The 288,358-nt window shown below is 40.6% G+C and overlaps 3 protein-coding genes across 4 annotated transcripts; 1 reads left to right on the top strand and 2 right to left on the bottom strand.

Annotated features, from left to right (window-relative positions):
- Positions 1-121,932: 121,932 nt before the first annotated feature.
- Abca1 (ATP binding cassette subfamily A member 1) lies at positions 121,933-245,769 on the top strand. 2 transcript variants are annotated; one of them, XM_048338411.1, is made up of 50 exons: positions 121,933-122,189; positions 142,907-143,049; positions 154,688-154,781; positions 159,781-159,922; positions 160,456-160,574; positions 177,001-177,122; positions 179,449-179,625; positions 188,024-188,116; positions 190,205-190,445; positions 193,116-193,255; positions 193,607-193,723; positions 197,535-197,732; positions 198,894-199,099; positions 200,127-200,303; positions 202,232-202,454; positions 204,047-204,268; positions 205,539-205,743; positions 207,269-207,382; positions 208,110-208,281; positions 209,378-209,509; positions 210,421-210,563; positions 210,758-210,895; positions 212,151-212,371; positions 213,627-213,705; positions 214,467-214,669; positions 215,746-215,794; positions 215,972-216,085; positions 217,351-217,499; positions 218,089-218,213; positions 219,111-219,209; positions 221,530-221,719; positions 222,570-222,664; positions 223,466-223,498; positions 224,583-224,688; positions 225,671-225,745; positions 226,205-226,374; positions 227,972-228,149; positions 230,132-230,247; positions 230,345-230,489; positions 232,797-232,920; positions 234,199-234,328; positions 234,594-234,714; positions 235,601-235,663; positions 237,773-237,879; positions 240,020-240,161; positions 240,551-240,685; positions 241,514-241,617; positions 242,148-242,240; positions 242,896-243,139; positions 243,974-245,769. In XM_048338411.1, the coding sequence occupies exons 2-50, from the start codon at positions 142,984-142,986 to the stop codon at positions 244,112-244,114; spliced, it is 6,792 nt and encodes a 2,263-aa protein (XP_048194368.1). In that variant the 5' UTR covers positions 121,933-122,189; positions 142,907-142,983; the 3' UTR covers positions 244,115-245,769. The 2 variants fall into 2 exon arrangements, with proteins under 2 accessions (XP_048194368.1, XP_048194378.1); XM_048338421.1 differs by lacking the exon at positions 213,627-213,705 and adding an exon at positions 213,527-213,599.
- A 6,480-nt stretch (positions 245,770-252,249) lies between these two features.
- LOC125346125 (protein NipSnap homolog 3A) lies at positions 252,250-263,878 on the bottom strand. Its single transcript, XM_048338384.1, has 6 exons — positions 263,761-263,878; positions 261,263-261,473; positions 259,581-259,739; positions 257,152-257,301; positions 252,629-252,715; positions 252,250-252,538 (listed from the first exon to the last, which is right to left on the bottom strand). Exons 1-6 carry the CDS (start codon positions 263,818-263,820, stop codon positions 252,462-252,464), a joined length of 744 nt encoding a protein of 247 aa, XP_048194341.1. The 5' UTR covers positions 263,821-263,878; the 3' UTR covers positions 252,250-252,461.
- Positions 263,879-273,192: 9,314 nt separating this feature from the next.
- LOC125346131 (protein NipSnap homolog 3A-like) lies at positions 273,193-280,443 on the bottom strand. Its single transcript, XM_048338398.1, has 4 exons — positions 279,606-280,443; positions 277,507-277,665; positions 273,372-273,458; positions 273,193-273,284 (listed from the first exon to the last, which is right to left on the bottom strand). The coding sequence occupies exons 1-4, from the start codon at positions 279,814-279,816 to the stop codon at positions 273,208-273,210; spliced, it is 534 nt and encodes a 177-aa protein (XP_048194355.1). The 5' UTR covers positions 279,817-280,443; the 3' UTR covers positions 273,193-273,207.
- Positions 280,444-288,358: the final 7,915 nt, after the last annotated feature.

Raw genomic sequence — 288,358 nt, 5'->3', positions numbered from 1 at the left:
CTTGGAACCCTGGAGATACATTAATTAGTTAAAAAAAAAAAAGCATCAGGTAAAATACCTCCTCTGACCTGTTCCGACTAGTTGTGCATTCTGGGACATGTTTCGAAGTCCCATTTTCATTCCTTGTAAAGTGGAGGTAATCATACTTGGTCAGATAATGCATGTGTATTGCTGAACAACATGCCTGGCACCCAGCAGGAGCTTCTTAGAGATTATCTAATCCCAGGCTCCCATTTTTCAGTGAGGGAAAGTGAAGCCTGAAGAGACAGAGTGATTTTTCCTAGATCCCACACCTCATTACTACTTGAACCAGGACTAGAACATTCGTCTTCCAACCATTAATCCTAGGCATTTCCCACTGTACCATAATTATCTGCTTTAGGAGGCTCTGGAGATGAAAAGGAAAAAGGCAACAGCTTCTAATGTCTACTAGTGCTTTGCATATACCATGTCATTTTATCCCCATAGCAATCCTGCACGTTATTATCTTCCCTTAATGGATGAAGACACTGGGACTTAGAGATGTTAAAATCTTGCCAAAAGGCTCTACTGGGAGAAGAATGGGGGCTCCAACTCAGGCCGGTCCTCCCACTCCCCTTTCCATCTCATGCTTTTCCTGGGTCAGGTGGGGGAGCCTGAGAAAGCAACGTTTCCGCAGGGCCTGGCACCACACTGGCTGCATTTCTTCTTAGTCCTCTGAGGCAATAGCTGGTCTGTATGTGAGAACCTTTTATCCTGCCTTCTACACAATCCTTTTAACTGAAACCAAGTGGCCCAAGCTTAACTGTAATTCTGCAAAACTGGCAGAGAGGGGGCTTGATGGGGGTTTGGGCTGCTCACCCCAAACGTGATGTGCACAGAGAGTGGAGCTGATATTGTTTAGGTCCCTGCTCAGCAGTGCCCAGCCAAGCCTCCCGATCTAAATTGAGCCCTTAATCGTTTTCCTGGCGTTTGCTCAGACAGGATTTTATTTTCTAGTAATAAAAGCTCCTACATAGTAGAGTGAGAAAAGCTGCCTTTTCCCTAGCATTTGTGACAGCTTCACCACCTGCCCTTGTTCCCCTTGTATCTGTGCTTGGGGCCAAGCCAGGGTGTTTTCTGCCTACTGTCAAGTTCTGAGAGTTTCAAATGGGCAGAGAAATTCCCTCACGTTGTGTCTCTTCACTCAGTGCAGGCAGCTTCCTGTCTGGTGGATTGAGAGGTCTGATCCTGCAAGCAAGGAAGACCATCCTGAGGGAAAAGCCAGGCATCCTACCTGAGCATCTGCTGGGCACCTGACCCTGAACGTTCTACCTGAGCATCTGTTGAGGTTCACACCTAGTCTTCTGCTTTAGAATTTTGAGAAGGTCCCTAAGTGCCTGCAGAATCAAGTACACACTTTAAAGATGCTCTTTTAGACCTGTCCATTGTAGCCTTTTTCATTAATGTGGGTAGAAAGAAAATGTAGATAAAGAGTAAAACTGAAGCAGACCAGTATCCTCAGTGTTATAGCCAGTACTAACACAGACTAGATACACACACACACACACACACACACACACACACACACACACATTCTGAGGTCTTTTCTGTTCACCATTCTCGGTTTATCACCTGACAGCTCCCACAGAGCACTCACTACACATTTTGTCCCAGAATTTGCTTTGATACAGCTATCAATCACTTTCACATTTCTAAGCTCTGAGGCTGACTGTTCTCTCTCTGAAATATCGCTTACATGCTGCCTGCCACACACTGAGCTCTAACAAAATTAGCTCTCTCTCTCTTTACTTCCTTTCTGGCCTAGCCAACTCCTACTTATATGTAAAATGGTGTGGAAATAACTCCACATCTAGTAAAAGCTACTTTCCCCAAAGTGACACCTGTCCACTCATCAGTCGGCCACTCACTACCCATTTGAGGACCTGTGGATCCATTGCCTTCCTACCCAATGTATCCTAAGCCTGAGCTCTTTCATGGCAGTTAGGGGCCAAATCTCCAACTCAGAACCCTGGTTGGAGCTCACATGGCTTAGGGAATGAGCACCACACTCTGTCAGAGGCAGGATTTGTTGGGTGAAACTGAGCTGAGGCATCCTGCATGGGCCGAGGACATGGTTGGACAAGCCAGGGTAGCTTGTGAGCTGGCATTTGTGCATAAGTTCCAGATTGCTAAGGAGACCCCTGTTATTTGCTGGGCTCCCCGCCTTGTCTGCCAACAACTAGTCTTCAACCTCAGGGAGCACTAGAATGCCAGAGAGCTGTCTTGGCAGATCTCGGGTGAATTATTGACTCTCTCCTTGTTGAGTGAATGCAGGCATCTGTGTGGTGTAACCAATGCTGGACACGTCTGAAGCTCCTCTCAAGACACTTGGGTGAGAATTTTAGACTTAATGGGCTGCAGAGAAATAAAGGAAGAATTCAAATGTCCTCAACCCCAAGCCTAGGTCAGAATACCTGTATCTTTAGAACAGGCATTTTGTTGTCTCTGGCTCACCTTTCTTCTTGGTTTCCACTTGAAAGGAATATTGTACATTTGCTTGTTGGTGCTTAGTTGTTGCTTCTCTTTCTTCATCTTCCAGCTCCTAGAATGTCTCTTACATTTCCTTCCCCTGGCTCTCCTTTTCTCTCCTAGACTTGAAGAAACTGGGAGAAACCGAGATAAGACCCAGAAGAGAGGTTTACTCTACAGTACTGCTGGTCTGAACAACAGTCATGGGGAATGCACATGCTAGGCTCTTCCCAATGCCTTGGCTCATTTTGGAGTGGTCATTGCCAGGAAAAGGAAGCTTCTAAATTTGCTGCTAACATAACTTTTTCAAGGTCTTTGAAAGAAACAAAAACGAAGCAATTGGAGTGACTGAAGGCAGCAGCTGGTTGTACCTAAATTCCCATGGTATCCCATGGCATTTACCTTGACATCATAGTGATATGATGTGACTTTCTCCAGGGTTCACCCACCTGTGTCATTGTTGGGGTCCTGTCATTGCTGATTCTTCTTCCCTAGACTTCATCCCCAGGAGCACTGCATAGTCATGTGGTAACCTCCTCTGATTCATGTTCTTCCTTGATATTGCCTCTGTCTCTTTGTCCTTAGCCAACTGGAAGGTGAAAGATAGCGGTTGACTTACATGTTGCCTACACAAACCCACTTTGATGCACAAGGAAACTCTTCAGAGCCCCACGTGGAGCTCATCTTTCTGCTGGGATTTGCCCCATGCACTGGGACAGAGCTGGGCTTGAATGACTGAACCTCGCACATTCTGCTTATGGGTCTTTGCCCTTCTTCTGGTTTTGTGAACAAAACAACTTCCCTATCCTCTGAGGGTTGGGGGAGACTACCAGAAGCCCCAGACACCAGCTCATCAATCACATCCAGACATGTCTAAAACCCAATTAAAGCTGAAGTTGGGATGCCATTCAAATAATCCTTGTATCTCCCAGCTTAGCTTCACTTAATCTTTGATGCTGCTCTTTGCATGTTCATTCCTCTCATTTTATGGGGAGCGAATTTGAAGTTTTGGTAGATGAGAAGACATGGGTATTGCTACTTAATTAGAGTTAGAACGTTTGATGCCTGGCTTATAGAATCCTGGGCTCCATCTCTTCTAAAACCATAGTTCACAAGACTTAGACAGAGAAATGTGGATAAACTAATGATGGCTGTATTTTCAAACCTGGAGTTAGAGGCAACTGGCACTACCCAGAAGTGACTGAAAGCTCTGATTGAGCAATGACTAGAGTTGTGCTGCTTAAACAAAAATAGCTGTGGTTTCTTCTCAAAAAGCTTACAAGCCTTTTCTGTTCTTGCTAGTCTTCATTCTTGGAAACTGCACTTTGCAGCATTTGCCTAGGATTGTCTACATCATTATTTTTGTGAGACTTGTGTCATGCTTGATGTCCTGTAAGATACTTGAAGTCGGAGACCATGTCTTTGGCATCTTTGTATGCCCCAAAGTACAGCTATGAATATGTACATACCTGAAAAATATTAGTATAATTAAAAGGTTTTCTCTTCCCTAAGTATTTCCTTCATTTCTTTGTTATTTGTTCATTCATTTGTTCCTTCCTTCCTTTTTCCCCTTCCCTCCTTTCCCCTCCTCTCCCTTCCCATCCCCCCTCCTCCTCTCCTCTCCCTTCTTCTCCCTTTCTTTCTTCTTCTTTTGGTGGTACATAAGGCATTGCACTTGTCAGACAGGCAGGCAGACATTCTTACTGTTGAGCAACACCTCCAACACTTAAAAGCTTCCTAATATCACTATATTCAACTTCCAAGTAGTAATTCAGTGGTAGCCATTTCCCATGAGTATTTTCGTCAGAATATGGGCATAGTTTGGCCAAGCAAAATAAGTCAAACCTATTGGCCTCTTGCCTCAATTTTGAGGCCTTTATATTGCATGGATGCCCACTGATAATCCTGTCAGTTGTCCCCTTTCCTTCCAAGGTCTCTGAGGCCAGACCAACTCTGGCAGCACCACCACTGGAACTTGGTGGCTAGTCAGCAACATACTCTGAAACTCATATTTCTCTTAGCTCTTGTTCATCTAAATCACAGATCTGGCTTCTATCTGGTCTCTAGCTTTCCTGCCTAGAGGCAAGTCTCTCTACAGGGACAAGGCCTTGACTCTATTGTGACATTTGACAACTCTTCTCCCTTGGACAGGAATCTAATGGTTTTTGAACCAGTCCATTGCTGCCCAAGGACATTTTTTCTATAAATAGCCTCCCATCCACATGTCTGATGGTCTGCCTTTCAGATGGGACACTTGACTTCTTTGCCATTGTGCTCTTTGCATTGTTTCAACCACCTAAGGACTTGTTATGCCCTTTGGTCACTGTGCCTTACTCACTTGGCCATGAGAGTGATATTTGCCTTTGCTGCTGGCCTTATTCCTCCAGCTAGAGACTCATTTGCACACATGCAGGGCATGATTTATTTTGCCTTTTTTGATTGTGTGTTTTATTTGGAGATGCCTGTAGTGTCATGTGAATTTCCAAAGTGGAAATCCAAGTGAATTCATCTGAGTGCTCTTTAAGAGTATGGAAGTAAGTTTTAAAGTAACAGCTCAACAAAGATTTGATGGTTAGGATGGTTTTTTTTATTGATTTATGCTGTCTAACATTGCAATTTTTCTTCCTGTATTCAGTCGTATTTCAAATATTTCTTCCTCACCATGCTCAAATGTCTGTTTACTAATGTCTGTTTTCATTGCTTACTGCTCTAGTTTAGGCCTCTATTATTTTTACCTTGCTTATAACCATAATGTTTCAGTTCTTTTTAAATCCCTGTCTAGTCCGTGTTATAACAGGCCACTTAAGTGGCCTGATCATGGTATACTTCAACTGGAAATCTTTGTTTTGTTTTGTTTTTTGCCAGTCCTGGGCTTGAACTCAGGGCCTGAGCACTGTCCCTGGCTTCTTTTTGCTAAAGTCTAGCACTCTACCACTTGAGCAACAGCACCACTTCTGGCTTTTCCTTATATATATGGTGCTGAGGAATCGAACCCAGAGCTTCATGTACGTGAGGCGAGCACTCTACCACTAGGCCATATTCCCAGCCCTGGACATCTTTCAATGATGAGGTTCTCCACCTTCTTGATAGCATGGCTCATAACTGAAGGAAATTATTGAGACACTTTGTTATGTGCAGTTTCCTGCATGATGGTTGTAACTACTTCTTTCCTTTAAACCTACAAGATAGTGATTGACAAAGGAGGCAGGAGTGATGTGCATATCATGGAGGTAGTGAACTCCAAAGCGTACTTTATGCAGGTATGGAATCCTCACAATGGAATGTTTGCAAATTCGAAAAGGAGGTAGAATTTTACAAAATAAAACAGGTGAGGGTAAACTGACATGAAATGAAGGCATGCCATAGAATTTGATCTCATTTATGTATAAAATCAAGTATTTCAAATCCTGTTTTACTTCTGTAGGGATGAATAAGTGACCCCATTGTTATGTGACACTTTTATGGTACCACATTGGAGCTATCTGTAGGACAAAATCCCATCCTTAGCCTGTCCCTCATGACTCATCTACTGTCTGTGTCCAACCTCATTCATTGTTGTGATCATTATTACCACTCAGACATTATAGGGGTCCCCAGATAACAGCCTGGTTTCTTTGACACTTGGTCTTGAACAGATGATGATGTGTTTCTGCTTGGGACTCACTTCCCTGCACTTCTCACTCTACCATCCAGGTCTTAGTTTAAACATTATTTACCCTAGAACAATTCTCTAAACATAACATTTTCCAGATTTTCATGTAGCTCAGTTCTTCCCTTTTACTATGTTGAACTCTATCTGCCTCCTATACAAGATCATAAGCTCTATGAGGCTAAGAACTGTGTTACCTTGTCTATTCTTTTATCCCTAGTGCCTACAAGTGTTCCAAGTACAGGGACGTTTCATAGAAAATGAATGGATAACATCTAAGATTTTGTGTTGTTATAGATTTAATGTTGTCTTATAAGCCAGAAGTAAGCTAGACCCAAAGAAACATAGGTTGCATGGTTTCTCTCATTTGTAATAATTAGAATGTGCCTGTAAATCTACAACTAAACCCAATGGATAGTAAAAGACAAAAACTTACACTTGGACATGATTAATTATACAGGGCTCATACAATGAGACCAAAGGAGGGTATTCTTAGGAGAGAATTAGAAGGGATCAATAGCTATGTACATGTGATCATATAAAATGATGCTTATCTAAGTGAACTCCAAGAAATGGAAACAAGAGGTTTTTATGGTACTGTTTACAGTTATTTTTCTTTTCTTTTCTTCTTTTTTCCCCCTTTTGTTGCTGGTTTTGATTTCTGTACCCTTTGTCTTGTATGTAAGTTTATCTGATTTGAGGAGGGGAAAGGGAAGCACAGAAAAGGTGGGAGCACTGGTGGAAGCACAGAAAAGAGTGAACTAACTCTGCAGTGATACTCGTTAGATACTATGTTGGAAATGAACTATATGACTTAGGGCAGTTGAGGGGCTGGGAGGGGGAAAAACTGGGAGAAAACAAGGAAGGAGGTAACACTTCAAAAGAGAAATGAAATGTATTCATTACCTGACTTATATAACTGTAACCCCACTGTATATCACCCAATACAGAGAGAGACAGAGAGAGAGAGAGAGAGAGAGAGAGAGAGAGAGAGAGAGAGAGAGAGAGAGGAGGGAAGGGAGGAAGGGAGAAAGGGAGGGTAGAAGGGGAGGGAGAGAGAGGTTGAAGTCCTAATACCTGGTACCTGTGAATGTGATCTTATTTGGAAATCTTTGTAAATATTGTGAAGTTAGGATGAAGTTCTACTGGATTAGGGTGGGACCCACGCCAATGACTGTGTACTTGTTCTCTGAAACTTGGAAATAGCCATTCAGAAAGTAGAATGCCACATGTTCACATGGTGAGAGAAGGGAAAAGGACAGAGGACACACTCTGAAGATCTTCACCAACAGTATGCTTCTGATGAGATCTTGATTTTAGACTCCATTGAAAGAATAAATTTGTGTTGTTCTATGCCACCAACTTTGTTATAACAGCCCTAGGAAACTAATAGGGGTGGTATAACATACATTAGATGTATTGCATGCCTAACAGTCCAGGTTTCTTTAGGACGTGTCGCATTTCACTTGGCTAGCTTGCCTCTGTAGTTGGTGAAAAAGTACCTTGGCACTTCCCATTTGTAGACGCTCCTGGAATAATAGTTGGAGAACATTTGGCTGTACTTTCTTAAAATAGCAGAAAATTTCGGTAACATCTTTTCAAAAAGAGTGATGCATATTAGCTGAAACAAATCTATAAGTACAAGTGAGAAGATACAAAATGAAGTACAGAGGAATAATGTCATAATTTTACAATAGATTAGGGCAAGAACTTCACTCTGGTTGGGAGGGACGACAACACATTGTGTTCACAAATACCACCATAATTAAATACTGCCTTGAAAGGAGGCCAAGGGACTGGATACCTCACAATCATCTCAAATTTATGAATTAGTTGGTTGAATATTTCAAAAAATGACTTCAAGGTGAAAGGAGTGGCTTTTGTCTCTCCCAGCTACTTAGAAGGCTGCGATTGGGAGGATCATGGTTTGAAGGAAGCCTGGGCAAAACAGTTTGTGAGAGCTCATCTCAACCAACAAAATGCCAGACGTGGTGCTGCATGCACTGGAGTGTAAGGTCCGCGTCTTTTCAAAATGAATGAGACCTTATTTGAAGAATAAGAAAAACAAAAGGACTGGGGAAAAAAACCCAACAATATTGCTCAAACTCCCCATTCAATTTAATGAGCTATCTGATGGTTTTCTAACAGACACTTTAAATTCGCTTGTACCGAACTAAACCTCTGATCATCACCCTCAATTCCCCTTCTCCATTCCCTGTCCTTCTTTCAAATCTGCCTCATTCAAAGTCATTTTTATTTTAGGTGCCCTGCAAATCTCTACTTTCCATTGTTCAAGCCCAGAATATTGAAATCCCTCCACCTCAGATCCAGGCTCTCTGATGTTCCATTAACTTTGTGTTCAAAAATACCCTGAGAATCTGCCCATTTTCTACCACATTTGTTGTTAATTCATTGTTTATAACTATTATTGTCTTTCTTTTGGGGTGTAGTACTAACTAGCCTTCTAATTGATCTCTCTACATCTACCATCGACTCCTTCCATTTCCCTCCTAGTTTATTGTTGCTTGGCTTGTGGCTCATAAAGTCTGTTAGGGCTGCCCAATTTGCTCAGAACAGAGCCAGTGCCTTCCTCATGCCCTCAGTTACCTCTCTGACATCGCCTCTCATCACTTTCCCTTCTGTTTATTCTAAGTGTGCTGCCCTTGCTGTTCTTTAACATGAAAGACGTCTCTGTTTCGGGGCCTTTGCACTGAATATCTATCTCAACTTCTTCCCTCATTTTTTGGATTTCTGTCCCCAGGAATATTGTATCAAATTGGCCAATTCTCATTTATCCTTTTAATTTTTTTCTTTAGTGTTTTCTTTAATGAAGCCAACTAGGACTGTCATTTTATACATCCTGCTTTAGAGTTCTAAATCTTCTTACTTTATTTTCCTTTATTCCACACATCTTACCACTATTCCAACATCTTACCACTATCCTATAAATAATTCATGTAACTGTTTATTGGAAACCTTTCAGCATAGTATCTATGGTTTTTAAACAAAGGTTAATTCTTGCTTTTGCCAGAGATGGTGACTTTGGAAATATTTAATTCAAACTTGTTTTTCAAAAGGTCAAACTGTCTTAACTACCATCTTTTATTTATTGTTATAATAAAAGTGATGTTAAAGGTACATAAGGCATGTAAAGAGTACATTTGTTTCTGAATAATGCCACCCCTCTCCTTATTTTCTCCCAGGTTTTCCCTCCTGTCCCCACCCACAAGTTGTATAGCCCATTTTCAACATAGCATCTAGGCCAAACTTTCTTAACTACCATCTTTTTAAAATTATGATTGAAGCAATATTCACATGAAAGAGAACAATTCAGTGCCACTTAATACACTTACAGTGTTCTGTATCATCTATCTTTGGTTATATGTTTGTATTTTTGTAGCTATTTCCAAGTATATTTATATAAACCATATTATGCTGTATCACTTAAGTATAGTTTTCTACAGATTTCTTTCCCCCCATAAGTTTCATGGCAAAAAATGGATCCATTATGAGAGAATGATTTGTATAATCTCTGACTATTTTGCAGAAGGGAAATTTCAAACCAGGCAATATAGATACAAAGTTAAAAATAGGGCTGGGGATATAGCCTAGTGGCAAGAGTGCCTGCCTCGGATACACGAGGCCCTAGGTTCGATTCCCCAGCACCACAAATACAGAAAACGTCCAGAAGCGGCGCTGTGGCTCAAGTGGCGGAGTGCTAGCCTTGAGCGGGAAGAAGCCAGGGACAGTGCTCAGGCCCGGAGTCCAAGGCCCAGGACTGGCCAAAAAAAAAATAAATCCATATATATTTTTAAAAATTATATATTTTATAATCTTTAAATAGGTGTACAACAGAGTTACCATTCAACAATTGTTTATAAGTACAATGCATCTCAATTGGTGTCACCCCTTCCATAATTTTGCTTCATCTCTTCAACCCAACCCCTCCCCTCAACTTTCATTCGTGGTTTATAGGCTTTAAAAAACCTTCTTTAAAGTTCAGTGGTTTCCTTAATTGTTTCAAAATGTTGGATGTTTTAAAATATGTTGTAAAAATCCCATATGACAACAAAACAAAAACACAGCAGCTAGTAGTTCTCCCATTGGGATATTACTTTAAAATATATAATATATAAATGCTCATAATAAGGCAATTTTACAACTGCATGTTTAAACCCAGTATAATTCAAAATAGAGAAAAAAAGTAGTTGTAATATTGATACATTGTTACTTTGCTGAGATAATCTGAGAGCAAGATAGCTTACTAGCTTCATATTCTCCTTATTTCCTTAGAGTGCTGTAAAGTTAATTCCAGAAAATTTCTGAGAGGACACAGAAGGAACCATGAATAGCTCCTATTTTTTCTCTCTCTACAGAGGTGTTCTGGAGATGGTAAGAGAAATTCTTAACTTTATAAGTGTGTAATATATCTCTATGTTCTGTTTAAATTTTTACCCTAGGCATATATTACAGTAAAGACAACAACAAAAGCCTTCAACTTCTCAATTATCCCTCTGAGTCCTCATGGACTGTACAGCAATGGTAATTCAATTTGAATTAGCCTCCACAAAAAAAGGGGTAGGTGGGTTACTAGCTCACTGAGAAGGATGAAGTAGTTTACTAAACTAAAGCAGGAACCAGGCTTCAGGACTAGAACTGAGGCCTTTGTTCAACCAGCACATTCTTTCTACTACTCTCACTATTATCTCTGAGAGTTTGCTCCTTAGTGCAGCAGCCCCACTTTTGGGCATCTACCCAAAAGACTACAAGCAAGACCACACTAAAGCCACCAGCACAACTATGTTCATCGCAGCACAACTTGTCCTCGCTAAAACATGGAACCAACCTAGATGCCCCTCAGTAGACAAGTGGATCACGAAAATGTGGCACATATACACAATGGAGTTCTATGCTTCCATCAGAAGGAATGACATTGTCCCATTCATATGGAAATGGAGCTGCTTGGAAAAAATCATACTAAGTGAAGTGACCCAGACCCAAAGAAACATAAACCCTATGGTGTCCCTCACAGGGGATAGCTAGTACAGGATAGGCTAGTCGTGGTAGAAGACCAAAATACCTTAATAACTACACCTATATGACCACATAAGAAGATGCCAAGTGAAATGTACTCCACATTACGGAAACAAGAGTTATACCACTGTTGTAATTATTCTCAACATGCCATGTGCACTCGTACTACTTTTTTTCTCTCTTTTTCCTTGAATGTTTGTTTGACTGAGTGGTTTGTATAGTTTTGTTTCTCTTGTAGTCCCTTTCTGTGGCTGTAACCTGGCTACCGCTGTATTATATCCATGTACCTTGGATATTGTCTGATACGGGTAATAGAACTCGGGAAGGGAGAGGGAATACCAAAATCAAGAGACAATGAACAAGAAGACAAACCATTCAAAAAGCAACATTTAGAAACCATTCAGTGTAAAACAACGGTACAACTCTTGAGGGGAGGGGGAAGGGGAGGAGGGAGAGGGGAAATGAGGGAGGAGGTAACAAGTAGAACAAGAAATGTACTCACTGCCTTTCATATGAATCTGTAACCCCTCTGTATCACACTTTGGCAATAAAGAAAAAAAATGAAAAACAAAACAAAACAAGCACTCAGAGTTGAATTTAGTCTCTATTCTTTGCCATGGTACTTTGCTTAAGGTTGTCTGGAGGTAGAGACTCAAGGTAAAAGCTTCCCTACTTCATGTCTCACACCTCTGGCTTTTCAGCTATCATGTAGGATGGCATAAGGAGAGAGAAGCATGTAATAGATCTTTTGTGACCATGATTCATAATTTTATTTTTTTTTCATCTTCTCTTCCCGGAAATATAATTTTCTCAGTGATGTGCTGTTTGCTGCCAGGAAAAGAAACTCATTCAAATTCACTCCAGTAAAATGGTTCCAGTAAAATGGTGTTCCTCGTACAGCTATTAGAACCAATATCCTCAACAGCGATACAATCTTATAGACATGGATGGAGGAGGAATGAAATCTAATTGAACCTTACAGGGTCTGAAAAAGTGAAACTGAAAATAAAGAAATAAGATTCCGATTAAAATGACCAATGAAAGGCAGCCATTCTACCATCTCTGGAAAAGCGAGTGCCAGGGGAACACTAGACATGCGTTTGCTTAGCCTTCTTCCTGAGTGGAGCAACAGCTTATCCCACTGTCTTGAGTATGTGAGTGAATGTTTGACAAATGAATTAAATCCTATCAGCCTGAGAAAAGCACACTAAACCTGGCCATGACTGTGTCCTGTCTAAACACTGTATATACTTCAGTGGAAAGGAAATAGGAGATTAAAACTGCCAACGAAATATTGTAAATCCAAATATAGATATGCAACCCCAAATATAGAGTCACAAGTCATATGAATAAAGTAGCAAGACTGGTCCAAAATTTAACAATATGACAAGTAAAGGACTTAATGATGGTGAAGCATATCATCTCAAATATGATCTACACTCCAAAGAATAACAATGGTTAATAAAATTAAAGAGGACATAAATTAATATATGAACAAATTCAAAGATAACACAAATACACATTTGAATGAAGTAAGGAAGACATTTCAAGACATGAAAAGATACTTCAGTGAAAAACTAGGAGTCTTTGAAAGTATCAAGAAAAAATTTCTGTGTTTGAAAAACTCAATAACCTAAAGAAAAACTAATTTAAAAGCCTTGCTAATCGAAGGACTCAAGTTGAAGATAGGATATCTTCTTGCTGGACATGCTGACAAAGATAAAGGGAAAAAAAATGTATATCTGGAACACCATAAGACCTCTGAGACACATTAAAAGACCAAACTGATGAGTGGTGAACATAGAAGAAGAGGAGAGGAGAAATAAGAGTGGGAGGATGAGGAGGAAGCAGAGGAGGAGGAGGAGAAAGAGAACAATGAGGAGGAAAAGCACAGCAAACTAAAGGCATAGGAAATTTATTTACTAAAATTACAGCAGAACATTCTCCAAGTCTTGAGAAAGAGATGGTAATCCAGGCACAGGAGGCTACATCAACAGATAAGACCAAAACATAATCTCTCCAGGGCACTTAAAGCATGCTGACAGCTAATCACATTTAAAGTCATACCCATGAAAATAACAGCATATTTCTCAACTGAAATACTAAGGCAATGAGGGCATAGAATGATGGCTCTTTAGGCTAAATAATGTCTCCAGAATTTACTTAAACTGTGGATTTAAGTTTAGTATCATTGGCAAATGATATTATTGGCAAATGTATATTTTGAAGCCATGATTATTGTAACAATTAGAATCAAAGCATCTACTACATAAAGGAATATTTTAAGTGTGTGTGTGTGTGTGTGTGTGTGTGTGTGTGTGTGTGTTTATGCTGGTCCTAGAGCTTGCACTAAGGGAATGGGTCCTGTCCCTGAGCTTTTGTGCTTAAGATTAGTGTCCTATCACTTCAAGACACAGCTCCATTTCTAGCTTTCTGGTAGTTAATTGATGGTAAGAATCTCACAGATTTTCTTCCCTGGGCTGGCTTTGAAGCACACTCCTTAGATCTCAGCCTCCTGAGTTGCTAGGTGAACAGATGGGCGCCACCAGTGCCCAGCACTTAATAATTTCTCTTTCTTTCTCTGTCTCTCTGTCTTTCTCAGTCTATGTTTCTCTCTCTTTCTGTATGCATGTTTTAAAGATCAGAGGCTAAAAAGTTACTACATGCTAGGAAAACCTTTGTTCTTCTACAGTGATAAAAATTGGCTGAAATAAACAAGCAAAAGGGTTTTTGCAGGGCTGGGGATATGGCCTAGTGGCGAGAGAGCTTGCCTCCTATACATGAGGCCCTGGGATCGATTCCCCAGCACCACATATACAGAAAACGGCCAGAAGTGGTGCTGTGGCTCAAGTGGCAGAGTGCTAGCCTTGAGCAAAAAGGAAGCCAGGGACAGTGCTCAGGCCCTGAGTCCAAGGCCCAGGACTGGCCAAAAAAAAAAAAAAAAGGGGGGGGGGTTTGCTTTGTCATTGAACATCAGGGAAGATGATAGATAACATTGCTGAAGTTCTGAATAAACCAGCGTTAGGCTAGAATTGATATTGTGGGAATATGTTTGGGTTAAAGTACAGGTATTTCTAACTTTTTTCAATGTTTTTATATTTGCCTAATTCTTTTTCTTTTTGCCTGCCTTCCTTTCTTCCTTTGTTCCTTCCTGCCTTTTTTCTTCCTTTCTTCTTTCCCTCCATCCTTCCTTCTCTCCTTTCTTTACTCCTCCTTCCACCTTTCCTTCCATCCCTTCTTCTATCCATCTTTCCTTCCCTCTCTGTATGCTTCCCTCCCTCTCTCTTCTCCCTCTCTCTCTCCTTCTTTCTATTTTGTCGTGGCGCTGGAGATTGAAACCTGGTTCCTTTGCATGCACACAAGCACTTTATCATTGAACTATACCACCTCCCCTTTTGATCCTTCCTAGATTCTGTTTCAATAGTTTCTCTCTTCCCACTGAGAAAAATATCCTTGAAGGGATATATTAATAATAAATGTATTAATGATTTCTCAAATATAAGAAGGAGGTAAGGCTAGAGAAATCGAAACACAAGTAAATTTTAATGACTAAAGAACTTGAAGCCTTGGCAATTAAAAAAATCTACAGGATGTAGATGTGCTGATTTGGGGGAAGAACAGAGCATTTAATATTAAAAATTGTATAATGATCTATAGCAAGTGTTAACAGTTTTCTTCTGCAGAGAGGAAGATAGTATTTTAGACTATACAGTCTCTGTTACTACTGTTCAACTCTGCCATTGTAGGTGTAAAGCACCCATAGAAAATATGTAAATGTATGAATGTGGCAATAGAACTTTATTTGCAAAAACAAGAATGAGGTGGCTTTGATTTAAAGGCCATAGTTTGCTGACTCCTGTTTTACAATGATATTCTGAACTTCTGAAGACAGTTCATACCAAAAATGTCACAGCACTTTAATTGTTGAAAATAAAGGCAAATCTGAAGTTTATTGATCTTTTATATAATGATTTTTAATATAACTGTCTCTTGTATGACAAATTAAAAGAAAATAAGCACTGACTAAACTGTTTTGCAAGGTAACAGTGACATTTAGTAATGATAACTAAAAATCCTTAGAAGAAACGTAAGACATTCTTAAAAATGGCCCTTGGAAAATGTTTCTATCTTGACATTGTTCCACTATGAAAATTATTTGACACCTGAATACATAACCTGGAAAAATAACTTTAGTGGATTTTTAATCTATTTGTTAAAAGTTTGAATGTACAATGCCGTCTAATTTGTTTGCAAGAATAATTCTTGGCATCAAAATGCTGAAAATTTTTTATTTTATTTTATTTATTTTTATTTTTATTTTTTTTAATTTTTATTATAAAACTGATGTACAGAGAGGTTACAGTTTCATACGTTAGGCATTGGATACATTTCTTGTACTGTTTGTTACCTTGTCTCTCATACCCCCCTCCCCCCTCCCCCTGTCCCCCCCTGAGGTGTTCAGTTCACTTACACCAAACAGTTTTGCAAGTATTGCTTTTGTTGTTGTTTCTCGTATTTTACCCTTTGTCTCTCAATTTTGGTATTCCCTTTGAATTTCCTAATTCTAATACCAGTACACACTGTTTCCCATACATTCAGATAAGATTACAGAGATAGTGTAGATACAATCACAAGAAGGTGATACACGAACATCATCAATAGTAGGAACTACAGATACACATGGGATGTTGAAAGAAGTTACAACTCTGATATAACAATCATTTTCATAAAATGGAGTTCATTTCAATTAGCATCATCTTATGTGGTTATAAGGGTATAGCTATTGGGCTCTTGTGATCCTCTGTTGTGACTTGCCTAAACCTGTGCTAATTATTCCCAATAAGGGAGACCATAGAGTCCATGTTTCTTTGGGTCTGGCTCACTTCACTTAGTATAATTTTTTCCAAGTCCTTCCATTTCCTTACAAATGGGGCAATGTCATTCTTCCTGATAGAGGCATAAAATTCCATTGTGTATATGTACCACAAAAAATGCTGAAAATTTTATTAGCCAAAATTCAACAAAAACCTTTCTATAAGCAGAGGATTAGGATTCACAAAATGAATATTGTGATTTAGTAAGTGCAGCCAAGTGAGAGACTTCTAATGGTTCCATTGGGCAGGTAAGGGGTTTTATTTTGTGTTGTTTTTTTTTTTTTTCCAGCCATGACTTAAGTGTTGCTAGGAACTGAGTTTAGATGGCAGACTTTTTGATTGTTGTGACACAGATATGAAAGCAAAATTCTAAAAATAATAATGATATGTTGCTTACCAGATTTTTTGTTCTAGAGATTAATAACATAAGGATTATTTAAAAGTTTTATTTATTTCATACTTTTCTTGATACTTAAATATTTTAAACATTTTTATTAATAATTTATTGTTATTTTTAAGGTGTTGTACAGAGGGGCTATTATTTCATAAGTCAGGTAATTAGTACATTTCTTTTGGGGGGGGAACAATGTCACCCTACCCTTTACTCCCCCACTCCATCCCAGTTTCCTCCTCTTATCCTTGCCCACAAGTTACATAGGTCATTTTCAACATAGTGTATATTGAATACCAGGACTGAATTTGTTCACCCTTCCTCCCTCCCTTTCTATACCCCCTTAGGCACCCCCCTCCCCAGGAAAAAAAATCCAAATGAAATTAAATACCATTACCACCAACTTGTGTGAGTTTTAACGTGCAAAGCAGCACATACACATTATATAAACAAATGAGCATATATTAAGAGGATGTTGAAACTTTAAAAGGTTCATCATAAAATGTGATCCCAAATTCTGGAAACTATTGTTTATCCTAGGGAGGCAGGGTGCGTAGCAGGAAATTGATTAATGCTATTAACTACTGCTAATGCCACTCGGAGGCACGATTAGGAAATGTCATGCTGGATGAGTTAGAGAAATTGCCTTGTTTTGTCTTAGTTGACACCATATGTGGGAGGAATGACAAGTCTGTGTTTCCTTTTTCTCTTCACCTGGCACATTTCCCAAGATTCTCTGGGTCAAATTAGGTCTTTTGCTTGTATGAACTTCTTTTCAAGTCTAAAATTGCTGCTCTAAAATTGGGCTCTAGACGTTCAAGCTCTAAAAAGCAAACCAAAGTATTTGTTTAAGAAAACCAAAGTATTTTTTCTATATCACTCATTGCATGCAAAACAAAATGATCCATAAAAATCATCAGAACGTATTTTTATAACTACCAACTTTAATTCAGTTAGGGGTAATATTGGCAGATGAGAGTAGAAATGGCAGGTTCAGAAAAATTCCAGGCCATATTTTAAAAAAATGGTCAATGCTACATTATTTGGAGATGACTAACTGTAATGATTGTGTTAGCTAGGCCAACACTGGGCAGGATTCACCTTTTCAGTGAGGCTGGGTGGGACCAGAGTACATCCATATTTCCAGAGGAGTTCAGAAGGCAGGTGGCCTTCTCTCAGCCTTGCTGGAATAGAAACTCAATCTGAACTCATTCTTTGATGCCTAATCACTATGACTACCATGAATGCATCCTAAATAGCAGAGTGTGGATTTAACATGTAAATTCTATCATTCATAAAACTTAGGCTTAAGAAAGGATAAGGACATTTTTTTTTCCTGACAGAAAGCCAGTATCAAAGAGTGGGAATGGAGGCCTGTCTGACTGATTCCAAAGGTCTCTGTCTTCTATTGCTTCTTGCCACTTAAGTTAGATTCAACCTCTGGCTACTTAGACAAGAATAATTATGGATGGAGGCTCTTCCTTCTTCATTCTCAGCAGATGTCAGTTCTGCTTATTCTAAATGACACCCTGTGCCTCTTCTTTTCCGTGACTTTGAAGAAAATTAATACTCAGAATGATAAAGTAACTTACCCTAACTTCATGGGAATTACTTATGGCTATTAACTGATTCTTTCTGAATGTTTTGAACTCCTCACATATTGGGAAAATAGGCCTTAGGGAAAAAAATGTGTGTGCTTCAATTTGAGTTTTCAAAACATCCATAATTAAGCACAAGAACTGTAATTTTCTTTGTAAAAAAAGATGTCCATGGCATGGTTTTCCACCAAACTTGGTTGAAACTTTAAGCTTGTTTAATTTAAAGCCACAGTCACAGAGTATTAAACCCTGGGTTTGTTTGTTTTCATGTTAGCTTTGATTTAAAAGAGGATTTCTGTGATTCCCAAGAGTCTGAAAGCCTTTCTGATGCTTTCAATGAAACAGCCTAGAGAATATTTTCAGACTCTTTTCTCATCAGTGAGCAACCATCACTGAACTCTTATTTCTATTTGAAATTGTGTTTCAAAAATCTGTGATAAGCTTTTTTTTTTTCCTTTAGTTTGCCCCTGAATTGGTAGAGTTATATCAGGCCTTAATTTGCCCTGCAAATACACAAGTAAATTTTACTAAATATCAACTAGAAACCTCTGAATTTTTGTTGCTTTCAGTCATTAAGCAGTAAAAATATGTGGAATACCTACTATGTGCCAGGATCTTTGTCCATCTTTTGTCCAATGGGGTTTCATTATTTAGCTCCATAATGATTTATACTGATACAAAATGGATATAAATATGATACATAATGATTGTTAAATAATAACGATTGAAAGCTTCTATTTACTGGGGCAGTGGAGACTACACTGGAGGAAGTGATATCCAATCCAGGTATTAAAGGATGGCTGGAAAGTCATCCAGAGGGGAAGTGGGTAGTGCTACACCAGAAGCTCCTCACTGGCTGGCATTTTGTATTTGGTGATGTGAATGCTACTGCTGGTATTTCAGCATGTTTAGTCCATGAAGTATACTTTTAAGTTTTCAATATCCATTTTTTTTGCTAGTCTTAGAGCTTGAACTTTGAACCTGGGCACTGTCCCTGAACTTTTATGCTCAAATCTAGCACTCAAACCACTTGAGCCATAGCTTCACTTTCAGCTTTTTGAGGTTAACTGGAGATAAGTGGCTCATGGACTTTTCTGCCCCCGCTGCCTTTGAACCACTATATCCTCCGATCTCAGCCTCCTGAGTAGCTAGGATTACAGGCATAAGCTACTGGCGCCTGGCTTGAAATTCATTTTTTTAAATTATTTTTAAGTTAAATTATAATTATTTGACTTTGCTGGCTATCACTTATTTGGCATGCTTTTAACTGTGTTAGGTACTTTAAATATTGAATCCTCAAAATCATTTTATTGCAAAGCTACCAAGGAACGAAATCTGAGCCTCAGGGAACTTGAATGCTTTGCCAAGGCCATACAGCCAGTAAGAGGTCAATCAAGACCTTTCTTTCCTAACATATTCATACTTACTAAAATAATTTTTAAAAACTGAAGCAATAGTCTTTACTGTAAAAGTGTAAAGCAGACTTTTAAGGAAGATTTATTAAGGAAATGTAAAGTATTATACAACAGAATTTCAAAGCAGCTTATTCAGGTCAGGCCTTGAGGTATAAATGAAAGCCAGAGAGACCGCACAACATGCTCGTGGCACAGTGAGGAAGGCCAGCAGGCCATGATACTCGACCCTCTGTCCTTAGGGCCTGGTCTGGCCCCACGACACTGCATGCCAATGATGCACCTGGAGATACAAAAGTGGATAAGAAGTAATACTTCCCTAAAAGCCCCAGAAATGAGCCAGATGCTATAATTAATGGAGGATATTAAAACTGTATAAGAAGCTAAAGTAAAAGGTGACTATATTAATTAAATAGAAATAGTGTAGATACTAAACACTTCTAAGAGGAAAATTTGAGTAACAGATGAAAAAATACATGGAATGCAATCAAATGGCATTAAGAATAGATTACAAACTTGAAGATACAATAACCAAAAAAATATTCAAATCTAAACAGAGAAAGGAAGCTGGGAAATAAATAAGTAAACTATAGAATATTTAAAAACATAAAATTCAAGTCTCCAAAGAAGGAATAGCTACACATATTGAGTCCATGAAAACTAAAGACAAATATTTAAAGAATTAGAGGGGCGCTGGGCGCTCATGCTTGTAAGTCTGGCTACGGAGGTAGCTGAGAACTAAGGATCTTGGTTTGAACCCAGCTTGGGCACAAAAGTCCTGGTGAGACTCCTCTCTCCAATTAACTCTCCAAAAACCAGAAGTGGCACTGTGGCTCAAAGTGGTAGAGGGCTAACCTTGAGGCCAAAGAAGCTCAGGGACAGCACCCAGGTCCTGAGTTCAAGCCCCAAGACTGACCAAAAAAAAAAAAGAAGAAATAATTGCTGAAATATTTTCAAGTTTGAAGGAGCTTATAAACCAAGTATTTCATCTGAGTGTTGACAGTACACACCAAGAATCTCTGTTTCTTGGGAGGCAAAGACAAGGGGTGTGTGAGTTTCATGCCAACCCCAGGCAAAGTTAGCAAGACCTTATCTTAAAAACAAAATGCAAACTGGATTTGTGACTCGAGTGGTAGAGCACTTGCATAGTATGTGTGAGTTCCAGAGTTCAAGCCTCAGTACTGGAAAGAAAAGTATCAAGAAGCTTTACCAAGGAATAGTATAATTAAAGTTACTGAAAACCTCTTAGCAAAAGAAGACCTTAATAGCCAAAGGAAAAAAGATAACACATGTTCAAAAGAACAAAGGTAAAATGAAGGCAAACTTAGAACAGATTAACAGTATCTTTATAGTAACATAACGAAGAGGAAAGCTATTAACTAGAAATTATACCCAGAAAAAACCTTCCCCCAAAAGATTTCTATGTCCAGAAAAATATACTTCAAAAGTAACAGGATTTTAAAAGAGATACACCTGCTTAAAGAATTCATTATCAGTTTCTATGCACCAATAAATGTTAAAAGAACCTTTGGGGCAATAAATAAAAACTGCTCTTGTAGAAATCTGAATCTACCAGCAATTTCCAATTCTGTGGATTCAACCCACTCTGGATTAAAATATTCTGAAAGAATTGCACCTGTACTGAGCATGTGCAGACATTTTCCCTGTCATTTAATCCTAAACAAAATAATTTGACAACAATGTATACAGCAATATTGTGTTACATATTCAAAAAAATCTGAGATGATTTAAAGTATACAGTAGGGTGAGGTAGGTTATTTGCAAATATAATGCTGTTTTATATGAGGGACTGAAGCATAGTATCTCAGTATTCTTAAGAGACCATGGAAACAATCTTCTGGTGATACAGATGGACAACAGTGCTCTAAATGCTAAGGTAAGCACTACAGTGATGCAGGGAAAGTCACAGCTAATTAATAAATGACATAAGAAATAGAAATGGCTGGAGGTATGGCTCAGTGGTAAGGTGCCAGCCTAGCAAGCATAAAGTCCTGAGTTCAAACCTAGTACTGCCACATAAGAGACAGGAATGATTTAAAAATTATGGAATCCAAATAAAGACAAGATAAAAAGCAAAAAGCTGATAAGACAAATTAAAAAAGAAAAACCCAAGACAATAATTAAAATCTAACCATGTCAATAACTATAGTCAATGTAAATGGTTTAAACATAAAAATTAAAAACTTGAGCTTATCAGACTAGATTTAAAAAACAAGTCCCAAATATACACTTCCTGTAAGAAAACCACTTTATTTTAATTAATTAATGATTAATTATTTTGTATGGTGCTGGAGATCAAATCCAGGGCACTACACAGGCTCAGCGAACTCTACCAATGAGCTACATACCCAACCAAGAAACCCACCTTAAATATGAAGATATAAATGCGTTAATGTTGAAAGATGAAAAAGATATACATTACTCTTATTACTATTGGAAATCTGGATGTCTAAATTAATGTCAACATAGATTTTAGAGCAAATATGAGCAGGAACAAGGGAGGTCATTTCCAATAATAATGGAGTTGATACATCAAAATGACATAATGATTCTGAAAGTTTATGTATCCTATGAAAGAACTTATCTCTGGATATCCTTGGGAATCTCAATTTAGGAGGTCTAGAATGTGTCTTACACTGGGTCTTAAAGTCCTGGAGGAAGTCTTTGATCAAGAAATATGAGGAGTGTTTCTTTCTTCATTGTGTAGTGAGAGGCAGGAAGGATCTTGTTCTCTACACCCCCCTCAGACTCCTAGATATTATCTTGTGAGAACTCCACAGGCTTTCCTCAGACAAAGCCTGAAGGCACGTTGGTAATTAGCACTATAGCTTTCCTGGAACATCAGCTTGGGTTTGATGCAATACCTTTTGTGCTTTTATGACAAAGATAAAATTCCTTTACCTAGTTTACAAAGGCTTTCCTGATCTTTCATAAATAGGCATGAAAATATGCAAGAGGAGAGAAATAGAGACCCATCTTTGACCACTTGTCCAATTCACTTCTCTCTTCCTCTCGCATGCTAAATTCTAGCCATACTCAAAACCTTGTAATTGCTGGGTGCTAATGGCTCGTGTTTGCAATCCTAGCTACTCAGGACGCCAGGATGTGGGGATCACAGTTCCAAGCCAGCCTGCACAGGAAATTCCATGAGACTCTTATCTTCAATTAATTCTCCACCAATAAACCACAAGTAGGACTGTGGCTCAAGTGGTAGAGTGCTAGCTTTGAGCAGAAAAGCTCAAGGACAGTGCCCGTGCTCTAAATTCGAGTACCAGCATGCACACAGACAAAAGAATTGAGTGCTTTTTTCAATTTTGGCCTCATACCTGCTACTTTCTCTTCTTCAAATATTCTTTCTTGTTTCTATACATTCAGCACAGACAATACCCCAGAACCCTCAATCCCAACTTTATAACACTTTCTTAAACTACACTCACTTAGTCTTCAGGATTTAGTGTGAAAGACTCTCTAAGATTTTTTTTTCCTATCCTTTTAGAGTTGATGGTTCTCATGACTTCCCATTATTCCTTGCACTAATCATTTATAACAATTATAACTATTCATTGCATCTCATTGTTTTCAATTTGATGATTGAAGCACTGATCTCAGTACCTTGTTTCTTTCACAGATTAATGAATAAATTAATGAAAGCTTCCCAACAGAGAAAGGAAGCAAAGGCTGCATCATCTCTATGGCTAGGATGTGCTCTTTGGGCTGAGAGAGACAGACTGGAACCTTGATTGGGTCACTGAGGTTTGTGGCCACCAAGGAAAGGATAGTTGTGTATAGGAAGCGACTCAGCCCCTAAGGAAATGTCAGGAGAGTGGCTACAATGAGCTTACATACCTGTGAAAATTAACATGTTCCTTCAAGTCTAGTTGTTCAAGGCTTTGCTGAAGGATGTGGTCCATATCTCCCCATTTCCTAATACCTTTGAGTATAAGGACATCTGTGTGTGGGGGGGAGGAAGCACTGAGCCAACTTCTGCAATTTCACAATGGCACACCTGACTGCATCAGGAAAGTACGAATGGCCGCTAAAGTAGATAGTTGCATGGAGAAAACACAGTTTTGAGCGAAGTAACAAGTCACAGAAACTTCTTGAAATGAAATTACTGCTGCTCATTGCATTTTCTTTTGAATTCAAAGACATTCCATTGGAAAGATCTTCTAAAAGATGAAGGCAAATTTTAGGGGAAAAAAAGAAGGGGGTGAAGAAGGTGATTGTGGCTTGAAATCTCAGAGGTGCTGACACAGGTGTCATCCATATGCCACCAGAATAAGTGACATTTCTTTGACCCTGGATTTTTCTCTTCATCATCATGGTCTTGCCTCCTTGCTCTGCCATTTTGGGTGACTTTGGATTCCAGTATTGTTTTCTTTCTTTTAATTCTATTCTTGAAGTTCCCATCTTCCTGTTCTAGGATTATAGAATTGTATTTTAAGCAAAATATGTATCCCTGAAAAGTTATGAGTACATCAGAATGTATCTTTCGACAAAGCGAACATTATTTGTGGAATTGTACTATAGTTGTGTTTGTTTTTTTTATAACTCAAGCTTTTCTTGTACCTGACTTCCTTAACGCTGAAGAGATAATTTCTACTCCTTAAACACATGATAAATTCTCATTATAACAAATCTTCACTAATAGCTCATTGGCCCTACCAGCAATGGTTCAATCTACTTTCCCAAATATTCTTCTGTCCTTGGGTGCCAACAGACCTCCATGAAGTAGGAAGGAAACTGACACTCTGAGTGACATGCTTAAAACTTGAAGTGCTACAGAGCTTCTGTGTTTTTTCAATCAGCATCTTCTAGTTGTACAAGGGGGTGATCATTTTAACATGTCCATTTATGTATATAATGCATGTTGAACAGTTATTCCCTCCATCATTCTCCCTTTTCCCTAAATCTATTCCCAAGCAAGTTTCATCAAGTTTTCTAAATTCATTTTTCACACATATACATAGATTATTGTGATCATAGTGGCCCTCCTTGCCCATTTCCCTTGCTTACCGCACTCCCAACTAGTATCTTTACCCCAGTCCAGATATGGTTCAACCTCCTACTATTCTTGTCATTAAATGCACATTAATTGTTCAAAGGGGTAAGCAGGGTAGCCTAAACAGAAGTCAGTTTTATTATTTCTCATTGTTCTTTTGGATTATTCTAGGCTCAGTGGAAGATCCTGCTGTGGTCCCTGATATAGTGGCAGGCATCCTAATGGTGGATGGTTCTGGAGTCATTGGAAGGCTGGAGTGAGGTAACTGTGTAAATAGTGTCTTTATTTTCACTCTAGCAAGTTGGAGCTAACTATTGAGCAGGAGGGACTGTCATCTTTATTTTCTTCCATAAGATATATTCACATGAATAGCTCCAGTACTGCCTCCCCCCAACCACCACACATACAAAAGGAATATTATTTAGCCATAAAGAAAATACAATAATGTCATTTTCAGGAACATGAGTGGTACTGGAAATCACAGTGCTACGTGAAATAAGTCAGACTGAGAAAGCCAATGGTCATATCTTCTCGCATGCAGAATTTAGACCTAAAAAATAAAGTGAATGACCTGAGTGTAAAATAGGAGAATGACCTGAGTGTAAAATAATTGAGAGAGGGGGCCAGCAGAAAAGGAAGAGTGGGGGCTGGGAATATGGCCTAGTGGTACGAGTTCTTGCCTCGTATACATGAAGCCCTGGGTTGATTCCCCAGCACCACATATATAGAAAATGGCCAGAAGTGGCACTGTGGCTCAAATGGCAGAATGCTAGCCTTGAGCAAAAAGAAGCCAGGGACAGTGTTCAGGCCCTGAGTCCAAGGCCCAGGACTAGCAAAAAAAAAGAAAAGAAAAGGAAGAGTGGAAGGAAAGAATGAAGAAGGGTGAATATGATTTGATTGAAGTATTTTATATGCATGCATGAAAATATACTAAACCTGTTAAAATTACTTTTGAAGGGGGAAGGGAAAGACAATCATAGGAGGATGAATTTGGTCAAATTATGTTATGTGCAGGCATAGAAAAATATCACAGAAATCCTTTTGTATAATTAGTATATGCTAACAAGAGAGGAAAAAAATCAGTTGATGCCTATGTAGATTTAAGGAAAGAGAGTATCTAGATTCAAGATTATTGTGGATTAGCTACCACAGATTCCACAGGTGGTATTTCAGCATCAGTGGTTGCAGCAACAGAGACTGGAGGCATCTTTTTGCAATGCTGATGTTCTGTTGTAGATAAGACCAAGCTTTGGCAGCAAACGGAACTGGCTCTTCATTTCACCCACACATCTGTTGTCTGGGTCACCTTGAAGAATCAAAAGGGCAGTTGGAGTGGGGGGGCTTGCCAATCTGGGTGGTAAAGTGTGCCACTTTGGAACCCATGCCATTCAGAGAGCAAAAGTACCATTTCATTTAAATGCTACAATGAAGCTCAGAATGTTTATATTCATGCTGGTGTCAAGGTTCAAATCTTGGCCTAACTGTTGCCAAAAACTTATCACTAGGCCAGATGAAGATTACTCAAAATTCCTTTAGGGCCCAGATAGATTCAACAAATGCCTCAAACTGGCAAGCTGCAACCAAGCTGAAAACCTGTCTATTAAAAAACTACCTTTGAACATACAAGCAAATGAAGCAACCAAATTAAGCTTGAGGGAAGTGGTGTAAATGGTGCCTGTGAAGTGGAAATGCGTTTGTAGCTTTTCTTCCTATGACCAGGGCTAGTGCTATTCACCTCTGTCTTGGAATGGCATATAGAGAAGTAAGTACTGTGCTCAAACTCTTTCCCATATCCTTGCCCAACGGCTGACAATTTATTTATAGCTTCTGTGGAAGATACAACTGTTGCTTTCTCCAGTATATCATTTCACTTAATCTTCTGTCAGAACAAGTGTTTTTGTTTTGTTTTGTTTTGTTTTTTTGTTTTGTTTTTGGCCAGTCCTAGGCGGTGAACACAGGGAGTGAGCACTGTCCTTCTTTTTTGCTCAAGGCTAGCACTCTGCCACTTGAGCCACAGCGCCACTTCTGGCCATTTTCTGTATATGTGGTGCTGAGGAATCAAACCCAGGGCCTCATGTATAGGAGGCAAGCGCTCTTGCCACTAGGCCGTATTCCCAGCCCCCAGAACAAGTTTTAACACCTCCATTGTACTGATAAAGAATTGATTGCAAAGAGTTTATGCAAGATCAAACTTTTAGAGCCAGAATCCCAAGGGAGTTCTACATGATCCAAAGTCCCATATTTTCCTTATGTTCTATTTCCGCTCTCATCACTTAGCTTTTCTCCTTTGTTTGCAAAATCAGAATGAAACCATCTACTTTGCTTAAGCAGAGAGGTGATTATGAAGATTAAACACAAATAGATATCAAACTGTGTGTCAAAGATTCCTGAATTTGTAAAGGGCTGAGTACAAGCATGCTATTGTGCTATTTTAATTTATCTGACAAATGTGTATTGAGAACTCACTATGGGTCTTGTGCTTTTCTTGACAGGATAGGTACTGCAGGGGATGAAACAGATGGAACACCTTCTTGTATGTAAATGACATTCTATTGATACATTCAGACAATAAACTAAATCAACATAAGAATGGTGTAACATCCTGAGAAACTGATACATACTAAAGAGGAAAAAAAATGAAAGAACTGAGATTAGGAAAGGTGAGAGGTAGGTGCTCTCATAGTCAGGAAGGGTCAAGGCCTCCTGTGCTCCCATCCAATATCCATTCCACTGGCAAAGTCTGGCTGAGGTTTGTTGATGGTAGACATTGTGCAGCAACCCTTGCATGTTGTTCATCATCATTCCTATGACTCACCAGAGAGCTGAAGTAGCTTGCATTTACACATTTCTCTGAACTCTAAAGATAGAAGAATCAGTCTCTTTACCCATCTAGGGTACCTTGCAACAGATACCTGTACTCATTAGAATCTGCTCTTGCCTGCTTTTGTTGTCTTCAGCCAGAACTGGGGTCAAGGTTTACCAGAGCCTGACTGAAAATATAGTTTCTGCTCCCTAAGAAAGAATGTACACACACACACACACACACACACACACACACACACACACACACACACACACCCCTCTGCATGGGCTGCTAATTGGAGCCAGGGCAATGTGAATGGAATGGGTCTTGGAGAACATTGCATCTGCTGAAAGTGGAACACAAAGGTGGTGGAGTGGAAGTTGTGATGCAGGTGCATGATCTCATGACTCCGTGGTTCATATCCTGACAAAGACATTTGGAGCTGGCCCCACTACACTATAGGGCCAGCTACTAAATGAAGGCAGCATTGTAATGAATGAAAGAGGGAAAGCTGGAATTTCTTTAGCAAAGAACAGAGGTCAGGAGTTCCAAGAAGTTGGGCATATTAGAATGGTTTTATTATGTGAGACCTACCAGCTGACTGTGCTTTCTGGCAGGACCAGATGACCCCCTTTCACTAAGGCATTGACAAATGCCGATGGCCCGAGTTAGAATGAAAGATGCTGCCACGGGCAGCGGCCCCTAGAACTGAGAATAATGAACACCAGGTGGTTGCACTTGCCAGATAGAGGCAAGGGAGACGTGATAACCCATCCGGCAGCAAGGCAGGTGTCACACCCAGGGCTTTGGTCTGCAGAGATTGATGCGTATGCATAACAAGCCATGAAGATTTTAGCAGAAAGATAGAGAAACAGCACCTATGGTATTGCTTGATTTCCATAACAACAGAAGGGAAGAAAAAAACAAGATCTGATGCACACTTATAAATGTCAAGCGGAAAATTATCTCTCACCACATTTCCAGACTTAATCCGTAAGCTACTGAAAAAGGAGGGATGCTTCAATGCTACTGCAAATTCTAAAGGGGCCATGAAGGCGAATATCCAGACCTTTTGTCTGATGGGAATTGGACACAGGGTCTCATACATGCTAGGGGAGTGCTCTACCAAGCCTCCAGACTTTTAAGAGCATTTATATACGAGGTATGTGCTGGCTATGACCAGATGGGACTTGGCACCCCAAAAATCCTCTTTAGGGGTTCTGAGGTTCTTGGTGGTAGAATCATACAATGCAGAGGACTGAGTTAAGGGTGCCTCTGGTGCTGGGTGTGGATGCTCACACTTGTAACCCTAGCTACTCAGGAGGCGCAGATCTGATGACCACAGTTCAGCCCAGGCAGAAAAGGTCCCATGAGACTCTTATCTCCGACTGTCCACCATAAAACCAGAAGTGGCACTGGGGCTCAAAGTGGTAGAGCACTAGTCTTGAGCAAAAGAGTGCAGGGACAGCACCCAGGCCCTGAGTTCAAGCTCTACAACTGACAAAAACAAACAAACAAACAAACAAAACAGGAGTACATCTGGAATATTTGACTTGGCTGGAGTAGAATTGGCTTGTGTGGAAACGTAGGAGATAAAGTAGTAAGGGAGGGGAAGATGAAAGGATACTTGAAGGTCACCGTAAAGAATGATTTATCTTCTGTGCAGAGGAAGTCACTGACATGTTCTGAGCATGGGTGTAAGCTGATCTGATCAAGGTTTTAAAGGGTTGCTTTTGTTCTTGTCTTGCAAACAGATTCCAGGGAGGAATTTGGCTTTTCCCAGTATGTAGCAGTGAAGGTGATGAGGCTGAATGCTGGATATAAATTAAGCCCGCTGGATTTACTAATGGATTGCATTCAAGTTATGTGACATAGAGAGTCTTGAGTATATTCTATGGCCTGAGCAACTGGAAAGACTGAATTGCTATTAACTAGGATAGGATTATTATTACCCTATTATTAATAGGATAGGAAATGTTATGAGATGAAACAGATTTAGAGAATCAATTTGTGTGACAAGTTATTACTTTTTCATATATTTATTCTTTTAATTCATCCAATATTAAACGAATAGCTGGTAAATAGATCAGGGTCATAGGCTTTGGGAATTGAAAGGTGTATAAGAAAAAAAAATGTAACTTGGTTCTCCCAGTCTTTCATACTTTGGTAAATTAGGTGTTTTGTAATATGGTGAGACAAATGCTGTATGATTAGATGACCCTGAGGTCAAAATGAAGAAGAGGGAGGAAAAAGAAGAAAAGGAGGAAGACAGGGAAAGTTTCCTGGCACTAAGCGTCTATTATGCATCTAGCCATTAGATGCTTCATTCCTTTGGTTTCATTGATTCTTTATGCCTCTGTGAGGAAGGCATCTTAAGAAGTAGTGATGTTGTCTGAAAACTTTTAAGGAACATGTCTATTTATAATACAAAGAAAATGTCTAAAGTTATGCCCCCAAACCTACTCCAGCTCCCTGTTACATAGTTAAGTCAAAAGTTTTAAACTCCTTTGCTTTCCCCCCAGTTCAATCTTAGAATGTCACCTCTGATCATTTACTTGGTAGCAAGTGACCCTCTCCTTGTGAGAGCAATCTTGTGGTCCTGACCCCTCTTGCCTCAGGGAGGGCATAACAGAAGATCACCAATCTCCTGGAGCTTCAAGCCCAAAAAGAACCCAAACAAACAGGCACTGTATATATCTAGTTCAAATTAGTATTTGGTCTTCTTGGGTGAAGGAGGGAGGTGAATGGGCAGCATAGAGAATTGCTTCCCCACAAAGGGAGGATTATCTCCCTTTTATAGACCAGAGGTTTAATTACACATCCCAGCTCAGCTAAGTAGCAGAACCTAATCCAGGTCTGACTTTTATTGCTCCACAGAACCAATGTCAGCAGCCTTTGGAAAGGGAACCTAAAACCTGATGGAGAATACAAGTATGTGGCAGCTTAGAGGCTGCTTTTTAAAGTGCCAGGGGGCAGAAGAGCTCCCTGGGGAGCAGGGAGGGCCAGGACAAATGAAATTCATGGGTCATGTGGCTGAACAGGCCAAGAAAATACTGAGCTTGCCAGATTTCAGCCCTTACTTAGAAGAGTTTTTGTCTCCTATTTGTTTATTCTTTTAATCCATCTGATATTAAATGAATAGCTAGTGAATAGATCAGGTGCACATGCTTTGGGAATTGAAAGGTGTATAAGAAAGAAAAATGTAGCTTAGTTCTTCTAGGCATTCATAGTTTGGTAAGTTAGGTGTTTCATAATATGGTGCGATAAATACTGTATGATAAGATGAAGGACCCCTGAGGTCAAAATGAAGAAGAGGGAGAAAGAAGAAGAAAAAGATAAATGAATAAATAAATCAATGTCTCCTTGGCTTCAACCTTCCATTTTTAAAATAAAAATAACAATTTCTTTAAAAGATTAAAATGACTTCATTTTTATGACAAAAGCAAAGCTTACTGATCATAAGAAATCTCAAACAGAAAAAAATAGAAGATTTAAAATGTATACATGACTGTACAATTTAAAGATGTCATAGTAAATTTATTCATTCTGGATTTTTCTAAATCTGGGTGCAAATGTTACATGGGCAAAGGTGCCCCTTGTCTCTCTTCGTAGTATATTCCAAGTTTCAAATAACAGAGGACAGTCTTGAACAAAGCAACTCCAGAACTAGATACTATGACAACTTCTCTTTCCTTTTATCTCCTAAACCTATAGCATTCAGAGTAGCTATAGGCTATCTTACAAGTCTAGAATGAAGGCTTTAAAACAGGCAACTGAGAAGTTGGAGAAAAATTAAACAGGGCTGGGAATGTGTCTGAGTGGTAGAGTGCTTGCCTAGCATTCATGAAGCCCTGGGTTTGATTCCTCACTACCATATAAACAGAAAAAGCTGGAAGTGGCACTGTGGCTCAAGTGGTAGAGTGTTATCCTTAAGCAAAAGGAAGCCAGGGACAGTGTTCAGGCTCTGAGTTCAAGCCCTCGGACTAGCAAAAAAAAAAAAAAAAAAACTTAACCAGAGAAGAGATGCCAACCCTGGAATCTCCAAGCAGGTGGATTCTTATTTGAAATACAGGATTTAGACCCCTCAGAAAAGTTTGAATCAGCCCTCTTCTCTTGCCTCCATGTCTGTTCTCAGTGCACTAACTCAGGAAAATTACCCTGTAAAGGTAAACATTTTAGTGGACCATACAATCTTTGCTGCAATTACTCTACTCTGTCAATATTGCACGAAAGCAATAATAGGATTTAGGTAAATGAGCAGGCATGACTTTGTCCCATTAAAAGCTTATTTGTAGAAGTAGATGGGAAGCTGGGTTGGGTGAGAGTTTGCTGATCTTGCACTTGTTAGTGGAAAACTTTTTGGGAATGAACTGTAGCATCTTGTCCCCATTACCAAAACAGGAACACTAGATCCTCCTACCTCCCACATACAAAAATGCATGCACTCATTTGAGGTGGTGCTATAGATTCAGTTTTTAAAATTGTAATAGAATATGTGTAATAAAACTTACCACTTAACCTTTAGTTAACTATTCCGTTTAGTAACGTTAAGTATGTCCCTATGGTTACACAGGCATTATATAGCTTTAGAACTTTATTTGTCTTGCAAAGCTGAAGCTCAATGTCTGTTAAACAGCAACTATCCTAACCCCGGCAATCCAACTGTACTTTCTGCCTATGAATTTGACTTCTTTTAAGCATTTCATATAAGTAGAATCATATAGTCTTTGTGCCCTTTTTATTGGCTTATTTTATTTACATCATGTCTCAAGGTTCATCTATGTTAATGGTATCTGTCAAACTATAGAGACAACTATATATAAAACATAATAATATTTCTTATGTACTTCTGTATATTTAAAAAAAAACTTTTGGTAAATAATATTTTTAAAGGTCTCGTAGTATTTCATTGAATTAGATTAACTGAAAGCGGATTCATTAGATACAAAACAACCTTCTGTAACTGTGAGGAGGGCCAGCTGCTTCCCGAACAGAGCAGATTGGCTTGGGAAACCAATATTCTAGCCAAAGCTACTCAGTTGTGAATGAGCCCAGTACAGATGCTCCCTATACAGCAACTCCAAAATGAGCTGGAAGAACCCACTTAAGAAAGTGTAATTGTAGGGCAAACAAAATGAGTGTAGGCCTCACTGTTACCTCTAGGGCTGGGGAAATTTCCATATGAACTCTTGCATCTCTTGCAAGGAGTGATCTGGCTTTGTCTGTTTATTTTTGTAATTCCCTGATGAACTTGACAGGCAGAACCAACAACAAATCAATAATGTAGATGATTCATATTTATAAAAATCTCCTTCACTGGATAGTTAGGTTATTCCCAAGCTTTTCTTCTAAAACAAAACAAAACAATGCTGCAATCAGCATCTTTGTACTTTTTTTTTCATATTCAATCACTTTCTTAGGACAGCTTGAATTTACTGGACCTTCATCTAATAAATTTGCTTAGGCTGTGGAATGTTTGGTTCCCTTGGCCTCTAAGAAGCTTGAGGATTCAGATAACTCCATTGCTTGAAACATTGATTGACTGCTCTTTGAGATAACTGGTAAGAATTGGAAAAGACATGAAGTCTTACTTCCCACAGGTTTCTTCTTAGAGTAAGGATCAAGGTTAGAGGTGGAGTCAAGGCAGAATAGGACAAGAATGAGCAAGAAGAAGGACCCAGGCTAGGGAGTTGATCCAGCTCATTGCAGATGGCACTGGCAAGGGAGAAATGGGAACAGAGACTTTTGAGGTAAGTGGTTGCGTAAACAACAGGGTATTCCCCTCATTGAATGGAGCTTTAGTCTAGTGGATCTTGCAGGCAAGAAGTAACTACACCGTAGAATCACAAATTGTGTGGTCAGGTTGCAGTAGATTTAAATAAGTAAATCAGCCTATCCAGTTCTCTTTGGCTTCTTGTTAATCTGGAAAGCATAATTACTAGACCTTTATAGGGCCATGTGACTAGTTCTAATCAATAGGAAATACCGTTGTGTCATTTCTGGACTAAAATGGTTAAAAACTCAAAACTGACCCTTTCATCTTCTTTCCTCTGCCTTAGTGTTGTGGAAGACTATATGTTGTAATGGTGACATGAGAACAGAGAACTTCCTTCAGCCTGGATCCCAGAGTCACTTTTGGGAGTGCTGTCTTCCACTAAACTCTGTTGGATATGTCTTATCATGAGAGATGTGTATTTTCCATTTTAAATTGGTAATTTTTTTGCATTGTTGACTATCTTACCTTGGCTAGTGCAATGGCCTAGGACAAGGTCAAGTGGCAGAGCTGGAATTCACTTCTAAATTTTCCTACCTACTTTATCATTCAGGTCTCTGGTAGTTGTTCTTTTGGGAACCTATCAGTTTTGAGGACAGGACACCCCATCTTGGATCTGAGAATACAGCTTCTTCAACTCAAAAAAAAAAATCCAGGGAAGGAAGCACAGCTATGGATAATGCTTCTGGCTCTTGCCCTAAGTGGGATGTGACTTTGTAAAGAGCCCGATTCCACCGATGAGGACATCTGAAGATTCATTGTTAGGTAGTGAATCTAAGTGAAGCAAAGAGAAGAAAAATGAGATGGAACTGAGAGTTGATCATATTCCTGTTAACACTGAAAAGTTAGTGATTTTATCTCCTGGATGAAAATACAGATTTCTTTCATCTGTTCTTGGAGTTCCATCTTTGTTTCTGTTGGTGGTAGGTTAGCAAACAAAACACCAGGAGGCCATAGCCATCTCGCTGTGAAGTTCTTCATCTGATGTATGATGGGATGGTGGCCCACTGAGAATTAGCATTCTGTTGCATTGAATTGTTTTGTTGATAGACTTGTGGTCTTAGCAGTCTGGAACTCCCGCACAGTTCTAGGGCTTGAGTAGGCTTAGACGAATGTGAAATAGATATTGATATTTCTCAAATTCCTGGGGGCCTCTAAGCACTGTTGGGGTTCATCAGACCACTTTAGTTTATTGTATGGGTCTCCTCTGACTTCCTAAAATCTAAAAGAGGAAAGAGTATTGTTGATATCTATCCCATATTTTCAATTCTAGGTTGGAGCTTAGGATCAAAGATAGAACCTAAAGAAGAGAATTGCCATGTAATTTCAAAATGCCCAATAAGAAGGATGAAAATACAAGAAATCACTTTCATGAAAGCCTTGCTTTATCAGAATGGAGCATCATACCTACTTTACAAGATTATAGCAAAGATTAAATGATAGTTACTTAGCACAGTGCCTGCCATGTTATTCCTTGCTCAGATCTTACAAGGAATTTGGTGAAACAAGGCTACTGGAATAAGACAAACAAGTACAGACGCATATAAGGCATTAACAGGGATTTCTAGAACAGGATGGGTTAGCAAGTGTTGTCTTTCAAACCTTATTCTTTCTCTCTGAATTGGGTCCTAAGGGATGGAGACTTAGTCAAATCTAGCTGAGAAATGTTTGTGAGCAAAAGGAAGACAATCGTGTAGAAATACGAGTGCAGAAAGGAAATCAGTGACAGTGTGCATGGCATTGGAAGTAGAAAGTGAGCCAGAACCTTCAAGAATCTCTGCAATGCACTACAGATTCTCCCTAAAGTGATCTCTAAGAAATGCCACAGGAATTGACCCTTGGGTATATTTCTGGGTGCCCTCCACCATTTACTGTTCTTAAGTAAAATTGGTGGACCTTTCCATATACTCTCTGTCTTTTCTCTCCGTGTTTTGTTTTTTTTTCTGGCTTCTGATCGGTTCATTTACTACTAACTATGGCTTTCTCAACCCCTGTCACACTTGTGCCCTTTAAGCTTCTGGGGAGTGTCAGATTTTATCTGTAGTTCTCAATGTACATTCTTCTTAGAGTAAAATTGGATTGGATGAAGCTTCTCTATTAAAGAAGAACTCTCCCTGGGTTGTAAGGGAAACTTCTGTTTGCCCAGGGGTACAATTCTCATGTAGTTTTCCAATTGCATTTGATTAGGGAGGGAAGAGCTGGAGGCTTGGTGAAAGCTGGATGGCTGCATGGCATTTAGAACATAGCTCTCGGAACTGGGGGCATCAAGAAGATGGCTTCATGTTGAAGTAGTTGCAGATATGGTAGATTTATCATGGTGGGCACATCTAGAAGAAATTTGATGGCTTTTTAGGTTTTTCATTATTCAATTTAGAGCTAGCCTGAGAATCAGGAAGGCTTGGTAACTTAACTAGTGGTGGAGCAGGAATTAGAATCTGATTTAGGGGACTTTTGCCCAAGTGTATTATGAATATTAGAAATACTTATAAATGGCCTACTGTGTGCTAGGAATTATTCCATGCAGTGAAACAAACCAGTCCCAAACCCTTGCTTGCATTCTAGACAGGGACAAAACAACAAGAAATTATGCAAAATAAGCATGGTATAGTAGAAGGTGCAAACAAAAATAAGAGGGATTAGGAGTGCTGGGGAAGTTATAACTTAACATCGGAAGACAATGTAGACCTTGATGTTATGGTGAATGCAGAAGTCCTTCATCAGCTTATTCCAAAGAATACAACCATATATGTCTTTGTCCTGTGCCCTGACTAGGGTGAGTGTTGGATAACTAGTTATTGAACTGAGTGCTTGGAGGAACATTCTGAAGATTCCATTCTTGTTTTGTAGGCTCTTTTTGTGTGACTTCCCTGTAGCAGTATGTGTCACAAAGCTCCCATGTTGTGTGAGTCATTGCAGATATGTGCTCTTTCAACACTCTTGGGCTTACTAGCCATCATGAGATACTCATAAGCACATGCACTACCAAGTTGTGGCAAGAGATTTAATCAGCCAAGGAAACACCACCTGGTGCTTAGACACATTTCTTTCATCAGATCCTTCAAGTAACCCTGCTAGATGAGTCTTATTTCAACCTTATAGAGGAGCAAACTATAGTGTAGCAATAATGGGAGGCCTACTGACATTGCCATGATGGTCAATGTTTAACAAGTGACATTCTGGTGTATGGAGGGGATGCGTTGATAGATTTGCCCTTACTTGATGGATGGTTTCGAGCTAAACATGTAATAGCAACAAATGGATTTGGGGAAAGATGCAACGCAGCACACGAGGACATAGTATTTGCATCATACAGATGAGGTAGATGTAAATAACTTCACAAAGATGGATGGTAGGCTGGGCTCTGGTGGCTCACTCCTTATAATCCTAGCTGTTCAGGGAGGCTGAGATCTGAGGTTCATGGTTTGAAGCCTGCTCAGGCAGGAAAGGTCATAAGACATTTATCTCCAATTAATCACCATAAAGCCAGAAGTGAAGCTGTGGCTCAAGTGGTATAGTACCAGTTTTGAGCAAAATAAGCTCAATGATAGCACTGAAGTTTAAGCCTCAGGACCAGCACCAAGAAAAGAAAAAAAGAAAAAGGAAAAAGAAAGAAAAAAAAGACCTAAACAAATATGGATGGTAGTAAATAGAAAAATCACGAGGAAGTGATAGGTTTTGAATGATTATGATTGGTTTAATATTTACTTAATTGAAGCTTACGTCATTTGTAGTGGTGTCCATGTTTAAGAGTTTGCAAGAGTTCTGGAAACTTACCCCTTCTCTCCCTGAGCAGTTACGTGGCAGTGAGCATTCCAAAGCTCCAGCTGCTCCTCAGCTGTATCTGTTTCTTCACAAGGACCAGCTTTTGCCATGAACACTTCGGCATCAAATATAAAAACAGCCTCATTGCTTTCTTGTTGCCTCCCTGCTCATGTTTCTCTGCAGCTATTATCTTTGCTTTCTGTAACAAAGCGTTAGCATGTAAGGTTTCTGGAAAAGTGCTCTTCTGTAAGACAGATGCACCTGTGTTGGGCACATGCTTTTATTCTTTGGTGAAGGTCTAGGTACTACATTGTAATGTTATCTACCTTTGTGTTCACACATGCTTTACTGAGTTAACATACTGCTTCAGGTGGTCAGATTCAGTCAATCAGTAAGCATAAGTATATAACTACTCCTCTGCTGTGTGGCTGATATCAGATCTCTAGAACAACCACGCTAGGGTGAGTCTTGTAATTCTAACTTTAAAGAGAATAAATCTGTGACCTACAGAGGTGAAGTGGCTTGCTCACAACCTAGAAGACACGTCTTCAGCAAAACTTTGCCTTTGGTATGTAATGTTCAGGCAATAGGTTTCCTCAAAGCAAGGAGAACTTGGAGCTTTCTTGTCCCTGAGAGGATTCCATCATAGAACCTTAGTAGAAATGCATCAAGAAGAAAGGTAGGACTGGAACTTGGTCCCAGTTGAGCCCCAAGAACACTTATGTCCCATGACACTCCTCTAAAAGTCAGTGTGAAAGTTGTGGTCAATCTGCTCCATGGATGTCTCTGCCACCATCCCATTCTCTTGCACGTGTCAGTACCTGCTGGGTCTGGTTCCTGGCTCCCAAAGGGAAAAGCCATTATGAGGCAAGCTTGTGCCTGCCCAGCACAGGAGATGAAAACAGCTGTGTACAGGTATATGGCCACAGAACAGCAGATGTGTCCCCAGAAAATTCTTCAAGGGAAGTCAGTCATGGAACAGATGCTGGGGAAAGTGGAGGAGAAGAAGGTTGTAGGATTGTAAAGATCTGTTTCCCAGAAGACCTGATTTAAGCATAAGCAACTTGTACTTTTTAGCTTTGTGGCCTTGGGCAAACCACCAAACTTCTGAGCTGTTTCCCCTTCTGTAGAGCGGGAGAGAGGGTGAATTTTAATGATAGTGGGCTCTCTCGGCGTGTACTCCATGTAACTCATGAGGTAATTCTTGAAGAAGACTGGGCTCTGTGCCAGAAATATAGTCAAAATGCAATTAATGTCAGTTGCTATTATTTTGTTAACCCTCATAACAATCCTATAATTAATAACAATGAACAGAAATAGTCATAGTCGCTAGCATTTACTGAGCACTTTCTATGTAGCCACTTCTTATTTGAAGTGCTTCTAGATGAATTAACTTATTTAATTTTCCTATCTATCCCATGAGGAAATTGAAGGACAATTAAAGTGAGTACCTTCTCCAAGGACAAACAGCTATGTGCTCTTTGCCCAGTTTTGCAAACATGGTAACTAAGGTATAGAGAGGCTCATCAGTCCAGACATTGAGGAGGCAGAGTTTTCCCCTGGGTTGGGAGGCAGACGAAAGGACAAATGGATGGGAAATGGCTTTGTACACTATTGTTCCACTTGCTTCAAACAAGGGCTGAGTAAGCTTTGTGTACTGTTCTCTCTCATTTAGAGGCACCAGTTGGCCTGTGACCTGGAGGCCTTTAGGAAGTCCTGCTTCGGTCTAGCTTGTCATCTGGGTGGCTGTTAGAAGCCAGTGTCCTGTGTGGGCCCGGGACTTGCTATTCCCTTGGGACAGCCCGGGAGCCACTGCTTGTCTGACTTCAGAGTTTCTGCCAGCTGGGCGGCTTAGGGACAGAGCCAGCTGGCGGCTGGCCACCATCATGTGCAGCTGGGTTACTAGCGGTCACTCTCCAGCCTTCCCCCAGACACGTTCACTGTCTTCAGTGGCTGAGCCTCCACAAGAACACCAGAACCTAGGATAGCAGGCAGCCAGGCAGCAGGGAAAGAACCTGAGGCCTTCCCCTCAGGAGGAGAGATAGCTAAAGAATTAGGAAGCCTTTCCCCCCCCCCCCGCCTGCCCCCCCCTCCCTAGTACTGAGGTGCCAGACTTTGAAGTCAGGCCCCACCACGTGAACCCCATTTTAGAATCGAACCCTGAGCCAATCAGATTTGTACCTGTGTTCTAATCTTGCTTGCACAGCTGATTGTTGTAACCTTGTTCTTTGCCTTTATAAGCCCTGTGTAATCACAGCTCGAGGCTTCCTCCTAACCTCCGCTGTGTCGGTGGGTAGGACGAGGCCCGAGTTGGCAGCTCGTTAAATAAAGCCTTGCCTTGCTTTTGCATTTCGGAGTGTCTGAATCTCGGTGGTCTTCTTGGGGGTGGTCTTGCAACTTGGCACAACATTTGGGGTTTCGTCCGGGATGGCCCCAGAGACTCCGAGATCCCAGACTCCGAAGGTAAGAAAACAGCACTGTTCATTTGTCTTGTCCTGTAATTTGTCTGTTTTGCTTTTGCTTGTAGGGCGCGAGTCAGTTTGGTTTTTGGCCGGAACTGACCAGGAGGACCTCCTAAACGAGACTCAACCCGCCCACCTTGTACTTGGGTCTGCTCCTTCTGCTTATCTGGCAGGAGGTTGTGGGCCAACTTGGGTCCACTCCTCCCATACCCTGGCAGGAGGTTGTGGGCCAACTTGGGAGATCTCCAACTCGTAACTCGGGTCCACTCCTTCTGCACCCTTGCAGGAGGTTGTGGGCCAACTCGGGTCCACTCCTTCTTACAGGAGGTTGTGGGCCAACTCGGGTCCATTCCTTCTGCACCCTTGTAGGAGGTTGTGGGCCAGCTTGGGAGATCTCCAACTCGTAACTTTTCTTAGGCCTGTGTGTTTTCCTCCTTTTGTATTAATTGTTTTGTTTTTGTAGCCTTTTGGAAGAAATTTGGAAGTAAAATTGTCCTAAATAATTATTGCAAAGTGAGAAAAGGAGAATTATGGCTACCAAAATGTTTAATTGCCATTCCAGCTTCTTTGTAGGTTTTTTTGTAACAGTTTCCAGCAGGCCCACAGAGAAGCACAGGTGATTCCTACAAGTTTGTCAAGATCTAATACTGACCCTTAATAAGTTCCAGGTAAGAGAGCATGCTTAAAAACTACTTCTGTGTGGACCACCTTGTTGCTTATAATTGGAGTAAAGTGGCCCCTTATAAGACTCATTGATCTGAATCTGCGGTTCGAAGCCAGCCCGGGCAAAGAAAGGTCCCTGTGAGAGGCTTGTCTCTAATCAGCCAGCAGAGTGCTGGGAATGGAGTAGTGTGGAGCTCAAAAGTGGTACGGTGCTAGTCTTGAGCTGGAGAGCTGAGGGACAGCACTCAGGCCCTGAGTCCAAGTCGAAAGTCACTCCTCCTGGGACAAAAGTGATGGAGCATCCAGAGGCAGTAAGCCACTGCTTGGATGGCAGAGATGGTGTCAGATCCTAGAGTCACTACTGTTGGCCTTTCAAAAGTTAAAGCCGGGAAGTCCTAGAAGAATAGTTCATAAGCATGCCTTTCCAATGCCCATGTCTGTCTACTGGGCAGGAATTTGCCAGTCATCTGTGATAGTGGTTAGTAAGGGTAAGTTTGTCAAATGAGAGGATAGATTAAAATCTCACCCCCCGCATTTACTCAAAGCCCTGACTGGCAGTGAGAATTTTAAGCTCATACATCTGTTTAGTAAAGAAAGCTTGTAGACCTGAGATTGTGTCCTTATTGAGATCTGTTAAAGGCCTGCAAAGGTATATTGTTAAAAATTGCAAGATCTGTCAGCTTACCAATGCCCCCAATCAACAGATTACTAAAGGAGCTCGCCTCTGTGGGAATAGGCCAGGCGTGTATTGGGAAGTAGATTTCACAGAAATTACAAATATTTGCTAGTTTTTGTAGACACCTTTTCAGGATGGGTTGAAGTCTATCCAACAAAGCATGAGACTGCGAATGTAGTGGCTAAGAAGATCCTGAAAGAAATCCTACCCAGGAGACTAAACTCCTTAGAACCACGGTGGAAGGGACCCTAGACGGCATCGCCACTTGGGTTCATTGCTTCCACGCCAGGCCAGCTGACCCCTTTGCCCTGGATGACAACTACCGTGATGGAACATGGGAGGTCTCCAAGCACCCAACTCAGCCGCTTTGCCTTCGCCTCAAGACTGAGACTAAGGTTATAGGTTCCTGGCTAGGTAAGGTCTACGCCCCTGAGTCAGCCTGAAGAAGTTACAGAAGATGGATGATCTTCACCCATCAGCCCCCCTTTAAAACCGAGGGACCAGAGTTATTTTCGGATACTACTTTTGGCCCTACTGGCCCATGCCTTACCTCTACATGCAAGCCATTGAAATGGACAGAATGGAGCCATGATTGGCTCCCAAGGTACCAAAAAGAAAAAGGGGGAAATGAGGTGCCAGACTTTGAAGTCAGGCCCCACCACGTGAACCCCATTTTAGAATCGAACCCTGAGCCAATCAGATTTGTACCTGTGTTCTAATCTTGCTTGCACAGCTGATTGTTGTAACCTTGTTCTTTGCCTTTATAAGCCCTGTGTAATCACAGCTCTAGGCTTCCTCCTAACCTCCGCTGTGTTGGTGGGTAGGACGAGGCCCGAGTTGGCAGCTCGTTAAATAAAGCCTTGCCTTGCTTTTGCATTTCGGAGTGTCTGAATCTCGGTGGTCTTCTTGGGGGTGGTCTTGCAACTTGGCACAACAGTACTTTCAATACACCTCCTTCTCTCAGGGCTCTTCTGGTGTGGTATCTTAGGAGTTCTTAAGAATGCACCTTCTTCAGGTACCCACTTCCCCCGAGGATGGTGTTGGGGGAGGGAAGGGCATGGGATCTTTGTGCAAAAGGCCCAGGGCTTTAGAATGCAGATACATTTGAAAGGAGATGGCTGTCACATGTCTACAGAACTGTCTCCTCACCACACTGGAAGAGCCTCCTTTGGCAGGGTCAGTTTAGGGTCTTTCCAGTCTTGGCCACGGCACCAGAGGGTCTATGTGGTATTCCCATACTCCCTGAGGGAAGGCTACATTCAGCTGTCGGAATGAAACTTGAGTGTTGTGTGGTGGTGGTGGTGGTGGTGGTGGCAGTGTGTGTGTGTGTGTGTGTGTGTGTGTGTGTGTGTGTGGTGTGTGTGGTGTGTGAATGTGTCTGGGGGTAAGAAGGGAGTTTGGGGGAAAGATAAGCAATGACAACCCAATTTAAGAAGGAATCCAGGGTGCAGGCTGGATTTCCGCTAATGTGGCAGTAAGGACTTGAGCTTCACCCACATGGGTGTGGCCTTGGCTCCTTGCTCTCTGACACAAAAATGCATTTGATAGCATTCATCTCACAGGGTCTCTTCTACTGAGGCTCCTTGCTCAGAAATGGAGAGCAGTGTTTCTCATGATGCAGAATGAGGAAAGGTAAGAAGAGATCTCTTTCCTTTTTTTTTTTTTTTCCTGCTAGTAATGACTGAGCCCTCTTTCTTCCTGGTTAAGTTTTAGAGCACATGTCTATAAAAGAACTATTTTCTTATGAAGGACACAGTGTCCAATATGACTTGAAATATCTCCAGTGAAAATGACTGTGACCTTACACGTTGTGAAATATTAACCTTGACATTATTGTGGTATGGTACATTCTTCTCTCAGGGCCTGTTTTTACTCTGATTCAATCCCGCATGTGTGATACCCACATCTTCCCAGATAAGATGGGGACAGGTTGAAAAATCTCAATTTATCTCACTTCAAATTCATGCCTAACAACATTTTACCTAAGAATTATTTCCACATACATTACATAAAATCTCTAAAAGTACTTTCCTCCATTGCCAAGTTGTACAGTACGTGAGAATCTAAGATTCAGAGAAGGTGATGAAATTGTTTGGGGGCCACACAGCCATTAAGCAGTTCCCAGTTCTTCTCAGTGCCTTCTCTGTTCTCTTTTCTCGGCTCAGCTGCCTCTGGGTCTGGATGCGGCCTCAGTTACTCTAGTCTTCCCTTTCTGTAGGGAGGCTACCGGCCCCAGCCCTCAGCCAAGAGAGGAAGTGCTCAGCAGACACTCAGCTACAGCTGGTGCAAAGATCAAAGGCGGGCACTCCCTCCCACAGCTAACAAAGACAGGAGAGGGACAACACCCAGCTAGCTGGGGGCCCAAGTCCCTTTAGGCATTACAGGAGTACTAGAGGGTAAGTAAGAGTATGAGGCCCTGAATTCAACCGCCCTCTCCAACCAAAAAAAAAAAAAAGTGTAGATCTATAAGTCATCCTAAGACTCTTGTGAACCTGGGAAAGGTATGAACTAGAAGTCTTTGGACCATCACAGACACTGAATGTGGATTTAGAGGCCATCTTAACTGGAGGGGCATCTACCCTTCCTCCTCATTATCTGAATTATATTAGAAATTAAATCAAACTCCCAGGAGATGCCCTGGATGTGAGAATAAGGTACTTTTTAATGTTTTGGTCACTTATCTCCAGGGCAGAGGTTAGCAGGAGTGGGAGGGGAGATTGACACTCTTCCTCCAGATACTCACAGCTCCTTCATGTCTTACCATCCAAGTCTCTGCTCAAATCTCCTCACTTTAGTCTGGCCTTCTGTGGCTCACAGAACTACAACCATAGCCCTCATTTATCTTCTTTAGCTCCTTCTAGCCCCAGAAATTATATCTCTGGATTTCAGTGCATTTGAAGTTATGCTGAGTTCAGTGAATTTGAAGCAAGTTTCTGTCTTAAATGCCAACTTGTTGTCCAATTGCCTGTTTGGAGAACCTGCTATGTACTAGGCACTCTTCTGAGCACTTGAGATTTGTCATTGAACAAACCAGGAAAACATCATTGCTCTTATGGATTTTGTATATCTAGTGTGTAGCTAATGTAGCTTCTGAGTGCTAAGGAGCATTAAGACAAACATAGGCTTAATTCTAACCACTCAAACTCCCTGAACTCTCAGAGAAACTTTGTTCTCCAAACTCAAAACACTCACAGGACTTCTTAGGTAGTGGAGTTCCTGGTAATAGATTCATATCCAACCTCTGCTGTGAAGAAATGGTACAAACATGAGTCAGCATACTAATTTTCCTTAATTGTTAAGATTATGAATTTTGTGTTTTCATAAAAGGAGTAGTCCTGAGAAGTTTAATTTCAAAAGCCTCGGTCCTCAAGTCAGAATGATCTAGGAAAGGAAATCTGATCAAATTCAAGCAGTTTCCTGTTTGGTGATCACTCTAGCCTGCAGCTATTCAGGCAGACAGTAAGAACTTGGTGAGTGCTAAAACCAGACATATGCCCTGGAGCTGTTCACTATCCAGAGACAGTACGGCCATAAGGTCAAAGCCAGGAGCAAAAAGTAAGACAGTTATATTAGAAGACTTCTGTGAAGAATGCTAACCATGTATAGAGAGTGGAACCCTCAAACTTGCTCTACAGAAATTTGCATAGCTTCAAAGAAGAGAAGAAACAACTTGGTTATCAACAAGAAGAGGGCTTTGTGAGGTGGAGACAGAGCAGGTGCTCCAAGCAAAGGCCCAGAGTTCAAGCCCCATCACTACCACCAAACCAAAAGCTTGATAGGACTTGACATGGGAGCTAAAAGGAGACCAGTTGAAGTAAGGTTGCTTCCTCCTCCTCCTCCTCCTCCTCCTCCTCCTCCTCCTCCTCCTCCTCCTCCTCCTCCTCCTCCTCCTCCTCTACCTTCTTTCTTTCCTTTCCCTTCCCTTCCCTTTCCTTCCTTCTTCCTCTTCTTGCAGTGGGGTTTGAAGTCAGGGCCTGGGCACTGTCCCCGAGCTCTTTTATTTAAGGCTAGTACTCTATCACTTTGAGTGACACTGTCATTTCCAGTTTTCTGGTGCTTAATTGGAGGTAGGACTAGTTAATTAGAAGTAAGAGTTTCATAGACTTTCTTGCTGGAGCTAGCTTTTTTTTTTTTTGGCCAGTCCTGGGCCTTGGACTCAGGGCCTGAGCACTGTCCTTGGCTTCCTTTTGCTCAAGGCTAGCACTCTGCCACTTGAGCCACAGCGCCACTTCTGGCCGTTTTCTGTATATGTGGTGCTGGGGAATTGAACCCAGGGCCTCATGTATACAAGGCAAGCTCTCTTGCCACTAGGCCATATCCCCAGCTCCTGGAGCTAGCTTTGAACAGTGATTCTCAGATGCAGCCTCCTGAGTAGTTAGGATTACCAGCCACCAGTGCCAGGCTGAGTAAAGCTTCTTGTTTGGTAACTAGGTAAACTAGGAAGCACCCAAATTACACTTCCTTCTCTTTTCTTCCTGACAACATTTGGATAATAATTAAATTAATTTTATTCTTTAAGAACTTTGCACATCCCTTATTTACATCCTTAACCCAGCTTGGAGAGCCCTTCACCTTTTAGGCTCATCTAACACAAGAGAAAGACCCTATACTGACTGTTCCATTCTGCGTAGTAGCTGGGACCCAGACATAAGACTCTATTAATCAGGCTACATTCTCTAGAGCTCCTAGAATTTTCTGGAAGTAAGTTACATCAAGAAGGAGTGATGCATAATTCACTCTGGCAATGGTAGTCCCATGGGTATGGATTCTCAGAAGTTCCAGAAGCAGAGATGTTAGAGATAATCTGCAGACTCTATGCATGAAGGAGTCATGGCTTTTGGTGGCTCTGCCCTGTGACTGGGGGTTATTTTATTCCTGGCAGCATAATCTTTAGCCGTTTCAGGGATTCTATGAGTTTCCAAATAGCCTTTAATAAGTCACTTTCCTGTCAGGTGCTGGTAGTTCATGCCTGTAATCCTACTACTTGGGAAGCTGCGATCTGAGGATTGCAGTTTGAAGCCAGCATGGGCAGGAAAATCTGGGAGGCTCTTATCTCTAATTAATCACTAACAGGCCAGCAGTGGAACTATGGCTGGAGCACTCGCGCACTAGCCTTGAGCAATAAAGCTCAGGGGTAGCACCCAGGCTCTGATTTTAAGCCCCAGGCCTAGCATAATAAATAAAAATAAGAATCACTTTTCCGCCTAAACTAAGTCAAGTGGTTTTGTTTAATGCTAAACCTCTGACAGATAGACCATTTCTTCCTTGTAGTTTCCAGGTGAAATAAGTAGCTAGTCATCTTATGTATAAAAACAGCATTGTAATTGCTACAAGAGGTTTACTTTGTACAAAGTGCTTTGTATTTCATTTGCTTTTTGTCCAGATGATCCTAACAAAGAAATGAAAGCTGAAGTATGCCACGATCACAAAGTAAGGGTTGGAATAGCCACTTAAACCCTGGTGATCTAATTCCAAACCTGAAGCTCTTAAAAATTATTGTAAACCATCCTGGTAGAGTAGAAGTCCATTGTCCGCACAGAGCAACTAAAATCCTCTGTTAGGTCTGCCGGGAGAACAGTCCCCTAAGTGTCCCCTTCCTCTTTGTGAAAGACAGCATGTAGTCTTACCAGAAATCACCTTCCTGAAACCAGTCATCACCTGACTGTGAATCAGCAAAGGATTCCAGACTCTGAGGTCACTTCCTCATCTGCTGAGGTCACTTCCTGAACTGCCCTGGACATGCCTCCTTCAGACAGTGAGAGGCTCCCCAGGCTCTGATATCACTTCTGCATCCGCTGTGGCCACACCTCCTCCCCGCCTTTCCCTACATAATTCCACTCAACCACAAGTCACACCTCCTCTCCTCTCCCCACTTTTCTCTTCTCTGTCTGCAAACCTCCATCTCCTGCAGACTGGCAGTTTGCTCTCCCCCACAATAAACTCTTTTCTGCCTGAACCAGGTGGTAGTCTCCTTTCACAGAAGCTTGCATTCTCTACATGGTTTCCTCAAAGTCCTCCTCAACACATGGAGCATAATTGATTCTCATATGGAAAGAGTATAACTTGCTAATTATGAACTCCTAAGATTATAATGGAACGAGAAGATAACCTTGAAGTCACTCCATTACCAGGTGACAGCTAGGCTGTACCAGTTAGGATGTGTTTGGGTACAAGCAATAACATCTTAACTAGAAGGACTTTGAATCGTACAGATGTTTGTTATGTCATTTATCAAGAAGACAGGAGGTAGGCACTTGTAAATCTGGCTAAATGTAGCTCCATATGACCGTAAGCCCAGACTTTTTTTTCTCTTTCACATTCACAATGTGATGACCCCATGCTGATGGGCCGCAACTGCTTCAGGAGTCTTGGTATCTCAAATCTGCTCTCATAGTAGGAGGTTGGGTGTGATGGCAAAAATGGCACGTTTGCAGAAGGGCTCCCACTTTTTTCCAGTTTTCAGTGGCCATTATTAGGTTCTGGATCCTCTATTAAACCAGTTATGACAAATAGGAATGAGATCACTGTGACTAGCTGATTCATACCTTGGAAAAGGAAAGTCCTGCATTCTTTAAGCCGTTGTTGTTTGCCTATGAACTGAACAAAGTCAGTGCTTTCTATCAAGGAAGATGTGTGAACTTGGCTGCTGCAAGTTCTGCCACAAAGCTGTGAGGAACTGGAAAAAACCTGGGCTGTACAGCAAGAGGCCAGAAATTCTGGTCTGGTATGACACTTTCTCAAGAAATTATTTTTTAATTAGTATCCAGTATTGTGTGATCTTTGGACCTGACCTTTCACTTCTGTGTGTTTCTGGCAAGTTGCTTATGTATCTCTCTAAAATGAGATGATCATAGTAGATGCTTTTGAGGTCTTTCCTGTCATTCTACTCATTTCTCTCCTTTCTGGTTTGTTACAGTTTTACATTCAGAGTGATAGGATAAAAGCCATGCTTTTTAAGGTGGAATTCCCAGGTGGGGGTCAGTGGGTATGTTAAATCCTGGGATGGTCATGATATGTCCTGTAGGGAAATAAATATTATCCAAAGATTTGGGAGAAGAGCCTTGGAAAACATTGTTTTCTGTTACATAAGTGGGTACACTGAGGATACTGCAACATTCTCAGACTTGAGCAATGGCCACTTTCCATTTGGGGATATGTGTTTTTCTATGTGACCAGCAAAGGGGGTGGGGGCAATGAATATTCTGTAACAGAAATCTGAACATCTTTTGAGTCTGCTGGCTAGATTAGGGTTTTTCAGCTTCAACACTGCTGACAGTTTGACCTAGATAATTTCTTGTTGTAGGGAGCTGTCTTATGCATTGTAAAATGTTTAGGAGTATTTCTGGATTCTGACCACTTGATGCCAGTGGTCAGCAATTCCCTCAGATATGACAACCAAAAATGTCTCCTGGCATTACCAAATCCTCCCTCCTCGTTGAGATTCTATATGTACATAGATTGATATTTGAATTCTCATTGTGCCTCCTAATAACTCTATGGCTTGTGATAAAGTATGCAATATCAGTAAACTAAATTTTCCTTAGCTGCCACATGTGGTCAGCTCATGAGGACTTATCTACATGAAATGATGTCATAGGCATGATTCTAGTAGGACATCTGATTTGTGAATTTTAATTTGTCTTCCCTTCAGTTTTCAAGAACCCTAGAAGTTATCTCAACAAGATTCTTGAGTTTATAAATTAAGAGACTGAGATCTAGAGAGATAACCTGTCTTCTCGACCCTAAATCTATCTTCTTACTCAAGAAATGCAAAAGAGACAGATTGCAGTGGAATCTTACAGAAGGGAAAGAGTTCAAGGGCTCTCTCCTGTCAAGGTTGATTTGCAAGATTCTTGCCCTTGCAGATTTCCTCTTGATGAATTATCTCTAGGAGAATTCCTGAAGCATTAAATCTCCAGTATGACTCAGACTGAGTTCAAATATACTGTTTCAAGGACCATCAATTGTTTCTTTGGAAGTGCTTTGGATATTGGGAAATGGTAAACATTGAAGCAAAATATATGGGAGATGCGAGATAATGCAAATAGAAAGTCATGATTTGAAAAAAATTAACATTCTTCAAGAATACATAACAAAAATGATCAGAAAGTAAATGGTAACTCTATTTTTGCTTTTCCTTTGGTGCCAAGGACAAGAATGTTCTGGAGCAAATCAACCAAAGGGTCCAAAGCTTCTGAGAAGGGAGAATTGGAGGGGAGCTGTCTTTGAAGAATGAATGTCTTTTGGCTTCAGCAAGTCACTCTACAAGCTAGAGGGAGATCTGCTGGCCAGATCACAGAGCCACTGTTGAAAATCTAGGGGCTCTTATGGACAATAGGAATAATCTTGTAGACCTAAGACAAAGATTTAAATGCCCTGAATTTGAGAAAATTGAATTAATGTTCTCCTCCTTCCTCTACCAAATATGGATTCATGAGCTTGGCCTAAGTCCTAGGTAAAAATCCTATAAAAGATTATTCCACTAATGGCTTATGAGTGATTATAAATTAAGCAGCAATCCCTCTAAGCCAGTAGCGTCTCAGTAAAACAGGTCATGCCAGAGTAATCTAATTTCCTTTTTTGATTAAGGCCATTAGGCTGGCTGAACAGATATTCTGAATAAGTACAGAATATCCAGACGACAGAGAAACATCTCCTTTTACATTATTGATGGCTAAATTGGAAAGATAAGTTGGATACCAGTATCATGTGGTAGCTCCACCGCCATACCCAGTGGGTATCAATGAACAGATGGACATTGATATGGAAGCAGATTCCAGGTGGTCCCTGCAGGACTTTGAACCTGTGCCTATGCCTGCCCACACTTTATTAGTATGCGATCAGGTCATACCCTTTACTCTCAGGTTGGTCCTTGATTCATAGACCTTGATGATGGGAAAGATTTGTACTTGGTGATCCCCACCTTACTTCGAGTCCATAATATTGAAAATGCCTTTAAAGATGGATCACTGGCTATCTCACTCCTCATTTTTCCTGCTACCTTCCCCATACTTTCAATGGTGGTCTATATAGTACCAAGATACACCATGCTGTTTTATTACCCTTTGTTGCTGTATAGTTGCTTATCCCTGGCTGGAGTGCTCTTCTTTCTTTTTGGTTTGCTTCTTGATCTGCTTGACAAGTTCCTCTTTATCATTCAAGACTCAGCTAAAGCTTCTTATCCTCAGCCAAACCTTTCTTTCCTTCTTATCCTTCTCTTTTATCATTCCTGATAAACTATTCCCCATTTGAATTTTGACATTAGTTCTGTTGGTAATTGCCATGCTATTTATTAATATATTTTCTTGTCTCTCTGAACTCTGTACTTTTCCCATATAAACAATTACAGCTCATTACAGACAGAGACTAGATCCTGTCTCAAAGCCTGGCACTTCATAGAGGTACTATGTAAAAGAATAAATGAATAAAAATGAATGAATGCTTTATGTATAAACCTATTATTCTGTTCTTTGCTACTGAATCTCAGCCTGCTGAGAATCACCATTATACTTCCATGTATCCTGAACCAGCTTCCTAAAAGATTTTTTTAAAAAAACCAAAACTCCCTTGAAGAATCCTTTCCCCTCTAGTCACCTGCTGTCTCAATAAGGGCTTATAAATACATTGAAACTACAGTAGAACTCTCTCCTGGCACATACAAGCCACACTTCCATAATTCACCAGAGCCTCCTGGGGTTGTTTGTGCCTTCGCTTATTGGGAATCATGCACCAAAAGTACAAATTTTAAGGATTTTCCTCCTCAAGTCTCTGAGAAAGCACATCTATGCTCTTTGGGTGTTAGAGGAAATTTATAGAGCTTATTGTGTATACACTTTTTCAAGAGGAAATTGAATCTCACCCATTCTTTTTCTTCTAATTGGCCCGGGATGTACTACCTTATTTAAATGCAACCAGATCAGGAAATGAAGAATAATAATCTAGCTTTCCTAGTGCTATAGGAAGAATCTAATTATCATGGGATCTGATCCTTTAAAAAGGATGCTCTGTGGTCTAATGAAAGAATTAAAATTCAAATGGGGGACTCAATGCAAGTCAGCAGGCATTTATGTCCATGCCAATGATTCAGTTCCCAATAGCTAGACCAGGCAGTGTTTGTTGCAGGTTGGCTGAAATGCCTGATTGAAAGACCAACAGCCTGGCCTGCTACCAAGGTTTCCAAGTCCATTCTGGTCCCCACAGGATGGGAGTTGCTATTCAGCACCCTCCAAGATGCCGTGGATGATGCCACACTGGGGATCCTCAGCACACAGGACTAGGACTGTTCCCACACACAGATTATGCCAAACCAGGGAAACAAAAACCTGGTCTTCTGGAACTCAAGGGCCAGAGTATGAACTTTCAATATGGACATCAAACCTCAAGGAAAAAAAGAAGACTTAATAACTGCACATTTGAGTTTATTTGTCATGTATATAGTTGTCTGTTTTCATCATAATACAAGTACAAAGCACTCAGGTGCTTATAATCCTTGTTATATGACACTGTCTCCCATTTGTGACACTCTCAAAGTACATAATGGTCAATGCTTATCCATTAAAATAATATCATCTATTTGGGCAGACTTTTTTCTAGGGACTCCAGTCCTCATAATGCCCTGGATAGAAAGCTCTAGAGCTCTTGGGTTCTGTAGAAACAAGGGAGTTTGCTAGAGTGTAGACATTTCATATATTTGTGGTCATCTGTCCATAGTAGATGAAGGGAAATCGTTGTAAGTGAAGACTCTCCTACAGATCAAGATAAAGCACGCCTTTTTCTGCTAGAGATCAAGCTCCCAGCTTTTCAATTCAAGAGCACATGAGATCACACCAGCTGTTCTTGATTTGCCATTTGAGCTCTAGGGGCCTGAAAGACATTTGTGAAGAATGTAAAAAGAAAGGCTGGGCAGAGGAAGAGAGTTTGCTGAGTTTGTTCCTTGGAGGAGGCTCTGAACAAAAGGGTATACAGGGAACAGGAGGCTTTGTAGGTCTCCTTTGCAGAGAGAGGACATGGAAAAGATAAGCTAGATCCTTAATTCACATTGTGATGGCTATCCCATTGTCTTTATTCTTATGGTTTTCAAAGTCTTTTGTTAAAATTTTTATTTTATTTTATATTTTATTGGTGTCCTGGGGTTTGAACTCAGGGTCTTGCACTTGCTAGACAGGCACCCTACATGAGCCATGCCTCTGGCCATTTTATTTCTTTAATGCCATTTTATTTTTTTATAAGCAGGGACTGGAGATAAATATATACTTTAATTCTGCAGTGTTTTTATTATATCATTGAATGCAACTCACAAGAAAGACAGGGTCATGATGTTACTCTTTTATGAATAATTCTGTTACTTTTTTTTAAAGAAAAGAATTGATTTTCCAACAGTGGCCTTTTAATAATTGTTAGTGGTAGTGAAGCTCTCTCAACTTACCTGTACACTTAAATGAACTAGGATACCACTTTTGAAACTCTGAGGGCTAGTCAAACAACTCAAGGAATTTTAATTAAACTTTCAATTTAGGGATGGGGTGCAATTTTGTGGTACAACACTTGTCTAATAAGCTCATGGCCATGGGTTCAATCCTCAGCACCTGAGATCAAACCAAACCAAAATGAAACAACAAACAAAACAAATGCAAAACATTCAAAACTGTTCAATTTATTCCCCCACATGTACATTTATTTTGAAATTGAATTTCTCAGGAAGTTTTTGAACTTTGCCCTGGGTCTATAAGCTCTTTAGTTTCTGACAGTTGAGCTATGAGCTCTTCATGAGGTTTGATTGGCCCCTTTTCCATCAGCTCATGTGAGGTGTACTTACGTTCTTCTAGCAAAGATCTGGAGGCCAAAGACCATAAGGGTCTTTATTTAGTAAGGTCTCAAAAGGAGTGGATTAAGTTAGGGTGAGATAGGCATGTTTTCTTGTCTTCTTGGGGAACCATAATTTCTCCCCTTGGTCTTGAACTTCAAAATCATTTTACAATTAACTATTAAAGAGAAAACATTTGGTTACTTTCTATTTTTCTATTACTCCCTAGAAGTCTTGGCTGGAGGACAATTTTAATAAGTCAGTCTGATTTTATAATTTTGTTCACTGAGATTTATTAAGATGCAGTGAATTTCTATGAGTCTCTGTGGCAGAATAAAAACAGAAAGACTTCCTTTTATTGTGGTAAAATATACATCACATTAAATTAAAAATGAAGTATTTTTTAACAGGAAAAATGTGTATAAGCTTTGTGGAGTCCCTTTTCTCTGGGTCTCTTAGCTATAAAATAAAGTTTTGAGACTAAGTGATTTCTGAGGTTTCATACAGTTAAAAAACAGATTTATTGATATATAATTCACATACCCCATAATTCATTCATTTAATGTATATAATTAAATAATTTTTATAAACTGCATTTTAAGTTGTGGCTATATATAATAAAAATTGTCATCTTAACCACTCAAGTGTATACTTCAATGGCCTTAATCACATTCCTGATATTTTAAATCATTTCTAGCATTTCCAAAACTTTTCCACTCATTTCATAGGGAAACTTTGTAATCACACATTAGAAGAAGGATATACTGAACTCCAGAGCACTAGGAATTATTCTACTCTAGACAAAAATTTCAACCTCAACTGGAAAAAGGCTAATTTTAATTCCCAGTCCCAGTGCTATTAGGCCTATTAGGAATTACTACTCTTAATGTTGTTCTAAACCCATCATGGGCACATGAATGATTCCAAAGAATGTCTGAGACAAAGCAGGAGAATCAAACATGGGGGGTTAGTTTGGATCTTATGATTTGCAGCCATCAGAGTTTCCCTATCACCATCATCAGATTCCAGTTAATTTCAAATCGAGCAGTATATCTATCAAAAAGCAACAACAGCAAACACCCCTGACCTTTGCTGAACTTGGAGATATTGGAGCTTGTTAGGCACATGCTCCTCTCCAGAAGTCTCTGGAAAGCTCAGGAGGAGAGCTTCCACATGTCCTTATATCTATTCACTCAGTTGTTGTTTTGTTTTTGCCAGTCGTGGAGCTTGGACTCAGGGCCTGAGCATTGTCCCTGGCTTCTTTTTTGCTCAAGGCTAGCACTGTACCACTTGAGCTACAGTGCCACTTCTGGCTTTTTCTGTGTATGTGGTGCTGAGGAATTGAACCCATGGCTTCATGCATGCTTGGCAAGCACTCTACCGCCACATTCCCTGCCCTCTAATCACTCATAGTTTGGGATCCATTTGCAGCACAAAAACTTGCTGATAGTTTATTTGAGTCCTGAGAATTATGCACTGTGGCTGGTTTAATAGCTTTGTGATATCAGGGAGAAATAAAACTAGGAAAGTTAAAGCTATTACATATTGACCATTTAAAAGAAGTGGCTGTCCTTGGAGCTGATAAAAACAGAAGGCTCAGCGAAGTCATTTCAGCTGCCCTAAAGTAAGACAAATTGCTCTTTACTTCTTTTTTTCTGTCACTTGCTATGCTGGTAAAGATGAAATTATTATGTATCAGAGATAAGGAAGGAATTGAGATGCATTATCAATAAGGTTCCTTCAAATTCTGAAATTTTATGATGTTGTGGGCAGCATTGCACATTGGTAAAGAACTGGGGCTAAATTGCATAGACCTGAATTCAAATTCTTGCTCTTTTGTAGTGTAAGCAAATCATTCATCTTATCTAGTATTCAGTATCTCCATCCATAAAATGGGTATATTCATAGGATTAGGCAAATCAATTCATGAAAATGCTTGGAATAGTGTTGACAGCTTAATATATACTAATAAGAGTTCATCAATATTGTCATCTTTTTGTAAAAATGACAAGGGCCATGATTTTTGCAAAGATGATATGGAAGTTTTGGGCTTATACCTAGCTTCTCAGTAGCTGTATGACTTTGTGCACATCATTTTACCTCTCTGGGCCTTTGTTTCCTAATCAGAAATGTTTTTTTTTTTTTTTTTTTTTTTTTTTTTTTTTTTAATTTATTTTTTTTTTTTTTATTATCAATTGAACATAAATTTTTTTTTTTACAAGGTGCTGTGCAAAGAGGGTGCAGTTACATAGTAGGGCATTGTGTACATTTCTTGTGATATCTTACAACCTGTTTTCCCATCCCTTGTCTAGGTCAGGTAGACCCATATGCAGTATACAATGTATCAAGCACATATACAGTGTTCACAGACTTGGTCTCTACTGTCTCTCCATCTCCCTTTGTTAACAGTCATATATCAGGGAGATCATGCCCCTTTGTTTTCTGTGTTCTAGGCTTGTCTCACTCAACATTATTTGTTCGAGTTCTGACCATTTCCCTGCAAATAACAATATTTCACCATTCCTAATCGCTATGTAGTATTCCATTGTGTATAAGTACCATATTTTTTGGATCCATTCATCTGTGGAGGGGCATCTGGGTTGTTTCCAAATTTTGGCTATTGTGAATTGTGCTGCGATAAACATGGAAGTACAAATGTCCTTTTGATATCTTGGGTTTTGCTGTTTAGGATAGATGCCTAGGAGTGGTATGGCTGGGTCATAGGGTAGGTCTATATTGAGCTTTTTGAGAAACCTCCATACTGTTCTCCAAAGTGGCTGTACTAATTTGCACTCCCACCAACAATGGAGAAGGGTTCCTCTTTCCCCACAGCCCCTCCAGCATTTGTTGTTTCCTGAGTTCAGAGTATAGGCCATTCTAACTGGGGTGAGGTGGTATCTCAGGGTTGTTTTTATTTGCATTTCCTTTACTAGCAGGGATGTTGAGCATTTCCTCATGTGTTTCTTTGCCATTTTTATATCTTCTCTTGTGAAGTCTCTCTTTAGCTCTTTTGCCCATTTCCTAATAGGTTTATTGGGCTTGGAGGGGCTTAGTTTTTTGAGTTCTCTGTAGATGACAGATATCAGGCCTTTGTCTGTTGCTGTGCTGGTAAATATCCTTTCCCATATCGTTGGCTGTCTTTCTATTTTGGTGGCTATGACCTTAGCTGTGCAGAAACTTTTTAATTTGTAGTAGTCCCATTTGTTGAGTCTTTCCCCTATTTGTTGTGCGCCTGGGACTCTATTCAGGAAGTTCCTTCCTGTGCCTATAAGTTCTAGTGTCTTTCCTACTCTGTCCTTCAGTAGTTTCAAGGATTCAGGTCTGATGTTGAGGTCCTTGATCCATTTTGAGTTGATCTTGGTGCATGGTGATAGGCTTGGGTCTACTTTGAGTTTTCTGCATATGGCTGCCCAGTTCTCCCAGCACCAGTAGTTGAAGAGGCTATGTTTATTCCATTGTATGTCTTTAGCTCCTTTGTCGAATATCAGTTGGCTGTAAGAGTGCGGTTTTATTTCTGGGTCTTCAATTCTAATCCACTGGTCTTCCGATCTGTTTTTATACCAATACCATGCTGTTTTTGTTATGATGGCCTTGTAGTAGAGCTTGAAGTCTGGTATGGTGATACCTCCTGCACTATGTTTTTTGCCTAGAATTGCTTTGGCTATTCTAGGTTTTTTGCTGTTCCATATGAACTTATGGATTGGTTTCTCTATTTCAGTGAAGAATGTGGCTGGGATTTTGATAGGTATTGCATTGAATTTGTATAACAATTTGGGCAGTATGGCCATTTTCACTATATTGATTCTGCCTACCCATGAGCATGGGAGGTCTTTCCATCTCCTTGTGTCTTCTTTGATTTCCCTTATTAGATTTTTGTAGTTTTCATTGAATAGGTCCGTCACGTCCTTGGTTAAGTTGATCCCTAGGTACTTTATTCTTTTTTTGGCTACTGTAAATGGAATCGTTTCCATAATTTCCTTTTCTGTTTGTCTATTGCTGGTGTACAGAAAAGCTGCTGACTTTTGTGGATTGATTTTGTATCCTGCTACTTTGCCAAATTGGTTTATTAGATGTAGGAGTTTGGGTACTGAGTTTTTTGGGTCCTTGAGATATAAGATCATGTCGTCTGCGAATAGGGATAACTTGATTTCTTCCTTGCCGATGTGGATCCCTTTGATGTCCTCCTCTTGCCTTATTGCTATGGCTAGGGATTCCAGTACTATGTTGAACAGAAGTGGGGAGAGTGGGCATCCTTGTCTTGTTCCTGTGTTTAGGGGGAATGATTTAAGTTTCTCTCCATTTAATATGATATTAGCAGTTGGTCTGTTGTATATGGCTTTTATTGTTTTGAGGAATGTTCCATCTATTCCTGTTCTCTCCAAAGCTTTTAATAGGTATGGATGTTGTATTTTGTCAAAGGCTTTTTGGGCATCGACTGAGATAACAATGTGATTCTTGATTTTAGTTCTGTTTATGTGGTGAATTACATTGATTGATTTACGGATGTTGAACCATCCTTGTGACTGAGGGATGAAGCCTACTTGGTCATGATGTATGATATTCTTGATCACTTTCTGGATCCTGTTAGCTAATATTTTATTGAGGAGCTTTGCATCTGTGTTCATTAGTGATATTGGTCTGTAGTTCTCTTTTTTTGTTGGATCTTTGCCTGGTTTGGGGATGAGTATGATATTAGCTTCGTAGAATGAGTTCGGGATTTTTCCCTCCGTTTCTATTTCGCGGAAGAGTTTGAGGAGTATTGGAATTAGCTCCTCACTAAAGGTTTTGTAGAATTCATTGGTGAATCCATCTGGGCCTGGGCTTTTCTTAGTAGGGAGGTTCTTGATTACCTCCTGTATCTCACCGTAAGTTATTGGTTTATTTAGTTGATTTATTTCTTCTTGGTTCAGTTTGGGCAGTTTGTACTTCTCTAAGAATTGATCCATTTCTGTAAAATTATTGTTTTTTGTTGAGTAGAGGTTTTGGAAATAGCTCCTTATGATTGTTTGAATATCGTGTGTATTTGTTGTAATTTTTCCTGTGGAGTCCCTGATTTTACGTATATGAGTCTCTTCTCTTCTTTTTTTTGTGAGTCTTGCAAGGGGTCTGTCAATTTTGTTTATTTTCTCAAAGAACCAGCTTTTAGTCTTATTTATTTGTTGAATGGTCTTTCTATTTTCAATCAGATTTATCTCTTCTTTAATCTTTGTAATCTCTCCCCTCCTAGTCGTTTTAGATTCTGTCATTTCTTGTTTCTCCAGTTGTTTTAGTTTCATCGTGAGGGTATTCACCTGCTCTGCTTCCATTCTTTTAATGTGGGTACTGAGTGCAATGATCTTGCCCCTCAGTACTGCCTTAGCTGTGTCCCATAGGTTTCTTTGTGATGTGTTTTCTTTGTCATTGTGGCTTATGAATTCGTTGATTTCATCTTTAATTTGATCTGTGGCCCAAGTGTTGGATAGCAGCGTGGGGTTTAGCCTCCAAGAGTGTGTATAGGCTCTGTGGTATCCTTTGTTGTTGAGGGTTACCTTTAATCCACTGTGATCAGATATAATACATGGGATGATGTCAATTCTTTTGTATTTGCTGAGGTTCTTTGTGTGGGCTATGACGTGGTCTATTTTGGAATATGATCCATGGGCTGCTGAAAAGAAGGTGTATTGGGTCTCTGTAGGGTGGAAGGTTCTATATAGGTCTGTTAGATCCATTTGGGCAATGGTGTTATTTAGGTCCTCAGCTCCCTTACTAATCCTCTGGGTGTTGGATCTGTCTCTTGGAGAGAGAGGAGTATTAAAGTCACCCACTATGATTGTGTTTGCATCTATCTTGCTCTGTAATTCTGTGAGAATTTGCTTGACATATGTCGGGCCTCTTTTGTTCGGTGAGTATACATTTATCACCGTGATGTCTTGATTCTGGATTTTTCCTTGTATCAATATGTAGTGTCCTTCTTTGTCTTTTTGAGTGGACTTTAAAGAGAAATCCAGCTTGTCTGAGATCAGGATGGCTACACCTGCCGTTTTGGTGGGTGCATTTGCTTGGTAGATCTTGCTCCATCCTTTCATTCGAAGCCTGTTTTTGTCCCTTGCTGTAAGGTGGGTCTCTTGTAGACAACAGATGTCAACTTTTTGCTTGCGGATCCATTCTGCCAGTCTGCTCCTCTTGATCGGGGAGTTTAAGCCATTTATATTTAAAGAGATCAAGGATAAGGGTGTTTTTTCTCCTTCCATTTTCTTGTTGGGCTGTTTTTTCCTGTTTTTTTTTTTTTTTTTTCTTCTTGTCTTTAGTGAGCTTGTGTTTCTGCTGGACTTTGGCTATTGAAGTTTCTTTCTGAATCTGTCTGTGTGTCTTTTACGATCTCTGTTGGGTGGGCTTCCCCTCTTAATATTCGCTGTAGGGCTGGTTTTTTATTCACATACTCCTTTAGCTCCTCTTTGGTGTGGAAAGATCTGGTTCTCCCTTCGAATGTGAACTCCAGTTTCGCTGGATATTTGATCCGAGGTTGTAAATTGTTATTCTGAAGTACTTGGATGGTGTTCTTCCACTCGCTTCGAGCTTGGTAAGTTTGTGTGGATAAGTCGGATGTTATTCGAATCCTCTTCCCATTGAAAAAAGTTTCCTTCTTCGCTTTGGCTGAATTCAGAATTTGCTCTTTAATCTTGAGGTCTGTAGTCTTGAATATTATGTGCCTTGGGGTGGTTTTCCTGGGGTCTGGCCTGCCAGGTGTCCTATAGGCTTCGGTTACCTGGATGGGGTCCCCTGTAAGATTGGGGAAGTTTTCTGCAATAACTTTATTGAGAACATGATTAAGCCCTCTGCTCTGATATTCGGCTCCTTCTTCTATTCCAATTATACGCAGATTATATCTCTTGTCTTTGTCCATTAGTTCCTGGAGTAATCTTCCCTGAAGCTTCACCTTTTCTTGGAGTGTGGTCATTTTCTGGTTGTTGTCAGCTGCTTCATCGTCCAGGCGAGAGATTCTGGATTCCATATGGTCCACTCTTTGTGTTATGGTTTCAATTGCGGAGTTTATGGATGTCAGAGAGCTATTCATGGTTGTCATATCAGCTCTGATCGTGGAAATTTCTTCCTTTAAAGAGTTGTATTTTAAATCTATTTTTTCATGCATTTCAATTCTCAGGGTGTGGAGATTTTCTTTAAAGGCGGCTTGCATTGTATCCATTTTTGCTTCCATTTCTTTAAACGAGGCTTGCATTGTATCCAGTTTTGCTTCCATTTCTTTCTTGGCTTCCTGGGTGTCCTTCCAGATTTCCGCTCTAAACTCCTGGAATTGTTTTCTGATTTCATTTCTGACGGTTTCGATCATTCCTGTTAACATGTCTTCATTTGCTTTTTTATTCTCCATCTCCTCTCCAGTCGTGCTGCTTTTTGGAGCTGGCGAGTTGGCTTGTCCTTTGATGAACTGAGTTATGTTTCTTTGTGATTTGCGCATCTGGAAGTCTGTGTAGTTCTTCCCTCCCTTCTGTGTAGGCGTGTCTGCGTCAGCAGGTGCTGTCGCTGTGGCCCCGCCCACCAGTGCAGGGCACGCCTATCAGAGCGGGCGCTTTCGCCGGGGCCCCGCCCTCCTGTGCACTGTGAGTCCCCTACAACAGGCACTTAAGTGGGGTCTGCCTCCCAGAGCGAGCCCTGGGTTGTTGGGTTGTGCTTGTGCCCTCCCGCGAGTCCGTTGGGGGGGGGAAGCAGTATGTGTGGGGCCCAGTGGGATCGACTGTCCGGGTGTGGCTTGGCACCCTCAGACCTCGCCTCCGCTTCGAGGAGGGGGAACGAGATCAGGCTCAGGTGACCCTGCTGGGCTGGTATTGCCCACCAGCGCCTGTGATTTTAGTTGTAAGAGTCCGCAAGGTCTAGGCGCCTCGGGTGGGGCTTGCCCTGCCGGCCGTCCCTGGCCCCTGTTGGGAAGGGGACGGGGCCGGTTCTGCCAGTTCAGGAACCTTTGGGGGCTTGGGGCTGTTCCGCCCTTCCCCTGCTAGACTGGCTTCCCAGTGCCTGCTGGGAGCTTCCCGCCTGATTTGGGGAATCTTTGTTCCCACGGGAGTGGGGAGGGGGAGGGAGGGAGATATATCGTCTTTGTCGGGCTTGGGTCTCCCGTTGGGGGAAGGGATTATGGGGGACTCACTTTTGCTGCTTTGTGTGCGTGTCCCGCACCGCCGTTGGCCCTTCAGGGGTTGGCGAAGTGTCGTGGTGGCTCCCCCGTTCCCTCTTTCTGCCGCGCTGGGTTCCCTTGTCCGAATCCGGTGTGGACCCGAACTTCTCGTCGCTGCTGGGTGTGTCTTGGTCCGCACCCTGCTTTGTGTCCGTGGGGTCTCCCGCTATATGGATTCTGCGCTCCTGGCAACCTGTCTGCCGATCGCCGGGTTTCCCTTTCCCAGCCTGACCCTGTTTGGGCCAGGGCCGGCTGGTGGGGGGAGGGTGCCCCGATGAATCTCCGGCTCCGTGTAGGTTTTCGGTTCTTCTTTTTTGCTCCTTTTTGTTTTCCTGCGTTTCTCCACTGCTTCTGGATGCTGGTTTTGCTGGGTTCTTGGTGGAGTGTTGGGTGTTGGAGTTCCCAGCTCGCTATTCAGTTGGTGCGAGTCGGGGTGCCTCCCTATTGTCTCGGCGCCATCTTTCTCCTCCAGAAATGTTTTAAATGCATTTTCTTTCTTTAGGATGTTCAGAATTTTTTTTAAAAAAATTCCTCCTGATCAAGAGGCGCTTGTATGATGGGATGGCAGTTGCTTCGTAACACTATTAGAGCTAAAGGCCTAGTAGGCAGAGTACTGAACTAGGTGTTCAGAATATGACTTTAGTTTTGAGATATTAATTTTGTACTGTCTTCATATGCAACCTGTACTAGTGCTTGATAACTCAGTGGCTACATTTGTTTAACAAAATTAAGATGACTTTCTTTGCCTTCTTCACGAATAAAGAATGGTGTGACACAGTGGAATAAACTTATTAAAGCAGCATGATTTTTTACTGAAATAAAATGGCCTCTACTAAATGTAAGATCATATTTTTTTGAGCTAGAGAAACGCATGGGAAACTATTGTTGTTTGTTTTGTTTTTTTGCCAGTCCTCGGGCTTGGGACTCAGGGCCTGAGCACTGTCCTTGCTTCTTTTTGCTCAGGGCTAGCACTCTACCACTTGAGCCACAGTGCCATTTCCAGCTTTCTCTATATATGTGGTGCTGAGGAATCGAACCCAGGGCTTCATGTATATGAGGCGAGCACTTTACCACTAGGCCATATTCCCAGCCCTGGGAAACTATTGTTGACAAAGTTATAGCATCTCATTTTTTTTAACAACAAAATTGAGATTACTAAGAATGCTTGAAGTTGGTAGCTGACTTCTTATTTATCTGTGAGAGTGGAGTAGTGCCCACCATTGATTCAACAGTGGCAACATCTTTTTTCTTTTCTGTTTCTGTACAAGAAATTTTAGAATATGTGAGGGTTTTTTTTTTTCTTTTCTGGATAAGTTGTAATTTTCTTCTTATGACACTAACCCTCCCAGTTCTTTGTTGTGTCATTCTTATGAGTTTTTTTAATCAGCTGGAAAACTGAGAATACTAAGTTTGGAGAGAAAGAGTGAAATGAGTGGCTATGTCTTTTATATATAGACTCTATACTGACTGGCCCAAGAGAAAGCTACAGAAGGCTTGCAGAATGAACCATGCCACTTTCCATGAGATCTATAAGAGGAATTAGTTATATGTAGATTTAGGGAAGGAGGAAGGCACAAATAGCAAAGAGAGAAAGAAACAGAGAGACAGAGACAGAGACTGATTTAGAACATCTGTGAAGACTGGTTCAGCTTTCCATCTATAGGTGGAAAGTCTCTTTCTACCCTGTACTCTTGCACATCACTCTTCTATATTTCCAACCTTACTTGTTGGTAAATACACCTTTGAATCCCAACTCTGATTACTTCACAGCTACCATATACATTTTAACTCAACATGTCTCAAATGGAAGACAAGTCTTTTCCCTCCCCCAGATTGCTCTTCCCTTTTGTTTTCTTCTATTTCATACGTTTTTATTACTGTATTTTAATTGTAAAACAGAGGTGTCATTTTGATATTTCATACATACATATATCATTCACATTCATCATATTTACTCCCTCTTTCTCTCTTTGACTCCTTGAAAAAAATTGAGAATTGTTTTATTCTTATTTGGAAACAAGGTTGGCCATGTATAACATAAACTCTTATCTTTATTTGTATCTCTTGAAATAAATATGTGCTTCACTGGAAAGGCAGTAATATGGTTGATTATGAGTGTTGTTTGAGACCTTACTAGAGTGTTAGGCAATCCATCAGCTACATATCCTATACACATGATATTTCAATCTGAAAATCAAGTTTGGTTATGTGAATTTAGATAAGGGATTTGGAGTTGCAAAGGAGGCTTTCCTGTATACTGAATGTGCAGGATTGATCATCTTAATATGTGACATTATTTGAAAATAGGATCTAGGCAGACAAAAATTTAGTTAAAATGAGGTAATAGTGGATTAGAGAAAACCATGTGATAATGGAGTGGAACATTGGAATGATACAGCTACAAGCCAAGGAGCATCAAGAACCATAGTAGCGGGCTGGGGATATGGCCTAGTGGCAAGAGTGCTTGCCTTGTATACATGAAGCCCTGGGTTCAATTCCCCAGCACCACATATACAGAAAATGGCCAGAAGTGGCGCTGTGGCTCAAGTGGCAGAGTGCTAGCCTTGAGCAAAAAGAAGCCAGGGACAGTGCTCCAGTAGCAAGATGCTAGGAAGGAGGGATGGGAGGGGTCCTTCCTAGTGTTTCCAGAAGGAACCAGCTAAACCAAACCTTGATTTCAGCTTCTATACTACGAAACTGTGAGCTAGCAAATTTCTGGTGTTTTAAGACAGGAAGATTGTAGTAAGTTGTTATAGTGATCTTGGGAAATTAATAGTCTAGACCAGAATCAATTTAGTTGTAGGAATAACAAGAACGCTATCTTAAAATTATGAAAGTTGTATTAGCTCCCCCAACAGCATATCTCTTTAAGTGAAAGACTGATTGCAGAACCATAGCCTACAGAGATACTATATTCTTTTTAATAGTGTGAATATGATATTCATGGCAGTATTGCTTTTAATAGAAAAATATTGAAAATGAGGATAAGGGATGGAGAAAATCAATTATAATATAGCCACACTATAGAATTACTGCCAGCTTAAAAATTCATGTTTCTATGACCAAAGAAATTGCTTATTTGGGGTAGAAATAAAGATACTGAAAACTGTCTGAGCCTTATAGTATCACTTCACTCTCTATATAGCATATATAAATACACCTAAAAATCAATAAGTATGTATTCTATCATTGATATCGTTGTTTTTTAGAATGGCGTCAGTTAGCCAGTATAGTAAGCAGGGAAGTAGCTAACTAGAAGATAATGAGTCAGCTTTTCTACTGTTGAAAAATGAGTTACAAATGAGTGGTCTAGAGTGTACCTGAGAGGCAAATATCGAGAGATTGAAGATTACGGTTCAAGGCAAGTCCAAGCCTTGCAACTCCATCTCAACCAAGGACTGGGTATCATGCATATGTCTATTATTCCATCCACAAGAGTAGAGCATCTCCAGTGATGTGAAACACAAGTAGGAGGACCACATCCCAGGCCTGTTTGTGCTTAAAGAGAGACCTTAACCTTTAAGTAACCAATTCAAAAAAATGGCAGCAGGCCTGGCTCAAGTGGTAGAGTGCCTGCCAAACAAGGGTGAGGCACTAGGTTCAGTCCTCAGCACTGCTCAAACAGAAGAAAGTAGAAGATTTACTGAGAACTTGCTATCTAAATCCCATTCTCCAATGAAAAGAATCGGGGCTTGTAGGAAAATAGCAAATTCCAGAGGTAAGCCAGGAATGCACAAGACAAATCTATGGCATGTTACACTGAAAGTAAGGAATTCTTAAAGGACAGGAGGAACATATTCAAAAGGACACTGAAGACATCCTGAAGAGTCCCCACTGGATAAATATGGAATAATGCATGCATCCAAATAGAGAATGATAGTAGTGGGTTGTAAACCATTAAATACAATTAAAATGTGTGATACAATACTAGCATCAATAAATAAATTCTTAAGTAATAACTAAAAATAAGGAAGAAAGAGGGTTCTTTTAGTAGGATGACAATGAACAAATACAGAGAGAATGATGAAGATGGAAAGTCATTAATGGATATAAAGCCAGCAGGTGAAGGGCTTAATGAGGAACAGACTATTCATGCAGTTTCAAATTTCCCATGCATCACTTTCTAATTTCAAAGGGAGTGAATGTGATATTATAATGGATAATATTAGCAGATTCCACTTTAACCAAAGTGACCAAATTTAAAGTTAAAAATGTCTTTTTTGTCCTGTGAAATACATTTGAGAAGGTGGTGGTGTCCTGCCAAAATGGCAAAATCTGAACACAATCAGACAAATGCAAATCAAGAACCTGGGCACAAAAGAATTGGCTCTTTTCTTCATGAAAATGTCAAGGTCAAGAAACACAAAACATAGGTGAAAAACTACTTCAAATGTGGGGAGATTAAAGAGATGTGAGAATTAAATGTACAGGGGATCCATATGATTGATTCTTTGGATTGATGAAAATAATTGCTGTGATGACTGATTAAATTTGAGTAGAGATTGTGGACTATGATTTACATCATGTTAAATATTCTCGTTGTAATACTTGTGCTGTGGTTATATAAGAAAATAAGTAGTCTTATTCTTACCAAATACACATTGATGTCTACATCTAACCTACCATGAAGGGGTTCATACAAAGTAATGGGGCAATTTATGTGTAATGGATAGATGGAATGATACAACAGATTAAACAAATGCATTGGTTAAGTGTACTATGTTTACTAGTTTTCCATGAGAAACATATGAAATTACATTTTTAAAAAGCTATAAAAGTAGGAAACAAATTCCTCTATGGTGTGATCACATGTCTGAAAGACTAAGGTATTAAGATGTATTTCTTTACACTACATACATACATAGGAAAAAGCCAAAGGGGAAATACAACAAAATACTATTCGTAGTTTGGCTTTCATTTAAGTGTCTGTGGTTATTTTTAAACTCTTACTTCTGGTTTTAAAATATTCTGGCTTGCTTTCACACTTGCAATAAAACCCAATGACCTTAAACACCCATCCATCTCTTCAGAGGGAGGTCTTTGCTGATTAATTCAGCAAGCATTGCCATCCTGGCTGGGGACATAGCCCAAGAGTAGAATGCCTGCCTGCAAGTTCAAAATCCCAATACGACCATAAAAAGTGTATGTGTGTGGGAAGAGGGGGGCACTGACTGAGTGGCTCAAGTGGTACAGTGCCTGCTGTTCTAAGGAGTGGAACACCCTGAGTTCAAATCCCAGTACCACCATAAAAAGGGAGCTGGTAGAATGGCTCCAGGGGTAGCATGCCTGCCTAGCAAATGTGAATCCCTGAATTCAAAACTGTGGTATGGCTAAATCACCACTTCCTTCTGCCCTATCATTTCATGTACCCAGAAAGGTTTTACTTTCGCTTAGTACTAAAGTTTTATAAACACATCCCAAATCTTAATATATTGTGGTACATATACCATATATACAATGGGGGAAATAGTGTGTATAATAGCACAAGGTATGAATGTATGTGTGCATATATATTACATATATGTTACATATACTTACACCACTCTGTTCTAAGTTGTTACACAGCTGGAAAAAATCTAAATTGTGTATTAATCAGATTTCTATGAATGTAATGAGATACTTGACACAAGGTGTTTATGATAAAGGTTTATTTCACTCAATAGTTCTGGAGTTTGAAAACCAAATGGCATAGCGCAATTGACTGCTCCTTGTCTGCTTCACCTCTCAGTGCAGGTACCCGTGACCGTGACCGCAGTCCATGCCGGAGGCCAGAAGTGCGTCTACCTTAGACTAGGATGAGAGAGAAGGGGAAGGACTCCCCTATATAACAACTAAATCCTGAGAACTCAAGGGGTGCATAAGGACTAGACTTCACCTCTTAAAGGTTCCATTCGGGCCATCCCAAGGACAAAGTCTCCAAATGCATGAACTTTGAGGGAGATTCAAAAGCTGTAATAAAACCATAGCATTGTGTATTGTCCTGTAAACACAGCTTGGCTCTTCTGATTCCTGGCCTGGAGTTCAACTATTAGAACAACTTTCCTTTCTTCCCTTCCCTTAGCTTCTTTCTCTATTTCTTTTCTTTCTTCCTTCCTTCCTCCCTCCTTCCCTCCCTCTTCCTCTTCCCTTTGCTTCCTTCCCCTTCCTCCCTCCCTTCCTCCCTCCCTCCTTCCCTTCCTCCCTCCCTCCCTTTCTCTTTCTTTCATGCTTTCTCTCCTATATCTCCTCCTTCTCTTTCCTTTTTCTCTTATTTTTGTCTTTATCCTTCTTTTTCTTTCCTCCCTCCCTTTCTTCCTTATGATTTTTTCTTTTTCCTCCCTTCCCTTTCTTCTCTCCCTCCTTTCATCTTCATCTCTTTCCTTCCTTCCTTTCCCTTCCCCCCTCCCTCCCTCCCATCTTTTTCTTCCTTCTTTCTTGTTTCTTTCATTTTTCTGTTTCTTTTTTTTTCTCTAAGGCCTGAGCGATTTCTCCTGGTTCACAAATTCTTTTCTTCTACTTTCTTCCCTACCCTTTGGACAGTTGAGGGTAGTGAACCGAATGTGGAATTCAGTTTACATTTCTTCTTCATTTACTAGCTCTGCAATCTTTGAGATGCAGTTTTCCTGTGGGTAAACTGGGAAGAGTAGTGCATGATTATTATCAGACTTAAGACCAAGCATGTGGGGCCCCAGACCCAGGACCTGCCTTGTGCAGGTGGTTAAATGTCAGTTCTCTTACAAATTCTGATTTTTCCTCCTTCTTTTGAGAAGTCTTTGCAGGGTCCCCAAGCAGAACTTGTTTCTCTCTCCACTGCATTCTAGGGGAATTTTCTTCATTAACCTAAAAGTATATTTGCTCGAGTGAGTTGAGATTTTTCCTTTTATAAGTTCATCTTCTATTCCTAGGCTGAGAGTTTTTCCCAGGATACAAATGTGCTACTTTCATGTCTGAATCCCCAATGCCTGGCCCAGAGTTTGCAAGCAGCAGAACTCAGCAAATATTGATAGAAAGTGGGAATCCTAGTCCACACGCCCCCCACCCCCAACCCAACAACTGTACATTGTTGAACTAGAGATCGTTGTTTCCCCTCTGGTGGGAACTGAGTGCTTTCACCACATTCTGCCTTGAAACATAGCTATTTGCAAGCATTTTTTTCTTTTCTTTTTAATTTACCTTCCCACTGCCTTATGCAGATCCAGTCATATGATTGCTGAGCCCCAGTGTCTGGCTCATATGTTCCTTCATTTATTTAAGACACAATTTTTCTTGAGCACGGAGCAAGGGATATGACTCACCCATATAATGCATAGCCCAATTTTGACCTTTTTTTGTGGGTCGGCCTGCTCAGCAAACCACTTCCGCATTGCACAACAGGGCGGGGGTGGGGGGGTGGGGGGGAGCTGTTCCCAGTGTTAACTCAGTCAGGGTTATTAGAAGTCATACACCAACCTCTAGATAAAAGCCAGATTTTTAAAAAGAACATTAATGATGGCATAGTTTCATATCTGAGCCTCCTTGCTTCATCATGAATGCCAGAATAAAAAATCTCAAGCCATTATATATGTGCACGCTATAATATAAACTCTCTTAGAACAGGCCAAGGATTAGTAGAGCTGACAAAAAGACAAAGTAAAATTGGAATACAACAATAGGGCTCTAGTTCCCATAGACAGATTTATGAGAAACATCTGAGCTGCAATTAAGTTGGACAGCCATGTGTGGTATTTTTGAGTAATTGCACTGGGTGCAGTTATACTTTATAGGTAGCTTATGGACACAGGGCTGAATAGAGATTTTCAGGGTTCAGTAGCAACTTGGTGAATGGTTTCAAACTCAAAAATGTTTGCTGAGCTTCTACCACATGGCAGTACTATGCTAGAAATGGCTGGTAGAGAGAGGTAAGAGGAACACCATTGTTTTATTTGTGGCTTCTTGCTCTTAAATTTAATTCTCCATCCACATTGACCATATTTGTCCTAGTCACAAAACATGCAGACTGCTAACAAGGAATGAAGAGAATGTTTATAAAGCCATTCCGATGTTTTGATAGTTCTTATGTAAGAACTCTGTGCTTATTCTCCAGCACAATATTAATGTGTTAAAAAAAAACCATAAAATTGTATCTCTAAGACGCTCTTGCTTTTGATTTTAAAATTTCTTAATAGTCAAGTCCATCGAATCTCCTGTGATTATCAGTTTTTAAAATTAAACTTCTTTCACCATTTAACAAAGGCCAAGTGTGTGTGCTAATCCTGGGGCTTGAACTCAGAGCCTGAGTGCTATCCTTGAGCTTCTTTTGCTCAAGGCTAACACTGTACCACTTGAGCCACAGCTCCTTTTCTGACTTTTTTGGTTTCATGAAGATAAGTCTCACAGATATTCCTGCCTGGTCTGGCTTTGTGATCCTTTGATCTCCGACTCCTAAGTAGCTAGGATTATAGGTGCCCAGTGGTAGTGGGTGTTTATGGGTGTTTATGGGTGTTTATTGATGTTTATGGGTGTTGGTGTTCAAACATATATATATATATGTATGTATATATTAATGCTATTGGAAGTTTTGCAAACACTGGATTTTTTTTCAGAGTTTTCTTTTTCCCCTTTATTATCAAAATGAAGTACAGAAGGGTTATAGTTTCATATGTAAGGCAGTGAGTACATTTCTTGTTCAACTTGTACCCTTCTTTCCTTGCAGGCAGGTAGCAGTAAGTATAAATCACTACTAGAGGTAATTGATAATTAAAAGAGAACCTCATGATTGACTAATCTAAATCTTTCAGTCTACAGATATGTAAACTGAGGCTCAGAGAGAAGAAAGTGGTTTAACAAAGGTTGCCCTTAGTAATGCACAGAAATGTAGCTAAGCTCCTAGTTCACCTGACTTCCCTTCTAAGTTCCCACAATACTGTCTTCTGCTTCTCCCAAAGGAACATTAAACTGTTCCTATAGGCTGAGTTTGGATCCAAATGTATTGTTCCCTTTTTATAGCCCTGACAATTCTTATTCCTAGAACAATTAGCTCTGCAACGAAGAACAACACTTTGGGAATTAAAATCTCCTGTACACTCACTACAGTGAATTGGAATATGAAGAAGGACAATGAAGGCAGGTTTAGACTCGGGTGTTCCCCTGCCACTTCAATGTTTCCATTGTTTAGGAGATGACTTAGAGTCTTGGCTCTCCTCTGTGTTGTCTTTGCAACTTTCACAAGGCTCAAGGAAGAAATGGGGCTCACACTAATTATTTACAACAACCCTCCGAGCAGACCAGAGTCATCCTCTGTGGACAGACATTAAGATCCCAAGACCTGCATCTCTACCCTAAGGAGACTAAACCCCAACAGGGTACCCCTGGGAAGGGTAATTACAGTCTTCAGACAAAACGGGGTTGTGCTTAATTAACAGGTTTGCTTTTTACCCCAAGGGGCCAACACTAGTACCAGGTTTTTGTTTTCTTTTTTTTTCATCTGTGTAAGAGGGAAAAGACAGACATTTCTGAGGAATTGGGAAACCCATTCCATTCCCTCTTTCCTGAAGATTGCTAGGCTTGGTGCCCAGATAAGACAAGGGTCTTTACACTCTCTTGGAATTAAATTAAATCAAAAGCATTTGCTATGTTTCACCTCTAGCCCTCCCCCTTTCTTTCCACATTGCATCTTATAGTCTTCTTTTGAGCATATCATTTTCAAAGGGTCTGTATGCAATGCAAGTGAATGAGCTCTGACTTTTGATCTGGTATTGACTCTGAGTCGGGAAGGAAGAAGTTTCTATTTCTTTGGAACTTACTGTGTCTTGAGTATCTGTATGTAACTTCATCATCTCGTCCAGTCTGTCCTGAATAAAGTATTTCATAGACAAGAGGGAGGTGACTTGCCAAGACCTCAGGATGGGAAAACAGTCAAGCCCCTGGGAAGCAAAGCCTTACCCCTCACTTTCCTTGCAGGATGACCCAGAGGTATCTCCTATTGGTTTTCCTCTTTGCAGCTCTCTAAAGTCTCTTGGTAAAAAAATTTTTTAGAAAGTGTGCCCCGTGGCCAGTGTGGGATTCCATTGCCACCTAGATATATAAACTTGTGTTTGCTTGTTTGTTTTGTCCTAGGCAAAGTATGATCCTTTCTTGCATCCCACCCAAAAACACCTCCTTGGGAAAGGTCACCTTCCTAAAACTGAGTTCCCCTGCTCTTAAGACTTCAGATCATTCTCTGTTTAGAACTTCTTCATTTGTATCTAGGGTGTAGCATCCAACAAAGGCTCAGTAAATGCTGGCTGCTATGACTCTAGACTTGAGCAAGGCAGTGGTATAGTGAGAACAGTGAGGCTGAAGAGCTTTTGGTGGAGTGTGAAGAGTCCTTGGTGGGTTCTGCTTCTCTGGGATGCTCCCCCCCCAGTCCCCCTCCCCACCACCATGAAAGTCAAGTAGTATATCCATAGCTCAGTATGCGAGAGGCAGACAGGCCCAAAGCTCAGACCCAAAGCCAAGTTGCTGCCTACTAAGTCCCTCCATGCCAGAATCCCTCTCAGATCTCAAATATATGGCTGCCCATTCCATTCCCTCTTTCCTGGGGATGGTTAGGCTTAGTGCCCAGATAAGACAAGGCTCCCTACTGTCTCTTGGAATTAAATTAAGTCAAACACATTTGCTATGTATCATCTCCAACCTTTAGCTGTTTCTTTACACATTGCATATGACTGACTTGGCTAGCTCTGTTTAACATTGCTCTGATTTGGGGGTGGGGGGGACCTAGTTTATAAACTAAGAAACTGAGGGTCTGGTGCTAAGCCATGCACTCCAGGAAGAGCAGGGACTCTAACATAGGACCTGTGATTTCAAGTCTTACATTTTTCCATGTGAGATTAAGGCTTATATATTTTTATTACTCTATATTGTACTTCATAAACAGTTTTCTCCTTTATTGAATAAAAAAAGAAACCTCTCCTAATCATGGAAGTGGGGAGCACAAATCATATCTAGTCTGTGAAAATCAATTCAGTAGTGAGGGATGTTGTCCAGAACTTTGTGACATTTACTTTCTGTGTATTTACCAGTAACTTTCTAGAGCCAGTAAACCTTTTGACAGTAGTTCAAAAAGAAGAGTTGAAAATTCTTTTTCTTTTTTTTTTTTTTTTGGCCAGTCCTGGGCCTTGGACTCAGGGCCTGAGCACTGTCCCTGGCTTCTTCTTGGTCAAGGCTAGCACTCTGCCACTTGAGCCACAGCTCCACTTCTGGCCGTTTTCTGTATATGTGGTGCTGGGGAATCGAACCCAGGGCCTCATATATACGAGGCAAGCTCTCTCACCACTAGGCCATATCCCCAGCCCAAGTGTTGAAAATTCTAACAGTACTATGAACTTTATCTATGAGCTTAAGGCTGAGAAATGGTTTTCCTAAAATATTTGCATCACCTATTAAAATTCCTCCACTCCTTGCACCTTGATTTATTCTACTTCCTTTATTTAATCACACTATAGGTAGGCACAATGCTGGAACTTCATCCAGTCTCATCTTCCACCTACTTTCCTTCATTCCTCTGTACTCACTCATAGAATCATCAGTCAGACACGGATTTCATTTGCCTTTAATTGAAAATTTCCTGGGACAGCAAAAGAACAAAGGAAGGAACCAACGGGTAATTTTCCCAAGCAGTTTGTAGAACCTGCCCAGTTCATGTTGGTTCTAAACAAATGGGACAGTAAAAGGAAGGAAGTCTTAGGAAGGCCTTTATGTGTTGTGTGAGGTTTGGAATCCCTACCTCCTTAAAGCCTTAGTTTCTCTCTCTGTAAAAGATAGCACTTACTGTACCGGGCTATGGAGGACTACAGAATTTAAGTATAAGCTACTAGCACAGGGCCTGGTGTGGCCAGAGTTCTCAGCACTGAAGACTCTTAACTGGGTAATGATGTAAATCCCCAAGCAGCATCCCTCCTGCCAACACCAGCAGGCAGCCAGCTTACCACTTACCAAGGCATCTTGACAGCCTCAAGCAGCGCATGATCTCCTGTGGTCACCTCAGGGAGGCTGCAAGACAGGGTTATGTTAGGGCAAAGACAGCCCAATTGCAGCCTTTGTTTTAATCGTTCTCAAGAGCAACACAGCCTTGGGGACCAAGGCAGTGACATTCCAATTCCCTTACGAGACACTCTGGGAGGAGAATTCTTGGAAAGAGATGAGGGTGGGCATGGGCTGGCCTGCTTCTCCGCAGCTTTTTCTCTTTCCCTTGCATTTCCCTTTGGGTGGATGCCTCAGGAGAGGAGGAGAGCTGCTTGTTTCTTGCTCTTTGTGAGAACCAAGGGATGGACAGATGTGGAGGGATGTGACTGGGTCCCTCCCATCTCTGGGGGATATCCTTTTAGCATCAGGAGACACCCAGATGGGAGAGGGGATAAACAGCTTGCACCATACATGAAAAGTCCCAGATGCCTATGTCTTATGGATGAAGCATCCCTCTGTTATGCCAAGTCACGAAACAACCACCAAGAAGACCACCAAGAAACGACCACCAAGAAGACCACCGAGACTCAGACGTCCCGAAATGCAAAAGCAAGGCAAGGCTTTATTCAGGCGAGCTGCAACTCGGGCCTCATCCTACCCACCGACACAGCGGAGGTTAGGAGGAAGCCCCAGCTGCGATTACACAGGGCTTATAAAGGCAAAAAAACAAAGTTACAGCAATCAGGTGTTCAAGCAAGCAAGACTACGGGTACAAATCTGATTGGCTCAGGGCTGGAGGCATTCTGGGGGCAGTTAGAGTTAAGCATTCCCAGGAGGTTAGAGTTCTTGACCAGCTGGGCCCTAATAAGCTTGCCCTGGGTTTGCTCATAGTTTAAACAGACAACAAAACGGGGGCTGCCTGAAAATGGGGTTTACTTTAACTTTTCATTCCCCCCTTCACCTCCTTTCCCTTTTCCCCTCTCCCTCTGAGTTTTGTCATATGAACATGTAGTGAAGGGCAGGGGTTTGCAGGAATCAGTATCAGCACTTGATTTTGAACTTCTAGCCTGAAGAACTGTGAGAAAGGACGAAGGCCTAAGAAGAAGTCTCTGAAGTTACAGTCCTATTTTCCAGCCATGCACACATTCCAGTCTGGGTGCTGAGTGTGTTGCTGAGTAAATGCAAAGAGCCTTTGTCTGGGAACTGTCACAAACAAGTGGTTACTTCACCCATTGCCAGACACAGATGCAGCTGTGGGGCTGGAGATGTGTGCATTCAGTTTATAAACTCACCCTGGCAGCAAGTGCAACAGCTGTGGACAGTGCCAGCTGTCCCTGTCTTCCATATGGTAACAGCCCAAGTGCTAATGGTATCTCACAGATTTCAGGTAGAGACTGAGTGAGTAAAACCTAGAAGGCCGCCTTGGGAAATGCAAGACACAAGTTCATTGTTTAAATCAGGACTACAGCCCCCCCCACCCCCATCCCCCCACCCCACCCCCGCCTTGCATCTGGGACCAGCAGTGAAATCCGCCTTTTATCAGCTGAATGAACTTGGGCAGGTTACATGAACTTGAGGAGCTTCAGTTTTCTCTTCTGTAAATGAAAGGTCACTTCTCTTTCAAAGTGTAAGTGTGAATTAAAAGAACATATGTAACATGCCAAGCATCACACTAGGCACACACATGGTGCTCAATGAATGGTTTTCTCCCCTTTCCCCATACCCCGCAGAGTTCTGGTATCTCATTTTCCCATCTGCTGAATGTCAGCATCCTATCATCTCCTGCTTTGGCCCAGGCAACCTCTATAGAACAGACTTGGAGGAAGCTGGGGCGGCTTCCGAGTCTACTAGCCCCGCGCATGCGCGCCTGGGCCGTCGCCCGGCGCAGCGCCTGCTAATTACCTTTCACCTAGTTCACTGGCTTCGCAGCGCGGGGTAACTCCAGGTCAGACGCTGTAGCCCGGCGCGCGTGCGCAGTGCTGAAGGCGGCCGGGCGCAGCTGGGCTTCCCCGGCATTTATTTTTCTTTGGTTTCAGTTCCGCTCTGAAATGAAAGGTGTGGGCTTTGCGGACGTGTCTAATTTCTGGGTTCTGACGGGCCTAGGCACGATTTCAGGCTGGATAGAGTCATCTGGCTCCTGACACCCCATTATCTCTCATCCTTTTCCTCTCTCCATCAGTGGCTTCCATACTTCCCCTTCTACATCTGGACGCTCTTCAGCTCTGCTCTTCTTCCCCACGCGTCCTCCCCCCGCCCCCCCAAAGTGGGACCCGCGCCATTTGGGTGAAAACTGAACGTTCCTATTTCTGTTAGGAAGAGGCTGGATCGGGTTTCAAGGGAGAAGGAACTCTGGGTTCCTTTCTTCCTAAACCACTAAGGTGAAGACGGCCCCGCGCGCCTGCCTCGGGGTTACTGTCGGTCAGCAGGCGGGCGGGGCGGGAGGCGAGGGCGGGGCGGGGGCGGGGCGCGGGGCGGGCACCAACTGCTTAGCTCTAGGAAACTGCAGTGGCACTGGTGCTTTTAACCGTCCCGAAAGGCTTCGAGTTCCCAGGTACAGCACACGGCCCAGGTTGCCTTCAGGATCCTTCCTTTCCTCTTTTGGCATTCTACAGACTCGGGGGAGCTGGCAGAAAGAACCGGACAAAAGAAAACACACACACACATTACCTGTTGAACCTATGGTCTGAGCCTCCCTCTACTATTTCTGGACCCTGAAATCCAGTATGAACCCCAAATGCTATTTGGGTTGGCTGAGGCTCTGCCACGGAGTGGGGTGTTTGGGTTTAAGTCCTTTTCTGCCTCCAGGATCATGTATACTCCACTGTAAAACTTGGGAGTCACATGGTACCCAGGTCGTGTAGCACCGAGGCTAAGATGTTTCAATCCCTAATGTCCTGTGTCCCCCATTTCACACAGTGCCTGGAGAGAATGCTGCTAAGGAGTTTCCATTGTGTTCCATGAGCGGACATTTTGAGGTTTTCTCCTTCCCCTGGAAGGTTGTACAACAGTCTCAAGGCCTTGATGTTTAAGGTTAAGTATGTAGGTCATTTCCCCAAAGTATCAACAAACTCAAGGCTACATATTCCTTATACTTTTGATTGCATTGTCCCAACGAATTGGTGTGGCTCCATTCTTGATGACTAATAGTAAAATTTGTAGCTTGCAAGGAGGGGAGTCTTACGTTTTCATTTTAATATGAGTTGCGTTTTTAAAAATTCATGAGCAGATAAATGTGTCATTAAAATGTGAGAGCTGAGCATAGGAAAGGAATTTGTCAATCTGATAAATCCTTAATGAATGTATTTTCTAACACAGATTATAATACGTTCTTAAAAAAAAACAACAAACCACTAACACTTTTAGGGGAATGGGAATAGAGGACAATGAATAATGAGTTTCCATTTCTACATTATGAAAATTTCATGACAATGGTATGGGTTAATAGAAAACTATGATTTCCATTTTACAGAGGAAGAAACTGAAGTCAAGAGAGGTTGAGCATCTTGCTACTCTGTCTGGTACTTCTTTAGAAGAGTACTTTTTAATAGTGGGTTTGAGGGGACGGGGTGTAAGGCATCGGAATTGGCTCCTTGGTGGTCTTTGGGGACCCCTGAAATCTGGGCTTATCAGGGGAATTTGGGGGTAATGAAGAGTGTTGGTTCCTGCCTGATGTCTGTACGGGCCTGAGGCAATGGGGGGGGGGGGGGGTTTCAATCCTTCAGAGAGATCTGATTTGTCTAGAGGTTAGAGTGAGGATTGGCATGTATAATTATATAATTATTATTCAGCTAATGTTAATTGAACTTAAAAATATTCCAGGTGTTAGGCGAGCATTTATGTGTATCGATACATTTACTTCTAAGAACCTCATGAAAGTAAATAATATGATTGTCTGTTTTAGAGAAACGCAGGGGACTGCAGTTTAAAGTACAGATGCATTGTATCTAGGTTTCACAGGAAGCACTGAAGCAAGGATTCGCCTGGGAGACTTCCCCAAGAACTCCATTTTGGGGAGTTTTTATTTGCTGATAACACAGGATCCATCAGCAATGCAAGTTGTGCTCCGGATGGCAGAGAGACTTTGTTGCATGACTCAAAATCCGGAGTAGAGAATAAAGGACCTGCTTTCCTGGTTAGGTCTGGCTTGAAAGGCTAGTTCTCCTCTTACCATGTATTGTAACATGGACACTTCACACTTCAGATTTGAGGACAGCCTGGAGCATAGCTGAGGGTTATTCAAGAAGGGTCCAGAGAGGAGTGCCTTTTGGCTTCTGTGATTTCTGCAAGACATTTCATAGTCCCAAGGCCAAGTTCAACTTATAAGTCACTGTGCTGTAGTGAAAACTACGAGTTTACAGAAAATTGAGTCTCAGAGTCAAACTGAGAGTCTATAGCCTTGGCTCTCTCTGCTCATTCTTTGTCAACAAGATGGCTTTGGCAGAGTGACTAATTTCTCTAGGTTTTCCAGTTATAAAACAATGGAGAACCAGGCCTACCTTGCAGCATGTTTGTGAGAACTAACTGAAATAATGTATATTTAAGAACCTTCTTTTCCAGGGTCCTAAATACTTATAAAGCCAGAGGGCAGAACTTGTTTACTCTTTGGCAAACAAGTCCTCAGAAAGGACCATTTAAAATCTCCAGCAAATCCTTGTGTAGCTGAATTCTGGCCCTTAAAGGTTCATCTAGATTTTTAACCTAGTGGACTGTCTTTCTCTATGGGCTGGAAAGAGCTTAAAAGATTTGTAAAAAGAAGAACGTGGAGTCTTCTGCAACCTGAGCATGGATGCTGAAGGAGGAGAGATGGTAGGTGCTATGCTCTGAATATGTCCCCTCCAAATCGCTATGTGGAAACATGAACCACACTGTGGTAGTATGAAGTGGGAGGGCCTTGGGAAGATGATTGGAAACAAAGGTTCTGCCTCTTAGAACAGCAGGTTTGAAGGAACAGGGGCCGCTCCCTTGAAAGCACTGTCTCTGAAACAGAAGATTCTCACTGCACAACTACTATTGTCTTCCGTCTCAGACTTCCCAGCTTCCAGAACTGTTAGCAATAAATTTGTCTTGTTTCTAAGATACTCAGCCTATGAGTATTTTGTTATATTGTCCTTACTGAAAGCATTAGGAATGGAGAAGATTAAGGAACCCAGCAGGAGTTCAGATCCTAGGATGTAGACATAATCACAGGCATTAGAAAGGACGACTGATGGAGAGTTTAAACCAATATTCGGTGGTTGGTCTAAACTCTCATTGTCCTTAAAATTTTGGTAAATGTTGGTGCAATCATTAATGTCTTGGAAAGTTCTGAGGGGATCCTAATTGGAGTGAAACATCTGTAAGACACTAAGGAGAACAAAACAATCTCCAGACAATAATCCTGAAGAAGTGGACATTTGGAACCTGAGCTAACCAAGAAATGCAAAGCTTTTTTTTCCTTTTTTTGCAATTCAGATCTCTTGGAGAGAGATTTTATGCACTTCATGGAAGTGGAAATGAACCCCTCAGATTGTCCATTTGAAGAGTCAGGATTACTTCATCTGACATCTCAAAAATTCAATGTAAAGAACCTAAATAGAGGAAGTTACTTTTTTTAAGTAGACTTTTTGTGGGGGGGGGACCTGGGTTTCGAACTCAGGGTCTCATGCTAACTAGTCAGGTGCTCCACCTCTCGAAGCATACCCCTAACTTTTTGCTTTAGAGGATCTCATTTTTGCCCAGGACTGGTGGAAACAGTGATCTTCTTTCTTAATGCCTCCTGCATGGCTAAGACAAGAGGCACACACCACCATGCCCAGGCCTTTTGTTGTTGTTTTTGTTGTTGAGATGGGTGATTTGCTTTTTGCTGAGTCTGGCCTCCAACCATAATCCTGTTGATCTCTGCCACTAAGGTAGGTGCCACTATAGCTGTGAGCCACCATGCCTTTCCCAAAGTAGGCAGTTTTTAAGATGCAATTTATCCAAATGTTATATAGTTTTTCTAGGTACTTTTAACTCTCATTATCTGTTATTTGTACTATGATTGCCCTGTTGTGTTTTTAAGGAAGCACACACTGAATCTAAAAGAAGGTACCACAATTAGCACAGGATACCAAGGTTTCAAATCCAGACACAACAATTAGTCTTAAATTGGCATTATTTCGCACTACCAAGTCATTTTTTTTTTTGGAGCAACAGTCCTAGGTTGACATTAGAAGGACCAATGAAAAGTGTTTTGGTAAAACACTTGGTTGCTGTTGTAAATACATTCCTCTAAGGTTGTTTTCTCAAGTACAAGAGGAAGGTAATGACATATCTCACAGGGTTATTTATAAGATAAAAAATGAGGCAATGCAGGTCAGCCTACTTTGAAACTATAAATATGCTATGGAAATGTTATTTGTGTTGGTGAGATAAATAATGATGTTTGGAACATTGTTCTCAATCAGTCCGCTCAATTTTCCACCTACATTTTTGTTGTGAAAATCCAACCCCACCTCAAAAAAGAGATCAATATCCTCTCATCAAAACAACAAAGAACAATTTGTTATTGGTTTGCATCAGCTTGCTTACTATCATATATTCCATATTTTCTTACAGCATATCTTTCCACTTCTGTACAAGCCGAGAGAGAGAGAGAGAGATAGAGGGAGAGAGAGGAGATGAGCCAAATGGCCACTGGGGAAAATGCTTTCTCATCTATTAGAGCATCTTTCTCATCTATCAAAGGCTTTACCCATAATTGGATGCTTTTCACATTTGCTCTCTCTTTTCCTCCTCTGGTAACTCTTTTGGTCCTTCAGTCAGGTTGTAAATCATTTCCTGGACAAAGATTACCTTCACTCGGGTCCCCACTGCCCCCTCCCCCCATTGACTCTTCTTTAAGTATTGATACATTTTTTCCTCTCAAAAGCTGGTACCCTCAAGCTCCCAAATGAAGATATTTAATAGCCATTCCCACTCTGTAACAAGAAATCAATATACTAAGGGAAAATATAGATTTCTGGAGGTGGAACAAAAAGGTTCTAGGAAGCAGAACTTCTGTCACCATCATAAATTGTGCCAAAGCTTCTCATAAATGAGACAGTAGGAGCTCATTATAGCATTTCCTCTGATCTCTTTATAAATGTTTAAAGTAAAGAATGACTGTTTTGTACCCCACTGCTTGATTCTGAGATACCAAATACATTGATGAGAAATATTGTCTGTAACTTAGAAACACTAGCGGTGACTATAGTATCACCAACAGACAACTTAATTGCAATCAGGGTTTAAAATGGGGGGGAGGGGGGAGGAAGAAGGGCTATACTTAAATTTACTTAAATTTATAGTTGAGGTCAATAATGTCTATAAACTGATAAGCACCCCAAGTGGTGTTTTGATTTCTACCAATTCATCCATCTGTATAGATGGATTTAGCACCAGCCATCAGAATTAAGCATTTGTTTGAGTCTCATCATTGGGATAGCATCTCATACTTTGCCGCGTGGGGATAGCATCTCATACTTTGCCTTGTGTAGTTCTCCTAGTACAGTGAAGCATCAGCCTCAAAGGAGAAGTGGAGGCGAGAGCGTGTTCCTCAGTTTGATCAGACAGCAGGGCGGGCATTGGAGGTAGCTCTGAAACATGTTTATGCCCCAATTTCAGACACATTATCTTACTCAAACAAATTACCTTTATAACCATTGCTTTCTTGAATAAAACTAATGGCTGTAAGTATAATCATATCAGGTACCAAAGGAGAGCCTAATATATGCCTTTTCTGGGGCTGGCCACTCAAAAGCAAGGTTAAATTCAGGTCTGGTGACTGCCATAATTCCTTCCCTTCCTTACTCTTCTTATCATATACCAGGAAGTCAGGAAACAAGAGCAAAGAGCAAGTAAAAAAGAAGTCAAAAGCCTTGGAACTCCTTACTTGCAAAATTGAAAATAACAAGTGCTTTGTTTACTTCCATGTAATTGTAAGAATAAAGTTAGATAATGCATATGCCAGTGCTTTGGGAACCTGTCAGATCTCTACAAAGTATTTCTTTTTCCACCAAACTATTTTATGTTGTACCACCCAACATCAATAGTTCTCTAGGAATCGCCTGATAACCTTGTCAGAAATACAGATTGGAGTCTGTCTAGGACTAGTCTTAGGAAAGGCTCCAGGAATTTGCAGGTTAACGTGCACCTGACTGATCACGATGTGGGTGATGGGTAGATCTGAGAAACACTGCCCACATTGGCTGCTGCTGCTGCTACTCCAAGTAATTAATAATATTGAGATATTTCAATCCTAGAGCATAGCAAATGTTATAACAACTCCCTCCTATATTTGTTGGTTTTACTTAATTGTTATAAAGTATGCCACCCAATATATATGAAGCAAAACTTACTTATTGATAGATGTGGTTTGGCTTTTTTAAAAAATTAAAAACCTTTTTTTTTTTTTTTTTTTTGGCCGGTCCTGGGCCTTGGACTCAGGGCCTGAGCACCATCCCTGGTTTCTTCCCGCTCAAGGCTAGCACTCTGCCACCTGAGCCACAGCGCCACTTCTGGCCGTTTTCCATATATGTGGTGCTGGGGAATCGAACCGAGAGCTTCATGTGTAGGAGGCAAGCACTCTTGCCACTAGGCCATATTCCCAGCCCCTAAAAACATTTTTATATGCTTTTTTGCTCAAATGATACTGAGGAATCAAACCCAGAGCCTCATGCCTGCTTGGCAAGCACTCTACCACGAAGCTACATTCCTAGCGCTTGGGTTGGTTTTTAAAATTAATGTTAATGGTTATCAATAATGTTATAATGAACATTCTTAAATGTAGTTCCTTGTTCATACTTGGAAGAATTTCCCTCAACAAAATCTTCCCAACACCCGCGCTTGTTCCTCTCACTTTTCTAGTTGAACTGGCATCTTCTTCTTTCTTTCAGTACAATTTCAGGTGTCCCCATAACTCTTACTTAGAACAACTGGCATAGTACCTGCTGCCTACACAAAATCCATTCACCTTTCTTCATTATTTTACCAGAACATCAGTCTTTTGGGGGGATGGAAATATGCTTTAAAAAAAACGCAGTAGCACATTCCTTCATAAACTGGGATTTCTGTGTATAGAAGTTTTAAATAGTGCCCAGTCCCAGAGTTCAAGCCCCACAACTGACCAAAAAGAAAAAGAAACAGAAGTTTTAAAATAGTAGCATACAGTTTCACACTCAAAAACAATATCTCATGATAATCACCTCCTTGAAAATTAAGGTTCATTTTTATGTTGGCAATTCAAATGATATGGAAAGAGGTTTTGCTATTTTTGCTGAAATGCATCTGGAGAAACCATCAGTTTGAATACTGAGCAATATTGTTCATTGATATTTCATTTGAATCTGATCAGCATCTTCCTGATAAGTACACACTTATTTTTATGCTTGGCATCAGTAATGCTGAGCTACCTTGCAGGAAGGTTTTTCAGAAATACTAATGAATATGCTAGTTGTGCATTCTGCAAATATAAAGTATGCCAAAAATACAGAGTACAATAAGATGGTACCACTCAGGCTAAAACATGCTGTCTGGTGCAACTCTAGAAGAAGCATGGAAATGTTATAAAAATAGTAAAGATTTGTACAACAGAAAACCAAAGTAAAAATCTGAACCTGTTTCAGAAGCTCTATGACATAATATGAAATTTTAAGTTTTCCATTTTGAATTGTTACTTTTTTTAGTTTTTTTGATATGATGTTACTTCTACTTAAACAATATGTATCTTGTGAGTATCAGGTTCATAATAGCGTAGTCATGCATGCAGAAGCAACCATCCTGTTATAAACAGTGAAAATTGCTACTAACAAAAATTTATGGATGGGCTGTTATTCGTGAAAACCTTAAAAAAAAGTATTCTCTTTTAAGAAGAATAATGAAGGCTCAATCTCCCTTCAAGGAAGGCATTCTTTGCTTTCCCAGCTCTGTATGTCACCAATTAACTCAACACAAATTTATGCTGGACATGAGAATCAGAACTCCAGAGGTGTGGGATTAAATTGGATATCACTTAGGAAAACACTGGGCATTTTCTTGACTTATATTAAAACTGAAGCAATAACAGCAGGACTTCAGAGAAATAAAGAAGGAAGTCTAGAATAAGGAGAAGCTGGAAATAAGGACATGGTCTATTCTGATAAGAGCTTTGAAATAGAAGGTGAGGATTTGGGGGTTGATTACTACAACATTGGGCAATGTATTGTGACATCTTAAGGAAGTCAGCGAAGCTAGGAGAAAAACAAATGTTCATGGTCAGTGGAATGGAGGATTGAGAAGAATGTATCTAAAATGGTGAACTTGCACCATGAATAATTTGAGAACACTTTGTCCAATGACTGGCCCTAATAAAGAAGGCTTTAAATTGCCCAAGCAGGAGGGGTGATGACTGCTACTATGGAGTAGAGTACAGAGAGAAAAACAATCCCTATTAAAGTCACCCAGTAAGTCATTAAGAAAAAAAAAAACTGAACTGGGAAGAAGGGAATTAAAACAATACTTACAGTTTCTCTCTGCCAATGAATTGTAACTAGGTAATAAATGGACATTTGAAATTATAACAGAGGACAGTAAATACAATCTTTTAAAGTAAATTGTACTGTAGGATGGGAATCAATCTGCTGCCACATCAGAGAAGCAGGGTTTCTATGATACTGTGTGTGAACTACTTATCATGGAACCTATCACAGCACAGTTACTATTTGAAATAGAAAACTAGCTATAAAGTCCTTGTAAATTTCTGATCTTCCCATCACCCCTACTCTTATCTTAGTAAATGGACCATAACCCATGCAATTTTGCAAGACTAGAAATGCAACACTCTCCTACCACTTTGAAGCCAACATCAAATCTTGTTATTCCTCTATTTAAGTATTTATGGCACCCACTCATTTCTTTGCTTATTTCTCTTATCACTACTTCATTACATTCTTGGCATGGCTGTGTCTATTGTGAGTATTGTCCTACCCAGTCTCCATTATCACAGTCATCTGGTCCTCACCATGCAGATATAACCACTATTTCAAAACAAAACCTATTTATGTCACTTCCTATGTAAAAACACCCACTGTGTCCCATCACTTTCCAAAAAGACACAAACAACTCTTTAACTCAGCCTCCAGCAGTCATGGACAGTCACTTCCACATGATGCTCGAGCCTCATCCCTCTGTCCATATCTTCTGCCTTTGAATCTAAATCATGACATCTTCCTTCTTGCTTCCAGTGTTTGCATGCACTACTTCATTTGTCTGCACACTTTCTCCTATCACCCTTCTTTAGTTAATTCCTCCTTACCCTTTAGATCTCAAATTGCCTGCTGATTTCCTTGGGAGAGCCTTTCCTACGCACTAGTGTTCTGTGAAATGATTTCTTTCCTGGATTTTTCTGTCACTAGAATATAAGCAATGTAAGGGTTGGAACAAAGTCTATTTTGCATTATACTCCTAAAGCCTAGCAAAATGTTAGGCAAATTGTGGAATATGATGTATTTGTTAAATAGATGATGTAAGCATAACCAATAAAAAGTATATCCAATAAAAAGATTAGATATAAGTAAAGATCTACTATGGTGCATGGTAGTAGTAGTTGAGGGAGCGGATGTGGGATTGAGGGTATTATGGGAATCTTCTGCATTTTCAGCTCAATTTTGCTAGAGACCTAAAACTTCTCTAAAAATGAAATCTATTAAAAATTGAAAAGAAGATGACTATGGAGAATTTCAAACTCACATAAAATTAGGGGAAAGAGTATAGTGGATCTTAATATAATTTGGGTGTTTGGAATGATTAGTGAAATCATTTTTGATTGACATCTGATTTCCTGACTGATATCATCATAATAAAATCATTTTCTACTCACTATATCCTAAGGAAGTGATTAATGATAATTTCTTTTGTTAAAAAAAAAGCCTAATAGGAGCCTACATGTTTTATATTTTGCAATCTCTGAAGGATCCTGCTGCTCTCTAACAGCTGTTAGATTCGGTAGGATGGCAAGAACACGGTGCTGGCCACTTCACTATGTTAGTTGCATGTCAAAATGTGCTGGTCCCCTCAAGAGCATTTGAAGCCAGCCAGAAATCCCTAATTCACCCAACTCACCTTGAGGAACTTTCACCCTTAAACTTCAGCACTCTTGTACCTAAAGCAAAGACAATTACCTCCTGTGAGCTACAAAAATAAATGACAGATTTGAGAACAGAATGTTACAGTCAGATTTTTTTTGGCAGGGGGTTGATTGTAGGGCTTGAACTCAGGACCTGGGTGCTGTCCCTGAGCTCTTGTGCTCATGGCTAGTGCTCTACCACTTTGACCCTTGGTTCCATTTCCAGTTTTTGAGGGGTGAATTGGAAGTAAGAGGAGTCTCATGGGGACTTTTCTGCTCAGGCTGGCTTTGAACGGCAATCCTCTGATCTCAGCCTCCTGAGTAGTTAGGATTATAGGTGTGAGCCACCAGTGCCTGGCTACAGGCAGAACCTGAATGCTCCCCAAAGACCCATGTGTTTGAAGGCTTAATCCCCCAGTCGATGGTACTATTGGGAAGTGGTGGAATTTTCAGGAAATATGGCTTTGGGGAAGGAAGTTCATTGGGTGAATGCTCTTAGGATATTAGGATATTAGGATATTAGGATCTCTGGGGCCCTGATTGGGATACTGGGCCCCTTACCTAGATTAAAATCAAACATGAGAAAACTAAGCGACATTCTAATTTTGAAGACTGTGCTTCTGCATTTGCTGTGGACAAATGAGAAAGATCATCACATTTTCAAGTTGAAAAGTACATGTTTACCCTTGACCTATGAAGAAAAACATGTTTTTCAGTTCTTAAAAGGGAATTTGCTGAGCTGATTTTCCACTTGTGGGCTGAAAGGATTTTCTTTTCTTCTATTTTTTTCTGCTGCTTTTCAGTATCCTTTGGCTCTTTACTTTTTGGTAGACTTTTATCACTGCTATTAATTTGAAATTTATGTTTAGTGTACAAAGCACTAAAGCTAACACAAGTAAAAAATTATGTGGCATTTTCAACTCTGCCCTCATACTATCCGAAAGTAATATTAAGCAAGAATGGGGTGAAGGTGGTATGTTAAGGGATTCATTGTGTGTTGCTCACATATTTGGGCACTTCATTGCTGGAATGGGGGAATATGAATTATGAATACTTTTATATTCCTCAGAAAAGTTCAATTCTGAGCACCCTTGATAAGCCTGACACTATGGCTGACCCTGAGGGGACACAAAAGGAATTAGTCCACCTCTTGCTCTTTTTGATCTAACTTTCCAGCAGGGGGATTAGAACATGAGATAAATGCAAGCCAAGGACATAGCACAAGACAAACAGCAGGAAGCTACTCAAGGTTTCAAAAAAAAGGAAAGGATATATCTAGTTGGAAATTTTATAAAGCGTTTTATTCATTTGTTCTTTCACTCATATAGGTACTATCTATTAGGAATAAATGAGCCAGTATTCCTAACTTCAAAGGCATAGTAATGTGGGAGGGATACATATAGAAAGAAACCATATAGCTCATTTAACATTCATTGGTTGACTACTAGGTCCCATTATCAAAGGTTAAAATAAAAACACAAGTTGTTCTTGTGGCAAAAGAACCCACAGTTGAGTCCAAGAGATAACTGTACAAAAAAAAATCAAAATGAGATGTTAGATACCATAAAAGGCAAATTAAAAAAAAACAACAACATAGTCACAAGTTGGAAGGTAAAGAAGCAACGAACTCTTATTTTTATTTTATTTTATTTTTTATGCCAGAGCCTGGCTTGAACTTGGCTTTCTTGCTCCCAGTTAGTGCTCTACCATTCAGGCCCTGCTTCTCATCCAACACCTCTAGCCCATCTCATTTTGGAGATGCAGTCTCACAGATTTTTCTGCCCAGGCTGGCTACAAACTGTGATCCCTCAGTTCTTAGCCTCCTGAGTAAGTAGGATTGTAAGCATGAGCCACCAGGTGCTGGGTAGGCCAGGAACTCTTAGTGCAGTTGGAGAGGCTTCGGAAGGAGACATAATACAGGTAGTGTCAGAAGACGGCAGAGCTTTCCAGGTAATTCTGACAGGAGGAAGGGAAGAGTATCTGAGGCAAGTTTTACAACCCACTGGAACAAGAAGCCAAATGATGCTGGAGATGGAGAGCTTTGAAACCCTGTAGCTGAAAGAATGGAATGGTGAGGTGCCACGACCATTCTGAGGAGCAGGTGAACAACTAAGCGCATGAGATGTGGCAGGAATGTTAGGGGAAGGTCCACGGTGGAGCCAGGGTCTGAGACTCTTCAGTGATGAGGTAAGAACTTGTTAGGAGACAGGACCATGAAAGCATTTAATTAAGAAAAAGAACAATATGCTTCCAGGAGACTATTCTTAGATTTTGTAGGTGAAAATAATGAAGAGAAGGAATGCCAGAAATAGAAAAACAAATAAACAACAAAGCACCTTAAGCAAAACAGAGATGGCAAGCTTCTACACATGCTCAGGGAATCATAGAGCCCCTTCTTGTGTCATTAGCTTAATCAACAGACCCTACTATTTTGTAAAGCCTGCAGATAAACAATGGCTGCTACACAGCTTGCAGTTTCTGTGACAGAAAGGGCCCCAGGCTCCCATTTCGTAGTGAGCACTAAATCCAGTGGCTCCTTCCAGACTGTTCCCCATCATGTCTTTCTGTCTTTTATTGGGGATGGGAGCCGTGGGGGAGGGGAGGCTCCCGTTTTTCTCCATTTGAGTTTGGAACCATCTGAGAAACAATGCCAGGAGGCTGGCCAATGAAGATGAAACAGCTTTACTTATTTATTGATAAAGATGATAATGTGGCTTTGAGTCATAGCCAATTTTTTTTTTAATCTCCTTTCAGTCTTTAATTACCTTGAAAAGCTGTGGGCTTCCATGGGTAAGGTGCAGGCTTCTTGACCACAGTCAGTATGGGGCAGAAAAAAAGAGTAAGTATGGCCTGGCTGGCGACAGTTTGGGCCAATAGAAGACAGAAAGCAGAGGCTCAGGCTAGCTCACCATTCAGGCGAGTTGTCCTTCCTCCTGGAGGATGGAAATTCTTTTTTATTCCTGCAGTACATGAGAAACAAGGACTGTTCTCACTCCACTCCCCACTAACTTCTCCTCCTTTTCTTTGTAGGAATTATTTTAGCACCTGAATAAGCACTTAGTCACGTACTTTCCTAAGTGGAAAATCTTTATCTCAAGTTCGCAAACTTCTTAAGACTGGAGCACATCATTCTGCATTGTTTATTTTTTTTTCTTCTCTCCTCCATCCCTCACAGATTAGGAAGGGGGAAGGGAAGGGAGGAGAAGAAAGAAAAGGAAGAGAAGAGAAGGGACAAAGGGCACAGGCAGGCATGTGATCTGAACAGCCCTGAAAAAAATATAAAGTTTAGTATTCATGAAAAGTTCACAAACTGTGATTCATTTCAATAAACTTGAACATGGAAACACAGCCTCAGAATCTGGTGATATAATCTATTTTTCACAGATTTAAAAAAATATTGTGTCATGCTGGGTGTCAGTGGCTCATATCTATAATCCTAGCTACTCAGGAGGCTGAGATCTAAGGATTGTAGTTCAAAGCTAGCCCAAGCAGGAAAGTCTGTGAGACTCTTATTTCTAATTAACCACCAAAAAGCTGGAAATGGAGCTGTGGTTCAAGTGGTATAGCACTAGCCTTGGACAAGCCAAACCAAACAAAAACATAAACAAAAGCTCAGGGACAGCACCCAAGCCCTGAGTTCAAGCCCCAGGACTGGAACAAAAAAAATATTGTATCTCATCACAAATGCTTTATGTTTAAAATGCAATGGTTCATATCAAAGAAGGCTAAATAAAAACATACTCATCCCTAGCTCCAGGAAACTACCAATTAAGGAAAGTCCACTTGTGTCTACATATGCAGTTGGCACAAGGTAACCCACTGAAAGCTGTTGAAAAACAGTAGAGGAGGGAAGGATGATGAAAAGACAGAGCAGTTGAGGGAGTTAATCCAATCATAGTCTCTGTCTACTTACACTTAAAATCATAGCTCATGTTTGGACCCCAGAGAAGACTGAAGATGTGCTGAAAATTCTGTTGTCCTGCCATTTCAAAGAAGGGTTTATTATCTGCCTCATCCAGGGATATAGTGTGTGAGTTTTCTATAGTATATCTAAGTATATCTCTGTTGGAATTTCCCAGAGTCACAGTTAGTGCAAGGCAGCACCATAGATACCACTCACCCTGTTATACCCTGCAGGTTTAAAGACTTTTTTCCATGCTCTGGTTGTTCTGGAAGCTACACATCAACTCACTGGAGAAGCTGCAACCAATCTTCTCCCGACATATCCTTCCACAGGCACTTGACGAATCATAGAAGAAATGATCTCACAAGGGGTCATTAAGTATTATGGTATCCCTAGTGAATCTAATAAACACGAAAGGCATGACCCCTCCCTCCAGAAAGTACATTCAAAGTGACCACACTCCACGAGGAGAGCTCCTGTCTTTGATTAATAAACACACTCTTCCCAGTTTCACCAGCCATTACTATTCAGCGCGATTGTCTTCATTGTCCACAGAACCTGCATCTAAATCACTTCCTGCTTTTCCCAAATACCACATCCCTGAAGGAACAAGATGTCCCGGTGCTGAAGAGGTTCAAAGAATGCGCCCCACACTCCAAAGACATTTTGACAAAGAACATTCCACAAATGTTTGAAGAAAGCCAGGCTCCCTGCATAGTGCAACTTCTATAGATGACCACCTAGAAGAGGGGAGCATGATTTGTATTCACATTTCTGCTGGCTGTTAAAAAAAAAATCAACTCCCTTTCCTCTGAGAGTTCACACTGAAGCGCTTGTGTGATAACCTGTCATCTGTTACTGTGATCAAGGCCCATTTTCAAAACTTAGTGGACTCCATCTTGGTAGATACTGCTGTTCCAGGCACTCTTGAGACCTCTCGAAGCAGTTGTACACTTCTCATTCCCTAGCTTTGTAGAAACCTGGATCTCCATCATCTCCTTGACCTCTCCCAACAAACCACCGTGCAAACCTGAAGAGCAGAGATAGGACTGCTGCATTTCATTACTTAGATGCCTCTTTGACATTTATGTTAGTGCTGTCTATACAGGGAAGAACAGAAGGTTGTGCATCAACGCAAGAAAGGAAGACAAGCAAGCGAGCCCATGTTAAAACATGAGTAGTCTGTTTGGGAAATACAGAGTACTTTACAGTACAATATGGTTATTTTGTGAGAGATTACTCTGAAAGCTAAGATCTGATGGATCCCTTTCCAGGGCGCAGCATAATGTATCTGCCCAATCCTAACCATTTCTCTAGGCAAATCCCAGCGCTTGGTGCAAGGGTCTCTCACTGAAGAGGCACTTCTCATTCATTGAGGATGGCTATGGATAGGGCTGACAGTTCAGAAAGGCAGCTAGCATCCGGTGCAGCTACTCACCATTGTTGGTTCTTTCTGACCCATCTGTTTTGGAAGTGGTGAAAGAAGGCAATAGACATAGAACTTCTGTAGATCTCCAGTTCTGGGTTCTGCCACTGCCTACATTCACGTAGTCTTGCTTGTGTTTTCTATAATAATGGCATCTCCCAGAGCACAGGAAGTAGGAAAGCTTTTCACAAATGAAGGACACATTATCTGTTTATCTGTCTGATTGGTTGCAGCTAGCCACGAACGATGGGAAAATGAAAAGGGAACATAAAGCAGAAAATGAGATCACAAGGTCACTGAGATAAAATGCTGTAAATGTCCTGCCTCACCGGTGGTGACCTCAGTCCTTTAGACTGGACCCAGTCCCAGACAATCACAATAAATACCCAAACCCTAAGGGCTATTAATGTTGTTCTCATCCTAGAGAATAACCTCTAGGTTAATCTAATGGTCTACTGATATGTATTTGTAACAAATATTTAAACGGTTTTGGCTACCACAATTAACTAAGAGCAAGAGAAAAGTCTGGCATTTCTGTCTTCATTTTGTGACTGTCATATTTCTAAGCCATTTTCTTGACAGTTTACAATCACCCTGGGTACCAGGGAAGACACACTGACTGATAATATGACAAGGGACTGAAATTACACCATGCAGGACAGAGCACCCTCAAATGAGGATAATTACCTGTAATGATGAGGCTATAACCCAGGAGACACATAAATCATCTCATGGGAATAAGATTGCTCACCTCAAGTGATGCCAGCAATAACAACTTTTCCAGAACCAACCAAGCCACACCTGTAACGGCAACTCTGGGGACTCTATGCATACCTTTGCCCCTTGTCCCTAGTTCTTCCTCTATTTAAACCTCCTATTTATTTCTGTACCCTGCAGATGGTTGAAGATAACCTAAAATGCTTTTTTCCTGTGGCGTCATGCAACCATAATCTTTCTCTGACTTTTTTTTTCTTAATAAACTTTCCTATCATTTTCACTACTTCTAAGTTAGCATCTTACAAGGACTAGGGTAGATAGCTATGCTGACCTTCTGGTTATCTATCTATCTTCTATTTATCTATCATCCATCACCTGGCATCTATCTCTGCTAGTCCCACTTTTGTAGGGGAAAAGGAGGGCAAATTCAGCATAACTTTGGGAAAATCGGTAGTCACTGTTTTGTAGGGCCTGTGCCTTAAACCTTATGCTGCCTAGCATGATCTGGATTTTGGCACGGAGTGGGCAGTTGAATTCCAAGCGGAATAAAAGGCCTTGGCTGAGAAGTTGTGGCCATAACATTTCACAACACAGTAGGGAATTAATTTCCCCTAGGAATCAGGTTGGGGGATGGGGTGAGGAAAACTGCAAAATTGCAGTTTGGGAAAAGACAGGAGCTGGGCAGGTCCCTAGAGACAGGATGGCATTGGCCACAAAAAAGCCCTGATTATCCTCCGCTTTGCCTTCCCCAGTCTCCATGCTAACAGCCACTGCTTTCAATCCATCGCATACCAATTTCGAGCAACAGGCCCGAAGAACCAGGCAGCCTTTGCGGCAGTGCCTGGAGAAGAGCAGGTAGAGCCACCAGCGCATGCGTATCAACTCCCCCCTTCCCCCCTCCCGCCTCGGGGACACTGTGAACCTCAGATTAAAGAAGACTCCTTTCGGTTTATAGCCTGGAAGTCCGGGTGCACAATCTTAACCAGTTCCAGAGCCCTTAGGTTGCTGGGCAGCAGTGGGAACAGGAGGAATAAAGAGTCAAGATGCACTAGGTGGATTGAACTACAACTCCCTGCAGGCACCGCGCTGTCCAGCCTTCTGGTGGGCGTGTCCGAGGCCCTGGCGGCTTAAAGCGGCAAGACCCAGAGACGCTCTGGCCTGCGCAAACTGCGAACTCAGCGCTGAGTGCTCCAGCTTCCGGGGGTCGCAGGGGTGGGGGTAGGGATGGAGCCCTCGGGGCGCTGTGGGGGGGTGGGAGCACAGAGTTTTCCTGTGGTGTGGTATTAGCAAATAGCATAATAAAAAGGAATTCCATTTAAGTTCCCTTGGGGGTCTCATCTTCAGAATTCCTATGTTGTGGGTTTAGGCAAAGAGCCTAAAATATCTTTAAAAATGATTCTCTCCCCTCCCTTTGTTGAAGCAACTTTTCCTTTTCTTTTTTTTTTTTTTTTTGGATACTTGGCACCTTTCAGTTAATGTTTAGAATCTTTTAAGACTCAATAGAATATGAAAGAGGAAGCCTTTGAAGAAATTTTGCAGTGAATCATGCTGATAAAGTAAAAACTTGATATGCTAAAGTTTATACTTTTATTTCCTAAGTTTTAGGAGTGAAGGAAATGCACTGAAATATTTTTGAATAAATGTAATGAAGTATCTTTAAAATGGAGCACACTTGCAGAAAGAAGGGAGGAGGAGGGAGAAGAGGAAGGAGGAGGAACATGGCTGGTAGGTGGTGTATTCTATGATGTCATTGATCCTTATAGTGCTTTTTTGGTTGTGGTTGCCAACAGTTATTAAAGAGGACTGTTTTATATTAGAACGAAGAGGTTTCATTGTGATAATTGCAAAGACAAATTGTACTTAAAACCTGTTTATCCATTTATTACATTCCATCAATAGTGATTGTAAGAACTGACTTGAGACTTCATGGGCTTGAAACACTGAAATTTAAGAATTTCCCTGCTCTCTTCCCATCCTAGCTCCTAACCCTGATTTCTTATAGCTATTAGGGATCAGCTCCGCTTGCTAACAATTAACTCCTCTGCCCCCAACAAATTTTAAGAACCTCAAAGGGAATCATTTTAGAACTTGAATAACTTTTCGAGTTGGGTTTTTTTCTTTGTGCTTTGAACTTCTCTGCCACAGTCTGCTGAGTTTTATGATGATGTATGCATTCAGTCTGTTTAGTGTGGCATTTGTGGATAATCTGGCCAGCTGGGCCAACAATTAATACGATGTATAATTTTTCATTTGTTCTTTGTGTGGTGGCAGTACAGCAATAGACATGCTGAAAAATAGAAATAATAGCTGATGTATGGTGATTTTAGAGATTACTAGGGCAGCTATTGTGCTAGAAACAAACCCTCCATACATTAGAAGACATTTAGGAGAAGCAACACTCGTGATATTTGGTAACAGATTTTCCCAAAATTCACAAATGTTCTCTTTTATAGTCATGAACACAAAAAGCTTTCTGACTTTCTGGCTTTTCTGTTAAACCAGTGATCAAGTCTGAGCCATCACATCAAGACAAACATCATAGGATAAAAGCAAAGTTTTTGCATACAAGAAAATTTCCAAAGAACTTACAATCAGTAACAGATTTAAGAGAAGGTAGATGGAAGGAAACAAATGCAAAACATAGCAATCAGTTTTATGCTATTCCCAACTGCAAATGATATTAATTAGATGAAAGATAACATATCTCAAAAACCTTGAATAACATACACAATATCTTAGTGAAAGAAAATATAAAATGTATTAAAAATTGTTAACAAAGCATTTAAATGCATGAATAGACTGCACTCAGGGATGAAAGGACTATTTTAAAGTTACCTGAATCAAATGTCAATAGTAGTTTTGAATGTGTGTGTGTTGATGAGCTTAGTGGATCATGAATACCACTTTGTTTTTAAGTGGGTACCTTTAGGATATAGAGGGTTTTCCCAACTAGATAACAAGATAGAGCGATGCAGTAATAGGAAATTTGATACTGTTGCTGAGATAGGCAAATAGCAAAGCTGGCCAGTTTCTTTAGAGGAACTTGCAATGTGATAGATGATAGACTATTCAATTAGTGGTGTTTTGTGAAAACTGTAAAGTACCATATAGAATAGCTATACAGTACCATATAGAAATGAATAAGTTATATTTGTATTAGAGACTTAAATAGAAAAAGGAAAGTTTAAAAACTGTTAGCTGTTCTCTTATTTTTATGAATTAGGTCTACAGAAGCATTTTCATTTTTTGAGACAGGGTCTCAGTATGTAGTCCAAGTTGGCCTGGAATTTTAAAAAATCCTCCTGCCTTAGTCTCTGAGGCACTCTTCTTCTGAGATACACCTCCAGCTTGGGAAGTAATTTTGTTGTTGTTGATTGTAGGGCTTGAACTCAGGGCCTGGGCCATGTCCCTGAGCCTCTTTGTGCTCAAGTATAGTGCTCTACTACTTGTGTCACAGTGTCACTGCCAGTTTTTGAGTAATTCATTGGAGATAACATCCTCACAGGAACTTTTCTGCCTGGGCTGGCTTCCGATCATGATCCTCAGATCTCAGCCAGCCTCCAGAGTAGCTAGAATTATAGGTGTGAGCCACCAGTGCCTAGCAGGAAGTAATTCTTAAATAAGCCACATAAAGTTCAAACTATGAAGAAATAGTTAGGTGAAACTGATTATGTTCTAAAAAGCACTCAAATAAAATTTAGTATGTTAGAAAATAGAAAAAAGGACTACAAAAGCAAGGCACAAAGTTAAAAGTCATTTACAACTCAAAGAGAGACAAAAGATTAGTATTTAAAACAAGTAACAGCTGCAAATCAATAAAGCCAGGACAAATGATGCAATGTGATAATACAATACAACAAACAAGACATGACTTGCCTTTCCCAGAAATGGAAAAGTGAATGGCTAGTCAGTAGTAAAAAGATACTCAACCTCACTAGTAACAAGGGGAAAACTGATTAAAACAAGAGACACAGTTCTACATTTATCTGATTGGAAAAATAGCAAAGGTCAATAAACTAGAGTGTTCTCAAACATGTTGAGCAACACAGAGTTTTGCATACTGTTGATGTTGGTATAAATCAACTCAGTTTGAACATAACATTGAAGTGTACAAAGTGTACAAAGCAAATATAGTTGGGGTGTATATTCCAGAGAATTTTGTGTGCATCTGCACGAATAGGGCATATCAAAACAAAACTCATATCAGCACCAATAACAGTCTTAGGTAGAAAAAAATCCCTCAAGGGAAGATTGGCTAACTGATTCATTCATTCAGTGGGACACTAGAAAGCAGTAAAAATGGGCAAATAACAGCTGTCTTGTTAATATGTATAGATTTCAAAAACAATTTGTGCAAAGAAATTACAAGAAGATGTCTACAATGCCAGTGTCACTTAAGGTTTAGAATATACTATTTACTGTAGATATTCTTCATATGTAGAGAAAATATTTTTTAAAAATACATGGAATTAATAAATACCAAATTTAGGAGAAGGAAGGAAAAACTATTGGGAGACCCTTTACACATGTTAATTTGTTTCATTTCTTGAAACTATTTTCAGAGAAAAAGGAAAGAAAGGAAAAAGACCCAGTAGTTTGGAGAACTGAAGCTACATTTACATATATTTTCAAATAGTGGCCTGACTTTCCCTTTATAACTTAGTCAAGTGAGCTACCATTCTCTACAGGCTCTCCTTGGCACTGAACACTAAGACATGCAGGATCTTGCTGACAGCCATCTGCCCAGTTTTCTGTCTCCATATCTGTGCAACCCAATGGGAGTGGTGCAAACAACACAGTTGGCTGGCACTCAGGAGTTTAACTCTGGCCAAGAATCCAGACGCTAAATAGCAAGACAGGTGCAGGCTGAGAGCATGGCTCTAGACTACTGATCTATGGTAGTAGTAGAAAGAAGATGCAAATTTAAGCATGCAGCTACCTCATCTCTTTGATGGCATCTTCTAATCAAAATGAGTGGGTTATTCTATTGGAGTCCTAGATACCAGTGAGTTCGTGGTTGACCAAAGTTCTTGAATGAGAGTCCTTTTTACTCCCTGTGATCAGTTTTCCATTTTAGAAAATGCACTTTATTTAATAAGGGCTAGGAGAGCAAGAGATCTGTCGGCAGAGGATATATGTTGCTGAGTTAAAGGTCCCTGAAACTGGGTGTACTGATTGGTTCACACCTATAATCCTAGTACTTGGGAGGCCCAGAAGGTCTATCAGGACATTTCACACCAGTATGGATTACATAACAAGAACCTTTCTCACAATCCAGGTGAGGCAAAACAAAAAGTTATGTTAATTATGAAAATAATTCTGCTGAGAAGTTGTAGTATTTTTTATTATATTGAAGCACATTGTCATTGTTATAATTGGCTATTGGTCAATGCCCCTGACTTGTTTTTCATAAGAAATGTACAAAGAATTTGTTGACTGGCTATTACCTTCACCTTTATAACTGGAATCACAAGGCCTCCTGGATTCTTCACCATGTGTATGGCTTTCAAATGTTACTCCATTGATCAGCAAAGTTTGTTAATTGGAAAACCAAGATTGCAAGGTAACCTAATAAAGTAAAAAGGTTTTATTTTTATTTATTTATTTTTTTTTTTGGCCAGTCCTGGGCCTTGGACTCAGGGCTGAGCACTGTCCCTGGCTTCTTCCCGCTCAAGGCTAGCACTCTGCCACTTGAGCCACAGCGCCGCTTCTGGCCGTTTTTTTTTTTTCTGTATATGTGCCGGGGAATCGAACCTAGGGCCTCGTGTATCCGAGGCAGGCACTCTTGCCACTAGGCTATATCCCCAGCCCAGTAAAAAGGTTTTAAAAAGATGTTACTGGACTGTGAATGTGGCTTAGTGGTAGAGTGCTTGCCTAGCATGCATGAAGCCCTGGGTTTGATTCCTCAGAACCACTTACACAGAAAAAACTGGAAGTGGAGCTGTGACTCAAGTGGTACAGTGCTAGTGTAATTCTTTGGCCGTATTATCATGAACCATTCCTTTATGACCTCCAGATTCCTGGCATGGTTCTAGCCCAAGACTACTGGCCTAAATACTCTGGACATTCACTACATTTTTTTTTGCCAAAGGCATGGCAGGAAAGACATTCTCCTCATGGAGACTCTGCTAAGCTTTTGTCATTGGCAATTGGCTCTTGTACCTTTTCATCTGGCTGAAACATGAATTTTTGTGTGTGTACAGCAAAGCCTTTTCCAACTGAATCACGCTAGAGAAGGGACAATAGTTCATGGTTTAACTACAGTCTAGAGCTACGGCACCCTTTAAAGTCACTAAGGCACTCCTCACAGTGAATAACAACTCCTGCCCACATGCCTTCTTGAATTTGTTTTATGGAGCTTTTCCCATAAGTAGAGCCCAAATCATTCACCTGTATGAACATGATAATGTTCTAGTATCATACCACAGCTTAATAGCAGCATTGTATAGAACAGCAACAAAAATAGTCTTGCTTAGGAAAGTTCAGTATCCAAAGAAAAGAGAAGTTTTTGGGGGGCGGGGGAGGGGACCAGGGGCATACTAGATCTTGAACTCATGGCATGGACACCACCCCTAACTTTTTCACTCAAGTTTGGTGGTCTTCCACTTGAACTATATTTTTACTTCTGGGTTTTTGGTGGTTAATTGAGGCAAGAGTCTCATGAACTTCCCTGCCCAAGTTGACTTTTTGAACTGTGTTCCTCAGGTCTAGGATTACAGATGTGAAACTCTAGCACCCAGCAGGAGTGATTTTTTTTTTCTATGACTTTTTTTTTTTTTTTTTTTTTTTTGCCAGTCCTGGGGCTTGGGACTCAGGACCTGAGCTCTATCCCGGGCTTCCTTTTTTTTTTTTTTTGGCTCAAGGTTAGCATTCTACCTCTTGAGCCACAGCACAGTCTGAGGAATCGATCTCAGATCTCCGGGCTTCATGCATCCTAGGCAAGCACTCTATTGCTAAGCCACTTTCCCAGCCCCAAGAGTGATATTTTTAAAAGTGTGTTTCTGTTTGTCAATTATAGATCAGTCTACCTCTTTCTTGACCAAGGTGCTTTCAGAGATTTAGACTCCAGGTAGGGGCTGCAGAAAAGGACTTGGCTTTCTTAGGAAAGTAATTGGATGGAGCTTTCTAACTTGAAAACAACAAACAAAAATAGGAATCAAGGCACCTATTCCCAAGGGTCCTGATGATCATGCAGCTGTATCTATGATAGCTCAGAGCCATGGCTTGAGATTGGGCAGGACTGTCAATAAAAGGTACTGTGGCTCTATCCCCTTCCCAGAAGATCATGGGCAAATTCAACTCCATGTTTTGTTGTTGTTGTTGTTGTAGAATTTTTAGTCATAAAACACTGACTTATCCACATGGTAGTAGAGTCCTTAGACAATGGGAGAAGGGAGAACTTCTTTATTTGGGCCCACTTACCTACTTACTGGACTGGGTATTTAAATGCTTCATAGCATGATCATTTGTGATTTGCAAGTACTTTATCCTGTCCACATATTATTAAAAAAGAACTACTCTGCTGTTTCTTTTTCCTTCCTACTTATCCTATCTTTCCTTTCCTTCTTCCCTCCATCCTTCTTATTCATTCATCTGTGCACACAATATTCACTGAGTATTTTCTCTAGCCAAGCTCCTTTGGTTAGTGACTGTGGTCTAGGAATAAATAGGTGGAAATATATTGAAGAGAAGAGGAACAGCGGGGCTAGAAAATAGGGCAGAGAATGAAGGATCTCACAAGAGATGAAAACAAGTAGCAGGTGAAGGAAGAGCCCAGGGTGACTTCTGATTAGAAGACTTTTGGTCTGATTTTGGGAGGTCTACAGTCTCTGTCAGAAATCCTGAAACTTGGGTACCTTCCAAAGCAAACAAATATGTGCCAAGTCCTCCAGTCTCTGTCTCTCTCTCTCTCTCTCTATGAATATAGTGTGTACATACATACATATATGTATTATATATGCATATATGTGTGTATATATACATATATATATTGCTTAAACATGCCACCACAAATTTCTGCTGCGACCAAATTTTTCACTTGTTCACTAGTCAGTATGTTGCAACCAAGTGATCTACACCAGTTTTCATAAGTTTCTAAAAGCTTCATAAGTTTAACTGTGCAAAGGAATTCCCCCCTAAATTACACAAGATATGACAGGAGAACGTAGACTAGACAGTTCAAGAGACCAACTTTAAAGATAGGGAAGAATGAAGAAAGAGGAAGAGAACTGGAAATGAGACATAAAATACTCTATGATTATGAATGATTTGAATGCATCATAAACAAATTTGGAAAAGCATAATGTAAAGGTTGTTTTTTTAAAAACATGAAAGCATGGTAATTGATCATGTCTGATTGCCACAATGGAAGGATTTCTCTTCTTTTGTTGGAGACTGCTACTCCACACATGCTGATTGTAGGGGACACAGGCAGAGCTCAGCACTCTGAAGTGTATGTACAGAAGAACAAGGCACTGTAGACATTTCTATGCTGTTGAAGCTAATCACAGAACCATATGTTGCTCTCTCAAGGGGCTGATTATTGAATTCATTAAGTGCTTCTAAACATAATTGTTAATTTTGCTTATCATGAAATGTATGAATAAGCAAATGCATTAAGACTCCAGTATAATCTATTAAAATATAATAGCTTGGGGGAGGTGCACAGAGACGGCAGAGCATTAAGCTGGGAAGGCTTGTGTGGAGTTAAGCTGGCAGATACGTCCATGTCCCGGAATTTTATAGGAGGTCTCAAAGACTCTGAAATATTGAAGACAACTGACATATTCCCTACTGCATATTCTGCTTCCTAAGGCAGGTACAAATCTTAGAGCAATTTTACAAAGATTCCCAATAATAAGAACAAAAGCAAAAATTACTTTCCTCTGTAGGGCTAACAAAGGGACCAGAGCTGGTAAAAATGGCACCTAAGCCATCTGAATTTCAATGTGCAGCCTTCCTCCTATGTTGCATACAACTTAAAATTGTACTTTGCAGGTTTATGTATTTTTTTTTTTTACTCTGTTACAGACAAATTCACTCTTTTTAGTGTAAAGTCTCATGGAGAGCCAGGTGCTGGTGACTCATGCCTGTAATCCTAGCTATTCAGGAGACTAAGATCTGAGCAGATTCAAAGCCAACCTGGGCAGGAAGTCAGTGAAATTCTTATCTTCAATTAACCACCAAGAAGCCAAGAGTGGAGTCTTGGCTCAAGTGGTAGAGTGCCAGCCTTTAGTGAAAAAGCTAAGAGAGAACATGCAGGCAGGCTCCAAGTTCAAGCCCCAATAAACAAAAAACATCTCATGGATTTTGAAAAACACATAGAATCATGTATCTACTCAAATTCAGATGCAGATTTGTTGTCACCCTAAAGAGACATTTGTTCTGCTCATTTCTAGTCAATTGTGCTTTTCATCTTCATCCCCTGGTATAACCACTGATCTGTTCTCTGTTCTTTTAGCTTTGCTTTTTCCACAATAGCATGAAACTGGAATTACACTGCAATAGGATGACTTTTTAATTTGAAACAAAAGATGAAAAAAAAAAAAAAAAGAAGCAAGCACACAGAACCAAAGAACACAGCTCCATTTCCTGAATATTTTAGCTGCGCAAATTTGACTATGTGAAAAACTTTAGGTCTTAATGTTTCTTAAAATATATGTCCTGATGGAAGCAACTTCAGTTTTTCTTTTTGTTGATGTTTTTCCTTGATTGCTTAAGACCTTGCAGGGTAGCTGCAGCTGCTTCCTTTGTGGCCACGATAACCACTTTGACTAAGTTTAAGATACGGTTGTATGCTATTCTGTCTGGGAGAGAGACACTTTTGGTAGCAATTTTTATAAATGCAATATGAACCAAAGAGGAAAATACATTCCATTGGGTTCAATTTAGATTTTTCCTGAAAGATGAAGACCGGAAGGCCATGAGAAACCCGAGGCGCATACAACTTAGGAAGACTCTAAGTGTCCTCATTGGGGAATGTTAGCTTCCTACATAAATCACAAGGCACACCAAAGAAAACCAATGCTTGCAAAAGTGTTTAGACATACACAAACACACCTGCTGTTCCTGAGGCAGACAGACCCATTCTGGACGCAACAAGAGTTAGTTACCTAACTTCCAATCATTCTTTCTGCCTCTGACTTTTAAGATCTGGACTGCCTTAACTGCAAAAGTGCATAGTATGAAAGCTGGATTGTATCTTGAGTTTCCTTTACTATTATTAATTTTTTCCCTTGGTTTTATTTTGTTCTATTCCCTGAACTATAGAGTTGAGTACACCACACAAGGAGGGTGAGGATGGGGTGAGATAAAGTCTGTATCTGTCCTTCCGCATCTTTTGATAGTGCTTATTTTGTGCATCTTTTGATAGTGCTTATTTTGTGCATCTTTTGATAGTGCTTATTTTGCATCCATGCAGGGTTAGAAGAGGGCTATTTTGATGTAGTTACTTTCATCCTCATATTCCACAGTCTTATTTCCTTTTCTGATCTATGACAGAATACCACAGACTGCGGAATTTACAAATAATTGTTAATTTAGTTTATAATTCTGGAGGCTGGGGAATCCAGGAGCGTAGTGCCCACATCTGGTGAGACTCCGTGTCCTGTGTTCACATGGCAAGAAGTCCACAAAACTTCACAGGAGAGAGGAAATCAGGCCAATCCTATCCTTTTAGCAGGAGATCACTCCCTAGATAATGGCATTAATCCACTGATGAAGGTAAAGTCCTGTTGCCCAATTACCTTTGAACAGCCCCACCTCACAATCCAGGTGCACTGGGGATGATTGCATTTCTAGCCTATGGTGTTTGAGGAATATATTCAAAACAAAGCAGGTATGGTGCCTTTCCTGCCAACTATTAAGACATTTACTGCAAATCGCTGGGTTATCTGATAGTTGGGCCCCTATCTTTATTCTTCTCACCAGTGTTAGCTGTGAGAGGCTCTGAGAGAAACAGCACTAAACACAACAATGGACATGGTGGGCATGGGCAGCATGTAAACGACATCCCCGTGTTTTCTCAATTCTTAGGTTGTAATATAATCAGAGCCCTGGCAAATCCTAAAGATGCATTTGTTATTTGCAAATGCATGACATCAAAGAATTGCCCAAGTACATTATGCATTATTAATTTAAAAAATAAAAGGAAATTCAATACTGCAAAGCAATAAATCTAAGGTAGACAATAGTAGAAAAGTAAATTCATGACACTGGTGGAGTTTGATGCTCGATCCTTGGCATCAATGATGAACAGATGGTCCGGATGCCCAGAACATAGAACACAGTGTGGGTTTACTAACAGCAAGCCATGTTGAACCCAAACTTGTTTCTCTTTATGATAGGGTTGACACAACAGGAAAGGGAACAGTGTATTTTGATTTCAGTCATGGAAAAATGTTTCCTTGGGGACAAAATAGAGAAAATTCAACTGATTGATAGTGTGATGGGTTTGTTCCTAGTCAAACAAGTCATTAATGGGGCCACAGTTTGACCCAAAATGTAAATAAAACTTGTATATGTAGTAACAACATTACGAATTCTTTAAGAAGGAAAACAAAATCATAGCAAGCTTAATACTACCCAAAAAGGAGCTAACGATCTTGATGAAGCATGGAAAATCATAATCCTGTAATTTTTTAAATGTGCACAAACAGGATGAAGGCGGTATGAATTCTTGATAGGGTGTGAAAAGAAGACAGGATGTTTTCCTTAATTGCACCTGTGAATCAACTGTATAAAATGGTTGCTGAATAGAAGAATAAGATCCTTTTAAGATGGACATGCCCTGCCTACCGTACTTCCTAATTGTCACACCCTGAGGAGTCCTGTGTATAGAATAACTCGTCTGACTTCAGGAAGATATTAGAGAACTGCAGCAGATCCAAAGGAATTGGAGCAAGCTGATGAGGGTCCAGAAATTCCATTGTATGAAGAATGGAGGAAAGCACCAGTAGCCAGTGTGGCATAAGCGAGAATTCTTCCAGGAGTGTAGCTTCAAGAATTATCTGATTTAGTTTTTATTATCTGTTTAGCATTTATCCATGAGAGTGGCTGTCAGGGAATCCTCATAGGATTAAAGGAGTATTTTTGGCTGTGTATCTATAATCTGTCCATCCTGTGATATATTGAAATGCCAAATCAGTAAAGGGCATATGTGCTTTCTTCTAAAACAACCCTCCTAAGATCTGCCCTTTGATCTTTAACTTCTTCATACTTGCCAAGGGCAAGAACTTTACTTATTTTTATGTCTCAAGTGTCTAATCCAGGGCCTGACACACAGACTCTCCAAATATTCACTAAGTGCATGAGGAAGGAATTACAATGCCATCATAATTGGACCTAAACAAACATTCTGACTGATTATGGAGCACCAACTAATCTCATTAATTTAATTAGCCAAAGACATTATATAAGTATGTGTGTATATAACACATGTACACATATATGAATGTATTATATGTGTATTATATATGTATAAATGTATGCATTATATAAGCATGTATAAATATGATATGCATTATCTTTGGGCTGTTAATGATATTTTTATTTTTACATATTATATGTACATATAATTAGGCGTATATCATATATGCATACATATATAATACATATGCAAACCCGGCCATGTGTTGCTTACTGGTGGGGATTGATTGCAAAATGAATCAGTTGATTTGTTCATTGTGTGACCATTATAGACTATACTTACACAATTGTAGAAGCTGTAAGTCAATTGCTGTTGTGGCCTCTATGGGCAACCAGAGTAATAGTAAGTACAAGATATATGGGGCTGCTGCAGTTACAAAATGGCATTCTTGAAAGCCATGGCTTTCAAGTTTGCAGTAAATTATTTTAAAGGTAGAGGAAACAACTCTGAAGTACTGATACAAAATGTGCTGTAGCCAATACTCAAACCACTCACATATTCATTTATTATCTTTGTCAAGTGTTACATACTGCACCTGATGAGATGTGCTATACTCTTACACCACTGCCCTGCACTATTTTCTTATGACAGCATCACCATCAACATGTGAGTAATGCCTTATGCTGTGATGTTACAATGGCCACGATGTCAGCAGGCCAGAGGAAATTCTCTGTTCCATTCTAATCTTCCAAGATCACCGTCATGACAATATGTGGTATTGTCACGGACTGAAAAGATTTTCGTTATGTTTGTGTACACATACACACTCTCCCCTCCCCCAGTGGAATCTCTGTTCACTAAAAGCAGCACTAACTGGCAATCAAACTATATATTGATTGGCATGGATGAGCTGAACACTTGGCTCAGAAGCAGTGTTACTTCTCCAGTCTGTAAACACCCAGCTTCCCATCCCTCTTTACTGAATCCTGGAATCTGAGTCATAAATAATGATAGAATTCTGCCAGAGATAATTTCTCCAAGGAGGGAGATGTAACTCCCGTTCCTGCCATGCACTGACTCACTGAACAGCTGCCCTTGTGAATTCCAATTAGCGACATTTCTTCTTTCTAGCTAGACTTTTAGACAAGTCTGAAACTTGAAGAATCATTTTCCAGACATTTGTAGATGTGGACAGGAACACAGACATGTCTAGAAGTATTCAATAAACTACTGATCTAAGACTGTTCGGATTGAGCTTTGCCTATTGGAAAACCAGACATTGTGATTCTCCCCAGAGAGAGTGCTTTTTGATGTGAGATTAGATAGCAGAAGTAGATAATGCACAGAGGGCACACTTTCCTTAGCTTTACTAAAAGTGCCTGTAAATCTACTGCCTGTCCAGATACATGACCAACCATTGACCCACTCATGAGAAGGAGCCTTTTGTGAGGAAATGAAAACAAGATTTTATGGCCCAGAGAAAGTGATGAGCCATGTGTCTGTAAGGTGCTTGACAGGCCATTGCTATAAATTAATTCAAGAGAGCAAAAGAAAGACCCTTAGAATGCTACAGAACTTAAAGATCCTACTTTTTGTTTGCAATCCATAGCTCTCACATTTTATGCACTCTTAGAACTGCCTACTTTACCTAGAGTAAATAGTTAAATTAAAAAAACAACAGTTTTTTTTTTCTCATTGCCATACATTCCGAGGCCACAAGTTTAAAGAGAGGTGTGACTTCCCTCGTTCTGTGCAACTGAATTCCGTAGCTGAAGACTTTAGTCAAGTGCAGACTGGGCATGTGATTTCTTCTCTCAAGAACATCAAAAAGTGCAGGAAGTAAAAGCCCCTTTTAGCTGGAGGACTATGTCAGTAGTATCTGTGTTTTACAATGTTTTTTTTTTTTTCCAAATTCCTTTCCCCAATCTCAAAATGGTCTCTACCTTTCCAGTAAATTCCTTGTTGCTCTGAACTTTCCTTTCAAAACCTTCAACATGATGTTTTTCTTTCAGTCCCATTCAATACCAATAGAAAATCAATTGTATGCTAGGTTTTGTCAAGGCCTGTCCAAGGTTTTGGAGTTAACTGGGCATTGTCCTTACCTTCAAGAGTATACTAGGATGATATATGTGTTCCCAGTATGCATTGCTGCATTAAAAACTCACCTAAATTGATGAACAAAACAAAAATAGTAATTTATATTGCTCACAGATACCTCATTAAGGCAGAGCTTCATATTATCAGCTCATCTCTGCCCTGTATCTTCTGGTGGGGGGGGGGGGGGCGGAGATGCTCAAGTCTATGAGCCAGAATCACCTGGCAACTTGGTCATTAATCTCTCTGGAGGTTGATGTTGACTGTCATTTGGGATCTTGGCTGGGGCTATGGGCACAACATTTAAACTTAAGTGTGACTTATTTATAGTCCTTCAACTGCCTGGTGATTGGGTTCCAAGAATGAGTATAACAAGAGAAAATGAAAGAAGTTGAATCAACATTGTTTAAGAAGTCAAATAGCATCACCATTTCCTCATTCCATTCCTAGGGGAGTGAGAATTAGATTCCACACTGTATTAGATAAATGTCAACATGCAGATACATATTTAAAATAGACAATTATAAGATATGGAAAATTCTTGTATCATCTTCCTGTGGTTGTACCTACACTATCTCTGTAATCTTATCTGAGTATATTGGAAACCGTGTATACTGCTGGTATTGGATGCAGGAAATTGAAAGGGAATACCAAATTTGAGAGACACAGGGTAAAAAAAGACAAACAACTACAAAAGCAATACTTGCAAAACTGTTTGGTGTAAGTGAACTGAACACCTGGTGGGGGGGGGGAAGGGAAAGGGGGAGGTGGGAGGGGGGTATGAGGGACAAGGTAGCAAACAGTACAAGAAATGTATCCAATGCCTAATGTATGAAACTGTAACCTCTCTGTACATCAGTTTGATAATAAAAATTTGAAAAAAAAAGATATGGAAAAATGCTAAACCAAGTGTACAAATAACATGGCTTGGGTAGAACTCAGAATCAGCACGTAATTCCATAGCAAGGGTGAGGGAAAGTTGTTGAAAATAAATGATCCAGAAGCTCATTCCTGTAAACTGAGTTGGGATTAGGTAAGAGAGTGGGGCAGCATGTTGAAAAGAGTTGTACATGTAGAAAGAAGTAAGAAAAGAACAGACATTTTATAGAAGCACAGATAATTTCATAGACCCAAAGGTAGAGTATGAGAAATGGAAAATGGTATGAAGTTGGAGAGAGGGTTATAAAAGGCCAGTAAACCATTACAGGAGTCTAAATGTTACCCTACAGGCTACAGAGGAGTTATACAACTATTTTAGGAGGTGACAGATCAGATTCATATTTTATTTAAAAAAAATCTTAAAGCAGAGAGCATAGTATAGAAGAGACATGAGAGTAAGTGTCAATAAACAACTAGATTAGCTCAAAGGCTATTAGAGTAATTCAAATGAGAGATGACGACTTAGTGAGTTAACATCATGAAGGGTGGGAAGAGAAGGACAAAGTAAGAAGAACTGAAGAGTTAGCATTGGTTGGATTTGGTAATTAACCATTGGTTTGCAGAGTAAGAAAGGACCTAAGGGAAAGAACAAGATTCCTGTCATGAATAACTTTGTGGTCTTATTCACTCTCATGTGGAATACAAGATTTGGAATACTTCTGGCAGTGAAATTCTGCTGAGGCCTATTTTGACTTTGGTCTTTGGCTCAGGGCCTTGTTGTGAGTCCCTGCAGGAATTGTGCTAGAACAAGTAGTAGAAGAGTGATGCTCATGGAAGACTGACGAGGCTGAGTTCTGCTGTAGGACCTAGGTGACCACAGACAGCACTTATTGAAAGACAGATGCCTTCTCTACCTAGATCCTAGCCTTGAGTCCCAGACCACAATGCTCAATCTGTCTCAGGGACAGATGAGCCGAAATGAACAGATTTCAGTACATCATGGAAAACATAACTGAACCCAATTATCTGACTGCAGGGCATGATAGTTAAATTAACAGAGTCTGTCCAGCTACAGGAGCTTGAGGTTGCAATCACTGAGCAGAATAGAGCAGAAGATCTCAGGTAAGGAAGCCTTTGGGAAGGGGAGAAATTCTTGAGTACAGGAATTCTTGAGGAGATAAAGGAACAGAGGAGACCAAGTTTAGACTACTGTGACGTAATCTGCAGTTTTAAGTAGGTGAAACTGGGGCTAGCCAAGTAGGCATTGTTTGCTGTTGGCTTTACTGGCACTTGAATGACTTAATTATCCTATTGTGCTGAGAATATGGAGGTCAAATGTTCCAGGCTGTACTTTTAACACTAACAACAACCTTTGGCCAATCAGTTGACTTCTGTATGCCTCATTTTATTTGTTTTTTCCAATCCTGGGCCTTGGACTCAGGGCCCAAGCACTGTCCTTGGCTTCTTTTTGCTCAAGGCTAGCCCTCTGCCACTTGAGCCACAGCGCCCCTTCTGGCCATTTTCTATATATGTGATGCTGGTGAGTTGAACCCAGGCCTTCATGTATATGAGGCAAGCACTTTTGTCACTAGGCCATATTCCCAGCTCTATGCCTCATTTTACTTCACCTTATAAATCTCTTTTGGCCAACCAGTTGACTTCTCTATGCCTCATTTTACTTCACCTTAGAAATCTCTTCACTGCACAAGATTGATAGCTAAGGTTTTCTTCAATACCAAGTTCTTTCACCAGAACATGCTTTGGGAAACACTGAAGCCTAGACACTGTCATTGTCTGGTTCCTGTCCAAAGACTTGTGTTATCTTTTTCAAATGATGTGCCTGATTGAAATGGCCAGACACTGTGTGATTAGAGGAACATAAGACAGTTTTTGTATGAATGTCCATATCAAGGCTTTATCTTATCCTAGATGTGTTGAGAGATAGCTCTTCAACTGGTTTTTTATTGTTCTTGAGCCAACATACCTTGGTTGAGTTCACTCTAAGTCGTAAACGTGACCAGAAACAATTCCTCAAATTGGCAACTAATGGCACCCATTTGCGGTTAGTTTGGGGAAAAAAATTGGAAAGTGTCTCTTGTTGCTATCTATTTATTCCCTGCCTGCTCTCAGATTTCTCTTCTAGACTTCATATGGGACACATTTTTATTATTTTTACTTCCCACAGAGTTGGCAGATTGCAGTTTCAGAATGTGCAATGGAGTGCCTCCAGTGGGTTGTGATATCCCGGTGTTCAGCTTTCTAGTGTGAAAAGTTAACTTCAGGCTGTGGTCATCTGAGAACTCTGGGCTGAGGCTTCTGCTAGCCAGGCTGTGTTCTGAATGGCACAGCTGGACTGGCTGTGAATTGGTCACTCATTTCTGGTAAGTGGCTGGGTTGGTTAGAAATCACACAAAGCCCAGATTATCAACAGCAACATGCTGGTCTGCTTCAGAAATCATTTTTGAGGAAAGGTGTTATCTTCAGGGGGTAGGCAGAGCTAAGGGAAGAAAACAAAAATCCATGTAGCTGAATCAGAAAGCCAGTAAAAAAGCACAAGTTGAAAATGAACTTGTAAAAGCATGTTATTCATTTCAGAACATTTTAATGTCATTTAGTAAAATGAGATCTGATGTTTGTTTATTGATAGCAGACTGCCTACAAGTTATATTCCAAATGGCTCTCTATGTATGAATTCATTCATCCTTACCACAATGGGTAAATAGGACAAACAGTATTATTATCCTTTATTTATAAATGAGAAGCCCAAGGTACAAAGATGGCAAATAAGCTTTCAAAGGTCATTCAGCTACAAAAGGGTCAAGGCTAGGATTTGGTTTCAGGTGTTCACAGTTAATAAATCCACTACTTCAATTGCAAAGATGACTCCAATCATTGAGGAAATGGAGACAGGAAACTCTTTTATGATATGTATGTTTCAGGCTGAGAGAAACTGGGAGGATACAGTGAATCCAAGCCATCTATCATGACTCCATGTCCTGGCCTGAGCTGACTTCGGACAGCCTTGCTACCTCTTTCTTGCTATTTCCTACTGAAGGACTTCAGGCTACATGAAGGGGCTGTGCCTACTTCTATCTAGTTTTGCTCAACATCTTGGGCTTTTACTCCTTTACATATTCTTCTTGGAAAGCTCTTCTAAGTTTAAGGATATCTTCAGCTTTCTAGACTTCAGCCCAACTGAAAAGTAGAGTTCTCAGACTGGATGGTTCATCTTGTTTCCTCAACAAACATGCGATCATCATTGTTTGTATCATGTAATATTCTAATTTATGTGCTCTTTCTCCTCTAAGCTGTGAGCTCATGCAAAGCATGGGCACAATTTAGTACAGTGGAGAGCATGAATGTATACTGAAAAAATACGTTAGTTATTCCTATCATCAGACAATTAAGGATATTCAGAGATTCTGTCTTCAAGTTACATAAATAACCTGACTTGTGGCTCGAATTATTCTAATCATGTTCTTACTTATTTTCATACATTTGTACAAATTGTCCACACTTTATAAGTAGTTCATTATTTGATAGTGATGAGCTGGGTCAAAGGCTACTGGTAATAATAGAATCAAGTGTTTAATCATTTATGCAAATGTATGAAGGATTTGGTTGACTATTCCTATATCTTGAAATATAGTTGGAATCTGAAAACCTTGAAGCCATAAGGAAAAGATTTATAGATTAATAAAAATGGCAATATGGGAAAACCGTTTGGAAAGAAATGTGGCATTCAAGAATTAAAATGTTTGATTTAACAAGAGTTTGAACAAATAAATAACAGAATAAGCATTAAAGTTTAAAAAGTCAATATTCAATCTTACTAGTAATCAAAGGAACTATAAATCAAAACCATACTATGGGTTGGACATAACTCAAAGACTGATGAAAATATTGGTTGTGTGATGTAGGTATTCCCATATTTATATGTCTAGTATGATAAACAAAGTAAAAAAAAGGTTAAACATACCAAGTGTTGAGGAGCACAGCAGTTGGAGCTGTTAGACATAATTGTATAAATGCAAAATGGTACAACCACCTGGAAAGCAGATTGGCAATTTCTCAAGTTAAACATGCACTTACCCACCTGATCTAGTAGTCACACTCTGGAATACTCAAACTATAAAAATGTAAAAAATAATGTATACCCCCCTAAAAGCTTGCAAGTATACATCACTGCCAACACTTCTGGGGGAAAAAAACTCCCTTCAATGGGTGAATGGATCAACTGTGGTACATTCATATAATGAAATGAAGCACAAAAATGAAGCCCAGAACTACTGATATATGTAACAGAGTGAATACATTTCAAAAGCATTATTTTAAATGGAAGAAGCCAGCATTGAAAGTTTCATACTATGTGATTCTATTTACACATCCTTCTTGAAAAGACAAAATTAGGACAGAGAACATGTCAGGCAGGGTTTCGGTGTGGGGGAAGATATGACACCAGAGGAATATAACATAAGAGAGTTTTCTGGGAGATGAACATATTCCGTATGCTGATGATAGTGATGGTAACACAAACTGATATATGTGTTAAGAAACTGTATATCAAGAGAAACAAATTCAGTTTTAATTTAGGCTACTCTCTGCTTCACCCCTCAACAAAACACAGGAGTTCTTTTAATCTGTTCATGAGAGTCTACATAGGTGCTAACTTTTATGCAGCCCAATTTAGCTTTAGGTATAAAAATGTAATTTTCAAAATATTCTAATAAATCTTTGAATATGTGCACAATGATGATCATGGATGTATTTTTATGATGATAGAAATGTCTTATAAAATAAATACCTATACCTGTAGGAATTTGCTTTCATGTTCTGATATTTAAAAGATATGTATCCATCTAAAATCATAATAAAATGTATCTTTGTCTATGTGAAAAATATTTGATGTATTAGATAGTGAAAATTATAGTTTCCCAAAACATATGTAGCATCAACTTTTAAAAGTGTGTCTATTTGCTAATACACATATATTTATTTACAGAAAATAACCCTGAAAGAATGTACTTTGTAGTAAGTCCAATTTTCCATGTGATTTTTAAATATCTTCTTATTTTTTATACTTTCATTAGTGGGAACATTTGACTATGAGTATGTATTTAAAATGTAAAGATTTGGGTTTTAGACCATGTTGAAATTTTTCCATCAAAATATCATACATTCTTCTACAAAGTTGCCTTCTGAAATATAGTACAAAAGAGAGCATTTGGCTGCATATTTCTGAGACTACACAGTTCTACAATTTTCTTCCCACTGTTAATCTTTCACTTTTTAATATGTGTGGGTTATAAACACTTCCACATTTTGGAGGAGTTGTCTTTGATATTTAAGACCCAATTCTTGGACTGAAAAAAAAATAGCTTCCCAGTGTTTGTATGGTTAAAAAATGAAACACTGTAAACTTATTTAATATAAGGTATATTTTTGTGTATATGGTGATTGAAAGGGTGGTGGAATGGAAAGGTTATCTATTACTAAATTTAGAAATTAGGTCCTGATACATTGATGGTTGATTTAAATATAACTCTTTGTCAAGCATCTGTTTTTAGAATCAGATTACTCTGACTCTACAGGTTCCTTGAAATCTTTGTTTCCCATTTGTTGGCCTTTGCATGGTTTTAAGAAAATGAAGAATGCAAAACTACAAGCTTGGTTTTCATTGTATTGTGTTTTCTATGACATATTGGTTATTTCTCAGAAACAGAAGGTGAAAAACAAACTGCCTGCAGAAGGATTAATTGCCATTATCTCACTGAATTTTAGGTCATTGAAAAAATCTCTCTTGGCCACACACCAAAGGTTCATTTGCGAAGTGTTTATCACCCTAGTTTCCCTACAGGTTTTCCTGATCTATCTCCTCCCCAACTTTGCCTTCGTATGCACCCCTGTGGAGTGTACTTCATCTTGCTTCTTTTGTTTATCTCCAGGATTCAGTTCAATAAACAAAGTGGCTTGGATCAAACTTTGGGCTCTTATGGGTTTGGATGTGTTCTTTGGTCTCATTTTCAGTCACTGAGAGAGAGGATTGCTTCTGACCTCATTGACTCTTCCCTGCTGGTTTTACTAGGCCTTTGATACTGGTGCTGGGTAAGATTTTTGAGGAAGTTGCTTGTGCTAGAGGTAGTAATGCCTTTTATGGCTTTTTGACTCAGGTTATTATTATAAATGTGTGCCTGCAAAATCAAGTTCTGACTGATACCAATAGAAACTCTCAGAGTTTCAAGAAAAGACCAGAGTTGTACTATCAATGCAGAAATGAAATTTGAATTCTATCATAAAAGGACTTTCAGCTAGATTTGACATTATGATTTAGGTTAATTCCCTTCCTACTAGACTGACTCATGCTCAGGCTCTTTGCCCAATACATTCCCAGGGTACAGGAGGCACTCTGACACCCATAGTCCCTTCCCACCCCCCCCCCCACCCCGATGTCCCAGGAACTTCTAGGCCATGGACCTACTAATTTGGAAACTTGTAGAGATCAAGTGTGACGTGGAAATGAGTAAGGTAAGATGTTTAAGATAATTAGGAATTGGAAGGGTCTTTGCAAAGCAGAAAGCGCATGGTCAATCTAAGAGAACACTTTATCAGCATCAGCCACTTGTTGCTATGTGGCACTAAATCTTGTCATCTCTTTAAGATCTTTGTGTGACAATTCTAGTCTTGCCTACTACTTCAAATAAAATACCAACATTTTTCTCAAGTGTCATGGCTTACTCCTGAAAGCTTCCCAACACTTGGAGGTTAAGGCAGGAATATTGTGAGCTTGAGGCCAGCATGGGCTACTTAAAAATAAAACAAAGCCAGGCTCCCACATTCTTCAGCCCAAACTATGGGTCAAATGGCTGGATATGGCCAAAAGATCCCTGGCATGAAATTTCTGATAGAAACTGAAAGTGTATTAGCTTTGGGAAACTGGGGGCAGGTAGTAAGGAAGCTGTACTGAGGTGATGACCAGTGTGGATGTGAATTCAGCAACAGACATGGACACTTGACACTTCATGGGACCAGACTTGGACCATGCTATCATGTGATAATGACAACGTAACCGGTCACTAAAAATGGAGCCTAACAGGGACCAAGATGGACCTTCCTAAGCCTCTAGAACTCTAGATTTTCTAAAACCCCAGAGTAGAGAGGGAGTTCTCAAAAACAAGACAAAAAAAAAAACCAAAAAACAGATGCCAGCCAGGCTCTGGTGGCTGTAATCCTAGCTACTCAGGAGGCTGAGATCTGAGGATTACGGTTCAAAGCCAGCCCAGGCAGGAAAGTCTGTGAGACTCTTATCTCCAATTAACCACCAGAAAATCAGAAGTGGTGCTGTGACTCAAAGTGGTAGAGCACTGGCCTTGAGCTGAAGAGCTTAAGGACAGCATCCAGGCCCACAGCTCAAGCCCCATGACTAACAAAAACAAACAAAACAGAACAAACAAACAGATGCCACACTTCATGCTAAGTGACAGCTAGTTAAGTGATGTGTAACAATTTGAAAGAGATATGACATTTGATTTACAAATGATGACAAGTTCATACTGGTTAATTTAATTGAAAACAACTAAATACACAGATTCATGTTATTGTTGGATGTTGAAGAACAATTATATTGTGTGAGATAGTAATGTCGACGATGATACATGGCAATAATATTAATAGCTATCATTTACTGTGTGTTTACCATATGCCAAGCACAGTAAAGCACGTTACATGCTCTATCCTGTCTAATTATTCATAGAAAGCTTATAAGGTAGATTCTATGATTGCTTTTATTCCAAAGATGAATATACTGAGGCAAAGATGCAGATTTGCCCCTGGACACACAGCTATGCCTTACAGATACAAGGGATAAAGCACAAGACAAGGTAAGTAAAAGGCGTTAAATATATAGGGTTTTTTACTTAACAGTGAAACCCTAAGATTGGTTTTTAAATATTTCAGTTTTCTTTTGCAGTTTAAAATCTATCCACCAAAGAGTTCCAGCTGTCTCAATCATTTTCATCTCTTCAAATTCTTGTCTGTTCTTTGTTACTGTGTACACATGCCTTTAAAATAACTTAGGATATACTGTTTCTATGTGGTAATTTACAGTTTGCCTTTCTGCAGTTGTAAATTTTCTCCTCCCACTGCTTATCTAAAACTGCCTTTCACAGTATTTTTCTTAGCTTAAAATAGCACATGTTTATCCTAGAAAATTTGAAAAATATGGATGTACCCAAACTATTCCTCAAAAAAAAAGAAATCCTCCACCCACAGAAAATTGTTGCAATTGCTGCGATCCTCTAGGTGGATTTCTTTTCAGTCTTTCCTATGCACACATGGGCAATGAAGATGATATAAATGAATTAATAACTATTTTAAATTAAATGTGAATCGTATATGCTTAGCTATATGTTAGCATTATTTATTTTTCTTTTTGGATAGATACTGGGGTTTAAACTGAGCTACTGGGGCCCTGAACTTGATCAGCTGGCTATTTTTTTCTTTTATCAATGTATACCAATTAGATAAAATAATGTGTTTCATTATGACATTCTCATACCCTACATAGTGTACATTGTGTATTCAGCCCCGTCACCCTATCTGTCCCCTTCTCCTTTCCCAATGGACTCCCTCCTATACCCAAATAGTCCCCTTTCTACTTCCATATGTTGTTTTTGTAAATCTACAGTTTGCATATGACAAAAATCATGTGATATCTGTCTTTCTAATTATGGCTTATTTTGCCTAATGGGATTTCCTGCTGCATCCATTTCTTGTAAAGCACATAGTTTTATTCTTCTTTGTGGGTGAATAATACTCCGTGGTGTATTTATACTACATTGTATTTATCCACTCATTTCTTCAGGGGCATCTAGTCTCTGTGCTATTATCACTACTCATTGCTGTTTTGATTCTTTTGGGTATATATCTAGGAGTGCTGGGTATGGTGAATCTATTTTGTTCTGAGATACATCCATACTAACTTCTGTTCCCATGAACTTCCATTCTTAGCAACAGTACATTACATAAAGGCTTCTTCCTTGTCTCATCCTCACCAGTGTTTGTTGTTGTTAGTTTTCTTGATCATAGTCATTGTAACTGGGTAGAGGTGGAATCTTAATGTAGTTTTGATTTGCCTTTTTCTAATTGATAAATATATTCAATTTTATTTTCATTTATTCTTTTGAGAACTGATTAGTTCCTTTGTCCATTTATTGATTGGGTTATTTTCCCTTTCTTGCTCTTATGTCCTAAGCTATGGAGCCTTAACTTAGAAAGTCATTGCCTGTCTTGAACTCAGGGCCTGAGGGGTAATAGAAGCATGCCACAGAACAGGGACATAAAGGTCTGTTCTTGCAATCTGTTCACAGCACATATGAACTACTAGCCTTTGAGAAGTGTGAATATTTGTCCTATCCAGACAGTTTTTGAGGAACTATTTAGGATGCTCAAAATAACTCAGGACCATTGAGCATAACAGGAGAAACCCACACACTCTTAAGATTATCTCTAGTGACCTAATTTTTCTTCCTTCCTTCCTTCCTTCCTTCCTTCCTTCCTTCCTTCCTTCCTTCCTTCCTTCCTTCCTTCCTTCCTTCCTTCCTCTTTCCCTCCCTCCCTCCCTTCTTCCCTTCCTCCTTTCCTTCCTTCCTGTCCTTTCCTTCTTACCTTTCTTTCTTTCCTTCTTTTTGCTCTCTTTGTTACTATATCAGAGAGAAGGAAAGCTCTTGGAAAAGATATTAAAATTAAATGATCCCTTGGGCGGAGAATGTGGCTTAGCAGTAGAATGCTTGCCTAGCATACATGAAGGTCTGGGTTCGATTCCTCAGCACCACACATATGGAAAAAACCAGAAGTGGCTCTGTGGTTCAAGGGGTAGAGCCTTGAGCAAAAGGAAGCCAGGAACAGTGCTCAGGCCCTGAGTTCAAGCCCCAGGACTGGCAAAAAGAAAAAGATGCTTTACCCCAGAAATCACAGCAGAGATCATGGATTCCTTAGTAGCAGGAAAGTACTCTCTCTGAATATGGCAAGAAATGCAGATATATCAATTCTATTATAATAAATTCTGAATTTCTTTTAATCCCGAGTCCACTTATCTTCTGCACAAATATAAAGCTACTGACTTCCCTCTGTAGATCTCTTTGTGCTTGCTGAGTTAGTGGTAATAGTTGTCTACTATTGGATAATTTAAAGATCTCTTAGTTTCTTCACTTTGTAGCACAACTTTCCATCTAATGAGGAATAGTAGTTTCTGTATCTCTTCCTCTTGCTTCTTGATTCGAAGGAATAGTACAATAAGATGATTGAGGCAGAGATGAGCAAAAGGGTTTCCAAGTCCTGGAAAACAGATGGTAAGTTTGTGAAATAGGAGCGGGTTGGATGCAATGGGGAAGGAAGAGGATAGAGATAGATAGAAGCATGAACATGCAATGAAGCTTCAAAGGCCTCCAATTATCCTGTTTCCAAAGAGCTTTATAGGTCTTCCCAAGGAAGTTTGAATCTATTTTTTTTTTCTTGGTAAGCAAAAGACAACCATGGGAAGTATTATTGTTGTTGCTGTTGTTGGGAAGGTAATTTTTTAGTGTTGATTTGCTTGGCTCCCTACTCACCCTCTTCCCAAGTAAAACACAGCCCACTGAAGCAAGGAAGAGAAAGAGGACAGAGTGAAGTTAGAGGTAGGGATAGCAGTTTTGAGGGTATCGTAATACAGACATTCAGATATCTGTCATGGATGGAAAGAAAGGGATGGCTGAAAAAAATCTGAGGAGGTATTATGTCATTTTCAGAGAAGTGGATGGACTTGAAAAAGAATCATATAGAGTGAAGTAAGTCAGGCTCAGAGAGAACAAGAGCTCATGTTTTCTCTCATATATGGAGGCTAGACCTAAAATATAAAAATACACAAAATACAGACAGGGCCATACGCATATTTGCACAGAATCAAACTGACTAAAGTATCATATACCCACAGGTGGTTTTCAATGATGTAACAATTTAACAAAATGAATACCAGAAGACTGAAATGTGTTTTCTCTGAAGGAGGTGAGTGCTAAGAGCAAGGGTCCAGATGAATGCAGTGGCAAATGATAGGTAAATATAGTCATAATATTTAATTTATATATGTAAGAATAGAAATAGGAAGTTTGCGGGATGGGTAGAGATGAGCTAGATGGAGGGGAGAGAGTAATGGAAGGGGTGACACTGATCAAGATGCATTGTATATATAAATGGACATGTTAAATCAAAGCCCCTTTGTACTACTACTTAAAGGTACTTACTTGGCATGAGGCAATCCTGATTTACAATTTATAACTGTGATGGAAAATATTAACATTTTGAGCTAGTAGGGTTGGGCTGGGCATTAGTTACGGAGGAGGCTGGGAAGAGGCCTGTACAGTCAGCCCTTCTGAGGTGATGGGAAATGGGCTCCTCATGGATGATCCTGTTGTGTATTCTCTGGAGCACAGGGAACAAGGTCTGATGTCTCAGCACCTTGAGTGCTAGCCATACAGAGCTCATGTCATTGAAGCTAATAAGAAAGATAATAATGCTTAGGATAGAACATAAAAATAAAAAGGGCATATATTTGAACGTTACATATATAGTTGTACATATAGTTTATATATTATGGTGTATATCATATATGTGATATAGGCATTTCACACATAAGCATGCCATATCACATATATGATATAAAATGTCACATGTGGTGTGCAGCATATACATACAGACAATATACATGTATGTCATATATATGTCATCTCTCTCCACACACATACACACACACACACACACACACACACACATATGAACAGGAGTTAGAAAAAGAGAAGTTAAAAAGGTAGGTCAGAAGAGTACCAACTTCATGAAACACAGGAGAAGAACTAGTTTCAGGAAGGAAGGTGCGGTCAACAGTGTCAAATACCAGAGATCAAATAGCCTAAGACTTAAAAGAGGTCATCAGAATGAAGCAGACTGTCTGCGCCTGAGATACTTTTCTCCACGAAAAGTATTTTATCATAAAATATATATTCTCTCTCTCTAACATTAATGAGTTTGAACAAAGCAGAGTCGGAATTACAGAGCAAGTTAATAAAAGAGTATTACAGGTATGAAATATTAAGTATTTAGTTAAGTTTGTCTCTTAACTGAAGAAAAGCTCAAGGGAAGAAAGGTTGGAAGGGTAGCTTTTAGAAAGAATGACATATAACTCACAATCAACTGGAAATTCAGGAGCATTTATCTCCTTACAAGTCAGATCAGTTGTTGACCTAAATGACAGAATAGATATCTTTCTCAAGTCCAGCCCCAATAATGGTTTTGAATCTTGTTAGTTAACAGGATTCACACCAACATATAAGAGACCACATTGATCCAATTAAATTGAATTGCATTAAAATCTGCAGTATATGGCCTATTCAACATATAATAATGGTTGTGTTTACTATTTTGTTTGATCATTGATTGCTTGAGGATTTGTTCCTACATCTAACCATGCATTGGAATTAAGATAATTCAAATTTTAACTCTAGCTCATTTTATTCCTCCTTATTTAAAAGATGGTTTACCTATTTTTTATTTAAAAATTGAGCCACCTTTCCTTTTCCAAGATTCCTAGTAGGTCTTCTTAATCATAACAATTCAGTGTAAAAAATCACATTAGTATAGCTTCTTTTTATTGTTCATTGACTTTCTATAATACTAAAATTGTTTTCAATTTCCAGTAGTCAAAAAATATTTGCAGTAAACAAATAAAAAGCACAGAAATGGTGAAAAAATAACTCCTTTTTAAACAATGTGTAAACGTACGTGGATACTGGTTTGTATTCAAGCAATCTCCAAGCAAGGCCTTTAGGTAATCTTAAAAGCCCTAATGGAATGATAAAATTGAACTTGTCTGTAGCTCCATGACCTCCAGCAAGGTCTCTAAGGCCACAGCTGCCTGAAGGTCAAATCTATAAGTAGACGCCAGGGTCATCTCAGAATAGAACTCCAAGCTACCCAGGTTACATTTATGGAACCAGCTTCTCATGAGAAGTAGCAAGACAGAAGGACTTTCCATGTATTTGAGAAGGGTTTCTAGGATGGGAGTGTAGGGTGTTGGTGTTGCATGAATGAGAAAATGGGGGGAAGAATTCACACTTAAGAACAAACCAACCTGCCACACTCAGCTGGAGAGGAGAGACTGAATTTCTGTCTTGAAAGGCATTATCTTGTGTAAATTCTAATCTTTGGAATTCAGCATTTTTTTTTTGTAACAGGAAGCTATCAAAATTGCAGAGTATGACACTTGATGTCAACAGACTTCTGTGCAAGCTGGCGGAAACACTAGGCCTTTTGAAGGATTCAGGCTCTTCTGATAATAGAGATCAGCAAAATGCATAAACATATTTCATATACAGCAGTGCATTCATGTATTCATTGTGGGAAATGGCACATGTAGTCTTAGTTAAGATCAAGTTTGATTTGGTGGTCATAGACTTACATATATCAATGGCTGTTCTCTGTCTCGGGTTTTACTTTCTTCTTGGGCTTCCTTTTTCCAGTACCCTATCTTTGACTTATTTGTGTATCATATCCTTCATAGTTCCAAAAAGAATGATCTTTGTGGTGGGATTTTGAACATTGTAACATGGGAGGGAGGAAGGGAAAAAGATGGAGAGTCAGGGCAACTAATCATTATCTAAACTCATGTTAGGAATGGTAGAACTTCACCCAGGAGGTCTTGTTATACAGGAGGTTGGTTATTCTTGGTATACCAAGGGTTAGAGAGATTATTATTTTTTTTAAATTATTTTTTCTTTCCAGTCCTGGGACTTGGATTCAGGGCCTGAGCACTGTCCCTGGCTTCTTTTTGCTCAAGGCCAGCACTCTACCACTTGAGCCACAGTGCCACTTCTGGCCTTTTCTATATATGTGGTGCTGAGGAATGGAACCTAGGGCTTCATGTATAAGAGGCAAGCACTCATTAACTCTTTGTTAGTCTTAGAGTTTTAAAGATCTGCTTTAGGTTTGAGTGCCAGTGGCTTACACCTGTAATCTTAGCTACGCAAGAAGCTGAGATTCAAGGATCACAGTTTAAAACCATCCCAGGCAGACAAATCTGAGGGACTCATCTTCAGTTAATCAGTAAAAAGCTGGAAGTGAAGGTGTACAGCTGAAGTGGTTGTGTGCCAGCCATGAGTGAAAAACCTAAAGGAGAGTTGGAGGCTTTGAGTTCAAGGGGGAGGGAAGAGATGAGAGAAGGGAAGGGTGAAGGAAAAGAGGAGGAGGGGGGGAGGAGGGAAGAGGTGATGGGAGAGGGGGAGGAGGGAAGAGGTGATGGGAGTGGGAGGAAGAACAGAGGAGAGAGAGAGAGAGAGAGAGAGAGAGAGAGAGAGAGAGAGAGAGAGAGAGAGAGAGAGAGAGAGAGAGAGAGAGAGGAGAGCCTGAAAATGAGCTCAAGGAATTCAACAAAATTAATTTGGAAAACTCTTGTGAGATAGGGATTGCATATTCTTCCTTCTTTAAAACTGAAGAAATAAAAGCAGAAAAGTTTTGCCTAAAGTATAAATGACCTGGTTTGGTCTAGTTCTATGCTAGAACCTACTCTCTTCAATCCAAGGGCTTGTCCTTTGAGTGAGGCAAGAGGCTTCTCTCCTTCTCCTGAGCATGGACTTCAAAAGGCTTTCTCAGTTCTGCCCTCCTCAGTTTGATCTATGCTTAGTTGGCAAGCATCCAATGGGGCAAAAATGGGCAAGACAACAAGAGTGCTTAGGATCCCATAATTCCTCTGGGGCCTGGTTGGGCCCTTCCTTTGGTTATGTCCTGAATGTTGACAGACCACTGATATGTGTGCTTGAGGTTAAGTTGTGGTTCAGAGCTACTCTCTGGGTGTGGAGAATGTGTGGGCAGGTGTGTGTGTATGTGTGTTTCACAAGCAGACTGTGAAAATTATGGAATATGATGGAGCTTGGGTCTAGAGGAGAAGGTGGTTGGGGGCAGTTGTTGTATTTCATCACATGCTTGCCCATTTATTTCAGTTTGGATATAAGTATTTAGATATATGTTATGTGGGCTTCCATTTGTTCTCTTGCTTCTGTCCTCCAGATGTTTTGGTCAGTCTTCTTTCTACTCAACTGCTCAAGCCAAGGCCCAGGGAGAAAATTAGAGAAGTGGAGTGTCCATATGACTGATTGTACATGGCTATTCTGTAGCTGTACTTGGTCAATCTTTGTAAACTTATACAAGTCTTATGCATGTATCATATGATGCTAAACAATATTATGTAAACAGAAAGGGTTCGGGTCTACACTTTGCCTTTGCTTTCTTTTTCTTTGCAGTACTTCTATTTCTTTGTAATATGCAAGACATTCTTCATTTGTTTTTCCAGGGTCCTGAAAGTCTCAAGGGTACTAGGTCTCCTGTTGAAACCAAAGTTAAAGCTGGTGGCAGAAACCAAAACCAGGCAGTTATTCAGACTGTCCACCCTTCCCCCTTAGTCTAGGTCTAGAAAGACAGGGACTAAGGGGTTGGCTTATGGGGGGAGGGGGGGTCTCAGCCTTCAGCCCTTCCTTTCCCAATCCCTAGGCTGAGTAAACTAACAAAAGGGGGAAAAAGGATTTAGAGGAAGTGATTTCCTCTAGCTAAGTCAGCTGCCAGGAACGCAGACTGGAGTCTCAGGGCACAACTCAAGCCTGGAGTTTCCCGCTTGTCCAAGGATGGCTGGTCAGGCCTGGGCAGCGCTGGCCGAGAATGGACAGTGGACCCCACGATGCCCTGAGCACCACCATCCACCCAGGCCCAGCCCCATGTGCAGCGCGACGGAGACGAGACGTCGTCGCCCGTTTAAGGGGCGGGCCGCAGCTCCACGTGCTTTCTACTGAGTGACTGAACTTCATAAACAGAGGCCGGGGAAGGGGGCGGGGACAGGCTGGGAGCAGTCTTTGACCGATAGTAACCCCGGCTCTCGGCACAGCCGAATCTATAAAAGGAACTAGTCGCGGCAAAACCCAGTAATTCCGAGGGAGAGTGAGCAGGCCCGGCTGGGCTGAGCGGAGCCCACACCTCTCTTCTCCGGCGCGGGTGGGCAGGGAAGGGCACGGGCTACCCCAGTACCTACGCAGCCTCAGCTAATTTCTCGGGGTGCTTTGCTCTGTTTTTTTTTTTTTTTCCTCCCGCCCCCCTTTCCGAAAAGGTTTGTTAAGGGGTGGGAGAAAGAGACGCCAAGAGCAAAGTGGAAAACAGGTAAGTCCAGTGACTTGGGCGTTATTGTTTGGGGGTTTTTATTTGGAGGGGGGGTACTTAGGGAGGACGAGATGGCTTTGGGAGGATCTGGGTTTCGAGATATGGGTCTGGGCCCCACATTCCCACCTCTTGCAAACGCTCAAGAGTCGGAGGCGACCCTAACGCGGGGTGGGGTGGGGGGCGGGGAGGATGTCCCGGGCCTGGCTGTGGCGACCCCCAGATGCAGCGCGGCCGCACTCGGGGCTCACTCACTCGCCTGGGAGCATCCCTGGGCGTGGAGATTCAGACGCTGCATCCTGGGGTTCAAGATCCTGGAGGGTGGGGGCGAAGGGCAGATCCGAGGCAAAGCGAGTTTCTTTGTGTGGGAACACTTGAGCTAGTTGGAACCCCCGCTAGCGGGGGGCGGGGAGGGGGGGACAGGACAAGAGCCAGCCCGGATCTCGCCGTTCCATTCTTAAAAATGTTGGTCCCTGACCTGGAGATGGGCTCCGTGCGCCCGGAGACTGGAGCGGCGGCGTGCCCTTGTTTCCAAACAACTCGAGTAGAAAGTGTCCCCAATGGGTCCCTTGTGTCCCCTCTCGCTCGTCCGAAGCCTAGAGGCTTTTGTTTGACCTGGGGAAGTGTGTGTGTGTGTGTGTGTGTTGGGGGGGGGGGGTTCCTACCTTACCGTCTCCCGGCGCGCACCCGTCCCGGGCGCAGCGTCTTGGGAGACGAGTTTTGCTCCTGGTAAAAACAGCACCCTTATGATTTTCCGGTGGAAAACCGGAGCTGGGGTGCAGATTCTTTCCCTTCTCCTGCCCCATCTAACTGCCTTTGGCTGCACATCCCTCGGGGGCAGCCTCTGGCCTGGGCACTTGGAGGTGCAGAGGAATGACCGCGAGTAACCCCGGCGGGCGGCGCAGAACTTGCAGCTCGGCGGCGGCGGGGCCGGCGAGGCGGCGGGCGTGGGGGGCTGGGCGCGGGCCGCGGTGGCCCCGAGAGACTGACTGGTCGGCAGCGCCTCCGGGTGGTCTGGGTATCGTGCTGCGGAGCTCCCCGGAGTTCCACCTGGGAATGTGGTGGAGATCCTGGGGGGCCGATTGGGAGGGGTTAACCCCGAGGCCTTGGGAAAGAAAGCCTGGGCTGGCCTTTTGTTTTGTTTTTTTTTTTTTTCCTCCCTCTGTTTTCTGATTCCCAGGTTATTGCTAAATGAGAGGAGGTTCTTGGGACGTTCTCTGGCCATTGTCAGAACTGTATGCAAGTGTTGATATTTTATTTATTCATTTTTATTTTTTGTCCCTCCCACACAGCACTTACCAGCAAGAAGGAAAGAAGTACTATTTAAAAAAATAATAATAAAGAAGGAGAAGCCAATGTGGCATTCTTTATTTGCAACTTTGACACCACCGGGGTTTAAAACCCAAAACTTTTCAATGACACTTCACAAAGGGGATAAGTGTGTGCATTCTCGTAATAAGAAATGTATTTTTTTTTTTTTTTTTTTGGTCATGGGAGTTCAACTCAGGGCCTGGGCTCTCTGGCTCTGAGCTTTTAAACCGCCCCCCCCCTCTTTTTTTTTTGCTCAAGGCTAGTGTACTAGCACTTGAGGTGGTAGCTCCACTTCCTGTTTTCTGCAGGCTAATTGGAGATAAGAGTCTCACAGACTGGCTTTGGACCCAGACAGGCTTGAGCCACCAGCCCAGCATGCTTAATATTTTAAAAACTTTTCTTGGGGTTGAGAATCAGCATATTACTTTTCCCTCTATGTTTCCCTTCTCACCTCCCACAAAGCACAACATGTTTCCCAATTTCAAGAGTAAGAGTTAAATTGGTTCCTTTAACAATAATACTTTGGAACCCAAGATTCTTAGTTTCCAAACCATTTAGTTTTTTCACTTTTATTTCAGCCTATTTTTCTCACACCTAACACAACATAACCGAGGCCTACTGCTGTTCATGTGAATTCTTTTTTCCTTTTTTTTTGGCCAGTCCTGGGCCTTGGACTCCGGGCCTGAGCACTGTCCCTGGCTTCTTCCCGCTCAAGGCTAGCACTCCGCCACTTGAGCCACAGCGCCGCTTCTGGCTGTTTTCTGTATATGTGGTGCTGGGGAATCGAACCTAGGGCCTCGTGTATCCGAGGCAGGCACTCTTGCCACTAGGCTATATCCCCAGCCCTCTTTTTTCCTTTTGAGAAACTCCTCCCACATGGAAGACAGTGAGAAAACATGGAGAATGTTTCTGAGTAGAACCTCCTTACCTAGCATAATTTTCAATTTTATAAATTTATAAATTCTATTGTGAGCCTGTTTCTCAGTTGCTCCCAATGAATTAATCAATGATAGGGATAATTTGGAAAGTGCTGGATACATAATGAATCTGTGTCTTGCTTGAAAACAAGCAGTGGAACTGCAAGGGCCAAAGAAGGTTTCCAGCTTTACTGTTAGAATAGAGTAATACTTGAGTTCCTTTGTAAAGTCAGTATGGCATATTGATTGTGACATATGACCTTGTGACAACATACATACCTAATTATGACTAGAACATCTGTGTTATGCCTGTGCCTTCTGTAGATGTTCTTTGAAAATCTCAACTCTTACAAGTTTCAGTCTGCATCTAAGTGCAGGCTTGTAATGGGCTCTGGACACATTTTGGCTTAGAGCAGTTTTTACAGTTCATGTGAGGCTATGCATTAGTCTAAGACTGGAAAAGAGTGATTAGAGCTTGGGTGTTTTCAACCCTGAAGGAAGCTCCAATGCAAACATTAAAAATGAATGAAAGAGAAAGAGACTTAGCAAGTTAGCTTTCTATTTCTTGTGTACCACTTAACCTATATTGAGAGCAGTGGGAATATTTAAAAAAAAATTAAAGGCCCTTCTGTCCCACAAATCAGGATGTTTATGTTTGCTGTAGCTATTGTTGGGGCTTTGCTGTTTCATTAGATGGACATTCCCTTAAACTTTTAAAATTAAGAGCCTTTTGGATATCTAGAGAACACCAAAACACATGTTGTTTTTGCATTTTAAAAATGCGCCTAAGTCCAAATTCATCTGTATTTGCTATCTAGATATTAAAGAAATAAGGGTGGGCAAATACAGTCATCATATTCAATGTACATATATGAAAATGGAACCAGGTAACTTACGAGGGTGAGCGGGGTTGAGAGAGATGGGAGAGAATGATGGAATGACTGACACTGATCAAGATGCATCGTACTCATAAATTGATACATTGAATTGAAGCCTTTTAGTACAAATTATTAAAATAAAAATTTTTTTTTGCTATAAGAAACAATGCAGTTGTATGCCCCTTATGGTCTGTTCCTTACAGCATCAACGTTTAAAAGATAATTTTGAATTAATATTCTTATTTAATTGTGCTCATAGAAAGCCTACACTGAAAACTTCGGCCATTTTTACGTATGCAAATTGAAATACCACAAATGTCAGGGCTATTATCATATATATGATATATAGTATATATATGTGGTAGGAATAGATCAGTATGTGTCAAGTACTGTTTAAATGTTTCAAATGTTAATCTTTACAATAAGCCCACTCTTTACCTCTATTTTACAGATAAGAAGCAGAGAGTCTAACTTGTCCCTGACCATATATATATATATACACACCTTGCAAAGGGCAGAGCTTAGATTTGAACTCAGTTCCAGAGTTTTTTAACGCCTACATTAAGCAAGGTGTTGCTGTGAGCAGGGAGCTTTGAAGGATGCCCACCCTGTTCTGTGTATTCATCTACTATAGCCCTTATCAGCACCTCTAGTGTGTAGCTTACTTCTCCTGTTGGCCTTGAGCCAGCCAGCCAAATTCTCTTTCACATTCTCTGAGACCTTGGTTGCATGGGTATTACAACACTATGGAAAGAACAGAGAGTAATAATTGCTCAACTCTTAATTTTTTTAAATGTGGTTTTAAATGAAAATGATACTGTTGCTTCGTTCAATTATTTGTGAGTCGAGTGTGATCTCAAAGGTTTATCCTGTGTGATACACAGGATTGGAAATGGAATGATGGAGCATTTATTTGGCCATCAAAAGCACAAGGAACAAAAAAGGAAAAGGAGAGAGAACTGTTAGTTTGACTATTAATCTTAACTCCAGTGAATTTTAAAGTTGGTTATAGTGTTTTGGTCTTTAGTTGGCCTATGTTTTAATAAGAATATGGACCTTTTGCAATGAGCTGTTTCTTTGTTACTATCTAGAAATCAAACATAGCCTTTTTGTGGGTTTATTTCTTTGGGAGTTTCAAAATATGCCTTATGAAAGTGAAATATCAGGGCCAGTTGTGCTGCACTGTCATCCCAATTACTAGACAGTTGGAGGTAGGAGGATGGCTGTCTCACACCAGCCAGGGCAAACACATGAGACCCTATGTTGGGAAAATGGAGGAGAATGGAAAAGCAATAGGAATAGGCTGGACTTGATTGCCAACAGGCAAGGACTGTTTATTGAGGAATAGCAAGGGGCGAGGGGCACAGACCTTCCTGTGGAATTGGAAGTTGTGCAGGAGACTAGATTTTGGGGGTGTGCTTATATAGGGTTTAAACAAGAAGCAGAAAACAGAAAATGGTGTATGAACAGAAAATGGTGTATGGTCTCTTAGTCCCCAGGGTGCTGGCCTGGCCCTGTGGGCCAAGCCCACAGTGGAACGCTTCACCTGGAATAAGGGGATGTTGTCCCCTGGGGACCAAGGTGGTGCCCTTGGCCAGGCCCAGGTTGGTATTACCTGCCTACAGGCATGAGATCAAGCTTGTTGTCTTGCTTGACCTTGGGAATGAGGCAGGAATCTATCCTTCATCTTATATAAAAATAAACAACAACAAAAACAAAACACAAAAATACTAAAAGCAAAAGGACTGGGGGGCATGGCTCAATTGTTAGAGCACTTGCTTAGCAAGCAAGCAGCCCTGCATTTAATTCCCAGTACTGCCATACATAAATATGGAAATTAATCATTTTAACCAATGAAATAGGATGGGAAACTGCTTTTCTTATCAGTTGATGTAGCAAATGAGAAATCTTACTAAGTACTTCTCAATACAAACAGTTATATTTGTCATTCACTTACCATATATTGGACATTTGAAGGGTTTTTACATTTGATAACTCAGTGCATTCTTCTGAGGAGCATACAAGGTAGGTGCTGTTTAGAGGTGAGGAAACTTAGATGGAAATAAGTTAAGTAACTTGGTATGGTATTGTAAGAGAGAAACTGAGTTGTGTTATAAGTAGTTTGGCTTATGTGAGTTTACCAATCACAAGGCAAAGACCTTGTCAAAATGGCAAGTTATTTTTTTTTCTTTTGGTAAATAAAATACAGAAGGCAAAAGGAGGTTCTTCCTTTTAAAATCAGTTCCTTGACTCATTACCTGACTTACATAACACTAACTCCTCTGTATAATAACAATAAAATACTTAATAAAAATAGATTCTGGAATAAGTAACAATACACATATAGTTGGAGAGGTACACTTAGAAATGCACTAAGTTAGAGGATGAGAATCTCATATATAAAATTGCTTTAACATCACAACCATCAGTTACTCTGTATTCCTTTGAGATTCTCCCCTGTCCTTAATTTATTCCCCTTCATGTGGAAAGAGTTTAACACATGCTGACTTGAAATGATGCAGTAAGAAGAGGCTGGGAATCCCACATTTGCTTCCTGTCTTCTAAAAGATTACTTAGGCTGATGGGATAATCACAGGAAAGTGTTGCAAATAAAATTATATTACAAATAACTGTAGCTAGGCTAGGTTTATGAAGGAGTGATAAGTTTTTGGTGCATATTTAAATTATTTGGGCCAGATTATTCTTTGTAGAACAAACAGTTCTATTTTGCCCAGTTTCATTTCCCTTTCAGAGGCAGCTGTAAAGTGTGACATTCCACATTGAAGTATGCTAGATTATACACTAATTTTATTTTATTAATGAGACAACCTACTGAGTAACTTAGAAAGTCAAACTTTGTTTTCAAAATGCAGAATAACCAGAATAATGTTATGCGTTAGATTTACATATACATGTAAATATATAACAATATATGTGTGTGTGTTCAAAATTATGCAGTATTTTCTATGCCAAATCAACCTTAAAAAATAACCTAGAATCAAAAACATTTTATCTGGCCAGTCTTGAAGTAAAGGTGTTTAATGGTAGTATATGACATTTTCTAGGTGGAATCTTCTAGTAGCTAATCCACTTGTAAGACTCATTTGATGCTACCTTGAGTACTTTCTTAGTTCTTCCTAAATAAGTTAAAAATAACATACTAATAGTATGAGAACACCTTGAAATATTGGTTGCAGATATTAGTGAAAATGAATCAATAAAGAATCAATTTACATAGTTGAAATTTTTAGCAGAGTATATCTACATTAGACAAGTTGCCAATCTTTCTTGTCTCTATCTGTAAAATAATGTGTGTGTGTGTGTTTACAGTGTAAAGCATTTTATAAAATGCTTGACATATTGCCTATGATTTTATACTGGCATTTTCAATGACTTAAATTTTTTTTTTTTAGTTTGTTTCCCCTAAGTATTTTTCATCCCATATTACTTGTGCGGATATGCCATACATAGAAAAAATAGATGATGATAATGACAGGTATTGAATTTAGGTTTCACTCATACACTTAGTCACTACTTCTTTTAATGGTCTATTTGAAATGGAACAATTAGTGATTAGGTCAACGTTTTTAATATATGCATATCATTGGTAGTTTTTTTTTGGTGTGCTGGATTCTTTGTTAGAAAAAATATGTGAAGATTCATAAATCCCAATTTTATGTTTAAGTATAAGGATATCCATGGATACCCATAAATTTACTAAGGAGCTATGTGGCAAGTCACTTTGCTTTCCTGAGATTTAGGTTGTTGGTCTATAAGATGAAACTAGCTGACTTGAAGAGCCCTTCAAGCTTTTATGTCCTCTGACTCCAGGTCTGCATCTAGGAGAAAAGATGGTCCAGTAAGATGCACATATTTCTAAAGCATTACTTGAATTTAATGCTTTAGAAGTCTTAACATTCTTAGGACAAAGGAAGAAAGGAGAAAAGGAACAAGAGGCTCTTTGAGATTAGACTCTGATATGTTTTGACAGCTTTGTCACAGGTTTTACGAGGAAGTCCACTGATTTTCTTACAGGATTGATTGGCCAGTAGTACGCTCAAAAATATTAAATGAATCTCTCCATAGGATTTGGTCTTTTTTCTGACTTTGTTGTCTGGGATCTCCTACCTATCTTCCATGTTGCTTTTATCTGCATCGACTCCTAAATTTGTATTCTGTGCCTACTGAGATTTTTACCTGTTATAACTATACCATGGGAAATAAGAGCCTAATATCTAGGTAGGACTTTCAAAACATTATCTCCTTATCTCATTTAATCTTCCTGTGAGATAGGTGTAATTTAAGATGGATCAGGTTATTTAAACCAGTTTATATTGTGTGTGTGTGTGTGTGTGTGTGTGTGTGTGTGTGTGTGTGTAAATAGTTTGGTGGTATACCCAGGGCCTTGTACATACTATGCAATCACTCTAACACCAAGCTACATCTCCAACCTTTGAGTCATTACATTTTTGAAATTAGCATTACATTACATTTAGCAAGCTAAAAACCAGTACCAGTTGTCATAAGTAGGCAATATAAAAAATAAACTAGGGGGGCTGGGGATATGGCCTAGTGGCAAGGGTGATTGCCTTGTACACATGACACCCTAGGTTCAATTCCCCAGCATCACATATACAGAAAATGGCCAGAAGTGGTGCTGTGGCTCAAGTGGCAGAGTGCTAGCCTTGAGCGAGAAAAGAAGCCAGGGACAGTGCTCAAGCCCTGAGTCCAAGCCCCAGGACTGGCAAAAAAGAAAAAAAACAACAACTAGGGGCTGAGAATGTGGCTTAGTGGTAAAGTGCTTGCCTACCATGCATGAAGCCCTGGGTTTGATTCCTAAGCACCACATAAACAGAAAATGTTCAAAGTGATGCTGTGGTGGTAGCATGCTAGCCTTGAGCAAAAAGAAGCCAGGGAAGTGCTCAGGCCCTGAGTGCAAGCCCCAGGACCAGCAGAAACAAAAACAACAAAAAACTGGAATGAAAAATTATTTTTTTGCAATTGGTGTATAATATGTTGTTTTTCAAAGGCACTAACTAACTTGGATGCCTGCTCACACTTTTCCTTAAAAAAGGAAATTAGCAAGTGTTAAAGAGGTATCAAAGAGAAAACTAAACCAAAACTCTCCTTAATGTAATAAAATTGTTATAAAGGGTAAAGAGGCTCTGAAGAGAACATTTTCTTATTCTGTAATTCAGTTTAATATTGTGCCTATTCACCTCTTAAAGTCCTTTGAGCATTCTTTTTCTCTAACTCTCACATTTGGGGGAAATACTGAGGTTGTCTATTTTACCCCCATTTTTCATCAGATGATGCCCTTGACACAGAGAGATGCAAATATATGAATAATGTAGATAAAATTTGCTCACAATCACCTAGCTACCTATTCACTTCTGTGCATATGCTTTTCAGAACTTGCCATATTTGTAGTAGTAGCTTTCCATCACCATAACAAAAACCTGAGAGAAAATTTATAAAGAGAAGGTTTCTTTTGGCTTATAGTTTTGGAGGTTCCAGCCCAAGATTGATTGGTCCTGTTACTGACTCTGGGTCTGTGGAGAGGTACCATTGTGGTGGTAGTATCTGGCAGAGCAAAACTATGAGCTTCATGGCCAGGGAATGGGGAAACAAGGGAAAAGTAGAAGGAGTCAGAAGCCAATGTCCCATAATCCCCTTTGAGGGCAATTCCACAGACCAAAATGTCTACTAGGCCCCAACTCTTGAATCTCCTAATTGCACAGATGTGAGGACCAGCCCTGTAACATATGGGCCTTTGACAGATGTCAAGCTCCAAATTCTAGCAGAATTTCTCACCTGTTCTTCTCCATGCTACCTCAAACATGGAAAGAATACTTCTGTCTGCTGTGCTCCCACACACATTTTGCTACCAACTGTCTCCCTACCAGCAATGTGTGAGCAAAGAAAGACACATTTTTGACGTTGTGGGTCTAGCACTGTGGTTTCTCAGGTGCTGTTTTTTTCATCCTTAGTTTCTGGATCCCTAGGTTCCAGACAGTTTTACTAGGAGATTATCCACTTTAGTTTCTTCATCCAGACTTGTTTTCACTCTATAGCTGCCATTAATTGGAAATTAAAGTCTTACCTCTTCTTCTCTTTAATCCAGGCTCTTTTCTACTGTATACTAGTGGAGAATAATCTTTACAGTGCTTTTGGGGAGAGAAAAAAGAATTTGTGTCTATGAGACTTTTTCCATTTCAGCTTAAATTGATCACTGAACACTTATTGGCTTTATTCATTTATACTGACTGTTGGGCCAATTTGAATCTTAAGGAGTTTCACAATTGGAGTTTTTTTTTCCTTTTTCAAATAAAAATTACCCTTTTGTTTTGTGTTCTAAGGAGAAGGAAATCTGTGTAGAATCCTGAATGTTGACAGTTTCTTAGGCACTATTTCTTAAGCAAACCTATAAAATCCTAATGCTGATTTTGGCTCTTTACAATTAAGTGTGATTCAAGGCAAGTGCATTTTTTAAAAACATTAATGTATTTATTAATTGTGATAAGGATATTAAGGTCCTCCTCAATTCTACTCTGTCAAGTTGTGTTTATTCATTTGCCAGTTTTGTAGGATTTGCAGATTTGGTGGCATTTTTCAGTTAACCATGCCAGTTATATTTCATGTGATCACAGCATGGCAATCTCCTCTGGGGAGCAAGGGCAGCTGGCCTGACCCTTGGTTCAAATGGCTTCCCTTAAGGCAGAGGTGGGGGGTGGAGGGTGGTGGTGGGGGTATCATGCACATGTAGAGGCAAGCCCAGTCCCCAGTCCCCACTCCTCAGTCACAACCTCCTCACTCACTCACCTGAGAGGGACTTCGCTCATTGTTACTTGGAGACAAGATTGTGTGAAGTTTTAAATGTCACCATAAAACCACTGTTCACTAAAGGATGCTAGCATAAGTTATACCCAATAGTTTATTTCCATGTTTTCCTTCAGTATTTTTTTCTTTGACACACAGAAGATTTGATTTGTGAAAATCTTCACATCTGAAGGACTTATCTGAGGCAATACATAGGATCTTGATACTACTGCAACTAAACAGTACTATTAACTTTCGCAGGATTCCCCTGCATCTCAGACACTCCTCAAATAATAGTTTATGTGTGGCTAATATGAAAAAAGAAAAGGCTTGTATCTTTAATTTTTTAGAATCACAAGTATGTGGATTGAAACTCATCATTGTATTCCTCTTCCTTTTCTTAAATTAGTGAGGCTGTCAGCAAAGTTGTTTGTTTTGGTTTTTCTAGAGAAGGATTTTAGTTATAAAGTTTAGAGGGCAGGACCTATGTCTATATGCTCAGCGCACCCGTCATCCTGGTAAAATTCTCTCTCATCTAATTAGCTAACACTGTACTGCAGAAACAGAGATGACATCTGCTTGTACTGCTCGAAGAGCTGGCTGGTTGTTCCAGAAAAGCTCCTGTTGCTCATCTACTTTCTGAATTAGAAGTGGGCAGGGGCCTGCTGATTGGATGACTTGTTCTGGCAAAAGTGAAAGGAAAAAAAAGTCTTAAGGTGTAAAAGTTATATCCAGGTGTTGAAACTCCTTGCATGAGTTAGTCACCTGAGCTTGTGTGCTTAGAGTTCAAAGCTCCTAAGCAACGATACAAGTCTTATATTCTGAGTTGAGCTTCTAGGAAAAGTGTCCTTTTTAGCTGCTGTGTTCCTGGGGGTTCCACAGACTCAGCCTGACAATTCTTGCTCTTTTGAGGTTAATATAAATGTCATGGTTTTGTATCACTTGAACCTTTTCTTTGCATGACAGTTCTGATTTGCTATTTTAGTGTGTCTGCTTTAATTAGAAAAAGTTGTCCTTATCCCTGAGGTTTTATTACAGAAGTCTTCATTTCACAAGTGTTTTTGGAGTACCAGGTCATCCTGGACTCAGAAAAACATATTGAGACAAGAGTAGATTGCTGTACATGGTTTGCACTTAACTGGGCTCAACTGTTACATTGGACACTGGCAATGATTACTAGTAGAGCTGCAAAGAGATGGAGGAAATACAAGTTCCAGATTTCCTTGCCATAGAGGAGGGAAGAAATGAAGTAGTGATGACCTCTGAGGCAAGTGCTGAAGACTTGTAGGAAGGCAGCAGTGGGCAGTGGAAAGCGAAAGTTGAATGACTTGATAGTCAGTGGAGATTTGGTAAGGGGATTTTGTGATAAAAACAATGGTCAGAAGTGGCACCAGGATACCAAGGTGGCATTTTTACCTCTGCCCAATGAGCTGGCCATTGGCGAGAGCTGCACTTTGCTTGGGAAAGGCCCTTGAGGGAAATATCTGTGGACAGAGAGAGAAGAGAGACTCCTGTAATTACTTGCCCGCTTGATTCCCCACCCTGGATGAAAGCTGTATCACTATAAGAGCTATGTGTACTAGACATACTTTGTTCCAGGAAGCAGATGAATGTTTTATATACATTATTAGCTCTGTCTTAAGGAAAAGATACAGGGGGCTCAAAGTCTCTAGGGTCCCAGAGCTGGTGAATAACATGGTGAGTATGCAAAGGCAGTTCTCCAAACCCTCCTCCTTCCTATTGGACTAGGTAATTCAAGACAACAGAACACCCTTAACTATTATTTTAAGGAGGAACATGTGGAGGGAGCATAAGACAGAGTAGTAGAGGGAGTGAGTTTGATGAAACTATCACAGTGAAACCCCTCATTGCAATTAACCCATACTAATCTAAAAAAAAAAAAAAAAAGGAATTGGAGCGTTTGCTGTGTAGTAGCTTGGGCCCAAAGGAAAAGAAGGACAGTGAAAGATTTGGTTTTGTCTGTCCCCTAAATCTTTTGAGCATATAGACTGAGAAAAGATTGTGTCTGCCAGGTGCCAGTGGCTCACATCTGTAACTGTAGCTATTCAGGAGTCTGAGATCTGAGGATCAAGGTTCAAAAGCCAGCCTGGGCAGGAAAGTCCATGAGACCCTTATCTCCAATTAACCACCAGAAAGTGGGACATGGCACTGTGGCTCAAGTGGTAGAGTGCTAGCCTTGAGTTGAAGAGCTCAGGAATAGCACCCAGGCCCAGAGTTCAAGCCCCATGACTGACAAAACAGAACACAAAAAAAGATTGTCTGAATGTAAGCCAAAGAAAGTGATTATTGCTGGTACTATCTGTGAGCCATTTCTCTTCTCTCAGAAAAACATTTCTACAATAATAGGGAACATTATATCATCACAATCAAGGTTTTTCTGTAAACCAAGGATGCAGAATGGGGATTTGCTTGCTTGTTTTTCTGTACAGAGGGTATTTATGACTTCCTCTCTTCAACTTCCTCTTGTTCTGATATTATGATTATGGTTGAAAACTTTGATTTTTTTTTTCTCATAACATATGATACTAACAGGTTTCTTGCCTAAGAGAAAGATCCATTTTCCTAGGTGCTACATACCTATGACCAGGGAGAAAGCAAAATAGTTGCATTGTTCGCTGAAGTCTTCCTTTGAAGGTTTCCTTGTGTTTGTTTAGTAGAAATCAGCAGAACAGGGGCTATCTCTAACATTTTTGTTAGAATTTCTCCATAATCTTACCACAATGATAGAAGGGCTTGGATTCAGAACCAATCTTCCTCCAGAATGACTGATGAGAGTCTTAGAAGTCCTGAGATCATTTGGAGTAATGGATATAATTTGGTTATCCAAATATCAGTGACATGATTGAAATAGATTTACGCTTTAAAGATCTCCTTTAAAAGTAGATTTGTTGACAGCATAAGAAATTATGCTCTTCCAAGGCTAATTACAGATTTATCCTGCATTCGGTGATTTCTTCTTTTAATTTTTGTGGGTTCATTTCTTAGGCATCACCTTAAAAATTGCCTACTGGAAAATAATTTTTTTCTAAGAAATTGAATATGTTTTCCAGGATGTATGAAGGGTATGTATTGATCTGCAATCTTATTTTTTATTAGTAATCAAGTATGTATGATATACTTACTTATCTTGTCCCCTTAGTTATAGATTACTGGAATTAGTGAAATTCACTGGATCAGTATGTTTTTAAATGTGTAATAATGTGTTAGCAGAGCTTCTTCTATAATGAGGAAGTTCTGGAATGCGAAAATAACTTCATTTTTTCTAGATTTTTTTTTCCCTTGAGGGATTTCTTACCCCCTTCGTCTTCTCAATGATAAGTGTTAAAATATGACAGTTTCTTTACAGACACAATTTCAGAGGTCTCAGTCAACCAGCCAGTGGCTGTCTGTGAATCTCTTTAACTGAGAATGCTTTCCTTCAAATTGGGGTGGGATTTAATGGACACTAGCCAGGTCAGCGTTATGGACGTAAACCAATTAGCATCTGGAAACCAGTGAAGTTAAACCCAAACAGTCAAATTAGCTCCAGGCTCACCAAATTGTTAATGGGTCAGTCCCGGAGTGACTCAGAATCCCCTCCTATGGCAGCCACATTCTGTCTTCAATCCAGGATGCCAAGAGCCTGTTTAGTCAGGTCTTCTGACCTGTAGTAAACTCACTAGGCTTTTTGAAGACTACAGATCCAGAGACACACCCAGAGAGTCAATCAGAGAGCAAGACTTTTCCAAAGCAAGAATGCTTTGTTGTTGGGCTTATAAAGCCCATATCCTAATACTACAGGGCCTTGTACATCTCTCTGGAAATGAGACATAGGAATCTCATGACTCTTGCATTTTCCACAACTTCTCACAAATAGTCAATCAGTTAGTTGAGTTTTAGGACCAACACCTTTTCCATTCCTCTCTGACACAGTTAAATCTACCTCCCATTTTGTAGTTTATTGGCAAGCTGTTCATTGATATAAAACATCATGAATGTGCACAGTTTTTAATCTGTCCATGTTACCTCAATTAAGAATAGGACATCTACTGCCAGGTGCCTGTGGCTTTTGCCTATAATCCTAGCCTACTCAGATGGCTGAGAGCTTAAGATCTCTGTTTGAAGCCAGCCCAAGCAGAAAAGTCTCCATGAGACTCTTATTTCCAGTTAACCACTCAAGAACCAGAAGTGGTGCTGTGGCTCAAAGTGGTAGAGTACTAGCCTTGAGCAAAAGAGCAAGTTCAGGGACAGTGCCCAGGCCCTGAGTTCAAGCCCTATAACTGACAAAAAAACCAAAAAAAGAATAGGACATCTACAAACAATTTCATCAAGAGAGACCCTAAGCTGTTGTAAGAAATTTCAATGTGCACCTCATTGCTAGTAATGATGTGGAAATTTGTCTTGGCAAAGCAGAATGCTCATACATACTAGACAACAAAAACACATGTTTGCTTATTCCAAGTTTAGAGGGCATAGTTCATATATCCACTGTTGTGAAAAAAAATGCCAGTCAGTTGCTGGCTGCACATTCAGGATATGTGAACTGTTTGGATAGAACTTGTGAGCACAATGATTGTTTACTCGTAGGAGAAATGGCTTATTGGGAAAAGCCATGTAATGATCTCTTGGGCAACCTGAGAGCCAGCCCTACAATTTAGATATGTCAGTTGTTACTAGAGATCCTCCTCTTTACCTGTAAGATTTTGGAGTGTGGTGGGATCTCCAAAATCTCTAGATACTCACTGTGTCTACAAATACAGCAAACCAATGCAACACAGTCTTGGGAAACACGAGGAGTGAGGTTTCTCTGCCCTAGTGACACCAGGAACTCTGTGGTGGTTGTGCTTGGAGACTTGGCTCTTAAGGAACCTGCTCTGGTAAGGCGTGTGGTTTGACTGCCACCCTAGGGTTGGGAGTCCAGCACTAGTGCTCACAGGTCCACTCTGCCTTTTTTACTTACAGCAAGAGCTTCTGATAGCAGTGTGAATGCATGCACATTTTCTCATGCATTGCATTTCCATTGCATTTTCTTGCATTCAGCAATGCCTGAATGTGGCTGAAAGGCAGAGGGTGGCCACAGGAGTTCCTGTTTTTCTTTTAGTGACACCAAATTGAAGGACATCTTCCACCTTGTCTTTTTATCATGGTTTTCTGTCATGTCCTCTGTATTGTATATTTCTTTTCTTCTTTCAGCTCTCTTTGAAAGTGACATGTCAAGTTCGATAGGGAAACATGTCTTGATCAGGAAGGGAGTGAGGAGGACAGTGTGGGGAGTTGAGGGACATCATTTCCTCTTCCCACCACGCTTCCTGTGAAGCAATTTTCTTTTTCTTTTTCTTTGCCAGCATCATCGACTGTGTCTAGCATTTCAGGCTTTGGTTTGAGGAAAAGTGGAAAGAATTTATAATCCTGGCAGCTACTTAAGTGTCACCTTTGTGGGTAGCATGTGGCTTCTCATTTGTTGTCCTAAAGATGCTTCATCAGAAAAGAGTTCCTTCCCATCTTTGTCTATTTTTCACCTTCTTGCTAGAATAGAAGCCCCATAAAAACAGAACTTTACCTCCTTTGTTCCCTGCTGGATTTCCAGGGTTTGGAACAGTACACAGCAGCTGATAGGTGCTCAATAAATATTTGCTGTGGCTCATGGGAGGCTGGAAGTGTGAAGGTTGCAGTTCTTTTTCATGGAATTAACAAATAGTGATGAATATTTACTGTATGTCTTCTAAAGGAACCAGGCAGTCTTTTTGCTATATAGTTCTTAGATCTTCCCAGCTTAATTTGATTTGTTGGGTATGTTATGTTAACTGTCATAGTAGAAGGCAGATTGTTTTGGTGTCAGGACTATTGACATCTGATTTACATATGGTAAAATTTGTCCCTTTCAAGTCTATAGTTTGATGAGTTTTTGCAGAGGTACACAATTGTGTAACTCCTACAGCTACCCCCCAAACCACCGACCAGGTTTCTATTGCTTTATTTTTCCAGAGTGTTATATAAAGGAAATCAGACAGTATATTGTGTTTTTTTTTCTTTTTCTCTCTGTCTGGCTAATTTCTTTTAGTATGGTTCTTGAGATTTATCCATGTCACATGTATCAGTAATTCGTTCCTTATTGTTATGAAGTAGTATTCTATTTTTATATCTCCTTCTGCTGATGGATATTTGGGTTGCTTCCAGTTCGAGGCTAGTCTGTGTAAGGCCTCTATGAACATATATAAAAGTCTGTGTGTACATATGCTTTCATTGCTTTTGGGCAAATGCCTGGGATGGGATGATTGGCTGCTACATTGTAAGTGACTGTGAAGCTTCATGAGATGCTACCAAACTTTATCCAAGTGGCTTTTCCATTTTTAATTCGTAGGGTCTGTGTGATGAGTTTTGGTTGCTCCATATACTTGTCAGCACTTCTTAACTTTTAAATGTAGTGGTTATGTAGTGATATCTCCTTGTGGTTTTGATTTATACTTCTCTGCAACTCTTTAGCACTTTAACTTATTTGGGAAGGCTCTATTTCAGCAGTCTTATATATTAATATATTATTTAGATATTACTAGCTTAAAATACCAGTGGTATTTGAAGTGAAAAATTCTAAATAGATTAGGCAAAGCTTTGAGCAGTCACTCCCTCTATGTGCATTCTGATCAAAGCAAAGCTGAGATGTGCAAAACACCAAATGTTATCAGGGAAGGGGCTACATGGGACTGAGAGAGATGATGCCTAGGTCTTGAGTGTGAGGCTTGACAGAAAGCTAAGCTCATGGTCCCAGTGGCCTTGAGAGTGCTGCTTGGTTCTGGGTGAAACCTGATGTTTATAGGAAGCAGACTTAGATTCACTTATGTTTTCCCAGGATGCCCGAAGAGTCCCTTGGGAAGCTTAGCAGTCCTTTGTGACCCTCTCCAGTGTGGCAGGAGCCTGCTGCACACAGAAATCCTTCTCTGGGGACAATTTGCCGGAATCAGTTAATCAAGCTTGAAAAATCAGTTAGCACAGGCCCAGGAATAGCACTATCATGAATTCTGAGACACTTATTTCTCATGTTCATATTAAAAAAAAATCTAATGAATCATATACACATATATTTCCCGGATACATTTTACCCAGCAAGGAAAACAGTGATGAAGGAGCCAGAAACATCACTGGCCGGATTCGGAAGGAGGGACATGTAGCACAAGGGAAAGCAGACGTTATTGGGAGCACACAGGGAGGGCTCCTAGACCAGGTGACTGGCAGGGAAAGTGATCCCGAGCCAGTGGCAGCTGAGTGGAGACTCAGGGTAGAGGAGGAATTAGCAAGGCTGACGGTGCTGCAGAAAGTATTCAGGGCCAGGGGACAGTCCAGTGACATTTCAGTGGTAGAAGAGAGTACAGTGCATTCCTAGCCCGTGAATCCTTCTCCAGGGCATTGTAGAGCAGGTGAAGAGAGGCGAGAGCCAGCTGAAGAGCCAGTATGGGACCGAGGAAAACTTTGGTGAAGGTTGAACTCCTATCTTCAGGGGTGGTAGAGGCCAACAGAGGGTTGGGAAATGGCATATTCGGGTATTTGGTTTGGTTGAATCATTTTGAGGGCTGTTTGTCAAAGAAATAGAAGTAGGGGTAAGACTGGATCTGGGAAGCCAGCTAAGTGGCTGCTGTGGGTGTCAGGAATGAGAAGAGAAGCGCGTATTGACTGGCCATGACTCAAGTGGGACCCTTTCCAGCCAGTGACTAGAAATGTGTAAAAGGGTGGCGATGAGTGTGCTGCATTTTGAAACATTGAGAAATCCAGTACATAAGACTGCCTATTTCTTTTCTTTTCTTTCTTTTTGTTTGTTCACTTGGAAAACTGATGTGGAAATGTCCTTTTGGCTTTAGTTACCTGGACAGGACAATTCAGTCATTGCTAAATCCTTTCCTTTGGATCAGCTTCTTCCTAGCATTGATTGCTATGTTCTGAGATGTGTGTGTGTGTGTGTGTGTGTGTGTGTGTGTGTGTGTGTAATTGTGCAGGTAACCAGGACATGCCAAAGTGGGCTGGAGGGATTGGGGCAGAAAGCTGTGTGCATCTCTTTGGGGACCCTGGTGTATGAATCCATGTTTAGAGACCCAGAAATTCAACTTTGGAGGAAAATACTCTCCAAGAAAATTCTTGCTTGTTTTGAGTTCCTGTTCTCATGGACACTTTGTCGAGGGCATCTTCTCTTTCTTTAATATCTTTGCTTAGGGTTCAGGGAGGCTGTTTGGTACTTGGTTTTGACCCTTGGAGCCCAAACACTAAGTGACTTAGGTTTCATTATTGCTGCTTTATCCATTTACCTTTCCAGAAATCCAGTGGATTTGCTAGAAGTAATAGGATGTTCTGTTAGGACAGAATATAACCATTTTTTTTTCCTGCTAGCTGGCACTGATAAAATGGAGAATTGTAAGTGGGGGGAAAGGAACTTGTATTTCTCTGTCACTTAGATTGTGCCAGGTAATGTGTTGAGAATCTATATTACCATGTAATCTCTAGAATTTGTATAAGGCAGGCATTGTCACCCCCATTTTATAATGAGGAAATGGATGCTCAGAGAGCATGAAATCCTTGGCCAGAGGATGCATGTTCGGGCATCTGCTAGGTTGTTTTCCCTTTTCTTTTTTTTTTTTTTTGGCCAGTCCTGGGCCTTGGACTCAGGGCCTGAGCACTGTCCCTGGCTTCTTCCCGCTCAAGGCTAGCACTCTGCCACTTGAGCCACAGCGCCGCTTCTGGCCGTTTTCTGTATATGTGGTGCTGGGGAATCGAACCTAGGGCCTCGTGTATCCGAGGCAGGCACTCTTGCCACTAGGCTATATCCCCAGCCCTCCCTTTTCTCATAGCATATTATGTTCCAGCTTCTTGGTGTTACTGTGAGGATCTGAAAAGATTCATGCACCTTACCAACCAACTAAGTGATTCCAGGAGAGAAGATTTAATAACTGAAATACCCAGCAACTTCTTTTTTTTTTTTTTTCAAATTTTTATTATCAAACTGATGTACAGAGAGGTTACAGTTTCATACGTTATTTCCCTGTTTTTTTTTTTTTTTTTTGGCCAGTCCTGGGCCTTGGACTCAGGGCCTAAGCACTGTCCCTGGCTTCTTCCCGCTCAAGGCTAGCACTCTGCCACTTGAGCCACAGCGCCGCTTCTGGCCGTTTTCTGTATATGTGGTGCTGGGGAATCGAACCTAGGGCCTCGGGTATACCGAGGCAGGCACTCTTGCCACTAGGCTATATCCCCAGCCCCTTATTTCCCTGTTTTTAAAAATGCATGCCCTGTCTTAAGCTATACTCAAAACAGCTTGGGATTGCAAGCATGCTTCTCGCAATGTCATTTTAGGGCTGTGAGCCCCGTTGATGTAGAACAACAAGGGGCTGACTTAAGTCTTCTGAAAAGAGAAATTTAAGGGTAAGGGAGGGGAAATCTGTATCCTTTACAGATTTTAAGGACTCAGAGGAATTGATAGTGATTTATTGGATTGCCAATATCTAAGTAAGAATATACCGTGATATTTCAGACTTTTCTTCTGGACACTGCAAATTCTGTCTAATCTCTTTTCTTTTCTAGAACGTTTTGACTCCTGGTGGGGCTAGAGACAAACAGGTAAAAATCCTACCAGGAGTTGACCTTTGTATTAAGGTCTCCTTTGGATTTCAAGCTTGCTTTTTTTTTTTTTTTTTAACTCAGGGCCAGGATGCTGTCCTCTAGCTTCTTTACTCAGGGCTGGCATTCTACCACTTGAGACAAATTCTCCTTTTAGCTTTTTGGTGATAAATTAGAGATACAAGTCTCATAGACTTTCCTGCCTGGGCTGGAAGAACCTTAAGATCTTAGCCTCCTGAATAGCCAGGACCACAGGTATGAACTACTGGCACCTAACTCCTGGTTTTAGTTTTGCGACCATAGGGATTTTTACCAGCGTTAAATAAGTACAGCTGTCGTTTGTGCATGTGGGACACACACAGTGTTGTGTCCCCTGTTCCCTCTTTTAGGGGAGGCCCCTGTGACATCTGACAGGAAGTACTAGGCCATGTGTTCAGGTGAAGCAAGACCAGCAGCTTGCTGCATATGTGCTGAGCGTGGGAGCCTGTCGTTTGCACAGATGCTGCACTGTGTCTGCAACAGGAGATCAATCTCTCCGTGGGATACTGTTTTCTTTACACAGAAGCTGAACACTTGGGCTGTCTTTAATCACCAGGAATCCAGGTGTTTCTGGCATTTCTTTGGTGCTTACTCACAGTCATCTAATACATGCCGAAGGTTTTCAGACTGGAAACCTGCTTTATTGATGGTGCTGTGTATCATATCAGTTTGAAGGATGTAGGTCTAGGACCAGATGCAAATTTGTCTGCTTAGAATATTTAGGGAACAGCGTAAGTCACTCTAGGCTTGAGGCAGAATAAATAAATATCGTGGAAAGGCATACATTTTCTTAGAGAAGAAAGGCACGGGTCACTGGGATTCCAGTATGCCATTTCCATCCCAAATGAGCAGTTTCCTAAGGTGTTCTCTCACATCTGCTTTCATGAATGCACTTTTCATTCCCAAATGATCACACCAATAGAAGGAACATAATTTAGCATCATAACTGTTGCTGCTGGAACACCTTCGGAAGCTCCATTGTTTGGAGACCTCTGAGGTTGGGTGTCAGGACTTGGCTCATTGAGGTGCGGTCATAAGAAGCAGTCATGACGCTGACTAGGGTGTTGGAGGCCTCTCAGGTGATAGGGCTGGAACCACAACCCTCATTGGTGTAGGCTTTGTCGTAATGATTGACTGCTCCCTCCTCTGCTTTATCTTTCAGTTAATGACCAGCCACAGCCACAGCCTCCAGGGCTCCCGAGCCACACAACAGTCACTGTGGGTGCCAGAAGAGGTAACATGGCTTGCTGGCCTCAGTTGAGGTTGCTGCTGTGGAAGAACCTGACTTTCAGAAGAAGACAAACAGTAAGTGTGGGTTTTTTCGGAGGGTTTGGTCATGCTTTCTGCATGGTGTTGAGTTGGGAGTGGAGGATGAGGCTGACACGCCAGACGCTGGACTGGGCAATCCTGATGTGTCCTTATGGTGTAACACAGGGAGAAATTTTCATCCGGGAGGAATACTAGCTTAATTTCTGCCAAAGGTACCCAGGCATGAGTTCTGACAATTGTCCCCAATCAAGCCACTTTTTCCATCTACTGCAGCTGTGGGAGTGCCTGGCTCTTTTTGAGCACCTCATGACTCTCATGTTCCTGGAGTTGGGAGTCAATTCAGTTACTGGCTCAGCTCTTAGAGATCAGTGCCTGTGTGTCTCTGCATCAGTTTGGACTTCCTTTTTAGCTTCCACTATGGGCCTGGGCCTGGAGGAATGAAAGAACTGAGACTTGTTTTACCTCTCTGGAGCATTCGCACCTGGTCCCATGTGGGTCAGTATGGCCATGAAAATTCTGAGGTTGCCGTCAATGCACAGACAAATGGCATTTTCCATGGAGGATTTGAGGGTGGTAAAGCCTCAGGGTGAGCTCCTTGAAGCTGGGTAGTCAGCTCTTGTTCTTTTATCTGTGATGACCACTCTTCCTTAGTGATCCTGTCTAGTCCTCTGGGCTTACACACCTCTCTGTAGTTGCTTTCGGAGTCTCTTTCCTGTCCTGCTTTTTTCTGAGTTCTAAGCTTGCGTCCGCACTTGGCTATCTTAATGTTCATTGTTCAGAAACCATAAAGAAGCATCAAGTGAATTTATTTCATTGTTTCTCAAAGTAGACTAGTGCTTGGACCTTCTTTTAAAATAACAAAAATGTCAAGGTACTTTGTGTTCACTTTTTCTTTATATTATAATGTCATTTATGTATGTTCATAATGTTCATATATACTCCTTATGCTCATAGGCTATACTATAACTTTGTAATCCATATAGATTTAACAATTAAATGCAAAAATTGTGTAACTGTACCATTTGAATGATCACCAGAGGTGTGAAAACAACCGACATTTTGTAGCTGAAACCCAATTTATAAATTTGAAGGTGAATATATTAGTGTATAATATAGTATTCATCTTTAGAGTTTGGCCAGTATGTATTACTTTGGGCTAATGACCCAGTTTTTCATATATTTTTCTTCTTGAATAACTTTTATTTGGTGTCATTTGGCATTATTTGGTTCAGTCCCATTTTTCACGAAGTTTGCATCTTCTTTTTTCTCATTAGTGGGCTACAATTGCCTTGGTGCCAACACATTGCACACACAAATGAAAACCTGAACTTTGAAGTCTTGTGCCAGAACTTGATACTACAGACAGCCTTCAGAAAATTTCAGATAGGTTTATCAGAATTTGTTTAGATGACCATAGAACTGAAACATAGGATGTTTAAAATCTTCACAAAGAACTCAACTGTAATTTTTTTAAAAATATGTACATTGCTTTGACTTTGAGATACACTGATTTTGATCAGCCCCTTATGTTATAGTTGGGGAACCTGAATTCTGGGGTTGCTAGTGAGAGAACATAGAGTAGAATCTATGTATCCTATCTGTTTTAGGAAAAATAGGATGCATAGTATTTTATTAGAATAAATACATTTAAAATGAGAGCCTCATGTATCAGACACAAAGTGGATTGCTTACTTGTTTGTAATGTTGAGGACCAGCCTCAGGGCCTTGTATATGCTAGGCTAGTCTGTTACTACAAAGCCCCCACCTCACTCCACCCCTGCCAACCAAGTAGGTTATTAACTGTATTATCCCTTTGATATCCCAGAATGTACTTTTTACCCCATCTTGTTATAACTGAGGAATTTGATGCACAAAGAGATTATGTAATTTACCATAGGTTCCCACTGCCAATAAGGAAGCAGAGGTAGGATTCAAATTTGCAATCTGACTCCAGCCTTGGAACTCAACATCACCGTGTCAGATTCCATTTTAGTAGTATCGTTATTTTTTTCCTGTACCATTATTTTTTTTCTGTCTTCTATCCCAAATCCTGAAGTTTCTGACTTCTTTGCCTTAACACCTTGCCTTTTTAATTGTTCCCAAGCCCTGGTGCTCTCAAATGTGGTATGCTTCTTTTCCTTGTCTTCATTGCTTAACTACTATGTGGTTCATGTCCCTGGTCCCTTTCTCAGCCTGGTGGCAGTAACATAGTAGATGGGAAATTGTCTTAGCTGTGATGTGTTCACTATTGAGTTACAGGAAGAATGCTGTCATCAGGACAATGAAAGGGAGGGGCTAAGGGTAGTCCAGTATAATAGTTTCATCTTAGATTTGGGGAAGCTGAGGCACTGAGTCTAGGCAGGATTTCCCCAAGGTCAATCAAGCAACCACTGAGCTGAGATCAAAGGCTGAGATCTTTTCATTCCATTCCATTTCAGTGGCTTTTTTTTTCCCTCTACTGAATTTTTTGCAGCTGTACATAAGTGCCCACCCTCGAGGAAGAGGAAATGGCATGGAAGCCTTTTTTTTTTTTTTTCTCCTGTGTTCTGCCAGGAAAGCAATCAGGAATACAACTGTCCTGGAACAGGATGTGTGGTTTGATCATCCAGCCCAGGCTGGTCTGTACTGGATTTGAGCTTGTGGCTTCTTGCTTAGTTTTGCTTCTGCATTTTAAAGGGTGAGGATTAGAGAAATAGGCAACTTTAGTCCAAAGCAATTTGTGGCCAGAATTCTTGTTGAAGAAGGAAGTAGGGACACAGTCTCCTGACATGAAATATATATATATTTTTTAACATTCTACCTCCCCTTCTCTCTTTCTGATTTCTAAAGGAAATCTATTTTGCTGAATCTGAAAGAAAGGTGATTAATTTCAAGCCAGCAGGCTGAAATAGCCAGAGATCTGGTCCGCCTCTTATGAGTTGATGGAATGGGGCTCCAAAGGATGCAGGAGCCTGGAGCAAGTTAGTCATGAAAGTAGCAGCAGAACAAATTGGATGGCCCTGCAGCCCAGCCTCCTCCCCCGCCCCCCCCCCACCCCGGTGCTCTTTTGTTAACCAGGCAATGCTTAATTTACAACAAAGATTTTGTGTTCTGGAATCTGCATTCTTTCCAGCAGCAGCTTCCTAGTCCATCTGGGATGGATTTCTAGATGATAGTGCAGAGACATTGGTGAAGGGGTTTGTTTGGTGCTACTTTGTTAGTTCAGATACAGTCAACCCTCTCTATGAGATAGGAGAGGAAAGGTAGCCATTTCATAGTAGCTCTTCCTCACCATGCATAGAAGTTTAGTATTTCCCTGCTCTTGAGATCTTGGCATGCACACATCTGGCCAGGAACCCAGCTCAGACCCTGGCACTTGGGACATGCTAAATAAGAATTTGCCACATAAATGGTAACTGCATTGCTGTTCCATTGGCTGCGGGTCTTAAAGGGGGACTCTCCTGCAGATTCTTGGGGACGCTCAGTGAGTGTTAGTTTTCCACTGTTTCTGTTGGGCAAAGAATACATTGAGTTGAGTTGCAACAGTTGGGTACAAAGCTCAGTTTGGGTCCAAAGTACCAGTTAGCTGTGTGGGCGACAGTCCTTCAGTGCAAACAGGGTTTGGGACAGGAAGCAGGAGGGATTTCAGGGTTTCTCAGATCTTCCTCTGGTTTTAGGTTGACCTAGAGGCCAAGGTCTCCAAGGGACCGATGAGACAGTGTGGCCCTATCGCCCTTTTTTTTTTTTTTTTGCCTTTATCACTAATTTGTTTGCAGTTAAATTTGATTAACCACATGTGTCTGGGAAAATAGATAATTCTATCACTGCACATTGAGGTACTCCTTAATCACAAAAGAATGATATAAACTCCTTATTTATGAAGTGCTAGTGAATGTTACTGAGTGGATGGAAACTCTGCATCCTGTCCCCACTTCCAGCTTCAGTATGGGCACTGTGGCTTAGGATGTATTTATTTCTCCAATTCTTAGCTAAAATAAAATGCTGTTTGGTCCTTCATCGGAACCATTATTTGTTGAGCACCAATTATTTGTCAGATATTTGCTGGGTGTGTAGGGTTAAGTCAGACAGACACTGTCTCTTGCTCTTACAGAGCTTAGAGCTTATTAAGGGAAGGAGATAATGAACATTATCAGAGCATACATTAAAAAAATGTAATCATAAGCTGGATGAGTGCCAGTGGGCTCATGCCTGTTTTCCTAGCTACTCAGAAGGTTGAGATCCGAGGATCATGCTTTGAAGCCAGCCAGGCAGGAAAATCCATGAGACTCTCATCTGTAATTAACTACCAAAAAGCCAGAAGTGGAGGTATATTTCTAGTAGTAGAGTGCTAGCCTTGAGCACAAAAGATCAGAGACCTGAATGGCACCCAGGCCCTATATTTGAGCCCTAGGACCAGCATTTATCCCCCACCCCAAGCCCCTCTCCCGCAATTCAACTGCAAAGTGTGATAAATGTTATGAAGAAAGCAAACTAGCAGATGTGGTAAGGGATTCATTTAAAATGGAGGACAGTGCCACTTAAGCCTTAGCCAGGCAAAGATCAGGAAGGAGTTCAGACCTTTTGAACATTGTGTCCTAGGCTGAAAGACTGGACCCAGGAACATAAAGAAGCTGTTGGCGGACTAAAAGAAGACTGGTGGGAGATGGGTAGGGAACAGGAAGGGCCAGATCATACAGTGCCTTACAGAAAGGGAAGACAGCTGAATTTCACTTTATGTCCCAAACGAGTTCCTGAGGTAGGTGGGTTATGGTCATTAGAGCAAGTATTGTGGTTGTTGGCATTGAGGGGACTTAAATGAGTAGAGTCTTGGAGGCAATAATAATCATTACATACACACATGACATTTCATATTCTGCTTTATTCCTTTATTTAACAGTATTTGGTATGTACATCCTCATATCTCCAGATAATCTTAATAATAATATAAATATTAGTAATGATTGCTGATATAGTGATATTTGATAATTTTGAAGTACATTTATATCCACGATGTCTCAATTTTTACACTTATTCTGAGAGCTATGAAGTGCAATTCTGTTTCACAAATGAAGAAAGTTATTGTTAGTAAGTAAATAAGAGGAATGTTGGATCTTTAGCTCCAAATCCATCCTGTGTTTGACTTTCTAGGTAGCTTTAAAATCTATCAACGCTGTTTTTATTTTATAAGTTAAAACCCAATAGCCAACATGCAGTTTGCTATCACAAGTAAGTTACTAAACAGATTTTTATACATATTAGCCTTTCTTACTTTTATATTTTTTTCTTAGGCCGTTATCTCAGGTGTAGAATTACTGGTCCAAAGTCAGATGGCCCTTGAAATATATGACCAGCTGTCCTTCCTAAGATAGACACTGATTTAAAAAGCCACTATCAATGCATTAAGCTTTATAATGCCAGGATGGTGGGTCTGGTTTTAAGAATAATTTTCCCTTTTGGCATCAGTGTGATTTGATTTATAAGATTTTGCTTTAGTTTACACCTGAGTAAGTGTGTTGTATTAGAAATAGGTATACATTTTTCGTCCCCTTCTTATTATATAATACCTACAGCCTTTGCTCAATAGTGATTTCTTTGATAGCTATTTAGGAACTCTTATGAAATGTTCAAAGTGATTTTTGAGGTTATTCATTTGGTTATTTGATATGTGTTTATTGCCTTGGTGTTACTATAACCTAGGCCTGTGCTCTTACTCTGGTGAATAGTCTGATATCTGAAGGAGGTCATTGCCTCTCAGAATAGTCTTTGAAAGCAGGGGCCTGATGGCTAATATCTGTAATCCTAGCTACTCAAAAGACTGATATCTGAGGGCTGGGAATATGGCCTAGTGGCAAGAGTGCTTGCCTCATATACATGAAGCCCTGAGTTCGATTCCCCAGCCCCACATATATAGAAAGCGGCCAGAAGTGGCGCTGTGGCTCAAGTGGCAGAGTGCTAGCCTTGAGCAAAAAGAAGCCAGGGACAGTGCTCAGGCCCTGAGTCCAAGCCCAGGACTGGCCAAAAAGAAAAAAAGAATGATATCTGAGGATCCCCGTTCAAAGCCAGACTGAAGAGGGGGAAGTCCATGAGACTCTTATCTCCAATAAACTACTCATAAAAAGCAAGAAGTGGCACTATGGCTTTAACTGGTAAGAGTGCTAGCCTTGAGCAAAAGAAGCTCAGGGACAGAGCCCAGGCCCAGAGTTCAAGCCCTAGGGACCAGAAAAAAGAAAATTCTTTGCAATTTTTAACAGTTTCTTTTACTCATTGAATCTTACTACTATGTGAGGTTCTAAAAAGTATCCTATCACTATTTAAAGTAAAATTGTGTTAAATCTCTATAGTTTTAGAGTTTATATATTGTTTCTATTAGGAAGAATAGCATTCTCATTAATACCTGTCTTATAAGGTTCTGTGGTTTTCTTTTTAATAAGAATTTTATGTTTGACATTCAATTAGTATATAGATTTTTTTGCTTATATGTCTGATCTTACTGTGAACAGTGTATTTCTTTCCATATTTTATTCATTTAGCTGGTTATCACATTTTGGTAGCAAGACAATTATTTACCTTGGTTATGGCCATTTTGTCTGTGCTTTTAAGCATCACTTTAAGTTTTTAAGATTTAAGCTTTCTAGTGAATTTGGTTTTTTTTTTTTTTGTTTTTTTTTTGGCCAGTCCTGGGCCTTGGACTCAGGGCCTGAGCACTGTCCCTGGCTTCTTCCCGCTCAAGGCTAGCACTCTGCCACTTGAGCCACAGCGCCGCTTCTGGCTGTTTTCTGTATATGTGGTTCTGGGGAATCGAACCTAGGGCCTCGTGTATCCGAGGCAGGCACTCTTGCCACTAGGCTATATCCCCAGCCCTTTCTAGTGAATTTGGAAGGTTTTTTTTTTGAGATTTCTGACCAGGATATAGACAAAAAGTATATTTTCATCTTTTGGTTTCTGATGTTTATTATTTTTGATTCATGCCTCATTGAAATCTCAAGCATCTTTATCTCAGTGCTAAGAAACATTGACTTCTCTTTTCAAGCAAGAACTAAATTTTTGATAAAGCCAAAGTGAAGCCCTTGCTCAAGACTAAACTTTATTCCATTGCTTTTCTGTGTTCTTCAAACATGGCCCTAACCCTCTCCCAACTGTGAATTAATATGGAGAAGTCTTGAGATTTAGGAGCACCATTGCTACGTCTTTAAGGCTAGGTATCTAAGGACATTCACAGAGTGATCAGATTTTGGTCAAATTTTGCCCAAATTTCTGCAACCAGCAATGAAAGTTAGGCATAAAACTCAAGTGGACAATGATCATTTATAGAGTGGGAGATCTTGGAACAACTCTGAATAATGATTCAAAATTGTTTGATGCATATTGAGTAACATGATATTGATAAAGGTCATGATACCTTTAGCATGAAATAACATTTAATCCTCAACATAGCTCTAGAGCAGTGGTTCCCAACTAAGGGCAATCTCCCATACCCACTTGGGGACATTTGATAATGTCTGCAGACATTTGTGTTGTCTTGATCCTGGGTGTGTATGTGTGCTGTTGGTATCTAGAGGTAGATAGATATTGAGGATATTATGCTATTAAACACTCTATACTTCATAGAGAGAGTATCCTACAACTGTCTCTGACTCAAAATATCAGTAATACCACTGTTAGGAAATCTTGCTTTACAGATGTTTGCTCATATTATTCATATGATAGCTGAGGAATGGGAAGGTGGGCTGTGATGCTAAGTGAGACTTTGAGACTCTGGACACCAGCTTTCACTTTGATGAAAAACACATTATTATTATTATTATTTACTACTACTAATTATCATCATCATCACCATTACTTTTTGGCTGTCCTAGGGTTTGAACTCATGGTCTCATATTTTCAAGGTCAGCACTCTACCTGTTGAGCCACACCTCCAGGTTTGCTTTTTTTTTTTGCTATGGAAATGGAGTTATTTTGGAAATGGAATCTAGCTACACTTTTCTGGCTCTGAGCCTCCTGAGTAGCTAGGATTATAGGTGAGAGACCAGCACCTTGCTTGTAAAACACTTTTTGACTACAGTGTTTCCCAACATCCCAACTCCAAGTCAGGGAGGCCTGGAAGTGGGTGGTGTGCGAAAACAAGACTTAGAAAGTTTCCTGTGGTAGTGTATAAAGGGAAGGACTCAGCTTTGTTTCTACACTATTTATGATAGCCTATGATAGGATAAGTACTAGGCTCAGAGATGGAGAGGAAAACTTAGTTTTGATAGTGAGTGCATTAGAATGTCATTCCTGAAGAAGTTTGGTTTCTAGAAACTTTGATGCTTCCTGAGCTCAAAAGATAAGAAATACAGGATAGGGCAAAAGGGCATGATTTGATTTTGTCTCACATGAAGCCCTTAGCTTCATGGTGGTATGAACATGGAAGGCAGTCTCTTCGTTCATTTATACAATAGGACATGGATGATCAGCATCCATATATTCAGGGTACAGTGTAGGCAGAGGGGCTTAAGGAAGTGGGGTACATTGTAGCTATGAACAGGAAATCTTAAATCAGATTGACCTCAAACCTCACCCCTGCCACTTCCTAATCTTATATTCTTGGTATTTTATTAACGTTCTTGGTCTTCCGTTTCCTTATCTGTAAAAGTGGATATTATAATAATTGTACTGACTGGGTTGTTTGAAGACTAAATGAGTTAATGTGTTAATATACGTAAAATACTTACTGCCACCTAGGTCTTAGTAGCTCCCAGTCTAGGTTCCAGTCTGCTAAGCGTTTTACACGAGTCACCATCATCATCCTCATCATCATCCTCATCGTTGTCGTCATCATCATCTAATTATCAGTCTCCTTGCCTCTTTCCCTTCTCTGTGTATTCATACTGGGACCAGCTACTAAAAAATGGCTTATTGTTGTCAGTGCCACAGGAAGATCTTACTCACTTTTTTTTTTTTCAATTTACCAGCATATTTTGAGCATGTGCTGTCCTATAGAATCCTAAATTTGGGCCTTCAGAGATGTCCAGAGACAAAAGGCTTGACTCATTGGGTCAGATGAGTGCTTGGTAGGGCTGGCAAATGCTACATTCCACATAAGGGGCATACTGTAAAAGAAATAGGTTTCCTTCACAGCTCTGTGAAAGCTAACATGACTTTCCTGCCTAGGCTGGCTTTGAATAGTGATCCTCAGATCTCAGCCTCTTAAGTAGCTAGGATTACAGACATGAGCCACCAGCACCCAGCTGATTGTTTCTTACCAGCTGGTGATGTATAACTGTATCAACCTGCATCCATCACTTCTAAAATAACAGTAATACTACTTATTTTGAAAGCTTTTGGTGGATTAAATATTGGAGTTGAGCTATGAACTTTCCTGAGTATTCAGTAGATATTTGGTAATGGCTATTATAAATCTATAAACCATGAGTTCACCTTCTGTCTGTGGAACTCTGATATTTTTGATCCTCACCACTGAGTTGGGGTATTTCCCACCTGAGACACCTATGATCAAATGTGGTTTCTGGATTTGTGAGATTCTAGCCTTTACTTTCAACCTTGAAGCTGATTACTTCTGTGATTCACTCTTCCTAGAGCCTTAGCCTTTTCATATAATCATGGTTTCTGTCTCACAGGGTTGTTCTAATGAAAGGAACCCTATAAATATACCTATGTTGGGCTATCAATAAATGGTCAAGCCTGGTGACTGTTGATCTTACACTCTATTTACTTTTACTTTTTTTTTTTTTTGCTAGTCCTGGGGCTTGAACTCAGAGCTCGGGCGCTATCCCTGAGCTTCTTTTTGCTCAAGGCTAGCCTCTACTACTTGAGCCACATCACCACATCTGGCTTTTTCTGTTTATGTGGTACTGAGGAATCAAACCCAGGGCTTCATGCATGCTGGGCAAGCACTCTACACCTAAGCCACAGTCCTAGCCCTTAATTTTACTTTTCTCAGAATACATTATTTTTTTTCCTGAATTCATTTGTGGTTGTACTACTTTAAAAAAAGAGTTCAATTCCTATCTTTGTTAATATCTGTAAGTGGTTTTATTTAGCTGTAGCCCTGGAATGCATAAAACTTCATGTTCTGCATTTTTCAGTTAATGGTGTCTGTGTTTCATAAATACTTTCATAATGACTGCATAATATATCGCCCAGTAGATGGACCATAATCTAATTATTTCCTGATCACTGAACAATTAAGTTGTTTTCAATATTTTGCAATTACAGTGTTTCGGTGAATGAATAATTTTCACGTATATATCTTTTTGATGTTTTAATTTTAGTTCTCCAAGATGAATTCCCAGTAATAATACTTGGTCAAAGGGGATAAACATGGCTTTTTGAATACATATTGCCAAACTTCTTTCCCAAAGGGCCCAATTGATTTATACTTCCATTTTTTTATTATTGTATAAACTTCAGTCTGTTCTCTTACCCAACAAATGGTTTTTAAGTCTTTATCCTGTGACAGGCTTAGTAAGAAGAAAGTGACTAGGGGAGAAGCTCATGAATAAATAGTGTTTTACTGTGCCAAGTCCTGATAAAGGACCAGAGGACTTGGAGACGTAGAGGAGGGACTTCCAGCTCAGCTGTAGAGAAGTTCTTTTTCATAGAGTTGTCTTCAGCAGAAGGCAAGAAATTTTTTTTATTTTTAGGAAGTGTAATGACAGATCAAAGTTGCATGTATTTAAGGTACACAATGTGATATCTTGAAATACATGCCAACATATGTATGTGTATATGTATCAATTTAAAATGTTACCTATGTATACATATGTCAGTTTAATTTTAGCACAAAAAATAAAGAGGAAAAAAGAAAAGGTTTGCAAACTTGGAGATTACAATGTTTTCCTCTTTGGGATTATTTGCAGAAATGTTTAGGGAATCAGCACCCGCTTTGGTCTTTGGGACTCTGCCCTCATTCTTTTTTCTTCTAAATACAGAACCTCTAGCCTTTGGCTTTCCTGCAAAGTATCCTTTTATATTTTAGGTTAACAGTGTTTTTCTCTTCCACTGGAGAAATAATACTTGCATGTTATGGAAAAATCTGGAAACAGTGGAAAGAAAAAGAAAAGAAAAAACTTGTTCGTGTTCTAATCACTCCAGAATGGCCAGAGTTAATATCTTGTGGCATTTCCTTCCAAACTGAAGATTCAAGAATGAGTAATATGAAACCACACCAAAGGTCTTAGGAAATTAAAAGTTAATTATGTAAAAATAGCAAAAAACTAAATAACAAGTACTAAACAAAATAAAACAAACAAACAAAAAAACCAACCCCAAATGCTTGGCACTCTGAAGTGCCAGCAATTACAAGAAGGTTAAATTTTGATCTCTATGTTAGAATGGAGTGACCATTAGAAACCCCCCCCCTTTTTTTTTTTTCCTATAATGGAACTTGAGTTTCTTGCTGAGGCCGAGACTTAAATTCTGTCTGGCTGAATGAGTCCCAGATACCAAGGAGGTGAGGAAGCAGGCAGGGAGGCCCCTACCCTGGTTGCGGGAAGTCATGAGGTACAGAATACTATGCGACAGGATGAAAACTTGAAACAGTTCTATGGTATTAAGAATTTCAGAGTATGGTGGGAGAGGTTGAGGAAGTTGGACAATTGTTAGGTGAAATTTTCTGCAGATTTCCCAGAGCCAATAGCATTAGGCACCATGTGACTTTGAATCTTCTGACTGTTCTGTCTTATTTTCTACTCAGTGTCAGCTGCTGCTAGAAGTCGCCTGGCCTCTGTTCATCTTCTTCATCTTGATCTCTGTCCGGCTGAGCTACCCACCCTATGAACAACATGAATGTGAGTATCTGCAGATCATGCCAGAGACTCATGCACTCTTGACAAGGGAAATCCAGGCAGGGAATATGGCCTCAATTTATTTTTTCCAAAGATGCTGTGTGGAAGAGATACCACAAATGATTAGTACCCAGAAATTATAAGTTTCTAATTTTTTGAGAATACATGAAATCAGAAGACTATTTTGAGTCCTAGTGAATGGAAGTAACAAGAATTCTAACAAGAGATGATATCTGTTTCACACATCTTAAGTCACAAAAAATAAAATAACCTTAATTACAGTTTACAAAGTAATGATTTAAGAGCCTCCTAGAGGGAATGTCTTAATACCACTATTATCCTGTTCCTGATGATCTTTTCCATATGTATCATGTTGTAACCACATAATCAAAAAACAAAATGGAGTTATATTTTTATGTAGCCTTTGTGTATAGTTTTACTAAAAATATTTCATTCTTGATTCCTGAAAATTTTATATAACAGACTATATTGCCATTTGCTCTAATTTCTTGATAAGTAAGTTAGGGCTCACACAATGGCAGAGACTTGCCCAAGTCCCATATCTAGTAGAGTTGTAATAACATTTAGGTCATCTGACTCTGTATTGTGTATTTTGATAACAACCTTTATAGAAAATGTCAAAATAAAGAGGGGGGGAGGGAGGGCGGTATGAGGGACAAGGTAACAAACAGTACAAGAAATGTATCCAATGCCTAACGTATGAAACTGTAACCTCTCTGTACATCAGTTTGATAATAAAAATTTGAAAAAAAAATTAAATAAATAAATAAATAAAAAGAAAATGTCAAAATACAGAATTGACTAAGAATCTAAGGTTGCTTGAGTTTGAATCTTGGCTTCAGTATCCACTAAGGTGTATCATCTTAGGTAAATGATTTTTTTTCAGCTCTTTTAAAAAAAATGGAGTAGAAATCGTAGCTTCTCAGGAGTCTGAGATCTGAGGACTGAGGTTTGAAGTCAGCCCAGGCAGGAAAGTTCTTGAGACTCTTACTTCTACATAAGTAGCAAAAAAGCCAGAAGTGGAGCTTGTAGCTCAAGTGGTAGAGTGCTGTCCTTGAGCAAAGCAAGCTCAGACATAGCACCCAGGCCCTGATTCAAGCCCCCAAACTGGCACAAAACAAAACAACACAGTAGTGCTTTTCTGATTGTTGCTAGTGTTATCAAAATTTAAGGCTATAATGGTGACTGGTCTTGAGGTATGAATTGATACTGCAGAAACGTCCAAATCAGAAGGACCAATATTTATGTGGGACTTTAAATTGGGACCTCATTTCATTGTTTCAGGGATTTTTCTGACCACTTCCCATCTCTACCTACACCAGAACCATAGAGGTTATAGGATTTTGCTTTTCCAGGAAAGCACTGGGGCCAAAGCCCCATTGAGTCTCTCTGATCATCTGTAGCAGCAGTTATTCATATGCTAGTTTGCTAATTTGCATCATGCACATTCATGTTAGACACACACATACACAGACACATGCTCACACACATGCACGCACATATACATACACACATCAAACCTCAACAGCATTCCTTCAGACATAATATTATTTAACCCCAAAGGAATGAAGTGTAAAATGAAGCTTATGCTCAATTTATGGGCCTATGAGGTAATTCTACTTTCTGTTTCGGAAACATAAAGAATATGTTTACTGAATAGAATATCCATGTTTAGTTTTATTAAAACAGGACCCTGAGACTCACAGAAGCATATCTTTTAGAGCATACTCAGCCTTTTCAGCCCCTTTCTGAAATGATAACAAGCAGGCCAGGTTGTGAAGTGGAAATTGCATAAAAGTTGGCATCAGATTTATCATGTACTTGGGTGAACTTGGATATATTCTTGAGATCTCACATAGATCCCTTTTACCCCTGACTGCAGATTGCTGGGAATGTAATAAAGTTCTTATATGTATCAAGGGAAGATGGGACTTTCCCCACCCATCCATGTACTTGCAAACTCATCTCCAATTCCCACCTCCTTTTAGGGACCCAGTTGGAAGAACAGAGTTGAAAAAGAAGTCAGAGCTTGCAAAATTATCTCCTCTCTGTCAAAAAAGGACTAGTGTTAATCTCCTCTCCTCTCCTCTGCTCTGCTCTGCTCTCCTCTCCTCCTCTCCCCTCTCCTCTTCTCCTTCTTCCCTTTATTTCCCTTTCTCTTTTCCTTCCTTCCTTCCTCCTTCCTTCCTTCCTTCCTTCCTTCCTTCCTTCCTTCCTTCCTTCCTTCCTTCCTTCCTTCCTCCTCCTTCCTTCCTTCCTTCCTTCCTTCCATGTTTTTGTTAGCATATATTAACTGCACAAGGTACTATTATATTTCCATTCATGCATATAAAATACTCTGTCCAAATTCATCCCTTGTCTCATTCTCTGTCTGTCTCTCCCCTTCTTAAAAATAGTTTGAACACATTTCATTGTTTTCTTTTCATACATGTATATAACATTGTTTTTATATCTTTGGGTGTTAGGAGATCAGTATGATTGAGGTGTGAGGCCAGCCCAAGCAAAAATGTTTGTGAAATTTCACCTCAAATAAAGGCTGGCATAGTGTTTGTCCCGCTCTGGGGGAAGCACAGTGTGTGGGCACAGTGGGGGTATGCTTGCCATCCCACCAAAACTGTGAGGCACTAATAGGAGGATTGCAGTGTAGGCTAGCTCAGGCACGAAGTGAGGCCTTATCTTAAATAACCAGCATTAAAAAGGTGGGCTGGAAGAGTAGCTCAAATGGTAGAGTTCCTGCTTTGCAAGTTCAGGGCCTCGAGTTCAAGTCCAATATTATCCCCAATCAGTCAATCAATAACGTTTTTCTCTATATATCTTTCTCCATCCAACTCAGAGCCATCAAAATCCTAGTAACTTCCCTGGCTCTTGGGAGTCCATTGTATTATTTGATTGTCATCCTGGCACTAAGTGCATGCTCCTAATCCTGCTTTTGTTTGCACATAAAATGAGGCACAAAGTACAAGAAAGGATCTTTTCCCCTCACCCTCACCCCTACCTCTGCTGAAGGAGAGTCTGAAATACCTTCAACATCACTGCCCTGTACTGCCTTTCACCAATATCATCCTGTCTCTAGAGACAGTGTCTCTGGGATTTGAAAGAAGACAATCCCTTGTCCTTGGAGTATTTGGTTGGGTTACATAAAGCTCTGAATGAGGAACAGTTCATTAGGCAATGGGCCTTGTTTGGTTTTCCTTGAACTATTAACTGGAAGATAAAGAGATTAACTGAGTAAATGTTCAGTAGGCTAGAGTCCCTGCAGGGAGTACGCACAGAGATCATATCTTGTCTCCTCCTTGCTTTGGATGTTGTCTCTCTGGTTGGAACAGGGATAGAAGATAGAAGGGCTCTGGTACTAAGATGCTAAGTGAGGCAAGCCCTGGCTTTGATGTAACTTTGGGGGAGTCTGTCAGCAGATTTGCATGAATGAAATAAGAACCTTGCTTTGGGAGTAAGATGGTAGCTGAGAGATAGAAGGAAGCTTTTAATTGGACAATAGCAGAGGATGTACTGTCATGTGCTCTCACTGCCACAGTGCTCCCAAAGTCCTAACAGCTCCCATTCACTGAGCATTTTAACTTGGGGTAGGCCCTTTGCAAAGGTGCTTTAAGTTCTTAGGTAATACCACTCCCTTCCTCCCTTCCTCCCTTCCTCCCTTCCCTTCTTTTTTCTTTTCTTTCCTTTTTGTGTTGGTCCTGGGGCTTGAACTCAGGGCCTGGGCACTGTCTCTGAGCTTTTGTGCTCAAGACTAGTATTCTACTGCTTGAGCCATAGCTCTAGTTCCATTGGAGATTCCTGAACTTTACTGCCTGGGGCTGACTTCAAACCACAATCCTGAAATCTCAGCCTCCTTAAGTACCTAGGATTACATGTGTGAGCCACTGGTGCCTGGATTACCATGTGTATTTTTAGCACCATTTTGTAGATGAGAAAACTGAGGGTTATGAGGTGGGCCAGTGACTTGAGCAAAGGGACTGGTAGTGACTCCCAGGTGGTTTGGCCACAAAGACTAAAGATACATGCTCTTCACCTCCTAGAGCTGTGGTTGTGAGCTCTGAGGGGTCACAGATAACTATGTGAATTATTGAAAGTCAGAACCATAGCTTTTTTGTTCTAACATGAACAGGCCCTCAGGCTAAGAGCTCCTGATCCAGAACACATTTACCTGTATCCTCAGAAGCAGCACCATGGATGACTGCCACACACCAACCTGTGCCTTTGAAGCCTGGGACCCAGCCCAGTCATGCCCAGTAATCTTGTTTGCAGGAAACTCCCATCATGAAGGGAGAGGAGAGTGAGCAGCTGACTTAGCAACTAGGACCTCATTTTACTGACAAGGAACAAAACAACAACTAGTGTAGCTTCACAGATGGCATCTGACCACCAACTCAGCATGTTTTTGGGGTGCCATTGAGGAGATTATGAGTTAGCAGAGGAGGTGGAACTAACAGACATTTGGCAAACTGAAGAGAGAAGCAGAGGAGATTTAGAAGATCCAGGTTATAAAGGAGGTCCTAGGCATAAGGAAGGGGCTTGGGTTGGGATTATAGCAATGCGGGTTCTACCCTGAGGTGGGCCTGTTACTGTCTAGGTGTCTGTCTGTCATGGGCCACTTCATTGGAGTGTGAAGGGACTGGATTAGGTCACTTCAAGGCCCTTCTGTGTCTCTGAGAGGTGAGGCTTATGGTAGAAGACAGCTGTCTGCCAGGCCCTTTGCTATTCAGGCCCAATCTACTTCATTTGACATTTTCCTGAGGTTGCTGTTTACTGGGGAGCTGTAGGCAATACCACGTACATTCAGAGTAGCTAAGAGAGTTGATGTCAGCTTTGGAATTCAAGGTTCCCGGAGAGGCAGTTTTCTGGGATGTGGGGAAAGAGAGGTACACGGATTTGGGATGAAGTATTGTGTGAGTGGAGTTCTGAAATCATTTCGAAGAATTAACCTTTGTCCGTCCGTGTGTTTATTCTTCTTGATTTCAAACAGGCCACTTTCCAAATAAAGCCATGCCCTCTGCAGGAACACTTCCTTGGGTCCAGGGGATTATCTGTAATGCCAACAATCCCTGCTTCCGTTATCCAACGCCTGGTGAGGCTCCCGGTGTTGTTGGAAACTTTAACAAATCCATGTAAGTACCAGATCGTTTCCAAATGTGTCATTGAATACTTAGCCTTCCCTTTGTGGAAATGTTTGTATGGAGAAGTCTGCCGAATGGGACCTTACTTGGATACATTTTAGAAGTCAGGATGATATGTGGTCAAAAGAACTGTCGAGTTTTAAACTGTATCTCCAACAAAATGGGCCAGAAGAAGAGAAGAGAGGGATAGCAGGATGCAAGCTGCACATCTGAGGTGGTGTACACTAGAAGGGTCTTGGCCCTCAAGTTACTTATAGAACATTTAGAAGACTCCCATCCACTGTGAAACCATCACTGTGGTGTGGTCTCAGGGGAAGGGTGACTGAGATGATGGGTGGTGGAGACATCATGGGGTGTCCAGGGAGACAGAGTATGGGGACCAGTAGCAATATTTCAGCCTCTGTCATGGGGGGAGAGGGGGCTGCAAACCAGGCTGTGGCTGATAGACCTGACAGTTAGTTTTGTAATGCAGGAGAAGCAGCTAGCTGGTGTAACCAAGGTTCTGCTTTTCTTACCTTTTACAGTGTGTCTCGCCTGTTCTCAGATGCGCGGAAGCTTCTTTTATACAGCCAGAAAGACACCAGCATGAAGGACATACACAGAGTTCTGAGAGCCTTACAGCAGATCAAGAATTCGGGCCCAGGTAAGCAGATGCCTTCTGAGCATGCGTTTGGAAGTAGACATCGGCCGGTGTCTGTGGCCTGAGGCTTGTTCTTTTTACTTCTTCCCTCAGCTCTTCCTCCTGGGCTGTCTTTCCTCATAGTGGCTGGGCACTGGGCCTCTGTGCAGTGAAGCCTCTCTGAAAGAAGCATTTAGAAACAAAATCAAGGAAGCTGGTTGCCACACACATTAAGTATGCTGACTTTCTTGAGGGACACAGAAGAAAAAATATCACCAGATAGGAATGGCATAGGTTTGGTGGTAGGGACAGGTAGGAGTGCAGGTCGCCACTGATGGCATTTTCAAATATAGTTGTCATGAATAGACATTTGTAGATAAGGGATCCTGATGTACCTAGAGAAGAGCAAGTGAAGTTGTAACGTGCAAGGAGGCAAGTGAAAAGTAAGCTTTTGTTTCTAAAAGGAAAATAGAATGTATCCTCCCCTAGTCATTTTTAGTGTGATGGACATCTTTTACAAGGGAAATCATCATCATCATCTTTGATCTAGTAAGTGCCCAGACAGAGTATGACATGTCACTGAGGAAGTGGCTAATGAAGGGCAGCATGCCAAGAGAGCCACTGGCTATGCATGTTCCAGTGCAAGTTTCCCAGCAATGGCCTTTCACAGCTGCAGAGGCTGATGGGAGTGGTCCATTGGATGTGGGCAAAACTTGTGTGCACAGTCTAGAGGATTGAAAAACCACCAGGATGCCTACTGAAAAATGGATCTGCTTTGTGATCACCCCGTGCTGGTGGTCCTAAACAATGGCATGATGAGTTAACTCCCCTCTGTCACCAGCTAAGTACTACTACTGCTCCAGAGAAGTACTTTTACTCTGGTTGGCATTTGAGGAGAGAATAGAGTAGGCTGACTTTTCTAGAAGGTCTCCTAGCTTGTGATTCATTTGGCAAAAGAAGAAATGGTACAAAGTGCTGGACTTTAAGCCAGACTTGGATGAGAGCTCTTTCTTGCATAGACAAAACTGTGCTTTGTTTGGGCAGGAAAAGAGGCAATGGGCATTGTGGGGCCTGCCTGATGATAAAGGGTTGCAAGTGTAGAGTGTTTGCTTAGCAAGCACAATTCCTGAGTTCAATCAATCCCTTGTACTACCAAAAAAAAAAAAAAAAAAGTAATACCCACCACAGTTTCTGTCACATAGTTGATGCTCACTAAACAGGAGCCAGTATTATCTTTCTCCTTCTATGATGGTGATGCAGTTTTGATCATCTGGTCTTATTCCCCTGTCACTCTAGTTGTGGGCCTGATGAAATAAACTGGCCGATGGGAATGAATTGTCTAATACAGTTTCAGTTCTAGTAGAGGTTGCTTTAGAGCCTCTTCTCTGTGCAACTGGAGACCTGAGTTAATGTGGAGAAGAAAAATCATTTCCCTTCTTCAACACTGAAGCGGGTTTTGTTCTGTTTTACCAGGCTGGAGTTCAAGTCTAGGATTTTACACATGCTAGACAAGGGCTCACCACTGAGCTGTATAACCAGTTTCAACTGGTTTCTTAAAATTCCTAATCTCTTCTTTTGTTTATTTTGCAACACAAAGCCAGGCCTTAGTTGTAGAGGGAAATGAACAGAAATTCTGCTTCCTTAGAAGAAGCCAGTAATCTTGTGCTGATTTTGAACAGAGCTCCGTAAATTTTAGAGCGACTCCAAGGCTGGGAATGTAAGCCTGGATATGTATTTACTTGATCTGAGTCCTCGTTCCTAGCATTATGGGCTTAGCCTTCTGGTGCTGTCTCGGGGCTAGAAGGATCCTTGGAGATGCCCTGGTCCAGAGCTCCAGCCTTGTTCACCTTCTCTATCATATGCATACATTTGCTTCTCATGCGGTAGCTCCATTTAGGTGTTGACAGCTTTGCATTATCAGAAAATATTTGCTATTGCTTTCTACCTTCTTAGTAATAGGTCTAATTCCATTTCTTTGGAAAGTTTGAAGATAGATCTTGTGAATGTTTGATCTTTTTTGGAGTGTTTGGGTTTTCTAGGCTAAATGTCCGTTTCTCTAATGGAAGGCATTCTCTCCTAATTTGTCCCTCTCCTCTTGTTGGGTCTCAGTGTGCTTATGTCATTCTTGAAGTTTACCAGAAGTTACAAAAGCATTCTAAATGTGGAGGAAGAAAGGGACTTTTGCCTCTTTTGCTCTGAGCACTGTATTTCTGTTCATGCAATCTGAGATTTCATTAGGCTTTTTGGCATTTGCGTTACACTATTGACTCATAGTCCCTGTACAGTCAACCAAAGTTGTGGGTTCTTTTAAATACTCAGAATTACATGTGACTTGTTCTCTCTTTCTTAATTGGGCCATTGCGCCATTGACTTTTTCAACTAAAAAGAAAAAAAAAGAAGTCTACTTTTCCAGTTTACCTCCTTAGATTTCTAGTGCCATTTTATCTTAAATTTTACCCCCTGTGATACCTGTAGCTTACTGTTTCCTGTCATCTAGAAACTCTGAGCAGAAGGCTTGAGGCTTGGATCAGTTTCTTGCAGATGTCAATGTGTTTGGCATTGACCTTCAGGATCCTAGATCCTAATTATTGTGCTTGGTGCTGGTGACACTGGGTCCTGCTTTTGTGATCCAATTGGAGGTCATGTTCTTTCTTCAGCCTGCCTCTGCTAAGTGCATGGGGACCAAGCAAATCACCACAGGTGATCACCTGTGGTGATTTGTGAATGTGGGAATCTCTTCTCTTATATTCTCTTCTAGTGTCATGGTTTCCCAGGCTAGGATTTCATTTCATTTCTACTTATTGAAAGAGATGTTAGTGGCTATTTTGTTATTTACAGAAAAGTGGGTTCGCTGATCCAGTTATTCAACCTTGTATGAGACACAAGCTATGCAAAGCAGTATGGAACCTCTCTGTTCCACAGCATCATCTGATCCTGAAGATGGAGGTGACTTTCCCGAATGGAGTGTAGCCAGCCCCCAATGCCCCACACAATTCTCTTTCTCCCACACCATCTTGTATGTGGGTTAATGGTCTTCCAGCTGGGAATGCCTCCAGTTTTAAGAATGAAATTGCAGACAAATCTTATTATCCTTGAAATCATCCTAATGGAGATGCCGAAGAAGGAAGCCTTGTGGAGTATTTTGCCAAGTATTTTCATCCTTGGGACTTTTTGATCATTAGATTGTTCTGTCTAACCCACACAGGTAGAGATTGGCGAAAATAATGTGTGAGAGTCAGTGTGAGGAGCATTCTTTCTTAAATTCCTATCATATTTCCAATTCAAAGATGGTTCACAAAGAGGACATAGTCCCATAAACTTCAGCAAAAAGTTCCCTGTCTAGATTATGACCCTATGTGACGTAGACTGGCAAAGATATGTGCTTCTTTGAGTTAAGTTTTGTGTGATGGCTGAGATGATTTTAGACAGCACACAAAGAAAAGCTTTTCATTTTAACTCCTATTGAATTTAAATTTCATGAGTATTATTGCTTAAGAGGGTATTAGATAGGCAAGACCCATTATAGTTTATTTAAGGAAAGCGTAATTTTATGTGGGTGTGGTAAAACCTGTGGAAGTAGTTTATAAGTGATTAAAGATTAGAAAATGCCTGTTTAAAAGAAAGAGTTTATTGTTTTGGCAACACACTCAGACTTTAGTCCTTATGAAGTATGAACTGGGGGCAAATTTTGCTTCCTTCTGTTCCGCTGTTTACTTAAAATAGGGAGATTAGCTGCTCTATAGGTCATCATGGAGCATGCGCTCCATGTGAGACAACTTTCTTTGTGTTTGATAGTGAGCTTGCAGCACTTCATTGACGTACAGCATAGTAACTCTGCCTTCCTGGATGTTTCTGGCTGTCAAGACTTAGCCAGTTTATTTACCCACTCTGGGCTTTAAGTTTTATTGCCTCAAAATTGAGATTTGGCAAAACGAGTAAAAATGCTTCATTCTGGAAGTTGGATGGGGGGTCCCCTAGGACAGACTGTTGGTAGGGCTTGTCCACGAGACTGGACCCTCTTCAGTGCTGGGCTGGCCTTGTCCATGGTTCTTTGCCAAGAAGTAGCCGAGTAGCAGATAAGTCAGTGCATCTGATTTTTCACCTCAACCAGGTGAGAGAAAATCAAACAACTGCCTTTCTTTTTCCTAAAGTGTGATAAAGATCAAGTGACAGTGGCTTTGGGAACGTGTAAAAAACTAGCACAGGTAAGTTAATTCCCTTAGACAAACCCAGTTCAACAGTGTTTACAATGAGTACTAATGACACAAAATATTCAAATAGTCTCAGCTTTCTTTTTGCTACCAAGTTTACCACTTAGAATTTTCCTTGAAGAGCTGCTTGGACCCAGAGGACACAATGCATTTGCTGGAAAGCTCAACCAAAGTTCATTTTCATGGCCCCTTGCAAGGCTCCCTGAGGAGTCCTAGCAATGCATTTATGTAGTGATGTGTTCTTGTCTGCAAAAGTAGAAAGAAAAAAGATTATTATACAGGTTTTAAAGATAGTTTCCCGCAGGTGTTAATTCTAGGTTTTACAAACCTGCGTCTGCTCCTGCCAGGGCCCTGGGTAAGAGAACAACTGTCTCCTTCCTCTTCCTCCTCTCTGATACTGTCTCTAGTGTCCCTCACCAGGCCCTGCCTCCCTGGGTCTCAGATTCAGTGAATCTGGCCTTTGTGAGGGAGGATGGAGGTGCAGAATTGACCAGCATGTCAACCAAGCTAACACCTCTCTAATGGGGGCCCAGAATCAGGACCAGGCTGGAGAAAAAGGTATACTTTGTTCATGGTCTCTTTACTACTTATTTCCTTTTCAGCTGCTTCAAATGTTAAGTGATACCACATTGTCAGGTTATCCTGCTTCCTGCTGAGTGTTTGTGCTGAGCTGTACACCTTGTACCAATAGCTGCTTCTCTCCCCAATCCTGTCCTCTTGACCTCTGTCTCCTCAGCTGCTGGCAGCATCATGGACATGGGCCTTTTTAGTGATTACCTCTGCATCGTGCTCAGAGCTCCTACTTGGCTGGAATGGCATGAAATGGATGTGATGGGCCAGAGGCTTCTTGCTTTCTAATGTACACCTGCTCTCTGATTAACTCTTCAAACCCTTACCTCCCCCTACCTTCCTACTTTCCACAGTCAGTTGGGCTCTTGTCCATCACAGGCCTCATGATGGCTTATATAGTCTCACCACTCCTCCTGATGAACAGTCCCTAGGCTCGTGTGGGTCCTGTTGATGTTCACCACGTTTCACACCTGTGGCCCAACCCAGGTGATGTTGACATGGATCTGGGTTTTGTGGTGTGGCAGTCTGCCAGGTAGCCAATCTCTCCTATGCATTGTCATGGCCAAGATCTTAGCTCTTGGCTCTCCAGGTGTTTGGCCCTGTCCCAAGTTATAGCCAACTAACAAGTTTAAACTACAAAAGCTTAGTGAGGGCTTTGAAGGTAATTTTCCAGCCCTGTGGGTTTGGGCCAGACCGGGAAGGTGGGCCAATGGAGGCATAGTTCCTAAGCTGGGCCTAGGGATGGTGCGTTCTTGGGTGTGCATGTGTTGTCCACCATCAATGTGTGTGGCATGGGTTTTTGCTGTAGCTGAATATACTTTTCAGCAACACTCCCCCTCCCAGTGAGTACTAAGATGATAATGGACCTTCTACTGCCCCTGATTCAGGGGCTTCTCTGTGACAGAGAGTTCTTGTCTGGAGAGAATCGGGAAAAACTTAGGGCTGGGGATTCCCCATTGGAGGACATATCCCCACATTATTAGATCCAAAGATTTGAAAGGTGTGGACCTAGAGGAGAGATGGAGGCCCATAATGTCTGTGTCCTATAGTCTTCACTCCAGGTCTTTGGCTTCTGTGTCTCTGCAGCTGGATGTTGAGTAGGGAAAATGGAATGGCTGCCATTTGGTTTGGCTGGTTTGGTTGCCATTTCTATTGTGACTCGGACTAAAACTTTTGTGAAATTTGTCAGGCTGCGCTGAAATTTGCTTAGGGAAAAGCATCATATTTTTTCTGGCTGTGAGATTTACTAATAATATTGAGAATTCAAAGCCGAGACAACTTTTATCCTTCTTAATCTTTGAAAATCAAATAGATGAGCTCTTGTGGGGAGTGAGGGGGGAAGATTGTGGTGACATGGAACTTGTGGTGACATGGAAAGGTGGTTGGTTGTGATGGGGATTTGAGAAGAGGGGTGTGTAATTAATATTTTTGTAAATGCCTCCTGGGCAGGGCAATTTGTGTTAAGAGAACATGGCATTCACATTGCCTGGATTCAAATCCTGGCTGCATCCATGGCTAATTCCTTAACATCTCTGCATTTCAGTTTCCTCTAAATGCGAAAGAATCTTCGTTAGGAATGATATAATGGGGAAAAAAAAGAACCAATGAGAATAAAGCATTTGGAACAGTGTAGCCCATTGTTAAGTACCAGGCTTTGACTTTAGTTTACTGGCATTCTTTCACAACCATCATGGAATGTAGAGGCTACATTTTTTCATTTCCACTTCTGAAGTGTGGAGAGGCTAAAAGGCAGAGCTGACAAGGGGCAGCAGGATGACTAGAACTTGAGCCCCTTATACTTTGCTATCATTACATTCTAGAGAGAGCTTTGAACTTTGCTGTGAACTTCACTAAGATCACAGGACTCTGGGTATAGATAGACAGACTGGGATGAGAAAGGACAAGAGAGCTTCAGAGATAAATGCTAGGTTTTTCTTCACTCTGACACTTCCTACACTTCTTGGCTCCATGGGTCGTGGGCATTGGAGCATATGTCCAAGGCTTGCCTATCAAGAACATCCCATGACTTGTGGCTACTTCTCCTTTCTTACTTGAGGTCTCTCATCCTATTTGGGCAGTTGTGCTCCGGTTGAAGGTACAGCTTCAAACATTATTTCCTTCCCTTGTAGCTCTCCGAGCCCTGCACCCCAATGTGTCGTCTCACTGGGAGATCTGGTGACATTTATGTCAACATTATGTCATCAAAATGGAAGTCCCTTGAAATCTTGGCTAATTGCAATTCATGTTCCATATACACTTGTTGAAACTTTTCATCTTAGGGCCTTAGGGTTTCATAATTTGACACTTTCCTATCTCCATGAGAGTTTCCCCAGACCTGTCAAAGTCAGGCTGTGTCCCAGGGACTAAGGTATTGATTTCCACTCAGGACAGCAAAGGGCCTAGCTCCAGCTGGGATAGAGTCTAGGGATTCAATACTCCACTGTAGTGTTGAAACATTGCTTGAGCTAAATTAAATCAAAGGTCAGCTTTGCCCAGACAAAAATAGAAGAAAACACACAATTGCCTTCAATTACAGAATGCCACATACTCCACAAATAGCAGGCTGCTTTACATTTTTGTTGGAATTGTTAACATCCAAAACAGTGTTGCGTGTCTCCTGCTTTTCCAGTATAAGCGTTATTCACTCTGTGGGTGGCAAAGAGCAACTTGGAAATGTAGTTGCTTTCTTACCAGAAGTGACCCATTTCGCCCTTCCATCGCTGTGACAGTGAGGCACAAAGTCAAGAGACCATTTTACATGTTTACTAGATGATTGAATCCAATGCCTTGACACAACACTAGCAGATTGGTATTGTTATCCCCTTTTTATTGATAAGAACATTGAGGCTCAAAAGGGTTGTATCTATTTCTCAAGCTTGAGGGTAAAGTTGTAAATTGAATCTAAGTCTTCTGTTTCCGAGCTCAGAATCTTTCCATGGGGCCATCTATGACCTTGAGCCAGATGATGACAATGATGATGATGACGACGACGACAGTGATGATGTTGTCCTTTTTCATAAGCTTATTTTATTTTAGACATTCTAAAAAACAGAACAGAATATGTCTGAGGCTCTTGCAAATATGAAACAATTTTTCACTCCTGACAAATTAATACTGTGTCCTTAATCATTTTTGTACATTTTAGATGTTAGAAAAAAATTAAACCGTTTTTATACATTAGAGAGAAACGATTCTTCCAAAGTCAGTTCTGGAAAGAATTTCATCTCAGTCCCCACCCTGTAAGTCCATCTTCTGTTCTTCTTGTTCCCTGGATTTTCCAGGGCTGTGCAGGCTGGTTCTAGTCCTGTGTCTTCCAGTGATTGGAAGGTCTGGTTTCATTAGTCAGCCAGAGACCAGCTCACCAGTGAGAGCTAGGTGCACTGAAATCTTCTTTATTATCAAACTGAATTACAGAGAGGTTACAGTTTCATACATTAGGCATTGGATACATTTCTTGTACTGTTTTTCCTCTCTACAACTCTCAGATCTTTCCCCCTCTGCCCCTTGTGCTTGATTCAGCTTTTCCTGTTTCTGTACCCCCTTTCCTTTATACTTTTGATGTCTTTCCTTCTCTTTCCTCTTGTCTTCATGGGCATCTCCCCCATTCTTCTATTTCTCTTTCCTTCTCTTCCCTCTTGTTGTCTTCATGGTCATCTCCACCATTCTTCTATTTCTTTAGTCTTCACAAAGGCTCTCTACAGAGGTTCCCTTGTCAGCTATTTTGCTTGCTTTTTCTGCTCATGCCTGCTTGTTCCTCCCTCTTTCTCTTTATGTTCAGAACTGATGTGAGTCCCTGTTACTTCCTCGGTGTGACCTCCCATTTCCTTCTGGGCTTTTCAGATCAAATGACTGTACTTGCCTCCCCTAGACTACTATGACCAGGTCATTCTGACATTTGGGGTTCACAGAATCATCTGGCTCCTCATTACCATCAGGTTCTTATCAGATGATATCAGTCCTCTATGGGCTTCCAGCAATTTCTCTCACTTTCCTCTGGTTAGTAAAAATAGGGGTATTGTCTTAGACCACTCAGTTCGCCATCACAAAATGCCTGTGACTTCAGAAATTTTGTAAATAGAAAATGATTTCTTTGGAGGCTGGGAAGTCCAAGATGGAGGTGCTGCAGACTCAGTGAGTGAGGAAGGGCTGTTTTACGCTTCCATGTTGGTATCCCCTTGCAGCATTCCCCATACAAGAGAAATGCTGTGTCCTCACATGGCTGAAGGAATTGAGGGGAACAACCCCTTCCCTCAAGCTCTTTCACAAGGATTGTAATCCCACCTCCTTATACTATCACACTGGAGATTAACTTTCCACATAAAAAATTTCATATCTTCAATTCACATCAGGCCCATTATATTACCTTTTTGAATCTGAGGAAAGATGAGGGATGTCTCTTTCTAGCCCTGGCTTCAGTATTAACTGATTTTGGAGGGACAGATAGAGTAGAGGCTCTCCCTCTCCTCCCCCGACTTATAACCATCTCCCCTGAGGCAGCAGGGCAGGGGTTCAGTCTTCATGTAGCCCCTGTCCCATTGATTGCAGGCTCCTTCCTTTTGGGAGCACCAGGAAAAGCACAACTCATTTCCTTGGAACCATTGTGCTAGTTATTGGGTGTACAGCAGCCATTTACAGGTTTGTTGAGCTCATGCACAGTCACATGTGTCCTATTTCTTTCCCAAAGTCATACTCCTTCCTGTTAGTCCAGAGAGAATGATTTTGGCTTTCCCTGAAAGAATTCTGAGTGCATAACCATGAACAATCTGGTTTCTCTTTGGAACTTGTTACAGGATTGATAGAATAACTTTATCAACATCTATTTTGAACACATTTAATTTTCAGCTTAGATCTTCTCTTGCATGATGTGTGAGTTGGTGTTCAGAGTACTTAGCACACTCAGTGTCATTAGTGCTACTTAATTCATGCTCAGACAGTAGACCATTTACCAAAGGGAGAAGCTCAGAGAGACTAACAATTTTCCAAAGTCCTTAGAACCAGACAATTCTGGAATTGAGATCTGATGAGGTTATCCATAGTCTAAAGTCCGGGCTTTAGACTTTAGGCTGTGTCTTGTTACTCCTCAGCAAGTCTTCACTGTGAGAAAGGAACTTCGAGAGAGACCCCATACACAGTAGGGAGTGCCTGAGATTGTGTACACCCTGTAATCCCAGCCTGCCCTCAATTTGCCCTAAGAGTAACTCAGGAGCAGCTGGTCAGCTCTGTGCCCTTCTCTGAGCAGGGAACAACAAGGTCTTCCCAGAGAGGGCTCCACTACATCATTCCCTGAAGAAAGTAGAGCCCTGCCTGCAGGAAGACAAACACAAACCACAAATAGATGCCCTAAAAGATGCCAAGTGTGTTTGTTACCAGTCCTTGTAGAGAGAGAGAGAGAGAAAAAAAAAAGAGTTTCAAGGTCTTATTTAGAAAGCCAACCAAGGTTTGGCATTGCCATTCACATCCCAACTCAGGCTGGTTGTGTTGTTGCTTATTTCACAGGGCGAGGGCTGCAGGACCCCCACCCTACTCCTGCGGGATGGGGTCTGCAAGGGGAGGATCTAGGCTTTGGATCTTAACAGCGGCGGCTTTCTCTACTTCCCTTTTTTTCCCTTTCGCCTCCTCCACCCACTTCTCAAGCTGCTGATTGCTGTGGTTCCTTTTCAAGTAGGGCTCTGGCTGGCGGGGAGTTGGCGTTCCTGAAATCGGAGCTGGGGCGAGGAGGGCGCTGACCGAGAGTAACCCCAGCGGGCTAGAGCCTTCGGCATCCCTCCCTCTTCCCGCTCCTCCTCCTCTTCCACTTCCCTCCTGCCTCATCCTCTGCCCCAAAGTGGAGCCTGCTCCTAGGGGTGCTGGAATGAAGGAAGGGAACATGGAATGGTGAGGAGAGGTTTCCCAAGGGCAGGTTTCCCTCCCCCACCCCACCCTTCAGCCTGCCTGGCCTTAGTGTGGGCCAAGAGGCCTGGCTCAGATGAATGGCAAGAAACTGAGGCTTCTGTCTTACCCTTCCCTGGCCACAAACACATCTCATTTGTTGTGTTCTTTTGAGTCGCCAAGGCCTTTCTGGCTTTGTTTTTCCTTTCCCTTTTCTTTGCCCTGTTTCACTGTACCAGCAGCAAAGCTCCTGGGACTTGGTAGAAGTTGGTAGGCGGCTGTTTGCTCTTCCATGCAAAGCCTAGGAGGTTGTGCTCAGCAGATCAGCTACTTTGGTTCATATCGAAAAGACTGAGCTGGAAGGGAGCGTGCTTGGCCTTTTGCTGGATAGCTGCTTTCAGTTTTCCATTTTTTAGCATATAAGCTGACCTGCTGATGTCCCTGTGTTGTGATAGTGGGCACACTGTCCCCATTCTGCCCTTAATCCTTGGTTGCTACCTGTTTCAACCTGTGAATAGTATTAGTTCCACTGTCCAGCAGAGGACACTGAAACCTGGAGAGACTAAGAACAGGTGACAGGTGAGCTAAGTGAACACCCAGTTAAGAAGAGGCACTTCTGGTGCTGTATGTCCAGGGCTGATTCTGTGAGACTCTCTACTCCTCTAAATATGGTAGATAGCAATACCTCAGATCTACCTTTTCCAGATGATAAGATCCTGGTTCATGCCAACTCATTTGGCCAAAATTGAATGTATGAGTGGTTGCCCTTCCCAATACGTGTACCCTGTCTTGACTGGAGTGATTGGTTTTTTTACTGGTTGTCTTCTACCTGTGTCCATCCTTGTAGCTACCATCAGATGTGATCATTCCTTTTGTAAAATGCTACATTTACATATTCTTCTAATGAAGTTTGCAATAGACACATCAGTGGGCTTCAGCCTTCATCTTATAGATTGTAATAAGATGAAAAAGAATCTTGCCAATTCTATCTAGTTCAGGAACTCAGACAGGCAAGTACATGCTGGACATATACATATGCACACACATATAGAACCATGTTAGAGATTGTGGATTCAGCACCACAGCATGTTGGGCAAAGTCACTTCTCTGTTCTTATCTATTCTGAACACACTTTAGGGCTTAATCGGCAGTGAAGCTAAGGAGATGATGATGAAGGTATTAGCTATTCTTTAGAGAGTGCCTTTCTCAGTGCCAGCAGTTTTCTTGGCCTGCACATACATTTCTTATTTAACTCCATGCTCATCTTTGTTTCATTGTTTAATTAACTCAGCCTCCCTCTGTTATATCTCTGCCATGCTCTGGGCTGCCATTCACCTGACTCCTCTCTTAACTTGGACTGATGTGACTCAGTAGGCTTAGAGAAACTCCAGTACCATCTTGACCTAGTTTGTTTCCTATTCATATTCTGCTCTATCTTTTCCCAAACCACTACCAGGTTGAATGTACCTCTTCTTAGCCGGCAGTTTCCCAGATCACATCCCTTCATTAATTTATTCACTTGTTTGTGTTCCTTTATCTTCTCAACATTTATTGAGTGCTTCTCTGTGCCTGAAGGATTTACAAAGCCTGGCCCTCAAGGCATTTCTATTCCTCTAGGAGAAAGATGTATACACAGACATGCAAGCTTGCTCTATGTGGTTCTTAGGATGTTGTTGAGGCACAGAACAGAGTAACTCAACCTAACTTGAAGGTGAAGGCCAGTTTCTTAGAGAAGGTGACTCACAGTCCACGTCAGAAAATAAGGCCTGTTTCAGACATACGGCTTTCCCTATATTCTGCATTTTTTTTCCTACCCATTCTCCAGGGAGCAGTGTAATGGAGAAGAGACCAATAGGAAATAAAGTCACTCTCCTTTGTCCTTGCTCCATACCCTCTCCTTCCTTATCCTTTCCTATTTCCCAAATCCTAGGTTTTGAGAAATCTCCTCTCTCCCTATCAGCTTGTTCATTTTTTTTCATTCATTCATCATTCATTTACTCAGATATAGGTTGAGAACCTACTGCATACCTAGTGCTGAAGGTAGGAATACCTCAGCAACCTCCATCATGAGAGGGTCTTACCTTGTCCTCACGTGCCACAGCTTGTAGAGATTTGGGGCTCTTGGTTCTTTTGCAGAACTTGGCTCCAGTTGAGTTCTCCTCCCCTCCCCCCCCCCCCCCCCCCCCGCCCCATGGAACGCCTGCAGATAAACAGCATTTAAACTTCGTCTTGGATAAATGATTCCATTAACCATCTTCCTCTGGCTTTCTTATCTCTCCCGCTTTCTCTAAAAGATGTGCCTCATTCTCTCCTTTATCAGCCCAGAAAGTCCCTTAAAGGGAAGGTCTTTATCTACTATGTATACTTCATGGCTATCCAGTGATAAACAAGTGAAAAATCTTTTCAATATCAACAAAAATATTACCATCTAGTAAGTACCTATCATGAGCCAGTTGCTTATTGTTTGTGCTTTACATAGGAATCTCCTCAGTCCTCTGAGAGGTGGATAGTGCTGTCTTCTTTCATGGGTAAGAAAACTTGGCAGGGTGACTTTCTCATAATCACACAGCAATTCACAGTACTGTGTAGCATGAATGTAGTTTTTCTGATCATCAGCCCTGATCTGTCTTTTATATCATTGTTTTCTAAATGTGGCTAGAATCATCTGGATTATTTTTTTTCTTCTAATTCTGATATCTGCTTTGGAAATTGAGTCAGGGTTGAGAAACCTACAAAAGCACCAGGTTGCTTTCCAGCTGTTGGTGATCATGTGAGTGTCTTGAGCCAACTTGTGTGGCCATCCACGTGACCAGACTGCACATTCTTTGTAGCTAGGGATCTTGGGCCCTTCCTGCTGCTTCTCCACCCAGCCAGCCTACGACACCACGCACGTGCACTGCCAAGGGTTGTTGACTATTGAATCAGCCTCTTCGTTCTTGTGTCTCATCCAGGGAATAGGCGGTTGGCGTTTGATCACATCCAGCTGTTTTCATCCTCAGTGTCTGTTGACATAACAGAAGAGTCTTATAAACACGCTGAGCACATTTGTTGGTCTCCAGAGTGTTGCTGGATGACCCAGGTCCATTGAAAGTACCGCCTGGGTCAGCCTTCAGCACTTCTGCTGCTATGGGAGGGAAACTGGGGGCTATTCTGAAGTTCCTCGGTGGGACTGCTGTGGCTTAAGAGGAATGTGTGGCCCAACTGGTCAATGAGGGGGTTGCCTCATATGTTTATTCTGTTCTGTCAAATGTTCACAAAGGTCTTTTATGGTCCCTAGTTTTTTTGTGGGGTTTTTTGTCAGTCCTGGGCCTTGGACTTAGGGCCTGAGCACTGTCCATGGCTTCTTCTTGCTCAAGGCTAGCACTCGGCCACTTGAGCCACAGCGCCACTTCTAGCCATTTTCTGTATATGTGGTGCTGGGGAATCGAACCTAGGGCCTCATGTATATGAGGCAAGCACTCTTGCCACTAGGCCATATCCCCAGCCCCTGGTCCCTAGTTTTATAAGCACAGCCAGGTGAAGCGATCTATTAAATGCTGGATAGAAACAGAACTCAGGGTTTCTGGGTCCTAATGTGGTACTTTTTCTGTTGCTATCTGATAGTGCCTATCTTTTTCACACTAGGCCTCAAGCTGCCTGCTTATCTACCTATCTTCCTTTCTGTTTACCTGTACTATAGGGATTCTGGGATATGCTGTATAGCAAGTCCCTGGGAAAATAGTTCTAGTGTCTAGGGGTCCTGTTTGCTCCTGGAATGTGACATTCAAGGGGTCCTTTGGATAAGCTTTGTTGAAGGGAAATCTAGGCATTTTTCAGATACTTCTGGCATTTTCTCAGCCTTAATTCCCTCTCCTTGTATTTATTACTTGGTTGTGGTTCACTGAGCAGGCCAGATCCTGATCTAGATCATGGAGACACCAAGGGAAACACATATTCTGTGTCCTTTTAGCCAGAGTGGAAGCAGTATCTAAGTTAAACAATATTCTTGAAAATATGGCTCCCAGACCCCCTGAATTGGAAGTACCAGGGATACTTGATTAAAATGTAAACGTGTGGGCTACCTCCTCTAGTGTCAGTATTTTACAGTGTGTAGCGCTTGGACCCAGCCTGCATTCTTAGCATGCTCCCTGAGTTTGTCTTCAAGACTCTGAGGCTTGACAGCTGCAGAGACAAGGCATCAGTGTGACATCATGTGTGTTGGGAGCTCTGGGAAGTTTGGCAGCTTGTGGGAGCACCGATTCCAAGGAGAGGCACTCAGAGGCCTAGGAACTATGTCTGAGTGTCATGAAGCATCCCCAGGAGCTGACTGCATGGGTGCTGCAGAGACGCATTTCTCTAGAGATGTGAATTTTGCCCAATGGACTCTTTCTAGAACTCTATGTAAACACATTGGAGCTCTTTAGAGGCAGAACCTGCCTGGGTCATGCAGCTCTGATGAGAATCTTGTTTGGCTAGAGAGTCCCTCCTGCTACTTAATCCCTGTGCATGAGTGACCCTCTTAGCTCCCAAGATTAACTCCTGTCCTTATCGAGCCCACACACTGTAGAGATTTCGGATTTGATCTCCGTATTTCTTTGGGTATATGAGTTGGGCTTGTAAAGTTTGCCCCCTAGAGGTCAATTCGTGTTTGGGCCTGTGGACCACAATTCTGCAATGGATGCCTCCCCGAAGGCCACATGATCTTGCGGAACTGGCTTTATCTTTAGTCCAAGAAAGAATTTATGTTATTAGAAGGACAGGATGCAGGGAGAAGATGACAGGGTACAGGAATGCATTAAGGCAAGGAAATAGGTAGCATTTCCAAGTCTGATGGCTATTTCAATGTATCTGCTCAGAAATCTCTTGGAGAAATTTAAGCCCACAGGGGTGGCCTGAAGTATTCAAGGGGCATCACCAGGCACAGCATTCGACTCTAGACATAGCATCCAGAACTCAAATTCTGTGTGTTGACCAGTGCTTTTTTTCTGTCTCAAGCCACTGACTTTTTGTAAATGTACCTGGAATGCTTATTGTCCAATAGAAATCTGTATGGAAACTTCAGCAGTCAAATCATTTCCTAGGGGTAGATTTTTTAAATAAAAACATATAGTAACCTATTTTTCCAGGTCGTGGAAGAGCTTCATCTCAGCTAACTTTATTGTGAACTACATGAGACGATATCTGTAAAAGCACTCTGAAAGACAGAAGGTGCGATACCTGTGTTTCTTAAAGTGTGGATTGCAGGCTGACAGCATCCACATCCCCTGGGGACTTGTGAGATACACAGATTCTACAAGCCCAGCTCAGGTCCATCAGCACAGGCACTCTGGGCTTTCACTGGCCCATGAGTCTGGTTTCTTTTAGATGGTGAAGTTTGAGAACCGTTTTTCCACTCATGCAGGTGATCCGCCCCTGTGGCTTGTGGGAATAAAGGCTTTCCACTGATCTGATTTTTAGCGATATTATATCCAAGGGTTTGTATCACAAAACTCAGGTGGGGTGGGTGAGATCATTGGCAAGGTCGTGTATGTGACCACACTGTAATGCGGTGTGATTGTGGGAGTTCATGCTGAGTGTGGCTCAACCCGTTATCACAAAGCAATCTTCCCACCGCTCTCCTAATAAAACAGAGTGGCCTGACTCCTTTTTCTGCCTGTGTAATCCAGAAGCCTCTGGTCATCAATGGCTTTCAATCTAGGCAATCAATATCATGATATATTTTCTCACCTGCCTCATGGCCTCATGATGCTTGTTTTTTTTTTTTTAATTTCAACTTTTGGAGTTATTTATTAAAGGAAAACAAAACATCATCTTTTCAATAGGCTTGAAGCTTCAGGATTTCCTGGCAGATAATGAAACCTTCTCTGGATTCCTGTATCACAATCTCTCTCTCCCAAGGCCGACTGTGGACAGATTGCTGCAGGCAAATGTCAGTCTGCACAAGGTAAGCTGCCACCTGCAGCATCCTCTGTGGGGCTGAATTAACTTTTTTTTTTAATCACGGTGGTGAGGAAAGTGGTTAGTTTGAATTCAGCTTCACCTAATTTTACTTCCCTCTTCAGGCCAGAGAGGGGACTGGCATTGAGGGTCAGTTGGTTGTAAAAAAAAACCCAAAAACCAACAACTTGTTTTTTTTACCTGTTCATATGTGATGACTTTATCATAAAAGGGCTACGTTTTTAAGTTTAGGTGAATCAACTGGAAAGAAAAATCACAATTCTGAGATAAGAGCTGGGATGATGATTATTGATCTAGAACAATACTGTCTATAAACTATAAGGCAAGAGCCTGGTGCTCGAGGCTCACACCTGTAATCCTAGCTACTAGGAGGCTAAGGGCTGAGGACCAGGATTTGAAACTAGCCCAAGTAGACAAATCTGAGACTCTTACCTTCAAACAATCCTCAAAAAGCCAGAAGTAGAGGTGTGGCTCATATGATAGAATACCAGCCTTGGATAAAAAAGCCAGTTGAGAGCTGAAGATCCTGAGTTTAAGCCCCTTGACACACACACTCTCTCTCTCTCTTCCTCTCTCTCTCTCTCTCACACACACACATACATGCGCAAGCATGTACATGTATACACATATGCATGCATACATACACATGCATGCACACACACAATCTAAGACAAGAGCTTGTGAAAACGTTAGATCTTCCTTTTACAGATAGAAAAGATCCAAAGATACACATACAAGGAACAATTTTGTTAGGTTTATAAAAATCAGTAAGTAATATTAGTAATTGTATAGATTTTTAACCTTAGATTCATGGAGAACTTTCTCTGGCATGAGCAATTCCCATACTGCTTCTGGGGGGGATTGTGTGGTTATTGCTTTTTCAAAGATGCTCTTGATTTTATTCTCTTGCAGAAAGGGGGAACTTCCCTCTCATCCCATCTCGTACAATAAGCAGAACTAGTGGAAATGTTCATGCTTGAAAATAAGGTCTTTGCTTCACATGATTGAGATTTTTTAAAATTAGAAAAGTGTGCTTATTGCTTGTCCTTATGAAACTAGGAAAATATGCCTGTATTTACTCATTGTGTGCTTGGGAGGTGGGCCAGAGGCAGCAGGCTTTTGCAAATAGTTGCATTTAGCACAGTTTCCATCGCCCCCTGCCAGTTTCATATCTGTCACATCCCATCAATTGAAAACAAGGGACATGGGAGGCATGGATGTGGTTCTGGTATGGTAATTAGAGTTTGAGTTGTCTGTGCTCTTGAGCACATGCCCTAAGGGGAGACTGACAGCTTGGTGTCAAGGATTAAAGGCAAAAGTAAAACTGAAGTGTACTTGAATACCTGGCATTAAGTGAAAACCTAATGGAAACCACTGCAGGACCAGTGCTCTGCAGTGCTTAGAAAGCTGCATGGGCTTGAGAGACTTTTGGCCCATCACTCACATCCAGTTGTTCTACAAACCAGGCAGGCTGTACTCACTTAAAGTAACAGAAGAGTTAGTAATGACTTAATATAGAGTCTGCATTATTCACTCATTCAACCAATATCACTGTGCACTGTAAACAAAGACCCCTCTCTTCCCAAAGCCTGCTGTCTACTGGACAGTGAGGACCATATGCGAAGAATTGTAGTTTATTTGGGTCAACAAAGGCTAATTGAATTGAAAACATACTGCCGAGAGTTTTTTTTTTTTGTGTGTGTGTGGATTAATAATAAGTAACTAAGAAGGACCTAGAACTGGCCCATCAATGAGATGATAAGAGGCCTGGATTTCTACCACTCTGTTTTGGGGCAAGTAAAATGAAACATTCCAACTTCTGACATTACTTGAGCATAGTTCTATGGATCAGCTAAATAGCTATTACAGATAAACAGTAATAATTGTTTTTGTGTGTGTGGTTCAGTCCAACTCCAATTTAAGATATCATAAATTCCAAAATAATGAAGATGTTTTTTCCTCTAACAAAAGTGGTTCCAAGAGTTCAGGCTCTGGATTACTATTTGTTGAATCATGAGTCCCAGGATGGAGAAAAAATATTGGACTGAGGATGAAACTCTGTAGGTGGGCCACACATTTAGGAGATACTGAGTCAAATCCAACATGCAGGTTTGAAATGTTCTGGGAGATTCTGGGTTGACTCATTTCCACATTCATTGAAGAGACCTGGCACATTGGACTACCACAGTGGTGACCTTTTTTTTTTTTTTAAAGACCTTCAAAGCTCTATGCTCCTTGAAATGCCTTAAAGACCCAGATCCTCATCTTTGTAACCTGTGTTGCTTGTCTCTCTTTGCATGGAATATCTGCAGGTATTTTTGCAAGGTTACCAGTTGCATTTGACCAGTCTGTGCAATGGATCAAAATTAGGAGATATCATTCAAATTGGTGAGCTGGAAGTTTCTGAGCTTTGTGGACAACCCAGGGAGAAACTGCATGCGGCAGAGCAGGTGCTTCGTTCCAACATGGACATTCTGAAACCTATGGTGGTGAGTTGACTTGCTCTGTGAAGAAGCTTGAAGGACTAAGGACTTGGGAATGTAAAATATTTTTTTCCTGAACAATGCAAGTTTGTCTTTGTAGAAACATATTGCTGACTGGGAGTCAGTGTTATAGTTTAGCTCAGTGGTATACTAAGTGTTCTCTCAAACTTTTAGTCCATTTCCCAAGGGGTGAATGAGAAAGAACATGCTTGGTTTGGCTGTGTTCAAGTTCAAGGTCACTTGTGCCTATTTCAGTCAGTGATGGCTTGCTTCTTCTTCTTCTTTTTTTATTTTCATGTATTTGACTAAGACTTTATTTGAAGGAAGAATTTTTGTTTTTAAGTCTTTCAACTGTTGATGGGAAGATGGTTACTTTTGTGTGTTTGCATCAGAAAGGAGAAATTATGGGTGATCATAGTAAAACCCTGGAAATGGATGGGGTTGTAGGAATAGTTAATCAATGACAAAAATTAGATTCAAAGTAAAAGCAAACAAACAGCATTTTGATTCAACCAAGAATCTATCATTCACTTTTTTTTTTGTTTTTGTTTTTGTTTTTGGCCAGTCCTGGGCCTTGGACTCAGGGCCTGAGCACTGTCCCTGGCTTCTTCCCGCTCAAGGCTAGCACTCTGCCACTTGAGCCACAGCGCCGCTTCTGGCCGTTTTCTGTATATGTGGTGCTGGGGAATCGAACCTAGGGCCTCGTGTATCCGAGGCAGGCATTCTTGCCACTAGGCTATATCCCCAGCCCTATCATTCACTTTTAAAAAGTGAAAGTGAGGCTGGATATTGTTCATTCATATTGTCTATCATAATTCTGAATAGATTTGCATCTGAGCTTTCTGAGAGTTCTGGTGAAATGCTCCTCCAGTGGCATCCTTTAACATCCAACATTCTGGTTTCCTACTCACCAGAGAGTGCTCTGATTTGTAAGTTTTGGTTTTTTTTTAACCAAGGAAAAAGCCTTGAAGAACGGGCTTAGAAACAGCTATTTCTCACTACAGTTCAATGAAATTGCAATTCTTATGGAGCATTATGACTTCTTTAGAGAGAGTTGAGTCTTCCCAGGAAATCCTTAAGAATGTTTTAGTTTCGTTCTAGACATTGTGTCTAGATTATACTTTGTAATATGATCTCAGAAATACATCTCAAGGTGCGTAGTCTGGACTGACAAGCAAGAAGTTCTTGTATGCTGCTCAACTCTAGTGCTACAGAGGCTGTTTGAGGCAGAGGTAGCTGCAAAACTGTGACGTCCTAGTGGTGGGCATCCAAGCCAGTCATTGTGATAGGCTTAGATTCAATGCTGAAGATTTGCTTTTGTTTTATTCAGAGAGTGGTATATTCTATTTTAGTGTTTTTTTTTTAATACTAAGTTCCTGGTTCTGTGTTCTGTGTTTGTATTGGTTATCACTTCTATATTGTAATTTCAAGAGCGATATATTTCTTTCTGGAGCCATTTGTTCTCTTAACAGTCCCAAATAGATAAGATCAATTGATTAGACATTTCCAGCTTGTTGGCATTCTTTTTGCATTATAAGAGATAGAAGGTTAAAGTTATTACAAATGGCATAAAAGGTTGTGGCCAACCATTTCCTTGGGACTATTTTGGGCTGCTCTATTTCAGTATAAGGCAAATGTTTGCCCTTCAATTCTTGAAAAGATGAATGTTTTAGCAGGCAAATTCATGTATTGTGATGCCCATTTATTCCATTTCTCTTTACTCATTAAATACCTATTGTGTATACAACACAGTGAATGCTCTTCATTCACATGTCTGAATTATACTCAAGTTAGAATGACATTTGTTAACACTCATCATATGACAATGAATGCCTCGGGTTTCAACTATCTTCCTGTTTGGGAGGATTCACAACATGGCAAAGTACATGGAAATACACCTTCAGACTTGCTGTCTGCATCCATACCATCTTGCTGTGGTCCTTGGGTCAGCTGCTTCCTGAGCAGGTGTTGGTTAAGGTAGCTCTGGTGTACTTTGTGCCCATCTTGGGTGTGTGTTGGGGGTGTGGTACTTCTCTGGCTCTGCTGTGGCCCTTTTGTTGTTGCTGAAAAGAAAACCTGTCTTCATAAAGCCAGAAAATGGGAGTTTTGCATTCAGTTATAGTTAGTGATCAGGATGTTCTGTGAAAAGTGATTTTTGGAGGGTGCCTTTGGGATGAAATGACTTCCAAAGATTTTGGAATATTATTTATTGAATTAAGCACAGCTTTACTTGGACTACTGGGATTGATATTTCAATTGCAGGAAGCAGGTTTTTTTTTTTTTCCCCCCTCCTGTCACTCAGTGCTTGTGATATAGACCTGCGCGTCATTGCACATGCACGGTTAACTGTGCCAAGAGCAGCAACTGGGGCAGCAGCCAGATGCCAGGCCCAACACCAAGGGAGAAAACTATTCTGTCAATGTGTGTTTAAATACCACAAGTGGATCATCAAGAAAGACATATTTTGAAACATATTTTCCTCTTAACATGATTGTTTCATTTAAAACATTTTTTGGTGTGGGTGTTCCCTGATTTTTCAGCCAAGGCTATTCTGGCTTTTTCTCCTGGGTTCCCTCCAGCCTTGGGATGATTGGGACAACAGTGTTTTGACAATGTGAAGGAATGTGGGAGAGTTGGGAGGATCTTGCCTTAGGGCCATCTGATATGGTTCAAATTGTGCTTCAACCTTTTTTTTTTTTAATTTAATCATCATTGACCTTGGGAAAAATCATTTTACCTGCTTTAGGCCTCAGTTTCTTCTTTTATGGGCAGATGATTTAGTCCATTTATTGTGATTATTGCTCCTATGTATGAAGATTCTGACACATATTGAGCACAATAAATGAAAGCTGATCATAATTGACACGAGTAATGTAGATCTTAATGCCCCATACAATTACCAGTAAGATGGAAGTCTCTTTCTGTCAATCAAAGTTAGGAATCAAGAGTCATACCAGGAAAGGTAGTCCTGGAAAACATTTCAGTGAAGAAGTACAGTTTTTGTCTAGATATTTCCAAGCCCTCGCCCCTTGGTTCTTGGTTACATCTGTATTTAAGTCTACATCTCACTTGAAAATGAGTATTCTATGTCAGAATGCTATTGTGTCCTTCAGGTTCTCCAGTATTAGGCATTCTCTCTCTCTCTCTCTCTCTCTCTCTCTCTCTCTCTCTCTCTCTTTCTCTCTTTCTCTCTCTCTCTCTCTCTTCCAATCCTGAGGCTTGAGCTCTGGACCTGGGCACTGTCCCTTAACTTCATTGGCTCAAGGCTAATAGTCTACCACTTGAGCCACAATGCCACTTCCAGCTTTTTCTGTTTCTATGGTGCTGAGGAATCAAATCCAAGGCTTCATGCATGCTAGGCACTCTACCACTCTACCACTATACCATATTCCCAACCCTGTTTTTATTTTTAAACTTAGAAACATATTCATTTATTTGGTAGTGGTAGTGGTAGTACACACCTGTCATCCCATCACTTGGGAAGCTAAAAAACTTATTCATTGGCTCTTCATTGACTGCTTATTATGTATGTATCAGGATGGTTCTAGGATCCATTCAGCTGAGATCCTAAAGAAACCTTTCTGATGAGTCCGAGGATGGGTTGATAAATGAAATACTATCTCTAGGATAAATGCCTTGGTGTCTGAAGGGAGAGTCATGTTTCTGAGTGTACAGAGTATATGTACTGTTAAGCAACTTCTAGGAAGAAATCAACTTCCTTGTTGTAGCTGCTTGGCAGGTGGATTTAGTATCCAGGTGAACTTCTCCCGAGGATACATCTTCCTCAGAAAGGAACAGAAACTTTGGAGATCTCTCTCTCTCTCTCTCTCTCTCTCTCTCTCTCTCTCTCTCTCTCTCTCTCTCTCTCTCTCTCTCTGTCTGTCTGTCTCTGTCTCTCTCTGTCTGTCTCTGTCTCTGTCTCTGTCTCTGTCTCTCTCTCTCTCCCCTGCCCCATAGTGACTTCCACTCTTTGTTTTTTACTGTGGGAAGGAATTATAATACTGGATCAGCAAATTTTGGCCAGAGCAATTTATTTGCTTCTGTTGTCAAGGCCCTTGCTGGTTGTTTTGATTTCTCTGTTGCTGCTGTAACAAATTACCCCATACTTAACAGCCTAAAACCACACACATTTGTCATCTCACAATGGTGAAGGCCAAAAGTCTGACTATAGTGGGGGCTCACTCCGTGTAGAGATGCTCAAGGCTGAAATTAGGGTGTTTGCAGAGCTGTGTGCTTTCTGAAGGCTCTGAAGATGCATGTGCCTTTGAGCTTTTATAGGGTGGCAGCTGAATCCATTTTCTGCTCTTTCCTGCTAGAGTCCCTGATTCCTTCCTGCTTTCAGCAAATGGGAAGGTCTTTGCTACTGGGGACCCACTGTTTCTCCTCATCCTTTTTCTATGGTTCAGCAACGAGTTGCCTCCCTCTCATGATTAAATCTCTGACTTTTTCTGCCACGTGTTTCTATTTTCAGCCAGAGAAAGCTCTGTGGTTTTCAGAGCTCATGTGATTAGATTGCCCATGCTGGGTAATCTCTTTAAGGTCTATAACTTTCCATTTTGCCCTGTAATGTAAGACAGATTCCAGAAATTAGCCTGTGAACATTATTTGGGAATCATTCACTTGCTACAACTTACTTTTGAGTTGGGAACATGTTTCATTTTGTCTTTGAAGTATTCTCTCAGGGTCCCAAGCTTTTATTGATCCCTCTTCAGCTTGCTCATATTCTGAGAACAACCATAATGTATGATAAACACTCCCCATTAGGGTTTTTAATTCACAAACCAAAGAGAGATAGAAAGCAGAGCATCTATGATCAAAGCATGAGATATTCATCTAACAAAATCTAGGTAGGTGTTTTTTTTTTTCTCTTCATATGTTTGCTTTGTACCAAGAACTGTTTTAGATAGATGCTGAAAGTTCGACCAAGGTGTAGGTAGATGAGGAATATGTGGGGCTTTCATTCTAGTGGTTCTGAGAACATGCTTTAAGGCTGGGCCTGGTTATTTGAGGAATTCTTTACAGGTTCTGTGAGGGCTGTCTTCCTACCCCATTTTCATTGATGAGCTCCCACCCAGCTCAAGGACATGAGCTTCTGCCAATAAGGGACATGGTGGTGTGCAGTAGGGAGAAAGTGACATTGGAGTTATCTAGGTTAGAACATTCATCCTGGCTCATAATCATCTCTGTGATAGGAATATGATGTCTTATCCTTGAGGGCAGGGTCAGGCAAAGAGATTTGTATCTCTGTAGAAGCATTACCTTAGGTGTTGAACATTATAAGACTATGTGGTTAGATCATCTCTGTCTCTGATGACACTTTCTGCCTGGAATGGAGACCTCTGTTCAAATGTCTCCTGATTGATGCAGCACATTCCCACCAGGGCAGAACTTAATTCATAAGTAAATGTGCCTTGAGATTCCAGGAAGACCAGTGACCTCACAGCTGAGCTGTATATAAACCCAGGGGCTGATGGGTAAGAAGTAAACAAAGGGCCTTGTCTTAAAGGACCTTTGTTTAGCTCTGTCTTCACTATTGTGGATTAAGACTCAGAATACAGGGGTTTATCTTCTCTGTAGTGGCTTTGTAGGGCTTGAGACATCAATTTGTTACACATTGTCCTGAAAGCAGCTGTGTAGAGTTTTGTGGGAGAAAACACTTTCTTTTCCTTTCTTACTACCTGAAATTCAGACATTTGTGGAAAGTATGAGATGCTCTTTGACCTTATTTTATTCTGATGCCATTTGTTTACAAAAGACACTTTATCTTGTTAAGTGATTGCAACCCTTACTATTATATATTTGATTCAGTGATATACTGTGTAGATTTCCTTTACAGTCTTTACCATCACTGCATTTCTTTGGGAAAGGAAAACAAGACTGTAGGAGAGCCTGGTGAAATTAGCCTTGTGCTAATATGACTGCCCAATTTCATCTGCACAGATATTTTTGTCTTAATTAAACTACTTTGTTCTTGAAAAGTGTTGCTGTTTCTAAATTAAAGTTTGATTTTTGTCCTAAATTATGCTAGTCCATATAGTTAATTACACTCAGAAATAGCCCCAAATGACGTATTTTAATGAGTGAAACACAACAACTTTAAAAGTGATGTTCAAATTGTTTAATTATGATTTAAAAGAGCAATACCTTTCTTAGGCATAAATTTCATAGGTTCCTACTTTTATAAAAATATTACAGTGTTCTTCAAAGGAATTCTTTGCTGTTATGGAAATTATTAGAATAAGACAGTGATTACTTCTGGTTTTATGTGTGGCATGTGGTTTACTTGGTGATTTGAAATATTAATCCTAACCCTAAATTAGACTTTCTTAATCTGGGCAAGATAGATTTTCTTCTACTTTATGGAAGTGTTCAAGGAAAGTTTGAAATATCCCAATGATTGCTTTGTAGCATGCATCTGCCTGAGGAAAATGAATTATACTTTGTGTTGAAAAAACTATGCAAATGTATGCATACTCACACTTTATTTAGCATTAGAGTCCCTGAAAAACTTAGATGTGGATATGATTTTTGTAAATTGAAAAATCACTTTCAATTGCATTTAATTTCAAGGATATCTTGTCCTTGTTTCTATTTGGCTGTGATTTCAAATATATTCATAATATTCTTTATCTGTCTTCATTTATGTAGTGATTATCTATAAACAAATCAGTTCATTCAACCAACATTTATTGAGCCCAGCTCATTAAAGTCTTTGGCTTTTTTTTTTTTTAATGGTATCTTGTATTGTAGGCATAGTCTTTTACTTTTAACATGTAGATTCATTTTTCCTAATTAGTTCATGTTTTATATTTTGTTAAAGGGAGTATATATTTCTCCTGTAGGTTTTAAACTTTCCTTTTTACTTTTGTGTATAAAGAACTTACTCATGAATAATGATGTGAGGTAGAATATATCCATTTGTAACATTATTATTTGTATGTGTGTGCGCGCACACATGCGTGTGTGTGTGAGAGAGAGAGAGACAGCATATTGATTGGGGTTTGAACTCAGGACTCAGAGCTCGCCACTGGCTTTTTCATTCAAGGATGGCATTCTACCACTTGAGTCATGTCTCTAGTGTAACATTCCTTAATTTACATCAGTCCCCTCCTTGTATTTTATAATATTTATGCACAGAAAAGTAAAATCAAATTTTAAGTAAAAATATATAAATGATAATCCAAGCTTGAAACTTGATTATGAAGTTGAATTTTGTGTGTGTGTGTGTGTGTGTGTGTGTGTGTGTGTGTGAGAGAGAGAGAGAGAGAGAGAGAGAGAGAGACTAATATCAGCTATACCTGCATATGTAACTCCAGCCATCATTCCTTTGAACATGGAAGTTTGTGTTGGTTTCAGGTTTCCAATATTGCTAGAAAACACTTTATTCTGAAACAAACAGCGTGGAAAGGATCCTTGTAATGACATTGACTGCTCTACCTTATTATTTATGGGTAGATTGAGCTAATGCTTCTGTTAGACACCAAAACCAAAAACACTCAGCTAAAGAAGCCAGCAGACCACAAGTACAACAAAGGCTTATCAGGAGATGTGGTTTCTGTAAAGGTCTGATGCTCATGGCAGATTTAGAGAGGTCCTTGTGTTTATATTCGACAACAGTAACACTCAGAGGTAAAACTGTTATGTAGTACATCCTGCTTTATATATGGAGTTTTGCCAAATTGTGGAACTTGTAAAATAAGAAAAATAAGCTTGATTCCAATTTTAAGACATTGAAATTAAAAACTTGAAGGAAAGTCATTACCTATGAAGATGTAAATTTATGTAGATGAAGACACCACATTCTAAGTGTCACATGAATTGTTCACCAATTTGTATTTATTAGGGAATAGATGGCTGGGAACGGGGACCAGGGATCCTCGTTGGGTCTGGGGTTTAAGAGACACCTGACATTTCTGGGCACCTGTGGTTGCCACTACTTTGGTGGCTAGTCAAGGTGTGATGGGCAGTCCAGCTTCTGTCTGGAATTTCAAAATCCAAAGTAATGGTAGTATGTGGGCCAGACAGGGAATGTACAAATATACCTTCCTGCAAAGAACCCTGGGAAAGTGATATTCTGTGAGCATTGTTGAATGCTAGGGTATGCATGCACTGACATTGAGATGATGAGTATGCACGAGATGTTTTTATCCATTATGTATGCACTAGCTTTAGGTATGTATTCCTACAACATTAAAAAATTATTCATTGAAGAATTAGAAATTGTTATTGGAAGAAAAAAAATGAAACCTGCACGCATCCAATTATAGTACTTGTAATGTCCCTTCTTTTGGTTAGAAGTTAGTTTCTTGTTTCTTTTTAATTGGAGACTGGGAATGGTTTTAATTGTTTATTTTCAGGCTTATATTTGAGCTCAGAAACAAAAGTATTTCTTTTCTCATTCCAGATAGGACTAAACTCCACATCTTCCTTCCCAATTCAGCAACTGGTGGAAGCTACTAGAACTTTACTGGATAGTCTTGGGAGTCTGGCCCAAGAGGTAAGTTGTGTTTTTCTAATGTAAGTAAGTGATTGGCTCCACAGTGCCTTTTCTTTTTTCCTTCCCAGTTCTGAGTTTGACTAAAATAGTCGTTTAAAGTTGAATATCATGTAAGAAGCAGTATCAATGTTAGAATCATAAATGATCTGAAACATGATCTGCTTTGATCTACTCACTTCAGAGAAGAAACTGGAGCTCAGTGATGTCTCAGAGCTAATTAGAGGCTTATAGCCACATCTCTAGTCTAGACCTTTCTCCCATGAGTTCTCTGTCCCTACCTAATCACACATTGTGAAGAAGAGGATTCTCTTTCGCCCCCTCATATGCTGCTTTTATCTGATTGGCAGTTTCCTCTTTGTAGCCTCTTTACTAGCAAGACTTATTAATAAGTCTTTTTACATTTCACTGAAATGTCTATCTGTAAACAAATGGAAACAACATTATTCTTCAATCCAGCCTTTCCTTTAGTAAAATCTAACCTGTGAAGTTTGATTTGGGTTATAGGGTCTCTTCTTGGCTGGCTTTTAGGTCTGCATATTCACTCATGGGTTAGAACAATCCTTGTCAGAACAGAGGCCCTGTAGGTAGGTGGGAAAGCAGTTGAGCCTTCTTCTGACTTCTAGCTTCCTTTCAAATCATGCTTGCAAAAGAGAAGCTGTATAGAGACCTCTTATCTAAGGAATTGAGTTGAGCAGTGATCATAAATAATATGTTCTCTAATGTATAGGACACAGGAAAATAAAAATTTATGGAGAATTTTTTTTCAGACTTGGTCCAGACCTTTTTACATTGTTTTTTTTTTAACTAAAGATCTCAACCTTGCTAAGCCAGCACCCTGCCACTTGAACCATACCCTCAGCCTTTTATTGCTTTAGTTATTTTTCAGGTGGGGTCTTGCTTTTATCCAAGGCCAGCCTCAGACCTTGGTCTTCCTGTCTGTAGCTGGGATTGCAGGCATGAACCACCACAACTAACTTGTATGTTGAAATCTTGTTTTGTTCAGCCTGGCCTCAAATGGATTCTCTTAGCCCTGCCTCTCAAGTAGCTGAGATTCCTGGTATGAGACACCAGGCTCAGCCCACAGTGTTATTTTCAGCTGCTTCTCTAACTCATGAATGTAATGCCTATACTGTTTTTTCCAAGTACAAAAATTTACTTTCTGAAAAAAGAAATAGAGTATTGCATGTTCATCATGGAGAAAGTAGAATACTTGGAAATTACAGAGAACTCAAGGGTTAAACAGTGCCAGCACTCTTCATGCATTCCCTTCTGTTCTGTCTTCTTTCTTTTAATCCCGCTCGTGTGTCTCTGACAGAAGAGGCTTAACTTTTGGAACCCTTTTCAGAAGCAGCCCCTTCCAGCCTGTCATTTGTGACTCTCATTAGGAAGGTTGATGACCTTTGGCTGGGCAGAGAAAGCTGAGCCAACTGGCATTCTTCCAGGTGACAGAAAGAGAGACTGCTCTGCAAGTCCACATCTATTTCTCCAGGGCTCAATTAACTGCCATTGGCTTACTCCCTATTGCTCTTGAGATTCTCTCCTGCCATGTTTCGCCCCCTGGTTCATTTCTGGCCTTGGAGGAAGCAAAGCTGAGATCTAGCAGGGGAGGCTGCCTCTAAGCTCAGGATATGTTGCACTCCCTTTTTCTGTTATCACTGGCTCTGCTTTGTGTTGGAGGTCAAAAATGAATTGAAAGCAGGTGATATTCCTGTGCTGATGTGGGGGAAGTTCTCCAACTGGACAGTGTGCATTTTTCATTGGCAGCAGCTTTTTGTGCCCTGCTTTCTCCTGATCTAAGATGATCAAGAGCTGCTAGCTTCTCTCAATAGAATACTTTCAAGTCACTATGATCACGAATGGCTCATTGTCTAACTTGCTATGTCCCAAGACCACAGATAGGGTAGGGAGGTTCCGGCAAACTCACCACGAGGCTTTGAGATTATGTCAGACACAATATGTTCTGGGACATGGATTTTTGAAGGGTCAAGAGAATAAGATATTTCTTTTATCTTCTCTGTCCTCAACCTTTACTTTCCTCTTTGCTTTCCTTCCCTTCTCTCTCCTTTTCCTTCCAATTCCTAATATTAGCTGTTCAGCATGAGGAGCTGGAGCGACATGCGGCAGGAGGTGATGTTTCTAACCAATGTGAATGGTAGCGGCTCCTCCACGCAGATATACCAGGCAGTGTCCCGTATTGTCTGTGGCCACCCGGAAGGCGGAGGACTGAAGATCAAGTCTCTTAACTGGTATGAGGACAACAACTACAAAGCCCTCTTTGGAGGCAATGGCACCGAGGAAGATGCTGACAGCTTCTATGACAACTCTACAAGTGAGTATTTGTGTAGACCAAAGCCTCAGTCCCACCCCTGCCTTAGCTCTGGGCTTGGCCCTTCCCCTCTGGAGAAGCCAATTGTCCCCAGTTCTTTGGGAATTAACAGATGTCAGGTATATAGTAGTGTTTCTCAAAATGAATAAACGATTAAAAATTAGCCTGTCCTAATTTTCTGGAGTAATCATGGATGAGAAATTGGCAGAAAGACAATTTTTTACATGATCCTACTTGTATAGAATATAAAAAAGTTGACGAGAGTAGAATGGAGGTTGCCAGGAGCTGGGAAGAATGGGAGATGTGGATCTAGGAGTTCAAAGGCCTGGTTATGTGAGATGAATGAGTCCTGGAAAGTTAATGTACAACATGGTGACCATTGATAATAACACTATATATCTCCTTAAAACTTTTGGAGAGAAGTGATTTTGTAAGTATTCCTGCCATACACGTGTGACAACTATGTATGACGATGGGTACATTAATTATCTTAATTCTTTTAACCATTTCATATGGATGCCTACATCAAAACGTCAGGACATATGTTGTAAATATATATCATTTTTATTTGTCCATTAACCTTAGCAAAGCTGGAAAATTGAGAAAGAATAAGGTACTAGTATTTTAAAAAATGTTATTATGATGAGTGAGGTAAGCTTTAACATGACACTAAAACTAAGCAACAATAAGAGTAGTAATAACCATTAACTTAAAATCTTAAATTTGAAATGCAGCAGTGATACTCACTAGACACTATGGTGAAAATGAACTATGCAACTTGTCAGGGGAGGGGGATAAGGAGGGAAAAACTGAGGGAAAACAAGGAAGGGTAACTGTAACCCCTCTGTACATCACCTTTATGATAAAAAAATAAAATTCAAGAACAAAGAGGAAAAATCTAACTTTGTAAAATTTCCAATGTATACTACATTCTGTTTAAGTTATCTCATTTTGCAGGCACCATAACCCTGTAGAGTAGGATCTGTAACCCTACATTTCATGGGCTCAGCAGGGGGGAAGTGACTTGCTCAGAGCTACTACACAGCTAATCCACAAGAGCTGGGATTCAAGCCCGAATTCTTCTGGCTCCTGGCTTTTTCCCTGTAAACCACACTGCCTCCAAAACACCTGTCAATGGTGGCATGTATGCACCATCACACTCAAGACATTTGATCTGTTGTTTGGTTTGTGTTCTTAGCCACAAGGCAGTGTTAAAGAGCCTTGTAACTCCATATCCGCTTGCTGCACGTGGGCAGTTTTGTGGGGCGGTGTGTGTGTCTTGTGCCTGGTAGCAGTGTGGATCAATGTTACAGTCATAGACAATGACCTCTTTGCCTTGAAAATATGATGCTGCTGGGCCTTTCCTCATTTCTAGCCACAGATGGACGTATCAGCTTTTTCTACGTTACTGTAACACAAGACCCCACAGTAGCCTCTGGATTAGTGTCTTCCAGACATTTGCAAGTTGCTTTAGAGGAAGGCATTGTAGGCAGTTTTACTTAATGCCATTTCCTCTCCTTACCCCGCCTCCCAGCCTGAAAGTCAACCCAAGCAAGCCTTTACTTGAACAATAAATATAATTGTGAGCAAGTTTTCTTTATTAAAAAAATATTGTGAGCTGCTCAGTGTGAAACTCATCTGAAATCCCAACACTTGGGAAGCTGATGCAGTGGATCACAAATGCCACATAAATGTGTGTTTATATTTATATCCTGGGGCCAGAGATGTAGCCAAGTGCTTGCTGAGTATGAGTAAAGCCATAGCTTTGATCTCTCACAACCCCCTCTTTTGCAGTTCTGTCATCATTGAAGCATATAGAGGCTATTTAGAACTTTAAAGAAAAAAATCTGAAAAGCTCACAGTAATTTATTTTATGTGTGTGTGCTGGTCCTGGGGCTTGAACTCAGGGTCTGGGTGCTATCCCTTAGCTTTTACATTCCAGGTTGGTGCTCTACTCTTGAGCCACAGCTCTACTTACAGTTTTTATTTTGGTTAATTAGAGGTAAGAGTCTCATGACTTTCCTGTCTAGGCTGGCTTTGAACTGTGAGCTTCAGATCTCAGCCTCCTGAGTAGCTAGGATTATAAGGCATGAACTACTAGGAAAGCCTGTCTCAATGATTTTAAAAAATCAGGGATAAGCAATCCCATCTGTTGTTACAATTTTGGAGTTGTCATTAAATTATAAGTATCCTTGTGATAAGATGTATTGATTAAAGGGAAAATGTTGGGTTTCTGTTTTAAAGACGAAAACAAAAGTCTAAATCCAGCCCTCTGGTTGTCCTGTTTGTTTTTAGTGAAGACAGAGATCTGAGGGTTGGCACGCAAGTGTGAAGGCAAAGTCATGGGGACAAGTATACAATAGAAACATTTTCCTAAACTGGCTCAGTTGTGAGATATAAGAAGCTCTGGTTACTGAAGCATTATTCTGGAGGATTTATGGAAAATATCTCAGTTAATCCTCTTGACACTCTGCCAAGTAGTTGATATGGAACTTTATTTTTACCCAGGGGAAAACAGGGGATCAGACAAGGAAAGCTATTTGTTACATGGTTGCTATGTGGTCCAGCTGGGATTTGTACCAGTACTACCTTCCTGGCTCCCAAACCCTGCATGTTTCTACCAGCATATGGCTATGTATTTGAATGAACACTTGTCTCCTGTCATATTTGTAGCTCCTTACTGCAATGATATGATGAAGAATTTGGAGTCTAGTCCTCTTTCTCGCATTATCTGGAAAGCTCTCAAACCCCTGCTTGTTGGAAAGATCCTGTATACACCAGACACTCCAGCCACAAGACAGGTTATGGCTGAGGTAAGCTGCCCCAGACCAACAGTCCCTCCTTATGAATCTTTCAAGATTTTTTTTTTGGGGGGGGAGGCAAGTTAAGGTGGCTTCAGATGGAGTAGATGAAATATACTCATGGCTTTTCTGGGACCTTAAAATATCAAAGCTGATTCAGACTAGGATTGATTGTTTAGGGCCAGCTCCAAAGCCCTAGGTATTTAAATCGTAGCTTCAGATAAGCAATTTTTGTGAGATGGGAGAAGACTGGTCAAGCATTGTTGTAGAATGGGGCGTCTTAACAGGATCACTGAATTGCTCATTATTTCTGCTTCCCTTCTTTTTTTTTTATGTGACTCCTGATTCCCTTCTGGACACCAGGTGAACAAGACCTTCCAGGAACTGGCTGTCTTTCATGATCTAGAAGGCATGTGGCAGGAGCTCAGCCCTAAGATCTGGACCTTCATGGAGAGTAGCCAAGAAATGGACCTTGTTCGGGTGAGTTTCCCCCTGGTGACTCTGTGCTCACTTGAGAAGTGAGCTTATAGCCACTTTCTTACAAATGACTGAGATGAGAACTCTTCATTTAATGTCATGAGCTTAGTTCAAGCCACAATGTTGCCATTACTACAGAAACATCAGCTATGGTTCAAAGGTAGCTTTATGTGGTGTGCCATCAAGGTTTCTCATGGCCAGATATTAGTTGTGTATAAAATTTAGTGGGTCAGTGGTTGAAGGTAGAGTTGGGTGATTAAAAGACTCTGACTATTTGCATTTCCCATCCCAGTTGCTGAGCCAGCCTCAGCATCTTCTTTAGCCTTCTTATATCTTGGTAGGTCTTAGAAGGATGTGTGACAGCCAATGTGTGGCCCCATCTGCAGACAGGTCAGCAATATGGTTTCCAAAGCTCTGCACCAGTGCACAGCTACCCATACTGCACCGAAGGGAATTGCACTTCATGCTTCTGAGCCACTTGAAAGGGATAAGTGCACTGGAAACTATTAGATTCAAAAGCAGAACAGTCTGGGAAGAACAGCACATCTCCTTTGCCTGAACTTGAGAGCCATTTAATCATATCATCCCTGCCTTGGGCTGAGTCAGAATCATTAAACTATTTCCTATTGCCATGGTGAGAGAGGCCTCCTCTTTTTGCCCATGCTGCCATTAAGAGGCAGGAGAGGATCTTTTGCCAGGTTTCTTGTCTTGAACTTCATTGATCCTGGGGCCACTGGATTTTTGACACTTTACCCACTTGGAGCAAACCCTTCTAGAGATTATGACTGTCCTTGGATTCCTAACAACTGAGGAGGAATCTTCCAATGATGGAGATGCCAGAGGCCCCTGCAGAATCCTTTAATTGGTACCTTTCTCAACAGGGGACTTGAGTGAGGAAGGAATGATATTGGGTGATAGGAATAGCTCATGCCCTATATGAATGGGTCACTATTTGACTGTAGTCTCCCCTAGCAAAGGAATAACTCAGTCTAGCCACAGACAATGCTATAGATCTGAGTACTCTCAGGCCTCTTCCTGGTTTTCTCTTTCAAACCTCCATTTAGGTTAAGCTTATTTTTCTCTGAGTCTCCACAGATGACAGAGGTCCTGTTGAAAGGGATCAATGAGTTTTGATCTGAGGACAAATAAATGGCTTCCCTATGCTCTATATGCTCATAAAGCTCTCTGTTCTTAAGGCCCTTATAAACATTAGGAATCTAGCTGGGAGAATTCTGAGTGTGTGGTAGGAAATGGAGGAGTGGAAGGCACAGTGTTATCTTAGAGAGCCTTGTGTCAAGGTGAGGATCTCTAATATCTGGGGGCCAGCACAAGGTTACGAGCAAGGGGAGATATAAATGCATTACCGGGATATGACAAATGGAAGGGAGAGATCAGGCAGAGGTTATGTGAGTGAGTGCAACAGTCATAATGCTTTTGCAGACCTGTCAAGTGGCTTGGTGGTAGAGGAGAAAGGAGGAGACAGCAAGATGATTCTTGATTTCTAGCTGGGTGGGTGTGGGGTAGTCCCAGGATCATGGCTTTGGGGATCTGTAGTGCAGGAGGTTGGGCTGGGGATGAAGACTCAGGAACTGTCAGCTCTGAGTGGTGTCAGAGGAGCGTTACTACCAACTACTGTTTTCTCTGATTTAAGGAACATTAATTCCACAAGCCTGGACATTTCAGTCCCCAGCATCTCATGCAACTTGTTGTCTAGTATAAGGAGGCCATGCCTGAGGCTTCTGCTTCTGCAGAGTTAGCTCTTGTCTCTGCTGGCCTTGGACCCTGTCTCTTCCTATTGCATTGCCCTGAAGTTCAGCAGATACTTCTCTCAAATCATAGAACCTGAAAAGGATTTGCCCCTTAGAGTTTTCTAAGTCACTCTCAGCCCCTCATTTGTAGACCTTGCTTCCTTCTTGCTTGCCCCTCCCTGTGCAGTCTCGGGTCCCCCAGTCCTCTCAAGCTCCCACAGAGGCCACGTGCACAGCAACTTCTCTGGTCAGGTCCTTTGCGCCTTGCTGTTCTCCTTGGCTATCTGGCCCAGATGCCACACTGGGAAGGAGGTAACACCTTCCATGTCACATCCCTTCTCGCTGTTCCTCTTTGTTCATTTCAAGAATCTAGGCAAACTAGTTTTAGAGTTGCTGATGAACTGAACTTCTGTGAGGTCTAATTTTGTATCTAGTAACAAAAATCCTTACTTGTCTTACTGATGGAAGTGTAAATTGTTATTCCCTGATGGAAAGCAATTTGGAATGAAAGTTTCAAGAGCCATAAAAAAGTCTCATCCTGTGTACCTCCAATCCACACACCCCTAAGGGTGGATCCTACACCCTTAAAAAGTGATTTCCTACAGAAATCACTTTAAAGAAGTTACATTGCAGAGAACATGTTATTGCTGTAGTGATTGTAAGTGGGGAGAAATTGGAACTCAATAATTAGCAGAAAAAGCATTCTGTTCCTATTAAAATCAATGTAAAGGTACAGTGTGGGGCGAGACATATCATGTTTGGTGAAAATAAAACTGATTATAAAAGGCAGTTTTCTGACACTTGGAGATTCAGTTCAGTAGCCCTGGGGCTTCCTCTTTCCCCTGGAAACTGTAAGGAGAGTTGCAGACATGTCTCCTTTTTTTCTGAGCTTGCATTGCTCTGCTATTTGGCTGCACATCTGTGCAGCCTCTGCTCAGCTGCCAGATCTGCCGGTTAGCGCCAGATTGGCTTTCCCATTATCACACTGACACAGGTGAAGAGCAGCTGGTGAAGGATCAAGAAGTGGAAAGTAGGCCTCCTTTGCATCATGAGCCATGTGTCCTGATGTTGAAAAAGATGGCCTTTGACTTCATTTAACCAGCGATATGATGTCTTGAAACTAAGCTCAGTCTAGACTAGGACTTTTACTTGGGGTCATCAGACTGTATCTCAAAAGAGAAAGGTGATCCCATATAGAGGGTATATTCGATCCCATATAGAGGTATATTCGAATCAGAAGTCCTATGTTTCCTGTCTTGGCATTGCCACTTATTAGCTCTGTGCCCTTTTATTAGATATTTAACCTTCCTGAACCTCAATTTTCCTGTGTGTGAAATGGGGGGTACAAAAGCTATACCACACTCTTAGAATACTATGAGATATAAAATGTATTGGCCACTCAGTATAATATTGTTAAGTGTGATTACAGTTAATATTGTGGATCTGAGCTGTTTGGGAATGTAAGAACTGTGAATTCAGACTAATCTTGATTTTTGAGTCTCAGCCCTGTACTTAACAGCACTATGAAAGGAAAGACTTGGAAAAAATTATATTAAGCAAAATATGCCCCCCCAAACATAGGTTGCATAGTTTCCCTCATTTATGGTAACTAGAATGTGCCTATAAATCACACTGGATGGTAAAAGACTCACACAGTGAGACCAAAGGATGATATTCTTAGGAGAGGAATATAAAAGCTTAGTAGCTATGTACATATAATCATATAAAATAATAATTGAAATGAACTCAGAGAAATGGAAATGAGGATTTTTTTGTTACTTTGTTTGTTTTCTACGTTGTCATTGTTTTTGATTTTGCAAAGAAATACCATCCAGTTTTTATTAGCAGAAAGGATAGTTTCTAGTGGCTTTTTAAAAAATCTCTGAAGACATTTGTTAATCAAGATACTTAAGCCTGATTTATTTAGAATTATTTAGAATTAGTATATGATTATGGTGTTGTGATGGGTAATCTTTCACAGTCTCCCTGTTTAAATGAGCAATTCTAAGTAGGTAATTGGCATCAAAATGTAGATGTTCACTTGTTTGGTCTCACTGGAATGACAGATGCTGTTGGAAAGCAAAAGCAATGACCACTTTTGGGAACAGCAATTGGATGGCTTAGATTGGACAGCCCAAGACATCATGGCATTTCTGGCCAAACACCCAAAGGATATTCAGTCCTCCAATGGCTCTGTATACACCTGGAGAGAGGCTTTCAATGAGACCAACCGGGCAGTCCAAACAATATCACGCTTCATGGAGGTGAGCATCTGTTATGTGTTTCAACTAAAAAGGCTTAGGGCTTTATTTCTTTGTAACCTTCTTTCAATAATGTAGAGACAAAAGGAAATGTTGGAGTTAATGTGTAGTATCACTTATAGCAATATCCTTTAAGGGATTGATTCACCAAAGACAGTAAATGTTGGCTGAATGGTTGGATGAGTAAAAAAACTTAGCTAGCTTTATGATAGGAGTCCTACTATCCATTGTCTTTTAAGTTTCCGTGCATTTTGATATTCTCATACCTTTTGTACTCCCTTAAAAAGTCATTATTTGTAAAACTGAAATTTAATTCAGGAAAATTAAGAAAATTCTAGAAATGATGGCACTTAACAGAGATGAGCAAACTTTTTCTGAATGTATTGTTTTGTTGACTAGTTGTTATGACTCATTACTAAGAAAATGAAGAGGAAAACAAGATAGGATCACTGTTTTCACTTCGTTCCTTTCACTAAAGCAATACGAGTAACTTATGCCTAAATTCTTCTAGTATTTCACTTAAATTCTAGTTAAAAACTAATCTATTCTAGAAGACTGAAAAAGAGAGGATTGGATATTTTTGATTAATTTTTTTTTGCCAGTCCTGGGGCTTGAACTCAGGGCCTGGACACTGTTTCTGAGCTTTTTTTTGCTCAAGGCTAGCACTCAACCACTTGAGCCACAGTGCCACTTCTCGTTATGTGGTACTGAGGAATCAAAACCACAGCTTAATGCATGCTAGGCAAGCACTCTACTAAGTCAGGTTCCCAGCCCAAAATGTTATTATTATTATTGTTATTATTATTGCCAGTCCTGGGGCTTGAACTCAGGGTCTAGGTGCTGTACCTGAGCCACTTTGAGCTCAAGGCTAGCGCTCTACCACTGAGCCACAGAGCTACTTCTGCTTTTTTTTTGAGTAGTTTATTGGAGTTATAAGTCTCATGGGGACTTTTCTGCCTGGGCTGTCTTCAAACTGTGATCCTCAAATCTCAGCCTCCTGAGTAGCTAGTATTACAGGCATGAGCCATTGGCACCTGGCTAATAATGTTACATTTAATCAGGCATTTAGTTAACAAGCAATTAGTTCTTGCTTCTCAGAGTAGGCTGTGTTTTGGCCTACATCCCTGGCCACCAGAGCTCTCACCAAGGCTGGTCTCCCATCAGTGTGTCAACCTGAACAAGCTGGAACCCATATCGACCGAAGTCCGACTCATCAACAAGTCCATGGAGCTGCTGGATGAGAGGAAGTTCTGGGCTGGTATTGTGTTCACAGGTGTCAGTCCAGGCAGCACTGAGCTGCCCCGTCATGTCAAGTACAAGATCCGAATGGACATTGACAATGTGGAAAGGACCAATAAAATCAAGGATGCGTAAGTTGAATTCCATTCTATCAGCCTAGTCATAGGCAAGTCAGAGCAGCTATGATGACTGTAGGTTCTTCATTTTACTTATTTATTTAATGTATTTTTTTGTACTTGTTCTGGGGCTAGAACTCAGGTCCTCACATTCTTGCTTAGCCTTTTCTGCTCAAGACTGGTGCTTTACCACTTGATCCACACCTCCATTCTGGCTTTTTGCTGGTTTCTTAGAGGTCAGACTTTCACAGATTTTTCTGCCTGGTCTGGCTTTGAACTTCTATCCACATATCTTAGTCTTTTGAGTAGGATTACAGAAGTGAGTCACCAGTGTCCTGTGGTACTTTGTTTTAAAAAATAATTTGGGGGCTGGGGATATAGCCTAGTGGCAAGAGTGCCTGCCTCGGATACACGAGGCCCTAGGTTCGATTCCCCAGCACCACATATACAGAAAATGGCCAGAAGCGGCGCTGTGGCTCAAGTGGCAGAGTGCTAGCCTTGAGCGGGAAGAAGCCAGGGACAGTGCTCAGGCCCTGAGTCCAAGGCCCAGGACTGGCCAAAAAAAAAAAAAAAAATAATAATAATAATAATTTGGTAGAAATTAAAAAAAAATCCTTGATGACGTGATTTTGATGAAAACGTATTTATTGCTTGGAGCCTATTATTTCTATGGTCAAAAAATATCAGAATTTCTACTGAAGGACATTAACCCTAAAGCAATATGTGAAAAGGAAAAAAGAAAACCCTTTCAACTTTCACTGCTAGATAGGATAAAAACAATAAAATGAGAATTATGGAGTAAATTTTTTATGTCCACTTGATGCAATGTTATGTAGACAATGAGGAAAAAAATTAATCTAGGAAGAAGTAGGGTATGTTCATTCTGATTATTTTTGTCGAAAAATACATGTACATGTAACCAGAGACTGAAAAGTAAGAAACAAAAACAGAGAGTGCCTCTGTGGGCCTGTGGGTGATTGGATTTTTTTTTCTTCAGTCTGTGATCCTAAGGAATGTTCATTCACTTGTGGTTTGGTTTTAGGTACTGGGACCCTGGTCCTCGGGCTGACCCATTTGAAGACATGCGGTATGTCTGGGGAGGCTTTGCCTATCTGCAGGATGTGGTGGAGCAGGCGATCATCAGGGTGTTGACCGGTTCTGAGAAGAAAACTGGTGTCTATGTGCAACAGATGCCCTACCCCTGTTATGTAGATGACATGTAAGTTACCGGCAAGCCACTGTCCTTAATCTGTAGCCAAAGAACACTGTTGTAGGGGGAATGTGTGTGTGTGTGTGTGTGTGTGTAAGTATGGGTGAACAATCTGAAAATAACATGCCAGCTAAAGATGAATAACAATACTGCCCACATTGTAGACAGACTTATGTGTGCACATACAACTAACACCTTTCAACCTCCTTTTACTGCCTTTTTAAAAATTTTGTACATTCTACCCTTTTAAGATTTGCCCTAGGTGGAAAATTAAAAATACCATGATAAATGTACAAGAACATACATGCACAGACTCTCAGACTCAGAAACATCAATCTAGACATATAAAGGTTGATTTCCTATAAGTTTGTCAACTCCTTTCAAGTTTCATTGAACCACATTTTGAAATCATCCAAAGCTGAACAACACTGAACAAAATGCAGCTGAAAAAAATTGCCTGTCTTAGACTTTTTAGATAATCTTTGAGGGCGAAGTCACTATGCTGCCAAGTTCTTATTGTGAGAACTGTGCCTTTGAAGCTAATGAATTCTTGGAGGGAGAATGGGAAGAGGTATAGCTATTGCAAGAGTCTCAAATATGCAATCTCTCTTCGAAATTCTGTGTGTGTGTGTGTGTGTGTGTCTGTGTTTGTGTGCATGTATGTATGCATGCCTACATGAGTGTTTATGTTTGTATGTGTGTGTGTGTGTGTGTGTATGTGTGTGTATTGCAAACCCTAGCTTCTCTAGGTCATCAGAAACTTTTATTTTCACCTTCAAGATGATTAGCCAGACCTGTAAAGACCTGTAAGCTGTGAGTTACTCTAGAAAGGATGTGTTAGGGTGAGCTCACATAAATTCGAGCTCCTAAGAGCCTTTGACTATTGTCATATGGTCAGCATGTAAGTAGTAAAATCTGGACTTGAGCCTCAAGTTTTAGGGTCCACAATCTGTGGTTCTTTCTTTGCAGCTCTGCATTTCCTCTGCTAGGGTAGAATCTGAAATATAATGAATACCAGCTGTCCGATGTGTATTTCTGATCCACGATTAGAATTAAACTAAGCAAGTCAACAGTGAATCAACCTAGGACATGGGACTTACGTGAGAGACTAGGTTGGATTTGTTTCTGGTTTTTGTTTAGTACTTTGGCCAGACTCAAAGAAACATAAGCTCCATGTTTTCCCTCATTTGTAATAATTAGTATATGTCTAGGATAGTCTTAGCAGAAGATCACAGTAGCTCAATAGCTATTATGTACATATGAACATATAAAATAATGCTAATCTAAATGAACTTTAAGACATGGAAAAGAGAGATTTGTTTTTTTCTAATGTACTGTGTGACGTTATTTCTTTTTATTTCCTTCTTTTTTTCCCCCTTTGGTTTATTTCTTGTCACTCTTTTTGATTTTGGTACCCTGTGTCTTGTATATACATCTATCTGATTTGGGGAAAGAAAGGGGAATAACAAAATGGTGAGGTAAAGAATAAAGGGTAAACTAATGCAACAGTGATACTCATAAGACATTATGTTGGAAATGAACTTTACAACTTGGCCGGGAGGTTGAGTTGGGTGGGGGGAAGAAAGGAAGTGGGAGAAAATGAGGGAAGGGGTAACAATATTCAATAAAGAATGTACTCATTACTTTACGCATGCAACTGTAACCCATCTGTACATCACCCTTACAATAAAATACCTACCTTGAACTAGATGCCACCAAGTTACTAAAGCAAGCCTCATCCTCCCAAAGGAATTTTGCTTGGCAATACTTTGTCAGCTTAGTTTTTGTTTCTGTCAGAGTGCTCACAGAGTACTATGTGCTTTGGAGTCCAGAGGAACTTGCCCTTAGTGACCCAAACATGGAGTCCTCTATCATGTAGGCTGAGGCCCTGGCCCCATGAGCCTAACTTTCATTCCTCTCTTCCTTGATGTCTCCAGCTTCTTGCGGGTAATGAGCCGGTCAATGCCCCTCTTCATGACACTGGCATGGATCTACTCTGTGGCTGTGATCATCAAGGGCATCGTGTATGAGAAGGAGGCGCGGCTGAAGGAGACAATGCGGATCATGGGCCTGGATAACGGCATCCTCTGGTTTAGTTGGTTCATCAGTAGTCTCATCCCTCTACTTGTGAGTGCCGGCCTACTGGTTGTCATCTTGAAGGTAAGGCTGCTCTTTTGCTCCCTTCTGCTAGGGAACTCCTCCTATCCCAATCTAAGCTAAGGGAAGAGAAGAAGGACAGCTTGGGATCTGAAAGGGAAGGGGGGCTGGGAATATGGCCTAGTGGCAAGAGTGCTTGCCTCATATACATGAGGCCCTGGGTTCGATTCCTCAGCACCACATGTACAGAAAATGGCCAGAAGTGGCGCTGTGGCTCAAGTGGCAGAGTGCTAGCCTTGAGCAAAAAGAAGCCAGGGACGGTGCTCAGGCCCTGAGTTCACGGCCTAGGACTGGCCGAAAAAACAAAACAAAACAAAACAAAACAAAACAAAAAAACAAAGGGAAGGGGACTTGCATGTCATCAGCATTTCCTTCATTTTAGAGTTAGGAAAAATGAAGTCCAGAAAGAGGCAATGCTTTCCCAATTGGGTCATAAGCAAGTAGGACTAGAACCAAGGGCTTATGCTTTCTGATAAGCACATACTGAACTGTACCTGTTGCTATTTGTATTAGGTAGTGATTCCAAACTTCTAGGAACAATCATCAGAAGGACATGCACTGTCACAAGTTAGGTTCTCTGGAAGTGGAGTCTGAGACAGAGTTTGGCCTATGGCTGTTTACCAGGGATCAATGCCCACGGAAGAATGTACACGATGTAGGACTGGGCAGACAGGAGAGTTGAGACAACCCAATGGTGTGCTTTGGAGAACAAAAAGCTGGTTGTGCTTGTCTGTCATTGAACCCATAGATCCCACTCTGTTTTTTTTTTTTTTTTGGCCAGTCCTGGGCCTTGGACTCAGGGCCTGAGCACTGTCCCTGGCTTCTTCCCACTCAAGGCTAGCACTCTACCACTTGAGCCACAGCGCCGCTTCTGGCCGTTTTCTGTATCCGAGGCAGGCACTCTTGCCACTAGGCTATATCCCCAGCCTACAGATCCCACTCTTAAAGTTCTCCCATGGCCCTTCTTCCTGACATCCCCTATCCCACCCCCTGAGAAGGATGTGCTCCAGGGCCAGGTGGTTCTGTATCTGTTACTAATCCAGAGATGTTGGCATCTGGATACTGTCTAATGACAGTCATAGAAGCACTCCTTTAATGAATGGATTTTCTGGGCTTTGCAGCTCTGTTTGCACTACACATTAATATGCTGCTCGGATTTCTTCCCTCCATAATTATTTCATGTACAAATGCAACATATATAAATAAAGGTTTCATTTGCTGTGGTATTGGGGGTTGGGTTCAGGGCATCATGTTTGCTAGGCTGGTATTCTGCCATTTGAGCCAGACCCCTAGCCCTTTTGCCTTTAGTTTGCTTTTGAGATAGGATCTTGCACTTCGCCCTGGATGGCTGAGAAATAGACAGCAAAATTATCCACTAATATGGAGTGGTTAGTCGTAGACTTTATGCTGTTCCCATTTCTGCCTTGATATTGCTGCATGATTGTGGCCTTGATTTTCTCATGGGAAAATGGAACAGCATTGCTTTTCATCTCTAAAATGAGTATAAATAAACTCTAGCAGTTTTTCCATAGATGATGCAAATGAGTTCTAAGGCTTATCAAAATAGTACAGTTAATGGGTATCTTCCTCCTCAGTTAGGAAACCTGCTGCCCTACAGCGACCCCAGTGTGGTGTTTGTCTTCCTGTCTGTGTTTGCGGTGGTGACCATCCTGCAATGCTTCCTGATTAGCACACTCTTCTCCCGGGCCAACCTCGCAGCAGCATGTGGGGGCATCATCTACTTTACGCTGTACCTGCCCTATGTCCTGTGCGTGGCGTGGCAAGACTATGTGGGCTTTTCAGTCAAGATTTTTGCGGTAAGTTGCTGACCCAACTGTAGTAGTGGTGGTCAGGGCCATTCCTGAGGTTTGACCTCCCTTCTGTAGTCCATGAATGGAAGCAGCAAGTTGAAAACAGACCCAGAGGAATGCCATCCTCATTTCTAAATTCTGTGTTCTATGAAGGCAGGCATTGTATCTTATTAAAATGTTTATCTATAGTCCTGTGGGTGAATGCTGGTTATATTGAATTGAATGGATAAAACAAAAAAGAGACCAGACTACGTTGAACCTGATTGGGGGATAAATGACTTTTGGAAATGACTTTAGGTGATAGCATTTCTACGTTTTATCTCCCAGGGTTTTTTTTTTTTTTTTGGCCAGTCCTGGGCCTTGGACTCAGGGCCTGAGCACTGTCCCTGGCTTCTTCCCGCTCAAGGCTAGCACTCTGCCACTTGAGCCACAGCGCCGCTTCTGGCCGTTTTTCTGTATATGTGGTGCTGGGGAATCGAACCTAGGGCCTCGTGTATCCGAGGCAGGCACTCTTGCCACTAGGCTATATCCCCAGCCCCGGTTTTTGGTTTTTTTTAAACCATGTTAAGCTCACTACTAAGTCACAGGCACAGATAGTACTGAAAGGTCTCGAGGTCAGAGATGTCTCATGTTTGACCTTTGTCTTTCTTGGGTCCGATGTACTGTATTACTTCAGTAATATTTTCTGAATTGAATAACTGTGAGGAGTAGGTGCCCTGTTTTCTCACAAACCCCTGACTGGACAATTTTTTTCCCCCCACAAAGGATTGGCCTTTGATGGCAGGAGAACCCTCTAAGAGCAACATGGCTCTAGGCCACTTAGGAAAGAAGCTCATAGTAACTCATAGGGTGCTTCCTGTCCCTCATTTTGGGTTCGATAGATATCAACAACCCGAAATAAACTCCTGTGATCCTGAATATTCACTGGCTGGCAATGAGTTTGAAAAGACCTTGATGAATGTCAGTACAGGGAGTGGCATGGATTGCTGAGGCTTGAAATATCTTTGGAAGCATAAAATCTTAAAAGTTCTACACGGCTTCATGCCTCATGTGTTTCTGAAATGTGTGCATATAATGAGTGGTTATAAATGGAGTCAATTTATATTCGGTAAGGGAGCACACTCCCCTAAAGGGACTCTGAGGTTGAAGACTTCCATTGCCTATACTTGATCTATTTTACAAATTCCAGTGTCTCCAGGTAGAATTTATACTAGAAGTAATAGGAACATGTGAGAAACAGGAAATAGAATAATTGCCATTTGCCTCTTTCTCTCAGAGCCTGCTGTCTCCTGTGGCTTTTGGGTTTGGCTGTGAGTACTTTGCTCTTTTCGAGGAGCAAGGCATTGGGGTGCAGTGGGACAACCTCTTTGAGAGTCCTATGGAGGAAGATGGCTTCAGTCTCACCACTGCTGTGTCCATGATGTTGTTTGACACCTTCCTCTATGGGGTGATGACATGGTACATCGAAGCTGTCTTCCCAGGTATGCCGGGAGCTTTGGCCGCATGGTAGACAGAGATAGTTTCTGCCTGCAGATCCTTCCTTTCTCTGTGCTAGGATTTCTGCAGGCCCTGGGCTTCCTAAAAGAAAGAGGCTTGGATTTTAAACTCATGACACTTAGTCAAAGAAGCAGCTGATTTGGAAAGTACAACAGTTACCTGTGCCATGACACTTATTTCTTGAGCCTTGTATATGCCAGACATTGTGCAAAATGTCCTTTATAATTCACTGCAAAGTCTTTACTGTTATAACCAGTATTCTTCAAAGGGAGAATTATGCCTAGAAGAAACTGAGTGACTTGCCTGAGAGCATATGACTGTTTGGTGTTGCTGTTTGGAGGTGACCACCACTGGGTTAAAAAAACCCAGTTGTGTACAGTATGGTGTTCTGTTTAAGTAACAGTTTCTGAACTGGATAAAAGAACAAGGTGCTCCATCTTCACATAAATCCTGACTTGCACTTCCTTCTTTTGTAGAGTGGGCCTGGCCTTTGAATGTTGGAAAGGCCCTGTATAAGTGATTTGATTATTGTTGAGTCAGCAAGCCAGGGAATTCCTACTGTGCTGACTTACCTCTGTAATTCTGTGGCCCCAGAGATGGGACTCTTGAGGGAGGGGCTGTTTCCTATTACAGATTTGTGACTAGTGCAATAAATACATTGGCTCTAAGATCCTTCCAATGATTTAAATTAAATAGTATTCCATTAAAATTTATTTTGTTAGAGGGGAATGAGAAGAAAGATAAGCAGATTCTGGGTGGGTAGGGACTAGCAGGGGAGAGGTATTCCCGAGGAAAGAGTAAAGAAGATTGAATACCGTCTAACTAGACTGTTGGCAATGATGAAGATGGAACAAGGGAAAACTGTTGGGGATACTATTTCTCAGAGGGAAGGATGCCAGGAGTGTGGTACAGGGGGCAAAAGTAATCGGAATACAGTGTAAATGTGTGTAAAGATCTCACAGTGGACCCCCCCATGTAACTGATATAAGTCCATAAATTCATTTTGATCTTTTCCTTAATAAATCTTTCTGACCAAGTTCAAGATGAATCTGCCTTGGAATACCCAGGTTCTAATATTTGTATGAAAATACAAGGTATTTTTAGGACAATCATTTTATCTCTACTGGGTTCCTTTTCTGATGCTCTTTTGAGGAGGTAGCTATGAAATGTTTATTCACCACTACCCGAGCCTCCTTTTTGAATATGAAAGTTTGTGGTATGTCGAGCTATATTCGAAGTCCAACTCTTCAATTCACTGGCTGAGCATCCCTCAGCTACTTCCTCCTCAGTTTTCCCATCTATAGAATGGGGATTGTTGGGAGGCTTCAGAGAGATGCAGAATGCATGATGTACATCATAAGGTTTCAGCAAAGGTTAGCTCCCTTTCCCCTCCCTTCATTCTAGTGTGTTCTTTCTATAAAACATGCATCAAGGAGGGAGTAGGCCTGAGAAGCCTCAGGAATGTGGAGGTGCTACCCAGCTTGGATTACAGCTATGCTTTGCTTTTAGGTCAGTATGGAATCCCAAGGCCCTGGTATTTTCCTTGTACCAAGTCCTACTGGTTTGGTGAGGAATGTGATGAGAAGAGCCACCCAGGTTCCAATCAGAAAGGAATATCAGAAAGTAAGTATTGCTAAGCTGCCCTCCCTTAAAAACCTTCCCCAGTACAGCTACCTACCCTTCCTGCACCAGGGACAAGAGACAGCTGCTACACTGTGAATTGATCCATATAGTAGGTCATGAAATACTCACTGTTTCTTTTTTCACTGGACATATTTGTCTTGACAAATTGTAGTGTTTATCTAAAGTTCAATCCTTTTCATTCCTGAGTACTATTCCACAGTGTGATATACCACCATTCCATGCACATGTTATTTGTTTTAAAAATAGCTCTTAGGATGGATAGAGGAAGGGTGAATGAATGCAGTCATAATATTCAATGTACATATAGGAAAATAGAACCAGATAAATTGAGGCGATTGGTGGGGTTGGGAGAAATGGGGGAGAATGATGAAAGAGGTGACACTGATTAAAATGCATTGTACTTACAAACTGACATGTTGAGTTGAGACCCTTTCATACAGCTACTTAAGGATAATAAAAATGATCCTATATTTTAATTTCTTGTAAGTCTTTCTCCATCAATAGACTGCAAACATTCCCTTATCACTTACTTCCCATCACCAGGACCAAAGCCCAAATAAATATTTATAGTCTCCTGTTTATTCTTGAGGCCTGAGTGGCTGGGGACAGTAAACAGTTCGTAAAATTTAAGCACAGCCCTGAGTCTTTAAAACTCTACTCATCAGTATTTCCTGCAGGTTCATCCCCGCCTTCTTTCTTTTCTCAGTCTGCATGGAAGAAGAACCCACTCACCTGAAGCTAGGCGTGTCCATTCAGAACCTGGTAAAGGTTTACCGAGATGGCATGAAGGTGGCAGTTGATGGCTTGGCACTGAATTTTTATGAGAGTCAGATCACCTCATTCTTGGGCCACAATGGAGCAGGGAAGACAACCACCATGTAAGCAGAGGGTGCGGCCCTCACACTCTGCTGCAGGGTTCTGCAGTGAGCTTAGACACATAGCTGAGGAAAGCCAGTGGGTTCTTGGGGCCAGGGTAGAGCAGGCAGGTGAGGAGGCAAAGAGAACAGCAGGTTCTGTAACTGTGATTGTGTGTTCCTAGTTAGACTTTTTTCCTAGATAGTTTTTCATCAGCCTGAAACCAGCTAGGGCCTTTTTGATAAACTTTTCCATGTTGTTTTCCATTCTGTGGAGTTCTTGGACCCTGAAGCTCTGACAGTTCATAGAGAAGAGAGTCTTCTTTTGAGCTGATTTGGTCAGAACTATGAAACTAGAATCTGGAAAGGAAGATTAGACACGTTGCAGGGTGAAGGCAGCTTCCAGGAACCCTGTCTCTAAGCAAATGCGAGAAGCATCTTACTGCAAAAGGATAGACCTTGAGGGGTGATATTCTTTTCTAGTTTTTCTTATTTTCCCACCTAGAATTGATATTGATGAACATTTAAAAAGATATCCTAATATTGTTGAATGTTTTAAAAAGACACTCTAAAAATCCTCCATCTAACATACATAATTTTTAGCATTTACTGGTAGGTTCTTTTTCATCCATTTCTACTGACATTAGGAATATAAAGTCTTTTTTAAAGTCACATCTCCCATTGCAGATTGGAAACTTCGTTTTACAAGTACTCAACCTAATGTGGCCTGGTGGCAAGAGGGCTTGACTCGTAGTCATGAAGCCCTGGGTTCGATTTCCCAGCCCCACATATATAGAAAATGGCCAGAAGTGGTGCTGTGGCTCAAGTGGCAGAGTGCTAGCCTTGAGCAAAAAGAAGCCAGGGACAATGCTCAGGCCTTGAGTCCATGCCCCAGGACTGGCCAAAAACCAAAACAAACAAAATACTCAACCTAAATTTGCCTGATCAAACACCTAGTTCCAATCCTATATTTACTAAGGCAAGAGCACTAGTGGGAATCAACTAGGCCCTATGAGAAAGGAATGGGGTGGGGCGTTGGTGCCCTTTGCTCTCCCTGCCCTCTGCATAGTCTGTTGGTGAAGGTGTTCAATCCCAACTTCTGCACCTATTGTGTCCTCAGGTCCATCCTAACTGGATTGTTCCCTCCCACCTCGGGCACTGCTTACATCCTGGGGAAGGACATTCGCTCCGAGATGAGCACTATTCGACAGAATCTGGGTGTCTGTCCCCAGCACAATGTCTTGTTTGACATGTGAGTACCAGTAGCACCTTGAGAGGAGCAGCCCCTTTATGGAGCGGGAATCATGGGGCTTGGGCCTTTTACCTTCTTTGGTGATGGCAGGTCTTACCTCTCTGGACACATGAGGACCTAGTTGTCATTTGTTTGTGGGGAAGGACGTGTGTGTGTGTGTGTGTGCGCTATGGATCGTAAATTGTAGGGTAGAAGAAGTTATTTCAGTTGGCCAGTGGTGCTTGGGAAACAGATCTCCATTCTTTTTATTCTATTTTAATCCTTTAGCTTTTACTTTTCTTACCCTGAAATCTCCTTGAGACTTGTACCTGGGTGCAGCACCTAGTGCCTCAGGGTGCTTGGTATGATGGCCCTGTGCTCTGCTCAAGTCATTTGTTCTTATTTAAGTTTTCTCTTCAGCACGTAGGCCTCATCCCCTCCCCTGCCTTCCCCCGCCCAGGAAGACCTGAGCTCTGTGACCTTTCCCCTGTGTGAGCCCAGATTTCCTCTTATTTAAAGTGAGCAGCATGGGCTTCTGGGTTCTCCAGGGACCTTCCTTCTCTCAGAGCCTAAAGTCCTTTGGGGTTCAGGAGAGCCACCTCACTAATATTAAACCAACTTGGTTGATCGGACTATGGGGTGACCCCTTTGAGGACCACTTGATGCCTGGTGGTAGAGCCTGTTGGGGAAAGGTTGGAGATGATCAGATATGTTTCGCTTTGATATCCTGTGTAGCTTGAATTCTTACATACTGTTGTTCTACCTTGAATCTAGCCTTCTGATTATTTTTTTAGAAACTGATAAAAAATTCTAAGGCAGAAATATGGTAAGGGAGAAAAAATTTGTTTATTTTCTTCTGCTCTGGGTCAGGAAACAATACATTCTGATACATCTTGCAGAGCCCCAGAGCTGACCTGCCTCTCTGTCCCCAGGCTGACCGTGGAAGAGCACATCTGGTTCTACGCCCGCCTAAAGGGGCTTTCAGAGAAACATGTGAAGGCAGAGATGGAGCAGATGGCCCTGGATGTTGGTTTGCCACCCAGCAAGCTGAAAAGCAAAACAAGTCAACTGTCAGGTGATGCCCTGGGCTTCTTTCCATCTTCCTCATTCTTCTCCAACCACACACAGGCGAAAAGCTTCCTAGGGTCCCAGGCTGGGTGGGTTGGTAGCAGAAATGTATCTCACGCTATGTCTCTCCATTCACTTCTCTCCTTCTACCTTTGTTTGCCATCTGGGACTGGTCCTGGAGCCTGTCGCTCTATCTTGTAGGTGGGATGCAGAGAAAGCTATCTGTTGCCCTGGCCTTCGTGGGAGGATCCAAGGTTGTCATTTTGGATGAGCCCACAGCTGGTGTGGACCCATACTCTCGCAGGGGAATCTGGGAACTACTGCTGAAATACCGACAAGGTAACTGAGATTTACTTATTCTGAGTCATGGGCTGGACGAGATGAGGTTTTTTGATTAGGATGGATCATCCTCATAGCAGTTCTTGCTAGGGAAACAGAATTGATTCTTAAGGGAAATATGGGACTTCTTTTCTTTAGGCTCAGTGCCTCATTTTGTGGCGGTTGGAGGCCTGGTTTGTAAGATATGAAAGTTTATGTCTCATTACCTAGGGGCCTAGAGGAGGACAGAAATAGTATAGACTTACACCCATGTATTATGATTATGTTTACCTGTGGATTGAGGTGTTTGTTGTTGTTATTGTTGTTCTAGTACTGGCGCTTGAACTCAAAGCCTCTAGCTCATGCTTGGCTTTTGCACTCAAGGCTCAACCAGTTGAGCCACACTTTGACTTCCAGCTTTTTGCTGGTTAATTGACGAGAAGAATCCCATGGACTTTTCTGCCTGGGCTGATTTTGAACCACAATTCTCAGATCTGAGCCTCCTGAGTAGCTAGGATTACAGGCGTGAGACACTGGCACTTGGTGAGGACAAAGGTTCTTGAGAACAGAGACTGAGCCTTTGTTTCTTTTATCCCAAATTGTCACATTGAGTTTATGCTTGTCGAGAGAGTAGGTAAATAAACATGGAATGGGAGAGGTTGAGAAACAAAATTGTTATCTGCTTACAGTTGTGGTAAAGGTCACAAACTTTGAAGCCAGCTCCAGCTGTCCCTGGGAACTTTGCGAAAGTCATTGAACTTGCCTCAGTTTCCCTATCTGAAACAATAGTGATGTTTATCCATGTTCACAAGGACTAAGTTAACCAAAGATGCCTGTAAACGTATGGCCCAATAGGCAGCGAGTTGTTTATATGAAGATGTATTCACAGTACCCTAAGCTTTGCCCTCTTTTTTTTTTTTTTTTTTTTGCCAGTCCTGGGGCTTGGACTCAGGGCCTGAGCACTGTCCCTGGCTTCTTTTTGCTCAAGGCTAGCACTCTGCCGCTTGAGCCACAGTGCCACTTCTGGCCATTTTCTGTATATGTGGTGCTGGGGAATCGAACCCAGGGCCTCATGTATATGAGGCAGGCACTCTTGCCACTAGGCCATATCCCCAGCCCAAGCTTTGCCCTCTTGAGGACGCTGGCCACCCTGGCAGTGGCCAAGACTTTCTTACGTGCTTATTCCATTCAGATCTCTGTAGTACCCTGCCAATGTAACTCATGAGAACAGAAAGGTCCTGCCTGTCCTCCATCCTTGTGTATGTGTGTCTCGCAGGCCGTACCATTATTCTCTCTACACATCACATGGATGAAGCAGACATCCTGGGAGACAGGATTGCCATCATATCCCATGGAAAGTTGTGCTGTGTGGGCTCATCCTTGTTCCTGAAAAACCAGCTGGGAACAGGCTATTACCTGACCCTGGTCAAGAAAGACGTGGAATCCTCTCTCAGTTCCTGTAGGAATAGCAGCAGCACGGTGTCATACTTGAAAAAGGCAAGCTGACATCTCAGGACTGGGTGGGTATGGGGTGCTGGGCCTGGGTAGTTAGGACTTGTTACCCGTTCTGTCAAGTTGTGGCCACCATCTCCCTGCTCTGTAGTTATGTTGGAATACATCCTACTCCTATGTGGAAAGCTCTTTCCCATCATGTTAGCTCTGTTGTGTTTTCCACGGAGGCACAGTGAGTGATGGAAACGGTTCTATGAGGACTTGATTATGTCGAAGCAAATAGACTTGCCAAGAGGTAAGAGCTTTGGTTATAAAATGCCCCCACCGTTCCTGTTCATTACCTTTAAATCTCACTGACTTTAGCTTTTAAACTACAAAACATTAAATATGTCTTAAACACCAATTTCATGACATACAGACTCTGAATTTAAAAGAAAATGATGATAATAGTTCATTTGTGTTAAATTTGCATTGTTGGTTAATCTATCATCTCGGAGTGCAGAGCAGCCGCGGGAAGGCGGTATCATGATTACTCTCCCAGATAGGGAAATGAGGCTGGTAGAGATTTGGTAGCTTGTTCAAGGTCACCCAGCAAGTATGTAACAGTAATTGTATATTTTCCATGGTACCATAGCACATGCCTAAGATTTAGTTATATATTGAAACGAAACATTCACATCTAATAGATGCACGTGCCCCACAGTGAACTCCTGTCCACTTATTTACATTTTAATAAAAGTCCCCATTCTCAAATATGGTCTGTGGACCACAGGATCACTTGGGACCTTGTTAGAAAGGCAACAACTTGGGCCCAATTCAAACCTTTTGAGTCAGAATCCACGTTTTCATAAGATCTCTGAGTGAATACACACTAACGGTTAGAAAAGCGCTTAAAATGGACCAACAACCCGGTATATCACATGCTTGATAAGTGCCTGGCTGTGGCCTTTATCTTCTGGCTACAGTTCGTGGACAGCTCTGCCTCCTGACCTCTCATCCTAGTGGTCAGGGCTGTCCATGCCACACACAAGTCAGACAACGCCCTCTGAAGCTCTCGCCGCCAGCAGCCTGCATCCCAGGAAAGGCTTTGATGCAACTTGTTCTTATACAACCCAGCTTCTTAGAAGCACTCCCTGGCAGAGGTGGTGTCTGTACCTTGCTTGGTCTCTGACCCATTCTCACCTCCTTCTTTGCCATCAGGAGGACAGTGTTTCTCAGAGCAGTTCTGATGCTGGCCTGGGCAGCGACCATGAAAGTGACACGCTGACCATCGGTAAGAACTCTGGGGTTTCTTATTCAGGTGGTGCCTGAGCTTCCCCCAGCTGGGCAGAGTGGAGGCAGAGGAGGCGAGGTGCAGAGGCTGGTGGCGCTGACTCAAGGTTTGCTGCTGGGCTGGGCTGGGTGGCTGTGGGAGCACATGCATATGCAGCTTGGTGGTGGTTTGGCCCTAATGCTTGCTGGCGAGCCTGGGGCTTGGTCTGGGAGCTGGCAGGGCATTGTTCCAGAGAAAAGGGATGGTTGGGAATCAAGGAATCCCTTCAGGGTGTGAAAATGGTTAGAGACTGCATGAGGTGCTGAGGTCCAAGCCATCAGGGAGAGACTTGAACTTTATAGAAGAAGGCAAAGGACAGGAGTAAGGGATGGCCTTGTAAGTTTTCCTTAGGCAGTGTGTATCAGAGACCAGTATTACTGGAAGTACATGGGCTAGAAATATTGACCCGTGGCTATCTGCCTCAGTTCTAGCAGCTGGTTTTTTCTAGGAAGACTTTGGCTCCCATGATCTATTTGATTAAGCTTCCAGTGAGGTAAATAGAAGATAGCCTCTTTTGAAAGTTTAGGGAAGAGTGAAGCATCTTTTTTGTTTGTTTCTGTATTCAAGTTTTCCAGTAAAGAATCCTAGAGCATATGTAATAGACCAGCCTTTCAACCTCAGCAAATCATCTATCCATATGTTGCCCATCCATCATGCATTGAGTACCTATAGGGCCAGGCTTTGGAGATATAAAGTTAAAAATCCATGAGGGTCTTCCCCTTGCAGTGCTCGGGCCAGAGATGAACAGGTGGCATAGCCGAAGCATCTGGGACATCTGAGCTTCTGCGGATGTTCTGAGCTAATCAAGCCATCTTTGCATTCCTACAGATGTGTCTGCAATCTCCAACCTCATCAGGAAGCATGTGTTGGAAGCCCGGCTGGTGGAAGACATTGGACATGAGTTGACCTATGTGCTGCCATACGAAGCAGCTAAGGAGGGAGCCTTTGTGGAACTTTTCCATGAGATTGATGACCGGCTCTCAGACCTGGGCATTTCCAGTTATGGCATCTCAGAGACTACCCTAGAAGAAGTAAGTTCAGTGGCTGACAGTTAAGACTATAGATGGACTAATGATTCTGAGGCCAGACAGGCAGCCTAGATCAGACAAAGGACCACATGGAGTCACCACAGCGTTGTTGGATTGTTGAAAGAGTAATGTCAGTCTAGCGAATCATTTAGAATCATAGTGACAAATATAAGGCAAGAAGCATTGGGGTTGTTTCCTGGTATGGTTGTATTACATACACAACTGAACTCACAAACAGACAATGATAAACACTTGTAGTTAATCCATTGGGACTAGGTTCTGAGCTTGGTGTTTCTTTGTTTTTATTTTTTTTTTGAGTCATTGTAATCATTTAAGTTTCATAACCAAATGAAAATGAGTAGCGAGGGATATTGATCTGGGATTCAGAATCAGAGATTTAAGGTTTCAAAGTCCATGTTCTCTTTACCATGCATCAGTACCTTCCTTTAGACTCAGAGATTCGACACAGACCTTGAGGGCTGGAAGGGATATCAGAGCTTTCCAGGCTCTCTTGTCTAGGGATGTTAGTGATAATAAAAATTCTAAGTCTCAGCTCTGGGGCCTTTGAACCAAAATTTCTCAAGGAAAGGCTTTGAAATCTGTGCTTGAATTGCTTGCTTCCTCACAGGGGTCTATAGACTAGTTTGGAAATCATTGATCTCATTAAAATTATCCTCTAATTTTTGGAAATCTGCCATAATATTTACTTCTTGTGATGAGGAACCCATTTCCTCTTGACCATTCTGTCTTGGATCACTTTTCATAGTGCTGTTTTATGCAAAGGTTTGGGCCTTAGGTCTTAAAGAAGCCACTTGCCTCATTCTTTGTAAGAAGAAATTTCTTCTGCTGGAAGTTTTGTTGTTTTTTAATGGGATAGGTGTGCTTTGAAAAAGATTGTTTGGATTTATATTTCTCATCTCTGAGAGTGTTCTTTTTGATGAATATAACTTCTCTCCCTGATGACGCTGATAAAGTATTAATGTGCCTTCTACCTACTGTGTTTTGGGGGACTAACATGCAACTCAGTAATGTAGTCATGGTAGTCAGACTGTCATAATGTTGATACCCTTATTTTTCAGATATTCCTTAAAGTGGCAGAAGAGAGTGGAGTGGATGCTGAGACTTCAGGTAAGGCTTTTGAGCAGGTGATTATACCTCCTGCAGGCTGTCTTTGCTCATCTCTGTTGTACTTTTGAAATTGCTCCTAATGCAGTCTCACTTTTCTAGTGTATAGGTGTACTACAGATGGAGACGATTTGTTTTGTTACAAAGGAAATAAAACATAGTCTTTTCCTTTGCCTTCAGATGGTACCTTGCCAGCAAGACGAAACAGGCGGGCCTTTGGGGACAAGCAGAGCTGTCTGCGCCCATTCACTGAAGATGATGCTATTGATCCGAATGACTCTGACATCGACCCAGGTTTGTTTAGGCAAGATCTTTGTTCTGTTGTTTGAATGTGAATTTCTCTTTCATGTCTTTCTCAGCTGGTTTCCTTTTCTGATGGGCTTTAGGCAAGATGATAGATCCCTACAGGGTCCAAAGGAAGTGAAAAAAAATGAGAAAAGACTATTTCTTTTTTCTTTTCCATTATTGTATTGATGGCCAAATCCTCATCACTTCCTACATTTAACAGAGATCTTTCTCTAAATCCACACAAAAAATTGCACCTCAGCCCTCTAAACCCATTTATTGACTATCTTTTCTGTAGGGTCCCAGTTTCCGGAAAATATTAGGTACATAATTGTTTAATAAATGTTCATTGAATGAGTGATCTGAAAGAGTCAGGGAGGGGGATTTGCTTTTACAGTTAATTAGACAAAAAGAGTTTGGATGACTGGAATCCTTGTTATGTGTTTAACTGGGATGAAGAGGGGAGGTAAGAAATCAAACATTTGATGGGAAAGCAAAGCACTTGAGTTAGGAATCATGTTTAAGACAAAGATTTCTATGTAATTTTTTTTTTTTTTTTGGCCAGTCCTGGGCCTTGGACTCAGAGCCTGAGCACCTTCCCTGGCTTCTTCCCGCTCAAGGCTAGCACTTTGCCACCTGAGCCACAGTGCCCCTTCTGGCCGTTTTCCATATATGTGGTGCTGTGGAATCGAACCAAGAGCTTCATGTGTAGGAGGCAAGCACTCTTGCCACTAGGCCATATTCCCAGCCCATCTATGTAATTTTTAAGACTAGAAAACTCTCTGGATTTCCCCATTCTTGATTCTGTGAGCAGATGGCTCTGTGTCCTTTCTGACTTCATACCTTGATGATTTAATTTTTTTTACCTTTTTTAAAAAAGGGAAGACATAAAAGATAGTAGCATAATCATCAAGTTAAGTTTTCAGACTACATACATGGCGTGTTTTATAGAATGAACAAATGAACATCACAACTCGGTTCCTCCAAATGAATTGCAGTAGCACCCTGTCACTTATGAACCACCTCTCTCCCCTTGTTTCAAGGATCCTTCCACTTTTCTACCTACCAGAGGAGCACTGAAAGGAAGAGGCTGCTACTGTTGCATAGTTTGAGTCATTACTTTTCTTGGAGGTCGATTTGTCATGACAGCCCTCTCATTCTGTGATGCAGCTTCCAATGGCAGCCTCTTAGGTGGTTGCTGAAGAGGAGAGGAAGGAGCATGGTTGGACCAAATGTTATGATAATAGTTGACCTTCAATGATGGCTTCTTACAGAATCCAGAGAGACTGACCTGCTCAGTGGAATGGATGGCAAAGGCTCCTATCAGGTGAAGGGCTGGAAACTCACCCAACAACAGTTTCTCGCTCTTTTGTGGAAGAGGCTGCTGATTGCCAAAAGGAGTAGAAAAGGATTCTTTGCTCAGGTGAGATGTTCTGGTCTCTGGCTCCAGGGGTGGACTTCAGACTCTCTGACAAGGAAAGGCGGAATAGTCTTGTGGCCAGGATATAGTTTTGGAGCCAGGTTATCCATTCTTTAGATTGCAAATGAGAAAGCTCAGGCCAAGGGGGGAACTGATGTCACCAGCATTCACTTGCAGAGTCAACCAGGATTATGATATTTTGGGTCCTGGTCCAGAGCTTGTCCTTTTGCCCTTCCTCTCAGGAGGGGCTCGTGGCTCAGTGTAGTCTTCCTTGGTCTTCAAAAGTAGGCCAAGACCTAACATTTGGAGTCATCCTTTCATAGGATAAATATTTACTCTGTGAAATTCCCCATTTAGTGCTTGGCCATAACCTTTGGCTGTGTGCTGTCAGCTTCCAGAAATTCTCTGGAAGAAAAAGAGATTTAACTTTCAAGCTTCATGGCTCCCTCTCTATGTAGCTCCATCAGCTATGGACTTTCTCTCTTCTCCCTGGTCTGGGTGGATGGCTGGACTTCTAAGGTTTGACCGTTTGGACTTCTAACACTTAACCTTTTCCTGACGTCCTTCTCTTTCCTCCAATGCCCTGTTGTAGATTGTCCTGCCAGCTGTGTTTGTCTGCATTGCTCTGGTGTTCAGCCTGATCGTCCCACCCTTTGGCAAGTACCCCAGCCTGGAACTTCAGCCCTGGATGTACGATGAGCAGTATACGTTTGTCAGGTAAGTAAGCGCTTGTGTTTTATGCCTCAGGAGGGAGGAGGATTCAAGCAAACCAAGGATGTTTACTATGCTGAGAGCCAAGGGGATGCTCAGTTCCACCGTGAGTTGAATGTTATTGGCTGTGGCCCGTGCCCCTGCACAAGGAGCTATTCTGTGCAAGGAGCAACGGTGAATTCTCTTTGACACAGTAGGGGAGTGAGTCCTCATTCGGACATTTTATCTTTTCCTGTTATGCTGCAGCTGTCGTGAATGACAATATATGTTTTAGGAAGAGCAATCTGCCCTCAACTAAAATCTGTGACTAATTTATAAGCGATTTGGGTTTCTAAACATGAGCTTTAATTTTGTAATCAAGTCACAGGCTTTCCTGTGCTGTCAAATTATAGATGTTTCAGTTTCTTGTTTCCTGCGTAATGTAAATTATGCAATTATTTTCTATTCTCTCAAGATTAGGGTGTTGGTTAAGGTTCACCTTTAGAGAGGAATTCTTCTTACTATGTAATAATCCTTAAAATGAAAGGAATTTTGTTTAGCAAAACATAAATGGATATGTGAAATTGAAATACCCTACAACTTGTTGGTGCTAATAAAAAATGAACGTGTTTTTTAAATACTCATCCTTAATTAATTTCTTGATTTCAAATTAAACACATATACACATACCCCCACCATTCACTATTTATTCAAACTCCACTTTTTGGTGCTACTCTGAGGCCAAATATATGACCAGAATCTGAGATCCTTGTAGATAGTGTCTTGACTTTTATTCATTTTAAGAGCCAAGCCGCAAAGCTTCTTAGGGTGTTGTATCTAGAAAAAAAATAACAAACAACATTTCTACCTCGCAATTCCTGGCCTGAATGAATTATAAGCTGGCTGCCTCTCCTGTACTCACAGTAATGATGCTCCTGAGGACATAGGGACCCAGGAACTCCTGAATGCCCTCACCAAGGACCCTGGCTTTGGAACCCGATGTATGGAAGAAAACCCAATCCCGTGAGTGACACTTTAGCTATATGCTGGCTGCTTGTGCTTGGTTATTGATATACTGCCCTTCTCAACTGAAGGCCGTGGGTAAAATGACTGACAATAGCTTATGAGCTCTTGGAGATGTTTAAGATCAGAACTATAGATAGTTACTAAATATTTCTTGGTAGTTAGTGGTTAGTACTCAGTGGGTGGCAAATCCCAACAGCCAGTATTGGTTCTTCAATAAAAAGATGAAGGGTGAGAAAGGACACAGACACGGTCCAACTGGGTGTCTCCATGCCTTTCAGATTCCGCATGAAGGTTTTTCAGGCAAGCAAGAAGATAAGTAAGATGATCATGTATTTGGGTGAAATTTGCTGCCGGCCAGCTGAATTTTGTGTTGATTCCTAGATTGATAGCAGCTTAGGAAGGATCTGTAGGAGCCACAACTGGGCTGAGAGCTGGCCTGCAGAGACAAAAGAAGCAGAGCCCTGACATCAGAGGGTTTGCAGCATTAAGTTTGAGCACCTCTGACCCTGCCTCAGAGTCAATTTGGAGGAAGGGGGTCCCTGCTGGCAGCTCATAATGAAGTTCAAAGTTGAGGTTTGCAGAAAGTGGTAGGCCTGAAGCAAAGCTGACTGGAACACTTCTCTCGGTGTTCATTAAGTTTGTCTCACCCGATCATCTTTGGAAGGTTTTAGGTGTGAGCTGTAGGAGACCACTAAATCTTTCCATGTCGTTAAGAGGCTTTAAAGAGAATGAGAGATCAGTTTGAAAACTGTTCATGTGATTTTTTTCCTGATATGTAAGAAAATAATACATACTGTAGTTCTACTTGAAGTTGTAGAAGTTTGAAAGTAAATGAGAGACTAGAGATGACAAGTCATCTTATACTTTTGGTATTTTCTAGTGGGAAAAATAAGCCCCGAGAGGGCAAGAGACTTGCTGGTGTTTTTCTAGTAATTCAGAGCTCAAGGCAGTGATAAAAGCTCTGTGCTTTGTCTCTTTTGCCAACAGCTCTCTCTCTCTCTCTCTCTCTCTCTCTCTCTCTCTCTCTCTCTGTGTGTGTGTGTGTGTGTGTGTGTGTGTGTGTGTGTATTGGTACTGGAGGTTGAAATTAGCACTCTAACATTTGAGCCATACCTCTAGTCCTCTAGCTTTTCATTTTTGTTTTTCAGATAGGGTCTCATGCTTTTCCTCAGCAAGTCTTGAGTTGTAATCCTCCTATCTCCTTTCTCCTGTTGGCCTGGTAGCTGGGGCTAAAGGCATGAACCATTACACCTGGTGCAAACAACCTCTCTTCATACACCAAGCATTCTCCCCACTCATCTTCAAATTCTCTATGCTCATGTTAGAACATAAATGGAATCTTTCCACTCTCCACAGAATTTCCAGCATCTGGAGCATAAGATCCAAACTCCTCAGGTCCAATCATCTGCTTCTACCTTACTCTTCCTCAATCCCACTTATCATTACTCTTCCTCTTAGACCATCAGTTTCAGCCACACTGCCTTCCTCTTGTTCTTCAAATCAGAAACTCATCTTTTTTCAGAGTCTTAATTCTTGACTTTTCATTACTTTAGTATAAATGGATATTTTCCCCCCAAATTTTGCCTAGTTCATTTTGTTTTGGCTGAAGTGTTGTTTTAGTGAACGACTAAAAGTCTGTTCCTTCTACATATTCTCATTTTATTTTGGGCCGTGCAAAATTGTATTATTCGCTTATTTGTTTTCTAACTCTTGGGAGCATGCCCAACCCCATCAAGGCAGGAATTTGTCTTGTCTACTCCAGACTCTCAAAAGATGTGGAACAACATCTGACACAGAGTAAATGCTCAATATATGTTGAGTCAACAAATGTTGGTTAGCAGTATGGGATAGAATTCAACACATGAGCATTAAGAGCTTGTTTATGTTCCATTTTTCTTATCTATGAAATGAACTTGCAGCTTCTCAGACTGTTGTGAGATCAAACAGTCCCAGGAGGTCATGGTCATTCTTTCCAAACACCAAGGGACAGGTGCATGCTCATGATTGTGACAGAATGATCTTGTGCTCTAAGGCAACAGGAAGCCCAGGCTTTTTCAATTGATCCTATCTTCTTTTTTTTTTTTTTTTTGCCAGTTCTGGGGCTTGGACTCAGGGCCTAAGCACTGTCCCTGGCTTCTTTTTTTGCTCAAGGCTAGCACTCTGCCACTTGAGCCACAGCGCCACTTCTGGCCATTTTCTGTATATGTGGTGCTGGGGAATTGAACCCAGGGCTTCATGTATACGAGGCAAGCACTCTTGCCACTAGGTCATATCCCCAGCCCTCATGTGATCCTATCTTTGATATCTTCCTTCACAGAGATACACCCTGCTTGGTAGGAGAGGAGGAATGGACCACTGCTGCCGTTCCCCAGAGCATCGTAGATCTCTTCCAGAATGGGAACTGGACGATGGAGAACCCTTCGCCTGCCTGTCAGTGTAGCAGTGACAAAATAAAGAAGATGCTGCCTGTGTGTCCTCCAGGGGCTGGGGGGCTGCCACCTCCACAAGTGAGTCACCATCAGTGCATCACCGAGCCATGGGTGCAGGTGGGCTGGTAGCATCTCCTTGAGAGCAGAAATGGATGAGATGTGATAGCAAGAGGTGATTTCAGCCTTCATGTGAAAGCAAGAGAGTTTTGAGTAGATGAGGTCTGGACTGTATTTTGCCCTATGCCTTTCCTACAGTGGTGATGCCACAAGACAGACTGAGGACTGGCTTCTGACCCTGAGCTGGTAGCCATCAACAGGCTATGATAGTCCAGCGAGCCCATTTCTTCACTCATGAATTAAGAAATCTGGATAAAAAAACTTGTGTTAGTCTTAGCATTTTCTGAGACTCTGAGTTTGAGAAGGAGATATGAGCCATGTTTTGTTGTTGTTCTGACAGTTTCAGAAAATATGTGATAGTGCTCTGCTGCTTTCTCAGGCCCCAGGTTGGACAGGGAGCCAAGTGATTTTAAATGAGCTTGACAACTTAAACCTTGGTCCCCACTCTACAAGGACAGCTAATGTAGGCATCAGTATAATGTGAATGAACACAAGTCACTAGGTATGGTTTATGATATTTGTCCCTAAAATCATCTGGGACTGTATAGAATTTTTATCTCAGTGCTTGTTGTTTGTGTATTGAGAACAATTTCCTGAGTATGACCTGAACTTGGTACAAATGAATGACAAGTGTCTAAGATAGAATGGACAAGGTCTTGGTAGTTTTGTGGCTGAGGTTACCCAGGCCCTGTGGCCAGGCTTCTATTCCCACTGTGTACATGTGTGCAGAGCATGGATCCCTGTTGTTGCTGTCTTCTGCCCTAGTCCTTGTCTATATAGACACATGTGCTTGGTTTCTATGTGGTTTCAGAGAAAACAGAACACTGCAGACATCCTTCAGAACCTGACAGGAAGAAACATTTCTGATTATTTGGTGAAGACCTACGTTCAGATCATAGCAAAAAGGTGACTATTAATAAAATTTAACCCATGTGTGGTCATTGCTGAGTAGAAAGGTTCTAGGTCTATGAGTAGCAGACCTAGTGGTGAAGGAACTGCCAGATTATGGCCCGATGTTCAGGAAGTTTGGATATGTCAAACAAGGAAAAGGATGAGAGGTATTGTGAACGTGCAGATGTCAGTTTAAAGAGTGAGGCATCCTACTCTAGAATGAAAAATAAATATTAATTCAAATGCTGACACTTACTAGCTGCTTGACCGAAGGTCTTTGTTTATATAAAATGAGATAGTAATGATACTCTTTATGTCTTGCCTGTGGAGCCTTGGTAAAGCATTGTATCTTCCTGAGACATCTCCCCATAGTGGCTAATGTTTAATGCTGAGATCTCTCAGTTAGATGGAGTTTCTCTGTTAGTTCTCAGTGACTTCAAATGACAAGAATATGCTGGAAATATAATGAGCATGTATCTGTAAGAAAGAGATATAATCTCTCCATGTGTCCTTCACACTTGAAGTATCACTTTGCATTGAACAAAAGTCATATCTTGGTCTGCAGATTAATTTTTAAATTGGTTTCATCGAAGGTGCAATTCTCATATACACAACAAAATTTCTTAAGATAGCAGACGAGCCACGTGCTGACCTGGCTTTTTTCTCTAGTTTTCTAGTGCATGCATACTCGATCATCTAATTACTTCTGGTAGATATTGTATCCTCAGGTAGATATTTGCCCTTCCTGTATCATTAGGAATAGCATCGGTACCTTTTACAACTGAGTTTTGTTTTCTTTGTCTTTATTTTCTGCAGCTTAAAGAATAAGATCTGGGTGAATGAGTTTCGGTAAGCTTCTCTTTTCTTTCAGTTGTCCCTGGTGTCTCTAGCCTTAGGAGAAAGGTTTTGATGCAGTCCTCTGGGATTGAGGGCAAGTAGAGGGTTTGGGAATTGTCACTCACACATTCTTGAGTGTCATCTCGCTTTGAAGAGGACAAAGAGCCTGAAGAACCTACGGAGTGTACAGGGGCACTGTGGAACTTAGATTAGACTGACCTTGAAGTTTCTGCCTGGAGCCTCTCTGCTCTGTGCTCAGTGGCTACTTCAGCAGACACCAAAATATTTGGTGCAGTGATTTCCTTGAGAGCTTTAGACACCTTTGCGGAGGGTCTAGGGTCCTGGAGGAAGCACAGTGCTGTGAGAGGAGTATCTATCTTAGTTGCCCTTTTCTCCAAACAGATTTCCAGAGGTGACTGGGGAGTCAGGGACAGTTTTGTTTAGAGCCTTTGCTATGTAACTAAGAAGATCTTTGAGGAAATACAAGGCATCCAAGCCATTTATCTTCCCTGTATTTCAATATATTTTCCCTCTGTGGGAAGGGCTGGGGGAAGGCAGCAGCGTTGCAGCCAATTTGTACATCATGGAAAATGAGATAGAAGAGATGACTGCCATGGGGAGCATATCTAGGTCCAAGGGAATGAATCCCACTTTCTTGTTTGCATTTTTTCCCAAGGGCCAAGATCCCTGGAACTCTGGGAAAAAAAGACATAGCCTTATGGTGGTCCTCATGCTAGGGAAGAGGCAAAGCCTGTCTGTTAGCTCTACCTTGCTCAGTTGGGACAGTATGTCTTACCAGATCAAGTTGAGGCCCAAACGTCCTGGTGACAGGAACTTCTGAGAGATGATCCTTCCTTTCTCAGTGTCTTTATGTTATCAATCCCAGGCACTTCCATCCAACAACAACCTTGAGAGTTAAAGAGATCACTAGAATTTATCAGAGTAGGCTGAGGCGTAAATTCCCTGAGTCAAACTTTGGTCCTAGTTTAAATTAAAAATGAATCTCTAGGAATCTTGGTCATTGCACTGTCTACTGCTGAATGATAGCTAGCAGGTGACACACTGCCTGGGTTTTAATATCAGGCTGTTCTTTTAGGTATGGTGGGTTTTCTCTGGGTGTCAGTAATTCGCAAGCACTTCCTCCGAGTCAAGAAGTTAATGATGCTATCAAGCAAGTGAAGAAACATTTGAGGCTGACCAAGGTAAGTATCCATCCGGAGGTATATCAGAAAAATGGGTATGGAATGCTAGGACATGAGAAGTGTGGTCAGGTCGATCTGATTCTAGCATCTTACTGCTCCGAATGTTTGAATCCAAAGCCATCATCAGCATACGGTGATTTCAGCCAAATAAGACAGGACTTATTACAGTACCTATTTAAAAGGTATAGGTTAAGTGTGATCTAAAAGCCCTTAGAACAATTGAATTTATAAAGCTAATTAATGAATAAATAGAAAAGCTAGGCTTCAAACAGACTTTTCTAAGATAGTCACTGGTCTAAATAGTAAATGAATTTTTTTTTTTAATTTTTAAGCTGTTAATCTGGTCTTCAGGACCCAGTGAGCACACTCATTTCTCTGTATCTCAGCTTTCCCAGTGTGATGTACGAATGGACATGGATTCTGGGATGCTTGGTGGCAGTAATAGTCACATAGTTCCATCTGCTGCACACAGAGTGTGGTTGTGGTTCTGGGGATAATGCCAGGGGAACACTTTGAAAAATCCTCATCACTAAGTTATATCCAGATGCTCATCTTGGTACTTGTTTTGTTTGCCAGTCCTGGGGCCTGAGCACTGTCCCTGGCTTCTTTTTGCTCAAGGCTAACACTCTACCTTGAGCCAGCGCCACTTCCAGCTTTTTCTATATATGTGGTGCTGAGGAATCGAACCCAGGGCTTCATGTATATGAGGCAAGCACTTTAACACTAGGCCATATTCCCAGCCCTCATCTTGGTACTTGGAAAGATGGGATTTCTGGATTCCTTTGAGATGGATCACATCTTGGTGGCTTCAGTGCTATAGATTTCTAGTCACTTGGTTCTTGGAAATCATTTATTAATTTCATTTTTAATGAATGAGCTTGTAGTTTGATTACTTTTCAAAGAGTTATCCTGTTGCCTACAAATTCTAGCCATCCCATTGCCCCTTACAATCAGAGCTGATGGAAGGTTTTGTCTTTTACAGGACAGTTCTGCAGATCGATTTCTCAACAGCTTGGGAAGGTTCATGACCGGTCTGGATACCAAAAACAATGTCAAGGTAAATCATTATCTATGTTCTAGATTTGTAGTAAAGATAGTCTTATGTTCCTTGAAGCATCTTCAGTGAGTGACCTGGTTAATAGAGGTATCTCCGACAGAAAAGAGCTTACTCTTCCAACTGTAACAATGAAGGATTACAGAGTGGTGACTAAGAGTATTTTGCTGTGCCACCACACTTACTATGTGAGACTTACTAGGACTTTGACTTGTGACTTAACCTATTTTAACCTCTCAAACAGTTATAAAGACCAACGAGTTCAAGGTAAAAGATGTTCAACTCAGAGCCAGGCATGCGGCAGTCAGTAAACCCTATTCACTCTCATTTTGCCACAGTGTTTTTGCTTCAGTATGTGATTAGGATTTCTTTCTGAAGTGTTCGTGCATCTTATATGTGTATGTACTCGCTTTGCCAGAGTTTAGGAGTAAAATTTGTACATGGTACCTGGTTTTATTTCAGGTATGGTTCAATAACAAGGGCTGGCATGCTATCAGCTCTTTCCTGAATGTCATCAACAATGCCATTCTTCGGGCTAACCTGCAGAAGGGAGAGAATCCCAGCCAGTATGGAATCACTGCTTTCAATCACCCCCTGAATCTCACCAAGCAGCAGCTCTCGGAGGTGGCTTTGTAAGTAGAGCTGTGTGGAAATGAATGGGGTGAGGAGAAGGGGAGAGGGCTGGAGTTTGAGGAGATGGAGCACAACTGCAGAAAGCCACCTTCTATATGTGTGGATTCATCCAGGCTCCAGGTAGAAAAAGATCAGTTTACTAATTGGTTGGTAGGCATTTTTAAACTGTGGAGGAAATGACACAAATATGTAAAAAACATTACATTTGATGAACTCCTGTAAAGTGAGTTAAAATGGTTAGTAAAATCCTAAAAAATAATTAACTTACCATTAACAACATCATTTAATCAAATGTCAGTTTCATTTGTTGTAAATATTTATAATTTAAATGGAAACATACATTTGATGGCTTGTTTTTATTTGTGTGGGGGGGATTAAAGGAAGGGAAGAGTGAGTTAGAGAGGGAAAGAAGGTGTGTGTGGGGGTTGAGAGGCAGGTTGGAGGGTGGGGTAGGGAGGAAACAGTCTTCAGAATTTTAGAGTCCTGGATTTGAATCTAGTCTCTAAACTTTCTTGATGTGTCATAGTAAATGAGGCCACTTATGTAAATTGTCAAGAGCAGTGCCCAGCACAACACTTTAGATTTCCTTCCTATAAACAGAACATGGCACAGCTAATGTTTCTGCTTAATTCCTACAGACAGTAGGATCTTCCTACCAAGACCCTGCTTAATAGGCCTATGTTTTATAAAGAGTAATCTGGTAGAATTTTGTATGTGCTTGATGGATATGCTATATCCTATTGTCATATTTATTCATAGCCATAAGAATTCACTTACTTGAGTAGTTTCACACTAATATTTCTTCCTTATGTAGTCTTTAAGACATACGGATCTTTTACAACTTAACTCTTACAAAATTAAGGACTGGTGACAAAATTGAACAGCATGGGTAACTTCTAGGCATTTCATATAGCAGAGTACTTTCTTTGACCTCAGAGAAATTGGTTTTACATTTGGATTGTCAGGGTCTTTTTTTTGGCTAGTCCTATGGCTTGAACTCTGGACTTGCATGCTAACCTTGACCTCCTTTTTTGCTCAAGGCTAGCACTCTACAATATTAGCCACTGTACCACTCTGGGTTTTCTTTTTCTGTGATTTATTGGAGATAAGAGTCTCATGGACTTTCTTGCCTGGGCTGGCTTTGAACCATGATCCTCAGATATCAGTCTCCTGTGTAGATAGTATTACAGGCATAATCAACCAGTGCTTGGCTGAATTGTCAGTCTTAAAAATCTTGAAAATGTCAGGAGACTGAGATCTGAGATTGTGGTTCGGAGCCAGCCCAGGCAGGAAAGTCCATGAGACTGATCTCCAATTAGCCACCAGAAAAAAGGAAGTGGTGCTGCAGCTCCAAGTGGTAGAGCACTAGCCTTGAGCAAAAAGGCTCAGTGATAGTGCCCAGGCCCCGAGTTCAAGCCCATGACAAAAACAAAACAAAAAATTGAAAATGATCATATTCAATGCTCATATTTAAACCTGTTTCAGGAACACATTTTCCCCTGTGCTGGGCTTTAGATGTATGTGTGTCCCCTTATATTGTGTGGCTTCCAACTTGACCAGACACTCCTCTAATCTTCACTGTCTTTTCCTTTCTAGGATGACCACGTCAGTGGATGTCCTTGTGTCCATCTGTGTCATCTTTGCGATGTCTTTTGTTCCAGCCAGCTTTGTTGTGTTCCTAATTCAGGAGCGGGTCAGCAAAGCAAAGCATCTGCAGTTCATCAGTGGGGTGAAGCCTGTCATTTACTGGCTCTCCAATTTTGTCTGGGATATGGTGAGGACACATGCCTGTTGTCTCTGTATGAATCTCTGTTAGAGCCATGGGTTGATTTGGATAAGATAGAAAAGGCCCCTGACCATCAGTAGGAAGTGTTCCAGTTAGTCTAAAGATGTAGAAAATGGAAAAGGGAGAGGAAATGGTACATTTTCATACATGGCATTGGATGCAGAGCTGATTTCACACCAGACATCTGGCCACACTGACTACAGTGGTTACCACTACCTCCTAATTTCTATGCAAAATAATCTCTCAACAAGCATAGAAATGGAAGGCCTTTAGTCAAAACTCCAAGCCAGTGAATAACTCTAACTTTTCTGATATCTGTGATAACTCACAGATTTAAGATGTTCATTGCCTTACTAGAAAACTTCACCTGTCATTTAAAACTCCATACATTGTACCAGCATCTTATTCATCCATTGCAACTATTTTTGTGCCTGTGTACAAATGTTTGGACCAATGTGGAAGACTTCAAAGAATTCTGAAGTTCCAACGATTGCAAAATGATGATGTTGAACTGTCACCTCCCTATGCCTTGCGTTCATTTTAAGCCACACAGAACAAGTTGAATTCGTTTCCCATTGTGCGACTCATAGGGTATTAACTCTCCTCTAAGTAAAGTTGATGAGATGATGTATGAGAATGCACTTTGTAATCTTTATAGCCTTGTACAAGAATGAGCCACTCTGGATGATGATGATGTCTATGCTAATTATGCCAAGCCTCAAAGATTAGCCACTATTCTTACCTGATTGATCGCCCTTCCATGGCCAAATTCCACATTGTTAGTGTCCCTTTTGAAAAGCAGAGTCCAGAATTAACCGTGTGTTTCAGGCTGCAGTCTGAATAGCTACAGTTTAGAGAGCTTTATATCCCATACTTCTTTTTCCTGTATTTCTCTTTCTTCACCAGGATATTGCATTTTAAAAGGCACACTGTCTTATTAGCAACTCAGTATTGACCTCAAACCTCCATTTCCTATGAATGATTGTTTAACTGGGTCTCTTTAATTCTATGCTAATGCATTTTGCACCTATATTTATCCCTGTTAACTACATCTTGTTTGGTTTCCATTTATTGTGATTTTGTTTTGTTTTGATGGAGTAATTACCTGATTCATTTAAAGAGGCCTGAGTGTTTACTATGTGTTTGCCTTTGCCAGCCATTGTGGAGTCAGAGATGAATGATTGAGTCTCTGACCTTAGGAACATCACTTATATTCTCATGTATCATATGTCCCTCCTTTGTTTTTTTTAAAGACTGAGGTTTGCTATGAGCAAGTCCTCATTCACATTGTTGATGAACACATTAAGTAGGATTGAGGAGGTAGGGGCTGGGGCAGAGTCCTGGGGCATGAAGCTACAATTCTTCTTCCAGCTGACAAGCCACCATCTCCTCCCTGCCTGTGCTGTGTTCTACAGCTATGAGTTCTCATAATTGTTTCACAGCCAAGTCTTTATTTCTCATTTTAATGCCCGAAGGACTGTCAAGACAGACTTTAAAATTATTCTCAGTGTGATGAAACAATTCTGACATTTGTGTTAAGAGTGCTTACCTCATAAATAGATTGCCTGTGAGATTGAACTTGGGCAGAATATCACATAGCATTAATGATGAAATAGACACAATCATCTTTGGGAAGAATAATGGAAGCTTATTTGCCTCCTGTGAAATTGAAATTACTTTGACTGAGAATCCATTCTTCAGCAAGTTTACTGAGCATGACACCTTGGCTTAGCTGTGGGAAAGACAGAGAGGGCATGCAGTTTATAAAACCAACCAAGGGTAAAATGCTTGTCAAAATGTATTGTCTAGAATTTTGATGAATAGTTTTTGTGGCTTCATTAATTTCAAGCAATTCTCTAATGTGTTTATCTGTCCTCTTATTTATGTTTTTGTCCAATGATGGGAAAGACTTGGGCTATGTTGTATATTTGACTTAGGGGTCTACTTCATTTTCTTGTTCTGTCTTTTAGTGCAATTATGTGGTCCCTGCTACACTGGTCGTTATCATCTTTATCTGCTTCCAGCAGAAGTCCTATGTGTCCTCCACCAACCTGCCTGTGCTAGCCCTTCTACTTTTGCTATATGGGTAAGCTACCCTGGGGTGGACGCTCTCACAGTGGGTAAGACATATGATATGCAAGGTGAGAGGTCTCCTATGGACATTTAACCTTGTGCCTCCTTAGGTGGTCCATCACACCGCTCATGTACCCAGCCTCCTTTGTGTTCAAGATCCCTAGCACGGCCTACGTGGTACTCACCAGTGTGAATCTCTTCATCGGCATCAATGGCAGTGTGGCCACTTTTGTGCTGGAGCTCTTCACCAACAACGTGAGTTCTGTAGAAAGATGGCTGAGGTTCACTGTGATCTTATTCAACTTGTCTGTGGCATTGACATGGCACATGCACTCTGTCTTCTTTTAGATTCTGTCTTCCTGGGTTTACACAGCTCTTTTCTCTTATGCTGGGCCTTTGTATTTCTCATGCCACACCTTTCATCTCTTGTCATAGATCCTTTTAAGTAAATGTTTACTCCACCATTGCTGCGCTTAGGACTTGATCCTTTTCTATCTTTGCTTTCCAATTTAGACACCATCTCTGAACAATCCTACTTAGGTTTTCTTTTTTAAGTTTTAAATTGTTATTATAAAGGTGATATACAGGGCTGGGAATATGGCCTAGTGGCAAGAGAGCTTGCCTTGTATACATGAGGCCCTGGGTTCAATTCCCCAGCACCACATATACAGAAAACGGCCAGAAGTGGCGCTGTGGCTAAAGTGGGAGAGTGCTAGCCTTGAGCAAAAGGAAGCCAGGGACAGTGCTCAGGCCCCGAGTTCAAGGCCCAGGACTGGCCAAAAAAAAAAAAAAAAAGGTGATATACAGAGGGGTTATAGTTACTTAAGTATAAAATACATAATTACATAAGTAAAGGGTACATTTCTTTTTTGGCAGTGTCACCCCTTCCCTTGCTGTCTCCCAATTTTCCCTAATCCTACTTAATTTTAAGGCCGTTACTACCACCTTTGTCAGTGTCTTATTATTTTTTTTTTGTTTAGAGTTTTAGGAGGATTTATTCTAGTAGAACAATGTCAAAGTAGAGAGATATGCAAAAAAGTGAGTGAAATATTTCCTTCTTATCATGAAGGAAATAAAAAGTATAGACTCCTCTGAGGCTTGAACTCAGGGCCTGGACTCTGTCCTTGAGCCTCTCTGTGCTCAAGGCTAGAGCTCTACTACTTGAGCTGCAGTGTGACTTCTGGCTTTTTCTGTTTATGTGGTACTGAGGAATTGAACCCAAGGCTTCATGTATGCTAGTCAAGCACTCTACCACTAAGCCACATTCCCAGCCCTTAGTGTCCCATTTTTGTCTCACAGATTGATGTCTCAGCTGTTTCCTTAAACTCAGTCTCCTAGAGTGGATGGCTCCATTTATGTAATTTATAGAAGTCACAGATCTTTCCCTTCAGAACCTAGTGTTTTGTTTTTCTTGCCATCTCTGTCAGAACTGGTGGCGTTGCCATCTGTATAGCTGCCCGTGTTGCCTCTTGGAGTTATCCTACATGCTTTACTGTTGCTTCTTTCCTGTTTACAACCTGTCACATCATCAGTTCTTCCAATTACACAGCTCATAAACAAGGTTTCTTTTCGATTTCTGGTATCATTGCCTCTCCCTAAACACCATGGGTTAGCATCTAGTGCTTTTAAGAGGTACTTTCACAGGCCCTTCCTGGCCAGTTTTCACTACACCTCCTCCTCTTGCCCTTTCCCTTCAGCTGTATTGCTGTAGACCTGGGTTGAAATGTCCTCTATCACAGCAGAGCCTCTAGGAATGTGAAGCTTTTCTGAACTGCACAATAAGATGTGCACTCTCCTATCTCTGGTACTCTCAGAGCTGTCAGTTCTTTCTCTAGAACAACACATACTCAGTTATATAATCATTTCCTGTCTAGATAGTTCTCTTCCTCAGAGTAGAGTCTGTTTATTAGCTTTTACCTCTCCTATGCCCTAGTACAAGGTGTGCAGCATATTTCCACTCACTCAATTGCTTGATTACTGTTTTCTTGTGGGATCATAGTAAGTTCTCATGTAAATGAGAAGCCTTTTGTTTGGGGAAATTTCCAGACAAGTCCTGAATCTTGACTCACACATGAGCCATTTGCTTTGAAAATGCTGAGCAAAAATGTTGTTGTGGATTTGCTTCTGATTACTTGTAGGAGTGTCTCCAAAGCATTGTTCATTTCTCCATATTCAGCCTGACTCCACGTTTTCTTTTTGCCAGTCCTGGGGCTTGAACACAGGGTCTGGGCACTGTCCCTGCGCTTTTTTTGCTCAAGGCCAGCACTCTACCACTTGAGTCACAGCTCCACCTCTGGCTTTTTCTGTGTATGTGGTACTGAGGAATTGAACCTAGGGCTTCATGCATTCTAGGCACGCACTCTACCACTAAACCACATTCCCAGCCCCCTGACTTCACGTTTTCTAGAGAACAGCAAAGGCCTGTTGCTGTTAGCTGGCATCTGAACTCAGAGGTTCAGTGTGTCCACAGGGCAATCCATTTCTTCTCATGCTCCTGGTATAGACATTGATAAGATTTTAGTGGACATTGTGAATGAGATCCCTTCCCCCTCTTGTTTACAGAAGCTGAATAACATCAACGACATCTTGAAGTCTGTGTTCTTGATCTTTCCCCACTTCTGCCTGGGACGAGGGCTCATTGACATGGTGAAAAACCAAGCAATGGCTGACGCTCTGGAAAGGTTCGGTGAGTGAAGCTGTGGCTGTAGTAGGCTTTAACAGAGATAGCACTTTGCAGGGTCCTTTGCACCCTTGGCCTTTGTTTGACTGGAGAACGGATGTCCATCCTCTCCTCATCTCTAAAGGCTCATGTCAGTGTAGCTGGTCCCCCAAGGGTCTCATGACCTAACCATTTATGGGTTTCTCTGACAAATAGCACTGAGATAAAGAAAAGAGTTTTAAAAATGTAAGTAAAGAAAATGCTGGAATTTGCTTGCATCCTGTACCTATTTGTTGGGTTTGTCAAATCATTGGGAAAGTCAAGTCACAGCCTTAGGAATTAGATACAGGCCAGAGAAAAGAAAGAAAAGACGCACACTTTAACTCTACTAGGAAAACTGTGAGTTTGCAGTTGTAGTTGCATATTACCTTTTACATAGCCGATAAAAAAGATCATTTACTGTAGTTCTTTTTACCTTCAGAGTAGCTAAAAGCATTCCTCCTATTGTTATATCACTATGGCTATTATAGTTAGATGGTCCATGTTACTTAATACATATCGAAGCATGACTTTTTCTTTTTTTTTACTTAGAGGTACAAAGGAGATGTATAAGGAATTTAAGAGATAGTTGTATAAAGCCAGATAACTTAACGGAGTCACCAGGTTGTGTTATACGCTACTGAAATAGGCATCTTTTTTGTGTGTTCTAGTATTTCTTATTATTGGAACATAGAATTTAGTAAGATAACAGAGAGACAGATCAGGAGGATTATGGCTAGAGGCCAGTTTGAGCAAAAAATTAGTGAGATCCCATTCCTTCTCAACCAACAAGTGAGGCCTGGTGGTACATTCCTATAATATGTCTCACCTATGCATAGGAGCCATAGGTAGGAAGATTATGGTCTGATGCCGGGCAAACAAAAATCATTCATTCACTCCTATCTGAAAAATATCTAAAGCAAAATAGGGCTAGGAAGTGGCTCAAGTGGTAGAGCACCTGTGTAGCAAGCATTAGCCTGGATTTCAAACCCCAGTACTGCCAAAAATAAATAAAGGACCTTTTGACATGTCGTATTGAAAAGAAACTATTAGACATCTTACATGAAGTTGGTTCTGAAATACCGATGGATAAAAGGGTGTATTTTGAATAAGCATCCACAGGCACTCTTCCTTCCCTCCCCGCCCCCCACTATAAGTAAACAGCTAGTATCATTAGGAAAATAGATGAACTTGACCCCTAATTTGAGGAAGTGCCATGGCCCTAATGTCTGTCATTCTGACAAGGTCTCTGCATTGTGTCCCCAGGAGAAGATCGATTTGTGTCACCACTCTCCTGGGATTTGGTGGGGCGAAACCTTTTCGCCATGGCTGTGGAAGGAGTAGTGTTTTTCCTCATTACTGTTCTGATCCAGTACAGATTCTTCATCAGGCCAAGGTGAGCTCTCCCTCAGTTCTCATGGAACACCTGATTGAGGGTCACCGAGGAGAAGTGCAGGGAAATACTGGTTAATGGTAGTTGAACCCAGTTGAACTCCAGTCATCAAACTGATTTTCCTATTGTGGGCATTCCTAACCCTCATCCTTGCTCAAATCCAAGAAATTGTGGCAAGTAGGTTTTGTAAGATTGCCTTAGAGACTGTATTTTTTTGTCATAATATAATTCAAATAGTTGATTTTTTTTCTTATTTTTCCCCCATAAGACCTGTGAAGGCAAAGCTTCCTCCTTTGAATGATGAGGATGAAGATGTAAGGCGGGAAAGACAGAGAATCCTGGATGGTGGAGGACAGAATGATATTTTGGAAATCAAGGAGCTGACTAAGGTAGGTCTGAGAGTTCAGGCTCTAACAGCTTGTCTTCAATTGCTTCAGTTTTCTATACTGAGAACTAGCATTTGGCTGACTTGCTAAATTAAAAAAGAAAAAAGTCTGCTTTCCAAAATGTACCAAACTTCTGTCAACATGGACATTTCTAATTAAAAATATACTATTGGCGATTATTTTAATAATGTGAATATCCATTCTCAAATTTATTTTTCATGCTTATGTATACACTAATATCATGTTTCTGGTGATATTGCAAGACTAGGTATTTCATAGTTCAGAATACTGATGTACCCCCCCACTGCTCAGAAGAAGGGTCTATTATGGCCTTCTCTAAGATGCTAGAACCCCATAATACCATACAAGTTGGGTACTGTTGGCTTTCGCCAGTAATCCTAGCTACTCAGGAGGCCAAGGTATGAGGTTCCAAGCAAACCTTGACAAGAAAGTCTGTGAGACTCCTTTTTCCCATTAACCACCAAGAAAACTGGAAGTAGAGCTATGGCTCAATTGATAGTATACTAGCCTTGAGCCAGAAAGCTCAGAGATGTGCCAAGGCCCTGAGTTCAAGCCCTAGGACCAAAAAATAAAAAAAAGTACAATATCATATAGAATTTTAAGAGTATGTATGATATGAGTCAAGTAAATGAAAAATTGCATAGATTTTAGTGATGAACACATCAGCAAATCACATTTGAGCTTCTGAATCTGTCAGAAGCTAGTTGTCTCAGAGACAGTAAGGCTCCCACCATATCCACTATGTAACTACGTCTTACTTATGCGTCTTATTTCGTGAGCTATTTGGACCACAGTCCCCTCCTCTGCAGTTGTTTGGGTGAGCTAGGAGTCATCAGAGTGTATAGATTTTTGTATTTGTTTGTTGCAGATATACAGAAGGAAGAGGAAGCCAGCTGTGGACAGGATTTGTGTCGGCATTCCTCCTGGAGAGGTAAATACACTTTTTCTGCTTTGTGTTTGTCTCCATTAATCCAGTATCTACTCTAACAATGATGTCTGTAAGGGGTGACACTTCAGGCTGTGTGAAGTTAGGAGAAGATGGGAATCTTAAAGGTCAAAATGGAACAATTTCAGATTAGGCAGTTTAAGGAAAACATATACATCTAATTTGTATGTTTCTGATTGAGTTGAGATGATGATGAAATTCAAATGGGCATTTTTTTTATTTGTTTTGTTTTTGTTGCCAGTCCTGGGCCGCTTGAACTCAGGGCCTGAGCACTGTCCCTGGCTTCATTTTGCTCAAGGCTAGCACTCTACCTCTTGAGCCAGAGCGCCATTTCTGGCTTTTTTCTATATATGTGGTGCTGAGGAACCAAACCCAGGGCTTCATGTATACGAGGCGAGCACTTTACCACTAGGCCATATTCCCAGCCCCTCAAATGGGCATTTTATTTTATTTTTTTGATTTTTAAATAAATTTAATGTCTTTTATTTTATTCACTATGTCTAAAATGCTGCCATTTTAGCATGTAATCAATATTAAAATTATTGAGATTTTTTTCTATTAAGCAAGCTTTTGTAATCTGATGTGTGTGTGCGCACGCACGTGCATGTATGTTACAGTCACAACACCTCTCAATTCATACCAATCTTATTTCAAGTGGTCTGTAGCCCCATGTGGCTGGTGGCTCCCTTATGAAAAATTATAGCAGCATCCCAATTCATAAAGAATATCTGCTGTCTGCTCTCTTTTGTGGTGATACATAATATAATTTTACTCTGAAATTTTTTTTCCTTTTTTTTTAAAGTTTTTATTATAAAACTGATGTACAGAGAGGTTACAGTTTCATACGTTAGGCATTGGATACATTTCTTGTACTGTTTGTTACCTTGTCCCTCATAACCCCCTCCCCCTTCCCCCTTCCCCCCACTGCCGTGTTCAGTTCACTTATACCATATAGTTTTTTTTTTTTTTTTTTTTTTTGGCCAGTCGTGGGCCTTGGACTCAGGGCCTGAGCACTGTCCCTGGCTTCTTCCAGCTCAAGGCTAGCACTCTGCCACTTGAGCCACAGCGCCTCTTCTGGCCGTTTTCTGTATATGTGGTGCTGGGGAATCGAACCTAGGGCCTCGTGTATCCGAGGCAGGCACTCTTGCCACTAGGCTACATCCCCAGCCCCTACCATATAGTTTTGCAAGTATTGATTTGTTGTTGTTTCTCTTATTTTACCCTTTGTCTCTCAATTTTGGTATTCCCTTTCAATTTCCTAATTCTAATACTGTATACACGGTTTCCAATATACTCAGATAAGATTACAGAGATAGTGTAGATACAATCACAAGAAGGTGATACAAGAACATCATCCACAGTATAAACTACAGATACACATGGGATGTTGAAAGTAGTTACAACTGTGATATAACAATCATTTCCATAAAATGGAGTTCATTTCACTTAGCATCATCTTATGTGATCATAAGGGTATAGCTAAAGATTTTTTCCCCTCCCTTTTCATTTGTGTTCTCATTTCATGCCCTTTAGTCAGATGAGGTGGCATAATTTGACTGGTAGGTTTACTAATTGTTTCCCACATATTAGCATTGGTCTTAACCTGACGAGTCAATATTTGTAAATATATCTACTCCTATAATGGTTTTATTATAAAATGAATGTTTCACTATCTTTATATAATATCTTGAAACCAAGAGAATATTTGACTTGTCATTGATATTTATGAATGTTGTTTGAGGCCAGGTGCTGGTGGTTCATGTAAAGGCTGAGATTTAAGGATCATCGACCAAAGCCAGCCAGGGAAGACAAATCTGATAGACTCTTATCACCATGTCACCAGCAGAAATCTGGAATTGGTGATATGGCTAAAAGTGGTAGAGCACCAGCCGTGAATGGGCCAGGGGGAGGGGGAGCTAAGCAAAAGAAAAAAAAGCTCTGAGTTCAAGCCCAAGTACTGACACAAACACATAAAGTATGCTTTGAAGGTCACATCATATAAAAAAAAATAAGCTTAGGTGGCTATTGTATAGAGTCACTCATATTTAGACTTAGTCGTTGACTTAGGCAACTAACCCAGACTTGATTTTTCAGTGCTTTGGACTCCTGGGAGTGAATGGTGCTGGGAAATCATCAACTTTCAAGATGTTGACTGGAGACACCACCGTTACTGGGGGTGATGCTTTTCTTAACAAACACAGGTGAGCAAAAAGTGGCCTCTATTTTGCTACAAGGACTCTTTTTTTAGTGTGAAGAAATGCATCATTATTTTTCTGACTACAGAAGTACTTTTTAGAGCTCATAGAATATTTAAGTATAGAGAACCTGAAAGTCACTTCTAATTTGACTACCTAGAGAAAATAATTATTTTAATTTTTCTCTGTTTCATTTTACTATTCAAGTACAGTATAATAGCCTCGTTCAGGTATAATTTACATAAATATAATTTGCATAAATGTAACTTTTTCTTTAAAAGAATAGATTCAACAGTTTTTAGTAAATCCACAGGACTATACAACCATCATCACAGTCCAGTTTTAGAACTTTCATATCACCCCAAATCTTTCTTTCTACAATATCAATAAATTTGAGACCATATAGTATATAGTTTTTACATTAGTTTTTATTGCTAGTGAGTATATTATTTCTAATGGGCTACATAGTCTAAAATGCAGACTTTTATGTATCTAAATAAAACTCCTCCATGTATATGTAATTGATGTTGGATTTTGCTTTATTTCCATTTTTCACTAAGTAAATATGTTCTTGTGTGCTGGTGTTATTATTTCCTCAGAGAAAATTTCTGGGAGGGAAAAGGGAATATACTTGCCAAACCTCCCTTACTAAAGTAGTGCTGATTGATGAAGCCAACAGCAGTCCATTTTCTGAGATTATACAGGTCACTAAGCAGTCTGATTATTTTTGAGGATGCAGCCACACATTAGAGACCAGTTAGGTGATAATATACCTAGTACTCTAAATATCTGAAGCTTCTCTAGGCTTTTTAATGTGGATAATGGTTCAAGGTGGTAATTTTCAAACTTTGCTGGGCATGACCCGCATAGGAAATGTAATTTACATTTTCCCTGCTGTGCATGCACAGACACATAAACACACATCATTGAATGAAAAGTTTCATAAAATACTACCTATTGTTGTGACCTGTATTGTACTCAGATAATTTCTTAGTCTATTCTATTCACTGTCATCTAAAATTGCTAGTCATGACCTACTAAATTGACTTCACAATGCACTAATGAGAGCTGATTTGCTCTTGGAAACACTGGCTGGGGTTATCCAATAGTATTGAAGAGCAAGGAATTTCATGTATCCATCAAATCTCCTCTTCTGTCACTTCTTAGGTTTGTTTTTTTTTTCTATAGCCATCTACAGTAGCCTGAAGAGAACAGACATTCTGGGACTAGTGTTGTTTACCCAGGCTTGTTTCTGGCTCCCAGAAACACACTTGGCAGCACTAACAGTCTAAACTAAGGTTTGTCCCAAGATCTGTTTCTAAAGACCATCTTGGGCAATGTAGCTGCAAGTCCTAGGCACAGTATTCATTGGTATGCAATCTGTGTGGAAAAGGCTGGCCTTGCAAATATGAGATAGAAAGGCAGACAGGAATTACTGCTGCTAATGGGCCAAGTCCATCACTGTCGGGAGGAGGCTGGAGTACGGCTGAAGTGCTCACACATTCTTAGTGTTTTTTATAACCTAATTGGCTACCCAAGATCCTAAAACTCACCCCAACCATATGAGTAAAATTACCTATAGGTATAGTTGTTGTTGTTGCCGCCCTGTTTTCAGAGAGTCTATGATGAAAAAACCCTCTTAAGAACTGAGAAGGGGGCGTCTGGGCTGGGTGTTCAGGACCGGGAGATCCGAAGGCAGCAAACCCAACACAATATATAGTTGAGTCAAAGTATGGGTGGAGAAAGCAGGAGGAGCTTATCCCCAGGATTTTTGGGCATTCTCAAGGTTCAAATGGTTCACAAAGACTTTGGAGCAACAGGCACTTGGTACATAAAATTGAATCACAAGGTCAATTCTTGGATGGAAACTTAAGTGTTAAAGTTCCCAGGTACGCATGTTGTTGATATCATGTGCTTCAATTAGCAGGACGGAGGCATTTTGAAATAGAGAACTGAGCCTACAGGCTGAAGTGTTGGGAGAGTCAATACAATTAGAGGTCAGACCTCTGATAGTCAGGAATCGCTGGCATCTATGGCTATCTTGGTGTTAAGCACAAGCAGACTTCACATGCACATTTAGTCTTGATGGTCCAATCAGAATTTCTCTAAATGCTGAAAGTCTGACTAGTTTTATTTTCCTGTCTAGCATCTTATCAAGTATCCATGAAGTACATCAGAACATGGGCTACTGCCCTCAGTTCGATGCCATCACAGAGCTGCTGACTGGGAGAGAACATGTGGAGTTCTTTGCTCTCTTGAGAGGAGTCCCAGAGAAAGAAGTTGGCAAGGTATTATGCACACCAGAAATGCAGCCCACCTCTTTGGGCATCCTGACACTATACCTTCTGGTTTTTTCGCACATGTCTACTTCGGGCTATGTTTCCATGCTTCCTGCAACCTGAAATGCTGGCTCTTTGCATCTGCTTTTAGGCTAGGAGGTTGTAGTAATGGGTGGGTGGAGGGGTCAGTCATGGGTGATCATTCTTAGGCTGGGGGCAGAGAGGGAGCAGTGCTCCCATGAAATGGACCCCTCTTCCCTGCTTTTGGCTTCCTAGCAGTTGCTAGGTCATGATTGATCTAGTTCCATTCCGTGAAAAGGTCTTTCGTGTATAAGTGTAAGAAAACATGATAAAATAAGTGAGCCAGACAGAAGCCATGGTGCTCTTTATCTGACTAGGTTGGTGAATGGGCAATTCGGAAACTGGGCCTTGTGAAGTATGGAGAAAAGTATGCTGGAAACTACAGTGGAGGCAACAAGCGAAAACTTTCCACAGCCATGGCTTTGATCGGTGGGCCCCCTGTGGTCTTTCTGGTGAGTATATGTAAGGATGGAAAATTGTTGTTTCTGACCTGAGTGGAAAAAGCCATTTTTTTTAAAAGACCTGCATGCCAGGGGCATGACTGGTGTCACAATGTTGAGTAGCCCACTAGGAATAGCAGAGCAGCCTTGGACAAGAAGAGGGAAGTTTTTATGGTAGCACACACTGGAGTATCCATGTGGTACCTTCAGATGCTCCCCCAAAGAGATTCCAGGTGCTCAGCTTCTTGGTGCCTGCTATAAGTGGGACTGAGGCTGGATATGGGGTTTGATCTTTCTTTCTGACCATGTGTATGGTGAGCTCAAAAGATAGAGCATAAGGACACAGCTTCAGGATCACCACTGTAGCAGATAGATGAATATCAGAGTAGCCGGGGAAGTGATCCTTGATCTCTTTTCTAGAGAAGAGTACTGAGTAAGGAGCCTTGGCTTTAATGTTATCCCAACGTATGGATCTGGGATTTCTCTAAAACTAGCAAATACAAGATAACAGGATAAACTGGAGTGAGCTGGAATAAATGAAGGAAAGGAATTTTACGCAGACTAGATCTTGATCTCCAAAGCAGTTTCAGACAGAAAGCATTTAAAAAATATACTCATTGGCAAAAGAGGATAGTGACTACTGAGTTTTTAAATGCCTGCTTTAATCAGGCATTTATAAAAGTGACCTTGTTACACAGGAGGCTTACTCTTTTTATCCATCAGAAATAGGATGTTAAAAATTTGTGGTGGTTTAAAATGTCTTTAGCATTCGTAACCAAATTTATCTTTAATACTTTTTCCCCCCAATGAATAATCAAACTTGTTTTATTCTGTTTATAGGATGAGCCAACCACAGGCATGGATCCCAAAGCCCGAAGATTCTTGTGGAATTGTGCCCTCAGCATCGTCAAGGAAGGGAGATCAGTGGTGCTTACATCTCACAGGTGAGTAGTGAATGCTCGGGTTAGCTCCTTAAATCATCCAAGTAGTGTATATGATCATTTTGTAAAAATTTCAAAACACAGGCAAAATTTAATAACAATTACCATCTGAAATTATAGCCCTTAGAAACACTGTTATTATCATTGGCTTGTATATACTTGCAGAATTTGCGAATGCCAGTCTACGTACCTTTGTGTATATGTGTTCATAAGCATAGGACACACATTTTCTTTTTTCACCTAATAATAAATTGTGAATGTTAGTTACCTCAGGTCCACAAATAGGTATATCCTCATTTCTTAGAGTGAATTTATTTGACTGTTCCCTATTGTATAGACATTTGGATTGTTTCTAGCTTATCCATCATGATAATCAACATGGCAAGGAAGAGCAGTTTGTCCATGTCTTCATGCCTTGCCGCACATGGTGCTAAGTCTTAGGTGGTTGAGGATCTGGTTTCTGATGTCATGGTAATATTTTCATGGTTACAAGAGCCTCCCTCTAAAACTAAAACCTCCTTCTGTTCCCACAGTATGGAAGAATGCGAAGCCCTTTGCACTAGGATGGCAATCATGGTCAATGGGAGGTTCAGATGCCTTGGCAGTGTCCAACATCTGAAAAATAGGTAACAAAGATAATTTCTTAGGGATAATGCCTAGTAAGAAAGCTTGATGTTTATCCTTTTGTGAGCATATAAATGGTGGCTGAAAAATAAAAGTTAAAGGAACATGAAACTGAGAAAAAGAGTATAGTGGATAGAATGAGGGCTCTAAGGTCAAATTGAGCTGCATTCAAAATTCATCTTTACTATAGACTAGTTGTGTGAATCACTGTAGGCTAGTTACCTAATTTCTTTGAGAATCATTTTCCTAGGACTATTACTTCCAAGCTACATTGAACAAATCAATTTTCAAGCTAGCATGTGACATTTTGATTAAGAGCTTTGGAAGCAGCACAAAGGGTTTTGCCTCTGACCTTTACCACTTACGACATGGGCAAGTGGCTAAAACTCTCTTGGCTATGGGTTTGTGTAACATCTGTTTGACCTCATGCATTCGGGTAGAGGTGAAATGACATTGTGCATTCAAGCACTGAGTGGGCACACATACAATAGGGGTTCACTAAATGATGACTCACTCCTTTCCTCAGAACCTATCTCTGGGTATGTCAGGGACCTCCCATTTTTCATGGTGCAGAGTTGGACTTTCAGGGTTAAGTGTCCTACTGATAGGTTTCCTAAAAACACTCAATTTCAGTGAATTTCTCCCCCTTGCTTTTAGATTTGGAGATGGTTATACAATAGTTGTGCGAATAGCAGGGGCCAACCCTGACCTGAAGCCTGTCCAGGAGTTTTTTGGACTTGCCTTTCCTGGAAGTGTCCTAAAGGAGAAACACCGGAACATGCTCCAGTACCAGCTTCCATCTTCATTATCTTCTCTGGCCAGGATATTCAGCATCCTCTCCCAGAGCAAAAAGCGACTCCACATAGAAGACTACTCTGTTTCCCAAACAACACTTGACCAAGTAAGCTTTGCATATCAAAAAGTAGATTTATGGGCTGGGGATATAGCCTAGTGGCAAGAGTGCCTGCCTCGGATACACGAGGCCCTAGGTTCGATTCCCCAGCACCACATATACAGAAAACGGCCAGAAGCGGCGCTGTGGCTCAAGTGGCAGAGTGCTAGCCTTGAGCGGGAAGAAGCCAGGGACAGTGCTCAGGCCCTGAGTCCAAGGCCCAGGACTGGCCAAAAAAAAAAATTAAAAAAAAAAAAAAAAAAGTAGATTTACTTCTCAGGGTGAGGATTCCTGTCCATTTACCCCCACCCCCAACCCCCTGCATCATAACCCCGGAAGCAGTTTATACAATCTGTGCTTGAATTCCTTATCCATTATAACTAGGTGTGCTTTTTACAAAACTTCCACACATACACAAGAAAGGATGATGCTCTCTTGAAAATTTATAATATCAGTTAGCATAAGAACCACCACTTATTGAGTACCAACTATGAACTGGGTGCCTTATTCTGCTTAGATAACAGAAAGTATAAAACAGGTACTCAGTTAGGTATTACTAAATGTTTTCTTCTCTTTCCTTTAGTGAAGCCTGTTTGTTCTACACTAAATAGATGATTGAACAGTATATAGTAATATGGGAGGAGAGTAATAGAGATCATTTTTTCAGTGACTGTTGATGTTTTTCATATATTCTTTTCTCACAAAGTGTTCTAGACAATCTACTTGTATAATTCTGTGTTCCTTACTTGACCTAATTTCTACAGAGGAACAAAACCCCTGAAAGTAGAATAAAGAAAGAACAAGTTGAGAGGTATTCCTAAAGCCCCTTCTTTCTTTTAACAGGTATTTGTGAATTTTGCCAAGGACCAAAGTGATGATGACCACTTAAAGGACCTCTCATTGCACAAAAACCAGACAGTGGTAGATGTGGCAGTGCTCACATCTTTTCTGCAGGATGAGAAAGTGAAAGAAAGTTACGTATGAAGAACTCTGTTCATACAGGATGGTTGAAAGTAAGGAAGAGCTAGATCTTCCTGTGCATCGTGTCAAGTGTTCCAGAGGAAAGAGGTGGAAGTTTTTTTGTGGGAAGAAAGAGACTGGATACTGTACTGATACTATACAATGCAATGCAATTCAATGCAATGAAAACAGAAATTCCATTACAGGGGCAGTGCCTTTGTAGCCTATGTCTTGTATGGCTCTCTAGTGAAAAAGACTTGAAATTAGTTTATTATTACCTATGTGAAACTCTAGTATGGAACCCAGTGGACATATGGGTTTGAAGTCATATTTTGTTTTGTTGTTCCTGTGTATGTATTCTCACTGGGATTGCAACAAAAATGCAGCAACTAATCATGGCCAATGATTATGAAACTCAAAGGCTTGTACATCCTCAGCCATTAAGGAATGCCACGCCAGAAGAATGGGTTCCCAGGGACACATCCATTGCTGGCAATGAGTGTGCCAGGATTACCAGTGCCAAGTTGCTCAGAAAGTTTGAAACAACATGGTATATGTGTCACATTTTGGTGAAAATTTCCCTGTTCAGAGTAGATAAACATCTGTCACTATCAAGTGATAAAATGGTGCCATGTGTGACTAAAGGCTGCTTTGATCTCTTTGGTGAGCTGCTGTGGTGGCTGCAACATGTAAAATAGGGATGTCTGCCAGCACAGGAAACTTGGTTCCATTGTTCCATGTGCCGTGTTTGGAGCCATGGTTCTCTAGGGTCATCTTCCTAGGACTGCTTCTATTCATTTAGATCCTGGTAAGAGACCTAAGTGCAGTAGCCCGATTACTGGAGCTGCAAGCTCAGAGGTCAGAGCAAGGGGTGAGAGAGATGTTGCATTCTTGTGTAGGGACGCCTGTGTCTGTCTGTCCTGTTTGTCTGCTAACACGGTACACTGCATCTCAAGGTCCTTTTTTTTATTTGACACAAATATGGTATTATGTCTCTTCAGGCAGGACAATGAAAAGAGAGTGTATTTTGACAAAAATCTTTGTACTATGACTGTCATTTGGCATTTCAAGTTCTTCAGTTACTTTTGAATTTGAGGAGGGGCCTCTGTACAAGCCTGTGGTGTAAAGGAATCTGGCTACACTACCTGCTTTGCTAGCTTGATTTTCCTAGAGTTTGCAGGGCCCAGTGACTAGAAAACAGCATGAGCAAAATCTTCTGCATGATATTTGAATTTGAATTTCTTTCAGGTCACATAGAATGCTGTTAATCTTGGTCCATCAATCAAGTATTTTTTGAGGGTATGCTATCACCGAGTGACTATAGATATAGGAAGGGGTGAGGAGAAATTGCTAGTAGATTTTCCGTGCCATGGTCTTCAGATAATCAGTTTACAAATAGAGGTTATACTGTTTTAGGAGTCCACTAAGAGAATACTGTCTAATCACACATGCCTCTGAACTTTCATTTTTTGAATAGCAGTAATGCAAAAACCAACAATGGGCTCATAAGACTAACAGTGAACTCTTCAAGGGAAAAATAGCTGGCTTGGAAACTTGACCACCACTTGTACTTATGACAGACAATTAGTACCTTCAAATCATTGACACTGCCGAGATGTGAAACTCTCCAGTAAATTCCTGACAATCTCAACATTTTCATCATCTCTCCAATCACTAACTTAACACGAAAAAAAAAACAACAAAAAGATTTCTACACAGAATATTTTTCAGACTATTCTAACCCAGTTGTTTTGTTTTCTTTTTTTTCAACAAAACACTTCAAAAATATAAGTGCACTAATAGGAATGTCACCTGTTTTGAGACAGAACAAAAATATGAGAGGATGATTATTGTTTGGCAGAGTTCAAATGGTCTCCACGTCATACTGATTTCTTCAACTTTTTCTAAAGTTTAAATATTGACTCTAAAGGTAGAGGATTGGAAATCTACTTCAGTTTATATATTTAAATTTACAGAATGTTATTATCTAACTCATTGCTTGAAACAATGACTTAGAAATCACTGTGAATATTGTTGCCTAAAATATATTGAAAGCATATTTCCAATAACTATTGGTGAAATCACTATATTCTATGTCATCATCAAAGATAATTGAATTGTTCCTGTTTTTCAAAATCTAACTTCTGTTACATTTCTTATCCTACTATACTTCTTTGTTAAATAAAATCCATGAGCAATTCCTTTATTTAATTACTCTAATTTTAAGGCCATATTTTAAAAAAGACATTGTGTATTATTTTTAAAAATACATTTTCAAGCAGATTTAAAGGAATCTTTTCTGAAACTAGAAACAATCCACAGTTACACATTGACTTCATTAACATTTTTACTTTTGACTACCCAACTAGTAATATTTTGTATTTTCCTGTGTAACCCCTAATTTTGGTAGAATTTTTACCAACACTATTCTCATAATAATTTTTTTTTTTATATCTTCCCTGTGGAAATGTAACTACATGAGTTTCGGAACTTCTCGAGGATTTAGAAATTTCTGCTTTTGCATCTCTTGGGAACCTTGGAAAACTTACTAACTGTGAATAAGCAAAATATAGAAAAAATAACAAGTCCTCTCTATGTAAATAACCCAGCCTAATTCATTATTAAAAAACACAAACAAACCTCAAACTACTGTATTTTGATATCTGTATGGAAAGTCTATGTTTTGTGACTATTAAATGTTAAAAACATCATTGATTCACTGTATAGTAATCATTGACTTAAAGGGAAGGTGTCTGGTTAATTTTCTTCTCATGGTTGTATATATCAGGTAAAACGTTTCCAAAGAGCCATGTGTCATGTAATAGTGAACCACTTTAGTACTGAGATAGTCATTTGTATTCTTGTTATGAAATAGCAATGGAATACCATAGTAATACTGCTCTATTTTTCCCCCCAAAATTACTGCATCCCCTTTTCTAGAATGTTTATATCCCCATAAGGGTTAGGTATGCTTTTACCCCTTCTTAAACCTGAGGATGAAGCTGTTTTTGTGCTTTTTCTTCACCATTAGCCCTTCATTCCAAGCACTTTATGCTGTCTGTAATGGATCTATTTTTGCACTGGAATATCTGAGAATTGCAAAACTAGGCAGAAGTTTCATATAGATTTCTAAGTTAAATCATTTTCATTAAAAGAACAAAAAACCTAGAAAAAACATTTGTATGTCAGTGACTTTATATGACGTATTAAAAAGGCATATTTCTATGTTGTAATGAGTCACAAAATAAAGCTGTGACACTTCTGTTTGTCTACACAAGTCTACTTTTGTGCATTTGTAGCACCCTCTACTGGTAAGGCATTGTAAAGCCATGATAAAAGAAACAAGACTCTCTCCTGGAGGGGAAAGCTGTTTCAACCAAAGGGAAGAATCTTAGAACAGGTTCAAATGTCCTCTTTGTTACAAGAGAATTCAGGAGATGACTTGTAAATGAATGCCTGTTCTGTACTTTTCATGATTCAGTCAAGACAAAGGATAGCTGGGCTTAAGAAAGCTTAAGAGGTTTTTTTAGTTGAATTTTATTCTGCTTATGGATCATTATACTATAGCGATATCTGAAAATAGATTAAATTTATTACATAAAAATTTAACTGGTTGGAGGAGGCTACCAAAAGACAGCGTTTGGTACTCTTTTAATTTATTCGACCAAAATACAAGGCATAGCATAGCATGTGTGTGTGCTTTTTGGTGAGGGTGATGAGAATGCACAGGTAGAAAATGTGGGAAGGGAAGTCGTACTGAGTCCGTGCTGCTGGAGATGCCTCCTTGTTCTCCTGTGGTAAGGGCTATGTAGCTCACAAGGGAGACAATATAGATGCGCTTTTCTTCTGGGAGTAATGGCTCATGCTGTAATCACATCTCAACCATTAAAAGGTTAGGCTTGGTGCTGTGTGTCTGTTATCCCAGCTACTTGAGAAGCACAAATAGAACTGCCATCCAGGCTCACCCAGGGAAGAAAAAGCAGACCAGTTTAAAAAATAAGGCTGAGTCTGTCAGTTTTAGATGTGGAATAGTTGTCTAGCAAGTACAAGGCCCTGAGTTCAAACTCAGTACCACATAAAACAAAAGTTTCAAGACAAAGATTAAAAGTTGTTTTTAATACAGTGCACAAAATATAAAAATACATAAAGCAAAAAATAAAATACATATAGTACTAAGAGTGTGGCTTATGGGTTGAGTACGTACCCAGAAAGGGCAAGGCTTTGAGATCAAACCTCAGTACCATCAAGAAGACCAAAAATAGCAGACACAGGTGGCTCATGCCTGCTATCCTAGCTACTCAAGAGGTTTGAAATCTATGATCCTAGTTCAAAGCCAGCTTGGGAAGGAAAATCCATAAGAATCTTATCTCCAGATAACCACCAAAAAGGGGAGTATAGAACTATGGCTCAAGTGGCAAGAGTGCCAACCTTGAGTAGAAAAAGCCAAATGAGTGGTAGGCCCTGAGTTCAAGCCCCAGTACTGGCACAAACAATAACAACATGAATAACAAAACAGGAACAGATGGTGTAAGGTCCAACCCCAGGAGGGCTCCATGCAGATGCCCCCCACTTGTTTAAGTCTGCGCCCAGTACCTGAGTTACCTAGGCACACCTGGCAGTTACCTCTTCCTTCTCTGAGGTCACATCCAAGCCACCTGGCCATATCTCCCGCCTTTTCCTATATAATTTGGCTCAACATGGACCCCACTCTCTTTCCTTTTCTCTCTTATTCTCTCTTGCTCTTTTCTCATTCCCTTCTTCCTTCTTCTCTGTTTCCCCACACCTTCATCTTGTGTGGGCTGGCAGTTTACTTTCCCTCCAACAAACTCTTTTCTGCTTGAACCATGTGGCAGGTTTCCTTTCTGGTGAACCTTACAAATGGGTCTCACAAAAAGATGTCTGCTTATCTTGGAACTTGAGCTCTGCGAAACAGTCCTTTTCAGGGGTCCGAGAGTCCTAGTTCCACTGTAATACTTACAGGACTGTGGAGCAGTCCTGATCAGCCTTTTTGTGGGCCACAGGTCTGCTCTTTGTAGGCAGAAGGTTCTAGACTTCTGAGTGGATCTAGATACCTATTGTTTTTGCCTCACAAGGAACATGCCATGGACTGCTACATTGCTGGAGGTCAAGGAGACAAGGTAGAGACTGGAAGGCATTCATGGGGGAGAGGGCTTATGCAGTTAGTGTTAGAAATGAAGAAAATAGTTTCAGAATAAGGAGAGACCGATTGCTAGCGGATTTAGGAGCAACCGGGCTGGTGTGGAGCTAAGAGGATGTTTAAGGGAATGTGGAGCTAAGAGGATGTGTAAGGGAATGTGGAGCTAAGAGGATGTGTAAGGGAATGTGAGGAGATTAGATCAAGGTAGGAAGTATATACACTTCTGAGTCATATAAACACATGAGAAAATGAGTTTACTTTTTTTTTTTGCTGGTCCTGGGGCTTGAACTCAGGGCCTGGGCCCTATCCCTGATCCTCTTTGTGCTCAAGGATAGCACTCTACCACTTGAGCCACAGGCAACTTCTGGCTTTTTCTGAGTAGTTTATTGATGATAAAGAGTCTCACAGACTTTTCTGCCTGCTCTGGCTTCAAACTGTGATCCTCAGATCTCAGCCTCCTAGGTAACTAGTATTACAGGTATGAGCCACCAGCAACTGATGAGGTTTCTCTTTTTAAAAGATAGAAAAAACTGTGGGGCATGGGTAGGATTACACCTGTAGTCCCAGCTTCTCAGGAGTCTAAGATCTGAAGTTCTCTCTTCTAAGCTAGTCTGGGCAGATAAATCCAAAAGCCTCTAATCTCCAGTTAACCAGGAAAAAAAAAACTGGTAATGAAAGTGTGGGCCAAATGGTAGATCACCAACCTTGAGTGAAAAAGCTAAAGGAGAGTGCTATGGCTCTGAGTTCAAACCCCAAGATAGGTGTGCATGTGCCAACTCTCCTCACCCCCCAAAAGATGGGAAAACTTAACAGCAAAATAATAATAAAATAAAATAATTCTCCTCCCGAGAAGGATAGAGAGTGTAGCTTTAGGAGACATAACTGCAGCAAGGGAGTGTAAAAGTGGGAATGGCCCCTTTTCCTTGGCACACAGGCTGACTATGCAGAGCGGGAGGAGGAAGGTGGGGATATGAACTTCACTGCAGAGGGACCGGGAGGGAGGACCTCTACACCAAGTCTCTTCCTCTTCTGATTATTTTCATCTATCAGTGCGGTTAAGAGGAAAGTTTGTCAGCTGAGAATGAAGATAGGGGAGCAGGTGCTGGGAATCATCTAAGAGAATAGAAGAATAAACCAATTACAAGAAACTGGAAGCTAAGAAATGAACCTGGATGGATAAATTACTTTCATCTTCAAATTATACCTCTTGGAAGGCAAATCTTTGTCATCTTAGATTTAGGAGAAAGGCAAACCTGGTTGGAGCTAACGATGGAGGATAAGCTATAGGCGTTAAATGAAGGGAAGTCCCCTTGTGCTCCTTCGTGGATGATCAAAAAGATCAGAAAGGAAAGCCCTCTTCCTCCCCTTGGCTTTGGGTTACATGTAGCCTGAGACTGGGTGCACATGCTTGGTCTCGTGTGGCCATCCTTGGCCAAATGTCTCTTGTGTACAGAGGACATCAACAGGGACCACTGAAGGACAAGGGGGAAGTGATGTGGGGGTACCACTGCTGGACAGTTGGCTGCTGCTCATGGAGGACAGGGTGATAAAGTGCTACAGCCGGCAGACAGAATGTGAATCTGTGGACAGACCAAAGCCGGTGATGCTGTGCAGAGCCTGAGAGTCCATGCTGGGTGAACGACTGCTGTTATGCTAGGGGCTGCTGGTGCCATTTATGCCAGTGATGAATCTATGGACAGAGAGCTTTGAATGAACATGATCTCTCTATTCCATTTTGCCCAGACATCTTTTCATGGCTTGCCTGAATCAAAGGAGAACCTGAGGAGAAACCCTTGTAACACAATATGTTATCAGTCACTTAATTCCTGAATATTTCATATAAATGTGAGACGTCTTTAGACTATTTGAACTTTAGAGGCATGGAGAAAAACACAGAGGCTTGTGTCTGTGTGTGCTGCCACTGTGTGCATCTACCTTCCCTGACTAAGGCTGTCTAGGAAGCTCCGAGTACAGAACCTAGCTTTAGAAGGTTGAGGAATTACATATAGGGGAAATTCAAAATGTTTCAAGGAAAATTCTAGAACATCTGAGTCAGTACAAAAGAAATTTTCCTTCTGGGGTTACCAGCATGTTATTTTTATGCTATAATTTGACATTTACCATGCAGCCGGCAAATCATCACTGTGTCACTACAGCAAGATAGTAAGACCTCTAGAGAAGAGAAGATCAAAATGCAGCACACATGAGATATCATAGTAGAGAGGGATGCTTTTGTTAGGGCGCTTACGCAGTCATAAAGATCTCTTGAACACTAATGTCTCAGAGTCTTTGTGAGTGACCCATGGGGAAGTCAAAATTATTAAGTTCTAAATGAACATATTTCAGCCAACAAATCAAGTATTCTCTAGATTTTTAATGCAGTGATTTAATTACATAAGATCCAAGTAGAGCGATGAAATTATTAAAGTGAAAACCATAATGAATACATAGGACACATATGAGAGTACACTTCTTCCAAGGTAAAGAGATACAATTGGTCCAGCATTTTCATGGATTGCATTTGATACGACATGGTAAGCTACACTGAGTACATAATATATATATATATATATTTTTTGCCAGTCCTGGGCCTTGGACTCAGGGCCTGAGCACTGTCCCTGGCTTCTTCCCGCTCAAGGCTAGCACTCTGCCACTTGCGCCACAGCGCCACTTCTGGCCGTTTTCTGTATATGTGGTGCTGGGGAATCGAACCTAGGGCCTCGTGTATCCGAGGCAGGCACTCTTGCCGCTAGGCCATATCCCCAGCCCCAGTACATAATATTTTTAAATCTCAGACAAATAAAGCTGATGAAGAGCTACTTCAAAAAAATATTGCCAGGTGAAAGAATGTAAAATCACTATTTGAATATAGAAAATGACATAAAGGATGGTCACAATACAAACTATTACAGAAGAAGAGATATGCTGAAATAAATGAATTTTCAAGAGTGTAAAGCAATTAGTAATATTTCTCATGTAATATTTCTCATAATGTTCCTCACAGATTCTAGAGGAAATGAAGACAGCTGTCTCCTGAGGTGACATGATGACAAAAGACAGAGGTGGCTTTAAAAAAATGCAAGGGACCCAATGACTGAACTTATTACCTCCTTTACATCATAGGGAGAATAATCCTCTTGGGAGAGCTTAAACACCATTTGCAGACACATCTCAATGCCAGGTGAATGCAACGCTTGGTATTTCAGTAGAAACTTATTTCAATGGTGAAAATGATGTAGGTATCAGAAGCTTATTCTTCTGAGTCTCCAGGTAGTTGACGCTTTCCCGAACTATAAAAACATTCCATAAGAAGGCACATAAAATGACGGGCTGAAACAGGCTGGTTCTAAAAACAATCCATGCCTCGTGAAAGAACTTACCAGCTGCCACTACTCGGGGGTCCTCGTGAGACTGATGTCTTCCTGCAGCACGACTGTCCGCGTTTTCATTCCACCAAAGAACATGAACTGCACAAATAAGCCTTTAGTTAGTTTTAGATGCATTTCTTTAGAATTTTTTTGTTTTGTGTGCTCGTCCTGGGGCTTGAACTGAGAGGGCCTGGGTACTATCTCTGAGGTTCTTTTCTTTGTTTAAACCCTAGTAGTCTACCACTTCCAGCATTTGTGGTGCTTAATTAGAGAGAAAGTCTCACAGACTTTCCTGCCCAGGCTGGTTTTGAACCACAATTCTTATATCTCATCCTCCTGAGTAGTTAGGATTATAGGCATGAGCCACTGACACTCAGCCTAGAATTGTTTGTGATGTTTTAGATTTTAAATATGGGATCAGAGCTCTGGAAAGAATTATGTACATTAATCAAATGAAATCAAAAGCTAAGAGGAAGTAATATCAAATTGCTAAAACAATACTGAGATGCATGTTTCATTACTTCCTTCTAGACCGTGACTAATTAAAACAGTAGATCATTAAAAAGTCTTGTTTTTCATAGGAATCTAATGTAAAAAACTAAAATAACCTCATCTCCACTCTCTAGAGCAATCTCTGTTTATATGTAACATTTTTTCTTTAACATTTTTTTTAAAAGAAATGAATAAACTGGGCTGGGAATGTGGCTTAGTGATAGAGTGCTTGCCTAGGATGCATGAAGCCCTGAGTTCGATTCCTCAGCACCACATAAACAGAAAAGGCCACAAGAGGCTCTGCGTCTCAAGAGGTAGAATGCTAGTCTTGAGCAAAAGAACCCCAGGGACAGTACTCAGGCCCTGAGTCCCAAGCCCAAGGACTGGCAAAACAAAACAAAACAAAACAAAACAAAAAAACAATACAACAAATCATGTTCTTACTACACATTATACTTAATACCAGTTAAATATTGTCAATGTGATAATTTTCTGTTAATGTTAATTTTTAATTAAGACATACAAACATTAATCTTGTACATATTTATGGAATTTCATGAGATGTTAATAATACTGTGTGCGTGTGTGTGTGTGTGTGTGTGTGTGTGAGAGAGAGAGAGAGAGAGAGACGGTCCTGGTGCTTCACCTCAGGATCTGTGCACTGTCCCTGAGCTCTTCTGGCTCAAGACTAGCACTTTACCACTAGGGCCCCCACTTCAGGCTTTTTGGTAGTTAATTGGAGAAGAATCTTAAGGACTTTCCTGCCTGGGCTGGTTTAAAATCAGGTCCTCAGATCTCAGCCTCCTGAGAGGGTAGGACTATAGGCCTGAGCCACTGGTGCCTGGTAATAATACTAGTTTTTAATGGTAATATGAATTTGTTCTTATTCTTCCAACCCTCTATCGTTGGCAACATAAATTATTCTCAATATATTTTATAACATAAATACTTATACTTCTTTATAATTAAAATTTACTATGCAAGCCAAAAAGCTTGTGGAAAATACATGGAGAAAGAAAGAAAGAATTCTAATTTTTATTACCCTCAAATAATCATGTTTTTCTATTTTGGATGTGTCATTCCCACATTTGTATATTTATGTGTGTACTTATGTTTATACATCTACACTACACTTACAGAAAATATATGCTTATATATGTATATAAAGGGTACACAATATGTACATGCTTTATGTACACATATTTATACCCACATAGTGTATGTATGTGTGTGTGCTTATATAAAATACAAGATGCATGTGAGGTTTACATATTTCTACTTGTGGATTGTCAGAAAAGTGATTTTTTTTTTTTTTTTTGGCCAGTCCTGGGCCTCGGACTCAGGGCCTGAGCACTGTCCCTGGTTTCTTTATGCTCAAGGCTAGCACTCTATCACTTGAGCCACAGCACCACTTCTGACTGTTTTCTGTATATGTGGTGCTGGGGAATTGAACCCAGGGCTTCATGTATAAGAGGCAAGCACTCTTGCCACTAGGCCATATCCCTAGTTTCTTCTTGTGGATTGTGAGTGTATACATTACTCAAATGAGATTCTGCCACATTGTTTCTAGTATTTTCTTATTATATACAAAGCTGACATACACCTCATTAGATCAGCATCCACATGTATGCCTACAATAATGAGACTATTCATGATGGTGACTATGAACTACTAGGGAGTTGCTATGTACTAGGACTTGCTTTAAGTATTTTTCATGCCTCAACTTATTTGATCCTCCCAATAGTGTAGGTGGTAAGTTACTATTTCCAGTTTTATGGATGAGGTTACTAAAGTTTAATGAAGCTAAAGTAACATACCCAAAGGTCACAAAGTTATTAAGTGAGGGAATTGGGACTCAAACTCAGACAATATATCCTTTGCATAGTATCCTTCTTATATTGAGAATAAATTTATGTTTAAAAAGTCTGCATGAGCTGAGAATATGGCCTAGTGGTAGAGTGCTTGCCTCGTATACATGAAGCCCTGGGTTCAATTCCACAGCACCACACATATAGAAAAAGCCAGAAGTGTCACTGTGGCTCAAGTGGCAGAGTGCTAGCCTTCAGCAAAAAGAAGCCAGGGACAGTGCTCAGGCCCTGAGTCTCCAAACCCCAGGACTGGCAAAAAAAAAAGTCTACACATTTTTGGTATGTTTTTCTTACAAAAGATACACACGCACACACACACACACACACACACACACACACACACACATACACACACACACACCTATATCCATTCTAGAAAAATTAAGATAGAGATTTTAAAAACCTTTAATCTTATCATTCAAAGGTGTCAACTTTATATTTTATATCATTTCAAATTTCTTGTGTGTGTGTGTGTTTGTTTGCCTGTGTAGCACTGAGGATTAAAAATTAAGCCATGCCTCCAGTTATCTTTTGAAATTTCTTTCCTGTGCAAACTATATGCACACACATTCATGAATATTACCTAGAAGTAATTTCAACAAAGACAACAAAAATAAAAGCTTTTTGTTTATATTGTCAAATTTTGGGGAGGGAAAATTATGCCAATGTCAAAAGAAATGAGTACTTCCTTTTTCTGTCAGACAAACATTATACCTCTTGAAATATGCATAAGCTACAGAACAAATGTTATTTAATTATTGCTTTAACCTGCATCTTCCTTAAGATACATTAATAACCACCTGTACATCTTCATTTGTGTAAGGATTCAGTTTTCTGTTTGCTTTTGAAGTGCACATAATGGTGATTTGGGGTATGTGATAGTTGAGCTTTTATATAATAAAAACTTCAAGTTAATATTTTCAGTAGTTTCTTTATTTTTTGACTTAGAAATTTTGGCTTGGCCTCACGTATACTATTATGTAAGTTCACAGATATCTTAATAATTGTATAACTATGTTTGTACACACTGAATCTATGATGCATTTTAATTTTATTTTAGTGTGACATAAACATCGAATACTTTTCTCCTCTTAACCTATTTTTCATCTTGGAAATACATTGCTTATGTATTCTAATGATTTTCTTTGAACATATAGCTTAAAACATAATTTCTGAGCAAAGATCAAGAGCCTGGCTGGCTGTCAGTGGTCCAGAACTCTAACCCTAGCTAGCTAGGGAGTTGAGATGCAGAGGATCAGCGTTTGAAGCCATCCCAGACAGAAAAGTCCACAAGACTCCATCCGCAAAGGAATCAGCAAAAGCCACGGTAGATATGTGGCACAAATGGTACAGCAAGCCTACTAAGCAAGCCATGCAAGATGAGGCCCTGAGTTCAAATCTCAGTACCAAAAAAAGATCATGGATCAGGCTCGGATCTTTCTGTTCAACATTCAGGTAGGGAAGTTGAGGAACCAAATGGGTACAATGAATCTTTCAAGTATTTTAGTAGCTATTCTTAATCATTTCTCCTAGATAAAAGCTACCCACATTAAAAAATAATTTGGCACAAAACCTCTGAAATTCTTGCTGTAATTTCTTTCAATTTTAATAGTTAAATGCTACATATATATTAAAAATTAAAATATATATGGATCTATGTGTCTAATGATTTAGCCTATTCACTCATACAGGGGGTACAGATGATAATATGGATGGATATACATTGTTTCTAGTTTTTATATAACTGATTAACAGTTTGGTTCTTGTATTCCTGTGTTATTTATATAAGTGCAGTAGTGTCTTGTAGTATAGGTAACTTTTGTTCCTTTGGATTTCCATATGTTTTGGGCATACATAGTATATTTTCATTCAGAAATCATCCCTCTAACCCAAGCTATATTATTTTGGGGAAAAAATCAAGGAAAGTATATTTAAGAAGAAAAAAAGAGATTAAAAATAATATTTTCTTAGCTTCTGTTTCTAAACAGCATTTCAGCATTTTAAACAGACTCTAGAAAGTATTATTGTTCTAAACTGAAAAAGCTATAAATTAGTTTTTTCAAACCTTCATACTGCAAAGAAACTTCAAAAAACTTCACTAATAATGAAAACATATCATGAAGTAAAGAGAGAAAACTGAGCCCGCACACAGTTTCACAGAAAGGGACAATGTACCTCTGTTGAGTGCTCCGTATTCGGTGTGGAAAACACCAATGAGTTTAGCATAGCCTAGGTTGACATGAGCGTTAACTGTCCTTTTAAATGCATCGCCCCACAGAGCTGGGCCCCCAGGTTTCATTTGAAAAGTGGCCAGTTCATAGACACCTGGAATTGGGAGAAAAAAGAAGCATTTTACAGAAGATACCCCAGAAATTTTAAGTCTGTTTTGTATCTAGAGGTGGAAAGCTAACTATGCACACATATTTGAAGGATCATGTTTATGCAATTATTTTACTATTATTTTACTTATTATTTTTGCTTGCTTTTATGTTTAAAAAGTTCTTGTTCATGCTAAGCCTCACTTGTTAAGTTTCATAACAGAAGAAAAGGAAAAAGGACTTGAAGCTACATAGAAGCCATTGTGTGAAATGCTCTTAATCTGTCCACTCAAAAGATTTTATTTTTTATTTTTTGGCCAGTCCTAGACCTTGGACTCAGGGCCTGAGCACTGTCCCTGGCTTCTTTTTTTTTTTTTTTGCTCAAGGCTAGCACTCTGCCACTTGAGCCCCAGTGCCACTTCTGGCCATTTTCTGTATATGTGGTGCTGGGGAATTGAACCCAGGGCCTCATGTATAGGAGGCAAGCACTCTTGCTACTAGGCCATATCCCCAGCCCTCAAAGATTTTTGAGCCACTTAAGTCTGCTAGAAAAGAAATTAGTAAGAGATGTATTATCTTATTTCTTTAGTCTTTTTTTTTTTTTTTTTGTCACTTATGGGCCTTAAACTCTGGGCTTGGGCACTGTCCCTGAGTTCTTCAGCTCAACACTAGCACTCTACCACTTGATCACCACTTCCCTGATTTCTTTTTTTTTTTTTTTTGGCCAGTCCTGGGGCTTGGACTCAGGGCCTGAGCACTGTCCCTGGCTTCTTTTTGCTCAAGGCTAGCACTCTGCTACTTGAGCCACAGCGCCACTTCTGGCCATTTTCTGTATATGTGGTGCTGGGGAATCGAACCCAGGGCCTCATGTATATGAGGCAGGCACTCTTGCCACTAGGCCATATCCCCAGCCCCCCCTGATTTCTTATTCTTCCTTTTTCTCTCTTTCTCCCCCCACACTCATTCAATTTTGATTAGAGATATTTTATTTTTTGAAGGGAAATTATCTGAAAAGAAGACTTGTGGGTTTTGATGTTTTTCTTCTTGGGTTTTTTTTTTTTTGGTTATTACATACTATATATCTAAACAACAATTGAAACACTTTTTACTTCTAGTCAGAAGTACAGAATAGATGGAGGGACAGAAACTATGACATGAGTAGATGAAATATGAAATAGGAAAATGTAGAAATTCAAATTTCTTATAAATATAAAATAAATTAGAGAGTAAATGATAATAGGAATATAATTTATAAAATTAAAACTGGACAGATGTGAGAGGTTCCTTACATCAGCAAGAAGTAAACTCAGCAATAAAATCTATTTTGAGGCATTATTTTCAAACAGAAATAAGAAAGAGGGAGATGAAAATGTTAGATTATAGTAATATAGCTTAGCAGTTTTGGTTCATTCGCTTCAATTTTTAATCAAAGATAAGTCTAATTATTAAGAGCACAGTGACCTACACTTGTAATCCTAATTATTTTTGAGAGGCAGAGATGGAGAAGATTATAGGTAAAGGTCAGCCAGGGGAAAAGTACATGAAGTTACATGTCAACCAATGAAAAGCTGGGTGTGGAGGTGCATGACTATCATCTCAGTTCCTAAAGAAGTGTAAAATAGAGGACCACAGTCCATACTACCTTGGGTAAGAACAAGACACCCTATTCAAAACAGTAATGAGAACAAAAGCTTAAAGAATGTGGCTCAGGTGGTGGGACACTTGTCCAGCAAAGGCTAGGTCTTCGATTTAAATAATAAATAAAAAGTCCCTAAAATGTTATAATGTGGTGAAATGTTTTATACTTAAATGACTGTCCAATATTATGTAAGTATTTTCTTCAGCATAATTCAGCTTTGCCAATCCATAAAAAGAAATCTCGATTTAGAAAGTTTCTTCAGACTTAAGCTTCAATTTAGTTTCATATCGACCATCAGTGTATGCTACTTTATGAAATAAAGGATTAGATCCCCACCACTAGTGGAACACTGAATCATTTAAGGCTTAGCATTATTATTACTTTTTTTTTTTTTTTTTTTTTGCCAGTCCTGGGGCTTGGACTCAGGGCTTGAGCACTGTCCCTGGCTTCTTTTTGTTCAAGGCTAGCACTCTGTCATTTGAGCCACAGCGCCACTTATGGCTGTTTTCTACATATATGGTGCTGAGGAATCAAACCCAGGGCTTCATGTATATGAGGCAAGCACTCTTGCCACTAGGCCATCTTCCCAGCCCCAAGGCTTAGCATTTTATACATCAAAATGCAAAGTGGTTAGGAGGAAGACTTACCTTCTTTTGGAGGCTTTCCTAGTTTGCACCAAGGGACCAGATAAGTAATCTCACTCTCTTGTTTATCAATGAGAGGCAAATTGGGAAGGAGGAATTGTTCTTGCCAGTCCTTATCTTCAGCCAAGGCTTTTCTAACTGCAGTTCGATGAGCAAAATTATCTACAGAAGAAAAGCATTAAGTAAAAAACAAACAAAAAAGCCCCCCCCCCCCAAACCACAAACAAAAACCCCTCAACTTCAAACCAACTGTATTTCTCTGGATTTTATCCATTCCAGCAAAATCTACCCCCAGCATTTAGGAATACTGAGGAGTTAGCAAAAGGATAGCACGTGCCTCAGGGTACTTATGATCTCATGGGGACCAGAAATGCAAGGGACTGTTGTCATGTGAGAGAATGGGTTCCAAAGGCACTACCACTTCCTGGGTGGCTGTGTGAGTCATGGTGTCTTTCTGTGGTCACCTTCTGGGTGTGTAAAAATAGAAACGATCGGGCTGGGAATATGGCCTAGTGGCAAGAGCGCTTGCCTCCTACACATGAAGCTCTCGGTTGGATTCCCCAGCACCACATATGTGGAAAACGGCCAGAAGGGGCGCTGTGGCTCAGGTGGCAGAGTGCTAGCCTTGAGCGGGAAGAAGCCAGGGAAGGTGTTCAGGCCCTGAGTCCAAGGCCCAGGACTAGCCAAAAAAAAAAAAAAAAAATGGAAACGATCATGCAACACCCATGTCCAGGGATGATGTGAGGATATAATGAATAATTCAGAATAATTCATCTATGAATAGGACTTAGCACAATGGTCAGCACTTATTACTGTGTGTATGTGTGTGTGTGTGCATACATTTCTTATTATTCATTTGAGGCATTTAACTGACAGTTCCAAGGATAAGGAACTTTCATGTTTCTGCCACCGGTCATTGGATACTTATTTTTGTTAAATTTCACTTTGAAACAAGCTCCTAGATTGATCAAACTTTGAGTCCTGGCTTCAGATTTCTTGGCAGGACCAGACCTAATGATTTCAGAGTCCTTATGCAGCTCATGGGCCAGAGGTTCATGTTACTAGGACAAACACTGTATTTCTTTTATAGTGGTGGGTGCTCAAGCCAAAAATAACACCTGGACTAAACTTCAACAAATGTGAAATTATTCTACTTTCAACAAACAGCTCCCCAAGAAATGGTGCTGATTCATTTATCTTATGGCCACCCATTATTTCTGCCCAGGATTTAATTCTCTTCTAATTTACCAAAACACTTATTAATGTATAGGCCTAATGCTCTATGTACTAATAGGAATTCATGAGACTAGTAGTAAAAATTGATAGGGTTTATGTTGGGGATAAGGATTCACACCAATCTTACATCTTAAGTGATGCGTCAGTAGTTTTAGGTTTCCTGGAAAGCTACGTTGTAACAACGTGTCTATCAAATTGGAAGCTGTGTTCTAGTGAGGCTTACTTTACTACATCATGGAAAATTCCTTAACTTGTCTGTGTCAGGTATGGAATGGACTATTTTTTTATAGTAAAGTATTTCAGGAATGTTAATTTTGACATTGATGGTCAAACCCTAGATGAAATTATTGAGTTCTTTGGGCACTGCGATATGGACTGTTATGATTAGACATAGTGTTAGCTAACAGTGTAGGGATTTTGTTTTGGAACACAAACTGTGTGATTCATACCGTATTTCCAAATATGAAATACTGTGTTCATTCTGCCCCCAAATTCTACACTCCAATATCCAACCAATTCAGAATGAGCTGTCCGAAGGTGAACATTTTTCTTAAAATTTTCCAGGAACTCATTCAACTTTGAGGATTTAAGATAGTAGGTACGGAATTCATAGAATGTTCCGTCGCTTTGTCTGGGGCCTGTGGCAAAGGATGCACATGCCTGGAGAGAGAAAAGGCAAACTTAAATATTTGGGGGAAAGGTAGGATATGTGATGTTCAGTTGCAACAAGTTGAAACAAGGGTCATGCAGTGTAGACTATAATATCTATGCTTGTATTTCTATTAGCTTCCCTTAGACATGTTTATGTAGAGACATCAATAAAGATAACCACTACCCAAAATGCTGAATGGATAGCTATTGTGAGCTAACAGGCATTGTCATTTAACCACTTTTTCATGAGTAGATGCTCATTAGAAGGCACTGGTGTTCTAATGATGTTCCTTTATCTGAGAACTACAATTGGGATCCTTGCAAACTTAGACATTTCCCTATGCAGTCATAATTTTTACTCAATAGTATGTTCATCCGAATGAACTTTACAAATTCTGTATGCATGTCTTTTGGCAAGCATAATAAAAGTATGTTTTACCAAAGATGTTTTTAGGTTCTTTAAAAATGAGAAATTTCTGCTTAGGTCAAAGAATCTCCTATATTAAGTGAATACAGAAAATTCACTGATTAAAAGCAGGCATGCATTGTAACTAATTCAACAGGATGTTATATTCTCCAGCTGCATTGTGATATAGTGGTAAAATACAGGCAAGCTGAGAAAGGAGACTTCAAGCAGAACTGTGTGAATCAGTATTCACTTCTAAAGACAGATGCAGGGTCAAGGTCATCTTTAAGCCTCTAGTGGCATCAGGTTATGGACCATTAGTTTCTCCTTCTGTTATCACTGGTTGTTGAAGTATGAAAAACTTTAATTCATCATTCATTAGGAAATGTTTTGCTATAAATTATTCTCATTAGGAACTGCTTCACCATAAATTATTCTGTGTGTATGCATACATACACGACACACACACACACACACACACACACACACACACACATCATTCTAGTTTACAAATCCATCTAATATAGCTTAGGCTAGCCTGCACCAATTTCCTGAAGCTAATGACTTCAGAAAAATCTTTTAAAGCAGTTTTTGGTGCCTACAAAGCTGTGTTCAATTTAGGGCTTACTTTTACTACCTAGTATGTATAATGAAGGTAATTAGCTTTGATTCTGATTTTTGTTTACAAAGCACAACATTATATGACTCTTACTTGTAGTCTATAGTAAGTCGTAATATAACCGTGTAATTTGAGTTTATCTCATTCTGTGTCTTACTGTCCCAAATAAATGACCTTGTCATAAAAAACAATTGCAATTGTTAGACACTCTTTGTGTTTTAAACTATACCCTAAGAAACTGTTATCAGAAGAAAAAAATCCTGCCTACTAACTATAGTGTTTAAAGACTATGAATCACAAAAAAAAATGAATCAATGGACATATGGAACAAACTTTGTTCAGGCAGACTCAAGGAATCTGTGCTTAGAAAGAGATAATTGGCTAAACACATACATTTTTAAACTATCATCTTTCCCAGGATAATAACATGCAAGGACACTTAAGAATAGGGGATATATGGGCAAAGGTTGAGAAAGTGGAATAGTTTTGTCATTTTTGTTCCAAGGCTAACAACTGAACCAAGGCAAAAGTCACCAATGTCTGACACTCTCTCAGTTCAGTCTTACTAACAACAACTAACAATCCATTTGTAAGAGAATGTTGGCAGAAACTTGAATACTCTGTTCAGAACAAATCGGTAAGGAAGTAACTAATTCTTGGCCTTGTCCCCCTATAGTGAGAACAAAGACTGCAGTTAACATCAGGTGAATGGCCATTCTTAGGAAACTGTGTCCACCAAAAAGCCCATCTCTAGAACGGGCTCTTTTCATCTTGCCACTTGAAAAGGGGGCTAGCTCCTGGACTTGGAAAGGAAAAGCAATCTTTGGGTTAAATGCACAGAACAGGTCAACGTCCGGCAATGGATCACTTGGTTGGTCCGTTTGGTACATTTCTCATCTAAGGATTTAAATTTCTGTTTCACGAGTTTCCTTCTCTGCTTGGGGGACAAATGGCAGGTCGCCGGAGCAGCGGGGCAGATCCTCCACTCGGGGGCCACCTCCTGATCCATGATCGCTCCAAAATGCTGCACGTCGCGCGCGTGCACCAAACCCAGAGACCTGACAGACAGGAGGCTCACACCACCGGCTGCGCGCCCCTCGCCAAGCCCCTCCTCTCCGAGTGTGCAAGCCTCCCATTGCACAAGGCTCCACCCCTTCCTCCACACAATGTGTGGCTCCGCCCCACTGTGCCCCCAACCCCATCCGCCCCGCGCAGCGCGCGTCCCCCGCCCCACGGCGTCCCCCGACCCCACCCGGCCCCGCGGCTCCCACCTGTGGCGCGCGCACCCGCGCGGTGAGCGCGCTGGCCAGGCGGCTGCGGACGGCAAGCATGGCGAGGCTGGAGCGCCCGGTGCAGGGTGACTCCCCGTCGTGGCTTCCTGGAATGGGCGGCGCGGGGACGGTGGGCGGGCCGGGGGCCTGGGCGGGGCTCTCAGAGGGTCAGTTCCGCCCCCGGCCCCGCGTCAGGGATGCTGCTGTCCCCCGGGGTCGGCCCTGACCTTTTGGTCTCCCCTTTTGCCGCAGATGTGCCTGTCCAGATGTCAGAGGGATGGTAGACCTGGCCGGGGGCATCTGTTCCAGCTTTGCTGGCCGCAAGTCACTGGGCTCAAAGGGCCGCTGTGTAGAAGTGGAAATGTGTAAAGTGTTGAATGTGTGCGTCCTGGAGCTGGGAGGAGTGGTGCCTTGGGGCCGGGGAGGGTGTGTGTGCTATGCTATGCTTTGCATCTAAAATCATGGAGAGGGACACTGTGTGACAGACTTGGAACCTACCAGCGACCTTTCACCTTTAAGGGCGGAGTATCTTTTCCATCTTTCTGGCCACCCTGGCAAGGTCCTGAGAGGCTTTGGAATCTATATATCTATAAATCGACATATATAGCTATAGATATATACATATATAAATCAATATATACACATATATTTATATAACTCTAGATTGATATATATAAATCGATACACATATATCAATATATCCTATGCACATCTCCTAGCATGTAGGAGATATATGTCCTATATATATATCTCCTATATGTATCTTATGTATGTACAAATATATATACACATGCATTGATATATATGCGTATCTATATACATATATATGTTAACTTTTTGTGGAACCCAGAGAATGGGGGCTAGATGGGAAATACAAATTTAAACATGCATTGAAATCAAATCGTTTTGTAAGACGGGAGAAAACAGCAGACCAGCCATGTAATCACCAGAATAACTTCATTTAAGAGTCTGTTGTTGCTGTCGGGACAGGGGCTTGAAATTAGGGACTCACATGCTCCTGCTCAGCTGGAGCTCTAGCATGTGGGCCTGCCACAGCCCAGCTTTTTGCTAGCTAATTGAAAATGAGGTTTTATGGATTGCCTGGGTTGGCTTCTGACTTCTCACCGCAGGACCCTCTGCCTCATGAGTAGTTAGGTTTCAGGAGTGAGCCACCATCTGACAGTTTAGCAATGAACTCAATCAGTAGTTAGTGGATTTCTTCTGTACTGCAGGCATTGGTAGGTAGTATAGTACTGAGAGAGAACCACTAAGTTCTAGCCCTCTTGATAAGGAGCAGCTAGCCATGATGGGGAGATGCAAAGCAAACTTAAGATGTCAGATGAAATCACAAGATCGCAAAGAAAAAAGTTAATGTCCTGTCTTACAGGGGACCACAGCCCTGTAGAGTGGGCCGAGGGATAGGTATTTCCATTGTGATACAGGGACTGGGGATAGATAACTGGCTGACTTTCTGATAACACTCCAGGTACATATAGCTTGTTGGAAATGCAAAAGGAAAATTATGTCAGCAATTATGGAATTATTAGTAAGGTATCTAGAACATACTGGAGAGAGATCACCTGTACCTAGCTATTCTCAATGTCTCTTCTTCACCCTCATCTTTTTAATAGAGAACACTTGTGGCTATGTGACTGCGTCTTATCCCAGTGAAAAATGTCAGCCCATTAATGTAGGTGAGGAATGGAGAATGGAGAAGCGGTTCCCTTCTGTTTCTTCACTTCTATACTTGCTGAAATGTGGCTGTAATGGCTTGAGTCCACAAACTAAGATAGATGATGATGATGATGGAATAAAAGTAGTCTATATTTCGGATGTCTTTAAACTGAATCCTACTCACCCTGATCTTTCCTTCCTTCGGTCTATATTACATGAAAATTTCTTTGTAGTGTAAGACTGCTGTTACATGGCTTATATCAGTGATCTTAATAGTGTAGGCATTTCTCATTCCAGTGGGGCTTTCTTGTTCTCTAATATGGCAGGGCACTGATTCTGGGTTCTCCTCTGACAAACCAGCTGGCTGTTTTATTTCTTTTTCTTCACTCAGGCATTCTGGGCCTTTGTGATTTTTGCAGGCAACAGAGTGGTAAGTGTGGGCAGCAGCGTTAGCCCTGGGCCTTTGACAACTAGAGTGGTGGCACAGGGTTTAGGCCTTGGGGTTATGAACCCAACAGGCCACTGTTGTTTTACTGTCTTCATTGCCTGCCAGCTGCTGCCCTTACCCTGGCGGCTGAGCAGGTGAGTCTTTCCTGATGCCAGGACAGCTTCCTTACCTGTGTCTGCCTTCATATTAGAAGCCCAGTCAAAGGTGGGTAAACCATTGGAGACAAAGTCTTTATTGGATAAATGGAAGGTGGAGGCTGCTGCTACTCACAAAGAGAATCAACTTATGTAGTCAGTTGAAGGGGGTGTGACTGTCTGCTCCAATCATAAATGTCCCCTCATATTTCTTCCAAACATGGTACAGCCCATTGTGTAGATGAAGGATCCTGTTTGCTTGCCAGCAGCAATCGTTACTGTTGGTCTTCTGTTGAGCCCCTTGCAGGGAAGGGCTTAGGTGGGAGTAAGAGTGTAGTGCTTTCTGGAGCTGAAGTCATGCTTTGATTGTTGGCAGTGTAGCTGTTTGGCCACCTGCTTTGCTCCAGGCAAGAGGGGCCCAGGAGAAGAATAGTGTAGACACTATTGCATCTAAAGTTTAGTCTTTTCAGTCTCCAACATCTCAGCCCATTTAAAAGAAAAAAAAAAGTTCAAAAGGCTGCTGATAACAAAGGTTATCAGTAACAGTATGTCAACAGTATTCAAAGAGCTCTAACAGTGCTTAACTTCAGTCCCAGTGTTCCTGGGAAAAGTGGGTCCCCACCACCTCTGTTGATTCTGTCAACTCTCTTGCTTCATGGTTTGATGGGTATAAAATTCTACACTGGGAATCTTTTCTGTTTTTTGTAAAGGCAATGTTTTATTGTATATTTTTCTTTTCTATTTTTTTTGGCCAGTCCTGGGGCTTGGACTCAGGGCCTAACCACTGTCCCTGGCTTCTCTTTGCTCAAGGCCAGCACTCTACCACTTGAGCCACAGTGACACTTCTGGCTTTTTCTATATATGTGGTGCTGAGGAATTGAACCCAGGGCTTCATTTATACGAGGCAAGCACTCTACCACTAGGCCACATTCCCAGCCCCTCTATACTAAGTTCTATAAGAAACTCACTAAATTTGGAAATGGATTATTTCTTACTCTCTGGGAAATCAGATGAGTTTTGGAGAAACTCCATCCCCCAACCCCTCCAATTTGTCTATCTCAATAGATTCATCCAGACACTGAAACTGTACTGAAAAACTTAGTCTACCTTTTTTTCTTATTAGTCTCAAGATTTTATGTTATTGGAACACAGAGCCTCTAGCTGATCCTGTAACTTCCTTTTTGTATTTATATTTATTTTTTCCAGTCCTAGGGCTTGAACTCAAGGTATGTTCAGTCCCTGAGCTTCCTTTTACTTAAGGTTAGCACTCCATCACTTGAGCCACAGCCCCACTTCCTTCTTTTTCTGTTTATGTGACACTGAAGAATCAAACCCAGGGCTTCATGCATTCTAGGAAAGCCCTCTACCACTTAGTCATATTCCCAGCCTGATCCTCTAATTTTCTATACCAATTCTTCTGTTTACTTTGTCGGTTTTTTTTTACACTTTTTTTCTGGTGGGCATGTGGCACAATTTTATCATCTAACATAGACATGTAAATTTCTTTCACAGTATTTACTCTCAAGAGTTCTTTTTTTTTTTTTTTTCAAAAAGCACTGTCCTTGGGATATTTCTTTCTTGTCACAAAGTGTTTTCTGTTTGCTTTGCCAGTTCAATACTCCTATTTCTCTGAGATAATAAGTATAATAAGTATTACTTCCTGGTGATGTTTTAAAAATAATGATTCTAATGTCTTCTTTCAGAATAGCTTCTTTTTCATTTGGATTTTGTACATTTTCTATCTTGGTACCAGAGTTTTTTTTCTAAAATACTTTTATTTGACTTCTGGATTTGAATTCTCAATTACCTGTTAAGTAGTGGGCCTCATTGTACAATTTTCTAAGTGGGCTCTTTGAGGGTAGCCACCCTATCTTCTTAGTATTTCTAAGTCTTTGAGTCTGCTCCTATAAAATCGTGTAGCATTGATTGACTTAAAATATGAAGTAAAAGATATCCAAATGTAATTGTATGTTCATTCAGAGTATACAGAGAATGTTGGTAGAATACATTTTTAGACATGCAAGTTTCAAAAATTTAATAACCACATATCTTCTCCTAAAACTCTGTGTGTGTGTGTGTGTGTGTGTGTGTGTGTGTGTGTGTGTGTGTGTAAGATCAGTGGAGAAACTTCCCATGTCTTATGTGTGAAATATGCACCTTATTTCAGTTTCCTGTGATTGAAGGGAGGTCACTATTTCAGTATTTTCTAGGTTGTAATCTTTATTCGTTTGTTTCTCACATTCCTGCATGTGGCTAACATTTCAAGGTTAAAAAAAACAGGATAAAAACTACACTGTTGTAATGTATAGATAACAAATGTACAATAGAGTTTTATTTCATATCCATGGAGAATCCTAAAGTAGGTTTTCCTGGTTGGCAGGCGATATTTTTTTACATGATGAATTAAGGCTTTGCCTATCCCGGGATTTACTATTTTTCTACAGATTTATCATTAAATGAATCTAGCAGTCAGGAAGGTAGAGGGAATTTCTAGAGGAAAATAGAGGGCTGTATAGAAAATGAATTATATTGTATCAGTGTCATCAAAATATAAAGACATAAACTGAGCTCTAGTGGTTCAGGCCTATAATACTAGCTACTCCGGAGGCTAAGATCTGAGGATATTAGTTCAGTGGCTGCCAGCCCAGGCAGGAAAGTCCATGAGACTCTTATCTCCAATAAACTACTCAGAAAAAATCTGGACGTGGCTCAACTGGTAGAGCACTAGCCTTAGGCAAAAAGCAGCTCAGGGACAATGCTGAGGCCCAGAGTTCAAGCCCCAGGATCAGAATATATCTATGCACATCACTTAATATACTTAAGATGTTAAATAACAAAAATCTGACAGTTGTTGAAAGAAATGGGATTTCATGCAGTGATGAATGTAAAAGATATTTGGGTGTATTTTCAAGAAATAGAGGTAGAATTTGGTAGCATTTAAGATTTTTACTGGCTAATATGTCACAGGTCCTAATAATAATGTTGTGGTTAATGTATTGGTGACAGTAGATACAACATTTTGCCTATGAAAGTTACCAGACCCTCCAAATACCATGAACAGGATGCCACACACCCTTGCTTTAGGATACATACCTGGAAACAGAATTACCTGGTCATAATGCATGCTTTTATTCATCTTTGCCAAATAGTGCCAAGTTTACAATCTTTAAAACCAGTATATGAGATTCTCTAGCTATCTCTTTGAATTTCATATATGTGAAGGTACATTTTTATGCCCCATATAAAAACTGGTATCAGTTGCAGTGTGGTAAATTAAGGAGTGGGAAAAAGAAATAATTGACCTGTTTAGTTTTGTCTAAAGGTTAGGCCCACACAGTCGTGTATGGAGGCAGTAGAGGTGGGTCCAATGCTGTCCTAGCTGAGCTAGAGGACAGACACGAACCACATCCTGGGTACTTTCATTAGCGATACTTTTAACTGTCACTAGATGGCAGCCTAGATTAACTTTTCTTTTATTGAATGCTATGTAGTCATCTAGTTTTGCTGTTTTATGTTGTAATTTAAGCTTATGAATATAAAGAGAATTTATAGACATTTATGATACTTGATTACATATCAGAGAAAACATTTCAGGAAAGGTGAGTTACTCTCATAACGTTTGTGAGTTGCTTCATTTTTATTTATTTTTGTTGTGCCAGTTCTGGGCTTGAATTTGGGCACTTTCCCTGAGCTCCTTCTTGCTCAAAGCAAGCACTCTAACACTTGAGCCACTGTGCTATTTCTGAGTAGTTTTTAAAATTGAAGATAAGAGAGTCTCACGGACTTTCCTGCCTGGGACTAGCTTCTAATTTCCATCATCAGATCTCAGCCCTGAGTAGCTAGGATTACAGGCGTGAACCACCAGTGCCTGGCTATTTTTGTTATTTATAAAAGGGAACTTTCAATAGAAGTAAAAACCAAGTTACATTAAATATTCCTTACTGTGTCCTGCTGACACCACTAAGTACTTGTTAAGCATGTTTTGTGCTGAACATTGAAAGGAATGCTGTGCTGATGGAAAAAGACCAAATCTGTGAGCTTTGTGTTCTCTACTAGTTTCTTTCCTAATGTCCTTGTTAATAGGCTCAGTGACAGGAAAGTTCATGAACATTCTAATATATACTGATGGCATAAATTGATATAAGTTGGAATCTACTTACAAGACCAACTTTTATTATTAAAACCCATGAATATATATAACTTTTTAAAGCTATTCTGTTGTTTTTCCTAAGGCCTTTGCATAGGTAAGTTTTAATAACAATGATATGTAAAAACCTGTCAGCAATAAATGCAATTATTTCCTAATTTATGCATTGCAAATTTTCTTCTTTTGAATAATCTCTGTGCCTTATGATAGAGTTGGTTTTTTTTTTAATTAGGAAAGTGTTTTTAGAACTTTTGTAGTTTGTTTCAGTTTTCTTCATTAAGTATTGTGGCTTGTTTCTCTCCCAGTATAACTGGACACACCTTCTATCTTTACTTGCTCACACACACTGTGGCATTTTTCCTGATCATCCGACTGCACATCCGTTATCCAGTGATGTCCAGTGTATTTATTTGTCTTCATCTCTACAAAGTGTCACACAAACTACTAGCTGATAATTCTTTTCGTGTGTGTGTGTGTGTGTGTGTGTGTGTGTGTGTGTGTGTGATTTGACACTTGAACTCAGGGCCTCATGCTCATGCTCTTGCCGTACTTTTTCCTCAAGGCTGGTGATCTACCACTTAAGCCTCACACCCCACTTCTGACTTTTTGGTAGTTAATTGGAGATAAGAGTCTCGGAGATTTTTCCACCCAATCTGGTTTTGAACTTTAATACTCAGATTAGCCTCTTGAATTCATAGAATTACAGGCATTAGCTATGGACACCCAGCAGGAATAACTCAAATAGTGTTTTGAAAGTCTAAGTTGACTTCATTTTCTAAGAGATATAAATTAACTTTATTTCTTTTTTTTGTCCATAGTGGGGCTTGAACTCTGGGCCTAAGCACTGTCCCTGAGCTCTTCAGCTCAAGGCTAGTTAGTGTTCTACCACTTGAGCCACAGAGCCACTTCTGGTTTTCTGGTGGTTAATTGGAGATAAGAGTCTCAAGGACTTTCCTGCTGGCTTTGAATGGAGATCCTCAATCTCAGCCTCTTGAGTAGCTAGGATTACAGGCGTGAACTACTGGCACCTGGCTTTGACTTTATTTTAATTGGTGGTTCTAGTGTTTGAACTCACAAGCCTTGTGCTTGCTAGTTAGGGACTTACCACTTGATCTATGCCTCTAGCCCTTTTATGCCCGCCTTAAAAGTTGTTTCTACTGCTTCTCACCTTTCCTCTTTGACTTTTTTGGTGCCAGTCCTGGGACTTGAACTCAAGGGCCTGGGTAATGTCTCTAAGCTTCTTTTGCTTAAGGCTACCGCTGTCCCACTTGAGCCACAGCTCCACGTCTGGAATTTTAGGAGGGTAGTTTATTGGAGATGAGGGTGTCATGGACTTTCCTGCTTGGGCTGGTTTTGAATTGTTGGTCTTCAGACTTCAGCCTCCAGAGTAGCTCTGATGACAGGTGTGATGAGAGCTCCTCTTTGCTTCTTTACCCAAGGGCTATGGCTCACAGAGTCTCTTGAATCTAATGGAAGCAGACCCTTGAAGTGACCTCATACTGATTTAGTGAAGCTTTCCATCCTTGTCTCTCAGACTCAGTCAGTATGGTTACAATATGTGTCTTCTGCCTCTCCATAAATCTGTCAGGACCATAGATTGGCATGTTTAAGTGAAGAGCCACTGGCTCTTTTTCAAATTAGTGTGAAAAAGAAAAGGCAGTTGTACAGGTTCAAGGCACCAAATGACTCTGGGTAGACAGCTGATATCACATCAATATCTGTTCACATTGATTGCAATGACTAACACTGCCATCTAACTGTGTATGTGAAAACCTCTCAAAGGAAGATTGAGATGGCAGGCTCTGAGACTTGACTCTCAGCCAAAATCTCACTTAACTTCTCTGGTAGTGTCAGAGTGTTAAAGAAAATCTTACTTGGAAACTTACCTGCCCTTTGAATCTCTGAGGACTGCATAGAGAGAAAGTCAGTATGCTTTCTGTTTTTCAGTTTTCCTTCAGAAATAGCTAATTCATAATTTGGTATGTTTCATCTGCAATGTATATTAAATAGCTGGAAATGTGTGGGAACCCTAGAGCCTGGTGGGACTTTTGGCTAGGAGGGTTTTGATAATGTGTTTGGAGTATGGATGACACCAGCACCAAAGCCTGGTTGTTCAGTTGCTTAGGCTAAGTATTTGACCTTCTGCAGTAATCTGTCAATGACGTGGGCCCAGTTACCTATTTATAGCAAGTAACCCTTACTTTCCTAACATTTGCCCCACCTCCACCCCCTGCCCATAGTACCACTAGCTGGGGTATTACTCCAACACAGGAACCTTCCTTAGGGATGCTTAAGACATACAATAACATGAGATAATAAATGAGACAATATTTACAACAAGGATGGTAATTTACAACAGTCTCATTACCTTAATCCATTGATCTGGAAAAGATGATAAAAATAGAAAACATAGTAAGAATCAAAATTTACAGGTAGGCATTTATGAGTCCATAAAGATTTCATCCAAACAAAGATATTTGAAGCATCTTCATTAGATAAGATCCAAAATGAAGTAAAGGAAAGTTAGGGATAAATGCAGACATTTCCACATTTATACCAGTGACTTAAAATATTTTTAATATCGTGTTCTAATATTACTTTCCAATTGATGGATTTTTTTTTTGGTTGGGGCTGGGTGCTTGTCCCTGTGCCTTTTTATGCACAAGGCTAGTAGTGCTCTACCACTTGAGCCACAGCACCATTTCTGTTTTGGGAGTGGTTAATTGGAGATAAGAATCTCACGGAGACTTTTCTACCTAGACTGGCTTCAAACTGCTATCCTCAGATCTCAGCCTCCTGAGTAGCTAGGATTACAGCCACTGGCATGATAGATATTTTTAAGGTATAGCAAATACTGAAATTCCATGGGGAAAATGAACTCTTACTTCCTAATGATAGACAAGGATTTTAAAAATGCAAGAGATATAGAAAATTAGCTTACCCTCTCTTTCAAATAAAAGTGAGAAGAATTCTCTTTAGAGAATTCAAACACCATTAGCAGATACATCTACTATCAGGTAGTAAAGTCATATTTTAGTAGAAAGCTATTTCAATGGTGAAAATGACGTAGGAATCAGAAGAATGTTCTGCTGAGACTCCAGATACTGGACGCTTTCCCGTACTGGAAAAAAAATTGAGTAGATATATAAGTTATTGCTTAACTCAAATTTGTTTGTAAAAATAACTCATCACCAGTGAAATAACTTACCGGCAGCCACAACTCGAGGGTCCTCATGAGACCGATGTCTCCCAGCTGCACGACTATCTGCATTCTCATTCCACCAAAGAACGTGAACTGCAAAAATAAACCCAAAACTGGTTCTATAGATATTTGGGGCATAAAAAAAGTTTGTGTCTTTGTATAATGAAGTTGTCTGTGAATAATTTTGTTTACCCTTATGGTTTCTTGATTTGCGCATGCACGTGTGTGTGCTTGTTTGTGTGTGTGTGCACGTGTGCCGGTCCTGGGGCTGGAACTCAGGGTCTGGCCCCTGTCCTTGAGCTTTTGTGCTCAAGGCTAGCTCTCTAGTACTTGAGCTCAGCTCCACTTCTGGATTTTTGATAGCTAATTGGAGATAAAAGAGTCTCACAAATTTTTTCTGCCCAGGCTGGCTTTGAACTGGGATCCTGATTTCAGCAAGGATTGCCTTGGTACGAACTACCTGCGCCCAACTTGATTCAGTTTTACCTTAGAGATATAGTCTCCATTCACAATATTGGAATTCATTTACAAATTGTTTTAGCATTGCTATGAATTACTTTTTTCACCTAAAACCGTAATCCATAGGAGATGATTTTTATAACTTTCCTTTTCCACCTAGTTTTCATCTTAAACAGACATCTACTTTTGTATTTATTTCATTTTTGTATGAAACATAGATTGAGCATCCATAATTACAAAAAAAATCTGAAACCTGTAATACTCCTGGTGTCATTCGTTTTAGATGAGGGGGTGTCACTCTGTCACTAGGAGCACTTCTGGGTAAAGATCAAAAGCTCATCACTGATTATTAAGAATGTTAGGTATCCCCTGGATATATAAAATGAAACAATAAGAAAATAAATGGACATTTTGAGCCTTTAAAATACTAAGGAGACATTCTCAGTTGTTGTTTATCCCTTGAGGTAAACTTCACAGATATTTTCTGAATTTGCAATACAAAAAAATGAGTAAATTTTGTATGGGTAGGAGTGTTCATATTTATTAAAAATAGTATACATTATATTTTTGTCCAGGAACAATCTCCAAACTTCAAGTAATAATGATTTCTTTTACAAAGGCAATAGAAGTATATTTAAAGAAATGAGTGATTGTGAGAGAAATAGATTATTTCTCAGGGTCCTTTCACTTATTAAAACGAAATTATTTTGATATAGTAGGGAAAATAGTAGTTTAGCATTGAACAAACCTTTAGTAAGTGTTAATATTCGTTTGGGTAGTACAAGGGTTTAACTTTAGGCTCCACACTTTGAGGCAAAACCTCTACCCCTTGAGCCACATCACTGACCCTTTATTGCTTTAGTTATTTGTCCAGGTAATCGTCTGGCTTTATTTTGCTCATCCAGGTACTTTTGCCTGGCTGGCCTTGTACTATAATCCGCAAAATCAACACCTTCTGAGTAGTTGGGATCATAGGTATAAGCACCACATCTCTGGCTTGATCTATCTTTCTTCCTTCTTTTCTTCCTTCCTTCCTTCCTTCCTTCTTTCCTTCCTTCCTTCCTTCCTTCCTTTCTCTCTCTTTCTCTCTTTCTTTCTTCCTTTCTCTTTCTCTCTGCCTTTCTTTCTTTCTTTCGTTTCTCTTTCTTTCTTTCTTTCTTTCTTTCTTTCTTTCTTTCTTTCTTTCTTTCTTTCTTTCTTCTTTCTTTCTCTTTCTTTCTTCCTTTCTCTCTTCTCTCTCTCTCTCTTTCTTTCTTTCTTTCTTTCTTTCTCTCTACCTGCTTTTCTTTCTTTCTTTCCTTTTTTTTTTTTTTTTTAACACTTAGGCACCTGGCTAGTTGTTAACATTCTATTTAGAATGTAAAAAAATGTTCTTTATTTAGGATGTAAAAATGTTTTTTCAATCTTTTTTTTTTTTTTTTAAAGTATTCTGTATCTTCAGAGACTGGTAATTTTTTTTTTTTTTTTGGCCAGTCCTGGGCCTTGGACTCAGGGCCTGAGCACTGTCCCTGGCTTCTTCCCGCTCAAGGCTAGCACTCTGCCACTTGAGCCACAGGGCCGCTTCTGGCCGTTTTCTGTATATGTGGTGCTGGGGAATCGAACCTAGGGCCTCATGTAGCCGAGGCAGGCACTCTTGCCACTAGGCTATATCCCCAGCCCTGTTTTTTCAATCTTTACTATACATTTTGCAGTAAAAAAATAAGCACTCTAATGAGAAAGTCACACTGATCAAAGGAATACATCATATACACGGAAGTTTCATGGAAGAAATAGACAGACCTCTGTTGAGTGCTCCATATTCAGCATTGAAAACACCAATGAGTGTTGCATAGCCTCGATTGATGTGAGCATGAATCGCCCTTTGAAATGTATGACCCCACAGAGCTGGGCCCCCAGGTATCATTCGAAAGGTTACCAGTTCATACACTCCTGGAAGAGGGGGAAAATCATTATGTTGCAGGAAACATTCTGTTATTTATAATCATATTTTTTTGGTCCAGTGGAAGCCTAATCTATATATGCAAATTTGGATTTATACTGCAAACTGATTTATACATATTTATTATATGTGCATGGTTGTGCTTTGCTTTTGTTTTAAGAAAGACCCTGCTCATATATAAGAGTGAGTTATTAAGTTTAATTACACAGAAGAAAAGAGAAAAAATAATAGATACTGTACAAGGATAAGTTATCATTTGAAATCTATTTACTTATTTACCAATGTTTGTTTACTTGCAGTAATGAAATTTTGGACTCAGGGCCTTATGCTTTTTAGGCAAACACTGTAACACTTGAGCCATGTCCCCAGGCATTTTTGCTTTCATTGTTTTTTGAATAGGGTCTTGCTTTTTGCTTGTGTAAGTTTGGACTGTGATTCTTTCTGTGTTTACTTTCACGTGGCAAGGACATCCGTGTGTGCCACTACACAGATTAAAAAAAAAATTTTGTTACCATTGATTGAGATAGAATCTTACTAACTTTTGCCTGGACTGGCTTAGAACTTCCATCCAACAATCTCAGCCTCCACAAGTAGCAAGGTATCCAGGAGTGAGCCCATTGTGCTTGGCTCTGACATACTTTAAATTTAAAATATTTGTTAATGAAACAGTTATTGAAAATTTCTAAAGAAACAGAAGTTTTGATTTTTCCAAGTCTGTACTTTTGGAAAAGAAATAAGTGAGCCAGTCACCTTGGTTCACACCTGTAACTCTAGCTACTCAGGAGGTCAAGATGTGAGGATCATGATTTGAAGCCATCTCTGGCAGGAAAGTTTGTGAGAATTTTATCTACAAGTAATGACCAGAAAGCCAGAAGTTGAAGCTGTGGCTCAACTGGTAAGAGTGCTAATCACAGCAAGAAAAGCTAAAGGACATAGGCCCTGAGTTCAAGCCCCAGTACACACACACACACACACACACACACACACACACACACACACAACACACACACAAAGTGAAACAAATAAACATGTTTAAGCAAGTAAAATAAATTCAAAATATATTAACTATTAATTAAATAATACATTATTGTATTACATATTTATAAGGAATTATTTTCAAATGGAGACAGAAGTGAAAAATTGTAGTAATACAGCTTGTCAGTTTCATTTAATTCATTCCCCTAAGTAGTCAATTTGTTGTAATTGTGGAAGATCATTTTATATTCAAACCCATATTATTTAAAATGTTTGATAGAATTTTCATATATTACCAATTATCTCTCCAGACATGGTCCCTGCTCCCAGTGAGAAATTTCTCAACCCCACTGATGAGTGCATGATTTTTCCATAATGTGGCTAAGTTTTACTATATTTTGAAATCTGAACTTGGAAAAAATTTTTTACTTAATTTTCACTTAATTTAATTTTGTTGTAAAAGTGATGTATAGAGGGGTTTCAGTTACATTACATAAGTAAGGTAATGAGTACATTTCTTGTCCAACATTGTTACCCCTTCCAGTGTTTTTCTCCTACTTCCTTCCCCTACTCAAGTTGTAAAGTTCATTTTCACTTTTTTAAAAAAGGATAGCTTCGAGATTCAATTTCATTTTATATCAATAATATGCTTCTATTATTAATTTTATTGTTTTCTGGAACTATGGAACTATGTTTTTTTTTTTTTTAATCACTTAAGGTTTAGCGTTTTATACATCAAAACCCAAAGTGGTTAGGAGGAAGACTTACCTTCTTTTGGAGGCTTTCCTAGTTTGCACCAAGGGACCAGATAAGTAATCTCACTCTCTTGTTTATCAATGAGAGGCAAATTGGGAAGGAGGAATTGTTCTTGCCAGTTCTTATCTTCAGCCAAGGCTTTTCTAACTGCAGTTCGATGAGCAAAATTATCTACAGAAGAAAGCATTAAGAAAAGTAAAAAGAAAAAAAACCCTCAACTTCAAACCAACTGTATTTCTCTGTATTTTATCCATTCCAGCAAAATCTACCCCCAGCATTTAGGAATACTGAGGAGTTAGCAAAAGGATAGCACGTGCCTCAGGGTACTTATGATCTCATGGGGACCAGAAATGCAAGGGACTGTTGTCATGTGAGAGAATGGGTTCCAAAGGCACTACCACTTCCTGGGTGGCTGTGTGAGTCATGGTGTCTTTCTGTGGTCACCTTCTGGGTGTGTAAAAATGGAAACGATCACGCAACACCCATGTCCAGGGATGATGTGAGGATATAATGAATAATTCATCTATGAAAAGGACTTAGTACAATGCTCAGCACGTAGTACTGTGTGTGTGTGTGTGTGTGTGTGTGTGTGTGTGTGTGTGTATACACCTCTTATTATTCAATGAGGCATTTAACTGGCAATGACAGCTTATATAAACACTTTCCTAGTAGTGGTAGGTGGCTAAGACAAGGCACACTTGAGTAACTTTTAACAAAATTAATTAAAAGTGGCTTTCTTATGAACAGATATATTTCAAAGAATGGATGGCTTGTGGTCATTCTCAACACCTTTTGTCTCTTCTTTCTAAGTTATACTAATTGTTACCAATGCATGGGGCCTAGTGTCATAATTATGACTAGGATCTCACGAGATGAATGTGAATCTGTATGGTTTATGTTGAGGATAACGAATAACACTGATCCTACATATGAAGGGAAGATGAGGACCTTGTTTTCCCGGTGGGTCATGATTTAAGTTATATCATATCCAAACTATAATTTATGTTTTAGTATGGCTTGTTCTTTTACACCAGGGAAGACCCTTAAAATGTTCTTGCATTGCATAATAAAGTATTTTATTATAATAAAGTATTTTAGATAATAAAGTATTTTAGGAACACCAATTTGGATACTGGTGACCAAACTCTCAATGAAATTAAGAGTTTGTTGGGCATTCTGATGTGGACTGTTAAGACCAAACACAATGTTTGCAAACTTGGTTGCGAGTTTTGTAACTGATTCTCTTTCTTCAGGATTCAGTAACTTCCAAAGGGGAGAGATCTCTTCGTCTCCTTTACCTTCATAATACAGCAGTGACTCCTTACAACTCCCAGGTACAGAATCAACTCCAAACATAATAGAATTATTAAATCTCAGAACTGAGAGGCTCAAAAATTGACTGTCATCCCCTCTACACCTTCGTTTACCCAATTCTTTCAGTGAATTATTTTTGCTGCAGCATTGACATTCAGCCCTAGTTTTACTAATAACAAAAGGTACTTTTGCTTTGTGATGTTAGCACACTTGCAAGGTTTTGCAAGCACTTCTTTTAAATTCTGCACTATTTTCCTAGTACACCATTTATTTTTTCTGGAATATAATTTTATTCAATAGATAAGGATTCATATTTTTCTAGTTACGGTAAGATTTGGGGAAAGCATTGTTAAAGATAGACCACTGAGCACAGCTGGCCAAGATACCCACACTGTCCTGTAGGTGGATTGGGTGACCTGCAGCCTTCCTTCCCTTGGATCTGCTGAGCAGTCATGTGGGCAAGTAGCCTGAGAAGTTTGCCAGCTCTTTGGTTTGCAGATGAGGAAAGACAACATAAGATTTTGTTTTCATAAAATGGATGAAAAGCACATCTTATTTAGTAGGCACTTGATGTATACTAAAATAGTCTTAGTAAGATGTAATAAAATGGATTGCTTAAATTAAAAAAAAAAGATGGACCACTGAAAAAAGTTACCACTGAATTTTGGTACTAGATTCCTTTTTAATAGTTTTATTTAACTTAGGTGTATCCATTGTAACACAGATCCAATAGTGTCTTATATGACATCTGACAGAATGGATATTTGTAGTGAAGACTTAAGCTAGCTACGTCATACCATATTTCCAAATATGAAATACTGTGTTCATTCTGCCTCCAAATTCTACACTCCAGTATCCGATCAATTCAGAGTGAGCTGTCCGAAGGTGAACATTTTTCTTAAAATTTTCCAGGAACTCATTCATCTTTGAGGGTTTAAGGTAGTAGGTACGAAACTCGTAGAATGTTCCATGATCTTGCCTGGGGCCTGTAGCAAAGGAGGCACACATCTGGAGAGAGAAAAGGCAAACTTAAATATTTGGGGGAAAGGTAGCATACGCGATGTTCTGTTACAACCATATCTGACTCTAGAAACAAGGGACACACAGTAGACTGAAAAAATGTATTGTGTACTTAAATAAAATCTCCTTATACTTGTTTGTATATAGATGTTAATGAAGATAACCAGTATCAAATATGCTGAACACATAGCAACTGTGCATTATCAGGAATTAACTCTTTTTTTTGCCACGTTTTCATGAGAAGAAGGCCTATGTATCTTAATGTTACTCCTGTACAGGCAAAATATGATTAGAATTCATTTAATTTACAGCTTTCTCTTAGTCTTACCTTAGTTCAGGATATGTAACAGGGTTTTGCATCTAAAAAACATTACAAATTCTTTTGTAGGGACAATGAAAATGTTTATTAGGAGAAGCCTTTATTATTATTATTACTATTATTATTATCATTATAGCTTCTTATAAAAGGGGAAATTGCTGTATTTTCTACACTCAGTGAAGCTGCCAGTGGTGAAAACAGGACTGAAATTTAAGTAATGCATTAGTAAAGTGCTATCAAACAGCATTTTAATAATGGAGTAGTAGAATATATGAATTCTAGAAAAGGAAATTTGAAGGAACCAGGTACTTAAATCACATTTATTTTTCATGACAGATGCAAAGTGAAGAAGTGCATTTAACATATCTAGTTGTACCAGTTTTATGGAAATACTTAAGAGCCATTACTTTTTCAACAGTATAGGTTCATTGCATAACTTCTAATTCTTGTTCTAAGTGAACTTAACTTTCACGAGGAAACACCTTGCCAGGAATCATTCTTTGTACACATGTATCTGTATATATGTACATACAAGGGCGCACACACAGATGCTCCTATGGTATTGTAATTCAAAAATACGTCTTATGTTACATGAGTTTGAAATATGAGCTTATTTTCTAAAGCTAATAATATCAGAAAAACCTGTAGATTTAGTGTCTGCAAAGCTAAGGACCATGAAGTGAGCCAGACCCAAAGAAACATGGACTCTAGATAGTTTCCCTCATAGGGAATAATTAGTACAGGTTTAGGCTAGTCACAGCAGAGGATCACAAGAGCCCAATAGCTGTGTCCTTATGAACACATAAGATGATGCTAAGTGAAATGAACTCCACGTTATGGAAACAACTATTATATCACTGTTGTAATTACTTTCAACATGCCATGTGAAATCGTAGCTTTTTTTGTTGATGATCCTCTTGTATCTCCTGCCTGTGTTTGCCCCCGTGTTATCACTGTATCTCATTCTGAGTACCCTGGATACTGTATATGCTGGTATTAGAGCTAGGGAAGGGAAAGGGGATATCAAAATCGAGAGACAAAGGATTAAAAAAACAACAAACGACTCCAAAAGCAATACTTACAAAACCATTTGGTGTAAACCAACTGAACAAGTCATGGGGGGAGAGGGAAAAGGGGAGGGGGGCAAATGAGGGAGGAGGTAACAAATTGAACAAGAAATGTTCCCACTGCCCTATGTATGGAACTGTAAGCCCTCTGTACATCACTTTGACAATAAATAATTATTCAGAAAAAAATAAAAAAATTAAAAAAGCTAAGGACCAGTTATTGCTTAAATTGGTCGATTATCTAGAGAAAATATTAGGCTTGTGCCCTGATCTATTTTTGTTTACAAAATGCAATGTGTATTTTATTTGTATGTAAGATTAAATCATCCTGAGTTCATTGTTCATATCTGTCCCTGTCCATTATGGTCTTATTGCTCAAACCACATCAAAAACAGTCACAGCCGTTTCTGCATTTTGTGGACACTGTTTTGTGCTTTCAAACTAAACTGTAATATCAGAGTCTTGGCAGAATAAAAAGAAGTGGCCAAGTATTTACAATTTAAAAAAGGCTGCGTCTGGAGGAAGAAGTAGTTGGTCATAGACACAGACCCTTATTATCTGGTGAGGGGCTGACATACCTTGAGCACCTGTGGTGTGGGAGGTGGAAAGTGAATGAGGAGAGGCAGCTATCTTCCCCAAGTTTGTTGCAGGACTGGGCAAATTGGTCTGTGCCCTTATGTCCCATTTAGGGTTCATTCTAATAATTAGCCATGACTCAAAAGTCAAATTTTTTTTTTTATACTTTTTTTTTTTTTTGGCCAGTCCTGGGCCTTGGACTCAGGGCCTGAGCACTGTCCCTGGCTTCTTCCCGCTCAAGGCTAGCACTCTGCCACTTGAGCCACAGCGCCGCTTCTGGCCGTTTTCTGTATATGTGGTGCTGGGGAATTGAACCTAGGGCCTCGTTTATCCGAGGCAGGCACTCTTGCCACTAGGCTATATCCCCAGCCCCCTCAAAAGTCAATTTTTAAGAGAATGTTGGTAGAAACTTGAAAACTCAGAGAAAATTTGTAAGGAAACATACTAGCTAGTATGTAAGCACTTACAAAGGAATGAACTGAAATGTAATAGATTCTATGGTGAGCTCAAACAGTATAATTTTTTAGAAAGACTAAGTGAAATCCCAACAAAATATGTACCAGGAAATGGGTACTTGTAGGAGAGGAGTGGGGCCAAGGTTAAAAGGGTAGAAGAATGAAAGAGGAGAGAGGGGAGAATGCAGTCAAGAATTTATTGTATATTACAAAGTTAGGATAAATGAAGGGAAGGGTGGGTTGAAGGGTACGTGTGAAAATCTTGGATGGCACAGAACCAGATGCATTATGTACATAAACTGCTCAATTGTAAACTCTTCAATGGTAATTAAGGAAAGTGAAGGAAAGGATGGGTTGGGTGAGAATGTTCAAAGGGATGATATTGATCAAGTCTCGCTGTATTCATCCACTGCTTTGTTGAATGGCAACTCCTTTGCACAACTACCTAAAGATAATAAAAATATTCCCTCAAAATAGTTGTAAGGCTTGGTACTCTTGCAGTGAAGATCAGAAGGACAAAGACTGCAGTTAACATCAGATGCGTGGCCATTGTTAGGAAAGTGTCCACCAGAAAGCCCATTTCTAGGATAGAGTAACTCTTTCCATCTGGGAAAGGAGCAAGAGCCTAAACTTGGAAAGGCAAAGCAACCCGTGGCTAAATTCACAGAAGAGGCTCGGGCCTGGATCGCTTGGTCCATTTGGTGCATTTCTTATCGGAAGCTAATGGGGATAATATTGTGTTTCGTGAGCTCCCACTCTGTGTAACTGCAGGACGTAGGCTGTTGGGCAGATCTTCCGCTCCAGGGCACTGCACCCCAAAATGCTTCAAGTCCCGCCTGGGTTGTGAAGAAAGGCGGAGTCCGGATCAGTGGCCTGGGACCCTTTAGGTCAGTACTTTCCATGTGGACGGGGCAGTGGCTCCAAAGCTGCAACCCAGGAGGCTGGGAAGTGCGGGGTGAGGGGGGGGTGGTCTCTGGGACCACTTGGGGTATCTTCAGGATTGTCTGACAGGCAGGACCAGGGATTCTACTGGCAAGATATCTCCAGCAAGCAGGGCTCCCCTAGCTGTGCCCTTCTCCCGTTCTCTTACAACCCGGGAAAGGGGTTCTCTGTGCGCAATTTCAGGTGCAGGTGCTCTGCCAGATGTGGCCCCCTGCACACCCCGCCTCACAGGGTGCCCCTCCGGCCCCTACCTGTGAAGCGAGCATGCGCGTGGTCAGGGCACCGGTCAAGCGGCCACCGAGGGCAAACATGGCGAGGCTTGAGGCCCAGGAAAGCCACCAGACCTAGAGGACGCCCTTTCTTCTGGCCGCTTGGGGAGGATGACCCAGACCTGGGCTCAGAAGGTCAGCCCCGCCTCCACCGGCCACACCTGCTTTGTGATGTCAGCCCAGGCCTACTTGTCCCCTTTGTCTTGTCTATGCCCACGTTCTTGCCCCAAAGGTCAGAAGTGAGGTTAGAACTGGCTGAGGGCTGAGATGGCTCATCTTCTACCTTTCTGGGCCATCTCTCACCAGGCCCGAAGCGCAGTTATTTATTGAGAATTAAATGCTCCACGCTTTGAGATTGGACCTCGTGTGACAGGGATTCTCGGCTGAGTGTATTCTTGGCATTGTCCAGCTCACACGTGTGCCGTAGACTTTTCTCTCCATGGACACATACGTTCTACAGTTTTCAGTGGGTTTTAGAACTGTGGTGTATTTAATGTTAATTATCTTACTCACCCTCTTTTCCTTTTCCCTGTTCTCATCCAAACTGTGCCATATTAGCTTTCATGTTTATATGTTCATGTATTTATTATCTGTATTTCTTATTTTGAGAACTGTCTATTGAATTTGCTAATTTGCTACTTGGATTATTGGCTCTTTAGGTGTTTTGCCCATTCTGTAGGCAATCTCTTCATTTTCATAAGTATTTTCGTTGCTTCACAGAAGCTTTTAAGCTTGATGCGGTCCTTACTCTTTTATTTTCTTAGCAATTGCGGTCCTATTCAGTAAGTTTTCCTATGGCTATATCTTGTAATGTTTTTCCTATGTTTCCCAGTGGTAGTTTCAAAGTACATTCTCTAACCAGTTGTATTTGGTTCAGTAACTACTACTGAGTTTTATAAATTGTTCTTGTGCTCTTTTTTAGTTCTTTAGTTTTACAGATTATTTTTCTGACATTCTCAGTTCTTTACAGATTATTTTTCTTTCTCAGTTCTTTAGTTTTACAGATTACTTCTCTGACTTTCTCTACAAACCATATTCTAAGTGTGTAGTAACAATTTTGTTTCTGTGTCCCATCTTTACACTTCTCCTTGCCTTCCCACATCCCATTCTTTTCTTTTTTCCTTTCTGATTTCCCCCTCTGTTCCCTTATCTCCTTTGTCCCTTCCTGTCCTCTTTTAGTTCCTCCTTCTTCAACACTCTCTCCCTTTGTTTTGCTGGGCAGGGCCCCATATCATGGGGGTAAGGTGACATTCTTTGAGCACCTTCCATATTTCCTTTCAGGAGTCATTTTACCATTGTAACTTGTCTATTTATAAACATGCTTCTATACTTTATGGAGACTCAAACAGTTACTTGCTATGTTGAAAATATTATTATGCATTAAAGTATTGCTTTAAAACTAAACTATGTTTTAGATTTTAAATTTAAATGTGGCCATCAAATCATACTTTATAAAGCATAGACTCCATGACCCACATGTAACAAAAAGGGAAATTATTTGCTACAGAGAGACTTGAATCTAGGCATGATAATTTTCCTTTTGCTCTTGGAAAGCTAAAAAGAAAATCCTGTATTTCACAATCTGATATCTTAGAGAAGAGAGCTATGTCAATATATACATATATTTACATTGCCATATTTAATTACATTTTGTATTACATTACATATTTATATATTACATTATACTATGTTATTGTATGTTATGTATTTACATATGAATATACATATACACATACATAGTTATACACATTGAAACAATGCAATTTTATACATGCTATATTTTTCTGAATAGTTATATTTTCTCATGAATTCAACATTATTGTAAGAGAACTGGTTTCAAAATGTGCCACAATTTCCTGCATTGCTCCAAAACTAAAATAAATACAGAACACTTCCTGTTTGGCCTTATGACTTTTGTATAATTACTTTGCATTTAGTAATCTTCCAGCACCAATTATTTTCCATGAATTTCTATGCGCAATTTAAAGATATTAAATGCAAAGATACCTAAATCTGCATGTGTGCATTTTAGAAGGCGTTATTTCTTTATGAATCAAGATCACTATAACTTATAATTCTTTGTATCTAATTGGCTTAATTGATGCACTTCATTAATTTGTTCATTTACCAATCAGTTACTTGGATGTACTTTTTGTTCTTTCAAAAGGGCTTAAAGTTTAAAGCCTGAATGGAAACAAAGTTTATACTCAATAGTTCTTTTATTATTCATTGTAGTACTGTTCATTAAGTTGAAATAGTGTTATGAACCACAGAATGCATATTAATACTCTATTCTGTAATCACCCAAATAATTGCTATTGCCTTTAACCAATAGTGCCTCATACCACCATTTATGTCCACAACTGGTGATGTGAGATGGTAGGGACTACAGGAAGGAAATAGCTCAACTAACTTATAAATTAAGTATTTGAATTTAACTTGATTCTTTTTTTTTTTTTTTTTTTTGCCAGTCCTAGGGCTTGGACTCAGGGCCTGAGCACTGTCCCTGGCTTCTTCTTGCTCAAGGCTAGCACTCTGCCACTTGAGCCACAGTGCCACTTCTGGCCATTTTCTGTATATGTGGTGCTGGGGAATCGAACCCAGGGCCTCATGTATATGAGGTAGGCACTCTTGCCACTAGGCCATATCCCCAGCCCTTTAACTTGATTCTTTATTGAGATTCCACATCTGAAAAGGCTTGAGTTTGGTAGTGATTGCGTAACTTCATTGTTTTAAGAACAGCAATGTTAAGACATTTAGGTAATTATTATGGAGCTGTATAGGAATTTAGCTATCAAAAACTTCCTGGCTTTAAGTTTTTGTTTTTTGTCAGTCATGGGGCTTGAACTCAGGGCCTCAGCTTCTTCGCTCAAGGATACTGCTCTACCACTTTGAACCAGACCTCCACTTGAGGTGTCCTGGCATAGGCTGGCTTCAAATCTCCATCTTCAGACCTCAGCCTCCTCAGTAGTTATGATTACAACAGGTGTGAGCCACTGGTGCAAGCTTCTGACAAGTTATCAACAAGGTGGAATGAGAGAACAAGTGTGGTAAGAAGGACCAACTTTCCTTTGCCAAAGCCTATACAGTGTGACATGCCCAAGGAGCCTGGAATTCTGACAGAAATTGCAGAATCACATGAAAGAACAATAAAAGTAACAAACCATGCAAATGAAACTCTTTGTTCTTACCATCTTGAAATTTGATTCAGGTAAATCTTCTGATCTATTTCTTCGATTTCTTGTTTTTCTTTTCTTTCTTTCCTTTTCCATTTGCATTCCCCAGGGATAGCACCTGAAACCCTGACAGGAGTTCAGTATATAAGATTAAGTTTCAAAGGGATCATTAACATTTACTTTTAGTTTCTGTCTTGTCAGCGTTGTAAATAGCCTATTAAAAACTTTTGCCTCCTTAAAATAGTACAACTTTTCTCCTAAATTAAGTTGGAGACTTTCCTGATGAAATTAAATTTCACAGGGACTGTTAAAATTTATTTTTAATCTTTTTCTTGTAAGGATTATAAATCTACTGAAAAGTTTTTGAAATAGAACGTTTTCCTAAAATAAGAAAATTTATACTGATACTACTTAGGGTCTGATTCAGAGATGCAAAACCATTCCATAGCTCTTCTCCTCTGACATAGTGGGCTTTGGTTTTGGTTTTCTATTTTTGTAGGCATCAGGGCTTGAACTTGGCCTCTGCACTGTCCCTTAGCTTTGTTTCTCAAAGCTAATGCTTTACCATAGGAGCCACAGCTCCACTTTTGGCTCTTTGGTGGTTAATTGGAGATAAGAATGTCATGAACTGGAGTGGAGCCACTATCCTTAGATCTCAGCCTTCTGAGTAGGTAGGATTACAGGCGTGAGGCCTCCTGTGCCAGCTCTTGATAGATTTTGTGTAGTTGTGTTTTTTTTTTAGTCCAGCATCAGTGTGAATAATTTCCAACATAAGGTAATGAGAAAAATTATGTTGAATATTGTATATCCACCAATTAGATTCTATCATTCATATTTTATTAGAGTTGCTTATATCATATATCCACTAAATCCAGATGATTTTTGGATGCATTTATGAGTGAACCATAGACATGATTTCACTTTTCTGTAAATACTGCAGTGTGTCTATCATTAATTGGGGTTTAATATTTATTTAATGATTTTTATCTTAATTTAGAATATACATAATCTAATGCCATAAATTTTTATGTAGTACTCATACCTACCAAGATACAGAATGTTAACATAACCTAAGAGAAATTTCCTCACTCATCAACCCAATTGGTAATGAGCAATAACCTTCCCTCTCAGAGACAATCATATCTGAATTTTAAAGCCATGGATTAGTCTTCCCTTTTCTATATCTTCTGTATGTACTCTTCTACAAAGAACACTCTGGCTTTTGTGCAGAGATTGCATTAGAGGAGGATAAAAGTGGAATCTCAGATGGAATTTGGGAGGCCATTTCATTAGCATAGGTGGCATGGTGGAATAGGATGAGTAGCAAAGGAAATGTCAGAAAATACAGTGCATGACAGATCTATTGGTGCTTTAGTTGTGAATAGATGGTACTGCCACTTCATGAGATAGAGAAGATTTGAGATGAAGTAGTTTCAGGTTGGAAAGTTAAAGTTTTTGTTTTAAACATGTTATTTTTAAATGCCTATTCAATTAGATCTGTGTGTGCAGATATAGTTGTAGGAGTCACTACTCTACATATGAATAGTTTTATATTTTGGAAATTGTCAAGCTACCAGTTCAATAAACTAGTTCAGGGATAGTATATTTGTTTAACTGCATTAGATGGACTTTGCCAATCAGTTACAGTCAATTATACAATGGCCCAAATGAATGAAACCATATATGTAACAGGGCGACTATTACTTTAAACACAATTATTGCTATA

The sequence above is a fragment of the Perognathus longimembris genome, chromosome 1, assembly GCF_023159225.1.
Source record: "Perognathus longimembris pacificus isolate PPM17 chromosome 1, ASM2315922v1, whole genome shotgun sequence".
NCBI lineage: Eukaryota > Metazoa > Chordata > Mammalia > Rodentia > Heteromyidae > Perognathus > Perognathus longimembris.
This window is presented reverse-complemented; position numbering and strand designations above follow the sequence as displayed.

Bases quoted from the DNA above. Each gene is read 5' to 3' on its own strand.
- LOC125346125 (XM_048338384.1), bottom strand. From the start codon at position 263,820: ATGCTTGCCGTCCGCAGCCGCCTGGCCAGCGCGCTCACCGCGCGGGTG. The intron at 261,474-263,760 runs GTGGGAGCCGCG...TTCTCTCTCCAG, and splicing joins CGCGGGTGCGCGCGCCACAG to GCATGTGCATCCTTTGCCAC. The intron at 259,740-261,262 runs GTATGAATCACA...TTTCTTCTGTAG, and splicing joins ATTTCATATTTGGAAATACG to ATAATTTTGCTCATCGAACT.
- LOC125346131 (XM_048338398.1), bottom strand. From the start codon at position 279,816: ATGTGTGCCTCCTTTGCTACAGGCCCCAGGCAAGATCATGGAACATTC. The intron at 277,666-279,605 runs GTATGACGTAGC...TTTCTTCTGTAG, and splicing joins ATTTCATATTTGGAAATATG to ATAATTTTGCTCATCGAACT. The intron at 273,285-273,371 runs GTAAGTTATTTC...TTTTTTTTCCAG, and splicing joins CCCTCGAGTTGTGGCTGCCG to TACGGGAAAGCGTCCAGTAT.
- Abca1 (XM_048338411.1), top strand. From the start codon at position 142,984: ATGGCTTGCTGGCCTCAGTTGAGGTTGCTGCTGTGGAAGAACCTGACT. The intron at 199,100-200,126 runs GTAAGTTGAATT...GTTTGGTTTTAG, and splicing joins ACCAATAAAATCAAGGATGC to GTACTGGGACCCTGGTCCTC. The intron at 204,269-205,538 runs GTAAGTTGCTGA...TCTTTCTCTCAG, and splicing joins TTTCAGTCAAGATTTTTGCG to AGCCTGCTGTCTCCTGTGGC.